Source organism: Heptranchias perlo, chromosome 9 (genome assembly GCF_035084215.1).
Source record: "Heptranchias perlo isolate sHepPer1 chromosome 9, sHepPer1.hap1, whole genome shotgun sequence".
Taxonomy (NCBI): Eukaryota; Metazoa; Chordata; class Chondrichthyes; order Hexanchiformes; family Hexanchidae; genus Heptranchias; species Heptranchias perlo.
The window spans coordinates 37,040,971-37,329,328 of NC_090333.1; the positions used below are offsets into that span (position 1 = coordinate 37,040,971).

At 40.5% G+C, this 288,358-nt stretch overlaps 5 protein-coding genes across 14 annotated transcripts in view; 3 read left to right on the forward strand and 2 right to left on the reverse strand.

Annotated features, from left to right (window-relative positions):
* Positions 1-2,986: 2,986 nt before the first annotated feature.
* On the forward strand, positions 2,987-65,117 carry cc2d1b (coiled-coil and C2 domain containing 1B). Of its 6 annotated transcripts, none has more exons than XM_067990212.1 (28): positions 2,987-3,317; positions 7,029-7,167; positions 9,439-9,545; positions 10,850-10,960; positions 12,033-12,170; positions 12,906-13,254; positions 13,636-13,760; positions 20,063-20,138; positions 24,792-24,896; positions 26,943-27,073; positions 28,980-29,052; positions 33,646-33,767; positions 38,059-38,242; positions 38,711-38,883; positions 41,299-41,427; positions 42,252-42,310; positions 42,598-42,714; positions 44,109-44,182; positions 45,718-45,776; positions 46,062-46,113; positions 47,619-47,718; positions 48,536-48,626; positions 49,435-49,559; positions 49,956-49,997; positions 50,481-50,576; positions 51,665-51,858; positions 63,762-63,950; positions 64,880-65,117. In XM_067990212.1, exons 1-24 carry the CDS (start codon positions 3,252-3,254, stop codon positions 49,966-49,968), a joined length of 2,718 nt encoding a protein of 905 aa, XP_067846313.1. In that variant the 5' UTR covers positions 2,987-3,251; the 3' UTR covers positions 49,969-49,997; positions 50,481-50,576; positions 51,665-51,858; positions 63,762-63,950; positions 64,880-65,117. The 6 variants fall into 6 exon arrangements, with proteins under 6 accessions (XP_067846313.1, XP_067846314.1, XP_067846309.1 ...); XM_067990213.1 differs by having other exon boundaries at positions 51,665-51,727; XM_067990208.1 differs by lacking the exon at positions 50,481-50,576.
* Positions 63,343-156,597, reverse strand: zfyve9a (zinc finger, FYVE domain containing 9a). 3 transcript variants are annotated; one of them, XM_067990207.1, is made up of 21 exons: positions 156,442-156,597; positions 138,494-138,586; positions 120,373-120,488; positions 110,856-110,977; positions 108,741-109,745; positions 98,337-98,436; positions 97,074-97,124; positions 92,997-93,173; positions 88,260-88,429; positions 77,518-77,641; positions 76,781-76,903; positions 75,116-75,271; positions 74,647-74,871; positions 74,483-74,565; positions 73,332-73,436; positions 71,385-71,535; positions 71,048-71,128; positions 70,327-70,489; positions 69,647-69,752; positions 66,738-66,914; positions 63,345-65,844 (listed from the first exon to the last, which is right to left on the reverse strand). In XM_067990207.1, the coding sequence occupies exons 3-21, from the start codon at positions 120,440-120,442 to the stop codon at positions 65,683-65,685; spliced, it is 3,351 nt and encodes a 1,116-aa protein (XP_067846308.1). In that variant the 5' UTR covers positions 120,443-120,488; positions 138,494-138,586; positions 156,442-156,597; the 3' UTR covers positions 63,345-65,682. The 3 variants fall into 3 exon arrangements, with proteins under 3 accessions (XP_067846306.1, XP_067846307.1, XP_067846308.1); XM_067990205.1 differs by having other exon boundaries at positions 63,343-65,844; positions 108,741-110,977; XM_067990206.1 differs by lacking the exon at positions 97,074-97,124 and having other exon boundaries at positions 63,343-65,844; positions 108,741-110,977.
* Positions 156,598-164,472: 7,875 nt separating this feature from the next.
* btf3l4 (basic transcription factor 3-like 4) lies at positions 164,473-181,780 on the reverse strand. Of its 2 annotated transcripts, none has more exons than XM_067990215.1 (6): positions 181,675-181,780; positions 180,936-180,999; positions 175,968-176,081; positions 170,272-170,473; positions 166,477-166,536; positions 164,473-164,865 (listed from the first exon to the last, which is right to left on the reverse strand). In XM_067990215.1, exons 2-6 carry the CDS (start codon positions 180,987-180,989, stop codon positions 164,819-164,821), a joined length of 477 nt encoding a protein of 158 aa, XP_067846316.1. In that variant the 5' UTR covers positions 180,990-180,999; positions 181,675-181,780; the 3' UTR covers positions 164,473-164,818. The 2 variants fall into 2 exon arrangements, with proteins under 2 accessions (XP_067846316.1, XP_067846317.1); XM_067990216.1 differs by lacking the exon at positions 181,675-181,780 and adding an exon at positions 181,317-181,613.
* Positions 181,781-189,018: 7,238 nt separating this feature from the next.
* Positions 189,019-211,706, forward strand: txndc12 (thioredoxin domain containing 12 (endoplasmic reticulum)). Its single transcript, XM_067990219.1, has 7 exons — positions 189,019-189,151; positions 189,845-189,905; positions 198,941-198,993; positions 199,187-199,260; positions 206,514-206,583; positions 207,627-207,710; positions 209,463-211,706. Exons 1-7 carry the CDS (start codon positions 189,064-189,066, stop codon positions 209,540-209,542), a joined length of 510 nt encoding a protein of 169 aa, XP_067846320.1. The 5' UTR covers positions 189,019-189,063; the 3' UTR covers positions 209,543-211,706.
* Positions 211,707-222,496: 10,790 nt separating this feature from the next.
* LOC137325294 (ras-related protein Rab-3B) overlaps positions 222,497-288,358 on the forward strand; it is a 125,300-nt gene continuing 59,438 nt past the window's right edge. Inside the window, exons 1-2 of one of the 2 annotated variants that reach the window (XM_067990217.1) lie at positions 222,497-222,586; positions 236,385-236,612. In XM_067990217.1, the coding sequence (XP_067846318.1) occupies positions 236,385-236,612 (228 nt within the window). In that variant the 5' untranslated portion in view covers positions 222,497-222,586. Of the gene's footprint in view, positions 222,587-230,259; positions 230,437-236,384; positions 236,613-288,358 lie in introns of those variants that run through there. The other variant, XM_067990218.1, reaches the window with a different exon arrangement.

Consider the following 288,358-nt stretch of genomic DNA (forward strand, 5'->3'; position numbering starts at 1 on the left):
GGTTTACAAGATATTTAAGGGTATAAAAAACATAAATCCAGACTATTACTTTAAAGTAAATTGTGAGAATAAGACAATGGGACACAAGGCCAGAATGGCAAAAGGCAAATTTAGGACTAATATAAGGAAATTCTTCTTTATACACACGGTGATCAAAAAATATGGAACAGACTCCCAGATAGAGTAGTGAAGATGAAAACCCTAGAATCATTTAAGAGACAATTCATAGAATCATAGAAGTTACAACATGGAAACAGGCCCTTCGGCCCAACATGTCCATGTCGCCCAGTTTATACCACTAAGCTAGTCCCAATTGCCTGCACTTGGCCCATATCCCTCTATACCCATCTTACCCATGTAACTGTCCAAATGCTTTTTAAAAGACAAAATTGTACCCGCCTCTACTACTGCCTCTGGCAGCTCGTTCCAGACACTCACCACCCTTTGAGTGAAAAAATTGCCCCTCTGGACCCTTTTGTATCTCTCCCCGCTCACCTTAAATCTATGCCCCCTCGTTATAGACTCCACTACCTTTGGGAAAAGATTTTGACTATCGACCTTATCTATGCCCCTCATTATTTTATAGACTTCTATAAGATCACCCCTTAACCTCCTACTCTCCAGGGAAAAAAGTCCCAGTCTGTCTAACCTCTCCCTGTAAGTCAAACCATCAAGTCCCGGTAGCATCCTAGTAAATCTTTTCTGCACTCTTTCTAGTTTAATAATATCCTTTCTATAATAGGGTGACCAGAACTGTACACAGTACTCCAAGTGTGGCCTCACCAATGCCCTGTACAACTTCAACAAGACATCCCAACTCCTGCATTCAATGTTCTGACCAATGAAACCAAGCATGCCGAATGCCTTCTTCACCACCCTATCCACCTGTGACTCCACTTTCAAGGAGCTATGAATCTGTACTCCTAGATCTCTTTGTTCTATAACTCTCCCCGACGCCCTACCATTAACGGAGTAGGTCCTGGCCCGATTCGATCTACCAAAATGCATCACCTCACATTTATCGAAATTAAACTCCATCTGCCATTCATCGGCCCACTGGCCCAATTGATCAAGATCCCGTTGCAATCCCAGATAACCTTCTTCACTGTCCACAATGCCACCAATCTTGGTGTCATCTGCAAACTTACTAACCATGCCTCCTAAATTCTCATCCAAATCATTAATATAAATAACAAATAACAGCGGACCCAGCACCGATCCCTGAGGCACACCGCTGGACACAGGCATCCAGTTTGAAAAACAACCCTCTACAACCACCCTCTGTCTTCTGTCGTCAAGCCAATTTTGTATCCAATTGGCTACCTCACGTTGGATCCCATGAGATTTAACCTTATGTAACAACCTACCATGCGGTACCTTGTCAAATGCTTTGCTGAAGTCCATGTAGACCACGTCTACTGCACAGCCCTCATCTATCTTCTTGGTTACCCCTTCAAAAAACTCAATCAAATTCGTGAGACATGATTTTCCTCTCACAAAACCATGCTGACTGTTCCTAATTAGTCCCTGCCTCTCCAAATGCCTGTAGATCCTGTCCCTCAGAATACCCTCTAACAACTTACCCACTACAGATGTCAGGCTCACCGGTCTGTAGTTCCCAGGCTTTTCCCTGCCGCCCTTCTTAAACAAAGGCACAACATTTGCTACCCTCCAATCTTCAGGCACCTCACCTGTAGCGGTGGATGATTCAAATATCTCTGCTAGGGGACCCGCAATTTCCTCCCTAACCTCCCATAACGTCCTGGGATACATTTCATCAGGTCCCGGAGATTTATCTACCTTGATGCGCGTTAAGACTTCCAGCATCTCCCTCTCTGTAATATGTACACTCCTCAAGACATCACTATTTATTTCCCCAAGTTCCCTAACATCCATGCCTTTCTCAACCGTAAATACCGATGTGAAATATTCATTCAGGATCTCACCCATTTCTTGTGGTTCCGCACATAGATGACCTTGTTGATCCTTAAGAGGCCCTACTCTCTCCCTAGTTACCCTTTTGCCCTTTATGTATTTGTAGAAGCTCTTTGGACTACTGCAATGGTACTCCTGGATGAATGAATTGATGGGCCAAATGTCCTTCCTCCTCTGAAATTATCTTGAGATCAGAGGAAAAAAGCAGAATCTGGGGATAAAACTTTGATGTGGAAATGTTATATTTCACTTAAATAACCAAAGTTCATCAACTGTACTTGACTTCATGCATAAATAGATTAGTGGCTCAGTAAAGACATGTTCTTGCCCAAGTAGTGTCTACTTTAAAGTATTTTTTTTAAAAATCCCATGCTTGTTTTCTTAACCTGCAGCACCTTTCCAAATTAAACTTGTTTTTACTAATTTTATCCAGTTTTTTTTGGGGGGAGGGTCTATTATTTCCTCTGACTTTCTTGCATTTTTTTACATCAAAAATAAAACCTGGGATTTTAAATTGCAAAAAAACTGACTCTAATGATTGTTAACTGGTAGTGTTACTGGTATTAACGATCAGCTGTGCCCTTAAGTCCTTTTCCTCTGCCTCCTGTAAAGCTGGCCTGTGGGAAGAGTCCTCTGGAATGGCAAGTCAGTGTACTTTTTCGAAGAACTGTAAAAGATTTCGCCTGATCTCCTGGCCAGTGTACATCCCTCGTCTCAAATACATTAACCAGTTATTCATCTCATTGCTGTTTGCAGGACCTCGCTCTGTGCAGATTTTGGCTGCTGTACTTGTTTAGAAAGCAAGGGGCTACATCTCAAAAGTAATTCATTGTCTCTGAAGCGGTTTGGGACTTTGGAGGACATAAAATACGCCATATAAATGGAAGTCTTTCTTTCTTCACTCCTAGTTGTGCCACCCCCAATAAAAAAAAATGTAAAAAGTTTCAATTTGCTCAAAGCTAAACAGGCTGAGTGTCTGGAGACAGAATTCCACACAACATAACACTGAGACCAAGCGGACCGGAAAGCAGCAACAGGGGGCGAACTGAGTCTGCGCGGATGCAGCAGTGGGAGCCCAGGTGACGAGATATCTGTCGGATGAACGCGGCTCCTTTCCGGGGCCTCGTCGTCCTGGCGTTTACCCTCACCGCGTAGGCGGCCGCCAGCCCCACCCTGACTGACTGACTGACTGCTCTACTTACAGCGTTCAGTTTGGGAAGTTATTTTTTTTAAAATCCGACAGCCTGAGTCCGTCTTTGTAAGTTTCTGGGGCCTCGGGGCGAAGAGTACAAACTTACCCGCCTGTTGGATGTACCATGTTTGCTGCAAAAAACAAAAAGAAGCCGCCGACTAAAGGCCAGGGCGCAGCAGCAGCTAAACAGGTAAATGCGCAGAAGAATGAAACAACTTGGGACTTATTTTTAAAGCGTGTTTCTAGCAGTGAGTGCGAGTCCAATTAGGGATCAGGAGAGGCTGTGTGCGGTGAAATGTCCATCGAGTTTGACACTATGCAGTTTGTTTGTGAAAAACGTGCTGTTTCAAATCGCATGACGTTTTGCAGTAATCCTCGGCAAATCATCTAGTTACTCTCATAACAAAGTTTTAAAGGTTTTTTTCAGTGCGTATTTATGTTGACATAGCGATTTGCTATGCTTGCACCTGCTGTTATTTTAAAAAGGAACAAAATGGAAGGGAGAGATGCCCGATTAAATTTTGCAGATTGGCGCTGCTGCAAGGAGATAGTTTTATGCCATGTACCATGGCTACTTGGGTAGGATGTTATTTAACACATTATGGAAGATTGTGCTGAGCCTTCTCCTTGAATTGCTGCAGCCCTTGTGATGATGGTGTTAGCTAGGGAATTCCAGGATTTTGAGCCAGTGATAATAAAGGAATGGTGGTATATGTCAACTGATCATGGTATGTGACTTGTACTCGTCAAGGTGAGGGACTTTGGTGGTGTGGGATAGAGCTTTTCCCTTTGGTGTCAGCATCAAGAACTCCCAGGTCAGTTATAACACAACCGGATGCAGGGTACAGCTCTCTCGAACCTGTTCCAACAACTTGCTTCAATCCCAACCCCAGAAGAGCACCCCTACTGCACCAGTGTGACTGTTCCATTTCCCAGACCAGCTACCCTGTGGCCTTTTTTTTTTTAAATTACTTTTGAGTGAGATTGCCGATTAGCTGTAGGGCTATGCTTACTAGGAACTAGATTGAGACTGGCCAAACTCATTTCACATCGAATCCCTATAGGCTGCAGACAGAGGGGTCTTCTGTCCTATTTATCTGAGCTGGATTTGAATCCAAGTCCCAGTGGTAAAAGACCAGTTCTAAACAAATGCATCACTGAGTTCCTATATGATGCAATTTTAAAATTAAATTTCATAGAAAGGTTACAGCATGGAAGGGAGGCCATTTGGCCCATCGAGTCCGTGCCTGGCACTATACAAGAGCGATCCAGCTAGTCCCACTCCCCTGCCCTGTCCCTGTAGCCCTGCAATTTTTTTCCTTTCAAGTATTTATCCAGTTCCCTTTTGAAAGCCATGATTGAATCTGCCTCCACCTCCCCCTCTGGCAGTGCATTCCAAATCCCAACCACTCGCTGTGTGAAAAAGTTTTTCCTCATGTCGCCTTTGGTTCTTTTGCCAATCACCTTAAATCTATGCCCTCTGGTTCTTGACCCTTCCATCAATGGGAACAGTTTCTCTCTATCTACTCTGTCTAGACCCTTCATGATTTTGAATACCAATGTCATATCTCCTCTCAACCTTCTCTGTTCCAAGGAGAACAACCCCAGCTTCTCCAGTATATTCAATTGTTGTGTCTTTTTGCTGCTATTTTGCATTTTATTTTACCTTTTTCACTTTTTCAATTTTGGTTTGCTTTCTGGTAAGCAAAGTGCCACATTAGTGCAGATAATATCTCCAGACAGTTTACAATAACAATGTTGTTAGCAAAATTGTGGGTGCATTTGATGTAGGTGGGCGACTGGTGGTGGCTGACATATTTTGGTTAACACTTTTCAAGATTGCTTTTATCAGTTGCAGATGGGTGTTATACATTGTGTGGTAATTCAATTCAGATGTAAAATTTGTAATGTTTTGTAATTCATTATGTACATACAAGTTTATTTAGAAAAGCTAATTTATATGGGGTCCTAACAGGAGGATTAAGATATGCTTGAATAAGAATAGTCTGTGTATTGCTTCCCTAACAGCCAAATTGGTAAATTACCCCCGGGCCACCAAACCACTAGTGTGATATTGAACATTATAGACCAGGATGACTCCAGTTTCGATCACTGGTTCGTGATGAGTTAAGTCGATTCCAACCAGAATAGTGTTATGGACACTATGATTCGCTTCGCTGAACCCTGGGCTGTGGAAGGGAAATATCAGCCACGGTTCCTGTGCATCATCCCTATTCAGAGACCCTGCTGGATAGTACTTGTTGGGTGAGGTCACAAAAGGTTTCATCTACAAAATCTTTTATAGTCAAGTGGTATATCAGCACTTGCTATCCAGGCCTATGCATGAGCAATGACCCCTTGGTCAAGATTCCAGAGGGTTTCCAGTAATTGTACACTAATGTAAGCTATCATTTTGAGGAGAAAAAAAAATAGAAATGGAAATAAAGGTCTCTGTAAGCAAAACAGGACATTAAAACTTTACAAACAAGCTATAAATGAGAGAAGCATGTCAACACAGCACACTGAAGCTCCAGTGTGCTGTGTTGACATGTTGAGTAGAGACTAGATGATTTCTAACAGGGAAGAAAAATCAGTACTAGGTAACTTTAATTGCTTTCATGCAGTTAGTCAAGGTTGACATTTATAGAACCATGAGAAAATGTAGATGAAGGGAATTGGAGAAGATTAGATTGAACATAGGAAATATATAAATGAAGCAGTACATTTGAACATTACCAAAATAGCAAGAATTGACAATGTCATGGCTACAGATAAGTAACAATAGGAAGTAACCAATTACAACATATTAACCATTAAAATAGAGGTGAACAATTACAATGTTGTGAAGGAATTGTCTTTACTAGTGTACTAATAAATTGAAGAAACAATTGCAAGACAAACTTAAAGGCTTTTTAGAATTTACTTTGCACCAAATGAATTTCCTATTTTAAAAAAAAATCAAAAGCCCAATTAAAACATTCCAGTTTCTCCATATAAATTTGAATTTTAAGATTTCTCTCTCCGACCCTCTTTCCTTTTCCAATATCTGAAATCTAGAAAGCACTCAGCGTTGAATTTAGCTAGTCATAATTAGCAGTGTATTAAATCAGTAAAATAGATATCCATAATTGTTTGCTTATTTATATAATTTTCATAAAGAAATGAATAGTTATCCAAATGTGAGGAAACACTGAGAGACTATTCCTATAAGAGTTTAATACCGCATATTAGCTGTAATAGTCATGTGGTCAATTTGAGCAAGTATATGAGCATCAGCCACAATCAGTGCCTCTGTAATGAGCAAGGTACCAAACTGTACACTGGTGGTGATTGGTGTTGAACCAGAGATGGAATTAACAGTATAAACAAAATACATAACAAGGATCCATTATTAAGTTCTTCTACTAATTGTATCATCTTCACAAGTTTGATGCTGATGAAATATCAAGTCAGCTTGATATAATCATATCCTATAACTCTACATTATGTAACCTTTCTGTAACCTGCTTGAGAGGATCTTATGAAATCCTGAAGAGTAATAGTGACGCAGGAGTGATTTTTGAATATTCTTTGAATTTCGAGGTTGAATTGTAGCGTGGACCTCACTGACACAACTGTTTACTTAATATGAGTACATTGTAGCTGTGTTATTTTGGCACTTAACAGGAATTATGGTGTGATGTTTACCATTGCCCGCTATAATGTTCTATTAAAAATAGTTACATTGTTTACCTGGATGAGAATATACAATTTTAGACATAAAGAATACGACAACTTGTGATGGGAAGGGCTGCTAATTTACTATTTGTGTATAATTAAAAATAATGTCACTGTATATTTTAGTTTAATAGGCATCTGTGTGAGAGTCATGACACTGATGTTCTTACTCTCTTTGACACAGCTTGGCCTGTTTGTAGACTTTTCATGTGAAGATATGATGATGGAAACAGAAGGGTATGGTGACGATGGAGATCTGGAAGCAGAATTAGCTGAAATAACAGGAAAGAAGCCTGTCACTAAACCAAAGCCTAAAGGAAAAAGTTAATATTATTTGTGTTTATCATCTACTTTTCTAGTTTATCCTCAGTTGTAATTAAGAACTGCTATTACTTTCTGAACACTTTCACTTTTAAAATAAGTTCTATTAGTTAAATACTTGGTTTGAATAGTGGAATTACTGTTAGCTTTTGTGTTTTTCATTAAAAATTAAGCCTGTTTAATGTATGAGCACTATATAAATGTAGGTTCTTTTTGACATGGTATAGACTTGAGAGCTGTCCTGAAAAGTAATCATATTTTCATTGGAAAAAAGTGACCACTTCCCAAGTAGAAGTCTTTGACGTCTTTCTAAGACACTGATTATTTTATTTTGCTTTCACATTTCAAGCCATGAATCTTGCTATACCGCTGAAAGCAAATGAAAACGTGTCACAAAAAATTGCCTGGAAAAAATTATGAAAGACTCCAATTCATTAACTGTTAAATGGAAGGGTGTTCTGCTGAATTGCCACATAATCTTAAATGTTATAGAACTTTTGGTCAGAGACAGCTTGGAGCAAACATTTTGTGAAAGTGCTTCTCTTCTAATCAGTGTTTTTTGATATTGTGTGTGCTTTCCTTCTTTGGCTACTGCTTATTGGTTATCTGCTAAAATGGTGTGTTACATGGGTGAAAATACCAGACTTCAGCACCATGGAAACACCATGGCAACATCATAGGGAGAGGGGAGCTGTCATCTTGGTCAGCTCGACCAATTGGAACAACCGCTCCAGGCAGCAGAAGAAAGCAAGCCCAGACGATAATGAGCAGCTCCAAAAGAGCACATCTTGGCAAAGAGCAGGCAGCATCCAACCATTTTCTGGATGGAGAGCTGGGGTGGGTCTGGCACGTCTCGTTGTGCGAGTCAACATTCTCAGCAACCACTCTGATGAAGTCAAAAGTATTGCTCACGACTGCTGGACAAAAGTCTAGGAGCTGCACTCAAATGTACTCTCTCGGATAAATTAATTCCAGAATTCCAAACTTTGGTGAAAGAGAAAGATTGCAAAGTTCCACACTGAATGGTGGTAGATATTTGTTAAGGAAATAGACAAGTGAAGTAGATTTACCTGTACTGTGTGTAAGGCATTTTCTACTAAAATGATTGCATGTGGCTAAAACAGTGTCACTGTAGCCACACCTGTGGATAGTCAGCAAATTCTATTGGACAATTCTAGGCTAGGAGACAATTGTGTAGGCATCTCTTACTATAATAATTAAAGATTGTGTAGGAGTACAATAGAATACATTCCTTTTAATTTGTGCATCCATTATTTTGTCTTCTAGAAGCAATCTCTTAGCTTCATGTACTTGTCAGAATTGGCACTGGTGCCTAGTCAGGTCTGTCGCACATGAAGCTCCCTTTTTGGTCTTTCCTACTGTCAAGTCAAGTATCGGAATATAGTGTCGGGAGGATTGAGAATAACTGAAACCTTTTTTAAAAAAAAAACAGCAATAACCTTTTGGGAGGCAAAAGAAAAAGAGGCGATGGTATAAATGGGAGAGATGATATGTCCATCTGTGTCTTGTAATTAAGTGCAGAGGATTCTGATTTAAGGACTAAGATATGTGCGAATCATTTTAACCCAGTCATGTGAACCCCTAGTTAGAATACTAATGTGAACCATAAAAGCAAAGTTTAAGAGGTTTGTAATAATTTTTTGAGCCTCTGCATTAATCTGTATCTTTGAATTTGTTTCTTGGTATTTATTTACAATTACTTTTTTTTGGGGTAGGATATCCACCGTCAGTGCATAATGTTTTAGTGTGATGGCATTTAGGAGAGTACTAGTAAATTAAAATAATCTGCATTTGATCACTGTAAAAACTCTGCATTATAAAATACTAACTACAGCACTCTTTTGCTATACAAAGTCAAATGTCTGAAGATAACATTATAAAGAATATTGTGCTATAAATGAGAAAACTATAAAATTTGCAAATTGTACTTTAAAGCTGGCTCTGGCACTGTAATAGCTTTAGCAAGAGAAAATGAATAGCACCACTGTATTCCATCAGGGTGTAAAATGGCCTCTGACATATGGCAGCTGACTGGCTGTTGATTTATTTTTCCTGCAGCTGAGGCACACAGCTAGGTCTTTTTGTGGCATAATGATATCATTATGTCAAATACCCACTGCGGTTTCCGGTATTCGTCAAGTATTCTACTAATGGACCAAATACACACCTATTTTAATAGGGTATAATGATCTAAGAAAAAAAAGTTTAGTGAGTCGGGCCTATCTTTACTAATCTTGTGCATTTTACCACAGCGCCTTTGCCAATGGAGCATATAGAACAAATGGCTGAGGAATGTATGAAGGATGTAGATGAAAATGATGATGATGATGATGATTTGGAAAATGATGAAGAACTTTTGGTAAGTTGAAGTTTTACGGCATAAGTTACCTTAGATAGGGGCTATATAATAAATTAGAGTTCCAATAAGAACTCCATGTTTTCAAATATTATGCTGTTTGCAGTAATAGAACAACCTTATATTTAATTGCGACATAAACATTGCTTAATTGTCATGGAGTTAATCTAAGAGATTTAATCTCCTCTGGACAAAACTATTTCTTTTAAAAATAGGTATTTCTAAGAGGTCATAATAGGAATTCAATTTTTTGATTAGTGTTGCTTCTAAACAGTTTGCACTGTATGTAAGTACAGTTTATTATGCTTAATGCTACAGTGTTCCTATCTTTTAAAAAGTTTTCTCTCTAATTTTCTTCCCTTTTCCCCTTCCTCTTTGAAGGTGCTGGCATTGTGTGTACTCAGATGATAAATGTCAGCAGACTTTTCAGTTAAATGTGGAGTCACAACTATGAATGATCCTGTCCTCAGATGATGTTTACATAAGGGCACATATCCAGAATGAGTCACTGTTTAGGAGTTATAAGCAGGAATCATGGCTGATTTTTTTTTTCCCCCCCTTCCCTAGCCCAGATGAAAGCACCCAACTTCATGCAGACCTGCCACCTTGCTGGCTCAGAATCATGTCAGGTGGTGCTTTAACCCAGTAAGCCATGTAGGAAATTGTTGCAATGTCCCTTTCTAGTAGTGAATATAAGAGACAGCCAACCTGACATTGTGTACTTAAAGCTAATTTAAAAAGCTTGATTATCCATGTAACGATTACTTTAGTAAACTGTTTGGAACTATGACATTTCTTTATAGCTCATCAAATGTGTGTTTTTAAATCATGTCTTCAAATAAACGTTATGTGCTTAAATAATCCTTATTGAGATGTTTGGAGCCATGGATGATTTTATTCAGGGTATTTTCAATAGTTTTTGAAGCCAAAAAATGTTAATTCTGTACTCCTGAGTTAATCCTTTATACAATCGCCTCATAATGTAACCTGTTAACTTAGATTCATTGATTCCCTGTGTTTTTGTTTTCACAAATCAAATCCTGTGCCGAGAACTACACTCTGTGCTAGCTCAAACTTTTTGTTTGCCTTCCAAAGGGTTAAACTATGGGAAGGGCCTACAATATTAATATTCCAATTGTGACTTTTTGTTTCTGTAAAGCAAACTATATTTTGCAGCAGTTAATTTGTCAACAGTACAATAATGGATTGCATAATGGTAAATAAAGTATAGTATGCAAAAGAAAAATATGTGGTATTTAGTTGTTTGCTTAAACCATATAAGGAAAATTATTTCTTTTATAATTAAGGCAGAGCTGAAGGAAGTGGTTGGGGAGGAGGAGGAAGAATCTGCAAATTCATCTGTTCCCACAGACTCTACTCTAGGACTAATAAATGAACAAACTGTTTCTCAGTCTGAGGTAAACCTTGTCTTTTGTAGTTTAAAAAAAGAAAGCTTATTCTTATATCTTTGCTAAAACTATGTACTTCAAAAAAAACTTCTTAGTTCACAACATATGGTGCTTTTATCTGCAGAACCTCAGTAAAGCCTAAGTTTCATTTTACAAAGTATGCTTGAGTGACAATCGTGCAGTGTCATTGGGAGAGTTCAGATAATCTTTACTTTCAGAAATCTTTGCATTGCTGCAAATGTTTTTGAAGTTATTCATGGTTTGATGAATGAAATTTAGAATTTAAAAAAATGTTTCCTAAATTACAAAGAAATCACTTGAACAACAGTTGCAAAAGCCTCCTAAACTTTGATTACTGTGTTACAAGAATGACTCTGGTATGGTTGGTGTATGATGAGAATTTCTGCAGTCTCATGTATACTACCTTTCCAAAGAGGGGAACTTCTGATGAACAGCATTGCAATTCTTAATCCACCTGAGTAGAGAAGTGGCACTGGGAGGTACTAATGGGATTGCACCAGAAATTGGATCACAATGTTGACATCTTAATTTCTAGTAACTTATAGAGGAAGTAGGGTTAGTTATTTTTAGGCTGACTTGGTCTCGGTTAGACTCACATTAAAATAAACTCACATTAAAATAAACCCACTATGCCTTCCAGGATGTCTTTGTGAAATTTTAAAACTAGCCTAATGTATTTTTTTTCCCCGTTATATTATAATTTGTACAGTTTTTCCTAGAATAAAGCTTCCATTGTATGGAGTTGTAAAAGCTGACTGCTGTCATGGAGCTTATATTATATCAGATAGCTGTACTAAGTAAATCTATTCAAAAAGCTCTAAAAACAGTAAGACATGTCATTCAGGCTACATAATTATATTTCGATCGCACTAACACAGCCTGTACTAACAGTATCAGTAAATAGGGTGTTTTGCAGGTAAGTGGGACATAATATTTTATAAAGCCACAGATCACTTTTTTAAAAAAAAATTCCTGCACCGATTTAGGCTAGATATTGTTTCCTAAATTGTTTTTCTGAAAAATGTAACCCAGTTGCTGAAAGTTATTTTTTTCTTCCAAGTCAAGTGCAGTTCCTGTGAACGCTGGTGGATTGCAAGGTGCACTGGAAGAACGACTCCAGATGTATAGGGTTGCAATTAGTAATGCAAAGAAAGCTGGGGAAACATCAAAAATAAGAAGATATGAACGGGGTCTGAAGGTATGCTTTAATCTATTAGTCATTTGTATTTTATCTTCCATTTAGCTTTTAAGCTATGAAGCTAGGCTGGTTCAGACTTCTCTCTGGCTGCCACCAGAGCTGCTTTACAATCAGTTCATGGGAAGCATGTTTTCATACCACAGCCAAAATACCAATGCTGGTTTCTGTCTAACCCCCACCTAAAGAAAGAATAAACTGTGTTGCTGTGATGCTCCATCTAATGACTTTGCCAAGAGCTAACAGAACTGCTTGAATGACAGTTCGCATTAGGACAGTATTGTTACTGGGATTATTTTCACTAGGGTTTAATGCTCCAGTAATGTGGAAGAAACTAAAATCTCTTTTGCGCTGTTCCAACAGTGCTCTCATACAACTGCATGTACTCACTTTCTAAGGCATTTTCAAATTATTCTTTGTATTAGTGCACTGACAGAGTAATAGCATTTTCATAGCTAAAATTGGGCACTTGGGTTTAAAAGCAAGTGTATATGTTATCTTCTCTTACACCTGCTTTCTAATTTGTTCTAGGAGCTGTTCATAATTAGAGCTGTGATTTCTCACCAGAATATTGATGAGGTGTTCCATCTACACTGAAATTGTTTGGATCAGTTTATGTTATTTGCAAAACCTTTTTTTAGGTTCTGTCAGAAAGATGACCATTTTGTAAATTTTAACATTTGTATTTTAATGTAATGTAGCAAGCATTATATGATCTTCATTTCCTCTGTTTAACAGACATTACAGACTATGCTGGCTTCTGCAAAGAAAGGCAAAAAAATAGAGGAAGCAGAAATTCCTCCCCCAGTGGCTCCTGGTAAAAGCAGTGCTACAGTACTCCAACCTGATGCCTTAAATGCAAAAAGTTTGGAAGCTGAGTATGTGGAAGATAGAGTAGCTGAAATGCATCAGGAAACACCAACACCAGCAAATGAGGCACTACTACCTAAACCTAGTGTTACCATGTTACCTGTGATGTCTTCAGTGCCTGAACCTCCCAGCATTCTTGCAGAGTCTGTAACATCTGTTCAGTCAGAGATCATTGATGTATCCTCTTCTGCTGATACAGCAATTAATGATGGCTCAGGTACTGTATCAAATTATTATAAATTTGCAGGACTTTCTCATGGTTTAAATGAATTAGGTGGAGCACATGATAGGGTAGATTATACACGATGTGTGGAAGGAATCGGCTCAATGAACTTTCTTGTTACAGGCATTCTTGTGCTTCTCTTCGATTAAATATTTTTTGTGTCTGGAGAGAGAGTTGGTAATGCTGGAAGCAGAAGCAATTCATCAATTTGTTAGAGTTTGGTGTGATGCAAAATCAATCTTGGCAATCAATTTTGATTTAAGCTTGAATGCGAATTATGAAGACCATCTGAGGTAGTCATCTGAAGTCAGTCTTGTTACAGATTGATTTGACAGTGCTATTTAAAGTCAGTTTTGTTTTTATGATCCTTTGCAGGGTGTGATGATACAAAGACAAAAGTATTATTGATTGGAAGACAGAAGGAATATAAACTGGCTGCACTGAGAGCAAAACATCAGGGAGACATCACAAAGGCTAAAGAATATATGAAAACCAGCAAAGTAAAGCTTCTGTCTTTTTAAAAAATAAATCCATTGACCTGTAAAGTAACGTGATGCGGTAGCATTTGGCATTGGCGATATAGTGAAATGTAACCATTGTGAAATCCATTTCTGAATAATGTTTACATTTGATTTAGTTTTTCAACATTTTGAAGGTACAGTCGGCAGAGGATACTTCATGGGAGCTGGCGTGTTTTAGTATTAGTGAAATCAATTAAATATCATCTGATGAGCAGCAAAGTTGTGTGTGATATTAGAAATTGTCGATGCCACTGGATGACAGAACCAGATATAAAACTCTTATCAAGAATGAGTTCATGATATCAACAAAGGAAGCGATGTTGGGGGCCAGGCACTATCCCAAACGGAGGGAGGGAAAATCAGAATCACCTGAGCTACACTTTCAACTCGCCGGTGGGCAATTAAAGAGTGGCAATGGTTGAGACTTGGGATCAGTTTTCCAACCATGTCTTTTTGGAACGTTATGCTGTAAAAAGACATGGGGACAGCAGAAAAATTAATTTACAAAGACAGTGTAGTACATCAGCAGCCATGAAGTATTTCTCAGTTAATAAATGAGCAGATTCATATAAAAAAAAGGTTAGTCTAGCAGTCATCACTCTATTACAGGTGCGAAACAGCCTGAAAATGTTGGCTGCTTTTGACCTGTAGCCTAAAACCGATGTGCACATTCCAATCTCTAAAGTTCCCTGAACAAGTGGCGATTAACAGTTAAACTCTGACCTGACCCTCTGTTTACTTAACAACAATTGGGCTTTGTAGTTTTGAAGGGAAACTGCTATACTGTTGCAGAATAATACATTTTGAAATGCCCCTATCCTTATAAAACAGTATATCATCTGAAATAAAAACAGAAAATGCTGGAAACTCTCGGCAGGTCTGTCAGCATATGTGGAGAGAGAAACAGAGTTAATGTTTCAGGCCAATGGCCTTTCATCAGAACCCTTGACTTGTCAATGACCTGAAACGTTAACTCTTTCTTTCTCCACAGATGCTGCCTGACTTGCTGAGAGTTTGCAGCATTTTCTGTTTTCAGATTTCCAGCATCCGCAGTATTTTGCTTTAATATATCACCTGAGTTAGCTGTGAGCAATGCCGTGTGTGTGTGTGTGTGTGTGTGTGTGTGTGTGTTTTTTGGTTGAGAAATCAAACTGGTGAGATCACTGATTTAGTGACTTTTATTGCTTTATTGCATCTGAGCACTATAAAGTCTTGACACTGTCATGTCAAAACTCGTTGAGTACCACAAGGATTTCTTGACCATTAATATAGAAAACAATTATGCTGGTAAAAAGAAAGGGAAGGTCTGCAGGTCTTATAGCAAGTAGTGTTTTTTTAGTGAATCAAGGTCCCTAGTGTAGTTAACATTCTCTAAATTAAGAGTAATTTAAAGGAGTAAACTCCTTAAAGGGAGTAACTAACAAGCTTAATCTAAGGCAAGTCATGGCAGCAGAGCTCACACTCGTGATATACACCTCCTGCGCTACGTGGGAAGTCATGGACACGACCGGTGTCCCTGGCGACCATGTGTCCAACTGCAGCTATTGGCTAACCGCATTTCGGAGCTGGAGCTGCGGGTGGATTCACTGTGGAGCATCCGCGCTGCTGAGACTATTGTGGATAGCACATTCAGTGAGGTGGTCACACCGCAGGTAAAGATTACACAGGCAGAAAGGAAATGGGTGACTACCAGGCAGAATAAAAGGACTAGGCAGGTACAGCAGGAGTCTCCTGGGGCCATCTCCCTCTCAACAGATATTCCGCTTTGGATATTGTTGGGGGAGGTGGCTTATCAGGGGAATGCAGCAAGAGCCAAGACCGTGGCACCACGAGTGACTCAGCTGCACAGGAGGGGAGGAAAAAGAATGGGAGAGCAATATGATAGGGTATTCCATCGTAAGGGGAACAGATAGGCGTTTCTGTGGCCGCAGATGTGACTCCAGGATGGTATGTTGCCTCCCTGGTGCGAGGGTCAAGGATGTCACGGAGCAGCTGCAGGACATTCTGCAGGGGAGGGTGAACAGCCAGAGGTCGTGGTCCATATAGGTACCAACGACACGGTTTTTAAAAAAGGGATGAGGTCCTGCAAGCAGAATATAGGGAGTTAGGAAATAAATTAAAAAGCAGGACCTCCTAAGGCAGTATTCTCAGGATTACTCCCAGTGCCACGTGCTAGCGAGAGCAGAAATGGGAGAATAGACCAGATGAATGCGTGGCTTGAGAGATGGTGTAGGAGGGAGGAGTTTAAATTCCTGAGGCATTGGGACCGATTCTGGGAAAGGCGGGACCTGTACAAGCTGGACGGGTTGCACCCAAGCAGAACCGGGACCAATATCCTCACGGGGGCATTTGCTAGTTCTGTTGGGGAGGGTTTAAACTAGCATGGCGGGGGGATGGGAACCAAAAGGCAGGTATAGATAGGACAAATTCAGACCAGAAAACGGGAAGCAGAAAAGCAGTTAGTGACGTAGTTAGCGACTCAAAGGCAAAAGAAGCAAAGGTTAAATAGTGTTCAGCACAGGAATTTGACGGGGTTAAAGGGTATATACTTCAATGCAAGGAGTATTACAAACAAAGCAGATGAGCTAAGGGCACATATAGACACATGGCAGCATGATATCATTGCTACAACAAAAACCTGGCTTAAAGAGGGGGATAATTGGCAGCTCAATATCCCTGGATATAGAGTTTTCAGGCAGGATAGAGTGGGTGATAAAAAAGGAGGGGAGTAGCATTATTGGTTAAAGAATCAATTACCGTTGTGAGAAGGGATGATATGCTAAATGGATCATCAATCGAGGCCATATGGGTTGAGCTAAGAAGTAAAAAAGGGGCAGTCACACTACTAGGAGTGTACTATAGACCCCTGAATAACAAAAGGGAGATAGAACAACAAATATGTAGGCAAATTTCTGAGTGCAAAAATAAGAGGGCAATAATAGTAGGGGGCTTCAACTACCCTAACATCAACTGGGATTCAAACAGTGTGAGGGGCACAGAGGGCGCAAAATTCTTGATCAGTGTCCAGGAGAACTTTTTTAGCCAGTACGTGACAAGCCCAACAAGAGGGGATGCAATTCTAGATTTAGTCCTGGGAAATGAAGATGGGCAAGTGGGTGAAGTGACAGTGGGTGACCATATTGGGGATAGTGACCACAATTCAGTTAGTTTTAGCATTATTATGGAAAAGGACAGAGTTAAATCAGGAGTAAATGTTTTAAATTGGGGGAAGGCAAATTTTACAGAACTAAGAGGTGATTTGGCAGAAGTGGACTGGACACAACTACTTGAGGAGAAATCAGTGGGAGGCACTAAAAAGTGAAATGCAGACACGTCCCCTCAAAGAAAAAGGGTGGCACTGCCAAATTTAGAGCCCCCTGGTTGTCTAGAAGTATACGGGGCAAGATGAAGCAGAAAAAGAAAGCTTATGACTGTCACAGAAAACTAAATACTGCAGAAAGCTTAGAGGAGTATAGAAAGTACAGGGATGACGTAAAAAAGGAAATAAGGAAAGCAAAGAGAGGGCATGAAAAAATATTAGCTAGTAAGATTAAAGAAAACCCAAAGATGTTTTATCAGTACATTAAGAACAAGAGGATAGCTAAGGAAAAGGTGGGACCTATCAGGAATGATCAGGGTAACTTGTGTGTAGAAGGATGTGGGTAGGGTTTTAAATGAATATTTTGTCTCCGTATTCACAAAGGATGATCTGGACGTAATAGTTAAAGAGGAGAGGTGTGAAATATTGGATAAGGTAAACATAACGAGAGAGGAAATACTAGAGGGACTGGAATCCTTGAAAGTTGATAAGTCAGCAGGGCCAGATGGATTGTTTCCTAGACTATTGAAGGAAGCCAAGGAGGAAATAGTGGATGCTCTGAGGATCATTTTCCAATCCTCACTAGATACAGGGGAGGTACCGGAGGACTGGAAGACTACAAACATAGTACCATTGTTTAAAAGGGGTACGAGGGAAAGGCCGAACAATTATAGGCCTTAACTCGGTGGTGGGCAAACTAATAGAATCAATACTGAGAGATAGGATAAACTGTCACTTGGAAAGGCATGGTTTAATCAGAGATAGTCAGCATGGATTTGTTCAGGGAAGGTCATGCCTTACAAATCTGATTAAATTCTTTGAGGGAGTAACAAGGAGGATTGATGAGGGTAGTGCAGTGGATGTTGTCTACATGGATTTTAGTAAGGCATTTGACAAGGTCCCACATGGCAGACTGGTCAGAAAGGTAAAAGCTCATGCGATACAGGGAAATGTGGCGAATTGGATCCAAAATTGGCTCAGTAACAGGAAACAAAGGGTAAAAGTCGATGGATGTCTTTGCGAATGGAAATCCGTTTCCAGTGGTGTGCCACAGAGCTCAGTGTTGGGTCCCTTGCTGTTTTGTGGTATATATTAATGATTTGGACTTGAATGTAGGGGGCAAATTTGCAGACAACACAAAAATTGGCCGTGTGGTTGATAGTGAAGAGGATAGCCGTAGACTCCAAGAAGATATCAATGGGTTGGTGGAGTGGGTGGAAAAGTGGCAAATGGAGTTCAACCCGGAGAAGTGTGAGGTAATGCACTTAGGGAGGGCAAACAGTAGAAGGGAATACCCAGTAAACTGGAATATATTGAGAGGGGTAGAGGAAGTGAGAGACCTTGGAGTGCATGTGCACAGGTCCCTGAAGGTGGCAGTACAGGTAGATAAGGTTGTGAAGAAGGCATATGGAATGCTCTCCATTATTAGCTGAAGTACAGAATACAAAAGCAGGGATGTAATGATGGAACTGTATAAAACGCTGGTAAGACCACAGCTGGAGTATTGTGCGCGGTACTGGTCACCACATTACAGGAAGGACGTAATTGCTCTGGAGATTTACAAGAATGTTGCCCGGGCTTGAAAATTGCAGCTACGAGGAGAGATTGGATAGGCTGGGGTTGTTTTCCTCGGAGCGGGGCAGGCTGAGGGGTGACTTGATTGAGGTGTACAAAATTATGAGGGGTCCAGATAGAGTAGACAGGAAGTATCTTGTTTCCCCTAGTGGAGAGTTCAAGAACTAGAGGACATAGATTTAAGCTGATTGGCGGAAGGACTAGAGGGGACATGAGGAAAAGCTTTTTTTTACCCAGAGGGTGGTGGGTGTATGAAATTCGTTGCCTGAATTGGTAGTAAAGGCAGGGACCGTCAACTCTTTCAAAAAAAAGTACCTGGACCTGCACCTAAAGTGCTGTAAGCTGCAGGGCAACGGACCGGGTGCTAGAAGGTGGGATTAGAATGGGCACCTGGTTGTTCTTCGAGCCAGTGCGGACACGATGGGCTGAATGGCCCCCTTCTGTGCTGTATCTTTCTATGGTTCTAAATATCTTTTCAAATCTATTGGAAGATACGGTAGTTTAAAATCTTATAAGATTGTTAGAATGTCTGATTCATTGGATGTGTCTGACATCTGTGCTGTTGCACGAAACTACCATGTTTACAATAGCCAACAAATATGTAAAAATGACCAATGCTGTCTTTCTATACAGTAGTTTCTTCTACCTATCTTAGCTTGTGAACTTTGAGGAAATCTGAATTTTTTTTCAAGTATACTGTTCATTTTATATAATTGGTATGTGTTGCCCATGATTTTAATTTTCACACAAACCTTCAGGTGCTATGAATTTCCCTTGTGATTCCAAAGGCCGGTTCCTTATTTTTACCTCAAGTGGCTCTGTCATGTAACGCTTACAGCGCTACCTGCAGATACAATACATAGGAACATAGGAACAGGAGTAGTCCATTCAGCCCCTTGTGCCTGCTCTGCCATTTGGTAAGATCATGGCTGATCTGTGATCTAACTCCATATACCTGCCTTGGGCCCATATCCCTTAATACCTTTGGTTGCCAAAAAGCTATCTATCTCACATTTAAATTTAGCAATTGAGCTAGTATCAATTGCCGTTTGCGGAAGAGAGTTCCAAACTTCTACCACCCTTTGTGTGTAGAAATGTTTTCTAATCTCACTCCTGAAAGGTCTGGCTCTAATTTTTAGACTGTGCCCCCTACTCCTAGAATCCCCAACCAGCGGAAATAGTTTCTCTCTATCCACCCTATCTGTTCCCCTTAATATCTTCTAAACTTTGATCAGATCACCCCTTAACTTTCGAAACTATAGAGAATACAACCCAAATTTGTGTAATACCTTTTGGACTGTTGTGACCCAGCACCGTTTTTAATATATAATAGATATACGTAGAAAAATTTAAGAGTGTAAACATCTTCCATTTCATGTTTCTTCAGAAATTTGATGTTGCGATAAAGGCTTTGGAAAGTGGAGAGCCTGTGGATCTGAATAATCTGCCACCATTACCAACAGGTGCGAATGCATAGATTTGTTAATTGTAGAATTGTTGTCTTCATTTTTTGTCTGGGATGATAGAACGTTGCAGTTTGGGGAAAACTAGATCTCTGGGGTTTTATTCTTTTAAAACTCACATGCACACACAAAACAATGACTTTACTGTATTACTACACAGGTGATTTAAGAAACAGTTCCTATTACTCTGGTCTGAAGCTAATCACAATGGGCTCGATTTTTGCACCCCTGAGCGGGTGCGTTCGTGGTGGGGGCTGCGAAAATCGGGAATTCCCGGGACGGGTCCGGAGCCCAGCTCTAACCCGCCCACTTCCGGGTTCCCCAGTGACGCACTGACATGCGCGCGCAGCCCCCGCATGTGGGACTCCCGCCGGCACTTAAAGCCGGCGGGGTGCCACTTGAAGCAATTAAACAGGTACTTCAGGTCGTTTACAGACCTGATTGAGCCGATATTTTAGGAGGAGTGGGATTTTGCAATGAACTGAGACTGTTTCCCATACTGGGGGAAACACTCCCAGTTCAAATGGACATGTTGCAGCCATCAGCCTGTGGCAGCTGCAAAGGCCCATTTGACAGGTGGGGGGAGGAGACCCTCACTCATTGCAGGAGGCCACTCTGTCACTTTGGACAAAGTTTGGCCTCCACCCCCCTCCTCCTAACAATAAAATTCACCAACTTGCACACTTACCCCGGTGTCCAGACACATGTACCTACCTTGCGGACCCCCTCAAAAGTACATCTTCCGGATGGGGGCCACCGTAACTGCAGTCATGACCTCCTCGGAGGACGAACAGCCTCACCGGCCACGCCGTCCACCTCTGACACGTGGAGCCCCACAACATAGCGCTGTGATACATCCACCTGCACAGCAGGAGGGAGGGCAACGGCAGAGAGAGATGCGTTGCAGAAGGCACTACCCTCGCCACAGGGTCTGCAGACCGAGGCTCAGCTTTCTGGACCTCTCTGAGCAGCAGTGCACACGGAGGCTTAGAGTCACTCGACGTGTAGTTGTGGACATCTGCAGCCTCCTTCATGCCGAGCTGCTCCTGGCTGGCCCGAGCACCATCTTCTTACCTGTCGCTGTCAATGTCACCACTGCCCTCAACAACTTCTCCTCCGCATCCTTCCAGGGTGCCACCGGGGACATCGCCGACGTCTCTCCGTCGTCTGCACAGAAGAGCCCTGCAAATACACCTACACCCACTGCAGTGACACAATGGGTGGCATCAGGTGTGGGTCTTCATAATGAACCTCAGGAAAGGGCATTATTGCACAAACCAGACAAGATTTGCAAAGACGTGGCAGTAGTGGTGACAACATAATGTGAGTTATGTGAGTTGATCAGAGATTAAATATAGGTAAAAACCATGACAAACCCTCAAACACCCTTGTGCATCCCCTTCATGCTCACGACACGTTTGCCTTACGCTTCCTACTGCACATATGTGATGCATGCCCTGTGGCTGCAGCACAGGTAGTGGCAGGTTGAGTGAGGCTGACCATGAAAGAGATGCATCAGAGGGTGAGTATGAGATAGAGCCATGAGATTGTATGAGGATTGGGTTGAGTGGTAGTGGCGGGATGAGTACTGACGAGGTGAGTAAGTGCAAGTAAGATGAGGATGAGCTTTGAGTGAGTATGAGGGGTGATGTGATAGAGTAGTGTTGGCAGTGCAGAAGGAGATGTGGGGTGGGGGCGGTGATGTGGCAGACAGAGTGTAGGGGAATGAGTAAGTGTACTTACTTTGGCTGACCTACTTAGGTCATTGAAGCGCCTCCTGCACTGTTTGCAGGTGGGCGATATGTTGGTGGTGCAGGTGACCTCCTCTGCCACCTCGAGCCAGGCCTTCTTGGTGGCAGAGGCAGGCCACTTCCGCCCGCCGGGGGGAAGATCTCTGTCCTCCTCCTCACCCCATCCAATGATACCTGGAGTGAGGCATCATTAAACCTGGGAGCAGCCTTCCCCCTGGGCTGCTCCATGCTGTAATTTTTCCTATTTCCTGCAGCATTAGTCAGTGGAGGACTGCCCCTTTAAATAGGGCTCCTCCAGGTGATAGACTTTGCTGCGCATGCGCAGTCCGCCCGCTGCACAGCTTTCCAGCGCGAAACCCGGAAGCACAGGTAAGTGGCTCCAATTAGCCTGTGATTGTGTGCGGAGCACACTGATTTCACCGGGTGAAAACCCGCCGCCCTCCTAATATCGAGCCCAATAGGTTCAAATCTGAGGTAGACACATTGTGCCACTCACTATCCAGTGCAAATTCATAAGTATCACATAGCAATTCCATTTGTCTTTTTCAAACATTCACAAACTGTATGCTAATATGCATGAAAACTGCTTTCATATATGTACAGATTTAAATACCATTTCTTCAGTTGAGGTCTTATGAATGCCCTAGCTATGGGCAGTAATTTTAACAGCCCTGAACCATTCTCGTGTTTTAATGAAAACTCCTCCCCTGACCGTGCAGACTCATACTGGGTACAGTACTGCAGTTGTCATCATCCTTCAATATTCCATCTAAGTGTGCATAAAAAGCGAGTGCCAGTAGTCAATTTGACCATGGCGCATCACCGTGAAGCTTGATCCTTACCCAAAATCCCCATACATGCATTATTCAACAAGCAGTCACTGGATAATGATCAGGAGTGGGAACACTAGCTGTCTAATGTACGTAAAAAGATTATTAACCTTTCTCAAGCAAAGCAACACTGGAGTCAATTATAGTTCTCTTTCCACCATTCTCACTACTGGACCAGCTAAAGTGGTTTGGGAGCCAACTACATGAATTGCCCTGTGACACACCCACCTCCCTCCTGTTTCTGGATTGCAATAATCAAGCACTATAGAAGGGGGTTGTTATTAAAGGAGCCCTGGGACACCCATTCCCTGGATAATTTAGAAATTGACATGTAAATTGGTGCAAACTGATTGTGATGTAAGGGGGGTTGGGGGGCAAGGAGATCTGCACATTAGTAACAGCTTCTTGCCAGAATGCAGTGGCCTGGCCTTTCCTTCCCCCATTTCCACACCCCCACAAAATGTAGCGCATGTATATTGCTAGCAGAGTGGTCAAGCAAGGACTCGTTCCCAATCCAGGAGTCTTGGAGTCTATTGTTAGCACAAGTTAAGATTATTTAACAGGATAGAAGCAACATGTCAGTATTGTGGGTCACCGTTGACCAGAAACTTAACTGGACCAGCCACATAAATACTGTGGCTGCAAGAGCAGGTCAGAGGCTGGGTATTCTGTGGCGAGTGACTCACCTCCTTCCTCCCCAAAGCCTTTCCACCATCTACAAGGCACAAGTCAGGAGTGTGATGGAATACCCTCCATTTGCCTGGATGAGTGCAGCTCCAACAATACTCAAAAAGCTCGACACCATCCAGGACAAAGCAGCCCGCATGATTGGCACCCCATCCACCACCCTAAACATTCACTCCCTTCACCACCGGCGCACCGTGGCTGCAGTGTGTACCATCTACAAGATGCACTGCAGTAACTCGCCAAGGCTTCTTCGACAGCACCTCCCAAACCCCCGACCTCTACCACCTAGAAGGACAAGGGCAGCAGGCACATGGGAACAACACCATCTGCACGTTCCCCTCTAAGTCACACACCATCCCGACTTGGAAATATATCGCCATTCCTTCATCATTGCTGGGTCAAAATCCTGGAACCCCCTACCTAACAGCACTGTGGGAGAACCTTCACCACATGGACTGCAGCGGTCCAAGAAGATGGCTCACTACCACCTTCTCAAGGGCAATTAGGGATGGGCAATAAATGCTGGCCTTGCCAGCAACGCCCACATCCCATGAACGAATTTTAAAAAAAGAATGTGGCTTTGCCCCTCAAATCAGGGTTCCCACATAACCGCAGGATCTGCAGGTGCCTTAAGCTGGCGCTGCCTGTCTGAGATCAACTGACTCAAAAATGGAACTTGGAACCTTCCTGATCTATCTGGCTCAGTACTACAGTTGGCTGTGTATTTATTCACTGAGCTACCAGGTGCGCTCATGTTCTGATTTTTAAATTAATTTTATTTATGTTGGATTTCTGCACAGTATATTTTGGCAAATATGAATTTCAATAAATATCTCCTAGGAAAAGAAAGAAAAGCCACCCTTTGTTGAGATGCTGGATAAATGTCATCCTATCTATCCTCAATGTAGCACTGCTGCCATATTGGCTCCTGTGCCTGATAGATGAATAACTGGCCAAATTTTGTGTGTGTGTGTGTGTGTGTCTTCTCACGTGGCAGTCAGTGAAAGAAATAGTCATGACCATTTGAAATTACTTCACTTTATTTTCTCATTTTTAAGTAGTCATAATCAATAGACTGATCAGCTAGAACAAGCCAGCATTAAATATGCAAAAGAAATCCATTGTGTCTGTTTTTCAAACAAAGCTGATTAGCTACTTAGTTTGGATCAACCACTCTCACAGCACAGTTCTGGCTCCTGGCAGACTATTAATTTAGGAATGTTTGTTGCATACATGCTACAATTCAGTTAACTGGTGACCTGTCAGATTAAAGATTTCCTATGCTTTCAAACAGAAACTGAATAAAACTTGTTACTGTACATCATGAAGTGACATCCTTTTTAACATTTTTTCATTTGTAACAATTTATTCAAATATTTTGACAGACACTGCAGTCCAAGAAAAATCACTCGGTCCTTCCAGTGTAGCAACTCTTCCTGATCAGCAAGGATTGGCTCCCAAAACTGAATCTCAAGCCACTGTAGAATCTGGTACGATATCTTTCGGCGTGCATTGTAAATGTACTGCGTCACTAACAACTGAAATATAACATTGTAACCTTTGTTGTTTTAATGAGAATAATAAACATTTCAAAACTATATTAAATAAATACAATTGATCAGTGCTGTGAGAGTTTGGGACATATCTTGCATTGAAGCTTCAAAGTCTTGGGTGCCTCCTTTTAGTGCAAGCAGCAGCAAGAACTGGCCCGACTAGGGAAACGCAGCTGGGGCATAAGAAATGAAATTGATGACTAAACTAAAGATTTTGGTCTTACTGAGGTATTATTATTTGACACATTTATTCAGTTATGCAATGCATGTGCAGAAATAGGAACAGAAATATTTTAATTTGCTTAGTTATAGCCTATAGAATTGTTTCTGGATATAGTTTTTCCCATTGTCACAAAGTCACAAAATTAAAGAAAGCCTGAGAGTGATTTGACTTTGTTTTAGAAACATCTGCTGCTGTTGTTCTGAACCGTATGTTTGGCTTCTTGACTTGGTAGCCTTAAAACAATTGCACTGGAATAACATATAATTCCCTTCCTACTATTGAACTTTGGAATCAAACTTCAAAGACTGTCGAAGTCCTACATTTTGAGCATGTTCAGTATTAAACACTGTGTTGCGCAATTTGTGCAATTCTGTCATATTTCGGCAGTGTTTCACAATTGTACAAATAACAAGATAGTCTTTGTGCATACAACAGAATAATAGATAGTGTGTTATAAAGTTGTACCTTCTTGGGATTTAGCTGATGTCCTAAACCTTTGCTCTTACTCTTTATACATAATCCCATGAATTTTTTTTTATTATTCGTTCATGGGATGTGGGCGTCGCTGGCAGGGCCAGCGTTTATTGCCCAAACCTAATTGCCCTTGAGAAGGTGGTGGTGAGCCGCCTTTTTGAACAACTGAGTGGCTTGCTAGGCCATTTCACAGGGCGATTTAAAAATCAACCACATTGCTGTGGGTCTGGAGTCACATATAGGTCAGACCGGATAAGGACAGCAGGTTTCCTTCCCTAAAGGACATCAGTGAACCAGATGGGTTTTTACGACAATCCGGTAGTTTCACGGCCACTATTACTGATACTAGTATTTTTTTTTATTCCAGATTTTTATTTAATTGAATTTAAATTCCCCAGCTGCCATGGCAGGATTTGAACTCATGACTCCGGAATATTAGTCCAGGCCTCCTGGATTACTAGTCCAGTAACATAACCACTATACTACCGCACCCGATATCTCGAGGTAGTATTCGAACATCATAACTTTATCCAAGCCACATATCTAAATTCTATTTTGTCATTTTGAGTGGTGTGTATGTTCTTGTTTCCCTGCGTGTCTTGCTTTAGGGATTTATCTTTTCCAACAGTTGCAATGTTTTTGCCGTTCATGTTTGGATTTGTTACTCACAGTGAAGTGGTTATTTTTCCTTAACTTATAATGTTTGCCTTCCATTAAGTGAGTTGGGTCATTGGCGCAGTGCATGTCTGCCTAATAAGTTGTGCCATAGTGAAAGGAGGTGGGTTTTTCCTTGTATTTTTCCACGAGGTACCAAGCAGACACTGGTTAACCTCTGCTGGTCTGTTGACGAGTATAACACAGATGCTTCGGAAAAGGTGGTTTGCCTTAGTCAGAAAATGGTATGTGGGATTTAGTCACTACTAGTCAATCTTCCATGATGTTTCGAATGGGGTCATGACCAAGGGCGTTATTCAGGTCGAACAGGGTTAGAGAGCAGGGAGATAATTGAACCAATGCTAGGAATGGGAGAGGTGCCAGATAGCAGGGCAGAGAGGGTGGGAGAGAGTGAGGAGAGGGACTTCGGATGGGGTAAGAAGGAGGAGGAGGGTTGAGGAGAGGAAGGGAAAATTAAATTAACTGCAAATTAAAGTACACATGGTTTCTTCAAACTGGAAGTTAAATTCATTAAATATGCAAGCAAATATTTTCATAGCTGATTAGCATTTAAGAATTTCTTTTGAATATTTGTTAACTTTAGTGTGGGCATCTTATATTTGTGATTCTAGGCCTACCTCCACCACCCAAAGATGTACTAGAGGCCCTGCATCAAAGAATGGAGAAATACAAAACAGCAGCAGCTCAGGCTAAAGCTAACGGGAATGACCGTAAAGCAAGGATGCATGAGAGAATAGCAAAGGTACATAAATTCTGTTTCTTTTCTTGACCATTTTTCTCCCGTTCCCTTTTAAATGTGTTGGTTTCTTGCCACAGTACGGTTCCCCACGTGCCCTTGGTTATCTTGCCTAAAAACTTATTATTCATGTGTGAGACTTAGTGAGTGCGGGCAGGCTATTCAACTTTAGTGGTGATCATGAAACAGACACGCGCTCGTGCACACTTGGAGCCATTTATTTTTGGGAATCGCAGCTGAAGGGCAAAGGGTCACAGTGCAGGCCACCACCAAGGTTGAAAAGAGTAGGACAGAATAATTAGGTGATCCCGAGCTCCACATTAACACTCTGTAGAGTCTAAGAAAAAAGGAAGACTGAGGGAGGTTAGAAGTTGCAGTTTTGAAGATTTGGGAAAGAATGAGTTCTGAGATCATGTAATGAGTCTTGATTTCAATGTGGGGAAGAGGAAGCGAATGTAAGATAGTTGTTACAAATTTCAGGTTTACCTTCAATATGCTTACGGGTTCAGCAGCACTGATCACTCCCTATGTGGAACAGTGTCCCTTACATTCCATGCTGCCCAATGTGTAGTAATATGGTAGTGTAACACTTGGGGTGAAACAATGAGACCCTCTTTGTTATACAAACTGGATATCATGATCCTCGTACATACCCTCGCATTCGCTTCTCCAATCTTCTGAAAGGCTGAACTGATGAATACTCTGGCGAGATTAAGTCAATGTAAAGATAAGAAACTGGTTTATTTTATAGAATGCTTGTGAATGAACAGAGTAGCAATTCCAGACTGCTTTTCTAAAACTTTTATTACCACTTCCCGTAATATACAAAGTAACAAGGTACCCCCATGCTATGCTGGACAGCAGGCTAAACATTAACTTTTTTTTCCTTTCTGGTCAGTCCAAGTTGACATCTGACTACCTCCTATCTTAATTTTGTGCCGAGGCTTGAGCCTGCCGCTTGCAGCAACTTCTTTTGTTGCACAGGAAGTTGCAGGTGTGTCCTCCAATTCCTTCCCTGTCCAGTAATTGGCAAGTAGAACTGCCAATTAAATCAGCTAATGCCCCCACCGTACCCTGGTGGAGGTCGTGTCGGCTAACTTCTGATGTATGTGCATGAATTCGGTTCCTCCCAACATTTCAAGTGTGAATTCGTACCAGAGTTGCCTTAAAGAGGATATCGAAGCATCTATTGTTTTAGATTGTTAAGGATAACAGATTCAATGGTTGATTAATTAACTGTTGGTTAAATTCATTAATATACCAATTCCTTTCTTTGTCTTGGTGACACCAGTCTGTCTTCCTCTGTCGAGGTGACCTGGTGACCGAAAGGATCCTGGACCATTGAGGATTAACCCATAAAAATCCTGAACCTGAGTTCATATTGGAAACATATTATTAGCTTAAACCAAAAATCCCTGTTGGGTCAAATAGCCAGTGATCCCTCATCATGACACTAGTGTATGGAGCTTAAGAGGGACAAGAGAAGAAAGCTGAGAGGAGATTGGCGATAGTAGTATCAATAAAATAAAGACAAGAATGATTGTGATTGGGTAGAGAGAAATGGCTAGAGACCTTTCAACAACTTTTTCTTGTATCCTGTCCAAGAATGCAAGAGAGGCACTATAAAAGATTCCCAAGATGGGGAGTAGTTTTCGAGGCTTGGGCATCTTATACAAGAGTTGTTAAGGAGTAATGCACTATTTGAAGAAACCCTCAAGCTTCGTGGAGGCGGTTTTAGCACTGGAAATCTGGGAGTTCCACTTGACTTTTTTTCTTTTTTTCACGCACATGCTCGCATGTAAAGGCTAGTTTTACGTGAATTAGGTTATTTGGATATTGACCAATTGACAGCATACCTCATTCTGATGGAATGTGGAGATAGCTAATATCCACCTTTTTGTTAATATTGAAGCAATATCAAGATGCCATCAGAGCACACAAAGCTGGAAGGAAAGTGGATTTTGCAGATCTTCCAATACCCCCAGGCAAGTAATGATGCAAATATTTGTGTATTCAAAAAGAATCAGTGTTTGTACGTAGAGTCCCTACTGTTTTTAGTGGGTGTGTTCGTGTTAACATGATTTCCAGCTAGGACAATTTATGTGAATTTAGTTATGTTCAACATTTTTGTCTGCCCCAAACTATTGAATGTAACAAGATTCCACTGTACATTCAAATTCACTTTTATATTTCAAGGCAAGCTTGAGTGCTTCAATAAATTCCTTTCCACTTAAAGGGGATTAAGTATATAAGATGCTGCACCTTAACAAGGTGCTAACTACTCACTGAACACCTGTTTCTGCCCGAAATAGCCGGTGCACTTAAAGTGCTGTAAGTAGTGACTTTGCAATTGACAATAATGGTAATAGAAAATGGTATGTTTGCACTATTTGCCCGATTTAAATTTGGGTGGTTTAAATATTTGAAGCAGTAGAAGATACAGGCTATGGGGAAAGAGCAGATAAAGCAATAAACTTAACGAAAAGAACTTATATGCCAACCAAAAATGTAAAAGTGTAGATGCGATTTTTGTTTTGAGTGTTATTTGGCAAGCAGGGTGTGCACAGCAGTCACGTGGAATAGTTGGTATGGGGCTTGATTCATGTTGGTCCTAAGTTCTCAATGTAATGTGATTGGCGGGATGCCAGGGCGAAATACACACCCCAATAGGCAGCTCGCCGATCTGGAGGCGGGAAATTGAACGTGGTGGCTGAATGTGAGGGGCCCGCAGCAGCATAAAAAGGGAGGGGTATAAGAGTTGGAAATGAAAACATTTTAGATGCGCAGGCATCTTGTGTGCAGAACCTGCAGCAGAAAATACATTAAATATGGAAGCAATTAAGGCTCAATACCCACAAAAAACTGCCACAAAAATGTCTCCCAAACCTTCATCCAGCATTCCCTTACAGCAGCTGAGAATCTTTTTAATTTTTGCTGGAAATGGCTGCCTCCCAACTTGCCCACCAACCATGGGTGGTACGGGAGCAGGAGCTGGTGGTATTCAGACAGGCTGAGATGAAAATGGCGAAGGGGGTCCTAATTACATCATCTGACCCCGATTAACATATATGTATATGCATCCTGCCCCTTTCAGGCAGGAGCTCTAGTTGCCAACATCAAGTTCAGCCCAAAAATCGGAACTGACAGGAGCTCGTTGGTAAGTTGGTGCTTCGACCAGTTGTGCAATTTTGGTTCTGCTACTGCCCTGTTCTTAAGCAGAAACTGGGTGGTAGTGACATAAATATCGCCCTCAGTTCCTTTTTAAAGAAGCCATCCACACACATATTCATGTATCCCTTTCAGATAGAGGCACTGAGAAAGCTGCAAGGTCCTACAAGAGACCAGCATAAAATATAGCCCACTGTAAATCAGGCGAGCTAGCTTGCAGGATTTTGCATCCTGCATTTCTTCCAATAAGTTATGCACCGCAGCGGAGACTCTCAAAATCCAGGCTTATAGCTTTAATTCCAAATGCAGTGAGCAAAGATTTTAAGCATTGTTATAACCCATCTCGGGTGCAGGCAGACCTTATTCTGGACATTACCTGGCAACTCATCTTTGTCCTCGAGGATAGGAAGAATGCACACCCTATGAGCATAGGGTGTTTGAATTGAAAATTGAATTTCCTTCAATTGTAGCAGATGAAAAGAGAGAGAAATTAAAACAGTGCAACAGTTAAGTGAAAATGGCAAAGAAAATTATGTACCAAACTTTCTGCAACAAAAGCAAACCAAAAAGCCACTCCCAGTGCAGAAAAATGCTGCTTTGAGAAAAGCCAGGTAGTAAGTTACCAAGTGAACCCACGTAAAATCCACCTTCAGCAATAACGTGTTTCAGGAGCAAATCACAGAAAATGCAGAGAGGGAAATCCACCTTCATTTGCTTGATTTTCAAATCCTTGCATACTGGCAGTTCAAGCATCTTGGGCATGTAATGTAGCTTGCTTGGAAAATACTGGTTATTGTCCTCCCAGCACTCCTTTGGGGAGTAAACTCTCCCCAGAATTCCTTATCCCCCCCCCCCCCCCCCCAAACACCTTCACCATGCACATGTATACACCACTGGTGAATAGCAGTAGAAAATTTCCCCTAAAGTTGCGCTTGACCTCAATACGTGATGGTGCTGAAAAAGCTTTATTTGTTGATCAGCTTGATTCTGGTCAATAAAGAAAGAACTTGCATCATTCATGTAGAGTCTTTTCACAACCTCAGGACACCCCAAAGTGCTTCACTGCATTCACTCAGTGCTGCACTGAAGTGTCAGCCTAGATTATGTGCTCAAGTCTCGAGTGGGATTTGAACCCACATCTTTCTTACTCAGAAGCAAGAGTGCTACCATTGAGCCAAGGCTGACACCATAAAAGTGGAATTTGTCTTGCTTCTTTTATATGTAACAGGCGGCCGATGTGATAACACTGGTTTAGCACAACCGTCCAAGACAAATTTCACCCCAATTGACTTTATTTTTATAGCAACACAGCCATTGGTCACTGCCTGGTTAAACTTGCTATGAAACTATGATTATTTTTAAAACAATTGAGTAATTGGCCAATAAATTCATTAGACAACCTGTGTTGACAGAAGTTATAATTGTAACTTAAAATTAGGTTGTGCTGTTCTGCAGAGGGAGATCACCGACATAATTTCAAACACAGTTCACAGACTGGGCCAGGTTCATGGGTGGGGTGGTGGGAGGAGCCAAAGGAAGATTATGCATTTGTCACAGGAAGTGAACTGAAGATCTTCGGTTGAGTCAACCTGGCTGCTTTAACACTTCTTCAGCCAGAAGTGCCGAGTGGATGATCCATTTCGGCCACCTCCCGAGAGCCCCACCATCACAGAAGCCAGTCTTCAACCAATTCAGTTCACTCCACCTGATATCAAGAAACGGCTGAGTGCACTGGATACAGCAAAGGCTATGAGCCCCGACAATATCCCGGCTGAGGTGCTGAAGACCAGAACCAGCTTTGCCTCTAGCCAAGCTGTTCCAGTACAACTACAACACTGGCATCTACCCAACAATGTGGAAAATTGCCCTGGTATGTCCTGTCCACAAAGCAGGACAAATCCAATCCGGCCAATTACCGCCCCATCAGTCCACTCTCAATCATCAGCAAAGTGATGGAAGGTGTCGTCGACAGTGCTATCAAGCGGCACTTACTCACCAATACCTGCTCACCGGTGCTCAGTTTGGGTTCCGCCAGGACCACTCGGCTCCAGACCTCATTACAGCCTTGGTCCAAACATGGACAAAAGAGCTGAATTCCAGAGATGAGGTGAGAGTGACTGCTCTTGACATCAAGGCAGCATTTGAACAAGTGTGGCTCCAAGGATCCCTAGTAAAATTGAAGTCAGTGGGAATCAAGGAAAACTCTCCAGAGGCTGGAGTCATACCTAGCACAAAGGAAGATGGTAGTGGTTGTTGGAGGCCAATCATCTCAGCTCCAGGACATTGCTGCTGGAGTTCCTCAGGGCATTGTCCTAGGCCCAACCATTTTCTGCTGCTTCATCAATGACCTTCCCTCTATCATAAGGTCAGAAATGGGGATGTTCACTGATGATTGCAGAGTGATTAGTTCCATTCGCAACCCCTCAGATAATGAAGCAGTCCTTGCCCACATACAGCAAGACCTGGACAACATCCAGGCTTGGGCTGATAAGTGCAAGTAACATTCGCGCCAGACAAGTGCCAGGCAATGACCATCTCCAACAAGAGAGTCTAACCACCTCCCCCTGACATTCACCGGCATTACCATCGCCGAATCCCCCACCATCCACATCCTGGGGGTCACCATTGACCACAAACATAACTGGATCAGCCACATAATTACTGTGGCTAAAAGAGCAGGTCAGAAGCTGGGTATTCTGCGGCGAGTGACTCACCTCCTGACTTCCCAAAGCCTTTCCACCATTTACAAGGTATAAGTCAGGAGTGTGATGGAATACTCTCCACTTGCCTGGATGAGTGCAGCTCCAACAACACTCGAGAAGCTCGACACCATCCAGGACAAAGCAGCCCGCTTGTTTGGCACCCCATCCACCACCCTAAACATTCACTCCCTTCACCACCGGCGCACCGTGGCTGCAGTGTGTACTATCCACAGGATGCACGGCAGCAACTCGCCAAGGCTTCTTCGACACCCTTTGGCACCTCCCAAACCCGTGACCTCTACCACCTAGAAGGACAAGGGCAGCAGACACATGGGAACAACACCACCTGCACGTTCCCCTCCAAGTCACACACCATCCCGACTTGGAAATATATCGCCGTTCCTTCGTCGTCGCTGGGTCAAAATCCTGGAACTCCGTACCTAACAGCATTGTGGGAGAACCTTCACCACATGGACTGCTGCGGTTCAAGAAGGCAGCTCACCACCACCTTCTCAAGGGCAATTAGGGATGGGCAATAAATGCTAGCCTTGCCAGCGACACCAACATCCCATGAACAAATTAAAAAAAAGTAGTGGTTAGGAATGGCATGAAAGCGATGTGCAGTGAAATTATTATCAGTAACCACCAGATGAGTTTCTAAATGGTTAATCATTGTTGTCTTAAGATTAATACTTTGGCTTTCTGTAGGATTCCCACCCATACCAGGAGTGGAAGGAACACCTGGAGACCATGGTATTGCTGGAATGCTTGAAGCTGCATCCAGACTAGCTGCTGCAGAGGTGGAGGAGGTGGTGGAGGAGGATGATGAGGTACTGCATGCAATCAAATCTACTGAACAAATTGCTTTTTCTGTCTCCATTTTCTCCTTTCTCACAGGAAGGTGCGGTCTTATGTTTGGGATCGGGCACTATGAATGCCAGCTGCCCTCCAGTACTTTGCCGAAGTGGCTGCTGTTTATATGTAAGCCAAGATATTTCACTCAGAGGGCTGGGGAGGTATCACAGCTGGGCCTGCTCCTGATCTCACAGACGCACGCACATGCAGTCTGTGGCGTTACGCCAGGGGAGAATTGGATCAAGGCAGAACATGGGGGGAGGATGAGAGGAGGGTGGGAGAAAATACCTTGTGGGTGGTTGGAAAGGTATCTCAACACAAAGGAGTGTGAGGGTAACTATCTCACTGGAGGGTGAGGCACCTCCAATGTTGCTAACATTGAAGAGGTTCTGATATTTGATAAACTATATAGGTCCTGATTTTCTGACTTTTTATAGGCCCTGAATTGTCAAACATTGAGATTCTGTTATTTCAATTTTGAAAAGACCTCAATTTAAACAAACATGGAGAGCTGCCTACCAGTACTGGTAAGATTTCTCCATCACAACACCACCTACAGGAAAAGTTTGATGTGGTAGTTGTAGGTGATTCAATAATTAGGAGGACAGATAGAAAGGTTATGTTGTGATCATTTATCTCTAGATCTTTTTCCACAGTTACTTCTCTTATTTGTTCCAGTTAATTTCCCATTACTAGGTCTAGCGGTGCTTTCCACCCTTGTTGGGCTTCTTACATATTGGGTCAGAAAGGAGTCTTGTACACAGTGTAAAAACTCCATCCCTTTCACTCCCTCCCTGCCAGTTTATTTTGCGATATTTGAAATCCCCCATGATTATGATTCTTTGTTATTTACTCATTTTGCATATTTGCCTACATATTTCTCCCTCCAATTCCTTTCCACTATTCTTTTGATCTGAAGTATACCCCTAATAGTGTAACCAATCCCTTTCTGTCCTTTATCTGAATCAGTATGGATCCTGTTTCTGTCTCTTAGATATGTCCTTTCTGTTGCCATTATGTTGTTTCTGATTAACACAGCTACCCCATCACCCCTTCTTCCACCACCCTTTTCTACCTTCCCTATCATTTCTACATACATTGTAGCCTGCAATATTTAACTACCACTCCTGTCCATGTTTCCTTTATCCCTATTACATCTATTTCTTCACTTTTAATTATTGCCTCCAATTTCCCCTTTTTCTTGCTGATGCTCTGTACATTGCTATACAGATAATTTAATATGCTTTTATTTTTCATCACTCCTAATTTATTTTGTCAGGTATTTTATTATTACTTCCTATAACCTTTTCTGTTATAAGTATGAGTAAGCATCCATCTCCTAGAGTTTCAATCAAAACTGCTCAGAATATTTATTAATAATGGACAGTTATTTAGCTTTGCATTTGTAATCCACTTTTTCCACTCTGCCGCTCTGCAACTGGAATTATACTTTCCAATCGTCAATCTGTCCATCCATGACACCTCAATATCTTCAAACTTTTTACAGCAGTTTCTTTCTTAAAAGACTCTGTTTATTTTCCTGTTTGCATCATTAAATCATGCTACTTTAAACCTCTTGTTTGGATTTTCATCATCCATTAGGCATGAAGTGACTTCCTTTGATTAACTTCCGTGCTTCTTTTTAAAACCGGATGTGGTGGGAGCCATTTTTTTTTGCATCTTTGAATACTTGGTCTTTGAGCATAAATTTGCTCATTAGTATCAGGAGCATGTGGAAAAGGTCCAGAGGTAGGCTACTTGATTGGTACCTAATTTAGGGGCCCTTAGTTATTAGGATAGTCTTAGGCTCTGGGGCTCTTTAATCTAGAAAAGCATAGATTTTGAGGGGATATGGTTTAGGTCTTTACAGTAAAAGGATTAGATTCAGTTCAAGTGGATGGGTTATTTGAGCTAGATATGCAAGAGAGGACTAGCAGGTATGAGTTACAAAAACAGTATTAAGTTAGATAACAGGGAGTATTTCTTTTCAGACTTTTTAACCTCTAGAATAGGTTGCCAATATGCATAGTGAGTGTGGATTTGGTGCAGACTTTCTAAAGGGAGCTGGACAAGTTCTTGTAAATGGAAGATTTTTTGATTTATAGAAAGTACTAGTCCCAGTGAACCATCACCAGCAGTCTCCTGGAGCTTTCTTAATTAACTTAAGGGATTAGAAAGGAATTTCCCAGAGTTTGTTTCCCCTATATTGGTCCAAGATTTTTTTTTGTGTCTCCCATGATAATGCATGATATGGGGGGAGGAGTTGATGGTGTGTGTTGAGTGCACCTTGTCAGGATGGGATGGGGTTGATGACCCATTTTGCTGTCCTTTTTCATGTGTTCGTATCAGAAAAACTGAAAATTATCCTTGCACCCTATTGTTAACGAAGTGTAGTCTGTTAACTTTATCTTGGGCTGGAATTTGCTGAAACAGGGCATCTCACAACATGCACCCTTCACCTCAAACATTTTTTGCCCTGTAAGTTGCTGGAAGTGCAGCAAGGCATCTGGGACCTTGGTAAACAAGGGCACCAGCAGTGTATCTCCTTAACCAATGAGATTTAGGGATTGAGAAATAAACGGAGGAAGGGCTGAGAAGGAGGATGAATTAGAGTGGGTGAATTCAATGTCAATTCAGGTACAGAAAGGGGTTGTATTCTCTAGAGTTTAGAAAGTTAAGGGGTGATCTGATCGAAGTTTATAAGATATTAAGGGGAACAGATAGGGTGGATAGAGAGAAACTATTTCCGCTGGTTGGGGATTCTAGGAGTAGGGGGCACAGTCTAAAAATTAGAGCCAGACCTTTCAGGAGTGAGATTAGAAAACATTTCTACACACAAAGGGTGGTAGAAGTTTGGAACTCTCTTCCGCAAACGGCAATTGATACTAGCTCAATTGCTAAATTTAAATGTGAGATAGATAGCTTTTTGGCAACCAAAGGTATTAAGGGATATGGGCCCAAGGCAGGTATATGGAGTTAGATCACAGATCAGCTATGATCTTATCAAATGGCGAAGCAGGCACGAGGGGCTGAATGGCCTACTCCTGTTCCTATGTTCCTACGAAAGATAAATGAAGAGAGAGAAAGAAAGATTGGATTAAGAGAGACAAAGGAAAAGTAAGAAAAAACATTTAAAATTGTCATTCTTAAAACCTCCAACAATTCACTACCTAAAGGAATGAGACTCCACATTCTCAATTGTTCACTATCTGGCCAGAGGGGTTGATCGGCAGTCATTAACAATTATCACATCGTTAAAAGGGTACGTCTACTATTAATTACTAGACTTAAACTTTCTGTGGCGAGTTTAATGAGCAATTAATGTGTAAATGCAGCAACTTCATGAAACTCATGGGGAGGTTAAGGGCGAGATGCCGTTTTCATGAAGCTAACGCCAGAGCGGCGCAAATCATCCAGCAACTTGTGACAATTCGCAATTTGCGATGGTATCTCTTCCTTGCCACAAGTTGCTGACCGATTTGCACATTGATAACAACATGTGTCGTTCACATGCCATAATTATTTCATTAAATTCTGACCCATTGCCTCTAAACTGTTTTAAATTGTTAAATTTAATGAAATTAATCCCCCTACCCTGAGAAACTACTCTTCCGTTCAGAAATTGGGTGCATTATGGCATAGATATTCTGTGCTACGGAATAGTAGGATACAGGCATTCTCCTGCAGTTTCCCCATGTGATAAGATGCCAATCTTAAGTGAGCAGTCTTAATAGGTGTTGAGCAGAATCAAGTTGTTCCTCCTGAAGGAGACTAAACTAGAGTATTTCAGCTGTTATGTACCTAATAGTCACAGGTTCAAGAGTGGCTCAGACCTGAGAATTGTTGCTGTATATTAGGATTTGGAGGTTGAAGGCAAGATAGTTTGCAGAACAGGAGAGGAAGAAAGGTTTGCATTTTGATGACCTAGTCAATTGGATTTATCATACCAAAAGCCATTTCATGTTTGACATACTAAGGTAGAACATGGACTATTCTGGATTCAAAGTTTTTTTGATTCTGTACTACTCTACTTCAACATTTCAATTAAGATATAATTGCATGTTCTGAATATTGAGCATACACCATACTCTACCACACATAACTTCTGCAGATTACACTGTTAGTGCAAAGAAGTGTGTATTTTTTAATGGTTAGTAGTAACGAGCCATTTTGGCATGCTGCAGCTTTACACTGAATTCACAAAAGGAACATCTGTTCTGTAATAAATCTGAACTCTTGCTTATACTCCAGTGTGCTTTGTCTTAGAGTGGTGCTCTTGCACCAGCTACAGAGCCTCCAGTTGCAAAGAAACCGGCAAAACTTCCAGACCATGCAGTACAAACAGCCGGGCCAGCGCTGACCGTACCAGCTGCATCAGAGGAAAGAAGATCCCCAAATCCAGTAAAGAAGCCAACACCAAATGATCACCTGAATCAGCTCAGTTCAATCGGTATATTTTCTTTTTAATCACTGCAGCATCATAATTTCTCGGCTCACATTGTTTCATAAGTAGGCTTGTGACAAAATAAACAGGCATTCTTTTATTTGTATGAAAAGGCTAAACGCCAAGTGATCATTGGAATAACATTGCTACCAATCAGAGATACATGTTCAAGGAGGTACTTGATCTTCACTCAATTCTATCCTGCATGTCATGTGAGATCAAGATCTTAGCTGAGTAAGGAACTGCAACTCTACTCTGTGCCACTGAGAGCTAGTTTAATGGGTTTTCAAAAAAACCTGCATGAATAGTGAATAAACTTTTAAATGATTGGTTGGTGTTTGAATGGAAAATGCAGATTCCAGTTTTACTTTTCTCTAAGAACTACATTCATAGTTATTTTAAGTTTTTGAGATCAGTAAGAGAGTTCTTAGCTCTACCATATTTCACCTGATCACTGCTTGTGTTTCTCTGTAGCTCAGCAACAACTGGAATTTCTTGAGAATAGGAAGAAGCAGTATATGAAAGCTGCTGTGCAAGCAAAACAAAAGAAGAACCTGGAACAAGCAAAACATTTCCTTCGAACCGCCAAGGGCTTTGATCCAATGATTGTGGCTGTCCAAAGTGGGAAACCAATTGATATTTCCAAGGTTTGGATAACTTTTTTCATAAAGCTATTGTCCTTTCTAACGCTGTCATAACGGTAAAGGGCAAGATTTGGATTTCAACCCTGTCCCTGCCCCTTGACTGCCTTTAGCCATTTAGGTCCCATTGTGTGGAATTACCTCCCTAATCTGCTTCATCTCTTTACTTCCCTTTCCACCTCCTAAGACCCTTCTTAAAACCCATTTCTTTGACCAAGCTTTTAGTCACCCCTCCTAATCTCTCCTCCTTTGGCTCGGCATCTTTTTTACTTCCATCTCTGTGAAGCACCGTAGGACATTTTGCTACATTAAAGGTAAGTTATTGTTGTAGCACAGGAATCAATGATGGGCCCATTGCTTTTTACAGTACGTGTACATGATTTGGAGCTGAGGACAGAAATAACACTGTCTTAAGTTTGCAGATAATACCAAATGGAAGAGAGGAGATCTAGTAATCGGGATAGGTTAGGAAGTGGGCTAATGAGTGGCAAATGTGGTTAAATGCAAGGTAATGAGACTAGGGAAGGGAAATCAACAATGGGACTATAAATTAAATGGCTCAGGACTCTCGGATACAACACAGGAGAGGAATCAAAGGCTATCGGTAGATAGCTCACTAAATCCAACAGTGCAGTGTGCCGCAACAGTAAGGAAAGATAACCAGATCTATGCATGTATAGTCAGTGGGATAGAGCACAAACACCAGCAGCTAATGATGATTCTGTACAAGGCATAAGTATGGCCATGCCCAGACTACAGTGTACTGCTTTGATTGCTATACTATAACAAAGCTATCCACACACTGGAGGCAGTGTTGAAAAGGACAACTAATCTGCTATTTAGCTTTGTGTCATCTGAACTAAGAGGAGAGGTTGAAGAGTCTGGAATTGTTTAGTCTGGGAAGATATTATTAAAGTATTCAGGACCCTTAAGGGAATAGACAAATTCAACCCCAATAATATGTTCAAGATTCGTAAAATGTATTCTCAAGCTTAGAAGAGAGAAGACACACCAACAGTTTAGATTTAATTATTTTATGCAGAGGGCAGTGAATGTCTGGAACACACTGCCCCAGGGTTCCATCCTTGGTCGCCTCCTATTCATCATCCACGTGTTAGTACTTGGCAATGTCATCTGCACACTTACACTAATGTCACTAACTCTGCCTCTCTGCTGCCAGCATTTTCTCCAGGACTATTGCTGGGATATTGTTTTGCCCATCTGACATCATTCTGGATAAGAACATAAGAAATAGGAGCAGGAGTAGGCCAATCGGCCCTTCGAGCCTGCTCCGCCATTTAATAAGATCATGGCTGATCTGATCCTAACCTCAAATCTAAATTCATGTCCACTTTCCTGTCCGCTCCCCGTAACCCCTAATTCCCTTTACTTCTAGGAAACTGTCTATTTCTGCTTTGAATTTATTCAATGGATGAGTCACAACTTCTTGCAGCTCAACATTGGCACAACTAAAGTTATCCTGTTGGGTCTTGCCAGCACCTATGTGTCCCTAACACTGACTTTATCAACCTTACTGGCTGGTGGGCCAACATTGGTGTTCTTTTTGACCTTGAGTTGAGGCTTTTAACCCATGTCAATCGCCAAGACCAATTCTCCCACCTCCAAATATTACTTGCTTACATCCTGACCTCACCCCCCTCTGCTAAAACCCACATCTGAGCCTCATCACCTCAAGGATCAATTTTCTCAAATGGTTTCCTGACCTCCACCCCACAAATTCAGCTAATCCAGGCTGCTGTGTCTCAAGACCCCTCCTGCACAAAGTCCCACATGTCCATAATCTTAGCCTCATCCAGCTCCACTGGCTACCTGTGCCTCAGCAAATTGATTTCAAGATCCTGAACTTTGTTTTCATATCCCTTCATGATGTTGCCCCCCTTTATCTGCGTAATATGCTCCAGCCATACGGCACAGCTATCATGTATGGCCGACTTCAGATTATTACTTGTTCCCCATCATCTCTATTTTACTAAACTGGCTGATCTTTGAGCCATTATTTCCCTGCCCTCTGAAACTCTTTTGTAAAACCAATCTCCCTGGCTTTGAAAGTCTCCTTAAAAATCTGTTTATTCAACTGCAACATCAGTTTCTCTTTTGCTTTCTGCTCAGTGTCAACATCTCTCCCATGTAAAGTACTGTTAAGACTTTTACATAAGCACTATATGAATGTGTGTTGCTGTAGTGGTAGTATTGCAAGAGATGGAACAAAAAAGGAAAGAAAATAATCACAGAAAGTGGCAAGACCTTGTAAAATGACTACACCATCACTTGGGCTACTCCCAATTAATTTTAATGTTACCGTTTAGTGTGTTTTTTATATAATAAATCTAAGTATATTTTCTTTACAGGATACATGTGCTCAAAGTTCTTTTTTGTAGTATATGGTTATTCTCTTTGCAGGTTCCTTCTCCCCTTGAGGATGAAGATGATGATGACTTTATAATGGTGCATCACAAAGATATACAGATTTCACCAAAGATGGATGAAGTGTACACACATCTTATGAAGCTTCTGAAGGAACAATATGAGGTATATGATGAGCCATACTCTGTATTGCATACATGATTGCCTAACCCACTGGTAAAAGTTAACTGTTTAAAATAGGTCATATTTGTGATCCTGGTAATGTAGCATATCATTCAGTAGATGCACAGGTTGAATTACAAAATATTTACAATACATGTTGTCAATGGGAGAAAGACAATTTACAAAATGGGAGCAGAAGGAAGAGAAATAAGGAAGAATATAATTTGTAATTATTTGCAAAATGTCAACTTTATTTCAAAAACAAATGCACCGCCATTTGGTTGAGAGGAAAAATTCTACTAGCTGTAATACTAGAAGTCCATTGTTAAACTTATTTTAGTCCTTAAAAGGCCTTTTTTGCTCCCCTGATCACCTTGTGGATAAAGCCATGTCTGTGCTGAGTTAGCTAACCATACCCAGGATACAGTAAGGATCAATCACCTGAGCCCATGCACCCCTGGCTAGGAAGGGGAGAAAACTTCGGCCAGTAATACTGCCCCCGATAACTAACTATGTAGTGACTCCTGGTGGAAAGTGCATGTTTGTGCATTGGGTGAACACTGGATAAGGCTCTGCCCAATTCCTTCCATGGTTGAATAACCTGCCAAAACTCGCTGTTTTGGTTCACATGTGAAGAGTGGCTACTGGGCCAAGATATTGGAGGATTACTAATACCAGTGGAGCTGTATCCTAGCAGGAATCAGTGCCTTCATAACAGGGGAGAACACTGTCTAGATAAGCCTTCTACATCGAATATCTTACGAAAGATATTTTCATGCCTTTCCCATTCATATTGGATTTTTAAATCTCTTTTCTTTTAAATCTAGAAATGTATGTCCTATTCCAAGCAATTTACACACCTTGGTAATGTGGCAGAGACTACAAAGTAAGTGCAAATGGTGTTCTTAATCCATTTAGAGCATGTAATTATAATAGAAATCATAACTTGCAACCAAACAAATCAGAGAAGTAGTAATGATAAAGTAATACTTTCTACACACAGAAAAATAGAAGTTATGTCTAAGAATATGATTAAAACTTAAGTATATATACAGATAGGTGTTGCAGTATCCTTGCATCAGAGCATGTTTTTATTATTTTGACACCAGTAATTTTTAAAGCTTTCACCTCTAGTTACAGTATATGTGAAAATGTACATTACTGATTTTGTAGATTTGAAAAGATGGCCGCTGATTGTAAAAAAAATATTGAAATCCTTAAACTGGGGCAAGCTCAAGGTTTGGATCCACCAAAGTACCATTTTGAGGAGAGGACCTTTCAAACAGTCCGGTATTTATTTTTGCTTATAATTATTGTAATTGCAGCATCTTCCAGTTTTAAAAAGTAAATTTGTTACTTGAATGGAGAGAGAGATTCTTGAAATTGAGAATAACTTCCCCGATGTTGAATATGATCTATTTTGGGCTGGATTGTAAAGGCAACACTACTTTTCCCAATAACTGGAAGCATGTTGTTGGTTTTGCATTCTGGACTAATAAATTTGAAAGCTTTCCCACGGCAATAACTGAGGTTACCTCTCTGTAACCTTTAAAAATCTTAGAACATGGTGAGATGTGCCATTTGAACAAAAGAAGTTGGCAACACAAATAGTAGTAGCCTTCTGCTTGTTACCAAATCAGTCAATCATTACCAACATAATCTTTATCAACAAAACAAATAACTCCCAGCCTTACAACATCCAGTACTGAGAAGGACAAAAGCAGCAAGCGCCCCTCCAAAACACACACCATCCTGATTTGGACAAATAGTGCGATCCTTCGTCGTTGCAAGGTTGAAATCCTGAAATTCCCTACCTAACAACAATGCTGTGGGAGAACTGCAGCAATTTAAGAGGACCCACCATGTCAGGGCAACTAAGGGCAGTAATAAATGCAGTCTTGCCAACGTTATACACATCATGAGAACAAATTTTAGAAAAATTTGCATTCCTTCATCTTATCCATTATATTATCATCGGTGAGTGTGACTCTAGGATGCCCAAGTAGGTAGTTGATGGGGTGTCGTCTTGATGGACCATCATCTGAACTGTTCAGAGTTATGCCCAGTTGCAGCTCTGTCATTTTTGAAAACATACAAAATGGTTCAATGTGAAGCAATTAAAAGATGTTGCCCTACAACAAAAATGTAGTACTTACTGTTCATTTGTGAGGAGGGGAGTAAACTAGAAGGGAAAAAGAAAATAGCACTTTGTTCAGGATTACTTAATAGCACTTTATTTTGATTCTGAATAAATTTGACAGACTAAACAAAAGGTATTTTCCATCCCCCCCGCCCCCCCCTCTTAAATGTTCCCTCCGAAGGTACTGATTTGTGCTGGGATTTTGGTTTCACAGGTACCAAGCCACACTTGGGTACCTTCACATATGAGCTTAGTGAGTATCATCATATTGAATCTTTCTTGTAGGTTGACACCTTTTAGGATTGATGCCATGAAAGTTCAAAATAGTTAATTTTGAGAGAAAAATTTAAGTTGGTATTCAGTCTATTCTACTTGTGTACTATCTCCTAACAGTGAGTAACCTTTCAAAAGCCAAAATTGCCCTAATCCTTTCTATGGGTGCCTATTTCACTAAGTTTTTCATTGTATGGTTTGTGATTTATGCGACAGTTCCTACCATTCAAAAGCTACTAGCCAGACCAAAATATTCTGCTTTATTCTGTAGGATATTTTCAGACATCAGCAGTACTGAAATGCTTCTCATCATTGTAAAAGGAATAAATCTCCCTGCTCCTTCAGGTAAGACAAAATGGGACTCCATGCAACAGTAGCATAGTGCAAGAGTGGTTACACTGATAAGCTCATAGGCTCCAGTAACAAAAAAAAATATTGGCATATGAGCTAGGTGACACATTTGCTTAGAACATTATCTTTTCTAACAAGTGTTTAATTGCAGCCTAGACTAATAAAATGGAAATCATCTGTTCCTACTGTTGGGAAGGGTCTAATTGAAATGGATTTGGATGGTATGAATTTGCAGTACAAAGCTGTCAGTAATTGGCTACAAATTAGCATTTCTACTCGGAAAAGCCACTAGGATGGATGGCTGGTATTAGAAATGAAATGTTACCTTGGTGTAATATGGATTGTCCTTCTATAATTAAGGATGAAGCCACATTGGGATTTGTCATTCCTGTGTTGTACCGGACATAGACATGCTTGATGCTGAAACTGAATTCAAATAAGAAGCAAAATATTCCATTCCTCAGCATTGACCTTGTTTATTTTTATGAGCACACCAAAAATAAAAACATCATAAAGTAACTCCTCCTCTGAAGATTTGTTTAGTAAAGGTATTGTGCAACTGAACTGTATAGAGCAGAAGATCCCATTTTCAGTCTCTTGTCTGTGCTGAGTAAACTGATTTCAGCTACAGGAGTAGTAGGTGCAACAATTGGCCTCAGTACCTCTGATCTTGGGAAGGGAAAATGCAGGATTCCCAATTGTGTTTGCTGTCCAGTGGCTTCTTACAGCATGCATATGTGGACATCAGGTGAGTACAGGATGGTGCTTGGCTGCTGTGCCTTTGTCCCCAAGTCAAATAATCTGCTGGCACTTGCTGTCTATGTCCACTCATGAAGAATGAGCACTTGGCAATGTGCGAGAGAAAAGCTGGCACCCAAGGAATTGTACTCCTTTGTGAGTCAGCACCTTCAGGAGAGCTGTAGGACAGGACGACATAATTACAATTATATAAAAAGTCAAAGATTAAAATATTATGCTGTATCATTTGGGCCCTGTGCAGCTGTAATCCACACTTTGAGATGTGTTCACCTCAAGATAAATAGTTTTACCCCCAACTGTTTATGGGGATGACACTTAAACATTTTATCCTAAGGAGAAGATAAAAGTAATCTACTGTGGAAAATTCTACAAAAGTATTTGTGCATAATTGTGGGAGCAGCTATGGGGGTGGTCGGTACTGTACTTGTAAAACAAAATTAATGCATTTTCCTTATTTGAATAAATTATATAAAATAAGTTTGAAACTCTAGACTGTCCCTAGTAAATGACCACCTTTGGTCTTTGGGAGCTCTCGACAGCCAGATCAAATTACATTGCCTTGCTACTCTTTGATTGTTATGAAGAAATTTTTGCTCATTTTTATTGCTTTGATTTTAATGTTAGCTTGTCACTACAACTGAAATAAAATTATTTTTAAAAATCAACCATAACACACTTATGAAATTAAATTGAATTCACTTTCTATGTTGTGACTTGGATGAGCTAATTCCTATTGGATAAAAAAACTATTTTTGTTTTATTTTACACAGGTGTGGCAACAAATGATCTTGATGCCTTTGTAAAGTTTGAATTTCAATATCCTAGTACAGTGAGTAAAGTTGTGTATTAAATATTTAGACTTTACATTCTGGTTGCAATCTAGCAACAGCATTCTTATCTTCAGTTACAGACAACACTTAATTCCACAGAGTACAACCAGAAGTTACAAATGTGAATCACTTCTTATTTGTGAATACATTTTGTTGATTTTAACTAGATATTAATATTCTCAATTTTTATTTCATACAATAATTATTTACATGAGGAAACTATGTAAATGATAAATGTATAAATTTCACTGTTGACAGTAAGCTGTGGCCTCTTTTTTTAATAGGAGCAAGCCCAACGAAACAAAACAACTGTGATCAAGAATACTAATTGTCCAGGTATGAGACAAGTAACTTTTCTCAGTTATTGGGAAGGAGCTGTATGTTTGCACCATTTTATCATCAATATATTGTTTAAATATATTAATATTCTGAATCTGTATAAATGTGTAGCTTGAAATAACTTATTTTTTGATGGGGCCATAATGTAAAGCATAACTTTTTCAATGATACTTCTGTATTTTGCCATTATTCAATTTTATAATTTGTTCAACTAAATCTGCAACTATTTTTTGTCTTTTCATTTGTGTTGATTTTATGCCGAGATTAATTATTGATGTAACCAAGTCCAGCTATCCGGATGTGCAAATATGTTGCTTTCCTATACCTAGTGCACCATTGAGAGGAGCACTGTGCAGTTACAGTCACAATACTCCTGATGATTTTTTGATGAGTGGTGTGTATCTCCACTTTTTATTCAGTGATATTTTCTGATTTCCATGAACACTAGGAACTACACAAATGCTGTTCTAAAGTCTCAGAAGATTTCCATTTTAAAAAACGCAAAGTATGAAGTTTACCAATGGCCTCCTGGATGCTGAGAGAGGCACTGCTGAGTATAGTATAAGCCATGGGGTTCCAGGTTTGATTCCTGGTCCGTGCTGAGTTAGCTGATCTTAGCTGGGGTCAGCAGTGGAGGCAGCATATTGGCATCAATGAGCCTAGGCAATGGAGCAGAAAAGTCAGTTAGGAATTCTGCTGCTATCCCTCCAGTGATCCTGTTGAAATGTTTGCAAATGTGAGTGAGAACAAAATTGAGCATGAGTGCAGGAGAAGAGAGAGAAAATTGAAAGTGCCGGAGGTGTTGTGGAGAATATAAAGTCAGGTGTTGAACTGTTTTATAGTATGCAGTCATTAAAGGCACTGCGTGACAAAACTTTCACTTTCTTACAGCCTATACATGTATACTTATTTATATCCATTATAGGTTTTGTTATCTGAATTGTTTTTGATGAAAGCAGCCTAACTTTACCTTTAGCTTGGTCTTTATTGGCTGTTTTTGGAAGTTATCTCCTTACATTTTTATATTTTAAAAAGAAAAAAACAAAGCTTTTAATTCACATGTTAAAAACCTAAGGAACTCAATCGAGTGGTTTTTTGCTTAAGGTACACTGTTAATAGGAGTGCAATAATGGTGTTACTTTTAATGCATTTTTAAAATAAATCTTGACTAAGATGTGTAGCTCATTATAAGAGACTGCATTTTAGAATTAGTGTGACTGCAGTGTTAAAGCTGCAGTGCCCCATGATTACTTTTTCATGTGAAGAGATGATCTAAGGATGGTGATTTTATATTTTTGTGTGCTGACTGCACAAATGTAAAATATCTTGCTTGTTGAAAAGTGTCTTCCTTGTAATTTGTTTCAGGACTATTTGGAATTTGGTAGCTGAAATCAATCAGGAATGTGCATTTCACACTGTTATGACCTGTTTTATCCCAACTGTATTGTTCTATGTGTCATATGTTTTTAAAAAAAATATTATTGCTTTTTTTTTCCTTACAGAATATAATCAGAGTTTTATGCTCAATATTAACAGAAATCATCGAGGATTTAAACGAATAATTCAGTCCAAAGGAATTAAGTTTGAAATATTTCATAAGGGGTAAGAACAGCAAAGGTAGTGTATTCTGCATAACAAGCTGAGTGTATCTGTTTTTTGTATGATGGTGCAGGGATGTTCCAAAAATATATTTTGCCATAAGAAATTTGTGCTCAACCTTGGAATAGAGCTGGAGGAGGAGTTTCTTCTGAGGAGCTTTCTACTGTTTTTGTCATGTGTATTTTTACAATGGTGCTTCTATTTAGCAATTTTGGTAACAATGTAATGTTGCTAACTCACAAATGTTTTTTTTAAATCAAATTCCTCTAACCAATTATTCTCTTCAATGAGACTAGAATCTTAGAAGTTGTAAGCAACTATTGCCACATCTTCCATACTTTCCCCATGGCACACACCAATCTCAACAGAGAGAATGCACTGGAGACCTATTCCAAGGCTGCTGCCTGTCCTGCTTTGTAGTTGACCACTAGAAAAGCACCCTGGGATGACAGGCCCTTCTGTATGTATATACATATCCTCCTCCTATCATATGAAGATGCAGCTTACCTCCTATGGTAACCTAGTCCAGATCAGGCATTCACTGTAAGGGAGACTGCAGCTGCGAGCCTGTGTCCTACATACCCAACACAGTGCCATGATGTTAAAATTTATTTTTCTCTCTGAAAGCACCCTCTAGAGAGTCCCATACTAGCCGAATGCTTTAACCTTTTGTATTTTTATTAGTCAGCCACAATTTCTATACTTAGTACAGTTCTGTTTTTTAGTATATCATCTTGGAGACAGGTAAATACTTGTTTTGTTTGGCAAGATAATTTCTGTAAGACTGTTAGACATGATTAATTGCTTTGACTTTTTACAGCGGATTTTTCAGAAGTGACAAACCAGTGGGAACTGCACAGTTAAAACTGGACAAACTAGAAACTGAATGTGAGGTCAGAGAAATCATTGAGGTAAGGTACTTGATTGTAATGAATTTGTATGTTCTAATGTAACCAATAATTGAAACTCTTTCAAGCATATAGTTGAGTAATGAGGCCAACTGTATGGGGACAGAGAAAGCTGTAGGGAACTAGAAGAGGTATCAATCTGAAATGTGAGAAAAGGAGATGATAAAGTTGTTCAATGCATCAGCTATTTTTTTAAACAGAAGTCCACTCTAACAGTAATTAAATTATAACAAAATCTTGTGGCACAGAGAAGTGTTTACTTTTTTAATTGCAATTATTCTTTGGTCACAATTTGTTGACATTAAATTGATAGCATATGTGTACATTGTGGTTGTGAGTGAGTGATACTAATTGGCTGGGCTTTGTGGATGAGCCTGGGGTCTGACGGCTGGTATTGCTGCTAGTGTGTACTGCCACTGTATTAGTGCTTGGTGAGTTGACTGTTCACTTTGTGTGACTTGGATAAAGTCTGTTTTTAAGTCCATTTAGAGCTGGAAGAGCTTAATCATTTTGAGTTTCTACTCTTTTTCTTGTAAATATTTTAGTAAACTGTGTGCACGTATAGCTGCTGCCATTTTTAATTGACATTAAAGATTAACATTGTTTAAGTTTAATATTTCAGATGCTATAAATTCTAAAATTCATTTGCAGCATGTTGCATTACAATACTGCTTGTGCTGGCTGTCACGTACTATTTCAATCTTTTTTAATGTTGCAAATGTATCATACGTTTTGTGGATGATTGTTCCTTCCTGTAGTATTTTTCTAGAATTGGGTTTGAAACTCACATGATTCTATTCCTTTACCGTAGATTTTTGATGGCAGAAAATCTACAGGTGGTCGATTAGAACTGAAAGTTAGGATCAGAGAACCTCTTAGTGGACAAGATTTGCAAATTATCACAGAAAAATGGCTGGTCCTTGATCCAGCCACCAGGTAAGAATATCTGCAGATAATCTTCCTCGGTATGATTGTAGATACACATTTTAAGTTATGAAACTTGTGATGGATATTGCTTATGGTTTCCTCTCAAACTGTGGAAGGCCTGCAAAAATATTTTTCCCCTATTTTCAACCTTTTTCTCCCCCATTTACTTTTTTGGTAGATTGTGCTATTCCTCATTGAGGGAAGAGGGAAGGGAGATGACCTGTCTCAAGATATATGAGAGCAGCAGCTTATACACTGAGTTCCCCTCTCTTCATTAACATAAGTGATTAGTTCCTCTGAGAATGGGAGGGTTGGTGGGGGAGGGGGAAGAGAGAGGAAATGGAATCTAGCGCTTCCAAACACTTCTTAAAAGATATTAATTACCTGACTTTTATGTTTGTCTAGGTTTCAGGACTAAAATAACTACACTAACTGGTGCTTCGTCAGGTAATGTTGCTCGTTTGTTTTGGCTTCCTGTAGGACACCAGCTGGCCTTTCCTTAATGCCTCAGCCCAGAACTGTAGCAGAGATTTAAGAACTCAGCAGGATGAGGGATCGAACATGCACCTCACTGCTTAGTTGCACTAGTATGTTGCATGTCTTTATTAACTGATGGAGCACGTCAGATGAGTACACTAAGAGAAGTTTAGATGATGTGTTATAAAATGGATATTGAGCTTTAAAATTTGGTTTGGAGAAGTGCTGTTTTGATGAAGTGCTTGATTGGGTCAAAATTGTTTCACAAAGGAATTAATAGCTGGACTGTAACAATAGCAACCGTGGCCTAGATATGGTTTGTTAATAGAGTAGGGAGTTATGTTTAACTTTATTTTAGTGATTTAACCAGAATAAATGATTGCTTCAAGTACAAGCCGTGGAAGCCAAATGCACAAATTCACATGTTGATGTGTGCTTCTGATCTTGTCCTAGATGTTCAGCTTCTAGGAAACGTGTATAGGAATTTGAAGATTATTATTTAAATCAGAAGAATAAAATAACAAGAGAAAGCAGTTGTTCGGTTAATGTGTAAGTAAAAAGGCTAAAGTCTTAAAACACAGCTAGATTGTGACCAGCAGGACCTGATAACTTTTGGATGGGCATCTTGAAAAAGAAGAATGTTTTGAGGGAAGGTTGGTAATTGGTCGCCATCACTTGCTTCGTGTCCCAAGGGCACATTTGAAAGTTGTGTGAAATAGCTCTGTTTTTAACACTTGCATTTTGTATATTGTCTAAATCCAAAATACAGTTCAAAGACTTAAAGCAAGTTGATATACATATAACCACAAAATGTTATCAGAAATCTGTCAAGTGCTTTAAAAGGCTTTACAAAAATTATTTTAATTTGGTTTTCAATTTTTATTCCCCTCATCTTCTAAAGGTATTGACTCCCTCACTTTTTAAAAAAAAAATGGCCAATTAGCCATTATTCATGTGTGAGCCTTGACAGTGAGTGCAGGCTATCTAATTATGGAGGACATCATGGCAAGCCCGATTTTGTCTTCGCCCACTATCCACGTGCGCTTCCACTAGAGAGAGATTTATTTATTCAGTTCTTGCTCCCCTAATCCAAGAGCACTGTGGCTAATTGTAGCCCCTCCGCCTCTGTCCCGACTGAGCTCAATTAACTCAGGACAGGCTGGAGATCAAATCTGGGACTACATGGTCTGTATAGTTCAAGGAAGACTTAACATCTGAGCCATCAGAACAGCTCTTTTTCTTGAAGCCAAAAGCCAAGAGCCAAGAAATCCTATTGACTAAGCTCTCAGTTGTGTCTCAGCTATTTTCTATCTTGTTCTCTCCTGCACTTATGCATTGAAAGCCTGACTTTTGAAACCAAACGCGAGAATGAAAGTCTGTTGATTGCTTGAAATCCTGTAGCAAAAACCTGTTGTATTATTGTTGTACCAGATGGTGAACCCTACCAGAAGTAAAGGCTTTGCTTTCTAGTTTGTGTGCCCTTTGAGCTTTTATTACTAAAGCATTTTGGCAGGCATACCAGTTAACAAAAACTGAGTAACACAACTTGTGCTGCACAGTCACGAAGCATTTTTATGGAAGATAAAGCTAATTTAACAACAGAGTAGTAATGCATTGGGTTTTTCTTTTTTTTGTAGGTCAAATGGGTAAAATCTATGCACCTCTTTCATGACTGCTACAGTAAAGAACAGAATCTACAAGTATGAATTGCTGCTATTGGGAATGCCATATACATACAAAGCCAAAGATATGTTAAATAGTCTATTTAATGCTGTATTTCTTTATTATAAGTCTGCACGTTCAAAACTGCTTTGCTCTACCCTGTTTAAAGGTAATGTAGAACAACCCATGATTATGAAAAATAAATTCTTAGTAATGATAAACTTGCTACATTTTAACTTTCAGTGAAGACTTTTATATCTAGACTCACTGTATTTTAGTACTTCGATTTGGAATGCTTCACATGGAGGTCAATGGACAAGAGTCTAAATGTGTTATAGTGCTCTTTAGTGGTGGTCTGTTTTGAGTTATGTAAACTGGCATGAAAATCAAATGCTGATTGGAAATGGAGGTCATAGGATGCTGACAGTGTTCAAGTCCCTCAAACTGAAGCCAAAATAGATGTTTTTGTGCTTTGTAATTGGTATTTGGGTAGATGCAGAAACCTTCCCTGGACCTTGCACCATCTAAATTTTTTTCCAAATGAGAACTTCTGTTTCCTTTCTCTGTTAATTATGATTTTCTTTGTAAAATCTATACAAAAGGTGTTGTCAATTAGTGAAATTTTAATGTTGCCCTGATAATTATTGTGGCTAGTAAGCAACCATAACTGTTTGACCCGAGCGTGCAGTTATATGGCAACTTCCATATTTGTGTGAAGTGATTTAGGATGCAGATACAAAAGTGGCAGTATAACTCGGGAGTTATGTCAGTAATCTTGCTGCTAAACATGCTTGAGTTACCTGGAGTTTGCATCAGGTGAGTTATAAGTCTACCCCAATGCAAAGCCACATTTTAAAACTACCCCGAGGTCCTCTTGGATATTACTAATCAAAAATATTGAAAAGTAAGTTTGTAGAGGACTGGTATAGCCACCTGTTATTAGATAACATGAATAATTGGACACCAGGGGCGTGGAGCTCTGTACATGAATCCGAGCACATATGCCCAGAGCTTTGTTATTGCTGAGCAAAGCGCAGTCAGCAGTGTAACTAGTTTATTGACTGAGTATCACACTGCATAGATATGAGTCTCAAACTAGAACTTGAGGTATCACTGTCCCTAGATCTACAAGAAACTGTCAATTTAAACAGAGTTTGGAGAAGGTATTGTTTTAAGGATAAAATTACAGTTCATTGTAACTTTGATGATGCCTTTGAATGCACATAATTAGGATGGAGGAACTTTTGTGCTTAATGCAGGATGTCCATACTTGGGTCTGTATCAGCATTGAGTACTCCCAGAATGTATAACCATGAGTTCTGATGGGGTTAAACTTTCTCTTTGCTGCCTCACCAATATATCTTACTGCCAGTTTCAGAATAGTATTCCCTACTGCACTGTATGAGAAATGTCACTGTAGTCATAACTGGCACCTAGTCTAAGTCCCCTGTCAGCCCCATTTCCATATAGGAAGTTGTGAACCTAGACAATGCTCGTCCAAATCCATGGATTCTTAGTGTTAGGAGGTAGAACATAAGACATAGGAGCAAGAGTAGGCCATATGGTCCCTTGAGCCTGCTGCGCCATTCAATAAGATCATGGCTGATCTCTACCTCAACTGCGCTTTCCTGCCCTATCCCCATAGCCCTTGATTCCCTTAGTGTCCAAAAATCTATTGATCTCAGTTTTTAACATACTCAATGACTGAGCTTCCACAGCCCTCTGGGGTAGAGAATTCCAAAGATTCACAACCCTCTGAGTGAAGAAATTTTTCCTTATCTCAGTCCTAAATGGCCGAAGCCTAGTTCTCGACTCTCTGGCCAGGGGAAACAGCCCCTCAGCATCTAACCTGTCAAGCCCTCTAAGAATTTTAAACGTTTCAATGAAATCTCTCATTCTTCTAAACTCCAGAGAATATAGGCCCATTCTACTCAATCCGTCCCCTTTTATCCCAGGAATCAATCTAGTGAACCTTTGTTGCACCCCCTCAAAGGCAAATATATCTTTCCTTGGGTTAGGAGACCAAAACTGTACACAGTACTCCAGGTGTGGTCTGACCAAAGCCCTATATAATTACAGCAAGATGAACTCCATATACTCTTACACTCCAACCCCCTTGCAATAAAGGCTAACATACCATTGGCTTTCCTAATTGCTTGCTGTACCTACATGTCAACTTTCTGTGATTTGTGTACAAGGACACCCAAACCCTCTTAATACCAACATTTCTTAGTCTCTCACCTTTTAAAAAAAATATACTGCTTTTCTGTTCTTCCTACCAAAGTGGATAATTTCACATTTCCCCACATTATACTCCATCTGCCACCTGCTTGCCCACTCACTTAACCTGTCTATACCACTTTGCAGCCTCTTTGCGTCTTCCTCACAACTTACCTTCCCATCTAGCTTTGTATCGTCAACAATCTTGGATGCATTACACTCAGTCTCTTCATCTAAGTCAATTATATAGATTGTAAATAGCTGAGGCCCAAGCACTGATCCTTGCGGCACCCCATTGGTTACAACCTGCCAACCCAAAAATGACCCGTTTATCCCTATTCTCTGTTTTCTGTCTGTCAGCCAATCGTCAATCCATGCTAATATATTACCTCCAATCCCATGAGCCCTAATCTTGTGTAACAACCTCTTGTGTGGCACTTTATCGAATGCCTTTTGAAAATCCAAATATACTACATCCCCTGGTTCTCCCTTATCTACCTTGCTAGTTACATCCTCAGAAAACTCCGAATAGATTTGTCAAACATAATTTCCCTGTCATAAAATCTTATTGACTCTGCCTAATTATAGGTGGAGTATGGTAAATAGTCCAGTTGTTGGCATCAGATATTCATCAGCAGAGTAAATTGCACTATTAAGTCTAAGAATGTGGATTGAGTTAAGTGGTATCAAAATGAAGATTTGGCTTTTTAAAAAAAAAGTTTTACAATTGAAAGAATTCACATAGTCGTACAACATTAGGGTATAGGGAATGAAAGTTTGGTTAAATAAAACAATTAATTCTGATCATTTTAATTGGATTTCTATCACATCACCATTTCCAAACATGAGTAATGAACTATGCAAAAAATTTTGCTGTCAACTTATTGAAGTACAATTATAGTTAACCAGTAGGGTGATGGACATCTGCTATTTTTACATGTTATCTTTTCACTAAAATTCATACAAAACAGGCTACTCCTGTATGTTAGGCAGATGCACAAGGATAATGTATAGCCTATGAATTCAGATTGGTCTGAATATATAGAAATTTGATAATGAACCATTCAGGGTTGTGCAAATAATTTTTATAAGTTTGTCTAAAATGTAAATAGTTCTGTTTTAATTTTTCTGAGATTGATTTAAATGGAAGTGAGGTACTTAATAAAGTTTTAGTCCCAGAGATGTATAGCACACTGAAACAATGCCTCTATTCTGATATGATGTGGAGATGCCGGTGATGGACTGGGGTGGACAAATGTAAGGAATCTTACAACACCAGGTTATAGTCCAACAGTTTTATTTGAAAATCACAAGCTTTTGGAGTTTACCTCCTTCGTCAGGTGAGTGTCACTCACCTGACGAAGGAGGTAAACTCCGAAAGCTTGTGATTTTCAAATAAAACTGTTGGACTATAACCTGGTGTTGTAAGATTCCTTACATCTATTCTGATAGGTAATGATTTTGAACTTGATTTGAACCACAAACATCAGTACTGGAACAGCCTTTTGATGTGTATTTGTGTATCCTTTGAAAATGGTATAACTGAAGTGATCAGAGAGAACAACCTAGCGAATTTAGTAAGCCAAGGGGAGAGACAGAATGTGCTGGACAAGTGTAAGACTACATACAGGAATATTGATGCTCTTTCTGATTGGAGATTAGTTTGGTTGGAATGTTTGTGACTGGACCAATCAATGTTTATTTGGTACACACCAGATCCTGGCTCCAAAAATCTGTGAGGCCTCTAGCGCACTCCTGCCGCAAGCGTGGGGCTAGGCTGTGATCTGAACAGGCTGGGTCCTGACTTTTGCAATGTTTCTGTAGGGCCTTGTTTGGGGCAGAACCTGCATCCACCCCAAACATGGTCCCCAATGTTGGAAGTGGTGAGAACACTGGGAGCGGGACGTCAGGAGGTTCCTGGGTCCCAGCCTGGTAGAAGACGATTACCTGGTATGTCCAAATATGAGGTAAAGGGCTGATGTAGGGTGGAGGTGGGTCCCATGGTGGGAGACATGAATAGAGTATTGAGGGGGCAGTGCCTATATCCTCATAGAAAGAGAAAGCTTCAAACAGCCTGAGATTCTAAACAAACTGTTGTCTGTTCCCTTCAGAATTATATCGAATCAGTGGTGGAATAACCCCTTTTTGAATAAGATTTTTAAAAGTTTCCACATTGAAACTGAAGCTGCAAATCTCTGACAACAGGATTTCTCTCAGAATTTAAGTAGCCCCATTTCAGCATAGAAAGAGCATCCATAATCCAGTCTTTCACTTGCCCCAGCGTATACTGTCTCTCCTTGGCTTGCCAAATTCACTAGGCTGTTCTCTTTGACCATTACTGCAGTTAAGGTTACACAAATACACATCAAAAGGCTGTGGTTCAAATAAAGTTCAAAACGATTATTTCGAACCATCCATTTTTATTCATTGACTTGCCTTATTTATGGTAAAATTCACAGATGGGAGAGTTACTAATTCTCTATCAAAATTAGTTAAGGTCACCTTTGGCTCAGTTATAGCACTTATGCTATGGCCTTCTTACTCGGTCTTCAAGGACCCACTCTAGAAACTTGAGCGTGCAATCTCAGCTGACACTTTAGCGCAATACTGAGGGAGTGCTATAGTGTCGGAGGTGTCATCTTTTGGATGAGACATTAAACTGAAGTCCCGTCTACACTCTCATTGGTGTTTGTGGGACTTTGCTATGTGCAAATTAGCTGTTTCATTTCCTGAGTTACACTTCAATTGCTGTAAAATGCTTTGGGACATCCTGAAGTCATGAAAGGGGTTATATAAATGCAAGTTCATTCTTTTGTTAAAAGGATCTGCTGAACTGAGCTTGATTGATGTAAGTTCACTTTTTTTCCCCCAAACTTCCTTGTTTTTCATTAAGTACAGTGTGGGTCCTTCAGCTGTTCTCAAATCAGTTACAGCCTTCACACACTGACTACTTAACTAACAATTGTGCCATTTTCACAGACATGACCCCTAGACATTAACATAACCAATGCCCCAGTACAGGCAAAACCTAAGCATTTGTCATGTGACTAATAGGACTTTTGAAAAGTTATATAGGATTAATATTTTTCAATATCTTGTAATTTAATAGATTAATTTAATTGTTATTTTGTATTGTAATTTAATTTTTTCTGGATTAAAATATTTTGGAATACTTTAGTATCATGTGATGTCCTAGCTTATGAACTTGAACCTATTTGCCCTTTCTTTCCCCCACTCCTTTGTGCCCATGTACAGATCAATACCTTTTTGAAAATAAAAACTGTGTTCAGCACTTTTCCTTCCTTACATTTTTGGTAAGAGCGAGGAGGTTTGGACAATTTATTTTTCTGATCTCAGATGATCTGTTATTGTCATGCTTATTTATGGAAAGTCAGAAGGCACAGCCTCAGCTATTAATCTCCAAATTTACTATACCCAGCGAGCCTATTAAAAGTCCTCAAAACATATTGCCACCTCAGTTCTGTGCTCATCTCTCTTGTAACACTGTTTGAATATCTCCAACCTGGCTTCAGCCCTTCTCACAGTACTGAACTAGTCCTACCCAAAGTTATAAACAGTATCACGTGTGTGACTGTGGTGCTTCTCAACCATGTTGCAGTGTTCAATAGTTAACCATGCCATCCTTTTCCACTGCCCAGGTGTGAGGGGCTGCTGTTGGATGGTTTCATTCTTGCCTATCTGAAAGTAGTAATTTCACATCGTTCACCTGACGAAGGAGGAAGCCTCCGAAAGCTTGTGAATTTAAAATAAAATTGCTGGACTATAACTTGGTGTTGTAAAATTGTTCACAATTGTCAACCCCAGTCCATCACCGGCATCTCCACATCATATCTGAAAGTAACCAGTGCATCTCCAGCAATGGCTTCTCTTCCCTTCTCCCACAGTCACCTCCGGGGTCCTTAAAGATCTATCCTTGCACCTTTCCTCGGCCACAGGCTATACCACTAAGAGACGTATCTGTAGGGTTGGATTAGCTTTCACATGTATGCTAATGACATCCAGCTTTACTTCACCCTCATCATCCCTTAACTGTCTGTGACGGTAGGCTGTTTATCTGACGTGGTCTTGGATTAGGTGTAACTTTCTCCATCTTAGCATAAGAACGTAAGAGATAGGAGCAGGATTATGCCCTTTGAGCCTGCTCCGCCATTCACTAAGATCATGGCTCATCTGATTCTAGCCTCAACTCCACTTTCCCGCCTATTCCTCATATCCTTTGACTCCCTTGCTGATCAGAATTTGTCTAACTCAGCCTTGAATATATCACAACCCTCAGAGAAGAAATTTCTCCTCCTCTTAAATGGACAACCTCTTATTCTGAGACTATGTCCCCTAGTTCTAGATTCCCCTAAGGGGAAACATCCTCTCAGAATCTTTTATGTTTCAATAAGATCTCCTCTTTCTCAAACTCCAGAGTAGAGGCCCAACCTGCTCAATCTTTCCTCAAGACAATCCTTCCATACCCAGAATCAACCTACTGAACCATCTTTGAACTGCCTCCAATGCAAGTCTATCCTTTCTTAAATAAGGAGACCAAAACTGTACGCAGTACTCCAGGTGTGGCTACCAGTACCCTGCACAGTTGTAGCATGTCATCCCTGCTTTTATAATCCATCCCCCTTGAAATAGAGGCCAATATTCCATTGGCCTTCCCAATTACCTGCTGAACCTGTATGCTAACTTTGTGTTTCATGTACGAGGACACCCAAATCGCTCTCTACCGCAGCATTCAGTAGTCTCTCAGGAATAATTTAAAAAATTACAAACTATCAAAGTGGATGACTTCACATTTTCCTACATTATACTCCATCTGCCAATTTTTTGCCCATTCACTTAACCTGTCAATATCCCTTTGCAGACACTGTCCTCCTCACAACTTATTTTTCCACCTATCTTTGTATCAACAACAACAACTTTGGCCATAGTACACTCGCTTCCTTCATCCAAGTCATTGATATATTGTAAATAGTTGAGGTCCCAGCACTGATCCCTACGGCACCCCACTAGTTACAGATCACCATCCTGAAAATGACCCTTTTATCCCGACTCTTTAGGGTAGTATGAGCATGGATAGAGGATTGGCTAACTAACAAAAAACAAACACCATGAGCTCTTATCTTGTTCAGTAACCTTTTATGTGGCACCTTATCAAATGCCTTTTGGAAATCCAAATACACTACATCTACTGGTTCCCCTATATCCACCCTGCTTGTTCCTCAAAGAATTCTAATAAATTTATTAATTTCCATAAAACCATGTTGACTCTCCTTGATTTTATTTTGAGTCTCTAAATGTCCTGTTACTACTTCCTTAAATCAATTCTAGCATTTTTCCCAATGACAGATGTTAGGCTAATTGGCCTATAGTTACCTGCTTTCTATCTCCCTCCTTTCTTGAATAGGGGTGTTTATATTTGCAGTTTTCCAATCTGCTGGGACCTTTCCAGAATCTAGTGAATTTTGGAACATTACAACCAATGCATCCACTATCTCTGTAGCCACTTCCTTTAAGACCCTTGGATGCAAGCCATCAGGTCCAGGGGACTTGTCAGCCTGCAGACCCATTTAGTTTACCTAGTACTTTTTCTCTAGTGATAGTTTTTAGATCCTCCCTCCCCTCGATTATCCACTATTATTGGTATGCTTTTAGTGTCTTCTACTGTAAAGACAGATACAAAATATCTGTTGATGCCTCTGCGATTTCCTTGTTTTCCATTATTTCCCCAGTCGCATCCTCTAAGGGACCAATACTTACTTTAGCTACTCTCATTTTATATACTTGTAAAAGCTCTGAGTCAGTTTTTATATTTCTTGCTAGTTTACTCAATCTATTTTCTCCCTTTTTTTAGTCCTTCTTTGGTTCCTAAAGTTTTCCCAATCTTTGGGCTTACCACTAATCTTTGCCACATTGTACACCTTTTCTTTTAACTTTATACCATCCTTAACTTCCTTAGTTAGCTATTGTTGGTACACCCTTCTCATGGAGTCTTTCCTCCTTACTGGGATTTTTTTTGTTGAATCATAAAATCTCTTTTTAAATGTCTGCCGCTGCTTATCCACCATCATACCTTCTAATCTGTTTTCCCAGTCCACTTTAGCCAATTCTGTCCTCATGCCATTGTAATTGCCCTTATTTAGGTTTAATACAGTAGTTTCAGATCCAAGATCCTCATTATGATCACTGTTTCCTAAGGGATCCTTTACTTTGAGGTTATTAATTGATCCTGTCTCATTACCCATTACCAGGTCTAAAATGGCCTGTTCCCACAATGTATTGTTCGAAGAAACAGTCCCAAATATACTCTGAACTCAGGGTTACTTCTGCCAATTTGATTTGTCCAATCTAAGAGTTTAAATCACCCATGATTATTACATTTTTTGTTACACAAGCCCCCATTATTTCTTCTTTTATATTTTGCCCCAGTGTAGCTACTGTTAGAAGGCCTATAAACTTCTCCAACAATGATTTCTTACCCTTGCTATTTCTTACCTCCACCCAAATTGATTCTACATCTTGATCTTCTGAGCCAAGATCATTTCTCACTGTTGTACTAGTTTCATCCTTTATTAACAGAGCTACCCCACCACCTTTTCCTCTCTTCCTGTCCTTCCGAAATGGCAGATACCTGAATATTCAGTTCCAAACCTTGGTCACCTTGCAACGTCTCTAATGGCAGCGAGATCATACCCATTTGTTTCTATTTGTGCCATCAATTCATCTATCTTATCATGAATGCTGCACGCATTCAGATAAAGAACCTTTACTTTTGTTTTTTTTTTAATCATTTTTTCCTACTCTAACTCCATTTACTGGTTCGCTCTGTTCCTTCCTGACATACTCTAGTTATCATTACCTCGCTCTCTTCCCTGTACTACTTCCTTGTCCTTTTTCTTCAACATTCTAAATTTCCCCCCCACTGAACCCTCCCTCCTCTCCCTCCCACCATTTAGTTTAAAGCCCTATCTACAGCCCTAGTTATTCGATTCGCCAGAACACTTGGTTCGGGTGAAGCCTGTCCTGACTAAGCAACTCTGTTTCTCCAGTACTGGTGCTAGTGCCCCATGAATCAAAACCCACTTCTCACACACCAATCTTTGAGCCATGCATTCATCTCTGATCTTATTTATCCGATATCAATTTGCTCGTGGCTCAGGTAATAATCCAGAGATTACTACTTTTGTGGTTCTGCTTTTTAATTTAATCCCTATCTTATCATGCTCTCAGTAGAACCTCTTAGTCTTACCTGTGTCATTGGTACCTACGTGGAGCACGACAACTGAATCCTCCCCCTTCCACTCCAAGTTCCTCTCCAGCCCGGAGGAGATGTCCTTAACCCTGGCACCGGTTAGGCAACACAGCCTTCAGGACTCATGCTCCTGGCTGCAGAGTATCTAACCCCCTAACTATACTGTTGCCTACTATTATCACTTTTCTTTTTATTCCCCCCCCCACTTGAATGGCCTCCTGAACCACGGTGCAGTGGTCAGTTTGCTCATCCTCCCTGCAGTCCTTGCTCTCATCCACACAGCTTGCAAGAACGTTGTAACTTAAGACAAGTGCAAGGGCTGAGGCTCCTGCAATGCTACCTCCTAGATTCCCGTACCTGCCTCACTCACAGTTGCACTCTCCTGTGCCTGACCACAGACCAATCTAAAGTATTTAGTCTAAAGGGTGTGACTGCCTCCTGGAACAAAGTGTTCAGGTAACTTTCTCCCTCCCTGATGTATCGCAAAGTCTGCAGCTCGGACTCCAGCTCCTTGACTCTGAGCCGAAGTTCCTCAAGCTGCAGACACTTACTACAGATTGGTCGTCCCAGACAAGACTGTCCAGTAGCTCCCACATGTTGCAGCTGTAACACATTTCTAGCCCTGCCTCATCGTATTTATTTAATTAATTTCAGTCAATCAAATTATTTATAATTTTGATCGAAGTACTAACTTTGTTTAATTTAGTTAAGTTTAGTTAATTAATTATAAATTTAGTTATATGCTATACATTTTACTGTAACTTATCCACAGTCCTAAGAAAAAGAAATACTCACCACCGATCACCCACCTGCTTTACCTGTGACATCACTGATTTTTATCAGCACGCGGTCGGTCCGCTCTCGCTCTGCGCTGTTTTTATCCTTGTTCCGCTCTCACTGTTTCCCACCGCTCTGGTGAACTCTCACTCTCGTCAGGAGGAAGTCATAGTCTTCAGCCCCTGCCACAACCTGCTTCCCCTTATCCAGCCTGTTAGCAACTTTGGCATCCTGTTCAACCCTGAGCTCAAGTTCAAGCCTATTGCCTTTCACAATCTGCACATTGCCTGCTGTAGCACCTCAGGCCCTTCGCTTGTGAAATCCTAATACTTGCCTTCATCACTTCAAGCCTCCACTATTCCAATGTTTCTCTTGCTCACCTCCATAAACTCCATCACATACATCCTGTCCCTCTTATCCATCAATCACTTCTTACGGACTTACATTGGCTCGCCATCCCCATTGCAATAAATTAAAATTCTAATTGTTTTTAAATCCTCACTTGTACTTACCCCCGCTTTACCTTTGTAATTTCTGTAAGTTTAATATTCCGCCAATCTGTTCCTCTAACACCTTTTGTAAATTTGTTCTTCCCACCATTGGCACAGAGCTTTCAGCCACATGGTCCCTACTCTGTAATTTACAAGATTGTTAAGGATGAGGAAGGCCATTAACGCAGAAGGATCCTGCAGTCCCTCCATTTCATTATTCAGTGGTTTAATAGACCAGGATCTTCATTTCCAATGGAACATCTTTAAACAAAAAATTCCGAACATCAATTTTAAATTTACCTTCTACTGGTTTGAATCATTGTTCCCTTGTCCTACTCTTTCTTATTAACAAAGTAATATTTGGGGTTTACTTTTTCCATTCCCACATTTAATATATTTATGTATTTTTCACAACGGAATACAAGTTACCAAAAACATTAAAAGTTATTTTATTTGATCAAATCTGTTTTAGGTATAGTATGGTTGCTGCCCTTAAAATGTTTTATTATTATGCATGATATAAATCATGCCGTGTTCAGGTGCTGAGGTAGCCTAGTGTTTTAACTGGTTGAAGCCTTAGGGTTAGTGAAGCTGGTCTTGGATTTGATCCCTTGTCTGTACTAAGTTATTTGATCTTAACTGGAGCCATGGTGGATATATTAAAATTGGCCTCTGAAGCCCTCGATGATCATCTGTCCTGGTGGCCACATGTACTATAATAGCTAGGCTATAGTTTTTTTAAAAAAACATGTCATAAAAATAAAGATTAGGCATCACTGGCAAGGCTAGCCTTTATCTGCCACCACTGTCAGGCAATGAGTTGGATGGAGGCAGGGCAGGACTTGCAGCCAAACAGCATTTTTACACTAACAGCAAAGCAAACAAAGTTTATTTTTTCAGCAAACAAGTTCTATTTACATTCCATTTAAAAAGTTTCTACAAACTGCAACCAACAGAACTCATGGGTAAAATCAATTCACTTGCAGCGGTGCAGTCTCCAGGTGTGATTGGGTAATTTCCCCGGTCAATCATCTCCATTCTGGTCAGGAATAGTGGTGTCACTATATGCAGCCAACATTTATTGCCCACCCCTAGTGGCCCAAAGTTTACTATTACAGAGTGGCTTGGTCTGAATTGCAACTGCTACCAAACCTAAAGGCAACTCCATCTGGGCAGCAGTACTGAGTGTACCAATGCTTTAGGCACTTGATCAGAAACTGTTTTGTTGGTACAAACATTTTAAATTCAAATCTGCACTCCTCTAAAGAGCATAGCAAAGCTGAATCTTCTCAGGAAGTACAATTTTTTGATCACCAGGTTTCTTGGACAGCAGAACCCGAAAACTTCAGGAAATTTGGGACTAGTTCTGGAAGAGGTCAGGCAAGCCCCAAATGATCCAGGAACCTTCTTGCCAGCCATGAGTTGATGCAGAATACTGCACAGTCAGTACAACTTTCCTAGGAGCATTATGTGCTAAACCTGGAGCCAAGTCTTTATACACCAGAAGTAAGCTATGTTGGGCTCTTTATCATCAGAATTGTTGCAACAAGCCAGTCTATAGTACCTGAAGCAACTTGCTAAAAACTTTACAATAATCGAAAAGGTAAATTTTAAAACCAGACCAGTCAACAATCTTGAAGTGTGAAAAGAAAAAAGGAGTGAGAGGAGCAAATAAACCTTATGCATGTATAGTTAAGAGTTCTGCACTACTGTCAAAAACTAAGACTACTATTCAGAATGAGGCCTTGCATTCACTGGATTGAGGAAGATCACCTGCTTGAAGGGACAGTGTTGGGGGTGGGGAGGGGCAGGGAAGGAAGAAATCACCAAGGTAACAGCAATCCCTATTTTTGTGGAGTTTGAATTAGTGAGGAATGACAACTTTTCAATCTTAAGGAAATGAGTTCTGAAGGTACAAGCTTCCCCCCAGGAACTAATTTTTGTTGTACCAGTCACACCTCAAGGTTTAATACATAAAAGAAGTCATACAGATTTCTGCAAGAATAATTTTTATTGCTGTTGTGTATTTAACGTGATAAATACTTAATATGCTATTCAATGAGGATTTATTAGGAAACCATTTATTTGTAACCAGTTTCTAAAGTGCACATTTGACTACTGCCAATAGAAAAACAAAGGAAATGGAACAGCATTTCATCTAAATGTACAATGATTCTGTATATTCATGTCTCTTATGCATGGTTAAACCACATTTCCATTCAAGAAGTAATACAGTTGAAGGAAATAGGCCAGACTAAGACATAACACCTACTTACTAATTCTTAATAAGCCAATGCTACAGTTCTTATTAAATAAAGGAAACATTGATTTCCCTTATATTAACTATTCTTGAATTGTAGATGTTTCAAAATGCAAGAAAACAAATATACAGAGTATTTGGCTTTTAAATAACCACATTTTACATTTACTTACAGGAGTTCATTTGCCCAGGATTCTGCTTCATTCCAGCACCAAGGATACTTTTCTATACTTGGGAGACTGTCCATAATAGCCCAACAGAAGCAGTTTCCTTCTATGGAGGCTTTAAACACTAATCCCTGTTTATATGAACAGTTATTACCTGAGGTGCTCGTGCACCAGCAAATACAATTAATACAGCTGATACGAAATGCAGTATGGCTGAGGAAGTCATTAAAAGGTCTTTTACTTTTAGACTAATTTGTTTATACACTACTTTTATTTCATGGCTAGAGATTACCACAATGTTCCCATTATGTGGTTTACAAGGCATAGGTTAAGTGCTTCAAAACTTCAGACATACATTATATACAAACTAAATAGATTAACTGCTGATTGTGTCAGGAAAGTAGTGATACTGAGGTCAGTGAGTATTGGTGTCACCGTATGCATCTCTATACTGTCCTCATATGATGTGTCAGTATAATCACTCGTGTTCTCATTTTACTTCAACTTGCAAACCAGTCTCAAAATCCTCAAGGATGATATGCTGTCAATCCAGGCAATGTAAACTAGTAGCAGAAATTCAAATTCTTTCATGCTTCAGTACAGTATCAGTCCAACAAAAGAGCAAGTCCACATTTTATGGAAAGTTGAAAGGCAGGTAGCCTGACCTGCATTATATGGTCCATGGTGCATAGTAGATTCAGCAATAATGGAGCACCAATTCAATTTTATTATAACAGTTTAAAGTGCAAATGTTTTTAGTCACATGGAGCAATGCACACCATCAGTGAGATGGAAAAGGTTTTTCAGGTTTCTAAGAGAAGCTCTCCAAGATGTAAAAGATGAGCTCCATCACAACTGGCCCTTCACTCAGCTGACAAGCTCCACCATGGATTACTGGGACCAAAGCACTGTCCAGGTCATTCATGTACTGTGAAGGAAGGGGCTGTCCATTGCTACCAGCTTGATATCCAACCTGAATAAGTATAATGAAGAGTCATGAAAGTAGATTGATACTGGTTTCAAAAATGCATTTCTCCAATGCCATTGATCCATATTAGACAGTTTGGACATAAAAAAAATCAATTCCACTTAGTAATGAGCAGTGATTAGAAAAGCACAAGGACAAGCACTACACTTAGAAAAAAAAACAACTAAATAGACATGCAAGTTTACCTACAACATTATACTGTTTGTAGTTGTAAGAAAATTTCCAAATAAATTGTTAACTTTAATCAGACCAGTAAAAAAAGTTATTGAACCCATCCAGTCCACATCATTTAAATCTACAATCAGGATGAGAGATTATTCTCCTCTTTCTGCCTTAGCACTACATCCATATCCTTCTATTCAGTGTTGAATAAGGAATGGGTCATTCCTTGAAATGCTTTACTAAATTCACATTTACTCCCAAGAATCAGTGTATTTCACAATTGCAAAGTACATAATTCCACTGAACTCTTAGCTTTTTTAAAATCACATCTCATGGTTCTTCACAGACTCCCTTCACTATTTAAGCTTAGATCTCATTCCACTCTTACCCCTACTCCTCCCCCACTTTTCTTCTCATTCCTGTCTCCAACTCATAAGAACAAGTTTAATGAACAATGTAAAGTACCTAAGTGAGGCAAGTCAAGACCCAGTACCATACTTGTTGCCCCTGTCTAAATTCTAATGCTTCTGATCTTTTTATTAGACACAATCTGGACAACTCTTAAATGCAGTTCCACAATTCTTTATACAAGCATTACTTTCTTAGATTTATAGATCTGCATCACCAACATCCTAGCTTTTTTGGGAAGTGAGGAAAACTTTTTTTTTAATTAAAGCTTAGTTTCTTTGATATAATGCAAGATTTAGTCCAAGTACCTGGTCTGAATCAAGTGTGACACGGAGACCCAGTTTTGCCTTTCCATCTTCTTTCAGCAGTTTAAGGTGGGGGCAGAGTGCTAAGCAAAATGCCTTGGCTACATTCTCTGTAAGTTTGCTATGATCAGCTGGGTCGCTTAGAGCACTGGGCTGGTCCTCATTCTGCAGGAAGAACACCTTAAAACAGGAAAAGATTATTCAAGTTTAATGACTTTATGAGCCAATGTGCAATTACGTGACTGGAATTCATAAACTGCACCAACTTGCATTTATATAGCGCCTTTAACGTAGTGAAAACGTCCTAAGGCACTTCACAGGAGTGTTATCAGACAAAATTTGATATCAAGCCACATAGATATTAGGACAGGTGACCAAAAGTTTAGTCAAAGAGGTAGATTTTAAGGAGTGACTTAAAAGGAGAGGCGCCGATAAGTTTAGGGAGCGAATTCCAGAGCTTAGGGCCGAGGCAGCTGAAGACAGCCGCTAATGGTACAGCGAAGAAAAAGGGAGACGCGCAAGAGGTCAGAATTGGAGGAGCGCAGAGATCTCGGAGAGTTGTGGGGCTGGAGGAGGTTAGAGAGATAGGGAAGGGTGAGGCCACGGAGGAATTTGAACACAAGGATGAGAATTTTAAAACTATATAGTAACGTGTATACTTATAAAATTGCAAGGAACACACCTTCAGGAAAATTAAATACCTAGCAGCACCACACCCAGCTGCGATATGTCAGTGCATGCACTACACCACCCTGGGTTGGGGAGATCCAAAAGGTAGTTAAAGACCTCTAGTCTGGCAAAGCTGCGTGTCTCAACTGACTCTAGAATTCTATAAAGCCTTTCTCCATGTGCTGAGACCCCTGTTACTGGAGCTCTGCCATCACGTTCTAGAGATGAGTGCCCTCAATTACATTTCAAGAGCTGCCACTTACACACAAGAACAAAGATCCATTTTGTGTATTTCCTACAGACTTGCAATTCTCAATAGTGACCATCAAATACTGTTTCTCTTTCTCTCCCCCCCCCCCCCCCCCGCCAGGACAGATACAAAAGTGGACCCGTGGGCTGCTGCACCCAGACAAAACAGGGTGCCACTCACTGAGTACCAATAGGCACTATTCAATGAGGTACACCACTGCAACAGCACAAGTATCCCAGCAGAATACTCTCTGGATGTAGAAAGGTATCTGACTACCCAGGCTGCAGCGAGTGATCTTCCATAATATTCAGGAAATGGATTAAAATCCTGTAAATCACACCCTGCATCAGTAAGCATCCCTTCAATAGGCATCCAGGCAGGGCTGTTTCTTATCCCTCTCTTTATGCTGGGTACAGAACTAGCAACATCCCAAGGGCAAACTCAGACATCCATATAGTTCAGAGTGGAACCAACCACATCACTACAGACCAATGATATACTATTAAGCATTACCAGCGACCACCTCTCTTCGTGGTAAATTCTGAGACAAAGGACTTTAGTCAAACCTTGATATCCAAATTAAAACTATTCCAAAACAAAGTTTATGACACTCATAATATTCAACTCACTAGAATCCTGCTGTTTTGGACTGCAAGTCAGGTTCTCAAACTTCTACAGAAGAAACCATACTCCCTCACCAAGCCAGAACATACGCTAATCGCCACAGTTGGAAGAGCCTGCCAACATCACTTTCAGGATGGTCAAAGTCTGAAATCCTGCCACCACTATCTAAACCCAAGAGCATCGCCAAACCCCTCAGGGCAGGCAAAAGAACATGCAAATCCACAGGTGCCTTCAGCTCCCATGAGCAGCAGAATCAATCTCTCCTTTATGGCATAATAGAAAGCTCCTGGGAACACTTACCTAGAGTAGGTTCGTTCAAAGGAAAATTAAGATAGGGATGGGCCACTAAGGGATGAACAAGATAAACTCACAGGTAATGACAGTGAAATGGCAGAAATATTGAATAGTTACTTTGCCTCAGTATTCACCAGGGAGACTAGCAAGGTGGGCATGACATTAGAAGAGATCAAAAAGGATATCAAGAAATTCAAGATAGATAAGAGGGAGATAATTGATAAACTAGACAAACTTGAGGATTAAACCCCTAGACCGGATGGATTACATCTACACATACTAAAAGAAGCTAGGGAAGAGATAGCACATATATAAAAATAAGGGAATCGTGCAGAAGGATTGATGGACAGCTAATGTTATCCCTATATTTAAAAAGGGAAAGAGAATAATTCCAGGGAACTATAGACCAGTTAGCTTAGCGTGGTAGGAAAGATATTGGAATCTTTACTCAAATATGTAACAGGAAAAATACCTAGAAACTGAAAACGTAAGAATAGTCAGCACAGATTTCAAAAGGGAAGGTGATTGAATTCTTTGAACTAGTAACCGAAAGGGTAATGCAGCGGATGTACGTAGACTTTCAAAAGGCCTACGATAAAAGGTACATAGTGGACTCATGACTAAAAGCAGAGCATGTAGAGTTGGGACAAGTAGAAGAATGGTTAGCAAACTAGCTACAAAACAGAAAACAGAGATGGGGTTAAAGGTAGTTACTCAGACTGGCGGATGGTGAGAAGTGGTATTCCACAGGGATCGTGCCATGACCACTGTTGTTCATTATTTATATAAGTGATTTGGACTCGGGAATCAGAAGTACTATATCAAACTTTGTGGAAAACACCAAACTGGGGGATATAGTTAATACTGAGGAAGGACCATGACAATATATAAAGGGGGGGAAAAAAAGGTGCTGACTAGCAAAATCAAAGCAGTGGAGGACAGCAGCACTTCTTTTCTCCCAAACCAAAAAAAAATATATAAAAAGGGAGGTGACTGATCCCAAGATGGCCACAAAATTAATGCAAAACAATTATGTTGACCAGAAACAATGTATTTAGCTACATTTTTTCATTACCTCGGTCCATCTGATGACCTTGCCATTTGTTTTGAATTCTGACCCATGAAATATCTTCACACTTGCAATTTCATCCATGGATTTTCCATCAATTGGACTGACAACGCTACAATTTTAAGTCAAAAAATTTAAAATCATTGCATTGATGATTTAGTATATTATAACCAGAAGCACAAGTGCCTTTATTACAAGCATTTGGTGTAAAACTGCATTTTGCTGAAGTCTTGTCATTTTCTGAAATCAAGCATCTAAATCGATTATTTCATTGATTATTAGGAAGTCCGTTCTATCCTCACAAGTAACTGCACATGGATGGCAAGGTCTCCACTAGCAAGTATAAATTAGAGCAGCAGCCAAACAAAGGTGACACTCAAATACAGTGTGGCATTCTAAATGGCTGATTACATGCACTGCCATTTTAAATATCAATGACCATGGACAGCATTATAAAGTGATCGCAATCGATCTTTCCACTTCCTTCTAGTTCCAGAAAAACATGCAGTAAATTCAGCACCATCATTTCCTATTGCAGTGACTGATATTATGCCTCACCAGTCTACACAAATACCAGATCATTCTCATATTTGAGAAGCTATCCTGCTAGTTTTATTTTACATATTGTAATTTTAAGTTATTCTAGTTTCCCCTCCCCAGCAAGTATTTTAAAGCCAAACATTTACCCTTTGTTGATATTTTTGTCATCTTCTGTCCACTGGACGTGAACATGTTCCTGTGGTTCTTCTGCATCAATTTTGCCACAAGTTATGGTGAAATCTTTCATTTCTCGTAGTGCCTGTCGCAGAGAATCCATTGTTTCAGCTGAGATTTGTACCATCATACCATCTGAAAATACAGCATTCAAATAAATGTTAGTTTACAGCAACAATCAGAACAAAACAACACAAACCTTTGACCACAAGTTTTGAACAGGATGCAAATTACCATATTTGTACCAAAATGTAAAACACTAACCAATTGTAAAACAGTAATCCATAGGAAGTGTTGGATGGAGTTAAAAAACCATCCATAATTATTTTTCCCAGAAGAGGACAAAAATGTATTGTTTTTAAAAACAAGATTCTAAATCTATTAACCCCACCTCAAAGAATATTCTTTGTATTCTTGTGTAAACAATAATGGGATGGTAATCAACAAGATGCCCCTCTGAACAAAGAGGGAAATATAGAAATTTTACTTTTCAATTGGACAACCAGAAGCAATCCTGGGTCTATGGCATGACACATTGGTGCCCCAGCATGGTTGTTAAAATACCACCTTTGTAATGAAAACTGTGGAGCAATGGAACCAAAGTACCCAAAACACAAGCTCTGAACTAGACAGAACATTAACTGCTAAAATTTATCTTTTCCCCCTCAGTTGCATATTGTTTAGTACCATTACCTTCTACAATGCTAGACTTGGCCAGGTAGCCAGAAGATGATTTCAGAGCACCACTGAACACAAAAAAGCTGGCTCCCGTTACTGCAAAACAGAATTACAGAAAACAGGTCACGTTAATTGCGTATCATCTTAATGTGCATTCACTGCTATCAAAAGAGCTAAACAATGACAATACTATTTTTTTTAAACACACTCAATTTGACAAAGAATAGTTATATTATAAACACTTGGAATCGCAGTTTCATGCAGAGAAATGCAAGCCAGCACAAAAATAAATCAAATGTTGAAATAATTTTCTTTTATCAGGTAAAGACAAGGTAACCTCACAAGCACTTACCCTTTCTGGGCTGGTTGTGGATACTGATGGCCTGTGTCTGGTAGTTCCCATCATCATTCTGAACACACACCAAGTGCGAATCTGCCTTCTCATTGAAGCAAGCTCCGAATGCTAGCACATGCTCATTAGATTTGTTCATCGCTTTCATCATCTTCATCAATTTGGCCCCATAACAAAGAGAGACAGCTCAACATAACCAGTCTTTAAAAGGATTAAAATTACCACCTGTACAAATTCCATTACTGCCTACACAAATTCCATTTTTGCACCAACTAATCTAAATGTATGACACAGATGTGAACAGATTTTAAGCACAACATCCAAAACTGTGCTCAATGCTAAGTTTTAGGATAATTTCAAAAATAGCTGAGTTTAGATGTTTTTATGGGTTATACATACTTCCCTAAAATTGTCAAGGGATTAGTATCTGGCACACAAACGTGGGAGTGATCACTACAAAGATTCCTGTCCAGTTAATTTAAATGATTCAGTAAATGTTGGCAGTATTGACCATAAGGAGTGGTGGTGGTGGTTGGGGCTGGGGCGAGAACACATTCATTCAATTAACGTATCTAAAGTGGCACTTGATGCAGTTCTTTTTTCCTACCACAAGATGACGCTGCATTAGTGTTAGACAACATCACCTCCCATTTCATAAGCAGCTCCCACTTCAAACTCTAATGCCCTGTTTATATTTTGGGACAATTTCAAATATTTACTTAGAAAGATATCACTCCATAATTTACTCAGCTATTACAACCAAGATCTCTTACTACATTATGTTCAGTTGTGTCCTTTATTTTGTAATCATATTTTAGCACTAGTATTTCTCAATATTAAATGTCATCTGCTATCTATTCGACAGTTGCTTAGTCTCTGAATATTATCCCTTACTTGCTGTTTTCTCATCTGCAAACTTTACCACTCAATTTGCTATCTTCACAGCATTCATAAATGGTGTAAAGATCTCAGGCATATCCTTAACATTATTAATTCAATTAGAAACCGATTATTATGCTTCATTTTTTTGATGTATAGCTAATTCATTACCAACATAACTTCCACACTTATTAAAGAGCTTTCATTTTAGCCACAGGCTATGTGGGACAGCTTATCAAATATTTCAACACGCACTTGAGACCAGCACTGTAATTACAAGTGATCCAGAAGGAGTTTCAAACAGAATACAAGGAGGCAACATGCACCATTGGTTAGTATCTTCTGTGGGATAGAAAAACTGGGTTACAATATCATACTTGACTGAGCTTCTAGGTTTAGTGGGACAGATCATTTTAAAGATCAACCTGAACTGCAACAATCTGCAGCATTGGTAATTTAACTAATAATCTGCAGCACTGATCTCTTCTCAATTTTCATGTTTTATAAATAACTCGTGACGCAAATCCTAACAGGTAGTATTTCTTTGCTTCCTAGATTATATCTTGCTTTTTACTTTGTCCCAGGATTTGCTAATTTGCAATTTTCCTCCCCCCCTCTCCTTTAGAATTATCCATTTTGTCTGCACACCACTCAAATTATTACTGTACATTCAAAGATCATAAAAGGCAAGTACAGATGAGAAGGACATTCAACCCATCCTTACATAAAAACCTATTGACCTCCTAACACAGCATCTTGCTGCCTCTTGAAAGACCATGGCGTTATTATCTCCACTGCCCTATCCAAAAGACCATTTGAGATGTGAAAAAAAGTGTTTCGTTGCATAGCATAATGCTGAACTACACAGAAGCGATCTGTGGTCGGTACTGAGTCAGCTGATCTCAGCATGCGCTGTGGCAGAAGCACTACAATTATCCACAATATCCATGGATTTTTAGTTTTGGGGGGTTGGGGAGAAGAAAAAAAACCACAGGGTTCCCACTCCTGATCTGTATTTAGCACACATGGGACATCATTATCAGCTTTTAAGTAATCTAGATGTAGTACCTCATTGTATCGGTTGCTGGGAACATTAATACACGTTTTCCTCACTTCCATGTCCACAACAAGCCCCTGCACAACAGGTAGCTTGTACTGGTAATTCCTGAAATCCTGAATGAAGAGCTTTACATAAGTACAGTATTAGTATATTAACAGTATATTTCAGATCATTAATTCATTTGCAATTGTTAATACTATGCACTTCAAAAGAAAATCTACTGCCGAGGTATCAATATATGCTGCAATAGTATCCAATGAAATGAACAGAAAAGCCCCAAAATAGTTCTGAAGAGGACACGTCACTATCTTTGAGAAGAAGCCCGTAGTATAAAATCCAATGACAGCAAAACTGGCTTTTAGAAGCACAAATGCAAATAGCCATCCTACACCTAAACCGCCGTTGGACATCTATAACCACCTGTAGCCAGGTTACATTTTCCTCTGGAAGAATTTAACTCAAATAAAAAAAATTTTAAAATCCATCAGCAGTACTTACTAGAGAATAGCAGCCCATCAGGCTTTAGGTGTATAGATCATGGAGCTCTGGTGTAACAAATGTTTTTCTATAATCCTCCTCACTAATACTTATGCCACATGCATGTTTACCACCTGCTCTACTTTATGACCACTGTACCCTGTCCTCCCAAATATACAATCTCACCACTTATCATATTACCCCTTCCAGCACAATCAACTAGTGTTTTAAAAGACTGGTATATACAAGCCATCTGGTGAACTTTACAAATTAAAGTTTAAACCACCCTCAAGCAGTGCCCTGATGTGAACCCATTCCTGTCACCAGCAACTGACACTGAGCACTAAACGTCAGCAAATGACATCAGACAAGCAACAGTTATCAGTGAGTTTGCTCATGGAATCTTATAAACTAACAGAAAATTTTAAGACATTCCCTTTTTAACTAAACAGGTGCTGGAAGCACAGAGGGTAAAGAGGGTTTAATCATGACCACGTATAACTAGAGTTCTACATCCTACTCATTTTTGCGACACTCAAATTACCAAACCCATCATGGTAGTGATTTATTATCCTAGCAAATTATTCCTATAATTTTGTACTTAATGACCACCATATCATCACAATTTGCAAGGGAAAGAAACCAAGGGCCTTATCCGAGAACAGGACCATTAATGACTTACCGCAAGTAGGTTCATAATTGTATGTCCAGTCTCTCCAAACAGAGGTTTACGAAAACGCACACTGAACAAAGGACATGGATAAACTGCAAAAGAAAGTACTCATCAGAAGATGCCACTTCAATTCTTATCTGAATTGGTTGATACATGTATGCTCAGTTACTCACATCTATATTCTGCTCCAAGACGTAGCATAAGACGGATGGGGAAAACCTTAGCCCAAGGAGTTTCCCATTTCTGAATTAGAATACCAAACAGGTAAGGTGGGTTGGGAAGTACCAGGTCCTGCAAGGACTGAAAAGTACTTGTAACATACAGGAACCCACCATGTTCCCTACTGCCAAGAAAACTCTGGGTAAAGAAGGAATGACCCAAGTCTACCACCACATTACCTATCAACAGAAGAACAATGTTAAAACTTACGATTGAGTTTGCAATTTATGTACTCAGAAGTCCTTTTGTTAAATTATGCTATCAAGAGATTGAATTAAATTATGTACTAGATTACTGCTCTGCATGAATGCTCTCCAGTGGAGTTCACATGTTCAGATATGCCAAGGTACATAGTCTGGCACAAAATTCAGTTCATTACAATCAACCCATTAGTAGGAGTGCATCTAGATCATTTGATTATACCTGCCAGAGCATCCTGATAAAGCTGAATGCAATGATTGAAGATGTCCTTTGGGATGCATTTCTCATCTGGTAAGCACTGCAAGAGGATGACTACCTCTGCCTGCCCGACAGCATGCATTCCCTTTGTGGTAAAGGACCAACACTTCCTGTTTACATCTGAGAAAACACATTGCGTTAACACTTAGTCATAAATGGAAAGTTTATGGTTATCAGATACATTCTCCGATATAAATAGCAGTAAATGATTATAAATGCATTTTCTAATTTTCAAAAATGTGAAGCTCTGCAATTCACTTAGTACTAATTTCCACAATTTAGGACTATTAAAAAAGAAATCACCTAAGCATATAGCACAAATTTTATAGTGTAAACTTTACTACATTGAGAAAGTTAAACCCAGTGGGCAACTGACGAAGTGATCAGGACTGTATACAGGAGTATTTTATTTTTCCAACAAAATTAAGGTTACCCCAATGCATCACTACCCAAATCAGCAAAATACCAAGCTCCCAATCATTCCTGCATTCCCTAGTTATCCTATATTCTAGACCAGTCCAATTTTATCCTTGACTGAAGTTTTGGGGGGGGGGGGGGCGGGGGAAGAAAAAGAGAAATGAAGTGTATCCCAAATTTAGACTGACCAACTTAAAATGATCTATCCATTTATTTTTCAGGAATAAGTTGCTCATTTATGTTAATCATCAACAGGCAACACAAATATACTTGCTTTATAGAAGGGTGCACACTGTTCCCCCTTCAATCATTTGTTATGCATGTTGTGCTTTATTTGGAAATCAATATTTTCAGAGGAATTGATCCATGCATTTGAACACACTTTTTTCCCCATAGTATTTTATAAAGCACATGAACCCATGTTTACAAAATAGCGCCAGCTCAAAGCAATAAAGACAGATGCAGAAAAAGGTCCATTGAGCTATTTTGAGGACATCAAAACATGCCTAACTTCTGCCCTACCCCAGTTTTCTGTCAGTAACATATGTTCAAGAACATTGGGCAAGATTTTCATAATTGAAACCAGGATGCTAGTATACAGTAGGAAAAATTAAATCTATGGCTGGGGGGTGGAATCTGTTGTCTCACACTGTCCTTCCAATCGCCACTAAAAGAATGAAATAAACCTTTATCATCAGATGCAACACTATATACGGCAGAGGTACCCAAACTGTCGCTCATGGACCACACGGTGTCCTAAGCCCTGGCAATCAACCCTTGAAGTCCAGGCAACTCAGTCCCATTTGCAGTTAAATTTCTTATGAGTTGGCTTGTCCTGTTTGAATTTTGTTGGCCTGCAGCTTTGAAGGGCTACTTTAGCACTGTTGCCTCATTGGCAGATAAGTTCTAAGTCAAAATACCAAGATCTGTTCACATTAGCAACTGGAGATAGATGCAAAGTAATGGGAACATGGATTTCCAACTTTATATGTGGTGCCGAAGGTTCTAAAGTACGCAAAGGCAACAAAAAAAAACTTGGGCCACCCCGAGGTTTCAGAACTCTATCTGGTCCCATTTCATGTAATGAGGTTATAGGTTTAGGTTTCTTTCATTTTAGATTTTATTTAGTTGAAAAGTTGATTTCTAAGGTCACAAGTTGTAAAGCAGTCTGAGGGTTTAGTCATACTAGAGAAATTAAAATACATTACTTACAGTTGACAAGTTTGACCATAACAAGCAAGTTGGCATTTAGAACAAAAACTAGAGGGTCAGGGCCTCCTTCTTCCAACTGCAGCATCAGAGAGATCTGTGAGGGTTGTTCCTCTACTGCATAATCTAGCACCAAAAAAAAAAATCAATTTATTTAGCACCTTTATCAGCTCTCTCAATTAATTGTTAATTTAAGTAGGTGAAACAATCTTCAGTTTTAAGTGTTCAGGAACTTACTGCCTTTTATTTCTCCCCTCCTGCAAAAAGACATGAATCAAAAGTGAAGGGAGAACAGGGAGAAAAGAAAACGAGGTGGTATCTATGCGATTGAGGTGGTTTTAAAATGAAACCTTAGCAAAGAAAGTTCAGAACCAAGTCAACATTTTTCAATAGGCACTGCTTTAACTGGCTACACTCCATCAGTACTCCGTACACACTTTTATATCCTCAAGCCTTTGCTCTCTAAACTTGCTAAATGAGATCGTGGCCCTAGGTGGGAGAGAGTATGAACTCCATATTGAACAAAAGGCCGCTGAAAGAGTGCTATGGATGCAGCGCTGGAGTAGGAAAGGACAGCTCCTCTCGCTGTTTGCTTGTGCTTTCCTTGATTCGGGAGGCTGGTGAGGTCAGTGCGAGTCGGCAGTTTATTGGATAGTAGATTCCAATTGTTAATTTGTTCCATCTAACTGCAGTAGCAAGAACCAAAATCAGTAAAGAGCTGCTTGTGTAACCGCACTTACCTCCTTTGACACCTGTGGAGATGAGAATAGGTGGGAGACCGTCTTCTGGGACTAAATTAATTGCGCTTCCAACGGGACTGCCGATTTGAGTTGTACTACTAGTCGAAGACGATGTAGCAACATTCTAAAACAGAATAAAATTAAAAAGGCCCAGTTATTAACTGGACCAAGTGACACACATTTGAAATGAGTTTACTTTCTTACACTATGAATTTAGAAAAGATTACGCAAGAACATAAGAAATGTAAGCAGGAGTAGACCCCTCAAGCCTGCTCCGCCATTCAATAAAATCATGGCTGATCTACTTCAACTCCACGTTCCTGCCCTATCCCCATATCCCTTGATTCCCTTAGTGTCCAAAAATCTCTCTCTCAATCTTGAATATACTCAACAACTGAGCATCCACAGCCTCTGGGGTGCAGAATTCCAAATATTCACAACCCTTTGAATGAAGAAATTTTTCCTCATCTTGGTCCTAAATGGCCAACCTCTTATCTTGAGAATATGACCCCTGGTTTTAGAATCCCCAGCCAGGGGAAACAGCCTTTCAGCATCTTTCCGGTCAAGCCCTCTAAGAATTTTATACATTTCAATGAGATCACCTCTCATTCTTTTAAACTCCAAAGAATATAGGCCCATTCTACTCAATCTCTCCTCATAGGACAATCCTCCCATCCCAAGAATTAATCTAGTGAACCTTCGTTGCACCCCCTCAAAGGCAAGTATATCCTTGCTTAGATAAAGGAGACCAAAACTGTACACAGTACTCCAAGTGTGGTCTCATCAGAGCCCTGTATAATTGCAGCAAGACCTGCTTACTCTTATACTCCAACCCCCTTGCACTAAAGGCTAATATACCATTTGCCTTCCCAATTGTTTGTTGTACCTGCATGTTAACTTTCTATATTTGTGTACAAGGACACCCAAATCCCTCTGAATACCAACATTTCTTAGTCTCATCTTTTAAAAAATATTCTGCTTTTTTATTTTTCCTAGGGGAAATCAAGGGATATGGGGATCAGGCGGGGAAGTGGAGTTGAGGTCGAAGATCAGCCACGATCTGATTGAATGGCAGAACAGACTCGAGGGGCCCGATGGCCTACTCCTGCTCCTATTTATTATGTTCTTACCAAAAGTGGACAATTTCACATTTCCCCACATTACACTCCATCTACCACCTTCTCGTCCACTCACTTAACCTGTCTATATCCCTTTGCAGCCTCTTTGCATCCTCCTCACAGCTTACTTTCCCACCTAGCTTTGTATTGGCAGCAAACTTGGATACATTACACTCGATCCCCTCATTTAAAGTCATTGATATATATTGTAAACAGCTGAGGCCCAAGCGCAGATCCTTGCGGCACCCCACTAGTTAAAACCTGCCAACCCGAAAATGACCCATTTATTCATACTCTATTTTCTATCCATTAACCAATCCTCAATCCATGTTAATATTACCCCCAATCCCATGAGCCCTAATCTTGTGTAACAACCTCTTACGAGGCATCTTATTGAATGCCTTTTGAAAATATAAATATATTACATCCACTGATTCCCCTTTATCTACCCTGCTAGTTACACCTTCAAAAAATTCTAAGATTTGTCAAACACGATTTCCCTTTCATAAAACTGCGTTGACTCTGCCTAATCATATTACGATTTAAGTGCCCTCTTACTACGTCCTTAATAATAGATTCTAGCATTTTCCCTACCACTGATGTCAGGCTAACTGGCCTAGAGTTCCCTGTTTTCTCTCTCGCTCCTTTCTTGAATAGTGGGGTTACATTTGCTACTTTCCAATCCATGGGGACCATTCTAGAATCTAGGGAATTCTGGAAGATCAAAACCAATGCATCCACTATCTCTGCAGCCACCCTTTTAAAGCCCTAGGATGTAGCCCATCAGGTCCAGGGGATTTGTCAGTTTTTGGTCCCATTAATTTCTCCAGTACTTTTTCTTTACTAATATTAATTACTTTAAGTTCCTAACTCTTATTGGACCCTTGGTTCCCCACTATTTCCGGTATTTTTTTTGTGTCTTCTACTGTTATGACAGGTACAAAATATTTGTTTAACTTCTTTGCCATTTCCTTATTCCCCATCGTAATTTGTCCTGTCTCTGCCTCTAAGGGACCCACACTTACTTTTGCTAATCTCTTCCTTTCTACATACTTGTAGAAGCTCTTACAATCTGTTTTTATATTTCTTGCTAGCTTACTCTCATTCAATTTTCTCCCTCTAACAATTTCTTGGTCATCCTTTGCCGATTTCTAAAACCCTCCCAATCATCAGGCTTACTACTTCTTTTGGAAACACTGCAAGCATCTTCTTTTAATCTAATACTATCCTTAGCTTCTCTGTCAGTAATAGGTCTGCGACTGAGGTAACATAAGGGGGAAAAAAATTGAAAAAATTAAACTTCCAGCATTGTGTACTGCACTTAGATGAGCAAAGAAAGCAACATTACATTGTATAGTTTTAGTAGCTCAGAGCATCATAGTCCTAAAATTAATAGCTAATTTACAAGACCATACATACATACATAATAACGTATGTAGATAAACATGTCAACAATATCTAAACCACGAGAATGACCAGTTCATTTATAAAATGGTAGCAGCTAAGCTATAAATGCTAAGAACTCCCTGCTATTCTATCAACAGTGCTAGGGATCTTCCATCCACCTGAACCAGCAAATGGCACTTTGGTTTAATATCTCATTTAAAACATGACAACTATATATACCAAAATCTTTTGGATGAGGGAAAATAACAAAGTTCAGCATGTGAAGGATGCTTTAATTTGAAGAACGACAAACTTTACAAGAGTGAGCCACATAATCACAGAATTATACCTCAATAGTAGGCAGGAACCTAGCTACCTTGGTCACACTGAAATAGCAATAATTTAAGCAGATTTGCCAAAATAAAGACTCTCACCTGCTAAATAACTTCAGATTAGTCCAAATACAGTGGCAAACCAAGTGAAATGCCCTTTAATACTATTTGAAGATTTCCACCAGTTAAGTAACTAAACATATGTTGCATTGCTAACCATTTAGTCACTATCAGCTTAACATACACCAGCGCATATGTTCTACATGACAACTGCCAAGATTTGCAAAGTTGCCAAAATCTGGTCAATGTAATAAAATAAGGTACTTTTAAGATCTATATAAATTGAACATATGCTCCATTGCCCTAAGTAGATAAAGCATGGAACTGAGATTTTCTGTTGAAAGCAAAATTCAGAAAATTAAAAGTCGCATATTAAAATAGGTGAACAGCTCAAACTTAATGCCAAATGAAGTATGGTAGACAAATCACAATTTCTTGGAATTCACCAATTCTCCTGAACAAATGAACACCACCAAAATTGCTTTTGAAAAAAAATGCATCCGGAATTTCAAATTGCAATGGTACAACTTGCTAGCAGCAAGGATTGGGGGTAGGAAGAGAGAAAGATACTACAAAAGACTATTGAAGTATAAAATGCAAATAAATGCCAGAAGTAATCTCAATAGGATTAGATTTCCCTGCACCCTTCATTAAAAATGGGATACCACAGTGTCTTCCAAATGAAATGGTGCTTTGCATACATACTATGCTATAGTAGCTTTTTAAGAAACAAATAGAACAAGGTCTCTAAGATTAAATGTTGGAAGTAGCCCAGAATTAAGGGTGGGGGAATGTCCCAAATATAGGATTTAGATAGTTCACAACAGATTCACACTGTTTATTAGCAAACAGTCTTCATAACATAAGGTTGGAAGCTCTAGCACAACCATTCCCTTTTCTATAGCCAAACCTTGGAGACATTTATTGAGTCCAAATAAACGATCTGACCCTCCAACTAAGATAGAAGGTCATTCTTGAAGTGACACTGAATCTGCAATGTTCAGCATTAGCATGTCAATGAATCAGGATTTGAGAACCTAAGGAATCAAAAAGGTTTGCACCTTCCAGCACTGAATCAGAAGGAAACTATAAAGAAATCTGAACTGCCAGAATGGTAGAACACTGACCATCCATGGAATCAAATAACTGAACTTTGGAAACAGTTTGTTGCTGGAGGTCAAAAATCAATCCAACTCTAGATAAGCTACGTTCTGGACAAGCAACTTAATGCAATGATGTTTTTTGAGTGAAAGAATATGAAGGTGCAATACAAACTAATCAGCACAATTTAAAGAGTGCAGGAACAGCAACACCTGGGGGTTCACATACATATGGGAAGGTGGCAGGACAAGTTGCTAAAGCTGTTAAGAAAGCAAATGGGTTCCTTGGCTTTATAAAAAAAGGCAGAGTACAAAAGCAAGGAAGTTATGTTAAACCTTAATAATTCACTAGTTAGACTTCAGCTGGAGTATTGTGTCCAATTATGGGCACCAGAGTTTAAGAAGGATGTCATAACCTTGGAGAGGGTGCAGAGGAGATTTACTAGACTGATACCAGGGATAAAGGACTTGTGGAAAGACTGCCACTGAAATTCTCATCTATGCCTCATCTCCAAACTCTACTATTCAGATATGCTACTGGTCACCCTCCCATCTTCTGCACATTTCAGCTCATCCGAAACTTTGCTGCCGGTATCCTATCTCGCACAAAGTCTCACTCACCAATCACACATGTCCTCAATTTCCTACATTGACTCCAGGCCCCCCAATGCCTCAAGTAAATTTCTCAATCATGTTTAATCCTTTCATGGCCTTGCTCGTCCCCATCTCTAACCCCCTCCAGCCCTACGCCTGCCCCCCTGCCTGAACTCTCGCTTCTTCCGACTCTCGCCACTACTGCATTCCTTCCTTCCTTCTTCTCTCTCTCTCTCTCTCTCTGCACCCCACCACCATTGACGGCCATGCCTTCAGTCATCTCAGCCCTACGCAATGGAATTCCCTCCCCAAACCCTTCTGCCTCTCAACTTCCCTCCACTTTCCTCCGTTAAGACCCTCAATAAAACACACTTCTGATCACGCTTTTGGTTACCGCTCCCAAAATAGTCTCCTCTGCAGTGTCATTTCTTTTGGTTATGCCCTTGTGCTGGAAGCTTTTCCACATTAAAGGCGCTATATAAATGCAAGTTGTTAATATAGAACTTGATATAGTTTTCTCGCTTTCAAAACAAAGTTCCGGCGATGTTGCTATCCTCTCCTGATGTCCCCATACCTTGTACCAACTGCAGTCAACTTGCTCCTAGGCCTCTGCTAATAACATGCTGAACAAGCCGATAAGCAGCACACAAGGTAGTCTCTGTCGAAAAGTACTTGTATGCTCCGCAGTACTTCCCCGTAACGACATGAGGGATCATTGACAAACATATTCTACCACCACCACTAAGAATTAATTGCCAGACAAGTGTTATGGATATTCCTCCCCCTCTCTTCCTCCAAACCTAAAGTAAAAATCAAGCTTTATCCCTCATTACACCCAAGAATCATCAGCGCTACTGAGATACTGTGAAGAATGAAAGTCCTAGCAGAGCACAAAGGAGATGGTCAGGACCATACCACTAGCATGTCATATTGTACGCAAAAGCAGGAATGAAAATGTGTCCACGTGCCCATCATCTGCGCAAGATCATTAGTAGTAGAAACAAACACTTATGCTCAAGATGCGCACCAATTCAGAGCACTTAGCTGTCCTTGGAATTTAGTTTTTTGTCCCTACTCTTCCTGCAACCCCCCCACCACCACCACCAACAAAAAGTGACAGACAACTACCCTGGATTCTGTACTAGGCTAATCGAACTACGGGGGTGATCTCAACCTCCAAAAAAAAGAGGGGAAACCATTTTTTTCTTTAAACTCGCGCTTACCCTACAAAGGCATCAAGGAAGAGAGCTGGCTCTGCTACTCCTGATGCATTTAGCAGACTTTTCCCCATCCCATTGGGAGCAGGAAGCAGCAATTGAATGGAGCAGTATTCAAGGATTTTGCATTGGTCTATGCTGCAACCACTCTTTAAATGAGCCCGTCTTGTTTCTCAAGCTGCTTCTTTTTAGACCTTTGAGTTCTGCAAAAAATTACTGGAAAGGCTGTGAAGTTGTGATCCATGAGAGACAGATACACTGGTCAGGTCAGTCCATGTAAAATTTCTTCCTGCAGTTTACACAAATTTTCAAGTCAGGACTTTGCAAAGATAGTCAAAGAAAAATGTGCTGGTTAGGAAACAAAATTTGAGCCCATACGCTGAAACAGATGTTGGACACATAACTTCTCAAACAGCTGCAGTAACACAAACCAATGACAAAAACAAAATAGAGGTAACAGGGAAGCATAGGATGAAGTTACATGATGAAATCTTAAAGGAACAACTTAAAACTTCCAACCTATGATGATACTCAAGATAAGTGGAGAATGAACAACCCATTCGAAATTATGTCTTTTTTACCCCTCAAATTTATTTGCTTTCCATTCCTTTCCCCATATACTTGAATACTTTATCTGCCCCTAACTTTTTAAAGATGACGATGTACAGTAGACAATGAAAATTGTATACAATCCTGTTTGCAATTTAGAAACATTTTCCATAAACCTAAATATACATGCAGCTTGTGCTGTTCAGTCAAACTGATGACATCAAGCAATAAGACACACACACATATATAAAGGACCATTAGCAAATTCAAGGAGTCTGCGTTAACATTTATAAAAGGGATGTTCAGTTTGCACAGTATTGCACATCAATTAGACACATTTGTTCCCTCATTCTAGAGTCTAAAAGATCAAGGAATTTTATATCAAAGCAGTGTCTTAGTAGACCACTTTCCCAACCAGGCCAGTTAAAATGTCTGTATAAGCAAGAGAGTTTCCAAAATTACTAGCCTAAAATGTGTCGAGTGTCAAAAAACCCAATTTTGGTGAGGTGAACATCCATACTGCATCATATTGTTTGCACCTGAACGTGCTAGATTTTCAAAAACAGCCATCTAAACATAAGGGAACACTAAAATATGGCCTGTATCGCCTGCAAAAAGGACAATATTTACAGGAGAGACGAGAATGATAAATCTTTTGACAGATATAAAAATACAATGTGGGGGTAAAGGTACCTCCACTCCCCGATTCAACAGGTTTAGTAAAGTGCAGGACATAGATGAAAGTGGTTTACTGTGTTCCTAAGAACGGACAAACGACAGGACAAGTTAGATGAACTGAATAAATTTTACTCTTACCTCCTATTTGTATATCTCACATACTGCTTCAAATAACCGGTATAAGAGATAAACAATTATACAGTAACTTTAATAAAATAACTAGCCTAAAATGTACTGAGTGTCAAAAAAAAACAATTCTAGTAATATAAACGGTTATACTATATCCATGTAAATATTGACAATCATTCACAACTAAACCTATCAGAACCACTCACTGGAAGTACTGACAATAATCTGAAGATTATGATTAATGCAAACCTTGGGGAATGTATAAATGTAGTAAATTTTCTGGAACAACACATTTTTACATGTTGTGCTATTTAATGTAATCATTACCGCAGCACAAGCTTTTTACAAATATTATTTAATAATGAAAAACATGGAACAGGAAGTTATATAGTAGAGTTGTCCAATGCATTAGCCACTAGCCATGTGTCTAATTAGGAATCCAGAAGTGGCTAATTGCATTTTTGATCAGTAAGAGTGTATTAGACACAGTTGTCGGGCATGTGATATCAATACTCATTCGCACGACGTATGCTTGTGTATGTTTAACCTTTTTGTGCATTTGTTGTAAAATGGTAAGACGAAAAGCAGAGTGTGCAAGTATTCTTTGATCATTGTGTATGCTTTACTTCCTTGGTACTGCTTATTGGTTATCTGCTAAAATGTTGTGTAACGCAGGTAGCTGCAGCACCATGGAAACACCAGCAACATGGAGAGGCGAGCCGTCATCAGTCAGCTCGACCAATCCAGGCCATAAGAAAGGAAGCCCAGCCAATAACAAGCAGCTCCAACAGAGTATGTCATGGAAAAGAGCAAGCAGCATCCAAACGCATTCTACATGGGGAGCGGAGTGTGTTTGGCACGTTTCACTGTGCAAGTCAATATTCTCAGCAATCACTGACAAAATCAAAGTACCGCTCACAATTGCTGGACAAAAATCTAAAAGCTGCACTAAGATGTGCTGCTTTTGATAAATTCATGCTAGAGTTTCAAACTTTGGTCAAAGAGAAAGACTGCACTGAATGGTGGTAGGTGTTTGTTAAGTAAATATACACGTGACGTTCATTTACCTGTTGTGTGTACGGCATTTTCTACTAAAATTAGTGCATGTGGCTAAAACGGTGTCTCCGTAGCCATGCCTGTGGCTAGTCAGCAATTTCTATTGGACGACACTGTTCTGTAGGCACTTAAATTACTTAAGTTTATTGTGCAAAAAAGTTATTTAATACAACTGCATTGCTATAAACAAGTCTTCCTCTTGCATGCACATGCAGAAAGGTTTCACAAAAGGGCATATTGCATTCCACTATTTAAACTGTATTGTACACAAGCAGTCCCAAAACATTAGTGGCACTGGATGTAATTCCATTTTCCAAGGCCCACAAAAAATGTAGACTGTTTACAGAAACACAATCTGAGTATTTCAAGCAAGTTATGTGGGGTCTGTATCCAATATACACATAACTGAACTCTGGATTAGTGCAACAATTAATTGTGTTTATTGGATCATACTAACATAATTCCATTTAATCCACAGTAACCATTTGCTTCTTCTATTCTTTCATCCAGTTTTATGAGATACTGATCACTGAAAAATTAAGTTGAACTAGAAACTTCTGTATTCTGGTCCTGCAATTTGTGTCAAAAACTTGATGTTCTCAGCAGTGCTGGTCATGAGTCAGAGAGATTCGATTAGGTTAAAACATAGTCACCTAACCCAGAAGCATTTTACATAGGTAGTCTTAAAAAATACCTTAGTATTTGTTTAAAAGACTAGTTTATCTCCATTGGCGTTACACACAAAGTTAAGACCAAATGCAGTCTTCAAGAGAGGAGGTGGTAAAAAGGCAGGGGATTCTTGGACCATGTATGCAGACATAATTTAGTCCTCATTTTAAAGTCACACCTTCTGTCCTTTTCAAAAGAATCTAATTTGATATCCATATATTAAAAATCTTGCTTCTGCAAACACTTTGTCAATTTTTCCATTACAAATTCCTGTATCCACATTTATGATGGAAATTGCCTATGTAAACCTGTTACGGTACAATTATACCCTCCTGCACCAGTAGTGGGAAGTGCAATTACAGCATGACAAATTTATATAGGCAGCTTCTGTGATAAATGTGGATATCAGAATTTGTAATGGACAGAGTTGACAGGAAATACAAGGGGATGCAATATTTTTAATATAACATGTATTGAGATATATGATGGTGTCGCAGTTCAACATCTTTTGAGCATTTTCCCATAGAAAGGATCTTAAAAGTTATTTTAAATGTTTTAAAAGCACAGTATATTCTTCCAAATTAAAAAAAATCTGAGATGGTAGGAGTTAAGATGCCAGCAATGCTGTTTCTTCAGACTGTAAATACTAAATAAATTTGCTAGCTTGTCTCCATATTTGATAAACACATCACACTTATTGTGTTGGAAGGTTTTTGATCTCTTTCTGGTTCTGAACATTTGGGAATAAAGTAGAACGTCAGACACCTAAAAAGCAATCCAGTTTTTGCAACACAGAGAAGCTGCTGAGATACAAAGGCCCCAGAAAAGGCAAGCTCAACAGGTCAGCATACAGAGGAGTTAGTCTGCTTAAAATCAAATGACCCAGTGAAAAGGGGTGGAGGAGGGGGGAGTGGAAGTGTAGCATATACATGATTTGTACATTATGAGGAGATGATTTTATCAATTAAGCTAAGTGAATTTGATCATAACTATTGCACTGCACGTTCACCTTGCTGTGGAATAAAGCATCTTGACAATTTGAATCAAGCCTCCCCCTCAGCTTATGTCAACTTGTACCACTTTTAAAGACATACATGTGCAAAAGACACATAACCTGGTCCCGGTCACAACAGGGTTCCATTGATACACCCCTGGGTCACACTATTGTACAAGCAGATATAGGGCAGTGCAAGTCTACTCCCATAAAATTAAGATGCTTCGACCGTTTATGGGAGCAACTGGCGCCATTGAAGCAGAGGAGATATCTACGGCAGATCCAAATTCATAACCGATGGCTAGTGCTACATCACAAGACACGACACCAGTGATCAAGACAGCTCACAACTCAAGAAAATGCATACCCTACTAAACTGTCATTAATTTCTAAGCATTATAAATGGAGATCTGCATGCTTACCAGTATATCATTCCTTGCTAACTCACTTTTATGCTTCAGAAGGGCTAGTTATATGCAGCCTGGACTCAAAACTGTTTCTTCAACCCCAGTGCGGCATAATGCAGTTCTGCAGTAGTGATATTGTGAATACAGCGCAGTGCCATAACCCAGTGTTTCCTACCATGACTGGATTAAAACTTAATCAAATCAGGGGAGCTCTACATAAAATGTGTTTCCAGGTTAAACTCAACCGGCAGTTCAACATGGTACCAAATGGCCAACTCATCAATAAGCGTACAAGCCACTTCACAGCACATTTAAGAATTATGCTTAGTAAATGTACTTCCTTGAAGAACAAAATCACCTCAAAAGTTATCTTTTCTATTTATAATAGAATCAACTGAGAAGCTAATATAGCACCATTTCCAAACTGATATCTTTTAATAAGATTAATCTTACCTCAGAGGCTGTAGGTTTGGTTACTACTGCTTTGCCAGGATCATGCGATACTGCCAACGGTCCTGTCGGGGATGGTCCACTTGCTGACAGTTTTGCTGCATCTGCAACTTCCCCATTAGGTAAGATTCCATCAGCAAACCAGACACGCCGCTGCTCTTTGGGCTGAGTCACTAAACAAACATATTAGTCAAAATCAAGGCCAATTAAATTAATATTCTTCAGTACAAGCCAAAACATAAAAGGGGCAGCAAAAAGACAGAAAACCATATGTAAGAATGTTAGTTTTCTTACATTCAACTTTTTTGCTTTCTCAGGCCTACCTTCAAATCAAGAGGTAGCAACTGTAGTTAACAGGCAAAGACTGAACAGTAGAAGGTAAATTACTTAATAGCTGGGAAACTAATGTACTCAAAAGTCCCATTCACATCACACATAAATTACCAATATCTAATCACTCTTAACAATAACAACTCAATCAAAGAAGTCAGCAGCTTCAGCAGGACAGCAGTATGAACTTTTAAAAGCAATCACTAAAAAGCATTCAGTTTACGTTTGCAAGGTGATCCTTGCTGATCTATTAGCTTTGTCTATTCTATAAATATTTTAAGAGGTTCTTAGTGAAAATAGATCAGATAGAATAGAGTTTTACTAATTTCCATGGCAGATCCAACATTTGAAATTAGACATTGAAATACTCACATCCTGAATTAAAACCAATTGGACCCCAAAGTGTCTAATATATTTCCAGCATGGACAATATGCACCTCCAGAACTCCAAATATTAATTGCATGGAGTATTTAGAGAAAAAAAATTCAATTGCTCCTACCGAAAACACTTATGTACTGCAATTTATTTCTGGTGCTAATTGTGCGCTGTGTGATTTCCACGGTCCTCATAAAAAAAACTTACATTGAATAAATCTACTAAACCTAGACTAAATAATCAAATGTTTGAACCACATAGCTGTGCTCACACTTCAAGTCTCTTCTGAAAGCAAATGGCATGGCACTGCTCCAAATAAGCCATTTACTATGCTCCCCCACCCGATGGTAGTCAGCTCAAGCCAAACTTCAATCTGACGTTCTACGTTAGAAAACATATATACAGACGGACAGACAGACCAACAGACAGATTAGTTAATTAAACTTTCTAGATGTTCTTTTTTGCAACGGAGTCAGTCAATCCTGCCTTTCTAAATGACGATTTAGGCTATCCCTCAGAATTAATTCCAATAATTTGCCTACAACCGAGGTTAATTACTCGGTTTATCCCTTTCTCCCATTTTAAACAACGGCACAACGTTAGCAGTCCTCCAATCCTCCGGCACCACGCCTGTAGCCAAGGAGGATTGGAAAATGATGGTCAGAGCCTCCGCTATTTCCTCTCTTGCTTCTTATAACAGCCTGGGATATATTTCATCCAAGCCTGGTGATTTATCGACTTTCAAAGATGCTAAACCCCTTAATACTTCCTCTCACTATGTTTAAACCATCCAATATTTCATACTCCTCCTCCTCTACAATCTCTGCATCGTCCCCCTCTTTTGTGAAGACAGATGTGAAGTATTCATTAAGAACCATACCCACATGCTCCACCTCCACACATGGAAACCAAAAAGGTAACCTAATAGGCCCTACTCTTTCCTTAGTTATTCTCTTGCTCTTAATGTATTTATAAAACATCTTTGGGTTTTCTTTGATTTTACTTGCCAGTATTTTTTCATGCCCTCTCTTTGCTTTCCTAATTTCCTTTTTAATTTCACCCCTACACTTTCTATTCTCCTCTAGGCTTTCTGCAGTATTGAGCTCTCTATCTGACATAAGCTTCCCTTTTTTGCCTTATCCTATCCTGTATGGTCCTTGTCATCCAGGGGGCTCTAGATTTGGCAGTCCCACCCTGTTTCTTTGTGGGAAAATGTTTCCTGGTTGCAGGTGGAGGGAGATGGAGAGGAGGTTGCAGGGGCAGACAAGGCACTTGACATCACTGAAGGTGGTGCAAGTAGCTGAATGATATATTTGGATAGAATTTACTGCAGTGCTACCTCAGCGCATTGCATGTTGCAAGGGGATACTGATAGATGGTGGAATGGGCAAAAAAGTGACAGATGGAATTCAATGTGATGTGGCAAATTTTGGTAAAAAAAATAATTACACCTTGAATGGAGGGAAAGCTAGGTGATGTGAAAGAGCAGAGGGATTTGGGGGTTCAGATTCACAAGACATTAATAGCAGCACCTCAAGCTGATAAGGCCATACAAAAGCTAATGGAATATTAGGTTTTATGGCAAGAGGTATAGAATATGATGATGTAATGGTAAATCCATATAAAACCTTAGTAACACCATAGTTATGGTGATGTGTACAGTTTTGGGCACCACACTACGGGAAGAATGTTGAGGCAATTGAGATAGCACAGTGCAGGTTCACTAAGGTGCTGCCTAGTATAATGAAATACAAATATAAAAGAGGATTGAAAAATTGGCGCTGTTTTTGTTAGAACAGAGGAGATTAGGAGGTGATGATAGAGGTGTTTAAAATTATGAACGGATAGGAAAATGCAGGTAGAATCAGATTGTTTTCAGTGATTGAGCGGTCTAGAACAAGGAGATGTAGATATAAGATTAATCAGATTGTTTTCAGTGATTGAGCGGTCTAGAACAAGGAGATGTAGATATAAGATTAAGTTTAAGAGATTTGGGATAGAGAGCAGGAGAATTTTATTTCTAACAGAGTTTTGAGACTATGGATGCACAAGTGGAGTTACTGATTGAAGCATGTAAACATTTAGGAATAGGTTAGCTAGGTGGTTGAAGCAAAGAAGAATGAAGGGATATGGGGACAAAACAGGCACATGGTAGTAGGACTATTGCGCTCATGAAAAGTAACCACTAACATGGACTGGTTGGGCCAAACAGCCCGTTTCCATGTTGTAATTCTATGTCTTCATGAAGGTGTAAACTGCTGGTGGTGGAAGTAAGGCCGACCAACTTTGAAAAAGCCAGTTTCCTTATGGCAGCCAGCCTTAGTCATCTGCTAGTCTAAGGAAAGCAGCCTTCTCTTCCAAAAGGTTGTTCGTCTGGACCCGCCAGCAATGTGGCTCAGCAGCTGGCCAAATCACAACTTCCTTTCCATCCTCCCTTTCTCTTCCCCCTCCCCCTTGACTTGTAGTCACTCCAACTGTACTGATACCCACTTTATTCTAATTGCCTGACCCAGGAATTCTGACAGGGTTACAGGTATAACTGGCCAGTGCAGAGGACATCCTGTTTCACCTTTCACCATCAGAATGGGATTGTAGAGATTTTGGGGTCCACTGTATTTTGGGTTGCAGAGCAGTGAAAGGCAGTTCATCTGACAGACATACACAAAATACATGAATTTTAGAACAGTGATACATTCAGGATGTCAAACGTGAAATAATTCAGGAAAGTGAAACCGTTAGTCATACAACTGCCAGGTGGAAGTCAGGATAACAATTTTTTTAAAATTGTTTTTAATGTATTGGGGGAACTAGGTGTTGCAGTGGGTTAGAACTTTTACCTCTGGTACCTGGCTTATAATCAAGCCCAGATCAGTAGGTTGAAAACGTTCTTTCTGCTCGCTGCAAGGTTCTTGCATAAAATGAGTTTGGGCAATCTTAAGCCCAGTTCCTAATGAGCACAGAACTGTGGCATAAGTCTATAATTTGATAAAAACAGAATGTCACTCAGAAGTGTGACAAGAATGGCTAGCATCAGAAATGCAAAGATTCACCCTAGTGCAGCTTAGGTTTTCTTGCATTACAGATAAGGCTCATTATAGGGCAGCAGAGGAAGCTTTATTCCATATCTGGTTATGCTACATACTTGACGCTGGCATCGTTCTTAAAAAGCTGTCGCTTCTCTCCTCACCAAAATACACCACTTACATCAACAAGACTCAACTCACTCAGATCTATGCTATTAATAAGTTAAGAATCAGTCACCATGTATTTTCTGTACAAAATTGCTGCCCAGACTATACTCACTACAGTTAAAAATCTTTTAAATCTATAAATGAAACTGGGTAACCTAAATACTATATGGCCTGGTGTAGAATACAGAGTTCAATTTGTGGAAGACCTCAGCAACTCATTGGACCTCAAGTTATCCATTGCGAACAATAAATTCTGTATTCCACAGTTCTCCATTGAGGGTTTCACTAAATACCAAGGTCATAAATACACTCACTAACAAATGCTTACTAAAAGTACAAGCATCCTGCACATTAAAAAATACTGTGTGTACAATTTACATATACTTGTATTGGAATGATGCAAAGATCTGGATTTGTCATACAGCTCATTAAAAACTATAGATCAGCACTAAAAGTTAATAAGCTATTTTCCAAACAATGTATTTTATACAAGCTATTACCCAGCCTATAAATGCTATGTGTTAAAAGCACTCTTTTTACTTGTAAATGAAAGATGCAGAAACTACTCAGTGAAATAATGACATTTTACTCAAAATTTAAGGGCCACTTGATCATTTTTTTTAAACCAGCAGCATTCCTAAAAACAAAGTCATTTGAAAATTCTTCCCTCTTGGTACCTACACCCCACTTTTGATATTTGCACAACACACTCCACTGAAAGATCAGAACATTTACAAAAAACACTGAAAAAACTGCTGATTTCAAGGCCTGCAATCAATGTTGAAAGTCAATTCCCGGCTTATGTTCGGCACAGCACATATTTAAGTACAAAATTAGCATTACCTTCTGTGCCTGGATGTTTCAGAACTCCTACAGGTACCATTACTGTAGGTGGTGGAGAACTCAGTGCCCCAGAGGCCTGAGCTTGTTGCAGTGGTGGAATAGTAGAACAATACTCAGCAGGATTGTTGGGATTTGGGCTTGAAGCTGAGGCACTAAACATATTCTCCCAGGCTTGAGCTGTAAGAAGTAAACCACAAAGTCAAAATAAATAATCTGTAGTTATTATGGTTTAAAGAGTCAAAAAAAACTTCACAAATTTGTGTCATAAGATGAAAGGTACCATATGAAAATTGAAACTAGCAAATTTATGAGCTTCAGTCATAAGTTCACAATCTGTTAATTCACTTTTGGCATTGCTGGTGCCAATAAGTGCAACATATAAGATCTCCAATTCTTGAAATCTGTTTAAAATGCACATTGGTAATGTGAAAAGAAATGAACGGACTAAATGCCCCCACTGCACTTCAGGCTTGTGAGCACACTCTGTCCCAAGCGACAACTCTGGGAGCTCTACATCAATTAGCATAAATTGCCAACTTAGAAACAGCAGTAATGACATTCCCAGTACCCCTAGAAAACACATTTTGTAAAATGTTTATATCTTAAATATGGCATCACATCTAAAAGATTTTAAGATTGACATGATGCTGATTTTACTCAAAAGTAGCATTTTTAAACATAAACAAGGTCTAATAAATGCACAGTAACCACCCCATCTTTCAGATTCTTAGGTGGTTAAAATGTCAACATGGTCACCAATAGTCAGTCTATTCTCGTCCACTACGCAGCATCCATTAGTTAGGAGCAACAGATGAAAAAAGGTGAAATAAAACATCCAGGTTCACTGAGTGCCGAAGACTTCTTGTAGAACAGGCAGAAGGTTAGAAACAATCAGTGCAGTTAAAATCTACCCTGCAAGGAAAAAAATGTGACAGCAAATTAACTGCTCATTTATTATTCACCTAGTTACCTGGTTAAGAGCCCCATATACACAGGTCTGACCTCTAACTTATAGTCTGGAAACTATGCATGGTGTTTTGTTTTGTGGGCTATAGGGATGGGGGAGGAAGGAAAGGGAGATCCAAAAACAATAAGTAGACTTGTAAAATTTATTGGGGGAGGTAAGGAAAGAAAGGAGGGAAGAGTGTTTTTTCCCCAACAAATAACTGCTCCACTTGCAAGTGTTTTAATGAGAGCAGTTATAAAATTTGTGTGTAAAAGTTGGCAGCACAGAAATGCTCTTCAGGTCAGTCACTGCTGAAGTTCTAGGTAAGGAAAAGTTTTTATTTCTCAATATTTGTTTAATAAGGGAGAGTATGAGATTTGGAATAGGAGCCTAAAAGAAACCTGCAAGTTAGAGGAAAAAATTATGAATATTAGATTTAATAAATGTTGGCAGCAGTCACGTGATTTAATGTGTTTCCATAAAACATTTCCATTTAAAAATATTTTTCAATTCAGCGACTCTCCAGTTAGCATACTAGAAGACTGTAAATTTGATTGGCATGCCACAATTGTCAGAAATAATTATTTCAGCAATCAGTGAGAACTGGGTTCGTCATTTGTCGTCATTAGAAGCCCGGATCCAAGTCAAAGATAACTTGCCTTTCCTTCAAATGTTGCCTTCTGGAGGCAGGAGTTCTGCCATAGGTTAAATTACATCAAGTGCTCCAATTGTCAAGGGTGGCACAATTGCAGTGAATTATGTAGTTAAATTATGTCACAGTTAATGAGAATTTACAGTAGTGAGGACTAGCATACCATTAAGAACAACAAAACAGAAAACACACAGTCAGTGCTTTCGTAACAACAGCATGATCTGCAAAAATAGATCTGCTGTCCGGATTTAGATTGCAGCTCACTTGTCATATACCTTGCCAGAAGAGAGGGCCAACTTAAGTCTGTGTGGAATGGATTTTATAACAATTAGATCTAGCATACACCTTTAATCTACACGAGTCCCAAACTGCTCATGAATAATAAGTTAAGTCAAACATGGAAAAATTAGATACTAGATAAATTTTATGCTCATTGTCAAGAGTTCAGGAGTCATTCTAGGCACATCTGTTAATCTACCAGTATGTTTGAAAGTGCCTGTAATGTCTGGATAGGTAAATACAGCAATAACCATAAAATGACCCTTGCAGCACAGAAGCTGGAAATTTATAATGGCATTCCAACAGAAAAAGTTGAAATTCTGCATTTTATTGAACATTTTCACATTATAAATATTTTGCATCAAATAATTTGAGATCTTATTCAAATTGTGTTACGGTTAATGGTGTTGAAACATCCAAGCATGAAAGTGAAAGATTTATGGGTACTTGTAGACAACACCTAGGATGCCTGACCACTGTGGAACAGCAAACAAAATACTCTACAGTCAAAACATTAAGATTACAAATTGGAGGAAGTCATGCTTAAATTGACCAAACATTGGCCACCAAGACATAAGGGTGCCAAGCCCTAAAAGAGCCATAAAACAGATCCCTACATTCAAAGAATGGAGTTACGAGATAACTGGCAAAATTTGGGGTTTTAAGCCATGAAAGGAGTTGACGAAGACAGAACCTTCGAGGTTTGCTAGACAGTGAATATATAAAATAAAAAGGTAAATTCACATTACTTCAAATTAACAGTGACAGGAGGACAAGGGGGACAGATGCACTGCAGCAACTCGCCAAGGCTTCTTCGACAGCACCCGCGACCTCTACCACCTAGAAGGACAAGGGCAGCAGGCGCATGGGAACAACACCACCTGCACGTTCCCCTCCAAGTCACACACCATCCCGACTTGGAAATATATCGCCGTTCCTTCATTGTCGCTGGGTCAAAATCCTGGAACTCCCTTCCTAACAGCACTGTGGGAGAACCGTCACCACACGGACTGCAGCGGTTCAAGAAGGCGGCTCACCACCACCTTCTCGAGGGCAATTAGGGATGGGCAATAAATGCCGGCCTTGCCAGTGACGCCCACATCCCGTGAACGAATAAAAAAAAACACACGTTCAAACAGGCAAAAAGCAAACTCGAGTGATATTGCAAAGTTCTTCGTACAAAGTGATCAATAAGTGAACAGATTTCTGGGCAGGATGGCAGAGGCAAAAAAACTTCAAACTCAGAAGCAGTTGAATACTATGATTGGGAAGGGCAGAAATCACTAGGTTGTGTCTGAACGGATGAGTTTTCCTCATACATAACTAGTGACGTTCAGTTTTTTAAAAAAGTTTGTTTTCTTCACATAAAAGAAAGATAAGCAAAGCTGCTTGAGCTGCCACCCCAGCTATGGTTCAGTTTATATCTGCTTTTCATTTAACATTCTAATTTGTTTTAGAAATAGAAGCAATTGCTTTATACAAATTAGTATACATCTAAGTACATAGAAACTAAGAACATCTCTAAATAATCTCCTCCCAAGCAAACTACCATCTTGGCCTGATCTTGTCCACAATGCCTTTATTGTACAAGTATAGGACACAGCTTGTACTGTCAATGCTCAGTTTCCGGACACCCAACATTTCTTGAACTAATGTATTCATTCTGAGTATCAATATCCTCATTCACATTTGCAAATTAAATTGCTTTAAGGTTTACTGTGGGACAGAACTGCTATCAAGTGAACTTGTCAGCTTCTATTTATTTGTCATCAGCTATCAGTTACTTAAACACTGAGTGACTTCATGACGCTGGAACAGTACGAGTATTCATCCACAGAACAAATGGAACTAATCGAGCACTCTGCTTTTGCTTCATTCTGGGACTTAAACCAGCACACATGAATCACCAGTCTTCCAAGGTCAAATTCACTTGTAGCGTGTTAAGCTATCACTTGAAATTAAAGTCACATTATTAGGAGATTGTGCAAGACACTGCCATAAAAAATTAATAGGCTCTAGGAGTTAGCCTTATTATGTATTTAGACAGAGCACTATAATCTGGGCTCAGTGCACACTCTCAAATGCAGATTGAGTACAGCAACACCCTTTATATCGCTGGCTCCCAATGGGCCAGCACATTTTTTTTGTTTCTCAATGACTGAGTACAGTCATAAATCTAAACTATTTACAATGTACTAACCTTGAATTGGTTCTGGAATGAAATTTATCCTCAAAATGGATAAGCTTGAAGCTAGGAACAATTTGGAATAGAGAAATGGTTGAGTTTACGCTGCGATTCAAACGGTCAAGTTTTGGATCTGATCCAACCTTCAAACCTCAACATTGCTCTCTGGCTTTCAGTGAGGGGACAGAGGGAGAAGGAGAAAGAAAGTGAAGTGGAACAGGTTTTCCAATTTTGGACAGGGAGGCAAGAATGAAACATAAGAATATGCATAGTAGGTGGCTAGACAAGGGAAGAGAAATGGTCCCTCACGTAAGCACATTTTCCATGAGTGGCATGGATATGTCTGCAGGCTGGATGATCCCTATTTGAGGAAAGCAGTTTGGGGAGCAGGAAAGAGAGGAAGGAGAAAATTTTTAAACTACTTTAAATATATTAGAGTTTCATCCCATTTTAAAAATACATGATTGAGGCAACATTGTCCCAGGTAAGGCAAGCTTCACAATTGCACTTATGCATTTTTAGAATAAAAAGCATCCTAACAAAGCCCACCTATATGCACTTCGAATATAGTTAGAAACACAGCACAGGTGCTATACTGTGGGTTCCTTTTGAGCTTCCTGAAGAATAATTTTGGGGATTAAAGGGTTAGATGCGGATAGGTTGCATAAAATTGGCCTATATTCCCTTGAGTTTAAAAGGTTGAGGGGTGATCTAACAGAGGTGTTTCTAAATGTTAAAAGGGATTTGTTAGGATAGATACAGAGAAACTATTTTCTCTGGTAGGGGAATCCAGACCAAGGGGGCATAATCTTAAAATTAGAGTCAGGCCAGTCAGGAGTGAAGTCAGAAAGCAATTCTTCACACAAAGTAGTAAAAACCAGGAACTTGCCTCCAAAAGGCTGTGGATGCTGGATCAATTGAACCTTTCAAGACAATTTTGTTATGCAAGGGTATCAAGAGATATGGAGCAAAGGCAGGTAAATGGAGTTGAGGTACAGATTAGCCATGATCTAACTGAATTGCGGAAGTGTTGAGGGACTGAATGGCTTACTCATGTTCCTATGTTCTTATAAAATTACCCGTCAGAAAGCAAAACACCTAAGTATTACAATACTCGGAAGTAATCCTTAAGCTTCCTGTCTAAAACAGCATCTAACTATTTTGATGGCTAATGTTCCTAAACATTTAAAAGGCAAAATAAAAGTTGGTATAGCCTATTTTAGTATTTCAATCCCTTACAAAATCACATTGCAGGCCAGAAAAAAGAAAGTAACTTACAACTTGTAAGGACAGAATGGCAAGTTACACAAACTCGGGCCTCTTTCATGTCCATATAATTTAGCTTGCATTTCAGACTGCAACATGCTGTACAGAAAACCTACAGAAAAGAAAGGAGAAATCAAAAAAGGATTCATACAAAAATAGTTAATTGCATAATAAAACAAAAGTAGTCAAAAAGACTTCACAATGATCAAATTCTAGCAATGTTCTAACTTTGATCTTGTATATGGCAAAAATATTTATGCAATGAACTTAAGCTATACGATTGTGAAATAGTTGAACATACATATTGAGCACTGTCCCACAATTTTAATTCTAACCTCTCACAGCCTGAACACAAGAAACCACCTTATGATGTGCATCATTAAGCAGAACTAGAGAAAACCAGATAGAACTCTGATGATGGTGCATGTGTGTAAACGCACAAAGCGTGGTAAAGATTGGTGAGCTCTAAGCGCAAATAGCCACATGGGAATACGATGTCGTGGTGATAACGGAGACCTAGCTCAAAAAAGGGCAGGATTGGGTACTAAATATTCCTGGATACAAGGTGTTCAGGAAAGATAGGGAAGGGTTGGCAGTATCAATTAAGGAGAATACTGCAATGCTGGAGAGAGAAGAAGATGTCCTGGAAAGGTCAAGGTTAAGAAATAAAAAAAGAGGTGCCATTACACTACTGGGTGTATTCTATAGGCCTCCAACTAGTGGGCAGGAGATAGAGGAGCAAATTTGCAGGGAAATTACAGAGAGGTGCAAAAGCTATAGAGTAGTGATAACTGGGGACTTATAAACTGGGATAACAATAATAAAGGGGCACAGAGGGGGGAGGAATTTTTGAAATGTGCTCAGGTTAACTTTCTTAACCAGTACATTTCTGGCCCAACGAGGAAGGGAGGCATTGCCGAGCTTGGAATGAGGTTTTTTAAAAAAATTTGTTCATGGGATGTAGGTGTTGCTGGCAAGGCCAGCATTTATTGCCATCCCTAATTGTCCTTGAGAAGGTGGTGGTGAGCCACCTTCATGTGGGCCAAGTGGAGTGTCAGTGGGAGAGCATTTAGGGAGCAGCGATCATAGTATCATAAGGTTTAGAATAGCTATGGAAAAGGTCACAGACCACTCTAAAGTAACAACACTCAATTGGAGAAGGACCAGTTTCAATGGGATGGGAACAGATCTGGCCCGGGTAAATTGGAATCAAAGATTGGCAGGCAAAACTGTAATTGAACAGTGGGCAGCCTTTTAGGGGGAGATGGTTTGGGTACAGTCTAGGAACATTCCCACGAGGCAGAAAAGTTAGGGCAACTGAAGCCAGAGCTCCCTAGATGACAATAGAGATAGTGAGTAAGATGAAATGGAAAAAAGGGACATATGACAGGTTGATAACACTAGTGAGAACCAGGCAGAATAGAGAAAGTTCAGAGGGGAAGTGAATTAGGAAATAAGAGGGGCAAAGAGTATGAGAATAGACTGGCAGCCAACATGAAAGGGAATCCAAAAGCCTTCTACAGGCATGTAAACAGTAAATGGGTAAGAGGAGGGGTGGGCCGATTAGGGACCATAAAGGAGATCTACTCATGGAGGCAGAGGGGATGGTTGAGGTACTAAATGAGTACTTTGCGTCTGTCTTTACCAAGGAAAGAGATGCTGCCACAGTCTCTGATTGTTGCGCGGACACCACGCAACAATCGCCAAACAGGAGGGTTCTCTCCCTGTCGGGGAACACTTCAGCAGTCATGGACATTCAGCCACCGACCTTCGGGTAAGCATACTCCAAGGCGGCCTTCGAGACACACGACAACGCAAAATCGTCGAGCAGAAATTGATAGCCAAGTTCCGCACCCATGAGGACGGCCTCAACCGGGATCTTGGGTTCATGTCACACTACACGTAACCCCACCAGCGAACAAATGTTATCTGTTTTTAATATAACGGGTCATTGACTGTCTTCCTTATCTCTCTCTCTCTCTCTCTCTCTTTTTTGGGGGTTTGTATATTCGGTGGCCTTTTTAGGTGACACCTTTCTGTCTGCTCACTGTGATTGCCTTGGCAACGGGCAGTAATCACCAGGCATTGTTTTGTGATCTTAAAATGCGAAGGATTCGAAAATGTCATTTCCACACCGCCTGAGGAAGGGGAAAGCTCCCGAAAGCTTGTGGGATTAAAAATAAAATTGTTGGACTATAACTTGGTGTTGTAAAATTGTTTACAATCAGTAAAGGAAGATATAGCTGAGATACTGGATGGGCTAAAAATTGATGAAGAAGAGATACTTGAAAGGCTAGCTGTACTTAAATTAGATAAGTCACCCGGTCCGGATGAGATGCATCCTAGGTTGCTGAGGGAAAGTAAGGGTGGAAATTGCAGAGGTACTGGCCATAATCTTCCAAACATCCGTAGATACGGGGGTGATGCCAGAGGATTGGAGAATTGCAGAATTGCAAATGTCGCACCTTGTTCAAAAAAGGGTGTAAAGATAAACCCAGTAACTACAAGCCAGTCAGTTTAATCTCGGTGGTGGGGAAACTTTTAGAAACAATAATCTGGGACAGAATTAACAGTTACTTGGAGGAGGATGGATTGATTAGGAGAAGCCAGCACGGATTTGTTAAAGACAAATCGTGTTTAACTAACTTGATTGAGCTTTTTGATGAGGTAACAGTGAGGGTAGATGAGGGCAAGGCAGTTGATGTGGTGTATATGGACTTTCAAAAGGCACTTTATAAAGATAAGCCTACTGTCCGGCACATCAAGACTGTAGCCCATGGAATAAAGGGGGCAGTAGCAACATGGATACAGAATTGGCTCAGGGACAGGAAACAGAGTGCAATGGTGAACAGTTGTTTTTCAGACAAGGAGGGAGGTGTACAGTGGTGTTCCCCAGGGGTCAGTGCTGGGATCACTGCTTTTCTTGATATATATTAATGACTTGGACTTGGGTGTACAGGGCACAATTTTAAAATTTGCAGATGACAAAACTTGGAAGGATAGTAAACAGTGAGGAGGATAGTGATAGAATTCAAGAGGATATAGACAGGCTGGTGGCTTGGGTGGATACGTGGCAGATGAAATTTAACGCAGAAAAATGGGAAGTGATCATTTCATTAGGAAGAACGAGGAGAGGCAATATAAACTAGAGAGCACAACTCTAGAAGGGGTACAGGAACAGAGAGATCTGGGGGTATATGTGCATAAATCGTTGAAGATGGCAGGGCAGGTTGAGAAAGTGGTTAAAAAAGCATATGGGATCCTGGGCTTTATAAATAGAGGCAGAGTACAAAAGTATGGAAGTCACGATGAACCTTTATAAAGCACTGGTTCGGCCACAACTGGAGTATTGTGTCCAGTTCTGGGCACCGCACTTCAGGAAAGATGTCAAGGCCTTAGAAAGGATGCAGAAGAGATTTACTGGAATGATTCCAGGGATGAGGGACTTTAGTATGTGGATAGACCAGAGAAGCTGGAGTTGTTCTCCTTGGAACAGAGACGGCTGCAAGGAGATTTGATAGAGGTATTCAAAATCACGAAGGGTCTGGACAGAGTAGATAGAGAGAAACTGTTCCCATTGGCGGAAGGGTCAAGGACCAGAGGACGTAGATTTAAGGTGATTGGCAAAAGAACCAAAAAGGTGACATGAGGAAAAACTTTTTTTTTAAAAAAACACAGCGAGTGGTTAGAATCTGGAATGCACTGCCTGAGGGGGTGGTGGAGGCAGATTCAATCATGGCCTTCAATAGGGAACTGGATAAGTACTTGAAAGGACAAAAATTGAAGGGCTACAGGGAAAGGGCAGGGGAGTGGGACTAGCTGGATTGCTCTTGCATAGAGCCAGCATGGACTCAATGGGCCGAATGGCCTCCTTCCATGGTGTAACTTTTCTATGAAACAATGAAGAAGATTCAAAGGAAAACAATTTTGAAGAACGTTTCTGGGATTTAATGTTCCAAATTATAGAGTGACTTTCCAAATATAGCTGTCGTCTAAGAATGTCTTCAGTGCTGCAGTCAGTTCAACATGAGTTGTGGGGAAGTTACTGGAATCTATCAGGGACGGAATGACTCAGCACGAGCTGATCAGAGTCAGCATGGATTTGTGAATGGTAGGTCATGTTTGACTAATGTAGTTGAATTTTTTTTTAAAAAGGTCACTAACATGCTGGATAGGGGCGTGACTGTGGATGTTATCAAATGCCTTCTGGAAGTCCGTATAGATAAGGTTCCATGCAAGAGATTATTAGCAAAAAATTGTAGCACACAGAATTGGAGGTAAGCTTATGACAGGGGTTAATAATTGTTTGGCAGGTAGGAGAGTGTGTAGGGAGAGAGGACTAGTTCTCTGACTGGTATGATGTAACAAGTGGTGTTCCCAAAGGATCTGTACGGGGGTCTCAGCTTTTCACCATATATACCAATGACTTGGATATACAACACTCCCTTCATCAAAGTTTTCAAATGACATTAAGTTAGGAGACACAGTAAGTTGTGTGGATAGGAGCAAGAAGTTAGAAAGGGATATAGACAAATCAAGTGGGTGGGAAAAACTATGGCAAATGGAGTTCAATGTGGGGCAGCATGAGGTTATCCATTTTGGATGCGAGAAAGACAAAATCGGAACATTTTCTTAATGGCGAGAGACCAGGAACTGTGGAGCAGCAAAGGATTCGGTTAACCAGGTACAAAAAGTAATCTAAAAGGCTTACGGAATGTTTTCCTTTATCCCCAGGGACTGGAATACAAAAGGGGAGGAGATATGCTTCAGTTGTACAGAGGTATTGTCAGACCCCCATCTGGAGTTTTGGGCACCACACCTCAGGAAGCATATATTGGCCTTTTAGAGGGTACAGTGCAGATTTGCCAGAATAATACCAGGGCTTAAAGGTTACATTATGAGGCCAGATTGCATATACTTGGTTTGTATTCCTTTGAATTTAGACAGTTGGGGGGTTATCTAATTGAGGTATTTAAAATGATAATGGGATCTGATAGACTAGATAGAGAAACTATTTCCGCTGGTGGAGGTATCCAGAACAGGGGGCACAATCTTAAAATTAGAGCAAGGCTAATTTAAGAGTGAAATCAGGAAGAATTTTTTCATAACAAAGGGTAGTGGAAATCTGGGACCCTCTCCTCCAAAAGGCTGCAGTGCTGGGTCAATTGCAATTTTCACGACAGATTGATACATTTTTGTTAAGGAATACTTAAGGGTCAAAGTAGGGTAAATGGAGTTGAGGTACAGATCAGCCATGATCTAATAGAATAGCAGAATAGGCTCAAGGAGCTGGTTGGCCTGCTCCAATTCCTATAACACTGCCAGTAGGTGCCAAGTGACCGACCTTAGCACAAAAAGGTGTATGGTCCCAAACAACTTCAACTCACCAGTATTGCACAGTAACATGGGTCTGATCAATCGTTGCTTTTGCTCAATCTTCGATACTAAATTTAGTATTAAAAGATGCTGAATAACTTAAGACTGCTTTTCCTGCCTGCTTTGAAATTTTATGCACGATACTAGTCGTCTTCAGGGTTTCCTTACTGGTATCAACGACTGTCTAGGCACTTCAATTGTTTGATAGTGGCTGGAACCTTAGTCATTTGCAGCTGATCTATCTACTCTTCTGTAGCCTTGGATAATAGTTTTTCCAACAGTAAATGTCTCCATTAAGTGATCTAGCAGTTGGGTGGTTCAATGAGTTCATCCAATGAGTAGCTGACCCATGAAATAGGGAACGTTCCATGTTGTACGCCTTGATGTGTTTAGTTGATTTCAACTGAGACAGTGGTTGGGGCATTAGGGGATGAAATCATGACAGGGCTACAAGCCAAGATTTCAGTTCCATTGATAGTGACTAAATTTTCTTGCTGCAGTAGAACTATTATTCATCATAATGGAAGGGAATTCATGGTTAATGGAAAAATGGCAGAAAAGAGCCCTCAAATTGCATTGTTGATGGCCACTGAGATTTGAATGCTCTGCTTCTCCCCAACCATTCTCAGTCCTTTCCTACAGCAGATACCAGCAAAATCAGCTGGCACTACACGGCTGTTCCATTCACTCACAGCTCCTGCTTCCCACCCCACCCCCCCTCATCCCAAGACACACCGCAGACCTAGAGAGTGGTCTTGTCACCACCAACAAGCCTCTCAGTTATAGGCACTAAAGACAGTATGCACTCAACTCCAAAGCAAGCGAGCACTACAAAAGTGACTGATACCAAGGATATTAAGGGGAAGCTCGATAAGTACATGAGGGAGGCTCACATGGAGCATAAACACTGCCATGGACCAGGTGGGCCGAATGGCATGTTTCTGTGCTGCAGATTCTATGTAATTCCATGGTCACCAATATTGTCTCTGGCAAAAGGAAAACATTACCAGTACAACTACTGCAGTAATGAATAAGACCAAGGAGACAGTCTAGAGCAGGAAGGTGACCACAGCTTTGCTGAGATTGCAAACACTGCCCTAGGGTCCCATATAGTAAAGATATTAAGAGCAGAACAGATTTTGCCTTGAGCACAGAAGCACTTGAGGGTTACTATCTGTCTCAGATAAGTAAGCTGAGAAAACAAAACAAATTTGAAGTTGAATTTGATAGAGCAAGTAGGGAGAAACTGTTTCCTCTGGCAAGTGGGTCGGTAACCAGGTCACAGATTTAAAATAAATGGCAAAAAGAACTACAGGGAAATTAGGAGAAATTTTTTCACAGAAGGAGGTTTAGATATGGAATAGTGGTGGAAGCAGATTCCATTAGGAACTTTCAAAATGCAATTGGACATCTACCTGAAGAGGACTAATTTGCAGGGTTTTGGGGCTAAATTGGACAGCTCTTTCAAGGAACTGGCACAGGCACGACAGGCTGAATGGACTCCTTCTGTGCTGTAAGATTCTATGATTCGAAGTTCAAACCAAGAAGCCAATAATGCCATCAGCAGCCAACACAGCACTGATATGCCAACTTTAAAAATCAGTCCAGAGCCTGCCCATTTAACAAATTCTTGTGCCAGTAAGTGGAACCTATGCTGAACATAAGCTGGTACAGTAGCCATTCCTTCACTAGCATGAGTGTGTTTAAATAGGCAGGCTATCTAAGTAGACAATTTCAAAACACTGAAATCAGCAAAACCCACTAACGGGATCATTGGAAGTGAATGAATACTGCCTTTAGCACTCACCTTTGGAAGGGGGCAATGATATGATACTGGGGGAACATTTTTGCCATCTCTTTTGGATCTATAGGGTCCAGCAGCTGGATTTGCAAACGCACTTTTTGGTGGTGGGGGGGGGGGGGGGGGGGGGGGAAACACCGGGGGTGGGGGTGAGGGAGGGAAAGAGTGAGAAACAGAGCCAAGAGTCAGATTAGCTGTTACATGCCAGCTGATCACACCATTGAAAGAGTGTTGCTGAAAATTAGGCACTCACCTTATCCTCCTTCTGAAAGAACTCAAGTTCTACTATATTTTGGCCAGGTTTGTGGCACTTGAATTTTTATGAAATATATGTGTGGGGGGTGGGGGTGGGGCAATCACTGCAGTCAGCTGTATCAAGAAAGAAGCATCATGGCAATTACAAGACAGCAAGAAATGAGATCTGGAGTGGAAACTCGAGAGCTACTCATTACTAAAAATGAGTATTAAGCTGATGTCAAATCATTACAGAAAAATAGAATAAATTTCTGCAGGAATGAGCAATTTAGAAAATCCACACAAGAGCAAATGCAAATTCTCTTATTTAAAATATAGCACTATGATCAAACTACTTTTAAAACCTGTTAAATGGACCTAAATCTTTAGGAGAGAACAGTTATGAAGGCCAGACCACTGAATTGGAGTTCCAGTCATAGATTCTCTGCTGTTTAACAAGACTGGATGTAAAGTCACTTAAATATTACCAATTTTAATCTCAAAACTAATATGCAGTATTGTTGATCCACATTATGTGCAAATGCTAAAGATTACAGGAACAATTTAAATCTAGAAAGCTCAATTATTTTACAAGCAAACAATTCCAATAAAGTGGAAGACTTGAGCACAAATCACTAATCAATTTTTACATTACACAATTTGATTTATTATGCTTATTTAGAACACACACATAGCCAGCAACACTATTTGGGGAAATTAAAGTACTTCACCTCTCAAGGGAATATTTTTCATGGAAAGTAAAGTTCCATTAAATAGGAAACGATTACAGGGGGAAAGAGGGAAAATCAATAAGGCGACCATCAACAGCTTGAAGTTAATGCAGTTTTCAATCTGGAACTTCCCAAATCACTGATCTATCTTTTCATTTTTAAATACAAAACCATGCAGAATCTTGCAGTTCATATATTTTGTAACTGAATTTGTTTAAAAAATGGAATGAAAAGTAAAGTGTCACAAATTCATTATTGTTCTGTCATGGATAGATAAACCTCTCACAAATAAAAACAGATGACCCAACAAATTTCAAGTAGTTTATTTGCATTTACAAACGACTTCAAAATTCAATGCTGTTCCTCAATGCAAATCCAACAGTCTTCAAGTGTTAAAGCACTTTTTGGTCTTAATCCATAGCCAATTATTTTTTTTGGACAACTATCATCATTGAAGTATTACCAATAAATCCAAGACAGCAATTCAAATCAATTTTGAGAATCCAAGTTAAAGTTTCAAGGTTGTGAACCAGGACAATTATTTACTTACCCTGGGCTGGAAACATTGGATATCACAGCACAAATAGCACCCATGTGCATGAACAAATGATTCAAATCTCGATTTTAGCAGTGTAAAGAAAAAAAAAGCTTTCATTTATATAGCACTGTATATTTTTTAATGATGTCCCAAAGCACTTTACAATCAATGTATTACTTTTCAAAGTCACCTTTGTGTAGGCAAACTGAATTTAACTCATTCTTTTCTAAGACATCAGAATCCTTACTTCCCATACTCTACAATTTCTATTGACATCGTCCAATAAATAGCTCGATTTAACTCAGTGGTCTCCCAATCTTAAATCTGGATTGTGTTTTGCACTATGGGCCGTGGTCCTTCATAACTTTTTTTTTTAAATTTGAAAAGCCTAGGTAATTAGAAAAAAATGCCAGCTAAGTTAGATATTCCATTCATTAGCTACTTTGCTGATACATTAATGATTCAATTTACTTGTAGATTCACAACACTTAATTTCAGCTTACCAACTATAAAGGCTAACTATAAACTAGTCATACAGTTGTACAATTATGTCCGACATTTCTATTACCTAACCACATTTACAAATGTGGCCACTGAGATGCAACAGATGGAGGATATAGAAATGGTTGAGGCACATCAAAAGGGACGAGAGGAAAATCCAGTGAAGATGTACTGATGACACTAGAACAGACAGGAATTGAAATTATGGTAGATTATATATATTTTGACTTTCAAGGAGTTTGATAACGGGCACATAAAAAGATTAAGGCCCATAGCATTAAAGGTAATGTGGTGAAAAGATACAGGGATGGATGAAGGACAGTAAACAAAAAATATAACAAGTTCACAGATGTGCTATGGTAAAGATTCATATATATCCATTGTAATAATCAGACCCACACCTCTATTACTATTCTGTAAACCAACAATATCAAATACAATAGACATGAACTGTATTTCCTTTTTAGTACTGGAATTTTACTAGTTAATAACCCCCATTTTACTTTGCTTACAAAGTAAGTGAAAGATCAAAATAGAAGCTATGACAAGTACTAGAATACCACAAAATGTAGTCAGGCAAACATTCTAGCAAAATGCTGCCAACTAACACCTAAAATTTAACAGGTAGTTGCAGCAGTCTTAAGTACAAGCATACTACATCATGAACTGGTGAGACTCAAATTACCCAGCACAAGCTACAATTCCTAGCCAGGCTGTTAGAGGAGGTGCTGAGCAGAGAACAAGCAGTGACCTAGGAGAGGAAAGAGCAAAAAAGTCATCCTTTGAGCTGCTCGTGTATCACTAAATTTCTAGCAACAAATAGGAGTTGAAGCACAAGTCACCTGCTGTTATTCACTGAGGAACAGTGCCATTCCCAACAACTCAACTTAAAACAATATCTACCTTTTCGGTCGTTTTCCAAAGCACACCACTGGTCAGCCACTGGATTCACATCCTGTTTAAATCATATGACTTAAAGCCACAGAATGCAATCAAGAGTAAAACATATTAAACGTACAAAGAGAAACCATGTGAGCAATTGAGAGGCCAATTTCTCAATGTGACTTTTTAAAAAAAATCAAGTCCAACCCTAAATATCACCCCAAAGATTATTGAATCATTGCAAATGAAATAGTAATCACTCAGCTTGCAGCTCTAATCTTTCAAAATGCTTACACAAGTAAACTTTTTTTCTGCAAAATGTAAAGTGTACTTAAATTAGAAAGATAACTCACCTTTCCACAAGCTCTGCAGTGATGACGCCTCTTTGTGAATGTAAACTTCAGCTCACATTTCATGCAGTTTGGTGCTTGGGAATCTGGTACCCATACTGGAGCTACATCACCCAGAGTTGTAAATGGCTTTCTGAGGGGTCCTGGAAACTGTCCAGCTCTCAGGTCATTATCCGGACTTTCAGATCCCAAAGTATAATCTGAGTTGATATCTTTGGAAGCCCCAGCATAACACACTCCTAAATCATCACCATTACTGCTGCAATCTGGTACTAAAGCAGCACCATTCAAAGCACACAGGGGGGAATCCTCTGGGGGGTCTGTTTTATCAATAAAACCTATATTTTTGTTTTTTACATTGTACACAGGGTTAGTTGAGCCCAAGTCGTTCAATAATTGGTTAGTCAAAGGCTTTGGGATCTGTAGTTTCAGGTTCAACGGTTGCTTGGGTCTAGCACCTCCAAATGGAATACTGACTGGTTGTGCGTTATTTAGAGCTAATTTTGCCGCATCTTCTTGTGCACAAGTTACTGTGGCAGACAGGCTGGGAGTGTTAAAATAATTGTCTTTCAACTGATCAGCAATATCTGTAGAAATACTTAATCTGGCCAATCCATTAGCCACTCCTGCTTCCATTGCATCGTTTTCCCGGTGTTGGGTGTAGTTGTAACTTTCTGACTTGCTCTCCTCAATCTCCTTCTCTTCAGTAACTGAATCTTCCTTTAAAGGCAAAGACAAAGATTTAGAAACACAAGCTGTGGTTGAACTTGGGATAGATGTAGCGTCTAATCCATCACACGAACAGCAAGGCGTTGACACCTGTTCCTTCACGTCAGCACACGGGGTATGTGATTCTTCCAACCAATCTTCACAAGGAACCATAGATTCTGCCAATGGTTTTGTTAGATCTAAAACAATCTCACCATTATTTCCAGAGTCCTCATCCATAATTTTGCTTTGTACCAATGCATCCTCTTCCAATGCTTGATGATTGCTTTGCCTCATGTCCTGAGTTAACAGATCAAACGTTATTTCAGACTGAGATGATGGCATTTTACTTGAATGGTAAGACAGATCAGTGGTATATCCCTGCATGAACAGAATGTCATTGCTTTCACTAGCATTTTGGCAAACAGTCATTTCATTGCTTATACTCATCTTACTGATGTCATTCTCTAAATGGTGACTATTATCTCCACAATTACCATTATTTGAGGAGTTACATTGTACTGCAATCAAATTTGGTTTGTTGTCGACAGAACAGGACTTAGATTGTTGAGATTGTGTTTTTTGAAAGTCCATTTTTAGCCCAGTAAAATTATCTAGGTCATCCAATCTCTGTGCATTAGCTATTCCATCCAGATTTCCATCTACATCATCTCCAGTTTTTACAACCAAGTTATTTTCAATGTGTGTTAAGGACTCATCTTCGAGGTCTGTAACAGCATCATTTGCTTCAGTCTTTCCAGAGAATGAATCACTTAATTCATTTATGTCAGTAGCACCATCCAACCCAGACAATACATTACGTTCACAAATAACTGATAAATCATCAACCATCCAAGACTCCTTTGAATTAGGTGATACATTTTCCAAATCTGTACAGTTCTTTAAACTTTCAAATGAAGTTTTTACAGACAGCTCATCTGTACAGAGTGTGTTTAATTGTTGAATATTTTTCATTATAACAGTCTTCTCAGTTTGACCATTCACGTCAGGTAACAACTGGCCACTTTGCAGGTTTGTGTTTTCTACTATAAAGCTATTAACATTCAACATATTTTGGCTGTTTGAGTTGTCCTCCTGCAATAGGTCACCACACTGTGCTGGCTGGCTGTCAGAATTCTGTACAATTAACCCAAGTATACTTGAAGAATTCATATCTTCAGAAAAACATAGTTCATTTTCACAAGCAGACTGCACTGATGATTCAAAAGAATTTGACCAATGATCACAATTATTGTTTTTGTTCGTCACAGGAACTCTTCCGTCATTAATCCACTTCACGTCAAGCCCTAGATTTTCTGTGGCATTGTTTCCATTAAGACAGTGATCCCCTCCCCCAAACACTGCAATCTCGGATTTAGGTGAAGAACAACATTTTAGTCTTGCTTGCACCTCATTGGATAATGCTCCCACATTCACATTAGACAAGGCTGGATTTAGTGACAGCAGATGAGAAGGTGGATCCAAAATCTGACTCCACTTTGTCTCAAATACACTTGGGGACTCAGTGTCATCTGGAAAAAAGAAACCCAGATATTATTACAAATATAAACCTTCTTTAATTCTACTGCTATTAACTTATTCTTGTCAACTACATAATCGTCATTTACCTCTCCTTGGATCAACTCTTGGAAAACCAAAGAAACGTCCATCAAAAGGACACTTGAAAAGGTATCTACTAAAAGGATAACATTTCCACTTTCTCTCAGGCACTTCATTTACATTTAATGCTCCTAAAACAGGCAATACAAATTTATATAAAAAATCTGATCAATATTTTATTACAGGCCACATACAAATGATTTAGAACATTTCACTGGACCTTCAGCTAGCACCAGGTAAATTTTTGCAAGCACAGTTTGTAATAATGATCAACTGTTCAGCTGAACACAAACTTCATAAAGCACTTTGCTGATGTAAAGATTGTAACACCTAATCAAATTTGACTGGACATTGTTAAGAAACCACACTTGTGCCCCACTTTACAGAGTATAGTAAATATCTTTAATTCCAGGAAACTTAAGCAGAAACTATTGAAACTGGGAAGACATCAAAACACTACCGAAACACAGATGACATACAGAAACTATATGCAAACTGAATTCAAACATGATAATCCATAGAATTTTATAATTTTAAGCATAGGCCGTCATTTGGCCTTCTGTACCTGTGCCAACTCTCAGTTATCCACAGTCCCATTCCCCTGTTCTTTCCTATAACCTTTAAACATTTTCTTCTACAGATATTTATCCAAGTCTCTTTTAAAAGCTATTACGGATTCCACTTCTACCACTGTTTCTGGTAGAGCACTCCATGCCCCAACAACCCTCTGCATAAAATATTTCTCTTATCCTCTTCCTTTGTTCTTTTGATAATTTTAAATGTATGCCCTCTATAGTTACCGTCAGTGGAAACAGTTTTCCTGATTTACATTATCAAAACCTCTCAATTTGGAGTAACTATTATATCTCCTCTTAACTTTCTTTGTTCTATTGAAAGGAGGCCCAATTTCTTGATTTTACTGTTTCAATTAGTAATTAAGGGAAACAAAAAGTGCAAATGCTGGAAATCTGAAATAAAACACAAAATGCTGAAAGTACACAGGTCAGCATTTATGAAAAGACACATTAATGATGGCTAAATGATAAAACAGGCATTTTGGTGCAATTGGGGGATAAAATGAAAAAGGGAGATATGCTAATGTCAGAGATGGAGTATAAGGGTTGATTACCTACAAACTGCTCAACAGAAAGTTGTTGGATGATCAATAAGGTGATGAAGTCATAAAAAAGACAAAAGAATGTGCAATCAATATAGGGTGAAAAGACATTGTAGACCCAGACAAAGAGGGGGGAAGGCAAGCAGCAAATGCACATCAGAAAAAAAACCCAAAAATCCTACCAAAACAGTGCTGAGCAAAGTAAAAACAGGTCAACCTGTATCCTGATGGTGTCCACCAGCCTCTGCATTCACCAGATCATAGTTATGCATTTACACCACCTACGAGATTCCCTCACCAAGCACATTTTCCCATCCTCTCTGCTTTCCAGAGGGACCAGTCCCTTAGTGATATAAAGGAAAGACTTTCATTTATATAGCACCTTTCACCACCTTGGGACATCCCCAATCACTTTACAACCAATGAAGTACTTCTGAAGTGTAGTCACTGTTGTAATGTAGGAAATGCGGTAGCCAATTTGTGCACAGCAAGGCCCCCACAAACAGCAATGAAACAAATGACAAGATCATGTATTTTAGGTGTTGGTTGAGGGATAAATGTTGGCCAGGACGTGGGGAGAACGCCCCTGCTCTTCTTCGAATAGTACCAGGGGATCTTTAAAGTCCACCTGAGAGGGCAGGCGGGGCCTCGGCTTAATGTCTCATCCATAAGATGGTACCTCCAACAGTGCAGCATTCGCTCAGTACCTTTTTTCCACCACCCTTATTTTTCCAGACGTCATCCCTCAGCATCTTCCCATGCAACTAGAGGAGATGCAACAACTGTCCCATTTATCTATTCTACCAAACCACTATCCAGGGTTGAAACACCCATTCCATTTGATACAGCAATCAAGATATACTTCTTTCAATCTAGAATACTGTATTTGCTGCTCACAGTGTAGTCTTATTTACATTGGGGAAACCCAACACAGATTAGGTGAATGCTCGTTTTATTATTTGTCTTGGGATGTGGGCAACACTTGCAAGGCAGTATTTATTGCCCATCCAGAGCTGCCCTGAGGGCATTAAGAGTCAACCACAGCTGAGATAGTTACATGTTTGGCAGAGGAGTGGTAGGTTCCCTTACCTGAAGAACAGTGGTGAACCAGTTGGGTTTTTATAACAATCTGGCAGCTTCCAGTCTTTTTCTGCTATGTATTCATAAACCCAAATTACCACATTTATTGGATTCAATTATCCAACTTGTCAGTGGGTTTCCAGTCCAATGCCATAATCACTAGGTCTCCGTACTGAACATTTCCAGTCTGTCCAAAAGTATGATGCTAACCTCCTTGTAGCTTGCCATATTAACTCTCCTGCCCATTCCCACTCTGACATCTTAGTCTTTGAATTGGAAAAGTATAGGAGATGCAAGGGGATCAATGCAAGCTTGAGGAACAAATATTGTACCATATCTTTCTGCAGCTCTCTGGACTAAACACTTCAGTAACTTCAGACCTTACCTATATCCTTCACTTTCTTCAAAGCACAGGGTGCTTGTGATGTGGGGTTGGTCTGTCGGTATCTGGAGCAAGGGGAGGTGGCCTGACATTTGAAATGGAGGACCTTTATCTCAATGCTGACAGCGGTCTAAGTCTGTGATGTTCACCTGCTTTTCTCCCCCTCTTCTGAGGAGAGACAAAACCACATGTTTTGATAGCAATTTCAGTTCAACTTCTGATCTGTTGCATTCATAGCCTGGTTCCACTCTCCCTTTATCTCATTTTTGTGTGGGTCTTTCCATGTCTTTTAACCCTACACTATTTGCGGTCTTTGGGGAGATGATGGAGAGACACACCAAATTATATTTTACGTCATCGCACAGTTTTCTATTAGTCTGAAAGTCATTAAACCCATTTACTCCCTCTCCGCAAATGGCATATCTCTTGATTCCCACTTTTTCTCTCAATTTTTTTCCCCCAACCTTATTAAAATTCCTATTTATCTTTCAGTCTTCAGTTCTGATGGAGTTACAGACCTGAAACATCAATAACGGGTTTTTTTATCTTCACATATGCTGAGTGACCAGCTGTGTATTTCCAGAATGTTCTGTTTTTATTTTATACATTAAAATATTTTACTGTGGTATGAAAGTTGTCACAGAACAACATCTCAAAAGATGGGAAACAACTTTTAAATACAGTTTAAAATGGAAAGTAACTAGCATGCATAACAGAATCAAATAACTGGCACAAATTCAAATGATACAAGTGCCATCAAACTACAGCATATGCAACAGAAATAAACAAAAACACAGCCAACTACTATAGTTAAAAGTACACAACTGAAGAAAATATACTAATGCAACATCCCTGTGCATCAGTGTAAAATTTCCAAAACCCTAAATCTGAACAGTGCTGATAAGACAACATACAATTATACAGACACAAACAGAAACTATTGCACAGAACAACTCAAAATATATACCGCAACTGTCATTTTACAGAAAAGAAACTATTTACAATCACTTCCAATACAATTTACTCATGTCTGAATGCTGACAATTGTGGTGCAGACACCAGTTTTCTCCCCCCTGTAAATCACCAGCTCCCAACATCTTCTCATTATATACATTTCACTGAAAGGTGAAAAACAGGTATCACCAATGTAGGTGTCTCACACGCAGGCCTCTTCTGATTTGTCATTCCTACTTGCATTAAAAATTTCAATTTCATTGCAGGCAATAACATTTGAATACTGAAGTCTAAGATCTGTATGACAATTGGTCCAAACTATCAGCTTTTAAATACTGTTCCAGTCAGAATCCTCCTTTATAAGCATTATTAAACTACACTCATTACACAAATCTGGTGCCAAATCCAATCTAATTCTGAATTGTAATTGATACTAAACAAAGCCATAACCATCTCGCCAAAAACTTTCCCTAATTATTGTGCAGTATTAAATACTAATACTGAATAGGTGATTCCCAAAGCTATATAAGGCATGCTTGTTTGGCAGTACAACCTGAATAGACTTAAAATTGCAGTATCTTCCAGTACAAACCCAAAATTCTTGTTGGTTTTGTTTGTTTATAAATCCTCCAACAGTTCCTTCACTTGCTCGTAAACCCCTTTACCAAAGGGTACTTGTAATTACTACTATAACAGTTTCCTTGGGAATCTAACAAATGCAAGCCAACAAGCCAGCACAACAAGATCCCCTAGTTCCAGGGCATACGATGCATTCTGCTGCTGATGTACAGCAGTCTGGAGCAGGTTGAAAACAAAACAGAAATGTCCCTGAACGACCATGAACAGTCTTAGACACAACATGGACCTGTGACACCCACTGGTGGGAAAAAAAACTCCTAAAAGGCAAAGGCTCCACTTTGGTAGTTAAAAAACTATAGGTCAACAAATGAAGTAAGAGACAGTATCAAACTGAATGAAAAGGCTTACACAAATGCAAGGAAAAGTGGAAATCCAGCAGATTGGGAGTGCCATAAAAAGCATCAAAGGCTAAAAGGGCTATAAAAAGCAACAAAGAAGGCAGAGGTGCAAAAAAAAAGGCAATATGAAAAAAAGTGCAGGAAGAGAACAAAATGCAAGCAAGGGAACTTAAAAATAAGGGGAGGATCTCGGTGGATTTAATACAAGTTTAAAAAAATGGTAATGGAGAATGTAATGGGACTTCAGACAGACAAATGTCCAGGACCTGCTGGTTTTCATCCCAAGGTATTAAAAGAAATCTGTGAGGAAATTGCAATCCTTCATTAGCCGAGGCATAGAATAAAAGAGCAGGGAGGTTATGCTAGTTCTGTTTAAAACACTAGTTAGACCACAGCTAGAGTACTCCGTACAGTTCTGGTCACCACATTACAGGAAAGGTGTGATTGCACTAGAAAGGGTACAGAGAAGATTTGAGGATGTTGCCAGGACTGGAGTATTTTTAGTTATGAGGAAAGACTGGATAGACTGGGGTTGTTTTCTTTGGAACAGAGAAGGCTGAGGGGAGATTTAATTGAGGTGTATAAAATTATATGGGGCCTAGATAGAGTGGACAGGAAGGACCTATTCCCCTTAGCAGAGAGGTCAATAACCAAGGGGCATAGATTAAAAGTAATTGGTAGAGGATTAGAGGGGAGTTGAGGATAAATGTTTTCACCCAGATGATGGTGGGGTCTGGAACTCACTGCCTGAAAGGGTGGTAGAGGCAGAAACCCTCACCACAACTTGGATATGCACTTGAAGTGTAACCTACAAGGCTACAGACCAAGAGCTGGAAAGCGGGATTAGGGTGAATGGTTCTTTTTCAGCCGGCACAGACATGGGTCGAATGGCCTCCTTCTGTTCCGTAAATTTCTAAATGCATTAGTCAAAATTTTCCATAGCTTCCTAGATTCAGGAATTGTATCCTTAGATTAGAAAATTGAAAACGTCACCATTATTTAAGAAGGGAGAGAGAAACCAGGTTACAACATGTCAGTTTAACATCAATTGTGGGGAAGTTACTGGAATCTCTCATCAGGGACAGCAACTGAGCACTTGGATAGTATCAGCTGATGAAAGAGAATCAGCATGGATTTGTGAAGGGTACATCACCTTTGCAGATGACACTAAGCTAGGAGGCACAGTAAGTTGTGTGGATGGGAGGATGGACATTACACAGGGACGTAGCCAGATTAAGTGAGTGGGCAAAACTTTAGCAGAGGGCGTTCAATTGTTTGTGAGGGGGGGGGGGGGGGGGGGAGAAAGACGGGCAGGGCATGCTGTAGGAAGCATGAGGTCATCCACTTTGGATCTGAGAAAGAAAAATTGAAATATTTTCTTGACTGCAAGCTGTCGAGGAGCAAAGAGATTTAGGTGTCCATGTACACAAATCACTAAAAGCTAGTGCATAGGTATAAAAAGTAATCAAAAAGGCTAATGGAATGTTGGCCATTAACTCAAAGGCAGGGGAGCGAAATTCAAGTGAGGAAGCGATGCTTCAGTTGTAGAGGGCCTTGGTCAGACACCATCTTTTGGGCACCAAACCTCAGGAAAAAGATATATTGGCCTTGAAAGGGGTACAGCGTACTCACCAGAATGATACCAGAGCTTAAGGGTTAAATTATGACAGGTTGCATAAAATTGGCTTGAATTCCCTTGCATTTAGAAGGTTGAGGGGTATCTAATGGAGGTTTTTAAAATGATAACGGAATTCGACAGAGTAACTATTTTCTCTGGTGGGGGAATCAAGAACAAGGACATAATCTTAAAATCGGAGCCGGGTCATTCAGGAGTTAAATCAGGAAGCACTTCACCACACAAAGGGTAGCAGAAATCTGGAACTCTCCTCCAAAAGGTTGTGGATGCTGGATCAATTGACATTTTCAAGACTGAGATTGGGAGATTTTTGTTGGGTAAGATTATCAATGGATATGGAATAAAGGCAGGTAAATGGAGTGAAGGTACAGGTTAGCCATGATCTAATTGAATGGCGAAACAAGCCCGAAGGGCTAAATGGCTCACTCCTGTTCCCTTATATATCCCAAGGTGGTGACAGATTGCCCACATGCTGGTGAGGTCACAGATACAAGACACACCATGGAGGAACCTCCTTGTTGAAATGCTGGCACTCATTGAACCTTGCCTGACTGACATTGAGAAGGTTGAGTATGGGCTACTGAAAAGCCTCACTTTGCTCATCTTCGCCCAGTGATAGCACAACCCTCTGGCACTAGTACAGAGAAAGGTCTCCAGCACCAGGCCCTGGCCAGGCTGACTTTTTCTTTGGCACAGCCTAAGAATTCATTGCAGTGGCAGCTGTAGATGAAGTGGGGCTAAAAGGCTACACTTTTCTGTCTTATAACAGATATGGTGGATGGGGCAAACAGTGGATATGGTGTACATAGACTTTCAGAAAGACATTGACAAGGTAGCACACAGGAAACAATTAAGGGGTACGGAATTAGGGGAATGGTAGCAAACAGGTTTAAAACTGGGTGGAAAGAAGGAAAGGGTAGGAGCTAAGGGCAGTTTCTCAAAGTGGTTGGAAGTGGGTAATGGTATCCCATAAGGTTCTGTTCTGAGGCCACTTCTGTTTGCGTACATCAATAATTTGAATATAGGGCTAGAGGGAGTGGTGTCCAAATTTGTGGACAATACTAAAATAGGAGGCATAGTAAATAACTTATCCCCATGCAGCTTCCTTGGGTCCTATGTATAAGATCATGCAATGGACAAAAGTGGCAGATGGCAATCGATGTTAGTGAATGTGAGATGGTACATTTTGGTTAGAAAAACAAATAATTATACTTTGAATGGAGAAAGGTGGGTGGTCAGGCACACAACACATTAAAAGCAGCATCTCAACTGGATATGGCCATAAAAAAAGCTAATGTGCAACTGAGTTTTTAATAGAATGTAAAAGTCATGATGAAATGGTGAATCTATACAAAACCATAGTAAGATCACAGTTGGAATATTATATGCCGTTTTGAGCTGAACACTATAGAAAAGATGTTGGGACAATCACAAGGATGCTTCCTGGTACAAGGAACTACAGATACAAAGACACGAAAAATTGGAACTGATTTCATTAGAACAAAGGATATTATAGGGCGATTTGATTAAAGTGTTTAAAATTATGAATGAATGGGGCAGAGTAGATGGAGACACGCTATTTTCAGTGCTTCAGGGGCCAAGGACAAGGGGACACAGATATATGATGAAGTGCAAGAGATTTAGGACACAGAGATATTGTTCTTTTCTCCCCCCCACACAGGGTTGAGCGGCTGTGGTATGCACTACTGGATTCCGTGATTAAAGCAGAAACTGTCAATGTTAAGAATAGGTTAGATAGGTAGTTGAAGGAAAGAGGGATAAAGGAATATGGAATAGTCCATAGGATTTGGACTATTGCTTCTATAGAGGTTAAACACCAATACAGATTAGTTGGAAAGGATGGCCTGTTTCTGTGTTGTAATTTTTATTTAATTCTTGTCAGGACAGGCACAAGGGGAGCTGCCTTCTCCTTGTTGGTATTTGCTACTTTGCGCAATTTTTTCCTGTAGGAACTAGGAAAACCATTGTAGCTTGCATTGGTCAGTGCACCTACATGTTGATGAAGTATATCAAGAGCATCAACTGATGTGAAAGGAATTAACTAACTCCAGAAAAAATTCAACATGCAAAGAATTTTTAAATAAACCCAAACAGAACTTCAGAGCAGACTTGAGTTTAAAAACCTTGATCAGTTTGAAGAACACTCAAGTGGCAAATGTTTCTCCAGGTGAAGAAAACAAAAAGTAACTCTCAAACACATAAGCAGACTTTATTCACAGCACAGGAACAGGGCACCATGTGGACAGACACTAACCCATACAGAAAACATCTTACAAGGGAGACTCTTTGACATGGTTTCCCTAGAACATTGGCTACTGCTTGCTCTGCTCCAGTGGTGTGTGGAGTATGGTGAATGAAGAATAGAATGTTAGTAAGAAGCTGCCATTTTTCCTTTACTGTGAAACTTTTGCAATTTTGGAGAATTAGGAACACTGTTGGATAATACAACTGTTGTATTACTTATCCACTACAACAAGGGTGTCCAAACTTATTCCCTTCATTGGCCACTTACTCATTATGGAATCTGTGGACCATGTATAAAAAAAACCAACATTGAGAACCCATTTAGGATGACCCAGGTTTTTAAACACTCATCACATTGTTTTAATGCTGACACTACCACTCCACCTCCCACCCAAGGCGACACATTTCTCTCATTTTCCTCCCCCTCGCACCCACCTCACTTCAAGCTGACACTGTTAACCACACCAGCACTATTCCTCATCGATCCCCCTCAATTTCACGCTTGCACTCCTATTCACAGCACAGCTCCAAGCTCCCACCTCCTGCTCCAAGTGACTGAATGCTGCTGCATACCATGGACAGTAATTCTCCATATTGATAGAATTTCCACATTCTGCAGCAGCATTTAATCACTTGATAGCAGCAGCAGGAGGTACCTATTGGAGGCATTGCTGAGGAATGGTTAGATGAGTCTGGCATTGCGCTTACAGGATTGAAATGAGCAGACAGTGGTGTTGTACGTATGCAAGCCAGATAGTCTGAGTTCGCAGGTTAATTCCTGACCACAGGCTGGACACCCCCACCATACAGTCTTCAAGGGCAGATTTATTTACAAAAGTATTTATTTCCAGAATAAAAAACAAAACAGTAATGCACAGCAGAACAAATGAACTCACCTTCATTCTGCTCAAATTCATCCAACACCTTGTCGAGGTTAAATGCCTCAGCCTGGAAATAGTTCTCCATTTGTTAATATTCACTACCCTGCACAATGCCCTCAGTCTGCCTGAACCTGTCAAAATACAAAAAGAGAAACACCAACCCATCATCAGTTCATTTGTGACTGGAGTTGATCTAATCTGCAGTATCACACTAGTATCCACTCCATGGGTGTATTCCTCCTCTATACAAGATCCACCAGAACTTCTGACCATCTGAATATAGCAAGTATCCTATTCTAATATGCACTTCCTTTATTTAGACAAGTTGTACCCATTGTCATTGGCCATTCTATTTTAAATCAGGAGCACCAAATGGATGTATGACACTCATGCCATTTTATACATTATGTGACATCAATTCACTCAGTCTCACCGTCATCCATTCAATTTATACCATGCTTAATATTTTTGTATTAAAATTCAATAATATGATCTGAGGTGGCTGGGGGAAGAGACGGGTTCACTGTAATACCCATGAACCGTCACTCTCTCGAGATGGGGACCAACTACCTTCTTGCAAATCCTTTTGGTGGAAAGTGAAGTAAATTTACTAGAGTCCCCGAAACCAGTTTGAGCCTGAATGATATCTGTGACCTGCTTCCCACTTCAATCTTCCCAATATTACATTTCAGTTAACAATGCAACTGATTTATTTTTCTGAATCCATGGAACACTGCCAGATTACTGATAATCAGGATGTTACTTTGTTACAGGTCCTGTGATCTGTACTCTTTTCCCCAGTCTCATCTTATTTTCCTCTGAAGGATTTGAAATGGACTATTGTTACATGCAAATGTTTGTGCCAACTACAACAAAGCCTAATGTGCTCAACTCTCAAAGTTCTAACAGATCACTTTTTAAAACAAATTTGTCCACTGGGATTTTGTGGGCCAAGTGTTCTAGTTTATAGCCCTTAGATGCGTTTCTGGATCCATTCAACTTCTACAATGAATCCATACACACATTACCCCTTGATATGAATTACAAATTATAAATACACTCCAACCAAATAATTTAAAACCCAAATCCATGTTACAGTTAGTGCATCCTCTATGATGTCCCTCATAAGAGGCTGTTAGCTAAAGTTGAAGCTCATGGAATTGAGGGCAAATTATTGACCTGGTTAGAAAATTGGCTGAACAGCAGGAGACGGGAGTAGAGATAATGGGCAGGTACTCAAATTGGCAGGATGTGACCAGTGGTGTTCCACAGGGATCTGTGTTGGGGCCTCAACTATTCACCATTTTTATTAACTACCTAGATGATGGGATAGAAAGCCAAATATCCAAGTATGCAGATGACACAAAGATAGGCCGCTTTGTAAGCAGTATAGATTGAAGCATAAAATTAGAGAGATATTAACAGATTAAGTGACTGGGCAAAACTGTGGAAAATCAGTTTCAATGTAGGCAAGCGTGAGGTTATCCACTTTGGACCTAAAAGGATAGATCAGAGTACTTATTAAATGGTGAAAAGCTCGAAACAGTGGAGGTCCAAAGAAACTTAGGGGTCCAATACATAGATCATTAAAATGTCATGGACAGGTACAGAAAATAACCAAAAAGGCTAATGGAATGCTGGCCTTTATATCTAGAGGACTAGAATACAAGGGGGTAGAAATTATGCTACAGCTAATCAAAGCCCTGGTTAGACCACACCTGTTCAGTTCTGTGCACCGCACCTTAGGAAGGATATATTGACCTTGGAGGGAGTGCAGCGTAGATTTATTAGAACGATACCTGGACTCCAAGGGTTAAATTACGAAGAGAGATTACACAAACCAGGGCTGTATACCCTGAAATTTAGAAGATTAAGGGGTGATTTGATCAAAGTTTTCAAAATATTAAGGGGAACTGAAAGGGGAGAGAGAGAGAGAAACTATTTCCGCTGGTTGAGGAGTCCAGGACTAGGGGACATAGCCTAAAAATTAGAGCCATGACTTTCGGGAGTGAAGTTAGGAAACACTTCTACATGTAAAGGATGGCAGAAGTTTGGAACTCTCCTCCTCCACAAACGGCAGTTGATCCTAGCTCAACTGTTAATTTTAATTCTGAGATTGATAGATTTTTGTTACCCAACGGTATTAAGGGATAAGGGGCTAAGGTGGGTATGACCTTAGCCATGATCTCAATGAATGGCGGAGCCGGCTCGAGGGGCTAAATGATCTACTCCTGTTCCTATGGCTTATTTTACAGAAACAGCCCATTTCAGATCTGCCTGCAAATTCAGCATCTATAGCAGGAACACGTGACAAACCCAGAGCCCCAACACCTGCAACCTCCTCAAGTTAGGATCCATCTGAGACACTTGTAAAAACAAAGTATTACTGACCTTGGTCTCTGCAGTAACTTATCCCAAAGCAGCCCTCCGCAAGATTCACACAAGCTGCTGAAATAAAGCCAAGCAGCACTCTTGCCCCAGAAAAAAAAACAGCTTCAGCCCTCCCCAAACCGTGATCTCATCTTCCCAATACATAACAGCTCCAGTAACCCAATTCAGCAAGCACACACAATCAAATGACAAATAATCCCAAGACCCATTACTCCGAGCACGACAAATGGCACCAAAAAGAATAGCCCCACAAAACAAGTCTGACTATGCTTTTAAAACTATGACTTGACATTCTTCCCAAAAGCTTACACAGACAAAGTGAAAACTGTGCTCTAACACTTTCTACTCAACATATCAACTCAGTGAAAACTGTTACACTCAGTTACAACATAAGCCCCAGCAGCCTTTACTGAGCTACTATGCAGAAGTCAGAACCATGGAAATATGGATGGTATTTAAATGAATTGGAACCTGTACCCATGGTATAAAAGTCCCAGGACATACCAGTAATCTGAAACCAGGCACATCCATCATCAGTATAGAGATAACAAGCCAATGACAAACATTCTACCCAGGACATATTCTGAATCATTTTCTCCTCTTCTCCACAATGATGATCCTATTAGAAAACCAGCTACAACACATGAAAAATAATTGTTCAGATGTAGTGAAGATTGGCATTATATCATGATGTTATGGTTGCAAGTTGATTTCTCAAAAGAATCTTGCATTTAAGCTGCTCCAAAGAAAGCAGACAGCAAATTTCAAGGTAGCAATTCATAATACAGTTCAACATTCTGATGTCATCACAAATTGCTGGAACATTGTTGCTTACAGTTCATGTCAATCATTGTAAGATTTAGCTATTGTCTTAAACTTATTCTTTGCTGCCCTGTTTTGGTCTTCACCATTCTTGGTCAAAAGTGGACAGCTAACCTGCACCTAAGCCTTTGCCAGCACTGGTCTAACAATTAGGTGCACAAAACCTACTTACTTCACCAAAAGATTAGCAATTCTGTCAGTGAATTCCCAGTGCACTTCATTGCACAGCATACTACATAGTCTGTTTTAATATAATTGAAAGCTACACAACCAACATGTAGTCAGGCATACTAAAAATGTAGATGAAAAAGGTAAATGATGCCAGGGGCATCACATGACTAACTGAAAATTGTTGCATTATGCAGTATAGTTCCTGGTTCTCTAATCCGACCAGTCATATGGTGTCCCAGGCAACAGATGTGAATGATTTCACATTTAATTTACCCTGTAAAAAGACCAACCAATCCAAACCCAGGAATAGAATCACCCATCATAACTTAACAATCCTACAATAAGCAACTAAAATGCAATGTTATCAATGATAACTCTGATCAGACTATTTTAGGAGGAGTTGATTAAAAAAGGACACTTTCACTTCAATAAAACAGAAAATGCTGGAAACACTCAGTAGGACAGGCAGTATCTGTGGAGAGAGAAACAGAGTTAACGTTTCAGGTCGATGACTTTATCAGTTCTGAAACATTCCCTTCTATACTGTCCTCCCAGCCATATGTTGACAATCCTAATACTTCGCTCCCTGTCTGGTCCAGCACATGGCACTGGGAGTTAGAGAGATTATGCTGGAGGTTCTACTTCTTAATCTAGAATTTAGATCCTTGAAATCCCTTTGCAGAACCTCAAACCTACTTCTATCTAGGTCATTGGTTCTCATGAACCAGATCATCCTGATGTGATAAGGTAGGAAGTACTGCCCACAGCTCTTATTCCCTTTCATCCAGTCACTCCACAGGAATTAAACTTCAACTTCATCTAAACAAGGTACGTGTGTGCCACAAAGACCTGCAGTTCTCCAATCTTTTGCACTAAAATAAGGGCTTGCAAATGCTTTACTGTGCAAACTTAAGTCTCACAAACCCACAGATGTTTCAGTGAATGTTAATTTATTCAGTATCAGATTGAAGTCCGATTCACACACAAGAATGCATGACATTATTTGCCTGGCACTATTCATAAACCAGTGTTTCTCAACTTAACCCTACCAAGATAGGCAATAAGCAGATAGAGGAACCACATAAAATCTCTGTGGGGAATCAGTAGCCAGGCACTAGAAAATTCAGCTTCAAAAAACAAGACTTGCACAAGAAGAAAGATTTGTTTGTAGGGCGCAACCAAGAAGAAAGGCTACAACTATTAGCCTTGGGATATTGTGTTTCATCATACGTTCAGTGGCTACAAGGAACTTCAAGCTTTTCCATAGGAGATCCAGAACCTGTTGTATTGCCTCTTTGGCTGACATCCATATAGAGATACACATCAGCCAAAAATACTGTTTCCACTGGCAGGTGTCTGTTGAATATGTTGGAAGCCAATGTGAAAAACACATAGGACCTCATCACATCTCAAAAATCTGAGTGCTTCACAATTAAGGATCATTAAAGTCAGTTTTTAATTGCCTATTTTTAGTATTGAAGCTGGAAGGAAACAAACAGTAGAAAAAAAGAGAAAAATTAGACTCCAAAAACGATGATAAAATTCAGGGCAAATAGTTTTCTGCCTATGGTAGTCAGAACACCACACAATTAAACAAATGCACTATTTCCAGCTCCATAATACTAGGCACTGTACAGCTTGGACCACGAGTTAAGATGCAGTCAAAGTCGGCACTGAGGTCAAAAAAAAATCACCTAAATAGAAACAAAATCTTCAGTCTCCATTTTTTATGTGCCAAGATTCAGATGTGCACATATTTCTGGGCCAAATTTTCCACACAAAATAAAATTTGGATTTTTTTTGTTCCTTAATTCAATTTGATTTTTACCAATCCATGCACCTGAAAAAGAAAATCCAGGAACTTATGGGGAAGGACAAAAAACTTAAAAACCAGCTATAAATGATTCTTACATACAATAAATTACCTTGAAGTGCAATGACATTAAATGCAGCAGTCATTCTGTGCACAATAAAGGTCTCACAAAGCAGAAATGCCTTTGGTGAAGTCAGCGGAAAGAGGAATGTTTGTTAGAACACCAAGAGAACTCCCTGCTCTTCAAGCAGTATATGGAATCTTTTACACCAAACTAAACAACTGGAACAAGCAGACATGCACTTGATTTAGCATCTCATCTGATGGGAAGCACCTCTGACAATGCAGAACTCCCATTAAAGTTTCAACCTAGGTTAGTGCTTACGGTCTGGAGTGAGGCTTAAATCCACAAGCCTTGGACTCGGGTGAAATGACCAAACTGATACACAGCCAAGTAATCTGCACTGGTAAGGGCCTGTTCCAGTCATACCTCTTCTCCAATCCGTACATAGGCTTCAGAGGATATTGGTTGCAAGTTATCCCTAGTCCACCACCTTAACAAATGTTACATCTTGACCGTACAAATTCAGTACCACAATGCCTAGCAGATCCCAAGAATTGCATGCAAGCTGATCTACAAAATAGATCAAAGTGATAGCACTAGGAGAACAGAAGGCACTCAAGCACTTAATTTAGGTGGGAACCCTCCTTTGTGCTGAAGAATGAGGATCCCAGAGAACAAGTCAAATGACTCCCAAATTTCAAGTGACTATCACATTCTGATTAGCAAGAGAGGAATGTAGCAAGAGAAAGGGAATGCAAGAGAGGATGAGAAAGGAGGAAAGAGTAAATGAGATAGAAATAAGAAAGGAGAAATGAGAGGCACATAGCAGGAGGATACAATCAGATTTCAAGTAAATAGCTGGGAACAGAGTGTCAAAAGTCACATCAATGGACTAGATTTCAAAAGCACTTGTGTGATATACTTTAGTTGGTAAAAATAACTGAGCATATCAGGATACTATATTTAAAACTTGAAGCCTCGAATGCAAATTTCTTTTTCCAACCCTGGAGCTTTGAAATAGTGGCCAAACGCAGTTTTCGAACCATCCTTTAACAGTAAAAAAAACTAAGACACTAAATTACAATGAAGCAAAAGCAGCAAATGGTGAAAAGATGACAGACTGGACCCACTGGGGAAAAAAATTGACTTCCTTCGATAAAGTAAACCTTTGAGGTCAATGTCCCTGGAACTTATTTCTCTCTTCCCCACCAACCCCACCACCCCCCCCCCCCCCCCCCCCCACCACCACCATGACAATAGATTGCGTTTGCATATGGAGGTTAGAGAGAATTTACTTCCACCCATCCTTCGCCTTTTACTCCTCCTTCCTGGAGCTCTCTTGGGCCTTCAACAGGCATCCATTATAAGCCTACAAACTTCTACAGTTACTTCAATTGTGCTTCACCCCACCTTCCTCGCTCTCACCTGCTCTGATGCCAAAGAGAACTACAGACATTTACTGCACAGCAGGAGCAGCTACGCAACCCACTGTTTATACCAGCTCTTCACGAAACCAATCCAAAACTAAATCCATGCAACTTCCTTTGCTTCAAATATTTATCTACTCTTCCCTTAAAAGGTGCAATGTGGTCTCCCTCAAATCGATCCTTCAGCAAAATATCCCATGCTCCTAATAATTTTTCAAAAAATTTCTCCTAACCTCGTTACTGAGCGACCATTAAATTGATGATCGACTTCCCAACCAGAGGAAACAATCTTTACCTATTCACTATCAAAACCCTTCAGAAGTTTTAAAAACTTCTATTTAGTCTCCTCTTAGCCTTCTCTGCTCCAGTAATAGTAGTCCCAGTATCTCAAGTCTCTCCTCATATCTATTGTTTCTTATTCCTGGTATCATCCTAGTGAATCTACACTGCGCACACACTCTGACCCAGATATCCTTTCTATAATGGGGCACCCAAAACTGCACACAGTATTCTGTGGCCAAACCACTGCCTTGTACAAATGATTAGCCCTTCATTGCCGTACTTTTAACCACTATTCCTAAAATTGTTTTCAATCAGAGCTTTGTCTACCTACACTCTCACGTTCAAGGAAATTATGTATTTCCGCCCCCAACTGTCTCTCCATTCACATTCAACATCTTTCCATTGTTTTATCAAAATGCATCACTCCACACTTCGCCACATTAAGTTGCACCTGTCACCTGACCGCCCATTCTGCTAACCTGTGTCCGCAAGTCTTTTACATCTGAGAACATAGGAACAGGAGTAGGCCATTCAGCCCCTCATGCCTGCTCTGCCATTTGTTAAGATCATGGCTGATCTGTGACCTAACTCCATATACCTGCCGTTGACCCATATCCCTTAATACCTTTGGCTGCCAAAAAGCTCTCTCTCAGATTTAAATTTAGCAATTGAGCTAGCATCAATTGCTGTTTGCGGAAGAGAGTTCCAAACTTCTACCATTGTGTGTAGAAATGTTTTCTAATCTCGCTCCTGAAAGGTCTGGCTCTAATTTTTAGAATGTGCCCCCAACTCCTAGAATCCCCAACCAGCAAAAATAGTTTCTCTATCCACCCTATCTGTTCCCCTTAATATCTTATAAACTTCGATCAGATCACCCCTTAACCTTGGAAACTCGAGAATACAACGCCAATTTGTGTAACCTCTCCTCGTAACATAGCCCTTGAAGTCCGGGTATCATTCTAGTAAACCTACACTGCACTCCCTCCAAGGCCAATATGTCCTTCCGAAGGCGCCGTGCCCAGAACTGCTCTCAGTACTCCAGGTGCGGTCTAACCAGGGTTTTGTATAGCTGCAGCATAACATCTGCCCCCTTGTACTCTAGCCCTCTAGATAGAAAGGCCAGCATTCCATTTGCCTTCTTGATTATTTTCTGCACCTGTTCATGACACTTCAATGATCTATGTACCTGAACCCCTAAGTCCCTTTGGACATCCACTGTTTTTAAACTTTTTACCATTTAGAAATTAACCTGTTCTATCCTTTTTTGATCCAAAGTGGATGACCTCACATTTGTCTACATTGAATTCCATTTGCCACAGTTTTGCCCATTCACCTAATCTATCAATATCACTTCGTAATTTTATGTTTTCATCTACACTGCTTACAATGCCACCAATCTGTGTCATCGGCAAACTCAGATATGAGACTTTCTATGCCTTCATCTAAGTCGTTAATAAATATAGTGAATAATTGAGGCCCCAAGACACATCCTGCCAACGTGAGTACCTACCCATTATCTCTACTCTGTTGCCTTTCACTCAGCCAACTTCCTAACCAAGTCCGTACTTTTCCCTCGATTCCATGGGCTTCTACCTTAGCTAACAGTCTCTTATGTGGGACCTTATCAAATGCCTTCTGGAAGTCCATATAAATAACATCCATTGACATTCCCCTGTCCACTACTTTAATCACCTCTTCAAAAAATTCAATCAGGTTTGTCAGGCACGATCTACCTTTCACAAATCCATGCTAGTTCTCTCTGATTAAGTGAAAATTCTCGAGGTGTTCAGTCACCCTATCCTTAATTATAGACTCCAGCATTTTCCCCACAACAGATGTTAGGCTAACTGGTCTATAATTCCCTGGTTTCCCTCTCTCTCCTTAAAAACTCCCGAAGCAGCCATCAGGGATGCGCTGGGCCTGAATTGGGCTGGAACCAAGGTCCTGGTGGAAGGAATAAACAGAATTATAGAAAGAACTTTAAACTAGTAATGGGAAGGATGGTGCAGGTGCAAATAATAGTAACCTAAAAATAAGAAACAGAGACATAGAAAATAGGAGCAGGAATAGGCCATTTGGCCCTTCGAGCCTGCTCCTCCATTCAATATGATCACGGCTGATCCTCTCTCTCAGGGAACAGAAAAGGTTATAGAAATAATGACAAAATACCACTTGTTTCAACAGGTAAGGTGCACACCATCAGGGCCTAATGACTGAACCAACTCAAATTCTGCTAACTGTCCCAACTGCTCCCCTGCCCCAAAACCAAATATTTTTATAGTTATTTTCCATATCCTCCAGTACATTTACATTCTCACTTCCATCATTTTTAAAAAGACAAAAAATATCTACCATATTATCTTTTAATCCTTCAAATCATTGTCTCCTCTCCACTACACTCAATCTTGACTTTCTCTAGTATTGTTAGCCCTTAGTGTTATGTCTCCCTTTTATGTTTGTTTAGCTTTAATCTATTTATCAAAGGATAATTCGATCCTTTGATGGACACTTTTTGGAATATATCTATTCCTATTCAATATCCTTCACATTTAAAGATAATCAAAACTTATGAAATGCCACTTTTGTCTCAGCCAAGGTTTCCCCATAGCTGGTCAACAGGCCACTCAACCAGGTTCACCCTTTTCCTCATGCCTCCAATTCTCAACTACAGGGTCCCTCTTGTCCTCACCTTCCACCCATTGAAATACCTATGGTCAGAGTTTGGCTGGAACTTGGTTAGGCAGGGGTCACAGAAGTGAAAGTTTATTCGCCCATGACATTTGATTGTTTTAATGGGGAATGGCATACCAAGGGGAGGTTATAGTCAAGCAGCTCAGGGATGAGGGGATCAGGGCGATCCAACACAGAGCCGGCATTATTAGTCCTGCGCAGGCAGCTAAAGTAACTGGCTAAATTGCACAAGGCCTGGGATTTTCTACACCTAAAGAAATTGAGGGCAGAGGCAATGTCAGGTAGAGTGTTTGATCGCTCAGCTCTAGGCAAGTAGCACACCATATGATTCTAGGGGTTTTGCGGTCCAAGAGGCCTGGATAGCACAAACTGAGGGGGACTGAACAAGGTGCAGCTTAGCAGCCATGCCCGAAAGATCAGAGAAAAGCAGACAGAAAGCTCGCCCCACAAACTGAATTTAAACAATTGTAAACAATTTTACAACACCAAGTTATAGTCCAGCAATTTTATTTTAAATTCACAAGCTTTCGGAGGCTTCCTCCTTCCTCAGGTGAACCTGAGGAAGGAGGAAGCCTCCGAAAGCTTGTGAATTTAAAATAAAATTGCTGGACTATAACTTGGTGTTGTAAAATTGTTTACAATTGTCAACCCCAGTCCATCACCGGCATCTCCACATCATGAATTTAAACAGGCACCATATCTTGGCAGGGTGTTCAGACACCCAGGAAATGTACTACACATCATGCAGCACTTTACACCTCTTTCTAGCTTTTGTTAACATACATGACTTTTACAAAGGGCCTAATTTCCTTTGGTTCTGAATGTTAAACCTATCCCTTTCTCAGATGTGGGCATACCCACTGTGAATTTCCAGTATATTTGTTTCTACTCAGGGAACCATGCATGTTCTTTACCTGCAATGCAAGATAGGTTGCCTAGATTCCACATTGATTTGATACAGCCATTGTTGCATTAAAATTGAGGGATTTTTTTTATTTGCACAAACTTTTTGAATGCAGAGGAATTCAAAGAATGATATGACTTGACCTTCATAGTTGCAAATTGAACATTCTTCTCCCAATGGACTGCAGGGAAATTCTATGTTGTGTACAGTTGAGAATTTATTAAATTCATTTAATCTTTTCTGCTGCAAGCAAGTTTTTTTTTAAAAATGCACACGAGAACATTATCTAGAAATCTGAAGTTAAAAATGGAAAACTAGAAGTGCACAGCACTCTGACAAACCTACTACGCATTTCCAGTTTTCCATCCCAACAAGTTTATTCTGGAAACCATGCAATTCAATCAAGAACAAAGTGTAGACTGCAGAGATACTGCCATAAGATAGGAGAAAGGGCAAAATGAGCACGATCTTAGGCAAGCCAGGATGGAAATACAATAGTCTACATTTATGATGTATGCAATTAAAATTATATCTTTGATTTGTAAACATAATATATTTCAAATAATAGAGTAGTTTATATTTCTTTCTACAAAAACTTTGCCCATGTGAAACAACTTCCATTTATATAGTGTTTAACATAAAAAGAAACCCAAGGCACTTCACAAATAGCCTTATGGAAAATAGACCAGAAGGGTGACCAAAAGCTGGACTTAAGATATGGATTTTGAGGAAGTTTTTAAGGATGGAGAGGTTGTGGTTGAGGCATAGTGGGACTGAGCTGGATGAGAGAATTTAACTGTACAATGAAATCACTAAGGATGAGGAGTTACTTGGTGCGGAGACTAATGCAGAGATTTCAGTAATGAAGGTACTGTGGACTTAAAAGGTCAGTGGATAATGATTTTATGTGAGGCAGGAGGAAAGATATATGTTGTTGAGCAATGCTACCTCTATAGTCATTTGGGCATTGCAAGTAATTGAATGAGTAAGAGTTAATAAGGGTTAGGGCATATATGGTACATGAAAACACTTGGGTCATAGGACATTTAAAACATCTGATGTTATCAGGTTATCATTCTATCAGACATGACTATCAGGTACTCCTTTTCATATGAGGTAGCAATTTACTGCCTGTGGAAAACCTACTATAAATCAAATATATTTTCCCCATACAGCCACAAGACAGGATAAAAACCTAATGAATTTTTGCATAATGAAGCGACCACTACCAGTGTTTTATGGCGGGATAGGCCATTCCAGTCATGTGATCTAGTAGCAATAAGAAAACCCTACAAAAATCAAAAGAAAAAGCATTGATAAGTTGCCCAGTTCAGATCAGTTAAAAGCGAAGATCCTGGCTCCATCAATAGAGACATCGAACTAAAATTAGTTTATAAAGTAGATAAAAGGAAAAAAATAGATGACTGGTTGGTTTTAGCTCCTTCCAAACTGCCCACCACCCCCAGTTGCCACTGCTAAAGATAGAAAATAAACATCAGAAGCCTGATGGTCATGCTTTGCACTGAGGCTAAAAATGCATAATAAAAATTGTAGCTGAAAGTACCCATGTGAACCAATGTCACTGAGCCAAAATCAATTCCTTGATTTACAGCCAAAACTTTAACCTCTTTTCCTTTTACAGATCTGTTGTGCATTTCCAAAATTTTAGATTTCCAGCATTTACAGTTTTCTTAAGTCAGGGTTTCAAAACTGCTGCTTGAAATTGTGCTTCTTAAAGCTATACAATGCTCAGTTTTCAAACTGCTACTTAAATGAGTGTAAAATAGAGACCTTGTTAAATGATTTCCCCATTTAGCAACTGCTATTCATTCCAGTAAGTTGAAATTTTTGCTATTACAAATTACTATAACATTATTTCAAACAGCATTAAGAGTTGTTAAAATCAAGTTTTATTCAATAACTTGTAAGTGAACATCCCCATCCTCAATGATGGCGGAGCCCAGCACGAGTGCATAAGACAAGGCTGAAGCGTTTGCAACCATCTTCAGCCAGTAGTGCCAAGTGGATGATGCATCTCGGCCTCCTCCCGATTTCCCCACCATCACAGAAGCCAGTCTTCAGCCAATTCGATTCACTCCACATGATATCAAGAAATGGCTGAGTGCACTGGATACAACAAAGGCTATGGGCCCCGACAACACCCCGGCTATAGTACTGAAGACTTGTGCTCCAGAACTAGCTGTTCCTCTAGCCAAACTGTTCCAGCTCAATCATCAGCAAAGTGATGGAAGGTGCCGTTGACAGTGCTATCAAGTAGCACGTAGTCACAATTAACCTGCTCACCGATGCTCAGTTTGGGTTCCATCAGGACCACTCGGCTCCAGGCCTCATTACAGCCTTGGTTCAAGCATGGACAAAAGAGCTGAATTCCAGAGGTAATTGACTGTGACTGCCCTTGACATCAAGGCAGCATTTGACCGAGTGTGGCACCAAGAAGCCCTAGTAAAATTGAGGTCAATGGGAAAACTCTCCAGTGGCTGGAGTCATACCTAGCACAAAGGAAGATGGTAGTGGTTGTTGGAGGCCAATCATCTCAGCCCCAGGGCATTGCTGCAGGAGTTCCTCAGGGCAGTGTCCTTGGCCCAACCATCTTCAGCTGCTTCATCAATGACCTTCCCTCCATCATAAGGTCAGAAATGGGGATGTTTGCTGATGATTGCAGTGTTCAGTTCCATTCACAACCCCTCAGATAATGAAGCAGTCTGTGCCCGCATGCAGCAAGACCTGGACAACATCCAGGCTTGGGCTCATAAGTGGCAAGTAACATTCACACCAGACAAGTGCCAGGCAATGACCATCTCCAACAAGAGAGTCTAACCACCTCCCCTTGACATTCAACGGCATTACCATCGCTGAATCCCCCACCATCAACATCCTGGGGGTCACCATTAACCAGAAACTTAACTGGGCCAGCCACAAGAGCAGGTCAGAGGCTGGGCATTCTGCGGTGAGTGACTCACCTTCTGATTCCCCAAACCCTTTCCACCATCTACAAGGCACAAGTCAGGAGTGTGATTGAATACTCTCCACTTGCCTGGATGAGTGCAGCTCCAACAACATTCAAGAAGCTTGACACCATCCAGGACAAAGCAGCCCGCTTGATTGGTACCCCATCCACCACCCTAAACATTCACTCCCTTCACCACCAGCGCACCGTGGCTGTAGTGTGTACCACCCACAGGATGCACTGCAGAAACTCACCAAGGCTTCTTCGACCGCACCTCCCAAACCAGCAACCTCTACCACCTAGAAGGACAAGGGCAGCAGGCACATGGGAACACCACCACCTGCACGTTCCCCTCCAAGTCACACATCATACCGACTTGGAAATATATTGCCGTTCCTTCATCGTCGCTGGGTCAAAATCCTGGAACTCCCTATCCAACAGCACTGTGGGAGCACCTTCACCACACAGACTGCAGCGGTTCAAGAAGATGGCTCACCACCACCTTCTCAAGGGCAGTTAGGGATGGGCAATAAATGCTGGCCTTGCCAGCGACGCCCACATCCCATGAACGAATAAAAAAAGTTTAGCATAGTTAAATGAGAGAGGGATAAAAATTTTATAACAAGTGAAAGTACATGTTACACAAAGTCGGCAATCCAACAGACATACAAAAACTGTCACACCGAATTCATCATGATTTAACTGAGCAAGGCCATAGAAGGGAGAGATGCATATGGATGAATAAATAAAAATCGATTGAACCGGCAGAATGTAGAAGATTATAGGAGGCCATAACAGGCTAGAAGAAGGAAAATAAATGACAGATGCAGTTTAATATAGAAAAATTAGGCAATACATTTTAGAAACCAGAAGAATGGAAATAGATCATAAATGGCAAATTTCTCAGAGTGAAGACACAGGGGGTCTAGGTGCGCCGATACACAAGTTTTTATCAGAGTGTGGACAGGTTTTTTTTAAAAAGCCATTAAGGCAGAAAATGGCAGTACAAGAGGGATTGAATACAAAAGGCAGAGGTAACAACTGCTCAAAATGATGGTAAAGTCATATCTGGAATAAAGTGCATCGTTTTGGATTCCTCGCTATAAGAGGGAGAAAGCGTGTACATATTTTCCATAATTATATTACAACTAGGGCTATATTTTCTTGAACTAAAGATTGAGGAAGATTTTAATACAGGCATTTAAAAATGATAAAAGGAAGAAACAAATTAAGCATAGATCATTTCTACTGGGGAAAGACAAGGGTCCATGATCTTAAGATAACCACTATCTACTAAGTGAGTTTAGAAACGTGGAATGTTTTGCCACGATGGGTCATCCTTGAAAAAAAGACAAACATTCAAAAAGATATTGGAGAAGTACTTTAAAATATTAAAAGAATATGGAGAAAAGCAGGAAAATGGGACAGTTTAAAACCAGTTCCCAGGAACAGCCTAAGTTCAATACAGGTTAGAAGGGCTGAATGACCTCCACTACTGCCAAAAAATATTTTTCTATTAAGGAGAAACGGGAAGAAAATTGAAGGTGTAACACTCACTTTTGTTAAAGTGTGGGGGGGGGGCGGTCAAGTCAACAGAAGTAAAACAAACTTTTGAAGCGAAGACGCTAAACAGTGAAAATTGTTCCAAAGTGCCCATTTAGCCTTACTCCTTACGGTTAGGAAGACTGAAGTTTGGCCTTAAAACAAGGCTAGGATCAGTTATGCAATGCTTGTGGCATCAAGGTTATTTCTTTTTTTAACAAAAGAATGCATGCCCAAAGCATTACTCAGTACTTAAGAGTCTTCAGTTGCCAACCCTATGAAGTTAAACCAATTTGTGCAAGGAAGCTCAATAAGAATACTGTATATGCTCACCTATAAAGGCACAATGTATATAAAATTCTTCCACTTTCCAGTCAAAAGGAATGACGTTGCGGTCAAGTTTTGTACCCTAGAAGCAGCGGCTAATTCCCTGTTCCACTTTATATTTGTGTATATGAAAACCCCCTACTTTAAACTTAAAATAATGCCTTGCAATGAATGTACAGTAGTGCATTTTGCAATCTGTTTAGGGGTATGCATCAATATGAAAACAACCAATGGAGAATCATCAAAACTTCCAAAATGTAATATTTTTGGATTGCAAATTGTGCAGATTTTATAAATGGGTTTGTTTTGTTCACTTGCTAAAGATTGTACAAAATTACCTTCTAACTATTTTGTAGTGTCTGAGGCTCATTAGATAACAATTTGGCAAGAGTCTTGAGTATACCATAAAGTACTGCTGAATAATACCATAAAGTTGAATATTTAGGACTTCAGCAAAGGAAACTGAAGAGTGCAATTTAGAGTATCACGGAATTATACTTCCATTTTTCTTCCACAATCACCAACTGCTTATTTGGATTGATCGTTTGAGCTCAATGAAATCAAAGCAAAATGTGATGCTAACTTTATTATAACCATCTCAAATGAGGCATCACTGGATGATAAAGCATGGTCAATCATTTTTTTATTGCATTTTGGATATCAAGAGGTCATGGAGAAAATTAGTATTTTACCTCAAGGTTATAAAATCCATAAAGTTATCAAAGTCCTCATATATTAAGAAGAGTTACTGTTCAGAAATGGCTATTTTTTGGCATTTTAGATTCATTATAATGGTCTAACAATTATAATTTAATATTAGTACAGAAAGCAGGCTGCATGGAGGTCTTTTCCCCCAGTAGTCTTAAATTAAATATCAAGGATTTTTGGTCACTTTTCCTTTACATGTTATTTAAATCTAGAGCAATTTACCTGTATGAAAATGATCCATTAAAATAAAGTATTTTTAGTACCATTCCTTCACTAGCAAAAAAATTCCTTGGTCTTGAGTGTAAAAAGAAAGCCATAATCCCTTGGCTGTCATTACATTCCATAAACAAAAAGGTGAAAATTGCATTCTCTCTCTTTGAGGAAGGAAGGGAGGAAGGAGGGAAGGGGGAAAAGAAATAAAGGGAAGAAAAGGGAGAGAGTTTTTTTTGAAAAAATCAATTTCCAGTCTTTCCCCACCATTTCCAGGTAACAATCAAACTTCTTCCAATGATACTGTGAAACTGGCTGCGAGGAGGTGTGCTGGATCAAACTTGGATCTCCCACCTTTTAATTTTTATCTCCCAATGGTAAACAAGCTGGTCTATTCAGCCATACTTCTAGTCCACACCCCTCCCTTCAATGGCACAACGTGGATCAGGATTTCAGTATAGAGAATTACTGCTGCAAACCTAGTCTCTTTACTCCTTTGCAGAGTGCTGCAAAGGTCACATACAAAAAAAAAATGATAGGACGAAGCCATTTAACTGCTTGGTGAACAAGGACATTTTCTTTATTAATTTTGAAGTCAATTTAGCTTCATAAGAATCAGTTTTGTTTTCTAAAACTAATATAAAGCACACTTTAATTATATGTTACTGTGAAATAACAATTTAAAAAGTCTTGTAACTCAGAGCTCAGTTCTGCTGCATCACAATGGCGTCTCAAACTGAAATTCCACAGCTGATCTGGTGATGCATAGAACCATGGAATCTCATCTCCAGGTTCAAGTACGTACATAAACTTTTGTGCTTAATATCATCTGAACCTTCAATTATCTTATTCTTATCACTCAATTCGAACCATATTCTATCCACCACTGGATTTGAATCTATGTTCATTTGAATACCAACAATTTTTTTTTTAAAACTATGAAGCATGCTTTCTAAAAAAATATCAATTTTTGCATCGTTAAAACAGGTAATGATGGAATTGGGTCTGTGCAAAATATCTAGACGATTCAGCAATATATTTTACTTGCCTAACATGCAAAGATAGTTTCCATGATTTTACATAATAGGTTAAGCTCCAATAAGCTAAAAGACATTTCTTCAAAATGAACATATCTATCCCCTAGTTTTAGATACACAAAGGCAACCATAACTTACCAAGATTTGCATAAATACACCTTACTAGGAGTTTCAGAAGAAGTTTCACATATTACAACACATAGGCAATACATTTCTGTATTTTTCAACTCTATTTTCCTACAGGCAATCAATACTTACTGATTATGCAGCCCCATGGACTCCCATGCCATGCAGTTCTTTGCTCAAATGACTAATATTCATATGTGTAAACAAATGTGTGCAGGCTTTATTTAGGTTATAGGTGGAAACGCAGGCAAGCCCAATCCCGTCCTCACCAGACACGCACACCGTTCCAAACAAGGTGGAGTACCATAAGATAGAAAATAGGAAAAGGAATCTTAACTGATTTCTCTCTGCTTAACTTGAGGAGCTGATTATTGAGCCCCGACAGTCACATCAGCTAACACAGAAAAGGTACAGAACCTATGACTTTGCTGATCTACATGGCTCAGTGAGTAGCTGAGTCATCAGAAGCAATTTATGGCTGAAGACAAATTCAGTATTCATGGCTTAAAAGCTCAAAATGTTGGAAAAACTTTTAAAAAAACATGACATAAGATGTAAAAAAAGTGAAACAAAATTTAAATAAGCAAGTGACCTTTTGAGTGCTTGGTAACGAGATCACACAACTGCAATTGCTTCACAGTAATTTTGCATACCTGTTCATGCATGTAGGTTACAGCTTTTCTTTTATCTTCTCAAGTCACCCTCCAAGTAGCCAATTGGTTTCTCAGTACTAATGGAGCCTCAACCTGCAAAGTATTTAATAAATTTAGACATTAGAGCTGCAACCACTCTACATGTAACAAAGCAAAATGTGTTAACTGAGAATTAAACTTTAGAATGAGTGAAATATCAGAGCCACTTATTGCAGAGTATAGCATTAAAAAACTTTAGTGCACTCAGTGTTCCAACATGTATGCATTCCAACAGGTTGTCTGGTTTAGTGATTTAATACCACATCCAGAAAAGAACTTGGTAATTACTAGTCTGATGTACTGAACAACCAGCATTCCTGCTCCCAATCACTATCCAGTGACCCCTGAAGAGCAGCACGTGGTCAGAATTGAACTCTGCTTCATGTCCCTAAATATAGCCTGCCAACAATCACTGTATAAGATCACAATGAAGTAGTGCCACTTGGTCAAAGTACCATAGAGCTTCTAGTGTCCATGGAACAATAACCCAACATGAATCAACCCCCCCCCCACCCCAGGAAAGGGAACAAAGCTGGGGGAATAGAAGAGAAGGTAGTTTAACAAAAATCTCGCACTGTTTTTCTATTATTGGGATAAAAATATTTGCTTTCCTGAAGCCTCATCTTTCACGTGACACACTATGTGGCACATCAATAAAATCTTTGTTCGGTGGGGCCGATTTTTGTGTAATTGAACTGAATTTAGCCAAAAATAAAATTTAACAAATTTATGCAGGTCCCATGATATTCAGACCAACATCTTAATTGCATAAAGGGCAGTAAAATACAATCTTTTAAAATTAAGAGACAGTTTTATTCATTCAGAATTAAAGTTTGACATGAACCAAAATAGGTTACAGTACCGTAACCAAAATCCAGGTTTTAAAATGACTCATGATGTTGAGAGAATTACAAAGCAGACATGGTGCCGGAGGTTTAACCCCAGAGCTTCCTCACAGAGGAAGGTCTAGGCCTCAGCTGGACGATGAGGATGAAGATGAGGAGGATGAGGTTGGGGGAGGGACAAGGCATTGCATTCACTCTTCCGGTGCAGTTCAAGGCAGCCACTGGCACTTCTGGGAACAGGCAGCATTCTAGCCTACTCAAAAAACAAGTAGTAATCTGAAGAGGCATGAAAAAAAATTGAAGAGGGAACGACCAGAGAATAGGAAATGAAACTTAATAAAGTATATCTTAAAAGGCTCAAAAGTAGCACTCTCGCCTCTAAGAAGGTTTAAACCCCACTCTGGAGGTTTGAGCACTTAATCTAGGGTGACACTTCAGTGCAGTACAGAGGGAGTGCTGCGCTGTGAAGAGGTGCCATCTTTCGCATGAGACATTAAACCATACCATCTACTCTCTCAAGGGATGTAAAAGATCCCATGGCACTATTCAAAGATGATCAGGAAAGTTTTCATGGTGTCCTGGTCAACAACTATTCCTCAGCCAATACCACTGAAACAGATAATCTGGTCATTTACTTCCTGCGCACAAATTTGCTGCCACGTTTTCCTACAACAGCAACTACACTGCAAAAGTACTTCACTGGCTGTGAAGTGCGTTGGGATGTCCAGAGGTCGTGGAAGGTGATATACACATGCACCGTTTTTTTTTCCTTCTTTCTTTAAAGGCTCCTAAACAAGGTTTCATCCTGTGGGATTGGTGGGAAAATATTAGGCTAGCTAAAGAATTAGTTATATTTGTATATACAGAATGTAATTATTAATCGTAGCAACTCAGTCAGGGGGCCACTCACTAGAAGAGTTATGCAAAATTCGGCATTAGGGCCTTCGCTCTTCATTTTCATTTTAATTCACAATCTGGATAAAGGCATCCAAGAAATGATTTACAAGCTTGCGGATGACACAAAGATACATGCAGATATTAGGACCATGAATAAAAGTCAGATGGATGTCAATGCAGTGGGAGACTGGATTAGCGTCTAGCAGATGTCATAATATAGACAAATTGTAACTTGATGCATCTGAACAACAGGTTGTGCGATCAGGGCAACGGAGTGGAAAAAGGACCTGGGGTTATAGTTCATGAATCACAAGATTCATGACCAATGTTGCACGGCTGTTGTAAAAGCAAATATGTTAGGATGCAGATCTAGGACAATTAAACTAGTACACGATCATTACCTTGTATAAGGCCTTGGTCTGGCCACAGAGAGGACTGTGTCCAGCTTTGGACTCCTCGTGCGATGAGGGATATCAAGGCCCTAGAAAAGGGACACTCAATTCAGGGTCCTTAGTTATCTGGATTGGCTGAGAGAACTGGGACCTTTTAAACCGTGGAAATTTTACAGAAGCCTTGAAAATTATGAAGGAATTATATTCTGTCCATGTGGATAAGTTACTTGAATTAGATAGGCAGGCAGCAACTATGGGGCATCAGTATAAGTTATGAAAGTATACAGTTAAGTTAGATGCCAGGAGGGTATTTTCAGAGAGTGGTCATCCACTGGAATAGGTTGCCAGTGCATGCAGATTCACTGCAAACATTCAAAATGGAGCTGCATTAGTTCCGGCAAGTAGAACACATGGATTTAGAGATAGGTGGGTCAACGGAGATAGTGTAACCAGTCACCAGGTTCTCCTGGAGATTGCTTGATCGTCTTGCAAGGTGAGAGGAATTTCACATTGATTTTTCCCCATAAACTGGCTTGTGTTTTATTCTTTTTTTTTTGCCTCCCAGGAGATTTCATGGCTGCAGGGGAATGGGTTTAATGATGTGTGCGCAGGTTATACTATGAAAGATGGAACAAGCTTGATGGATTAGTTGCTTTTTTCCTGTCCATTTTCCACAGTTCATGTGTATAAAGGGTGCCACATCTCACAAGCAATGAAGTCATAAATGAATCTGCCCCATTCACAAATGTACCTACTAAAATATGCAAGCTAGATTACTTAGAATCCTATTACTGCAAAAGGTTAATTTAGTGTTACCAGCAGAATATATGAGGAAATAGTGATCCAAGAGCATGCGAAAATAGTATTGATGGAAATTTTTCTATGAAATCTGCAAATTCAAAAACGTCAACTCTAAGCAGCTTAAAATTAAACTTTTACTGCAAAGATACTGATTGCATGAGTGCATCATTGAAGTGCATCAAAATATGCCAGTGCCCTAGCTCAGGGGGTTTTCAACCTTTTGGAGCAGGGAGCTGGATCCATGTCCACGGCCGAGTGGGCCGCATATGAAAACTAGGTTTTAAATTTCCTGTTTGACTCGAGCAATTTATTTAAACAAGACTTCCAAATTCCATTTCAAAAGATGGGTCTGCACCCATTGTGTTAACTTTTCATTCTCTCCACAGATGCTGAGTGACATGCAGTGTGGTTCAAGCATTTTATGTTTTTGTTTTATAATTCCAAAATTCATGGGATTTTAATAGGAGAGCTGGCAACAATGTTTGCCCTGTTCCCCACTTGTACTCTTGCTCACAAAGATTAGCTCCTCACATCTTTTTGATGCTTTCTCCCTCCTGTTTCCCAGGTTCAGGTAGTGCTCTGCACTCCCTGGCTTGGCATGGCTCTTCAACCACTGTCCTCTACTGCCAGGTCACATCTGCTTCACCAAGGTCCACACTGCCCTGCTCCATAATCAACCACCCTGATTTGCTCCTCTTCAGAGATGAAAATTGTGGAAATTTGTTTCTTCTTCAGTTAGTAACCTTGGAAACATGCTAAGGATGGCCCAAGGTTTATTACCCTTTTCACATCCTTTTTATATCACATATTTTGAAATTTGAGAGTCAACTCTGACTGGTGTAGGGATTTCAGTACCACTCCTTTGATTGAGCCCCCCTGTGCCTTTTCCCTCGTGACCTATAAGCCACAGGTGCAAAAGTACTGAGGTGGTGCTGTTGTTCTTCCCCTATCAGCAGTGACAATAATGGATTGGTCCCTGCCTTATGCAGGTAGCTCTGCCAGAGTCTCTGAAGCCTCTCTTCCATTGTCTGGAGTCCACAGATGTTGCGCAGACACAGAGAAGACAAAGGCTGGGAGGAGATATGCTGTCTTTATTGCTCTATTCTGGATTATTCGTAGTCTCCATTTGTGGCTGACTTGTGCACTAGACTGGATGGCTATATTCCAAGACTGAATGGATTTAGGCTGTGTACAGTCGAGAAAACTTTTGGGGCTGACTCAGTGCTTCTTTCCAGGGGACCCACAACTAGCAGTGATATTATTGATGTGCCCGTGTCCAGGCCATATTCCTCTGGAAAGTTATGTCCCGGAACTTCTGCTGTCTGTTGGTCTGGATTAGTTTTGAAAGCAGCTGAATCTTCACATCCTATTCCCTGTGCTTATTTCGTTTTCAGAATATTAGGCATTGCAATTTTCTAGGGAACTGCAGAATTTGCCACTGGCATGCCATTTCTCCAGATCATCCAGGGACCTCTGACGTTTTTCTGATTCTACTTCCAAGCTCGTGGTTGAAGGTACAAGCCCTACTCGTGTTCAGGATTTAGAATGTGCTTGAGCAAAACCTGGTGGAAATTGCTGTGCCCAATACCAATTGTGCACTCTGCCACGAAATTCAACATTGATCAAATTAGCTCACTGGGAGATATCAAGCTGGGAGACACCGTATTGCATGCCAAACCTGGTCAAAGAACACTGCCAATGTGCGCTCTTTCTAGACTCAGAACGTGCTCAATCGCAAAAAATTGTTACTGGTGCTCCTTCCTCCTCTGAACCCCGATTGGTGTGAGTGAAAGAAGTCAAAGCTCTTAAGGTGATGTTGGAGGTGGTATGCTTGACACTCTCCTGCTGTTTATTGTAGCATTTTAACCTTTCCAGGTCCAGAGGATTGGCAAGGGCTTCTCCCCGATTGGTGGAAAAAGGCTTTTGTGCACCTGTGCAAATAGAAAACAACCTGCCCATGACTTCAAGGGCAGGATAATGGGAACTTGCAGGCCAGATCTAGCTGACAGGTTATGTGTTGGAAAGCCTTGTCCTGCTGTACTAAGCACAGCAAGTGCTGCATTTACTCCAGAAATAGTCAATGCAATATAACTAAATCCAATGTATACTAGTCTGAGTGTAATACTGGCACTCAAATTTTTTTGAGCCCACATCTGGAATACTGACACTTCAATAGAAGGTCAAGGCATAGGAAATAGCTCAGAGGGTAAATGAACGACACAGGAGATTTTAAAAGGAGGAATTCCAGAGCATAGGGCCTGGGCGGCTGAAGGCACGGCTGCCAATTGAGGGGCAAAGGCAGGGGGTTACACAAAAGGCCACAATGAGAACAGAGAATTCAGGCAGGGTGGACTGTAGGACTAGGGGAGGTTATAAAGATAGAGAAAGGCGAGGCCATAAAGGGTTTTAAACACAAAGATGAGCATTTTAAATTTAAACGATCAACTTTATACAAGTTATTAATAAAATGAATGAAGTGAGGTCAAAATAATGAACCAATTAAGGGGGAAATAAAAGTTCAGGAAACAATCTCCAAGACAAATCAAGAACACTTTACCGATTCAAAGAAATGAACTCTTAGCATGGCAATGTTAAAAAAGTGCCATTACAGAACTACAGAAACAAAAAGAAAAGTCCAACAAATTCCATTTAGGCTTTCAATATTTGACTAGTGCTGAACATGAGGCTTCACGATACTTAGTTATTAAGATAAAACATCCTTATAAATACGTATCGACTACAAAAGAATTGTAGCATTACTGGAACCCAAGAGCAATATTCTCCTAACAGCAATATCCTGAAAAACAAGTCACACCTTAGTGTAAAGTGCACACATGCAAAATTGCATGCAGCTGCTGTTTAAAAATAGTTATGGCCAAACAATAGTCATCCCAGAATTTGAGTCACTTCACAGACGCCTTTCATTCAACAAACACTGTCTTGAGGTTCCCAAGAGAACTGGAGAGACTAGGAAAGCAGTAAAATAAATCTACTCGGACTAGCTAGAAAAAACAATACTTCTCAAAAGTCAGCAGCTACAGCTTCCCCTGATGGGCCATTATATCCAACGAACAAATCATAGAGATCATCGAGTGCCCAGGTTCGATATTGTCTCTGCTGAGTTAACTGACTGGAGGGTAGTGGTACGAGTATTATAATTTGCCTGGGTTTGTGGAAGCTTGGGGGCGGGGGGGGGTGGAGTTTTAAAAGTTAGCAAGGATTCAGACATCTAACCATGATTCACTAACCGCCACCCCCCCCCGGAAAAGTGCACAATGCCATCGGGTATTTCTCAACAGTCTCAACCACTTGGGCAAAGTACCAGGGAACAAGAGGCAACCATGGTGTCATTCTCTAGCAAGGAGTAAAAGCTATCAGAAGGCAAGAAAACATTGACAAGATTCAAAAAACAGCAGCTACTCCTATATAGTGTGGAACAAATTACATTTGATACACACACACACCTGCTGATTTTTGAGAAATAATGTTTTATCTAGCTAGTCCCAGTAGATTTATTTCACTGCTTTCCTGGTACAAATGAGAGACAATGTTGCTTTGTCACCTTGAATAGTTCAGTTCCATTTTTGAATGCTAAAATCGCCACTTGCAAATCTGTTGGCAAAAGGATAATGAAGGTCTTCTGTTGAGAGAAATGGTCTTCTGAAGTTCATAATCTGAAGGGGTACACTTGTCCCAATTATTCTCCAAATAGGAACACTGCATAAAACATGGAACTGCCAATTTACAGCAACTTATCAAGATACTTGTACACTACTTTCAGCTCAGCAATTAAAAAGGGAATCACAAGAACATTAAACAGTTCTGTGTTTTACGCATATAATCCCACTTCAAACATGAACTTCAAGAGACTGTTCATTTCAACAGAACATTTTGCTTTTCACATTTTTTAATTTATGTTTAACAACAAGTGATGATATCAGTGAGACTGATGAAACGCTCTATCCCATAGCGTTGTGGAGTTCGACATCAGTAGATATAGCTGTTTACCCAGATTGCTTCCATGATTTGTCATTTCAACTCAATAGCCTAACATCTGTCATTGGGAAAATGCTAGAATCCATTATTAAGGTAGCAGCAGAACATTTGGAGACTCAATACAATCAAGGAGAGTAAACATGGTTTTATGAAGGGGAGATCATGTCTGACAAATTTATTAGAGTTCTTTGAGGAAGTAACGGGCAGGGTGGATGAAGGGGAACCAATGGATGCAGTATTTTTGGATTTCCAAAAGGCATTCGATAAGGTGCCACATAAAAGATTACTGCACAAGAGCTCATTGCGTTGGGGGTAATATACTGGCATGGAGAGAGGATTGGCTAACTGACAGAAAAAAAAGTCGGTATAAGAGTCATTTTCAAAACAGCAATCTGTAACTAGTGGGGTGCCGCAGGGATCAGTGCTGGGGCCTCAACTATTTACAATATACATCAATGACTTGGATGAAGGAACAGTGTCTTGTGGCCAAATTTGCTGATGATACAAAGATAGGTGGAAAAGCAAGCTGCGAGGAGGACAGTGTCTGCAAAGGGATATTGGCAGGTTAAGTGAATGGGCAAAAATTTGGCAGATGGAATATATGTGGGAAAATGTGAAGTCATCCACTTTGGGAGGAAAAATAAAAAAGTGAAATATTATTTGAATAGAGAAATACTACAAAATGCTGCAGTACAGAGGGATCTGGGTATCCTCGTACATGAAACACAAAGTCAACAGACAGGTGCAGCAGATAATCTGGAAGGCAAACGGAATACTGGCCTTTATTTCATGGGAATGGAGTATAAAAGCAGGGAAGTCATACTACAACTGTACAGGGTGCTGGTGAGACCACACCTGGAGCACTGCATACAGTTCTGGTGCCCTTATTTAAAGGAAGGATATACTTGCATTGGAGGCAGTTCAGGGAAGGTTCACTTGGTTGATTCCAGGTATGGAAGGGTTGTCTTATGAGGAAAGATTGAACAGGTTGGGTCTATACTCATTGGAGTTTAAAAGAATGAGAGGAGATCTTATTGAAACATACAAGATTCTGAGGGGACTCCATAGGGTAGATGCTGAGAGGATGTTACCCCTCAAGGGGGAATCTAAAACTAGGGGGCATAGTCTCAGAATAAGGGGTCGCCCGTTTAAGACGGAAACTAGGAGGAATTTCTTCTCCCAGAGGGTCATGAATCTTTGGAATTCTTTACCCCAAAAAGCTGTGGAGGCTGAGTCATTGAATACATTCAAGGCTGAGTTAGACAAATTTTTGATCAGCAAGGGAGTCAAAGGATATGGGGAAAGGGCAGGAAAGTGGAGTTGAAGTAAAAATCAGATCAGCCATGATCTCATTAAATGGCGGAGCAGGCTCAAAAGGGCCGAAAGGCCTACTCCTATCTCTTATGGAGTTATGGTCTATGATTAATAGATTAAAATTCAACTGCAGCACAAATTCAGGCTAAGTAAATTGAAAGAGAAAAAAAAAAGTTAAATTTCTTGGGCCTTAGTTTTAAACAGGAGCATGTGGCAGCACAGCAGGAAAGTGATAAATATGCCACAGACTTGTACTACAGGGGCTCTCTAGCAATTTTTTTTTAAATCTTAGGTGCAATTTTCCAGGAAAAATGACAGATGAATCTATACTTGTCCACCTCCTAGGAACTGGCTTACGGTGCCCATCAGTCGTTACTGGGAGGGGGATGAGGAAAGGGAAAGCAGAAAATGCCAAGATTCATATTTTCAGCAAGCAATGTTTAAAAAAAATGCAAGATAATACCCATCACTCACCATCTAGGCTCCTGTGAAAGGATACCAATTTGAGTGAAGTACTGGAGGGCTACTGGCATTATAGAACTGTAACCCAGCATGAATCAATGCCTCCAGAACATACTAAAAAACAAGGGATAAGGGAAGCATTTCTCAATAACAAGAACATCAGTAATCAAGACTTTTCACATACAATTTAAAGAACTTGCAGTAATTAATTAATAAATAAATAGCAGAACAGCAACCTTGGTGAAAGACATTAGATGTCTAGTGACATGGTAGCAGATTTACAGTAATAGTGGCAGTTATGATTGCATACTCTGAAGAGACAGAATAGGTTATGTTACTGGATTAGTAATCCAGAGGCCTGGACTAATAATCTGGAGACATGAGTTCAAATCCCGCTATGGCAGCTGGGGAATTTAAATTCAGTTAATTAAATAAAATCAGGAATAAAAAGCTAGTATCAGTAATGGTGACCATGAAACCGCCAGATTGTCGTTCTGGTTCACTTATGTTATGGTCCTTTAGGGAAGGAAACCTGCTGTCCTTAACCGGTCTGGCCTATACATGACTCCAGACCCACAGCAACATGGTTGATTCTTTAATGCTCTCTGAAATAGCCCAGCAAGCCACTCAGCTGTACAATCCCACTACAAAAAAAGTCATAAGAATAAAACCAAACAGACCACCCGGCATCAGACACGACAAAGGCAAACCAAGCCCAATAGACCCTGCAAAGTCCTCCTCACTAACATCTGAGGACTTGTGCCAAAATTGGGAGAGCTGTCTAGCAGACTAATCAAGCAACAGCCTGACATAGCCATATTCACAAAATCATACCTTTCAGCCAACGTCCCAGGCTCCTCCATCACCATCCCTGGTTATGTCCTGTCCCACCTGCAGGACAGACCCACCAGAGGTGGCAGCACAGTGGTATATAGTCAGGAAGGAGTGGCCCTGGGAGTCCTCAACATTGACTCCGGACCCCATGAAATCTCATGGCATCAGGTCAAACATGGGCAAGGAAACCTCCTGATTACCACCTACCGGCCTCCTTCAGCTGATGAATCAGTACTCCTCCATGTTGAGCACCACTTGGAGGAAACACTAAGGGTAGCAAAAGATCAGAATATACTCTGGGGTGGAGGATATCAATGTCCGTCACTAAGAGTGGCTCAGTAGCACCACTACTGACCGAGCCCTAAAGGACATAGCTGTCAGACTGGACCTGTGGCAGGTGGTGAGAGACGAGGGAAAGACCTACTTGACCTCGTCCTCACCAATCTACCTGTCGCAGATGCATGTGTCCATGACAGTATTGATAGAAGTGGTCACCGCACAGTTCCTGTGGATACAAAGTCTCGTCTCCACACTGAGGATACCGTCCATCGGGTTGTATGGCACTACCACCGTGCTACATGGGATAGATTCAGAACAGAACTAGCAGCTCAAAACTGAGCAGCCATGAGGCACTGTGGGCCATCAGCAGCAGCAGAATTGTATTCCAGCACAACCTGTAAGCTCATGGCCCGACATATACACCTCACTCTACCATTACCAAGCCAGGGGATCAACCCTGGTTCAATGAGGAGTGTAGAAGAGCATGCCAGGACCAGCACCAGGCGTACCTAAAAAAAAAGTGCCAACCTGGTGAAGCTACAACACAGGACAAGCATGCTAAACAGCATGCCATGGATAGAGCTAAACAATCCCACAACCGATGGATCAGATCGAAAGCTCTGCAGTCCTGCCACGTCCAGTCATGAATGGTGGTGGACAATTAAACAACGGGGAGGAGGCGGCTCCATGAACATCCCCATCCTCAATAATGGCACAGCCCAGCACGTGAGTGCAAAAGACACGGTTGAAGCATTTGCAACCATCTTCAGCCAGAAGCGCCAAGTGGATGATCCATCTCGGCCTCCTCCCGAGATCCCCACCATCACAGAAGCCAGTCATCAGCCAATTCGATTCACTCCACGTAATAATCGAGAAACGGCTGAGTACACTGGATACACCAAAGGCTATGGGCCCCGACAACATCCCGGCTGTAGTCTGAAGACTTGTGCTCCAGAACTAGCTGCACCTTTAGCCAATCTGTTCCAGTACAGCTACAACACTGGCATCTACCCGACAATGTGGAAAATTGCCCAGATATGTCCTGTCTGCAAAAAGCAGGACAAATCCAATCCAGCCAATTACCGCCCCATCATCAAAGTGATGGAAGGTGTCGTCGACAGTGCTATTCACCAATAACCTGCTTGCCGATACTCAGTTTGGATTCCACCAGGACCACTCGGCTCCAGAACTCATTTCAGCCTTGGTCCAAATATGGACAAAAGAGCTGAACTCCAGGTGAGGTGAGAGTGACTGCCCTTGACATCAAGGCAACATTTGACCAAGTGTAGCATCAAGAAGCCGTAGCAAAATTGAAGCCAAAGGGAATCAGGGGAAAAACTCTCCAGTGGCTGGAAGGAAGATGGTAGTGGTTGTTGATGGCCGATCATCTCAACCCCAGGGCATTGCTGCAGGAGTTCCTCAGGGCAGTGTCTTAGGCCCAAACATCTTCAGCTGCTTCATCAATGACCTTCCCTCCATCATAAGGTCAGAAGTGGGGATGTTCACCTGATGATCGCACAATGTACAGTTGCATTCGAAACCCCTCAGATAATGAAGCAGTCCGTGCCAGCTTGCAGCAAGACCTGGACAACATCCAGGGTTGGGCTCATAAGTGGCCAGTAACATTTGCGCCGGACAGTAATCATCTCCAAGAGAGTCTAGAATCATAGAAAGGTTACAGCATGGAAGGCGGCCATTCGGCCCATCGAGTCCACGCCGGCTAAACCACCTTCCCTTGACATTCAACAGCATTACCATCACCAAATCCCCCACCATCAACATCCTGGAGATTACCATTGACCAGAAATTAAACTGGACCAGCCATATAAATACTGTGGCTACAAGAGCAGGTCAGAGGCTGCGTATTCTGCGGCGAGTGACTCACCTCCTGACTCCCCAAAGCCTTTCCATCATCTACAAGGCACAAGTCAGGAGTGTGATGGAATACTCTTCACTTGCCTGAATGAGTGCAGCTCCAACAACACTCAAGAAGCTCAACACCATCCAGGACAAAGCAGCCCGCTTGATTGGCACCCCATCCACCACCCTAAACATTCACTCCCTTCACCACCCCGGCGCACCATGGCTGCAGTGTGTACCATCTACAAGATGCACTGCAGCAACTCGCCACGGCTTCTTCGACAGCACCTCCCAAACCCGCGACCTACCACCTAGGACAAGGACAGCAGGCGTATGGGAACACCACCATCTGCACGTTTCCCTCCAAGTCACACACCATCCTGACTTGGAAATATATCGCCGTTGCTGGGTCAAAATCCTGGAACTACCAAACAGCACTGCGGGAGTACCTTCACCACGCGGACTGCAGCAGTTCAAGGCAGCGGCTCACCACCACTTTCTCAAGGGCAATAAATGCTGGCCTTGCCAGCGACACCCACATCTCGTGGATCAAAAGTAATAGAAAAGGAAGCAAACATTGAGGCCTGTGTACATATTGAATACTTCATATACGAGTTAACCAAAGCTTACTCACCATTTTCATTACCCATGCTGGCTCTGTAATTTGAACACATTAAAGAGGAAAATCATGTGTTTTCCACTCTTCATAATTCAGCTTTGACAATTACCACTTCTATATATTAATGGCCCAGAACTTAGCTTGGACCCTGCTTTGTAATGGTGTCCATCCCAACCACCGTCAAACCCATCGGAGCAAGTTCACGAATGTGCATGTGCGCAATAAAACCCAGAAAGCACGAACTTGCTCCGATAGATTCAACGGCGTTTTGACAGTCCCAAATTAAAAAGGCCAACTACACCAATCACATACAACCAAACACAATCACCAAACAATCGTAAACTCACCCAGCTGGATTGAAGGTACTTACGCCATGAAAAGGTACACTTGAAAATACCAGCCCTACACTAGCTTTTAAAAGTGCAGAGACTTTTCATGACTGCAAAACAAAAAAATTAAATTTTAAAAATGTGGAATGTCTGATTATTCCTATTTTAATATTTGATTTTAAAAGTTTTTAAACTTTTAATTTCTGTATGTTTCAGTACATTATAAATCATTTCTTTGCCTTTTTATAAAGGTATATTATGTTAAATTTTTATTCTGACTAACCATAGCGAATGTCATTTTAAATTGATGAGTTTAACTTACCTGCTTATGGGCAAGTTCTGGCCCATTATGTCTAGTTTAACCACCAATCTACTTCTCAAAAAAATACAAATACTTTGGTCCCTTCATAGCGTGCCACACACTTTCAGGTCCCATCATCACTTGGTTACTTTCAGCTACATTATGCCATGTTTATTTTCTCCAATGAAAATTTGAAAAATTATGAATTCAATACATATTATACAGAGTAGTTGCCAAGTAGCTAATTCGTTTTTTAGGTTTCTGCAAATATTTTAGAAACCACGAGAAACTTAATTAAAAAGCAGCAAAACTGCTCAACTAAATGACAAGTCTTGTAACTCTTTCACTATATTAAGTATTTTTTTTAAAAAACTGTTAGCATACACAGTTCTCTTGTAATTCCACATCACAACAACCAGCTACCCAAATACACTCCTGCAAAACGCAAGATCCATATCAATTTGCAGCATCAAAATAACTCCTCAGGCACAAACTCAAAAGCATAATCAAAACAATAAAAGCGGCGACTTGAAAAATCAGGTTACATAGGAATTGCAGGACAAAGAGACCAAGGTCCATCAAGTTCACCTTCTACCATCCTGATAGTCGCATGATACAATGATAATGGAGTTGTTCACTAGTCATAGCAATCAACCTATCTACAACAGACACAGACATGAGGCAAGGAAACCCCCAGTGATGAAAAGCTTTGGGAACCATAGTCCAAAGTCATCTGTTCCTCCCAAGCATGCAACACTGACCATACCTCATCTCAAATTATTCATAGACTGTATCCCAAAATGTTAAAGAAATCTATCTAATTTGCATTTGAATGAATCAATACTACTTCCGCCATCTCCCCCAGAAGCCTGTTCCATAGATTTACCACTCGCTCATTGATATAATGTTTCCACAGAGTATCTGCAACTCCCACCCTTTTTTCCTTAAGGATCCTTGGATGCATATTATCCGGCCTGTGAGATTTACTTACCTTCAAGTTGCACAGCTGTTCTGCAACCATGCTGGTAGCAATGTAAATAGTGTTACAACCTACATTTGCAACACCTTGTGGGTGGGTGGCATGTTTGAGAGTGGGGGGTTAAATTTAAACCTATTGGCCATAATCAAGAATAATTATAACTCTCCCCGAGTTATTCTGTTTCACAATTCCCACTGCATTCAGCAACCAGCATATTTAATAATGACACTGCCCCTAAACATACTCGTTTCTACAAATATAAATTTCACTTTTTTTTCACTGCCAGGAAAGATGCTTGCAATTTGCACTTCAATAGCCCACCTGAATGCTCAATAACATCCGAGAAAAAATCCTGCCCGTCACTATTATGAAGAATCACAAGTGTGAGCACATCAGTGAATTTTTTCTTCTACTATATCCTCACAACAGGCTGACTAATCAAGTTGAATGGTGGAAATTTTTTTTTTTTTTTGAGTTGAGTGACATTTCAAATCATTATGTTTACAAGAATCATGTAAAATATAAATATGCCATTTTGCAAAGTTTTAGTAAGGAGTGATTTTATAGAATTTACTGTAGTTTGGGGCTCCAATTCAAAATTTACATATTCTAGTTACAGAGAACTGTAAATAGTACAGCACAGTTGTTGCACATTTAACTTCCTACCTTATGAGCAATAGACACACATTAAGATCACAAATGTTTAATAGGTCATATGCTGTAACATTTAGGACCCTACATTTATATATAAACAGCTAATTTTATAGCCACTAATCCAATCCGAATACTGTACAAACAGCACTGAAAAGGATCTTATTTTAGGTACTGGTTTGGAGTCGGGGAAGATGACAGTGAAATCATATGAAGACTAAAAAAAATGTACAATTTACTGTGACTATTTGTTCCAAGACACAGCAATGGATCAAATTAAATCAAATTTTATATTCTTATTAAGTTATTGTGGGAGCTGTTTTTGCACCTATGTTCTGTACGGTTGCAAAAGATCTGGTATAATTATATTTTAAATAAATGGGCTCCCACAAATCTTTGATGCAGTCCATCATTAACCAGTAATCTATTTTAGGCTGATCAGGAGGCTTTTTGTCAATGTGAATCACAGAGATAAAAAGTGAAACAATTGGAGGATTGTTGGGTAAAACAAGAACACTAACATTCTCAAAAAGCTTTATTCAACTTCACAGCAACAGTTCAATCTGCGACTTTGTTATTTTCAAAGTAACCACAAGTGGTTTCACATCTACACTACAGTCTATAAATAAAATAGAAATAGAATCAGAAAGATTTTAACCTAAATACCAATTTCTGTGAAATAATAGCGCAATTTCCATCAGAAGTTGCAATCCAGTCGGCATCCCACAATGTATGATACCAGATGTACCATTAGCCAACACAAACATAAGCAGCCCAGTGGATCACAGAGTAAAAATGACTATATTTGAAGAAAAGCATTTCTGTACAAATATTCCCCAGACTACAATCCTCGATCTGCATCCCAGATGCCCAATATGACAGGAGAGCGAATGCCAAACAGGACTTAAATACTGAAATCTTCAATTACCACTTAACTACCAGTGATTTAAATTGCACCATTTGGCTCACAACGAAAATGGAACAGGTATTCTTCACCTCCATACTCAAAAATGTTGCCCTTTAAAATTAAAACTAAACTGTAGATTAAACCAATTCAATATTGCAGAAAAGATTTACTAGGATGCTACCGGGACTTGATGGTTTGACTTATAGGGAGAGGTTGGATAGACAGACTGTTTTCCCCTGGAGAGTAGGAGGTTGAGGGGTGATCTTATAAGGTCTATAAAATAATGAGGGGCATAGATAAAGTAGATAGTCATAATCTTTTCCCAAAGGTAGGGGAGTCTATAAGGAGGGGGCATAGATTTAAGGTGAGAGGGGAGAGATACAAAAGGGTCCAGAGGAGCAATTTTTTCACTCAAAGGGTGGTGAGTGTCTGGAACGAGCTGCCAGAGGCAGTAGTAGAGGCGGGTGCAATTTTGTCTTTTAAAAAGCATTTGGACAGTTACATGGGTAAGATGGGTACAGAGGGATATGGGCCAAGTGCAGGCAATTGGGACTAGCTTAGTGGTATAAACTGGGCGACATGGACATGTTGGGCCGAAGGGCCTGTTTCCATGTTGTAAACTTCTATGATTCTAATATATTCAGACAATGAGACATTTAACATGTTCTGCACAGCACTACCTGCAGAAGTTTACTATAGCTATAGTCAAATTGCACAAATTGGCTGTCACATTTCCCTACAACATACTTCATTAGCTGTAAAGCGCTTTGGGATATTGTGAGATGGCGAAAGACACTATGTAAATACAAGTTCTTTATTTTTTTCCCTGTACCTTTTCCAAATTTATGTACAATTCACTTTTACATTATGCTATTTTATCTGCCTCAATAGCCACTTGTGGTAAAACAGTCCCATACACTATTCTGGAAAAGAAAATCTTCTAACCTCTCCATTTTTCCCTTCTACTACCAATCCCAAGTTTATTTAATTATTACCAATTCACCAACGGGTGGGGGGAGAAATCTATTTACACTCTCAAAGTCTTCAATTTTGAAAACCTCAAATTTTCCTCTTAACCTTCTCTGTTGTTCCAGTGAAATAAACAATTTTCCAAGGATTTCTTCATAAATACAATCACCCATTCCAGCTTTTAGAAATCTTAAACCCAAACTGTAATCCATATTAAATTACAAACTTATTTTTTTCAACCCTATAACAAGTGGCATTATTCATCCATGGGTTATTGCCGAGGTGAAAATCCTACCAACTTCATCTACTGCAGACGGTTAATCGAAAATGTCTCCAAAGCTTAAATGCTGACTCCCCGAACGAACTTGTCTTGCTTTACGTACTAAGTGTACCGCACTCAGAACTACCTCAGCAGCAGGCCCATTCTGGTGTCAGAAAACTGTTTACTATAACCTTCTGTTCCTTTCCGGCAGTAAATTGGACAAACTAACTTTTGTCTAGAAGAATTACTACATATTCAGCAATCCAGGACGGAAAATAAACATTTGACAAGGGCCACTCACTATTTGGTAGCTTTTGGTTCAATTGTGTGTAATCTATCGTCCTTCTCGCCAAAAAAACATGCGCATTGAACCTCCAGCTTTATACAAAACCGTACCCACAATTTATAACATTTATGAACAAAGTTCCTGAGAGATAGAATTCTTCTCTGGACAATGCAGGGGAAAACACATACTGAAACTAACCACTGATGTGTTATATTTGTTTTGGATCCGAAAAGCGTTCTGCAATATTTATCTCCGTCGTTATTTGCGGTTTACCACAGAAACCCGAGATGAATAATGAGAAAACTTATAGCACGATTCTGCGGCACATTTTGGGGGAGGGGAGCGAAAGAAGGTAACAATTCGTCTCCCCCCCACGGTTAGGAGTTCAGCAAATCTGCACTTGGGAAAGGCGAACGAAGCCTACGTGTCTTCGGAAGATGCGAAGCAGTTTTTATAAATACAGAAGAATACAATTTACAGATACACTCGATAAATTAAAGCCGAGTCAGATTTATTCGTAATTAAAATGCAGCGGCGGTGCCCTAAGGTCCAGGACACGATTTACACCCTTCAAAATAAACGACTGGTCTCCCCTCTCAGTTGTTGCATGATCGGTTTAATCCGAAGCATTTATATCTTGGACTTGTGAACGAAATTCAAATATCGGCAGCTTACTGGACACCCCGAAAAAAAAACCGCGTGTTAATAAAAGCAAACAGTGGACCAGTCCTGCGCTGTGCCTCCCTAGGCCTACCCGAAGCATCGGAGCATATGCTTCACGAACATCCACAAACCATACGCTTGGCCCACGGCAAGCGATCTCCTCGCCAGTCGCATTATCCACAAAGCCCTCAGGGTCGGAGGGAGGGCAGCTAAAATACTACCGTTAAACATTCACAGTGCCTTCTCGTGTTTTCCTTCCTTACCAGTTCATCGTTTCTAACGCGGGTTGAAGATGTCGCCGGCCACACACACACACACACACATAAAATATTGTCGCTTTTATTCGCTCTGAATCCTAATGGGAAAGATCCGCAGCGTCTCCCAGCGCCACCGTCGACACCGACTCAACAGCCATCCATCACGCGCCTGACGTTTGGAAAATACGAGCACAAACCCTCCAACCGCCAATCCCACCGCGCCATCCAATCCGACCAATCACCGCTCTCCATCCCCAACCTCCCCCCCCCACCCCACGCCTCGCGCTCCCTGAACATCTACCAATAGAAAAACTTCAGAACAAACGCGTCTGAGCAAAGCGCCAATCGCAATGCAGGTTTGGGATTGGCCGATTCCAATTGGTGCAGAACCCTACCGACTTTTGGGGACAGCCAATCAAATCTGTACTCTCCGACCAAAAAAAAAGTTCCGAGGAAGGGGTTGTTGCAATGGTCGCAGGATGAGGGAGAAGAGCAAAGAATCAATCACAGAAATATTTCTTTTAAACTCGCTTATTTACAAAAATGTTGATAAGTATTCATTCAACATCACTAAATCAGGTCATTTATTTGCTTGCTATTTGTGGGACCTCGCTGTGTGCAAATTTGCTGCAGGGTTTCCTACAATACAACAGTGAACACACAAAAAAAGTACTTAATTAGCTGTGAAGTGCTTTGGTGCGTCCTGAGGTCGTGAAAGGCACTATTTAAATGCAGGTTCTTTTCTCTTTATCTGTGCGTCATGTTTTTCACCCAGAATTAAAAGTTAGCAGTTGAAGATAGTCCCATTTATTACATTTTTAACAGTCTTTACCTATGGCAAGGCTCGGCAGCAGAAAGGAAGGGGTAGAGACAGGCCGTTATTACAAGATTAGAAGAATATACTCTTCACGAGGGAACAGGTATGGGGAAGGAAACTCAGCCCAGGAACAAGCAGTATGCCAAGATTTTGGATTTAACCTGAGGTGGTATTTCAGAAAGTTAATATGAGTTAGGTGCAGAGGCATTCAGGAGTTTATAGGAATCAAAAAGGATAACTTTGTTTTTTTTCCAGCGTTAAGCTTGAGGAAATTTTGACAATCCAAGAATTAATGTGCGGCAGGCAGTTTGAAAGACGAACAATTGCTTTGGAATCAAGAGGGAGAAAGGTAAAGCTGAGTATTAGCAGCATAAATTTGGCACCACTCTGTAGTGAAATAGCTAAGATCAGGATCACAGTAAGTGGAAAATCAAAGCAGTGCCACACCATGGCCTAAGAACATGATTTTAGTATGGCTTACTGGTTGATGGATAGTGTTCTGATTTTGCTAGTACGCACCCTTCCCCTCCTCCTTAGAATACTGAACTGTTTCCTAGTCTGAAATAATGTTTCAATCTTTTTGGGACGATTCCCTGTTAATTGAGCAAAGATTAGAGCGTTAGGAATCCAGACACACACACATCCCAGCAAAAGCTGTGCTAACAACTAAAGAACATTTTTGATTCTTGATATCTATAATACTGGCAGGATAGATAATGCAGGTAAAATATGATAATGCTCAACAAACCTATTAAAATTCTTAAGTGCCATTACTCCCCCCATCTGAAAGACGGCACCTCCAACTGTGCAGCGCTCCCTCAGCACTCCTCTGGTATCTGACGCAACTGGACATTCTTCATGTCTAAGCCTAGGCAGTTAACATTCACAGGTGGTTCATCCATACAGGACATCACAGTTGAGACAGACCGATCTTGTCCTCACCCAAAATCCACAAACACACTTTCTAACAGATCACACAGGAGTAGGAACCCTGGTTTACTTTTCCCATCTCTAGTCTGGGGACATCAAAGTCACTGGTAGTGTTCCCCACCACTGCCCCAACTGAGATCAGCTCACTCAGCATTGAACAGGGATCAAATCTTGAATCTTCTTTCTTTGCAATGTAGGATGCATTGGGGAGACTGAATTAGCATATTCTTATTACAAATTTGTGCCCAGAATTTGGCACATAGCAAGTTTCCAACCTCAGCCATACATGGGAGATGCAGAACGATAGGTAGATGCTTTCCTAGATGACAAGTTATTATGACTACTTGATTTAGCAGTGTCTTTAAAGGCCTAGGAGGAGGTCACCGAGCTTCTGCATCAGCTGGGCAAACATAAAGGAACTTTTTAAAATTAAAACTATCTTCCTATTAGGAATAATCAACTGTGTGCTTTTATCTGAATTTGTCTAAAAATTGCAATGATTAAGATGTTTGGTGTTCAAATTGAATAGCAGGAAATCAATGAATTAGCTGGCTGATTTATAATGGAATGGGGTAGATAACCTGACCAATCCTTTCTCAGACTTACTAATATTCTCCCCTTCACCATCTCATAGATTCTCTGCACTGTTCAGCATGTCCAGCTGAGTGAGGAAATAGGTGACCCACTCCAAGGCATAACTTATGCCAACAGTACTGACTTCTAGGACCAACCTGGGTAACCCTCTCTCATATTTTCCTTCCCTATGAGAGGAATCTGGCCTCTACTCTGCCACATGGCCAAGATCAGTAACTCATTATAGAAGAAATCGATTAAGATTTATGTATATGTCCAGGGTGATTTTGTAATGCCTAAAGCGCTACTGGAGCTGACCTTTCAAAACAACTCAATTAAAAGTATCACAAAGCTCTTCAGTCAGCTCAATAAGTAAATGCACTGCCCAGTATGGAATTATTGAGCAGGTCAGAGTCAACCCATGGTCTGGAGTAAGGTACTGATTCCAGCTCAGATGGCAGTTAAGGGCACTAAAATTGGCCTCACTTTTCCAAAGGTTGTGGAGTGCATAAAATTAGCTAGATTCCCACTCTTACAGGAAAACTAGTTTTCATGGAAAAATAGACAACCATATGTAGCTTTACATATAGTCTTGTAGCTAATGTGCATCAGTCACACTTCAAATTTACAAGTACATTCCAATCTGTAAGTTTCCCTCACCAGCAGCAATTAAGCCACAATTGAGCTCAGAATTGTGATTATTTAGAGCAATTAGACCATGTGGCCTGAAAGGAAAAGGCCATTTATGGGCAGCTCCACCATAAACAGGTTTATACATGTACATTTCATGGTATAAAGCTCCTGTCATAAAACAACACATCAACCAGTTTACCGTGCACAATGCCATGGGAGATGTACTAATGTGATGATATAAATGCTGAAAATTAGTGCCAATACATCAACTGCAGTATGTGGAAACTTAGATTGTGCGTATTAAAAAGTATCAATGCAGAAAGTGGTCTTGTGCGTATTAAAAAGTATCAATGCAGAAAGTGGTCCGGACTCTTGCAGGTCATTCAAATAATGGCAAATACCCCAAACTGGTAAAATGGCATAACGCTTTTAAAGCTGCATGACTGAACAGTAGGCCATCAAGAATTTCATTACTTGTTAAATTTTAAAAGTTGGTCTGTTAATGCAAATAACTATTTTAATCCATTTCACAGTCAACAAGCACATTATCAAATGTGATAGAATGTCACTGGATTGAATCACAGACAAACTTAGCAATTGATTAACAAATAGTGCACCATGATTTTTTTTCAAATGTAAACAAAAACTCAGATGAGCTGGATCTTCAGTAATTTGTATATTGGTTTATTCAATTACTCTTTATCATCAAGGAAAACACAATCCATATTAACTTCCTTTGCAGAGAGCAATGTACCAATTATAATTCTCCATTCAAAGGTCAACGAAAACAAAATTTTGCAAACACAATTACATTTCAATATTTACCTTGGTTTCAGTTAGTGTTTACCTTAGCCCCAGCTTTAACAGTGGCACTATAAGATAATTGGTAACATTCCTGCTTCTGCAGACACTGAGACCTCTTTGGAAAGATGCAATTTAATGGCACTTCTGGACTACCCAAGGCATATAGTCAGTATGCCAGCCAGCCAGCCAAAGAATAGAGATCAATTTTACAGAAATTCTTTGCACCTCTATTTGCTTAAATCTTTTATTTCTTAGACTGTACTATTTTCTACTGTGGCTCAACATAAACCAAGTTTGGGGATGGTGTCTTCCCACCAGCTCAGCAGCTGCATCATCAGCTTCATTCAGAAAGGCAGCCAGAATTTCTCATTCATCATCCCAGGCGGCTCTATGGGAAACTTTAGAATAAAAGTCAGGATTTGCCTATTATGCCCACCTCCTACCCAAGGCCCTGGCACCAGTTTCTTTCTCATCAACATGTATTGCATTAAGTCTTGGGTGACTTCCTTCCTCGCTACTCAGTCCTAGTACCTACCTCTGACACATTTCCTGCTATTCTGCTATGTAATCGGGACTTCAAAAAATATACAAACTGAATGAATCAGTACAGAAACATCTTGTAAAAGCTATAGAATGTAGCAGACATACTGGATACACGAAACTGGATGAGACTTCTATAAAGAGCAAGACAAAAAGGGACCAAAATTTTGGAGTCAAACAGAAAGGTAGAGATAACAAAACTGCCATAGAAAGAATAAGTGGATGACAAGCAGATAAACATGGCAGAGAATTATAAAGGCACACATTTAGGAGTTTTTTTTCCCCATGTGATGCTGCTTAAACCCATAGTAGCTCCTTTTAGTATTGAGCAGTGTAAGAGTATCACAAGAAAGAACATAGGTATTTTCATTGTGGCTGGTGAAATATCAGGTATTTCACTGTGGAAAAAAAGTGATTTGCAAGCGGTATCCTACTTTTACCTGATCATTATACACCAACCCCTGCTGTAAGTGTACATGCGTATGCCAAGAGAGGAAGTGTTCAGTGGATGTCCTCAAGTCAAATAACCTGCTAACACTCACCAAAGCCCACAAATGAATAATGGCAGTTTGGCAAGGTATTGGAAGCAGACCACTGTTGGGAACCGTATCTCAATACGCAAGACAACGCCTTCAAGGGAGGAAAATTAGCTGTAAAAAAAATAAATGCTGCATAGCATTTAGCTGTGCTTCAACTGTCCTTGTTATACTAAGATTTATGCGCTAAATGTATGCTGCTCCACTATTAAACTGATTGCTATCTCCAGAGACTCACTCACAGTGGTCATCTATTTGAACAGCTAGAGCCTACCACCACAGGATTCAACAGATTTATTTGACACTTATGTTTAACATTACAAATTCAACCACTTGAGCTGCTGGACAGGTACACATAAGTCTGCAGTATACAGTCAGCACAAATGTGATGCTTTGGTCTTTTTAGATTGGATACATCACACATGTACATGCCTCCATGTGCACAGTGGTGCTGAATATCAGATCTCAACACATAGTTGTGTGTGGCACAGAGTCTGACGTGGATGAGGAAACATTATTTAATCTTTCTCACAATAGAGCGCGACATTGTCTTTCAGATAATACGTTAAACCAAGATCCCACCTCTTGTCCAGGAGGCAAAAGATCCTTGGCACAACTCAAAGAACAGGGAGTTTTCCTACTGTCCTGGCCCACATTCATCCCTGAACCAACGCCACCAAAACAAATGAACTGGTCAATTATCTAATTTCCTGTTTGTGAAACCCTTCTGTGCGCAAATTAGCCTACAAAACAAACGATTGCACCATTAATTGGCTGTACTCTGCTTTAGGACTGCCCAAGGATGTGAAAGGCACTATATGTAGCAAATACAAGGTAAATTAACAATTTTTATTTAAATATAACACTCATTTTCACAATGAAATCACAACTCTATTTGCTAATTCAGCAGGTGTAGCTACATACATTGCAACACACTATACACTACCATATTGTGAATTGTGGAAAGTGACTGTCTTTGGTTCTTCACGTATTGCAATGTAGTTAATCAAGGAAGAGATCCACAATAAATCATACATAATGGATTACAGAGTATACAAAAACTTACCTTCATGATTTAGGTGAAAATTTATCAGCCATGAACACAAAAGAACTCTGCTCAAGGAGAACTAAAGTACTTTCCACAGAACCCAAAGGTGGCAAGCATTTTGCAGGATGACGTACACGACTGTGCCTGTCCCAAACAGTGTAAAATTTGGGAGCCACAGTTCAATTATTTTATGAGGTCATGTTATCAGATTCGTATGTGGAGAATTATATTTTGATACATTATGATTCACGTAATTTTAACCTAACTTATTTGAAGCCACTTCAATTCTACATTAAGGCTAATTTCTGCCCAACCAAATTCTGCAGCATGAGAATATAGATTCTGCAGCACGTCTGTCCAGGGTCTGAGGACATCAATATCATTTTTAAAATACTACATAAAACAGTACTAACCTGATGGCTTTTAAAATTGTTTAAGAACAATTTACTATGCTTAGATTATGACCCACGTGATGCATAGCTATTCACAGTAATATCTGCCAGTTAAAACCTCAATGCCCCAACCAACACTTCAAGCCAGAAAAAAAACAGTAACCAATATCTGCTGTACCAATACCTGGTGTTCAATAGACATCAATCTTATGATCCTTACTGATGTGCAGTTTATTAATCTGCATTTCACACCTTGCACAGTTGACATGTTAAACTGGGCTCAAAGTTTTGTAGAATCATCTGATTATGGATGAGATCAATATGCTTATACAACCCTCATGCATTTCATAGTTTACATACTTCATCTTCAGGTGAATTGTGCAAACTTTAAAATACATACAGGTTAACAAACTGCAAATCAATGGGAATAGATGATCAGTGTCAAATGACAATTTGGACTCTCAACCCTTGGTATTGGAACATCAGGTAGTACAATTACAATGGGGAACTGTTTTGGAAACAATAGTCCTGACCATATTTAATGGGCAAAAAGTAGTGCCTGAATGATTATTTCATCTGACTTCAATAATTGTAATTGTGTTGTCCTATTATAGTTTTTGACAGTAGAATCACAAATACCAGAATTCTACTACTAATTTGATATTTTTAAGAAAAGGTGTGGGCTTACCTCCAGCTCAATGTGTGTAAATGTACTGTCTGGACCTGGTATGCTTCAAGTTTGATCCCCATCCATCCTAAGTAAATTGATCGCAGCCTGGGCATTACAATTGACCTGTTTCCCTGAACCAGGAAGAAGAAAAGCTAGATGTACCACTCCCAACTGCATTCCTAGGATACCAGGTAGAAGGTGCATATGTGCCTAAAATTGGGCTCAGCAGTGATGTGTTCCTTGATCGATTTAGCACCACTCACACATGAAGAATAGCCATTTGGGATTTACCCAGTAGAACCATAAGTCACTTCCGATACAAAAGCAGAGAAAAATCTGTGGAGTTTAAAAATTTAGGCAGTCTCAGTCCACAAGCCTGTTACAGCCACCTTTTGTATGTGGGCTGAGTAGAAAACCATTGCACATTTTCAACCATCTGCAGCTTGACACTACTAAATATGGGGTTGTTCACCTTAGAGCAGAGAAGGTTAAGAGGAGATTTGATAGAGGTGTTCAAAATCAATCATGATTTTGGCAGAGTAAATAAGGAGAAACTGTTTCCAGTGACAGAAGGGTCAGTAACCAGAGGACACAGATTTAAGGTGATCAGCAAATGAGCCAGAGTCAACAGGAAACATTTTTTTTTAAAAACGCAGCGAGTTGTAATGATCTAGAATGCACTGCCTGAAAGGGTGGTGGAAGCAGATTCAGTAGCAATTTTCAAAAGGGAATTGGATAAATACTTGAAGGAAAAAAATTTACAGGGCTATGGGGAAAGAGCAGAGTAATGGGACTAATTCGATAGCTCTTTCAAAGAGCCGGCACAGGCACGATAGGCTGAATGGCCTCCTATGCTGTACCTACTATGATACAAAGCCTTGCTATCATGTCTGCCACTCCAACTGATCTGCAGGAAGACATGGACACCTGGGTTAGGGGTGTGCTTTAGAGAATAAGAAAGGTTTAAAATACCCTCTCCAGAAGATCAATGGAGAAAAAAAAAATCAAGGTATGCTATTTATGCTACTTTCATAAAATCCAATTCAACTAAATCAACACTAAAATGAAATTATTCACACAATATGCAACAAGGAGTTAATCAATCTATTTTATTTGCATGTCATGAGGGAAAACCTTAAATAAGACTTCTTCTCCAGCTTGCTCACCACTGCATTTGCAACCTATTCAGGTTGTTTTTTTAATGAAATCTCACCGTCTTACAAACTTCAGACCAAAGGATTCTGTTTTTAAGTGCAAAATGCAAACAAGTGATTTCAACCAATTGAAAGATGCTGAACATTCAGCATTATTAAAATACAAAATGCCTTAGTTCACTGTATTTGCAAACTTGTGATTTTTCACTCTTTAATATAGTAAAACTTTGGAATAAGTTTCCTTGTTGGTACAGTCTTTATCCTAGTCTATGGTCTGCCAGCAGCTTTAGTTGGCTTCATTCTTCGATGCTTCATCAAAATTTTCAACAAGGTCTGCAAATAAAAAAATCCATGCAAAGTTTAAAACATAGTTGTTGCACTATTTACTTATGAAACATTTTCATTCTGATTTTAACAGAACGAGTCAAAAATGGTTAAATATACTGATAGAAATGTTTGAGCAGCTCCAAAGACTGCAGCACCAATATATAATGCCAGAGTGGGAGGTGGATGAAAAGAGTAACATACTCCTTAGAAAAGTTTCAATGGAGAACTCCAGGGAGACTCACCATAGCTGGTTGCAGAGCTTTGCCTATCAAAGAAATCACCAGATTAAGCCAGCTCCTCAATGAGGGCCAGATTATGCCATTCCACCAGCTAGAAAGCCTGAAATACACCTGAAAATGCAACCTAGGCTGACCATTGAGGAGGAATGACAAATGGCATGGAGCCAAACCCTAAACATCACTACTTACACCAAAATGCAGGAAGGCCAATTCAAAAATCAAACATTTCACCCTGCACATGCTCCACAAATTCCATCCCTTCATACCAGATTGCTGAAGGGCCTATAGCCACAAAGGCACTCTTCTCCACATATTCTGGATATGCTCCCACATCCTGTTCTTGATCTCCTGGATAACAGTCCAGATCATCAAGAACACAGCTGGTCTCACAATCCCAAAAGACCAGTGCTTGGTGGGCCTGCCCAGTGGAAAGAAAGCCCCCACCCCAATGAGCAGACTAGCACAACTCTTGTTAGTAGCTCCAAAAAGATGCACCACCCCCTCCTTCTATGACAAAGTGCTGCCTCACCCACAACTAATGTCACTCAAACACACACGGGGCACCTGTCAACCAGAATGAATGCCTCTGCCAGGAACTAGGGAAATACCAAACAGGCTAGGGTCCATTCTCGGAAACCCACACAACACCAACCCACCCACTAGCCATGAGGGACAGCGACCACAACCAACATAACCACATGGGTCCTCTCTATGGTCCCCAACCCTGACTAAACTTCAGAATCCAGGACCAAACATGATGCCCCTGTCCTGATCTGCAGTGCTGTGTGTGGAGGTTGGATGTGGCAATACGTTCTTTCTGCAAATGCCATGCAGTAACTTCATAAACTATATCTGGGAATGTACACTCAAAGGATGCGTATATTTAGGTACACAATCTTAATTACCTCATAATATATATTTGAGTGTACCTTCAATCGTACATTGGCTTTATAAAACGTGAATGTACATCAATACGTGTGGTAGCTTCAAAAAAGGAATGTCCTCTTCAGAACTCAGCTAAAAAAAATATTTTAAAAGTTTACCTGGCAGTGCAAATCCAGAATGATGTATGTGTTTATCATCTGGGAGGAGGACAGAATTTTTGAAGTGCTAAACCAGAGAACATTAATCATATCCTGGTGCTCCGACATCCTCCAAAATTCAGAGGGCCACTACCATGTACAGAAATGGACAAACTGATTAATGGTAGAGTTTTGTGGTTCTGTTGCTTAAGTATATAAATTTAGGGACACCAACAATGTAGTGGAAAGAGTTGTACAACTCAAGAAATTCACGTGCTAACAGAGTACTTTGACAACAGTGCTCTGGTCAATAAGTAAAGAGTCAGTGCTCAAGGTAAATACTAATTCTCAACTACCTGGGACGTCATCATCTTCTTCATCAATGTCTTCAGCTTTGGGTGTTTTATTATCCAAAACTAGATTAAAGAAAAAATAAATAAATTGTTTAGTTCAATACCAAAAACTGCATTCACCAAATTTAGCTTTAACGTGTTAACAAAATGCTTCCATGTAGAGAATGGATTGCCACTGTGGATTATAACAATGTACTTTCGTTCTCCTTTCTTAAGTTTAGTCAAACACATGCATTACAGCCAGCAGAAAACCGCTAAAAATTAGTTTTCATGGTTCAAACTGATTAAGATTCTACCAAGATTGTAGCAATTTTAAAATTAATGTGCCAGTAGCCAGTTCACAGAGATAAAACAAAGTAAGGTCTGCCATAAGGCAGTAACAACCGTTTAAAATAACACGCTCACAAGTATACCAACAGCATGCCAATTATATACCACCTCTAATGATTAAGTTAACATTTCAATCAGAATTAGGAACAATTTAATGGTGTCCTGCACTTGGTCTAGTTTACCTCAGAAATACAACTTCTTAGAAAAGGGGCAGTTCTGAGCACACAAGTGTGTTTTTCTTAAGTTAGTTACTTGCCCGCACACAGTTTAGATTGTAATTGAGGATCACCCCAGAATCCATCATACAATGTTCACAATCATAAAATTTCATAGCACAGGAGGAAACCATTCAGCCGACCTAGTCTGTTCCAGCTCAGAGTTCTACACTTAGTCCCTTTACCCATAACCTTTAACATTTATGCATTTCCAAGTTAAAACTCATTATGGATTCTACTTCCACCACTTTTGGACTCTAAGGGAATCAAGGGATATGGAGATCGGGCGGGAAAGTGGAGCTGAGGTCGAAGATCAGCCATGATCTTATTGATGGTGGAGCAGGCTCAAGGGGCCACATGGCCTACTCCTGCTCCTATTTCTGATGTTCTTATGTTCACTGCTTCTGGTAAGGTATTCTTTATCATATAAACTTTGTTTTAAAAAATCCTCAACCTTTCCCTTCATTCTATTGGTAATGAAAAATGTATTACCTCTAGTTACTGATTCATCAACCAACAGAAATAGCTATTCCCCAATAACCTTATCAAAATCCTTCATAATCTGGAACACCTTGATCAGATCCTCTCTTAACCTTCTCTGTTCTAATGAAGTCAAAGTTTTTCCAGTCTTTCCTTGTAACTGAAGCTTCTCATCCCTGGCATTATCCTAATGAATCTCTTCTAAACCCTCTCCACAACCTTGGCATCTACCATAAAGTAAGGGACCCAAAACTGGACAATATTCTAACTGTGGCATAACCAACGATTTGTATAGGCCTAGCACTACCCATCCCTGTCCCTATTTATAAAACATGGGATCAGATTCCTTCTTTTTTTTAAAAAAAGAAAAAAGCAGCTTTATCAACCTGCCCCCCCCACTTATTTAGAAAAAAACTGAATTTATACAGCTCCTTTCACGACTGTTGGATGTCCCAAAGCGCTTTACAACCAATGAAGTACTTTTAAAGTGTAGTCACTGTTGTAATGTAGGCAAACGTGGCAACCAATTTGCACACAGGGATATCGCATAAACAGCAATGAGATAAATGACCAGATTATCTGTTTTAGTGGCATTAGTTGAGGGGTAGCTGTTGGCCAGGACACTGGGGGAACCTCCCTGCACTTTTTCAAAAAGTGCTTTGGAACCTTACGTCCACCTGAGAAAGCAGATTTAACGTCAGTTTAACGTCTCATCCGAAAGGCGGCACCGTCAACAGTGTAGCATTCCGTCAGCACTGCATTAGATTGTCAGCCTAGATAATGTGCTTAAGTCTCTGGAGTAGGCTTGAATCCATGACCTCATGACTCAGAGGCGAGTGATACTACGCAGCCCAAGTTGACACATCGGAGCCTCAAAGACCTTTCAAAGTTCTACTATTTAGTGTATTCTTCCTTCCAAAATGTATATTTCTCCACATTAAATTTGTGATAACTATCTGCCCAATCTACTATCCTCAGTCCTACTGAACATAGTCCCTCTTCAGTTATCCATGTTCCCTATTTTTATGTCGACTGCAACCTTTGATAGTGTCCCAATACGCAGATTATTTATATATTAAGAGCAATATTCCGACCCCTGAGGGACACCATTGTTTACATCCCTCCAATCTAAAAGACACACATTAACCAATACTCTTTTTTTTGTCCTTTACTCTCATCCTGGCTGCCACATTCGCTTTAATATCACGTGCCTTAATTTGATCAACAAGTCTCCTATGCGGCCACTTAACAAGCACCTTTTGAAAATCCATACACACCACATTCACTGCATTTTATCAATACACTGTTATTTCCTCAAAGAACTCAAATTGGCAGACATGACTTGCCTTTTACAAATCCATGCTGGCTGTCCTTAATTAACCTGTATATTTCCAAGTTCATTATTAACATTATTCTGTATTGTGGCCTCTAAGTTTACCCACGATCAATTAGATTAGACTGATTAGTCCATAGTTACATTGTTTATCCATGGTTCCAGGCTTCTCGCATCTACCTCGCCACCCGAGAGCCAATTGTAATGTTGATTACGGTGTATGAAGAATTTCCCAATTACCGTCCTAAATTTATCTTTTATTTAAACCTTTGGCCCCTTGTTTTACTTTTGAGATTATATTTACAGTCCCACACTCAGCACTACCTCACATTGACGGACCTCCTCAAACAAGTATCCACTGTTTTCTTTCCTTCAGCCAATGTCTTATCCACACCCAAGATTTACTCTGAATGTCCACAAATTTGAGTTTAACCAATAGCCCTTTGTGTGGAAATTTCTGGAAGTCTAGGTACATCACTTCATATTGGGACATCACGTCCTCAAAGAAGTCAACAAGGTTAGTCAGACAGGATCTTTCCTTTCCCCCCTAAATCCATATCTTTAGTTATCCAATTTGCTCAGTGATGGTACTGTCATCCCAGAGTCAGAAGGTTGTGGGTTCAAATCCCACTCTAAGAACTTGATCACACAATCTAGACTGACACTTGGGTGCAGCACTGAGGGAGTGCTGTACTGTTGGAGGTGCCATCTTTCAGATGAGACGTTAACGTGACACCCCGTTAGCCTGGGATCCCATGGCACGATTTTGAAGAGCAGAGTAGTTCTTCCCCATTGTCCTGACCAATATTTATCCCTCTAACAACATCACTAAAACATATTATCGGGTCATTATCTCATTGCTGTTTGTGGGACTTTGTTGTGCACAGTCTGGCTGCCGTGTTTCCTACATTACAACAGTGACAACACTTCAAAAGTACTTCATCGGCCGTAAAGTGCATTGGGACGCGCTGAGGTCGTGAAATGCATGTTCTTTCTTTTCAATTTACTGTTGGTAGTGTTGTATTAAAAAAAAATCTCTCCTGGGTCTTTGTCTTGTAATCCAATGGGACCCAGCTAATATTCTCTATTTTCAGGCAGTACATAAAGCTGCAAATTGAATGACTTGCTTGCTGAATCTATACATCAGAACTCAGTGGTCCTAGTTAGCTAGCATAGATCTAATATTCCCTTGGAAAACGTCTACCTTTGTACTACTTTCAATTCTGCGTACCCAAGTATACTGGTGGTTAATAAAACTACTGCATTTTAAAAAAAATTGTACATAAATATACTAGACGTATAGAAGCTTGGAAAACCACTGCACATGTTCTCATGAGACAAAACATGAGTAAGATTGATTTTTTTAATTTAAGAATCCAACAGTACATGTACATGGAATTGTGCATACCGCTCTTTATATAAAAAAGCTCTTGGACATACCTTGCCGTGGCAACTGCTCAGCTAACTTTCTAAGACTTGTTAGACTGTCAGCTCCAAGCTGGCTGAGAATGCCTGGAAGCATTTCTGTGATCTGTTTTGTTTCAGCATGGCCGGTAATAGCAAAAGTATTGGCAGATAATGAGGCCTGCACTTTGGGATTATTGAAGTGAATGACCTGACCATCATCTTTAATCATATTCACCTGTTGGTACAAAAAAATAGAAATATGCATAAAGCGTGCAGTTTATCCGGAAATAAAATATTTTCAATATTAGAGTTAAATAGCAATTTCAATGGCATCAGCTACTCAGGGATATCAGGTGATGAGCATAAATCATGAAATTCCTCTCTCCCACCACTGTATAGGACTTTTCAAATTTTTATCCCTTCTTCCAAAAGGCAGAGACCAATGCTGTTGTATGGTTCCTTAGTGCCAGCACTCTCTACTGCCCAGGCCAACTGGCCACTCGCTATGTACAAGACCAGACAGTGAGGGTTCACATCATGAACCATGAAGCAACAAAAAAAAGGGGAAATCACAGTCATGCCCAATTCTATTCACAGTCAATATCCACACGCCCATATTTTCCAACAGAGGTCACTGTACAACTATCAGGATTAGGAACTATAGCCTAGGCCAACTTGTACTGCCCAAAGTGCTATTTTGATTAACAGCAGCTAACTTTGCAAGTCTAGAGAATGAACCTTGGAATTTTGTGGCACATCGCACAGTACATTTACCAAACAAGTCAACAGAAGAGCTATTTTACATCCTTTAGTTAGGTCACCAACACAGTCACCTGCTTTGATTAATTCTGTGGATGTATTTTAAAGTTGTTAAACTGTATCTCTTCTCCCTTCCCAACAGAAGTAACTTTTTCCATTGCCAGTTTCAAGTTTTAAACTAGTCATTACATGTTGGCAACACTGTTGTTTAACTTGTGTAAGGACACCAGTTTACACTGCAAGCACCCATACAACTAGTTCCTAATCTCAGGAGTACCACCTCAGGAGGGTATGAAACAATGGCCAGGCACGACCTCTTCTTTTCCCATCACTTGAAGAAAAAGTATTAATGGATTGAGTCACTCAGGCTGTTTTGCAGTTCCAAGCACCAAGTTTCAAAGTGGCATTTCCAAGCAGCAGCCCAAGAAAGGTTTACACAAGAAATATCTTGAGAGCCAAATAAAAAAAAAAGTCCCAATGCACTAAACCAGCAGTTCTAAAACTATAGGACATGAGCTAGTGGTTAAAGTGAACCAGAACAGGGTACGGTAGCATAGTGGTTATGTTACTGGACTAGTAATCCAGAGGCCTGGACTAATCATCTGGAGTCATGAGTTCAAATCCTGCCACGGCAGCTGGGGAATTTAAATCCAATTAATTAAAATACTAGTATCAGTAATGGTGGCCATGAAACTATCGGATTGTCATAAAAGCCCATCTGGTTCACTAATGTCCTTTAGGGAAGGAAACCTGCCGTCCTTACCCGGTCTAGCCTATATATGACTCCAGACCCACAGCAATGTGGTTGATTCTTAATTGCCCTCTGAAATGGCCTAGTCAAGCCACTCAGTTGTAAAATCTCGCTAAAAAAAGTCATAAGAATAAAACCGGACGGACCACCCGGCACCGGACACGACAAAGGCAAACCAAGCCCAATCAACCCTGCAAAATCCTCCTCACTAACATGTTGGGACTTGTGCCAAAATTGGGAGAGCTGTCCCACAGACTAGTCAAGCAACAGCCTGACATAGCCATACTCTCAGAATCATACCTTTCAGCCAATGTCCCAGACTCTTCCATCACCATCCCTGGGTGTGTTGTGACCCACCAGAGGTGGCGACACAGTGATATATAGTCAGGAAGGAGTGGCCCTTGGAGTCCTCAACAATGACTCTCGACCCCATGAAATCTCATGGCATCAGGTCAAACATGGGCAAGGAAACCTCCTGCTGATTACCACCTACTGCCCTCCCTCAGCTAATGAATCAGTCCTCCTCCATGTTGAACACCACTTGGAGGAAGCACTGAGGGTAGCAAGGGCACAGAATGTACTCTGGGTGGGGGACTTCAATGTCCATCACCAAGAGTGGCTCGGTAGCACCACTACTGACCGAGCTGGCCGAGTCCTGAAGGACATAGCTGCCAGACTGGGCCTGCGGCAGGTGGTGAGCGAACAACTTACTTGACCTCATCCTCACCAATCTACCTGTTGCAAATGCATCTGTCCATGACAGTATCGGTAGGAGTGACCACAGCGCAGTCCTCGTGGAGACGAAGTCCCGTCTGAGGACACCATACAACGTGTTGTGTGGCACTACCACCGTGCTAAATGGGATAGATTCAGAACAGATCTAGCAGCTCAAAACTGGGCACCCATGAGGCGCTGTGGGCCATCAGCAGCAGAATTATATTCCAGCACAATCTGTAACCTCATGGCCCGGTACATTCCTCACTACCATTACCAACAAGCCGGGGATCAACCCTGATTCAATGAGGAGTGTAGAAGAGCATGCCAGGAGCAGCACCAGACGTACCTAAAAAAAGTGAGGTGCCAACCTGGTGAAGCTACAACTCAGGACTACATCCATGCTAAACAGCGGAAGCTACATGCTATAGACAAAGCTAAGCGATTCCACAACCAACGGATCAGATCAAAGCTCTGCAGTCCTGCCACATCCAGTAGTGAATAGTGGTGGACAATTAAACAACTAATGGGAGGAGGAGGCTCTGCAAACATCCCCACCCTCAATGATGGCGGAGTCCAGCACGTGAGTGCAAAAGACAAGGCTGTAGCGTTTGCAACCATCTTCAGCCAGAAGTGCCAAATGGATGATCCATCTCGGCCTCCTCCCGATATCCCCACCATCACAGAAGCCAGTTTTCAGCCGATTCGATTCAAGAAACAGCTGAGTGCACTGGATACAGCAAAGGCTATGGGCCCCGACAACATACCGGCTGTAGTGCTAAAGACTTGTGCTCCAGAACTAGCTGCGCCTCTAGCCAAACTGTTCCGGTACAGCTACAACACTGGTGTCTACCCGACAATGTGGAAAATTGCCCAGGTATGTCCTGTCCACAAAAAAAAGCAGGACAAATCCATTCCGGCCAATTACCGCCCCATCAGTCTGCTCTCAATCATCAGCAAAGTGATGGAAGGCGTCATCGACAGTGCTATCAAGCGGCACTTACTCACCAATAACCTGCTCACCGATGCTCAGTTTGGGTTCCGACGGGACCACTCGGCTCCAGACCTCATTACAGCCTTGGTCCAAACATGGATAAAAGAGCTGAATTCCAGAGGTGAGGTGAGAGTGACTGCCCTTGACATCAAGGCAGCATTTGGCCAGGCGTGGCACCAAGGAGCCCTGATAAAATTGAAGTCAATGGGAATCAGGGGGAAAACTCTCCAGTGGCTGAAGTCACACCTAGCACAAAGGAAGATGGTAGTGGTTGTTGGAGGCCAATCATCTCAGCCCCAGGACACTGCTGCAGGAGTTCCTCAGGGCAGTGTCCTAGGCCCAACCATCTTCAGCTGCTTCATCAATGACCTTCCCTCCATCATAAGGTCAGAAATGGGGATGTTCACTGATGATTGCACAGCGTTCAGTTCCATTCGCAACCCCTCAAATAATGAAGCAGTCCGAGCCCACATGCAGCAAGACCTGGACAACATCCAGGCTTGGGCTCACAAGTGGCAAGTAACATTCGCGCCAGACAAGTGCCAGGCAATGACCACCTCCCCATGACATTCAACGGCATTACCATCGCCGAATCCCCCACCATCAACACCCTGGGGGTCACCATTGATCAGAAACTTAACTGGACCAGCTTATAAATACTGTGGCTGCAAGAGCAGGTCAGAGGCTGGGTATTCTGCGGCGAGTGACTCACCTCCTGACTCCCCAAAGCCTTTCCAAGGCACAAGTCAGGAGTGTGATGGAATACTCTCCACTTGCCTGGATGAGTGCAGCTCCAACAACACTCAAGAAGCTCACACCATCCAGGACAAAGCAGCCCGCTTGATTGGCACCCCATCCACCACCCTAAACATTCACTCCCTTCACCACTGGCACACAGTGGCTGCAGTGTGTACCATCCACAGGATGCACTGCAGCAACTCGCCAAGGCTTCTTCGACAGCACCTCCCAAACCCGTGACCTCTACCACCTAGAAGGACAAGAGCAGCAGGCACATGGGAACAACACTACCTGCACGTACCCCTCCAAGTCACACACCATCCCGACTTGGAAATATATCGCCGTTCCTTCATCGTCGCTAGGTCAAAATCCTGGAACTCCCTTCCAATCAGCACTGTGGGAGAACCTTCACCACACGGACTGCAGCGGTTCAAGAAGGCAGCTCACCACCACCTTCTCAAGGGCAATTAGGGATGGGCAATAAATGCCGGCCTCGCCAGTGACGCCCACTCCCATGAATGAATAAAAAAAGAATGCTTCAGCGTTGTTTCCAGTTCTTAAAAGTTCTTTCCCAGCAGTGATCGTCTTCAGCCAACAATGGCGTTGCTGTTCTCTCTCCTAAGTTCAATTTAGCTACTGTACCTGAATCTGAAGAATTTAGTTTAAATATATCACAAATTGTGACAAAAAAACTATGAATCTTTGTCACATCTATGAAACAGTGCTTGAAATGTCAATCACGTGCTTCAATATGTAGAATCAAGTACCAATGGCCACATGTCTTGATGTAGAATGAACCACTGAGTTGCAATACAAAAAAAAAATCAAACTAAATTGGACACCTCTTTGAAATAGCCAGCTCAGGCATGACGGGCCAAATGTCCTCATTTGGTACTGTAAGATTCTAAGTAAATCTGACATTGAGGTTTAAGTCCGGAACCTTCCTGATCTCTAAAGCTCAGATTCTCACTAGATAAACCCCCAACAGCTTAGTAAATTTAACAAAAGGTCATCGACCTGAAACATTAACCCTACCTTCCTCTCTCCATAGATGCTGCTTGACCTGCTGAGTGTTTCCAGCATTTTCTGTTTGTATTTAACAATTGGGGGAAATTAGTTTTTATAAATTCCAATTTCAACCATAAGGTCAAGAGTAGCTATTAACTGGAACCTATGTGCTTCTCTAAAGGAACAGAGGCAGCAAAAAAGGAACCAACTGCACAACAATCTCACTAAAGTGCTGGGTGCATTGTTACATAGAATGTACAGAACAGAAACAGACCACTTGGCCCAACAGATCCATGCCATCTAATCTTTCAGCATATCCTTCTATTCCTTTCTCCCTCATGTATTTATCTAGCTTCACCTTAAATGCATCTATGCTAGTCATCTCAATTACTCCTTATGATAGCAAGTTCCACATTCTAACCACTCTATGGGTAATGAAGTTTCTCCTGAATTCTCTATTGGATTTATTAGTGACTATCTTATATTTATGGCCCCTTGTTCTGGTCTCCCCCGCCCCCCGTGGAAACATCTTCTCCACATCTACCCTGTCAAACCCTTTCATAATCTTAGGTAAGATGTGTGGTGGGAAAAAAAACAATGTTATCAACATAACTACAATGGAATCATATTATGCACAATAGACTAAAATTGGAAAAATAGTTACTTGTAACAAGGCACAAGGTCAGGAACGCATCTTAAAGTTTTGCAGACCTTTTCACACATGTTAAAAGTAATCAGGTCATTAAGTGAATATGCAAAACATACCTCCTCAATTCCAGCAATATTATTAACGGCCAGTTTCTTCAGAGAACTTTGCAATTTCTTGTCGTCAGCTGTAGCTGTTCTGTGCACTACCTTCTTCTTTCTGCGAGCTGTGCCCTGACAAATTACATTGATCGCAAAGTTAATCAAGCTGGCCAACCACTGCACATTATCTAGAAATTCCTACATTCAATATGAAATAGAACCCTCCAGATTTAATTTCAAATATAATTTGTCTGTGCAGTACACAAGATTACATAAACATTTTACACACTTAAAGCTTCTTTCCAACCTGAAAATAATACATTATTTTACACGAGCGTGCCAATAAAGTGGTATATATGAGTAAACAAAACATGTGGTTTATTTTAAGGGTCCTTTGTTCAGTTAGTTATAATTTTGTTTAGCCTAATAGGCTACAATCAGAGGCTTTTTCCAATGCTGATGTGACCAAATCTAACATGGTGCACAAAATTCCTCTCGTGGGAAGCAGCTAACAAATCAAGAACACATCAGGCAAATAATCACAGACATAAGCCCTCAGCCTATTACATATGAGCAACACATTATGCCACCAGACTATTCTCATGTAATATTAATTCTGATCTGTTGTTTATGCATTATCTTTAAATTCTTTTACATTGACCACTGGAATGAAGCTAAGTATAAACAATCCATCCATGCACAACAGCTAGTACCTGGACTGTGAAAACTGAAGAGTTTTAAACAGGAACAATCTCCTTATGCAGAAATGTATTACTAGCAGCCATCTTAGGTTAAAGGCATAACACACAAATTAAAGACAGTAAAAGATTTAACATTAGTATTGAAAAACCCATATTGGGTCCAGTTTTATGCAATCACACCTAATTTAGAAAAAGTGGTATTTTGATGCTGGCAAGTTATTAATAAATCTGGATGATAACTATGTTGCAGTCAAGTTGACATTTTAGATTACTTCATTAAATTAGAAAAGAGAAGGCTTTGATGTTAAGTAACTGAAGTGTTTGGTGATTTAAGAGTTTTCAAAGTCAGCAGTCAAACCTAAACACAGCCTTGTTACGCAGCATATACAATGCATGAACCTTACACCAAGCAGTAGGACATGGGTTCATACCCAGAAGTTCCCACATATTGGTCTCCCAATCTTAGTTGGGAGATCCAAACCAACTGTCCAAATTGAAAGGTTAAATCCACTCTTGCACACCCTGAATGGCCTCTCGAGAAACCAATGACAAGGAAAGGAATATACTTATGTATAGCTTTACTTGCATGTTCCGAATGAACGCAGTCAAGGTAATTACTTTGCTGTGTACCCACCTTTTCCAGCATAGCTGCTAGGAAATAACAACTGGGCAAGGAAGGTTTTAAAAATAAACAATGCAATAGAGCCAAAACCATCCATGCTATTGTAAGTAAGTCAAATTTATGATCCGAACAGCTACATCTTTTTGTGGAATGTTAGAAACCAAGCCAAATACTACCCATTACTTTATGAATAATGTGCCAAATGCATTACAGATACGAAGATCTTTGAAGTGCCAATACAGAGTACAGATTTGACCCCTACCACCACTCCACTGACCTCTGCATCTTATCTGCAATGCTATGGGGAAGCAATTTAACAAAAAAAGGGGAGAATCTGCTAAAGGGGTACACATGCAAAAATCCTAGTGACCAACTTGGTGCCATTAGTGGAAATTCAGAAGTATGTCACCTGCAGTCAGTGCACACTCCAGCAACCAGGGTGAACAAGGGAGAAAATTGGGAAATTTAAAAAGAAATCAGGTTATCTCAACATAAAAGAAAAAACATTCCATGGAAATTGTGTTATTTAAATTTAGATGGTAATAGATAAAATCTAGCATGTCCAAGAACTTTATTGTTGTAACTGGATCTTCAAGTGAAGTATATAGGAATGTAAAGGATCGCAAAATTCTTATATAAACTCGGGTATAAATTGAGATTGTTGGGTAAAGCAAAAATCATTCAGAAAACAGAGCATTTATAACCTTAGCCAAATCCTTTCTAATTAGAAACCTAAATTCCAAAATTGGTAGTGCACTGTGAAGTTCACACATTCAACTTTCTGAATCAGCCTCACATCATTATGTAGATGCAAATCAGTGGTGTAATACACACTTTGCTTTCTTCAAGATACACATTATCCCTAGCTCCTGAATACAATGGCCCAAACTGGGGTATGGTGTCTGGCACTGTGCAGTCATCTTGTACTGCAACAAAGTGGCAATTCTTCCTGCCTGAGCCAATAAGCAATTCAACTGCAGGATATCAAAGCCAAGCCCAATCCTGCTGTCACCCATAGTATGCTCATGCACCTTCCAGCAGATCACTGGGGAGTGAGTAGGAGTAAGAACCCTGGATAATTTCCTATCCACCCCCCACACCACAAGTTGAGAACATACAACTCAGCACATACCAGAAGTTGAGCGTGTGGCTCAGAAGCACACCATATAGTGCAATTACCCAATAAACCATCAGGATCCAAATGCACACTCAAACAGGTCTTTCTGACAACTGAAGCCTTCTCACTTTTGATTTGCCAGTCAATTAAGGGACGTGGGGAAAAGTTTGAAATGAGACAAAATTAAATGCTGAAAATATCATAGTAAGGTCACTATGATAATACACTATAACTTCGAGAAGATCAGATTGCATTGCCCATTTAGGGGCAACATCCTTTCTAGCAGTCACTACTAGCAGAAATATTATTTGATATTCGTCGGGTGAGGAACAGGACATACTTACACCAAATAACAGCACTGATCACTCAAATGTCAGACACAGCTAAATGAAGAATATATTGCCCTTCAAGTTGCCTGCCCAATGTGGCTTAACTCTCCACTCCAACACCAGTTTGAAATCTCAATGTGTGGGTAATTTTAATAAAGGAAGTGTATTCCTACAAATTGTCACATAATCCAAAGGAAACATTGAAAGATATCTGCACACTTACATGAAGGCTTTCTTTGTTATTGCATTTTATGCTTTGATACTGCTATTCAAACCAACCTCAGTGATGTCCCTTTTTGTAGAATCCCATCAATGACATCAGCAACACAAAGATTTCCTCTTGTCCAGGGCCTTATTTCTTTTATTAATTCTCAGAATTTGAGCGTCACTGGCAAGGTTGGCATTTGTTACCTATCCCTAGTTGCCAATGTGGTGGTGGGCCAACTTCTTGAACCGCTGTAGTCCATGTGGTAAAGGTGTGCACACGATGTTTTTTTTTGTAAAGATCTGATATAACTAGACCACTTTAGAAGGCAGTTGAGAGTCAACCATGAAGTCTCCCAAACTTCCCAAAGCTCATCACATACAATAAACTGTTTTGAAGTACAAGCACTCTTAAGTAGGCAAATACAGCAGCTATTTTGGACACAGCAAGACCCTACAAAAAATACCAATGAGATGAATGGTCAGTTTTTTTTCCTCATGCTGTTTGTTGAGAGGACAGGACAGGACATACTGTCATGGGGATTTTCAACATCCAACAGAATGGACAACCAGGGCCTCAATTTAACATCTTATCGAAAGGTTGGCACCTATGATAGTACAGTACTCCCTCAGTTCTGCACTGAAGGGTCAGGCTAGATTACATGCTCAAATCCTGGAATGGGCCCTGATCCCACAACCTTCCGATTCAAGAAGTTACAGTGAGAATATCACTGAAAAAAGGAATTTGCATAACATCTGACCAATAATTTTAAGAACGTGAAAATACAAACAAGCACACAGACTTTCATAAGATTATAACAAAACTTTTTTTAAAATTAGTTGAGCTGCAAGGAGGTACATCTTAGTGATGCAGGAAGATACATCTATCATAAGTCATGCAAGTTAGGTGCCAGATTTGGCTCAGCGGTAGCACATGCCTGAGTCAGAAAGTTATGGGTGCAAGGCCTACTCCAGAGACTTGAGCATATTATCTAGACTGATATTTCAGTGGAGCCCTGAGGGAGCATCGCACTGTCGGAGGTGCCATCTTTCAGTTGAGACATTAACCAAGGCACCCTCTCAGATGGGTGGAAAAGAACCCATAGCACAGTTCGAAGAAAAGCAGGGGAGTTCTTCTGGTATCCTAGCAAATATTTATCCCTCAACCAAAAGACAGAATATCTGGTTATTTATCTCACTGCTGTTTGTAGGACCTTGGGTGTGCAAATGGATTGCCACGTTTCCCTACTTTATTAGCAACAATTAAACTTCTAAACTAGTACTTCATTGGCTGTGAAGCACTTTGGGACATCCCAAGGTCCTGAAAGGCACTTTGTAAATGCAAGTTTAAGTCTATCATCCTTTAAGAAGTCTATAAAAGAGTTCTGTCATTCAAATTATGTGATTTATATGAACAAGCTCAAGACTTAAACCAATAAAAAAAATTTTTTTAAATAGTTCCCCTCCAAGTCACACACCATTCCGGCTTGGACATATATCGTCATTCCTTCATTATCACTGGGTCAAAATCCTGGAACTCCCAATCGAATAGCACTGTGGGAGCACAATCACCACATGGACTGTCGCAGTTCATGAAAGCAGCACCAACTTCTCAAGGGCAATTAAGGATGGATAATACATGCTGGCCTTGCTAGCGACACCCATATCCTGAGAATTAATTATAAAAATATTCAAAACATGAAAAACCCATTAACAACAGACAGTATGCCATTTACTGTTCAGGAAGGTTTTATAATATTAGCCAGAAGCACAGTGCATTCATGACAACTGTCAACAATTCCAGACTTTGGAGGCAACAAATAGGTTTAACTATCTCCATTTAATAATCTTTGCATACAGACAAAAACTGGGTGGTAACAAAAGAAATCCTGTCTTAAGATGGTGTAACACACAAATATATTGACAGATTAAAAGAAAAATGCAACACTAGGTGAAAATGAATAGGCAATAAGTGGCTTCCATTGTATAACTATAATTAGACAAAGATCTCACCTTTCCTCCTATCCGGACCTGAGCCTGTAGTTTAGCTAACTTTTCCTGATTCATAGTCTTTAATCTGGGGGAGGAAAAAAAGCAAAGAAGAGGTCAAATGATCTATATTTCCTTGCAAATAGAAAATATGAACTACAATCTATTCCTGCTAATTCAAAATCATTTTTCTGCTTAAAAAAATCAAGTCATCCAGTAGTTTCAACACCTGCACACTTATACCTACTCTTCTATAAATATACCTGATTCTTAAGTTTATGTATCGCAACTGTGCTTCACTTTTTGACAATTTTCCAGTAATCTCGGGAGTAGATATTTCAGTGGCATGTCTCAAACACTAAGTACAAATGAACAGTGCAAACTGAAAACTTCAGCTCCACTCACTGTGTCGCCTCTTAAACGTTATCGACAGCAGCAATACAGCCCGCTCCGATTTTTATCCTCAGTCCCAGAAAGCGACCACGTTTCTTCGGTCAGATGCAAGGTTATTGCACTTTTTCCCCACTTAAGTCGGGACGCGGCCTAACGTTCCTGGCCTTTGAACAACAGCCAGCCACTAAATTAGCACAAACAACCCGGTTTACAAACCCATCTTCCAACTAGTTTTTTTTTCCGCCACAGCTCGTTCCCCCATCGGCGCTTAATTCGCGAACACGCGATTTCATCTCGACCTTATCAGAGGGCCAAGTGTCCGGCAAGCAACAGTTACAGGAAACTTTTTTTTTCTCTCTCGCTCACAAACCTTGTTGTGTTTGTCCAGACCCAAAGGAAACACGCGGTGAGCAAGATGGCGGATATGGAAAGAGATGGAGATCGGGAGAATACGCGAGCGTCCACCGCATCACGTGACGCATTCAACCCGCGCGACGCCCGCGCTCATTCCGTCACACGGATACGCGAGCCTCCTGCCCATGCGCATCGGAGTAAGCTGAGCGGCGATCGGAAAGTAGAGTAGCCTTTTGTAATGAAACATTTCTTTTCCGCACCGTTCACCTGAGGAAGGAGGAAGCCTCCGAAAGCTTGTGGAATTTAAAATAAAATTGTTGGACTATAACTTGGTGTTGTAAAATTGTTTACAATTGTCAACCCCAGTCCATCACCACATCAAACTATATGGAGGCACTGAAGGTTCCCCCTTCGGAAGGGCACGACTGATAAAGAAGAAAGTAGAACAGCAGTTGGTTCACATTTCCCACTATGAACTTTTACCAACCCAGTTCATCACCTTTGGAAAAGTTGTACAAAGTTTTTCTTTACCCGTCCCCGCTCCCCGAAAGATAATGAAACAAAACACTTATCTAACTATACTTTCAATGATGTGGAGATGCCGGTGATGGACTGGGGTTGACAATTGTAAACAATTTTACAACACCAAGTTATAGTCCAGCAATTTTATTTTAAATTCACAAGCTTTCGGAGGCTACCTCCCTCAGGTGAATGATGTGGAAATCCACATTTCCACATTGTTCACCTGAGGAAGGAGGTAGCCTCCGAAAGCTTGTGAATTTAAAATAAAATTGCTGGACTATAACTTGGTGTTGTAAAATTGTTTACAAATATACTTTCAATGTGATGGGGGAGGCGCTTGATTGTCTCTATGGAGCTTGGGTCCAAATCGATACCGATCATAAAGTAATTATAGATAAGGAAGGCCATTCAGCCCATTTTCATTTATACATCCAGAAAGATCCTAAAATTCCCCCCATTCAGCATCTAATTGTTTCTTAAATGATTTACGGGTTTTCGTCTGCCCTGGAAGTTCATTCCAAGTGCTGATTACTCGTTGTGTAAAGAAGTATCTCTTGAGTTTGCCGTTTACTTGTTTGAATCTGCCTCCCCTTCTACTACTCCATCAATTTCATGTGATATTCCAGATTTACTTTTTCCATTCCTTTAATTATATATAAACCTCTATAAGATCATCTCTTGAAAGCCTCCTTTCAAGGCTGAAATACCCATGATTTTACAGTCTTTCCTCATAACCCAGCCCTCTGACACCGGGAATCAGCCTTGTGCTTCTTCCTTCCAGTGCCTGAAAGTGTGCTTTGTTTCTTTATTGGCCAGAACTAAACACAGTACTGAAGGTGTGGTCTAACTAGTGCATGGTACCGTTTGATCATATCTTCCTCTCACGTATATTCTGTTTTGACACTATGATTCAGTGTTCTATTAGATTTGTTGATTGCTGCTGTGCATTGGTTGGACCTGTTGAGCTTCAAGTTTATTAAGACTCCGAGGTCTCTTTCAACTTCTTCCTTAGCTATTTCAACACTATTCATGAAGTATATGTATCATCCCTATTTTCTTCCAATACTTTACACTTGTCAGCCTTAATTTTCATTTGCCATTGTTCTGCCTACATACACATTTTGTTCAACTCATTCCATAATTTCTGAGCTGCCTCCTTTGATATCTCTGTCCCTCTTAGTTTGGTATCATTGCAAAGTTGATCAGTTTGCATTGGGGTTCTAAGTCCAAGTCATTGACATATATTAGAAACCTGACATATTTCTTCTGACAAGCAGTTATTGCTTTTCCATCCTTCATCCAGTTTCTTACTAATTCTCAGAAATTAACAAGAATCCCTGCAGCTTTGAGTTTAACTCATAGCCTTTCATGTGAAACTTTGTCAAATACCTTTTTGGAGGTAAACCGCATCATAGGGTTTCCCACAGTCCACTTGGGTTATCCCTTCAAACAAGTAAAGAAGTTTTTTTAGACAGGATCTTCATCTCGAGAGGGGCCAAATTACAAAGGGGAGGAAGTTATGCTTTAGTCGTATAGAGTCTTGGTCAGACCCCATCTGGAGTACTACATTCAGTTTTGGGCACCGCGCCTCAGGAAGGATATATCAGCTTTGAAGGGGGTGCAGCGTCCTGCTGAAAATTATAAAATTGTGGTATTATATGTTTTAGCTTATATATCTTTATATTATATGTAGGGAAATTTGAATGATTTAACTAAGGTAAAACACAATTCATATGCAATTTGTTTTATTTTTCCAAAACTCCCAAACTGTAAATAATGACAATAGTCGACCCTGGTAACTATGCAGCTGATTTAGAAGTATATAACATTATTCATTACAAACTATTTTTCCAAATATAAGGTTTTTTTTGTGTATTATTTTCTATTTTCATGCCTCTTTGCCTTCTCTAATGTACTGTTAAATGTTTTCAGTCTGGGGAGTGGGCTGGAGTCTTGCTATTAGGCCATTGCCAATTTTGCTCTGTAACTGATTACTAGGATGTGCATTGGGAAGCATGGGGGGTAATATTAGCCCCCATGGTGGATTGGGGGCGTGTGGGAAGATAAAAATTGTAAAAATGCAAAACCCAACCCCAACCCGCCCACTTCCGGTATTAACAGAGGTGGGTCGGGGGCGGGCAACCAACCCACTCTCAGGAGGTGGGATGGTCAGTAAAATCTTTTAAGGGGGCTGCATGCCTATATCGTAATAGCTTTTTTATTTTTAACTCCCGGGGGCCGGGATTCCCAGGCCTTCAGATTAATGGCATGTAAAAGGAGGCAAGAAGGGCCGGATCAACAGGTAAGTGCCTTTCTTCCACTGCTTGTGCACCAGGAGGAGTGGGGGTCTTTCCTCCAGGCCCAACAAGCTTGCCTGCCGCGATCTAACACACGCGATCAGCCGACCCCCCCCCCGATAACCGGAAACCCTCACTGATGTCCGACCCCCCTCAATGTCTGGCCCCAAGGCCCCAAGGCCCCAAGGCCCCAATGACTGACCCCCCCTCCCCACTTTGATGACCGAACCCCTCCCCCTGTTGTGAGATCCCCTCCCCTGATCCCCCTCCTCAATGTCTGCTGCAAGCCCCTGATGCCAGACTTACCTGCTGGCATCCACTCCTACAATCTGGCTGGCTGTCGCTAGGGAAACCTGCAGGAAAAATTGAAAAGATGTCCTTACGTCAAAATAGTAAGGACCTTCGGGAAACCCGTACTTCTGGGTATCCCATCGGGAAATGCTCCTCCTCCCCTCCCCCTCTCCACTGCTCAGAGTAAAAATCCAGGCCATGAGCTCTCTGATTTGCCTTGTGGGTGAGTGCTTGACCCTGTGCAGCTCCTCCCCAAATGGCATAATGATCAGGGACTCACCAATGCCAAATTATTCAAGCCATTTGTCCCACATTTCACAATTAATCAATAAAACTATATAGATTAGCAACCACAAGGTAAATATGGGTTAAGATGCAGCATCGTTTCTTCACATTTAAATTGGAAATTTAAACTGCTATTGACTATAATGAATGATTCTATGGAATCATTCTAAAAGCTGCTGGTGGGGATCCTAGTTACGGATGGACTGAAAAGGGACATACTTTGATTTACAGTAATAGTGGCAGTTATAATGTTTGTTTAATGCACACGTCCAGACTAACTTTGGTTTTATAGAGAATGCCGAGTTGATCAAGGATATTTGTGGAGCAGACAACTTTAGACAAGCTCTTATAAGAGAAAAAGACAAATTTAAATAGTGCCTTATCTATAGGTGCAACTACCAACAAAATGACGGTAGGGACATTGTATGCCACGCCCATGTGCATATCCCACCCACAAGTCCTGTAACTTTCTGTTAGCTTCATTAATGCTCAAGTCATCAGTACAATTGTGCGTAGGTTCTTTCAGCCAGATTGTGTTGCAATTCAGTACACAGCCCCATTTGAAGTACAAGCATTGTAAATAATCATGTCTTTGAACAACAGCTATTTGCCATTGCATCATCATTGAATCTGTGTTATCAGTTTACTACTTCAGAGTCACCACAATAATTATTTACTACAGTTTTGTTTAACTATTTCTTGACCTGAGGTTGGTGTATAGCATGCAGAAATCCAGAAGTTCAGGATAAAGTTAAATGAATAAAACCAGTAGGAGAATTTAATTTAATAGTTTATTTTTCACACTTATATAATGTGGGACTTCATTACTGATTCCAATAGCAACAATAGAAATCACTGTATCATTCTCCACTCCCATTATGTGCAGGAACTATCCAGTACATGAAGCCCACATTTCAGGTCCATGGCATCCTTCAACCAATTCTCTTTGTATTTATTTCAACTATATGAACCAAATGGCTACAGAAACATATTCCCAGTTCCAGATGCATCAGTTAGCCTCCCCCAGAGATCACCTTCAATCTCTGGGGTAAATTTTTAACTTGCCACCCTGGCGTAAAACTGACATTGCAGATCGGCCACTCATTATGAAAACTGGCCAATTTTCATTTCCATTAATTTCACGCCTGGACAGCAAGTTGAAAATCTAACCCACCACCTTCTAACTATAATTTAGGCTGTGACTCTTGAATGTACAACAACAAACTGCATGAATGATCAGGTTACAACTCAGATATCTATTTGACTTGCAAAAGCTAATACATAAAAAGCAATCTCACCTTAGAGAAGTGATATCGAACACTGTGATACTGGCATCACTGCTTAGGCTATCTATTTCACCACATCTATGTTATTTTCTACTTTTTCATAAGTCCCATAATATTAGCATGCCAAGTTATGAGTGTAGAGAGGGACTAAGCATCTCAGGAGTGAAGCTTCCTAAAATGCCTTTGCATCCAATTTACTAACAAATTCCTGTGCAGCACATTTACATTTAAAGGTGCCGCCTTTCGGATGAGAAGTTAAGCCAAGGCACTGTTTGCCCTCTCAGGTGGACGTAAAAGATCTCAAAGATATTCAAAGAAGAGCAGGGGAGTTCTGCTGGTGTCCTGGCCAATATTTATCTCTCATCCAACATCACTAAAATACAGATTATCTGATCATTTATCTAATTCATTTATCATTTATCATTTATCACTTATCATTTATCATTTATCTCGAGGGCAATTAGGGATGGGCAATAAATGCTGGCCTCGCCAGCGACGCCCACATCCCATGAACGAATAAAAAAAAAATTACTGTTTGTGGGACCTGGTTGTGCGCAAATTGGCTGCCATGTTTCCTACATTACAACAGTGACTACACTTCAAAGTACTTCATTGGCTGTGAAGCGCTTTGGGACATCCTCAGGTCGTGAAAGGAGCTATATAAATGCAAGTTCATTCTTTCTTTCTATTAGGTCCATCCAGGCACTCTTGGTGAGTATGGAGCAGTGATTCAATTCTTGTGGAATTGTGGTGTTACATAATATGTTTGTAGATTGTTTGTGTAATGAATGAATCAAGGGCGTTCCTCATCCATAATTATCTTGTGATCTTGTTGTGCTGTAATTCAAGAAGTTCATTTGCCTGTTCAATTTGGAAAGGTTATCACCTTCAACATTATTTTTCAGAATAGAAATTTGCCTCTGAAATTGGTTGCAGTTGATTTCTGGATAAGATGACAGAACATTTTCTTTTGTTACAATCACCTGCAGAAGAATTACTTCCAGCTTTATGTATGTACACATCTTTCCATGCTGTACCAGCTTTCCAGAGATGATGCTGTGTTGAAAAATTCAAAGAATTTTATTCTATAGCCATCTGGTGTGGTAGATTCTACATCCATATTGCAGCCTGAATGCTTATATCATTTAGGAGCATCACAGAGACTCAATGATTCCCTATTAAAATGAAAAGTTCATATCTTTCTAAGTGATTCCTCTTTCCTTAAATTCTGGATCTCAGCCAAAGTAATTTCCATTGCCTCTATGGCTCCTGACACTGTCATTTGTTTTGTTTGGACAACCCAGCTCAGATTCTCTAGAAGTAAGACACAAGGGAGGACCATTTTCAGTCCAAGGATCACCTTGGATGTTGAAATTGCTGGAAAGAGTAACCTGTACACATTCTCCACTCCTGACTTTTGCATTTTGATTCAAACCACCCTGAATGAAGACCTATGACCAAGGCAGCTACTTCAAGACAACTAAATACATTCCCTTTTATTACATTAGATTTCAGGATTTTTATTAGTGTTTTGGGATCACATTCCACAATTCAATTTGTTTTTCTGTAAAAGTGAAAACCCAAAGGCATATGAAAGGAATTAGTTACTATGGGCATGCAGTGAGACAAGAGAATGTCATGGCTTAAGCTACAGCTATACCCAATATTCCATCAGTTGTATCAAATAAAAAGGGAAAATAACGTACACATAAGAATAACATTTTGCAGAGGTGAAAGCCTTTTTGATGAGGGAAATGATCTGCAGTGGTGCCGAATTTATTTTCTAAAAGGGTCTGAGGGCATTCCCGCCCTTGGAAATTTTGATTTTTTTTTTACACTTTTTTGGAGTGTACTGAGATTCTGGCATTGGGTTGTTGGACATTGCAAAGCTGGCCGCAACCCTGCCCGCTTAACAATTCTCTTCCCCAATCCAAAATTAAAATCCATTTGAGCATTTAAAGAATTGAGTTTCTAGCTAGTTTTCATTTTAATTAGTTTGCCTATTGGCTAATTTTTGCTAGTAGGAGATTGTACCCAATATCCATTATCACCAACCCATCCACCATACCTATTTCAGGCACCGACCTCCTATCGCATTCCAAATCCTAACCACTCAGTGTATTTACACAGCAAGTGGTTAGGATCTGGAATGCCCTGCCCGAGGGGGTGGTGGAGGCAGATTCAATCATGGCTTTCAAAAGGGAACTGGATAAAGTATGGGGCAGCATGTAAATAAGGAAGAGGACAGGGCCAAGTACAGATCTTTGGGGACCTCCAGAGATTTCGGTGCGGGGACGGGAAAAGAAGCCAATGCAGTTGCATCTCATTTTTCAATTTTAGCTTGTTTTTTGAGTTGTCAGCTTTTTTGAGGCTGTTTCAGCTTTTCTAAGCTCTGTAGGTTGGCAGGTATGTGGTTGTGAACTATTTTGGGGTGTCGTAAGGTGCCCTGTGAGTCACTACTATTTATTTTGCTGAAATTTGTCATCAAGATTGAGTCAGGTAGCAACCACATTTATGGACCTTGTGCTCATTTTTTTCTAAAGTGCCACTCATAAAAATAGAAGTCACTTTTAAATTAAAACGAGTGATGGGAGATATCTGGTATCCGCATTTGGGATCATAGAGAGTTTGAAATTCCAATCTAGAAATTGTTACACTGCGATCTAGTGCGTCACTTCCGCTCTGTCCCTTGTTCCATTGAGTTACCGGCGAGAGGACCTGATCATGAAGCTGCAAATCTTCTTGCACCTCACCGTGTTTTGCATTCTTCTGATCCGCTCCGAAACATCTGAGAGTGAAAGTCTTGGAAGAGGTAGATTAGTTTCTATTTGATTTTTGATGGTGGCTTTGTTCTCTTTTAATCAAAACTGCAAACCCGAAAAATACCAAGTGTGTGGCTACGGTTGACCCGTTTCGTGTGTTTATGTCAATTCTTTACTTATATTCGATAAAACGTTTAGGTGGGTAATGCAGCTGAAAAGTTACTTTTTTGTTTCAAGCCCAGTCATTGACCAGGAATGGAGTTTAATAACGTATTATAGTTCCAGTGTCTCCATGAAAGGCAAATAGTTTATTTAATCTCCATTTTGTCTTCCAGTACCCCACACCCAGAACCACCCATGGTAAACACCATCCTTATATGAACCCACCAGTGTATACAAGGATAAGTATCAGTCAAGTTAAAATGATCCCGTCACATTGAGCAGGGAGATATTAGAGTCACATTGTATGTTGTTTTGGACGTAAGAGTAGCCATGATGTGGAGATGCCTTGTTTGGACTATAACCTGGTGTTGTAAGATTCCTTACATTGGATGTAAGAGTTTGACAATTGTAAACAATTTTACAACACCAAGTTATAGTCCAGCAATTTTATTTTAAATTCACAAGCTTTTGGAGGCTACCTCCTTCCTCAGGTGAACGATGTGGAAACGAGTTTGAGATTAAGGTTAGTGTAACTCAACTTGTTAGAGATGGGAATTCACAGTGATGACAATGTTTTTCAGGATTTGGAGATCACATTCACTGGAGAACGCTGGATGATGGAAAAAAAGAAGCTGAAGCCAGGTATGTAAAACTAAGTGGATAATTTTTGCTCATGTTGGGACTTGAGTTTGTAACTTTAAATTTGTATAGTTACTTGATAATTGACTTTTTTTTCTTTAAAACATTCTAGTTGGTAACAACATTCAACATTTTGTCGGAACATGATTTATAAAAATAATTTGTAAATTATACCTGGTTATCTTTCATTCATTGTCAGCATTTACACTCCTTTAAATATTTACAACCTCTAGGATGTTTGATTTAGTGTCAACTCTATAGAACAGGCAAGTGTATGATTTTGATAATATAGTCTAGTTCTAGGAAGAATATGGTATTACAACCAGTGGACTGGTTGTTCTATAATGCTTGCCAAGTACAACATTTATGCACAACACCTCACTTCTTGAAAGTCATTTATTTTTTCTGGAATATGCAGCTTCAAGATGCTTTTTTTCCCCCAGTTACCTCACCACAAGATGTCAGTGTTTGTCTTTCCAAAAGGAACCAAATTCTTCACCCCACACAGCAACTGTTGCAATATGTGTGTTCTCATGAGGCACTACTGGTTAAGTGGCAGGTGATTTTTTTCTCTCCAGCTGACTACGAGGAGGAATGACTGATCCTCTTCCCATTTTTTTTTGATTGGGAAACATCTGAATTCCAGTTTATGTACTTCCTGAAAGCAGTTTGTGGTTTGGTTAAAATTAAATTTTAAATGGTATTTCAACTGGATGCATCGAGAAATAACTGGGATGAGAGTGAGGAGAGAGGTGAAGATAGATTTCTTTAAACAGGGGGTTGTTGGAGCATGGAATATGTTGCCAGAGCGAGTGATGGAGGCAAAAATAATTTTTTTAAAACAGAAAAATGAATAAATATTTAAACAGAGGAAGGTATAGGGCTATGGGGCAAGAAAAGAGCAATGAGATTAATTTTGGATTGCTCTAGCAAAGAGCTGCTACAGACATGAGGGGACAAATGACCTCCTCCTATTCAAGCTTCTATGGAGAAATGTATCATAAAATTGATCCTAGTGGTTGTCCGAAGTATAGAAAGACCTAGAGAAGTTGAGCTGTGGTACCAATGGGCAACACAGTTCCCATAGACTATGCCACATTGGTTCAGCAAATGTGTTCTAAATGTCTGTGAACAAAGGGGTGACATTTCCAGGTTGAGTCTGTCTGAGAGTGTTGCACAGTCAAGGAATTGTGTGAAACTTTGCTGCTAATATACTTTCAGATTGATAGTCTTGATTACATCTAGCAACTGTGTGTGCCTGGAGGTTTGCTGTAAATGCAAACAATTGTCATTGTGTCCCTCCAATTATAATCTCAATATTGTGTGGGGAATATGGGTGTGAAGTTCTGTTTTTTTTTCTTCACCAGTTCTCTACTCTCCTCTCCTTTCCTAAATACCTTGATTCTTTTCCAGGCTACAATTCTTGCCAGGTGCCCTACCTATCTACCTATCCCAAGTAGTCATTTTTCATATTTCATGAACGCTAGTAGGCTCTTTGTCTGCATGGGCACAAAACTGAGCTCAAACCTATCTTTTCAAAATGTCCCCATGTGCACAGCAAGGAGCAGGATCCTTGGCGGATTTTCCCCTCCCTAGCTCCAGGCCACTGATGTCACTTGTAGTGTCCCAGAGCTAAGGAAGGAAATCAGCTGCCGTACCTGGCTGGGATAAACTAACTCAGAACAGGCTGGGGTTTGAATCCATAACCTTTGTGGTTTGGGTGGCTCAGCTGCTGAGATGTCAAAGGACTCCATGAATTTCTGTTTTAACATTCTGTGCTACAAAGTATTGCAGTTTTGTTGTAATGCACTGCACTGCCTGTCACACCTTTAAACTGAACATTTATGGATTTTGCTGGTCAGCATGAGTATACCTAGGCAAGAACCATGAAAGAACCCCACGCTGCTTGTTAAGGGTCCGGTTGAGTTGTTTACTGGACATTGTGCAACTGGAACATTCTGTGGTTTGGAGATGATTGTCTTGATCTTCAGGTGTTTTGCTGTAATGAAGAAACAATGTAACAAGGGCATGACTTCCAGAATGTGTATGTGTACCACTTATGATTGGCTCCTGATAATCGGCTGTTATGCTAATGCTCTCGCTGTAACTGTATAACTATGCAACACACTGAATGTAACTTTGCTTGCTCTGTTGGACTCGACGGACTCTGGTAGGAGTCACTGCCGGTGCACTAGAGTAAGCCCCGCGGATAATAAATTCTGTTGAACTCTGAAGGTGTATTCAACTCAGTGTTTGCTGAACCAGACTGAGGGTAAAAGAATCCAGATCAACATTTGGTGTCAGAAGTGGGATCTCAACAGTCAGTCACCGAGGGTTCGCGAAGTAAGAGTCGAATCGTCTCAGACATGGAGGAAGGAAAAGGCGCCCCGATGTAAGTAGTTTTATTTTACTACCTCGGTTTTCCTCCAATCCGCCAGTCTGACGACGAGTCGTCCGATCGTTAATACTCGAGTGGTGGCCTTACGAGATTCAGGTCAGTCTGGCGAATACCGGAAGAGACAGAACTTAGGTCAGTGATCGGATATCACTGAGGGTCAGTGTACTATCACTGAGGGTCAGCGTATGTGCTGAGGGAGTAATTAAACTTAGGTCAGTGATCGGATATCACTGAGGGTCAGTGTACTATCACTGAGGGTCAGCGTACGTGCTGAGGGAGTTACGAACTGTGTAAATTCGGGAATAGGCACTTGTGTCAGGAGTTGCGTCGACGGGATTAAAAACGATTGTATGAATCTAAAAAGGGAAATAAAATGGGTAATTGCCTGGATACCACTGCTGAAATAGGTAGTGCCTTACAGACTTTGTGTGAAGTTGTAATTTGGACAAACACAGACTGATGTGGATGTCGCGGATTCGGAAAAGTGTGAAATTCTGGTTTACCTGAATTAAGTGTTTAGATAGAAACACTAATAGTGTTCCCCCTGCTCAAGGGAAGGAGCACTTAAAAAAGTCTTGCGTAAGTCAGCTGATTCAACTAAGTGCCGACGTTTCTCTCACGCACCTAGCCTGAGCTGGTTAAAGTGGGTGTAGAGAACACATGACGTCTTGTCCAATCAGCTGAATTATCAAGTATAGAATTGTGATAGTTAAGATAGGCCTTGATTGTTGTGTAATTACAGTGTGGAGGATTGTATAAACTATAAGCCATGGGCGCCAACGCTAGCAAAATCCCTCCAAAGGGAACACCTGCTGCTTGCATGCACAGAAACTTTGGGAAAGAAACAACTGACGAGTTGATAGTTTGGTCCAAATGGACCAGGACTAAGAAATATCCCTTTCCCGAAGACGGTACATTTAATATGGATAGAATTAAGTGACTAAAAAAAAATGTTTAAAAGACAGAGACCTGGAAAATAAAGGGTCTTTTGTTTCGGTGTACTGTCTCTTTAAAAAGCCTGTCCTGATTGTGAGTGTTTTCTGTCGGTGTTGTGGGCCACGCCCCCTTCTTACTGCGTCTTACGTGTTTTCTTCTTTTGTGTAATGTATCTGTTTTGTCTTGTGTTTAATTCTGATATTGCTGAATTAAAATTGGAGTTATTGAGGTTAAGTGACCTATTAAATTCTGGTTCTTATAAAATGTGAGCATGGGATCTTCAAAAATTGGCATTTTGAATTTTTATCTTGTGATTGGCTGTGGTTTAAAAAAAAAGAGGTTAAAAAAAAAATTAACGGGACAGATAAAAAAAAAAGCTATCTGGTATCACCGTGATAGGAAAAGTCGGAAAGCTGGAACAGCTCGGAGAGTTGATTATAATCATACCCACTAAAAGTATGTGAGAAGAAAAAGTGAATTGGACAGCAAATTATAAAACTTACGAAGCAATGTGAAGGTTGATCAGTACCTAAACAAAAGTTGATCACAACAATCTGGAAATACTAGACTAACTATAAACTAAAATGTACGATGGGAGATGTTATTTCCTGGTATGAATTTTTTTAAAAAGAATTTATGTGAAAATTACATTGACGTATGCTGAGAACGCTGCGTGAATCTGATATCTGGCTCCGTCGTTTTGTTAAAAAAAAGTTTAACCCCTTCCAAGGACACCGACATCTGTTTTCAATTCACCAAGACAAAATGAGGTTTAATTGTAAAAGAAAAGATAAAGTGCAGATTTAAAGAATTACAAGTTACAGTTGCAGGATGACCTCTGGTTATAAATTAATTTGATCTTCGAAGCATTTTGTGCTATTGTGATTGATTAAAATTGACCCAATTACTCGGAAATGCCAAAGGCTACAATTGACTGAGATATAAGTTTCCACACAGACAATGCTACAGTGAGAAAAAAATTGATAAGAAAGGAATGTAAAACAAATCGTATGAAGAGAAAGCATAGGTTGGACAATTGGAAGTCCATTACTTGAGCTATATACTGACATAGGGTACTAAACGCCTATCAGTTTTACCCCGCCACAGTATGATAAGGAAGTTCGACAAGTTCTGGTGCTATTCAATTTTATTTGAAACTATTCACGAATAGTAGCTCCAATACAAGATCTGACCAAAGAGGGGAGACTTTCCCTGACAAGTTATATAACTCGCATTGAGTATGCTAAGAAAACTCAATAATTATATCAACACCCCCTAACTCAAGTGTTAAAACAAAGCGCGACATGGAATGGAGGTGGACATCGTAAAAGGGATAGACAAATATGGAGACGTAAAGATCTGTGATAAGTGATATAGCAACTGCCTTTAATACGGGTGCCTCAGTTGTTAACACCATTGATTTGACAACATTAGATCAAAAGGTCAGAGATTTAGGGTCTCGCATTAAAGATATATTTTTTAAAATAAATGAAAATACAGATAAGGAATTGTCTGAGGATCAAATACTGATCATACATTTGCAAAGGATAGCTACAGTGCTAGAAACACATGCCCAAACCATTAATAAATTAATAAAAGAGGAATATAACGTATCTTAGCAGGCGGCTGCTAATGACATCTGCAGTACATATGGTAACTGGATTGTGGAACAGACACGAGAGAACCTAGCCCAGATACAGGCAGGGGAAGTACCCTTATGAACAACAAACTGAGGGTGAATCTGACCTGTGAGCATGATGGAGGTGGTACCTCCAAGCGGCTGTTGGCAAACTAGAACATCACCCCTTGCCAATTCAGGGCAATGGTGCGGGTGTACCCCACTCAAGTGGAGTGTAAACCTGACGGAGGAGGGCTCCTAGGGTTGGTACTCGTAATACTGGTGATGGCACCTGAAACCCAGGGATGAGAGGTGTAACAAGTACAGAATATTGGGGTAGTGAAGGACGGAATGCACATATCCCATCACAATATGTTACCATATGCTGAAAAAAAAAATTACAGGGAATTTGGCTGGAACAAAATTAAAGGGATGTGTTACTGGACATGCTGTCACTGTATGTCCACATAGTGTTGGACACAGCCTAGAAGCACAGTGTGGGTTTAACAGTACCGGTACCAATCAGGATATTAACTGTACCATGGAGGCCCGAGAGGCGGATCTAAAACCCACTTAAGTGGCATATGCCGGAGAGGGCGAATACTGTGTTACAACTAATTTGAAAACATTTAAATATGCCAATCTAACTTGTGATATTTTAAGTCCAGAATTCTACTCCATTCCTGAAGTCCCAGTTCGGATTGGACCTGAGGAACTGGTAGAGATACACCGGCATAACCTCACCACCTTACAAGTTTCTGAGAATGTCAGGACACATTTGGGTATCTGACACCCTTGTTGCCTAAATACTTGAAAGCATTGCGAATGGAGATACGCCTCTCCCAGAAGGTTTATTATAACCTACAACAGGACAATAAAAATATTAAGAATGACATTGACCAAATTAAAGTCACCACTTGGTGGGATGACCTCTGGAATTTGGGACTGAACATACAGATCCATCCTTGGATTAGATTAATTTCACATGTATTAGTCGTAGTGCAGTTTGTTGCAATATAATTCTTGATTTTCATTGCATGTAATAAATGTAAGCAGAGGATGAAGGGTTTGGCAAAGATAGTAAAACAGAGCCTGGGTGAGAATGTCCCCATTGTCTCTGTGATTTCAACTAAGAACACATCTTAATGGTACCAGGAGTAGCACCCGTAAGGTGCATGTAAAAGGGAAGACAATCATAGTTTGATAGGATTATCAGATGCTCTGCCTCTCTTCCACCTGGACTGGTGGCCAACACGAAGGGAACCTGGTTAAGATGAGGTACAGCATCTAACTGGATAATGTAGGGATAAAATTTGGATTAAGGGGTGGGTCCCAATTTCGAGTTCAAAGGTCAGGCGTAGTAGTTGATTAATTAAGGACCCCAGCGGTGGCGTAAAAAAAAACTGACTGATTAATTAAACTGTTATAAGAGACTGTTGCAGCATGGCATGTCCTAAACTTTTAAATCATATGAGAATAATTGGCTCGGCATGCCTGATCGTGTGGGTGGGAACTGGCATAAAACCTGCTACAACCCCTGCTGCAAGCAGACTCAATCGTGTTTCAAGGGAACTGCATGTGAATAATTTTTTATACATGTCATATATGTATGCAAAGCAAGGTATCTCTAGTTGCTGGGTGTGCTCACATATCCCAATTCAATCCAAGGGAGGCATTCCACTCAGACCAGTCCCCCTAACTTCCCAAGAAATAGCAGAGTGGGTAATAAATCAAATTGAAATTAATGGGAACGGAATGCGAGATAGTGGCTGGATGAGTGCGAGAACAAATAAGACAATGTTTGTGAGAAAGCAATGGAAGGAGTACACAATCACAACAAAATGTGAAACCAGATTTCGGGGGTGGTATCAACCTAATTACGATCAGACCCATAAACCTCCTTTTCTAATCCTTAATTCAGTAGGGGGTGATGTAGTGGGATGGAGTAATTGCACTCAGTATATAAATATGACAGTAACCAGCATCAGTAGTACCATCAGATGGAAGCCTTGCACAGGTGGCCAAATTTACATAGATAGAATAAACATAAAGAATTCCCCTGCAATTACTGACCTACTTTATTTGTGGCCACAAGGCATACCCATGGTTGCCTCAAAAATGGACAGGATCATGTTACTTGGGATCTGTGATCCCATATATCTGACACTCCTCATCCCTGCCTCAATATCCTGCTGGGCAATGAGTAAAGAGGGTACTTACTGAGGCTGACCGATTCTGGGCCATTGCTTTCCCTAGGTGGGGAGTGAGCATGGCCACCAGAGAAATTATTAAATTAGCCAATATCTGGGAAATAGTTGCTAATGATATAGCAGAAGCCTTAAAGGAAATAATCGCAGAAATGATAGCCATTCGTACGGTCACTTTACAAAACCGTATGGCCCTTGATTACCTATTGGCAGAGAAAGGAGGAACATGCGCACTAATTGGATCTGAATGTTGTACCTACATACCTGATAGTTCAGAGAATATTACTGATTTGGCCGATCACATCCAAAGGGAAGTTGAGAAATTCAAGCAGCCCCTTTATTCACTCTTTGGGGCTGGGCAACAGGATGGCTGGGTTCTATTGGGACTTCTCTAGTTCAGGGACTAGTCATATTTGTTGTTATAATTCTTATAGCCTATTGCTTTGTCAAATGTTGCTGCGCTATGATGTCCAATATGGGTCAGGGTGCCCCAAAGATGTTAATAGTAAGACAGACCAATGTATGTGACAAGAAGGAGACAGAGGATGTAGCAAAGTATGACGATGATGAAGAATTTAATAGACTGAATAGATTAGATGTGACCGAGTATGAGGCCCTGCCAAGGCAGAACCAGTGAGCACTGTAATAAATGGTTATCATGGAATGATAAAAGGAGGGAATGAGGATACCTAGGCAAGAACCATGAAAGAACCCCACGCTGCTTGTTAAGGGTCCGGTTGAGTTGTTTACTGGACATTGTGCAACTGGAACATTCTGTGGTTTGGAGATGATTGTCTTGATCTTCAGGTGTTTTGCTGTAATGAAGAAACAATGTAACAAGGGCATGACTACCAGAATGTGTATGTGTACCACTTATGATTGGCTCCTGATAATCGGCTGTTATGCTAATGCTCTCGCTGTAACTGTATGTATAACTATGCAACACACTGAATGTAACTTTGCTTGCTCTGTTGGACTCGACGGACTCTGGTAGGAGTCACTGCCGGTGCACTAGAGTAAGCCCCGCGGATAATAAATTCTGTTGAACTCTGAAGGTGTATTCGACTCAGTGTTTGCTGAACCAGACTGAGGGTAAAAGAATCCAGATCAACAAGCAGAGGAAACTAATTAAAAGAACAGTGTCTTAAAATTAACACTTGGAAAGGCAGTTATGAATAAAATGTATAGCTGTATGACAGAACATACATCACTTGTGATACAAATAGCCGATGGCACAAGTTGCTGTGTTTTATGTGCCCTGTTTCATTTTGTAATGAACTTTCTGTAATCTGTTCCCTCTGGATAGGCATCTTGTGTTTTAGTCATTAAAGTACTAGTTGTGAGGTTCCCCCAATGGGCTGAGCTGGTAAAGGCAGTAGGGGACTGAATTATACAAACAAAAAGACCTTGGGTTCAATTTCTGATATGTGCTGAGTTAGCTGATTTTAGCTGGGCTTGCAGTATGAGAGGTACAATTGACCTTAGTAACCGTGGATTGAGAGAGAAAAGATTCAACTCAGCTTCCCACTGTTGATCATTATCCACTGACCCTTGAAAGAAGTTTTGTGTGTGTGTGTGGCTGTTGGTTATAGACAGAATAGCTTGCAAGTGCTTTCTGTCCAGATTAACCCTGGCCTTCAGGATAGGAGAAGATAACAGAAGGGAAAAGGATGGAGAGAGGCTGAAAAGTAATAGCCATGACATTTGTGCAAATTATGTGGCATTTGCTTACACAGTCATATTTGTTTAGTTTTTAGCTTACAGCATTTCAAACCTCTTTCAACTTAATATTCAAATGGAAATTTAGTAACCATTAAGGTGAATAATTGGAGAATATTTACTCATATAAGACACTAAAGATTTCCCATTTCATTTTTAGTGGCCTACCACTGATGTTGATCATACACAAAACCTGGTGTGGTGCATGTAAAGGTAGGTTACAATTTTTGGATTGTGCTAAGATCTTAAATTGCTTTTTTTAAAGAATGTTAATTTATTTGGCTTAATTACTTTGGGTGCTCTTAAGTACCTCACAACTACAGAGAGACAGAAGCAGATCACTTGTCAACCCTTAGCCAGAAAGTAATTAATAAAGTTTTTTTGTAAATTGTTCTTTTTATACTAGCACTGAAACCAAAGTTTGCTGATTCTCAGGAGATCTCAGAACTGGCCCATAATTTTGTCATGGTGAATATAGAGGTAAGAATATCTTCGATTTAGCCTTATGAACATAACGAAAATGACAGGCAGGTAGAGATTATCGGGTCCATCAGGCCCGTCCACACAGTCATGATGTCTGGAACATCAAGATTAAACACCCCCTACCCACCAGCATCCATGTAATCTCCTGGGTGAGGCAAAAAAAAGATTCAACGTAGGTCAAGTAGGGGAAAAAAAAATCTGGAAAATTCCTTTTCGACCCTTTTAGGCGATCAAAACTAGTCCAGGAGACCATGTTTGTATTACCTGGTATTTCACCTACTTTGTATAAGGTGATCTCTTCCCCCACCGCGCCACCACCCCCCACCCCCTGGCTAGGAACTGGTCCAGCTCTTTTTTGAAGGTATGCAGAGTGTTAGCACTCGTTGCATGAGTCGGCAACTTGTTCCATAGTTCCACTATCTTCTGGGAAAAGAAGAAACGCATCACCTCTAACTTGATGCATAACTTATATGCATCACCCATGGTGCTCCCTAATCTATCAATAGGAACACAGTCAAGTCCTTTAACAATTATTCCTCTAACAAATCATCCCAAAGTCTTTGCATCTCTAAAGTCAATTGATCCAGCTTTCTAAGCCTATCTCAGTAACGAAGGTAGTTTAAGATGGGATTAATTCTTGTGGCCCTCCTCTAAATCTTTCCCAAAGCCTCTATTTATCAGGAAATAGTCGGGGCATGTAATAAGGGAACAGCTATAATTATGGGGGATTTTAACGATCATATTAACTGGACAAATCAAATTGGGCAGGGCAGCCTTGAGGAAGAGTTTATTGAGTGTATTAGGGATGGATTTCTTGAGCAGTATGTAACTGATCCTACAAGGGGGCAGGCAACCTTGGACCATTCAGTATGTGGATGGCCCGACTAGAGAGGGGGCAAAACTTGACCTCTTGGGAAATAAGGAAGGGCAGGTGACAGAAGTGAGGGATCACTTTGGGACCAGTGATCATAATTCCATTAGTTTTAAGATAGCTATGGAGAAGGATAGATCTGGCCCAAAAGTTAAAATTCTAAATTGGGGAAAGGCCAATTTTGATGGTATTAGACAGGAACTTTCAGAAGTTGATTGGGAGAGTCTGTTGACAGGCAAAGGGACGTCTGGTAAGTGGGAGTCCTTCAAAAATGTGTTAACCAGGGTTCAGGGTAAGCACATTCCTTATAAAGTAAAGGGCAAGGCTGGTAGAAGTAGGGAACCATGGATGACTCGGGAGATTGAGGCCCTAGTCAGAAAGAAGAAGGAGGCATATGACATGCATAGGCAGCTGGGATCAAGTGGATCCCTTGAAGAGTATAGAGATTGCCGGAGTAGAGTTAAGCGAGAAATCAGGAGGGCAAAAAGGGGACATGAGATTGCTTTGGCAGATAAGGCAAAGGTGAATCCAAAGAGCTTCTGCAAATACATAAAGGGCAAAAGAGTAACTAGGGAGAAAGTAGGGCCTCTGAAGGATCAACAAGGTCATCTATGTGCGGAACCACAAGAGATGGGTGAGATCCTAAATGAATATTTCGCATCGGTATTTACGGTTGAGAAAGGCATGGATGTTAGGGAACTTGGGGAAATAAATAGTGATGTCTTGAGGAGTGTACATATTACAGAGAGGGAGGTGCTGGAAGTCTTAACGCGCATCAAGGTAGATAAATCTCCGGGACCTGATGAAATGTATCCCAGGACGTTATGGGAGGTTAGGGAGGAAATTGCGGGTCCCCTAGCAGAGATATTTGAATCATCCACCGCTACAGGTGAGGTGCCTGAAGATTGGAGGGTAGCAAATGTTGTGCCTTTGTTTAAGAAGGGCGGCAGGGAAAAGCCTGGGAACTACAGACCGGTGAGCCTGACATCTGTAGTGGGTAAGTTGTTAGAGGGTATTCTGAGAGACAGGATCTACGGGCATTTGGAGAGGCAGGGACTGATTAGGAACAGTCAGCATGGTTTTGTGAGAGGAAAATCATGTCTCACGAATTTGATTGAGTTTTTTGAAGGGGTAACCAAGAAGATAGATGAGGGCTGTGCAGTAGACGTGGTCTCCATGGACTTTAGCAAAGCTTTTGACAAGGTACTGCATGGTAGGTTGTTACATAAAGTTAAATCTCACGGGATCCAAGGTGAGGTAGCCAATTGGATACAACATTGGCTTGACGACAGAAGACAGAGGATGGGTGTAGAGGGTTGTTTTTCAAATTGGAGGCCTGTGACCAGCGGTGTGCCTCAGGGATCGGTGCTGGGTCCGCTGTTATTTGTTATTTATATTAATGATTTGGATGAGAATTTAGGAGGCATGGTTAGTAAGTTTGCAGATGACACCAAGATTGGTGGCATCGTGGACAGTGAAGAAGGTTATCTAGGATTGCAACGGGATCTTGATAAATTGGGCCAGTGGGCCGATGAATGGCAGATGGAGTTTAATTTAGATAAATGTGAGGTGATGCATTTTGGGAGATCGAATCGGGCCAGGACCTACTCCGTTAATGGTAGGGCGTTGGGGAGAGTTATAGAACAAAGAGATCTAGGAGTACAGGTTCATAGATCCTTGAAAGTGGAGTCACAGGTGGATAGGGTGGTGAAGAAGGCATTAAGCATGCTTGGTTTCATTGGTCAGAACATTGAATACAGGAGTTGGGATGTCTTGTTGAAGTTGTACAAGACATTAGTAAGGCCACACTTGGAATACTGTGTACAGTTCTGGTCACCCTATTATAGAAAGGATATTATTAAACTAGAAAGAGTGCAGAAAAGATTTACTAGGATGCTGCCGGGACTTGATGGTTTGACTTATAGGGAGAGGTTAGATAGACTGGGACTTTTTTCCCTGGAGAGTAGGAGGTTAAGGGGTGATCTTATAGAAGTCTATAAAATAATGAGGGGCATAGATAAGGTAGATAGTCAAAATCTTTTCCCAAAGGTAGGGGAGTCTATAACGAGGGGGCATAGATTTAAGGTGAGAGGGGAGAGATACAAAAGGGTCCAGAGGGGCAATTTTTTCACTCAAAGGGTGGTGAGTGTCTGGAACGAGCTGCCAGAGGCAGTAGTAGAGGCGGGTACAATTTTGTCTTTTAAAAAGCATTTGGACAGTTACATGGGTAAGATGGGTATAGAGGGATATGGGCCAAGTGCAGGCAATTGGGACTAGCTTAGTGATATAAACTGGGCGACATGGACATGTTGGGCCGAAGGGCCTGTTTCCATGTTGTAAACTTCTATGATTCTATGGTCCTGTGTAATGAGCTAGGATTAATTAATAATGTCCTCGTTAAGGATCCCCTTGGAATGAGTGACCATAACATGGTTACATTCCATATCCAATTAGAGGGTGAGAAGGTTGGTTCTCAAACAAGCGTACTGAGCTTGAATAAAGGAGACTATGATGGTATGAGAGCTGAATTGATTAAAGTGGACTGGGAAAATAGATTAAAGGGTAAGACGGTACATGAGCAGTGGTGTTCATTTAAGGAGTTATTTTACAACTTTCAAAAAATATATATTCCACTGAGGAAAAAAGGGTGTAAAAGAAATGACAGCCATCTGTGGCTAAGTAAAGAAATTAAGGATAGTATCCGACTAAAAACAAGGACATATAAGGTAGCCAAACTTAGTGGGAGGATAGAAGATTGGGAAGTCTTCAAAAGACAGCAAAAAGTAACTAAAGGATTGATTAAGAAAGGGAAGATAGATTATGAAAATAAATTAGCAAAAAATATAAAAACAGATAGCAAGAGTTTCTATAGTTATATAAAAAGAAAAAGGGTGGCTAAGGCAAACGTAGGTCCCTTAGAGGATGAGACCAGGAAATTAATGGTGGGAAACATGGAGATGGCAAAAATGCTGAACAAATATTTTGTTTCAGTCTTTACGGTAGAGGACACTAAGAATATCCCAGCAGGGGGCTCTCGGTGGTGGGGTGGGGGGGAGCTAAATACGATTAAAATCACTAAGGAATTGGTACTCAGTAAATTAATGGGACTCAAGGCGGATAAATCCCCTGGACCTGATGGCTTACATCCTAGGGTCTTGAGGGAAGTGGCAGTCGGGATTGTGGATGCTTTGGTGATAATTTTCCAAAATTCTCTGGACTCGGCAAAGGTCCCGGCAGATTGGAAAACTGCTAATGTAACACCCTTATTTAAAAAGGGTAGTAGGCAGAAGGCTGGAAATTATAGACTAGTTAGCCTAACATCTGTGGTGGGTAAAATTTTGGTGTCTATTATTAAGGAGACAGTAGTGGAACATTTGGATAAACACAATTTAATAGGACAAAGTCAGCATGGCCTTACGAAGGGGAAGTCATGTCTGACAAATTTGCTTGAGTTCTTTGAGGACATAACATACAGGGTGGATAAAGGGGAACCAGTGGACGTAGTGTATTTCGACTTCCAGAAGGCATTCGACAAGGTGCCACATAAAAGATTATTGCTCAAGATAAAGAATCACTGGATTGGGGGTAATATTCTGGCATGGGTGGAGGATTGGTTATCTAACAGGAAGCAGAGTTGGGATAAATGGTTCATTCTCGGACTGGCAACCAGTAGCCAGTGGTGTTCCGCAGGGGTCGGTGCTGGGTCCCCAACTCTTTACAATCTATATTAACGATTTGGAGGAGGGGACCGAGTGTAACATATCAAAGTTTGCAGATGATACAAAGATGGGAGGGAAAGTAGAGAGTGAAGAGGACATAAAAAACCTACAAGGGGATATAGACAGTCTGGGTGAGTGGGCGGAGATTTGGCAGATGCAATACAATATTGGAAAATGTGAGGTTATGCACTTTGGCAGGAAAAATCAGAAAGCAAGTTATTATCTTAATGGCGAGAAACTGGAAAGTACTGCAGTACAAAGGGATCTGGGGGTCCTAGTGCAAGAAAATCAAAAAGTTAGTATGCAGGTGCAGCAGGTGATCAAGAAGGCCAACGGAATGTTGGCTTTTACTGCTTGGGGGATAGAATATAAAAACAAGGAGGTATTGCTGCAGTTATATCAGGTATTGGTGAGACCGCACCTGGAATACTGCATACAGTTTTGGTCTCCATACTTAAGAAAAGACATACTTGCTCTCGAGGCAGTACAAAGAAGGTTCACTCAGTTAATCCCGGGGATGAGGGGGCGGACATATGAGGAGAGGTTGAGTCGATTGGGACTCTACTCATTGGAGTTCAGAAGAATGAGAGGCGATCTTATTGAAACATATAAGATTGTGAAGGGGCTTGATCGGGTGGATGCAGTAAGGATGTTCCCAATGATGGGTGAAACTAGAACTAGGGGGCATAATCTTAGAATAAGGGGCTGCTCTTTCAAAACTGAGATGAGGAGAAACTTCTTCACTCAGAGGGTAGTAGGTCTGTGGAATTTGCTGCCCCAGGAAGCTGTGGAAGCTACATCATTAAATAAATTTAAAACAGAAATAGACAGTTTCCTAGAAGTGAAGGGAATTAGGGGTTACGGGGAGCGGGCAGGAAATTGGACATGAATTTAAATTTGAGGTTAGGTTCAGATCAGCCATGATCTTATTGAATGGCGGAGCAGGCTCGAGGGGCCGATTGGCCTACTCCTGCTCCTATTTCTTATGTTCTTATGTTCTATACCATGCACCATGTGAGGGGATCGCAACTGGATGCAGTATTCTAAATGTGGTCTAACCAGGTCTAACTCAGAATAAAATGATATGCTTTGTTTAATATCGAATAGTCCTGTTAATACACCCTAATACCCTATTTGCATTGGCTATGGTTTCTTGGCATTGGTCATGAACATTTAAAGAATTATGAACTATAATGCCAAGATCCGATTATCTCAACCGATCTAAGTTCTGTTCCATATAAAGTGTAGGTATACTTGGTGTTGGTTCTGCCAAAATACATAACCCTTCACTTATCTAGGTTAAATATCATTTGCCAGAGTTTGGATCATTTCCCCTAGCGCATCTAAATCTGCTTGCAGATATTTGTTCTCCTCCACACTCCTATCACTTGCACAAATTTTCATGTCATCCACGAACTTGTGAACTATTCCCCCAACACTTATTTCTAGGTCATTTATGAAGATGTTTAAAAGCAATGGCCCTAACACTGATCCCTGTGGAACACAACTGGTAACGTCCTGTAAGCAGATCCACAGTCATCAATAACAACTTTCTGCCTATAGGAATGTAGCCAATTCTTAATTCATTGTAGTAGCTTTTCACTGGTTCAACAAGATTCTGATTTGTAGAGTAACATATAGTGAGTAACCTTATCAAAGACTTTATGAAAATCCAAGTGATCACAAAGAGCACCTACTATGATCCCTTCAAGCATCTTGCCTATAGCTGACATCAGACTAATGGGCCTATAGTTCCCTGGATCTGACTTGTCACCCACCTTGAAAATCGGAACTACACGAGCTTCCTTCCAATCTAAGTGAACAATCTGAAACTCTAGTGAGCGGTTAAAGATATGGGCATTGGGTTTGCAAAGCACATGTCCCATCTCTTTAATCACCCTTGGGTGGATGTCATCTAGACCAGCAGCTTGTTCTATTTTAAGCATCCTTGTCTAAAATGATATCTCAAGATATTTTAATATTTACAATTTTCTTATCTACAGTGCAACCCATAGCTGGTAGTTGAGCATCATCCATAGGAGTGAAGACTGATGCGAAGTAATCACTTAACACCACTTCAATACCTTGCGAGGAGATTTGAATCTGTTCTAAGGTGTCATCCAATGGCCCTATACAGTCTACCGTAGCTAAAAAAGCTACTGCTATTGCTACCTCAATTGTCTACTATCTTCTCCGTTAATGTCTTAGCTACTCTGATAGCTGCTTTTGTTTCCCTCAATTGCGCATAATAGTTGTCTCTATTCACCCATATTCAATCTGTAGAAGTATTTTTGCTTAAGTCTAATTTGTCTTTGCACATATCTGGTTAGCCACCTGGTGGAAAACTGATGCTAGTGGATCAGCCACCTTTTATACTCCCCGTCTGATTTTCCCTTCTGTTGACTCCAATGGAATGGAAAATTTGTCACGGTGTATAATCAGCTACCTCTAGTTTTCTGACTAGCGGCGAAAGTTAAAAATCTACCCAACCATCTACAACTGATTATTAGCATAGTATGTTTAGTCTTTGCCGGACACTTTCATACCTAATAATTGGAACAAAATTACCTCAGACAGTTAGCACGTTAATGTTTTAAGCCGTGTTAGATTAACCCGAGACTTGTGAAAAAAAATTAGTATTTCCTCTTCTGCTTCTGTAGGATGAAGAGGAGCCAAAAGATTCAGCCTTTAGCCCAGATGGAGGCTACATACCTAGGATCCTATTCTTGGGTAAGAACAAAGTATCTTTATGACTTCTGTTTGGTACCTCCCTGCAGGTGGGGGTGGGGGTACAAAGTCTGTCTACCCACTCTGCAACCCTAAACACTGATGCTCTACCATACTGTATAGAGCTATATATTAATTTTAGGCCTACGATTAATACTTGCATATGTTTTAAAAAAAACATAACTTCTTGCCAACCAACTTTCTTGTCTTAATTATTCCATCACTGGATTTTGTGATGGCAGGGGGACTTAATTGCTATTTAAGGAGAACATAATTCTGCTGACAGGTACTTACCTCTAAAGCTCATCCATTTCAATACATAGTATTAGTTGTTTTTATTAATCTTCATTTACAGAGCTTCTCTCTGAAATCCTGTAAACTTCCATCTCCAAGAACCTTTGTAGGCAAGTCATTGGGTGACTTCAGCCAGGTGATCGCCTTTGCTTGTCCTAGACTTCCTGTACTACTACTTTCTTTTTTTAAAATTCATTCTGGGGATATGAGTGTCACTAGCAAGGTCAGCATTTATTGCCCATCCCTAGATGCACTTGAGAAGGTGGTGGTGAACCGCCTTCTTGAACCGCTGCAGTCCATGTGGTGAAGGTGTTCCCACAATGCTGTTAGGTCGGGAGTTCCAGGATTTTGACCCAGCGATGGTGATTTTTTGAAAATTACAGTGAATGGTTAAGCTAGTCAATATAAGTCAACTAATTTTTAAAACTAGTTGATAAGCCACAAATTAATTTGAACAAAATCATCCAGTTTTGTTTACATAATGTCAGTCAGTCATAGGAACTAGTTGCTAAACTAATCAGATTCTCTATTTGACATTGGGTTTTCTGGTTACTGCACACTAGAAATTTAATGACACAGAATCAATTACAGGTATGTGGGACAGATTAATGACATTTTCCTATTAATTAATGGGAGCAAATTTAGAGTAATCAAATTCAAGTAAATAACTATTCAGTGATTGGCCTACTGGTAATCAACTAATCCTGAATTTTGCTTCCACTTATTCCTTTTTACCATTGGTTACATTGCAGATGCCGGAGGTAGGGTTCATCCAGAGATCATTAATGAAAATGGAAATCCCAACTACAAATATTTCTATAGTTCTGCTGACCAAGGTGGGTATGCTGCCAATATTGTGTCATTTCTTCATCGAACATTCTCACTCTTTCTTTCTTCCCCTCCCACACCTTGATTTTTGGTCGTTGTTCAATTCATTGGTCTCACCTTCAAGATGGTAGAATGGACAAGAAGAATTGCCAACCACTCCTGGCTTCCTGGCCACGTGTTGGAAGGTAGGAGTGATTCTAGGAAAAGCCTTGAGCACACTGTGTCCTACTGACTCTTGAGTTGCTCAACTTAGCAACCAAACTTTGAACTAATAGATACTTATTTTATCTATTGGGTAAATATATTGCTGTCCCCTTTTTTATTTGGGAGTCAGGGAGCCTGAGGCCATTTCGAACATTCTCTTCCCCTCATTTCAAGTAATGTAATTTTACCTCTGTATGTATACTGTGTACAAAATCAGCACCCTTTACACCTGCAATCAACTGACGTAGAGAAGCAGCATTATGTCTGAAATGAGGCTGGGTGGAACTTTGTGATGTGATTCAACAAGCCTTGATAAAAGAAATGTTTGATGGTCGCTGAAGTACTTGACTTCTTGGTTATATCGTGAATTTCCTGGCTCCAGTGAAAACATATTATCCAGTCATAATGGCATGGGCCATCTAGGACTTTGCGCATTCCTCAATGCCCGCTCTATGATTGACATGAAGTATAATTCAACCAACATGTGATTGTTCTGGATCTACGTCTTAATTTTTTTTAAAACTGGATAGTGTTTCTTCAGCAATCAGGACTGTTCCAACAAAATTTGGCACCACCATGCATTATGATCTGAACCATGTTACCAAAAAGGAGTTGCTGAATAGAGGCCAGATACCTCCTCATAGGGAGGGAGATAGAATAAGATGGCCAATCACATCAAGTAATGCAGGTGCACCTGCAGGTCAGTTATAGGGTGGCAATAGGAGAGGCTTGAGAGCAGATCTACACATGTCACTGATGGAATTATTTAACACTGTAGGCTGCTCTTGTGAGTTTTGTACTCCCTGGGTTAACCAGTTTTTTTTTGAAAAAGTTTAGCTTACATGTGATGAAATGTCAAAGGCTGCACTTAAAACAATAAAAAGCTCCCCAATGGCTTAGTAGCAAATGAGCTGGATGATGTGCTATTGAGCCATACAGACCTGGAAGTTCTCAGGCTTGATCCTGATCTGTGGTGAGTTAGTTATTTCAGCTGGGGCGGTGGTAGGACTTTGGAGCCATGTTCTCAACTTCTGATCCGGGCTTGGTGACACCTTCTGGAAAGTGCATCCATGTGCACACCTGATGAGTATATGATTGGGTTTGGCTGTGATGCTCTACCCAGTCAAATAGCTTGGTAACCCTCACTTTTGAGACTCACGCATGAAGAATGGCCACTTGGGCAGGTCTTAAGTCAGCACCCTTCGAAGAGGGCGAGCATGAGTATGAAAAAAGTAAGAATTTGAAATAAAATAATTCTTAGTCCTAATAAACAAATTGGACCTTTCAAAAAAATAACTATCAAAATCTTCCTGCTCTTTAAACTCAAAGCTCTCAGGGTTTCCAAAAGTCCATTTAACTGGAACACTTGTGGAGGAAGGGAGAATTTTCAGGAAATGCCATTTTCAGATTTGACCGGTGTTATGATTAAGATGTTTTGGTCTTTTAATATATAAAAAAATGTCATTCCGTTAAGAGCTTTTTCAACCCAGACTGAAGTTGGCAATTTTTTGTCTCTTTTTGGTCTTTTTAAAAATCTATTTTCTGCCTGTATGTAGTGGTGTTCGCCATGAAGGAAGCTCAGGATAAGCTGACCGGTGATCTAGCTACAGACCATCGATTCTCAGATGAATTTTGAGTTGACCAGCCACTAGCATCTATACGCTGTCTGACAACAAGAGAGAACATTAGCCTTGTCTGAAGCCATTTACCGATTTATCATTGTAATCATCAAATATTGTTCCACGGTTAATTTTTTTGTGTTTCTATTAACTGATTTTTAGTTCCTGAATAAATCCAGAAGTATAACGTTGAACACTCACATCTTTGAGAGATCATGCCTGCTTAAGAAGCACTATTGCAGGATAGCTTGCCGATGTTAAATAAATTGCATTCCTGTTATGACAGTACATTAATAACTGTATCCTGGTTGTCCTATAGGGTAACTACTTTTAATCACTCAACTTATATCTTCCATTGTCTGGAAAGTGTCACTCCAATCTGTCATGGCAAGGACGTCCCAGAAATTTGTGTGGGTTGTAAAGTTAGGTGAAGTTCTGAATAACTGTATAGTTGGAACATTTTTTTTCAAATGTCAAACAAACGATTGGTGCTGAAAAAATATTTAGAGTGCAGTACAAATACTGTGCGCTTGTTAGAATATTTGTTAGAGCACATGATGTATTTGCCATGGATATCAGCTGCCATTCCTCCAGGACTACAGCTACTTTGACACATGTTATCAATGTAGTTCCTTGACCAGCCTATCGGGCATTATACTTAAAAAGCTTGGGAAAGAGCTGTAAACCATTCCCTCCCATTGCCTAAGACTGACATTGCTCAAACTCATCTGGTGAGAATTTGAACCTATATATCAGTTGAAACTTAGAAGGTAACTCTGAATTCTGCATCTGAAATCTTAATGGTCCAGGTGAAAAAACACATGCAGATGTGATTTCTAATTCAAGCAACAGTTCTTGTACAGTCGTAGGCCCTGAAATTATGCCATGGTATTCTAACTTTAAAAATACGTAATGCATTTATCTGAAATTCCTTCCTCTGCTCTTTTAGCACTGAAGGATGGTCCTGGGGTTTGGCAGAACTGGGGTGGGAGACATGGAATGTGGCAGCATTGCACTGGGGCTGCTGGCATTTGGAAGCCTGGGGGAATCCTTTGGTCTGGTATCCCAGTGGAAAGGAAGCCTGATGTTTGGCAGACATGGGGGAAGGGGGTGGAATGAGCATATTGGCTTACTGGTAGATTCTCGACGTGTATCCACAGTGAAGGAAGGGGAAGCACGAGCCTGACAGCACTGGCTGGGAATAGGGCCTCTGGTCTGGCAGTGATGGTTTGTAACTTTCCAACCTCTTTTAAATGGGTTAATGCCTTTGCTAAAATAGCAGAGACGTTTCAGATGCTAGTATCTTGGGGCTTAATTGCAAGGTCATGTTTTTAATATTTTCCTCAATGATTGATTTGATTCTTTACATCCCATAAATTTAAAATGTTGTATGCAGTTCTGTTATGTGCATCATATAGAATTATTCTGGCAACTGGGGGACTTCCCAGCTTCAGTACTTCTGAATTCAAAGGATTTTGAAAGACTCGGAAAGTTCCACTGAAGTGGGAATTCTGAACAGCTGGTGGGGGGGGGGGGGATCAAGCTGGGATGCATGACCACTGATCTGGATTCAAACCATAAATATTTGGGACTAATTTCACACTACTTACTTTTGCATTTTACATTACTTTACATAGTTTGAGGTGCTAGAGAACTTTGTTTTGTTCCTTGAACTGTAATTCTTTAGCCAGAATGAGCTTTACTTGTGTTAAATGAACTTGTTAATGGGTGCCATGATAATTACAATGCAGTATGTTGCCAAACCTCCAATAGAATTTTAGCCTAGTGGGGTCCTGAAAGGAGCAACTCCCCACACCCAGTCTCTCAGCAGCAGAACCATGCAGCCCCAGTGCATCTGAAGAACTTGGAAATGACCTACCATGAAGAATTACAAAAGTGAAGTTAAGAAAATCTAATCGAAGAGCCAATATAATTTCTGTACTTTTAAACTATTTAAAATCTCATGTTCTGTATTATTCAAGAAACAAATCAGAGATGGGCTTGCAAAACAAAGCTTTTCTTTCTGTTGACCTATATGAAGGGATTCCTTGGCCTATACTTTAGAGCGTATACTGTAATATATGAAGTTAATTTGAATTGGACTAAAGTGGTGTTTTCTCACTATATTTTTGATACATCTTTTGGAATGAAAAATATAAAACTAAAAATTTGTGTGCCATATATATGAAATTCTTGTGTCTCCTGCAGTTTAAATTGATTTGCTTCAAAATAATATAATTCCTTAGTCATTTGGAATGGAGTGATCTGATTGCTTATTATCCAAGCAGACAGTTGGGCAGCATTGGATGGAGGTTTACACTTCGAGACAGCAGCCCTTGGTGCTCTAGGTGAAAACTGGCAGAATTGCCAAGGTTGGAACTTAATCTTGCAAGCCTCTGGTTGTGAATCCAACACTCTGTTGCTAGAGGTACCTCACCCAACATTATGTAATATTGGGTGAGGTTTAAGATTGAATGCCTGATAGTGGAACTTGGAGAGAACAAAAAAAAATTTCTTCTTTGTTACAAGACTGCTTTCTGTCTGCCAGTCCAGAATTGTTTTTTGGTGTTGCTTGTGGAAACATTAGTGACCTATAATGATCCAATCTCCCAGCTGAAGGAAAGGTAGGTGAAGGCAAGTGGATAAAGGCTGGATCATTTTGAGAACAATGTCAGTCTTCACATTTTCAAAACTTAAGGATTTGAATTTTACAGAAAACAGCTCCCTTCTAAGAAATTAGGAATGATTATTTAACAAATGAAAGTCAATTTTTTTTAACTCTTTCTAAAGTGACTGGGCTACACAGAGGTTACTGTAGGAAAACAATTTGGAATCAACAATGTTGCTGATTATGGATATACAAAAGTAAGCATGCTCCTTTTAAAGTGGAGAAATTATTCTTTCTGATTTCCAAATTTTTACCCTCAAGACACTAACTCTTGGTGTACAATTCCAAAGATGCTGGCAGGTCTCCAGTACCTCACCTAAGTTAACCATGTAGTCTAGATAGTGAATATGGGCAGGCTATTCCTCCTTGGAGCACATCTCAGCTATGCCTGTTCCTGTTCTCACCCATGCACAAGTACTTTCCAGTCAGGGTCACCAGACAGTAATTAGGAACAGGGACCCTAATTTTTCTTCTCCCTGGCCCAGCAGTACTAAGGCTAATTGTAGTCCTGCAACTGCTACCCAAGTTGAGATGAGCAAACTCGCACAATGTGCGAAATAAACTGGGGGAACTGGAAGCAACTATTTTACAGGAAGATCTAGACTTAATGGGCCAGATTTTGCTGTGGGCTGTGAATGAACAGCACCTGCTGTTCGTTAGATTTGCACTTGCCCAAAGACTTTCTGTGAGCTTTTGCACGGCAGCTACCTCTAAATTAGAGAGCCAAACAGCGCAGTGCCCTCTACAGGGCATCTGGGACCTGTGTGAACAGGGCAAGCAACGGTGTGTCTCCTTAACCAATCAGATTGAAGCAACGGTGTGTCTCCTTAACCAATCAGATTGAAGCACTGTTAATGAGCAGCGTAGTCTGAACCAGGAAGTGTAAGTTAGAATAGTGAATTCAGTGTCAAATCAGGTACAGAAAGCAAAATAAAGAGAGGGTAAGAAAGATTGAATTAAGAGAAAGAGATAAAAGAGACAAAGAAAAAGTTTTTAAAAAATTACTAAAACTTTTTTTAAATGTCCAACAACATCTTAAAATCTGAAGGAATGAAACTCCACACTTGCTAAAGTTAATTTTCAGTGCCAGAGAGGTTGTTTGGCAGTAATTAAGACTGACCATTACATTAAAAGGGTACTTACATCAGAATGGAAATGCCCTAACTTTTTCCGGTGAGATTAATCCATATCTATATCAGTGCAGGAATTTTATGCTGTTCCATTCCAGTGAACTGCAAGATGCCGTTTTCGCGGAGCTTACGGAGGAGGATCACATCTGGTACAGCAACTTAAGGATTTTCGCGTTTACGCATGTCGCTTGCTGGAAGTTGCTATACGATTTGCACAGAAATTTTAACAGCAAAATCCAGCCCCTTAGCATTAACAGAAACCTGGCTGCAAACTGGACAAGAATGAAAAATAAATAAATCAGGATATTAATGTATTTAGGAGGGATAAAAAAAAGAAAGGAGGTGGTGTGGCAATATTGGTTACAAAGGGAATACATGCTTTAGAGAAGGTGATTTAGTCAAGGAAGGGGTACAGACAGAGGCAATATGGTTGGATCTCAATGATTTAAAAAAAGGTTTATTTACATTTAGTAAGACTATTACAGACCTCCAAATTGTGGAAAGGAAATCCTCAGTCAGATTCGAGAAACTAGTGGGAATAACATTATTGTTCTGAGAGATTGTAATCATCCACTTAATTGATTGGGATAGATAAAGTGGAGAAAAAGGAATGTAATTCCTCAAATGTGTACAGTTTTCTCCCTTGAGCAGTATGTTAGTAGGCCTACAAGGGCGGAGGTATTGCCAGATCTGTTTATGAGTAATGCAATAGATCAGGTAGGTGAGCTAAATATGGGTGAGCACCTTGGGAGTGGTGACCACAATATGATGAGGTTTATAATCCAGCTAGAAAGAGATTGGCTTAGGGCAGATTTTAGAAAGATGAGTGGGCTAGCTAAGGTAAGGTTGAAAGAGAAATTGACATTCGGGACTGTAGAGCAACAGTGGAATATTGTTTGAGATTATAAAGGCACAGAATGTATATTGCACTAAAATAAGAGGAAAACTAAATAGTTTTAGGATGCAATGGATAAATAAAAAGGTTAGAAACCAAATAAAATTGAAGGCGGCCTATGAGGACCAAAAGAACAATGAAAAAACTAAAGGAGGATATGAGAAAGTAAGAGCTTGAGGGTGGGATAAGGAAAGCTAAGAGGAACATTAAGGTATTTTACAAATATATCAGTAAAAAGGGAATTGTTAAAAGTGAGGTCGGACCCCGGAAAGGATTGTGAATTCGTAAACGATCAAAAAATAGCAGAGGTATTTAGTACTTTGAATCGGTCTTTAATAAAGAGAAGGATATCGGAGTGGAGGAGAATCCTGAAGTGGTTGAGAGTGTGATGTGTGATATTGGGATGGATAAAAGGAAATTTTAGAAAAATGTGTTAAGCTAAGGGAAGACAAAGCACCAGGGCCAGAAGGGATATATCCTTGGATCCTAAAGGAGTTGGGGGAGGAAATTGTGAAGACCCTAGAAATTATATTTCAGAGCTCTATTGAGTTTGGATGTGTGCAAGAAGACTGGAGAATAGACAATATAGTACTCAATTTTAAAATGGGAGAGAGATCTACTCTTGGTAATTCCAGGCCAGTTAGCTTAATATCTGGTAGAGAAAATTTTAGTCTTTAAGGATGAAATTACCACGTATCTAGATAAAGAAAAAATAATTGAAGTAGCCAGCATAAATATCAAAAAGGATGATTGTCCTTGACAAACCTCATAGAATTCTTTGGGGAGGTAAGACATGGTAGATGGGGGGAATGCAGTGGATTAGTGCACATGTACTATAGGAATGTCTTTGACATGGTACCACATGGGAGATTACTAGAGAAGTTTAAGGGGTATGGAATTAGGGGGAGGATAGAAAAATGGATGAAAAATTGGTTAGAAGGGGGAAAAAAAGAGTAGGAATTAAGGTCAGTTTTTCAGAGTGATTGGAAGTGGATAATGGTGTCCTGCAAAGTTCTGTTCTGGGACCAATTATGTTCACTGCATATATCAATGATCTCAATACCGAACTAGAGGGCATGGTGTCAAAATTTGCGGATGATGCTAAAATGGGAGGTATAGTTAACTGTTTAGAAGACCTATATTTAAAGATGAGGAATGGACTAAAAAGTGGCTGATGGAATTCAATGTCAGCAAATGTGAGGTGATACATTTTAGTTTTAAAAAATGCAGTAATTATACTCTGAATGGAAGTAGGCTTGGCGTTATTTGGGAGTACAGGTTTGCAGGACATTAAAGGCAGCACCTCAGGTTGATAAGGCTATTTTTTAAAAAAGCTGATAGAATTCTAGGTTTTATCTCGAGGTATAAACTATAAAACCCAAAAGGTAATGATGAGCCTATATAAAACCTAATACAATATCAGTTAGAGTACTGTGTGCAGTATTGGACTCCACATTATAGGAAGAATATTGAGGTTTTATAGAGGGTACAACACAGATTCACTAGGATGACGCCTGATAGGAAATACAAGTACGAAGAAAGATTTGAAAAATTAGGTCTTTTAGAACATCACAGATTATGGGGCAATATGGTAGAGGTGTTTAAAATTATGAATGGATGGGACAGGGTAGGTCAAAGCAGATTGTTTACAGTCAAGAAGAGGAATGAGGGGACATAGATACAAGGTTAAATGTAAGATTTAGAATTGAGGGCAGCAGAAACTTCTTCAGAATTGTGAGGCTGTGGAATTCACTTCCAGGGTTAGTGGTTGAGGCAGAAACTATGTCAACATTCAAGATTAGATTGGCTAGGTAGATGAAGGAAAAGGGGTTGAAGAGCTATGGGAACAGGGTGGGTAAATGTAATTAGAACTATTTGCTTGCGTGGAGAGTAAAGGCCAACATGGTTTTTTTTGGGCTGAATGGTTTGTTTCCCTATTGCAACTTTTATGTATTTTATCGTATCTAACTTTTATCCCATACCATTTTAATAGCTGAGAATACATCACATAATGGTATGCAAAATGCACCAATTGGAGGTAGATATTTGGTATTTAGCTGTACTAGGAAGGGAAATGGGTTTTACCTACACCTGGAGGCAGTCCTGGTCTTTGGTAGAAAAGTCCTGGGGTTTGGCAGAACTGGGTTGGGGTCCTGGAGTTTGATGGGACTACATTGGGGTTGCTGGAGTTCAGCAGTATGGGGAACCATTTGATCTGACATCACTGCTGAGAAGGAAGCTGAGGTTTGGTAGAACTGAGGATTCCTGCTGTCTATTGGCAGTAGGATTTTCAAATCTGGGTGGACGTATTCCAGGATGTTTCATCACATGATTTCCTGCCTCCAACCACCCCACTCTGTCCCCATGCTCCCACCATTGGTTGCCTAACATGTCTATCCCTGCAATGCACCACCTTCCCATGCCAATTGGAAAGCGAACAGACTCTTTGTTATCCAATTGGATGATTCTTGACTGTTAGTCAAACAACCTTTTTCTCCATCGCCAATATTTTTAAAAACTGATAAAAGTGTTCAAAGAAAATGAAAAAAAGACACAATTAATGCTCCTATGATTTTTCACCCTGGTTGCTTGCAGCAGTGCCCTGGTGATTAATCTTGAATTCCTGGAGACTTCAGGACAATCCTGGAGAGTTGACAACCCGAGTCAGCAGTGAGGGAAGGAGCAGGACATGGGTCATGATAGCACTGGGTAGGGGTGGAATCTTGTGTCTGGTAGCACTGGTTTCTGACTTTGTAAGGGATCTCTGTAAACAGTGAATTTTGTAGTAGTTGCTACATATCACTCTCCTGTTTAAAAAAATTAAACATTCTAATTAACTATCAACAAAACACATGATTAAAAAACAAAAACATAAAATGTTGGAAACATTCAGCAGATCAGGCAGCATCTGCAGAAAGAGCATTTTGGAAACCTGACCATAGTTTAGCATTGGTTCATTAACATTCATATGCTTCCATTGTGATGAGGATGGGGACAAAGAGCTGATGATCCATTTTATCAGGTAAGACCTATTACTTTAAAAATAAAATCCTAACAATATAACAAACATGGAAACTGTTTGCATAGGGACTTTTCCTTTGCTACTGATCATTCTGTGCTCTGCTTTTCCCAAATATTTGTTGTTTAAACATACTAGTTTCACTGGCACAGTTAAATTTTTGAGTGCCTGACATTTTTAATCTTCAGAATATTCGCTCCTTTCTTACAGCATCCGCAAAAAATATTTTCAGCAAATTCCAAAGGATAAATATTGGAGAAATGCACAGAATAGGTGAAGATTATTTAATTTCTACTACTAGAACAATCCTTTAAAAAAAATCATAATTTTGATTGGGTAATGCTTAGGATTTTTGGAGCTGCAATATTTCCTCTGGTCCTCAAAGTGAAAGGCTTTACCAGAGCACAGGAGAAATTAACAGTATCACATGGCTAGTTTTAAAATTACTTCCATACAAATACAGATGGCCAACCTCTTTTTAGTAGTCCGTTGTTTCAAGCTTTGATCATAGCAAACAATGTAAAGTAAGTTTAGGAGAAAGCACACTTGTTTATCTTTCACCAATTGTAATGGATTTTTGATCTCAATTGTTGAAAGATATTGTGATGTAAATTGAAGTTTCTGTGCTTATGTTACATGATTTTAGGTAGGTAAATACAATTTAAAAATTGGCTTCAACCAGTTGTGTTTCTGTGAGGTCTGTGTAGGGATCCTATAGTTATATGGCAAAGTCTGAAGGATAGGTTCAGTAACCAGAATACACAGATTTAAAGTAATTGGCAAAAGAACCAGAGGCGAGATGAGGAGAAATGTTTTTATGTAGTGAGTTGTTATGATCTCGAACACACTGCCTGGAAGGGTGGTGAAAACAGATTCAATAATAACTTTCAAAAGGGAATTGGATAAATACTTCAAGGGAAAAACCTTGCATGGCCATGGCGAAAGGGCAGAGTAGTGAGACTAATTGGTTAGCTCTTTCAAAGTGCCGGCACAGGCATGATGGGCCGAATGGCCTCCTTCTGTGCTGTATCATTCTATGATTCTTTATTAATTATTGACCAAGCCAGTTGTACAATACCAGAACCACAGTACAATATTGAGTAAAGTGAAATTTTATTGTTTCTGCCTGAGGCATTAAAGATCGAGTTGGACACAGACGCATTATTAGCACTACTTAATTTAACTACATCTGTGATAATATGATTTGCAAGGTTAAGAATTGATGATTACAGTAAAAACAAACTTACACTTAATATCAATCAACTAAATCTAAATCGTAAGCAAAAGAGTAAATGTAAATGTAAATATCACAATATTTCAGCATTAGCCAAATTTCACTTCGTTTAATGTCCAGGATCTCAGACTTAGCAAAATTAAGTTCATGATCTATATTCAATGTTTCTAGTGTTAAACCTGTGTATTGATGATGTGAATATAGACTGATACAACCCATCCTTGAGGCATAGGCCAGCTGCAGTGACAGGTAATGCTGCTTTCCCTTGTAATGTCCTAGAGTGTGTCTGTGATGAGTTGTTGTCTTTTTCATTTATGTTTTCTTCCAACTTAGCTAACCTTTCACATACTTTACTTTTTCTGTTGGCTGTTACTATGTACTTCCTTTTACCGTTAGGAACTTAGACTATTGAATAACTTGGAGCACACTTTATATTTTCTACTTCTACTTTCTTGAACCATCTAACTTTATATCCAAAGCCTTCTCTTCTGAAAACTTTCTGAAAACCTTTGTGATTTTGGTGAACAATGTATGACATTACATACTTTAAACTTTCATTGAATTCCATTTCAGGTGATTGACCAAATAAGGGTCCATACAATTAAATGAATCACTTTCTAAGGTGTCATTCAAGTAAAGACATGCCTTAGTAATCGTAACTGTATTACGAACTGTTTCGACATGGGAATTTTAGTACATCAGCACGCTATACTGAGAACGCAGTTGTGAAGATTTGATACACAATGAAGCCAGTTTTGTGTTTGAGCCTTTTCATTCTGTGCTCACAGTCTAAAGCAAATGTCCTGCTTAACGACATTTTAGAAGATTTGATTATGTCTACTCCCAACCTTCTTACTTAATCATTTAATCTTCAGCCTTTTTGTAAACTTTATTTTCTCTTCCAATTCCAATGCCTCAAGGTGTTCATGAGGGTATAGCTGCACTAACAACATTGAACACCAGAAGCCTATACAACAATATCAGAGGCAAACCCGATCTGTCTTTATCCATCATCAAATAGGCCCACTTCTGGTAGGTGTTGGTGTATAGCAAATCAAGAACAGGAACCCTGGCTGATTTTCCCTTTCCTAAACTTGGGATACAAACTTGGGAGGCAAATCGCAGCACCTCTGCTCTATCACTCACCCAGCTGAGAACAGCACAGACCTAGGATTAAACCTGGGAGAGGGGGTACAGTTTCCAACCACTGCACAAAATATTCCAAATGTGGCTTCTGCCAATAATCTACATGTTAGAATAAGTTGTTTCAATTGATAATCAAATAACCTTGATTAATCTTGTTAATACTTTCAATGAATAGTCCGTATTCATACTGTTTTTTTCCTTTCTCACCTTTGCTAACATACACACCTCTTCATTGTGTCCAGGTGTTGTGTGTTTCTTTTTCCAATGTGCGTTAACTCACATACGTTAAAATCCACCTGTTTTTTCTTAGCCCTTCTATTTAATTGGCTCAGATCCCTTTGCTATCAATCTTGCTTGTTCTTATCGTATAGCCACATAGTTTTATGTCATCAGCAAATTTCATACTATATTATACTCTAGGTACCCTTAATATGAATAGTTTGAACTGCAGGGGACCTAGAACAGACCCCTGCAGAATTCCATCGGTCACCGCCATCCACACAAAATCCCTTCCATTTCTCCTCGCCTTCTGTTTTGAATTAATTTCATGAGCTTCAATTATCTTTAAAGTTTTATCAAACACTTTCTGAAAATACAGGTAAATTATATCCACTGGACAGCTTTCATCCACTAATTTCAAAGAATTCCGGCATTTTAGTGAAATATGACCTATTGCTTCTATGGCAACTTATTCCTAAGCTTAGAAATACTACATTCTTTAAATGAATGTTAACAGCATTCATAAAGTGCTCAAGATCATTTTCTCTATTTTAGATGTTAGACTTACTGTTTTACTTGATTTATGTTTGATTCCTTTTTTGAATATTGGGATTGCATTCACTACACTTCAGTTCTTAGGTACAGCTCTTGTAGTTGTGGATAGTACCCCGATTTTATGAATAGTTTTTTGTACATTGTTGCAAAAATAATATAAGCAGCACTGGAGATTGACCTTTATTAAACCGGTAAAGTTGCAGACAGCAGCTTCTCTGCAAGTGATGCAGAAATGAGTTGCCAGCAGAGGACACTGTACACATTTTGCAGTTGGATCAGTACTTAGGTTTCTATTCCCCTGTTGTGTGCTTAGTCCAGTAACTCCAGTCTGTATTAGTTCTTTGTGAAATGAAATTTCTCTTATCTATTATGTACGGATGATATTAGCAGCTTTCTATTGAAATTTCATTGAAAAACAAATGAAACCATAATATGCAAGTCTGCTTCATTCATATATTTGCCATTGTGAATTATATCAAATAAACTCATCAATGCAATCTGTTGTAAGTGAACAAAAAAGGACACTTCATTTACAACTTACATCAGTACCTTCAGGAGGGGAGAAAATTTGCTTGAGAAAATCCAGTAACATTCCTTTGAATGTTGTAAGTGACTTTAGGGACAGGGCTGCAGTATGTTTGAGAGTTTGATGATGTCCTTAAGTATGACAATCATCTGCACATCATGAGGTTGCTACATTTACTTCCCTTCCCATGGCTGCTAATGTCAGTGAAATGTTAGGAGTGTGATTTATGAAGAGTGTGACAGATTGAAAACCTATTTAAAATACAGAGCTGTGTTTGTTTTATTTTTCAGATTGAGACACCTCAAAATAGGTCACGTTTTTAAACTTAAAATGAGTGACTCACTGAGTGAGTGCCATTTGAAAGGTCTGATATATAATGAAATTAAGAAAATCAGAGCAGGAAATGCAAGCATCTTCCTGCCCTGACCACAATATGATTTTACAGTAAACAGAGACCATGAAACTACACAGTTAGTCTTTCTAACATTCTCCTTCAAGTTTTAGTGATATTAAAAATAGACCATAATGTGATTAGTGACATGTACCAGAATGAGGGCCATGGAAAAAGTGCAATGTAGGCTTATTGGAATACTAGGGCTGAGAGGATATAGTAATGATGAAAGAGTTGGAGCAGAGAACGTGAAAAGGATCTAACTGGAGGGTTAAGTTGTGAGGACAGGTTGCATAAATTTGGTTTTTATTCCCTTGAGTTCAGAAGATTGAGGGGTGATCTAATCGAGGTGATTAAAATGTTAAAAGGATTCGATATGGTAAATACAGAGAAACTATTTTCTCTGGAGGAATCAAGAACAAGGTGACATATCTTGAAATTAGAGCTGGGCCATTTAGGAGGGAAATCAGGAAGCGCTTTTTCACACAAAGGGTAGTAGAAATCTGGAATTCTCTGCCCCAAAAGGCTGCGGGTGCTGGAACAATTGGAGCTTTCAAGACTGAGGTGGATAGATTTTTTTTTTTAGGTAAGGTTTTCAAGAGATATGGAGCTCAGGCGGGTAATGGAGTTGAGGTAGAGATCAGCCACGATCTGATTAAATTCTTGAGCTTTTCTACATGCTCTGAGTCACTTGGATGAGGATTATTTTCTTGTAATCCCACTTATTTTCTCTGTGGTTTCTACAGTAATTTTAAAATACTTATGTCGAAACAATCCAATACAAAAATGCATTGATAATGAATACAAATAAAACCACTTGGCTTTTAACATCTCCATGTTTTTGTTTTGGATATGATACTGATCAAGGTGTGGTCCATCTGATGTCAGCAACACTTCAGGAAGAAAGTTAGAAAGAGCGGTGCGTGCGGCATGACGTTCGCTGCGTGTTCAGAGTAAAAATCCACGCTATTGGCAAGGGCGGGGAGACGCTTGTGTTCCTCCTCTGACGTCTTCCAATCTCATCTGCCCCGCCAGAGCAGCAAGATGCCTGGATCGTGTCGGAATACCCTCACTTTCTGAAAACAGCAGCGGCTGCTCACAGTCATCTGCTTGAGACAGCTGGAGCTGCAACTGAACTCTCCACTGTGGAATCGACCTGGCGGTTTCATGTCTGTTGCTATTAAACCTTGAATAAGAATATTCTTTTGTTAATTTTTTTGACATATCCGGGTTAGCTCAGTTATTTCAAAGGAGCTGAGCAGGACAGCACACAATAAGGTGAGAGTCTCATTTAACTTTACATCTTCCGTAAGGATATGTTTCATTTCCCAATTCTGATTGATCAGATTGTAAGTAGTCAAGCACGGTTTGTATTTCCAATTCCTCTTAAAAGCTGATATTGCTCTTTCTTTCTGGATACAAAAGTATTTTATTTTCGGGCAGCTGATCTCTTCTACTAGGTGGTATTTTTTGCTCCTAATCCGGAGACTCACTTTCAGCGCAGGCTTTCGTTGTACGTTAAAATCGCAGCGAATTTGCGACGAATTTCCCCGACTCCCTCAGCACCTCCGTCGTGTTCTGAACCCGGGAGCTGTCGATCAGATCGCAAAACATTTATTGCTTTTGGAGGTAAAGCAAATTCCGTCCGATGCAAACAAGATACCGTTTTAATTCATCTCCGGAATGTGATATTTTATATTGCTACTAAACGGCCGAGTAAGTCTGATACACACATTGAACGACACTGTGAAACAACACTGCTTTATTTTGAAAAAAGCCTCGCCAGTCTGGTCTAACATTGCGCGATGTTACTATATTGTTTACTGACAGGCTGCGCATTATGGTTTTACAACTGGAATCAAAGTGTTTGACCCGTATTTGCTATTGTGCAAAATAAGTAACAATTTTACCATCTAATCCCCCAAAGGGACTTAAATAACGTCAATCAATCTTGTCATGTTTTTGTCCTCCAATGCTAGATAGTAGTTGATTTAAAGGTAGTGACTGCAATGGTGACTATTGGAAAATTATTTAAGTGTGCACCTGGTACTTTCTGGATCCTGCACCATGTGATGGACAGTTCTTAAGGGATTTAGAACAATAACATACTGACCTCGAATAAAATCAACTAACTGGGTTTAAAAAATACAATTTCTTTGCTTTTAGGGGTTTTTTTGCAACATAACTGGTTAGTTACCCAGTGTAAAACTTCCAGACTGGGCTATTTCACGTGGAATTTCAGCAGTAACAGCTATGAAAAACAGCAGTTACCAGTAGCGACTACTCGCAGTTATCTTCCTGTTCTTCCCAGATATAACAGTGGAGCCTTATGGGACTCTGGAGAAATCTTTAGAATCAGATGCCTTTTAAAACTTTGAGGAGCTAAATTATCTAGCTGCAAAGGAAGAAAGACAGTAAAGATAAAAAGAAAACTGTGACTGCTGGGAATCTGAAATAAAAATCAGGAAATGCACAGATTGCATCAATTGAAAGAGAAAAACAGATTAAGTCTCAACTGTCTAGCTTTTGGCCCTCCATTTGCCATGATACTTGTGCAACAATCAATCTGCTCATCGCTCCCTTTCCTCCACCTTTGATGCCGTTAACCCCAGTAAAACTCTATTAGGGATGGGCAATAAACGCTGGCTTTGCCAGCAATGCCCACATCCCATGAACGAATAAAAAACCTTTCTCCCACCCTGTTTGTTTCCCCTGGTATGGCTACCATCTTTGCTCCCTCAAATCCAAGGGGCGTAGACTTGATCATCCTGGAGAGCAGAGATAACCCCCAGCTTCTTTTCTCCACTACATGGACCTACGTTGGTTCCTGGTCCTTCAACAACTCAAATTTGAAATTCTCAGCTTTATGTTTAAATCTCTTCACGGTCTCATCCTCCCTATCTCTGTGACCTTCTCCAGCTCTACAACCCTCTGAGATCTCTGTGTTCCTCTGACTGGCCTCTTGTGCATCCCCTGCTCCCTTCACCCCACCATTAGCAGCTATGCCTTCAGCTGTCTGTGCCCTACACTCTGGAATTCCCTCCCTAAGCTTCTCCACCTCTCCCCTTTTAATACCCTCGATAAAATCCACCCTTTTGACCAAGCTTTTAATCTATTATCATCTCCTTTGGCTTGACCTTTTTTTTGCCTGATGATAATTCTGTGGAGTGCTTTGGGACTTTTTTTTCTGTTAGAAGGTGATATATAAATGCAAGTTGTTATGTTTTTGTTGTTAGGGTTCTGGTGAAAGGTCACACCCTAAACATTGACCTATATCTCTCAGTGCTATACTGAGAGGGTGCTGCACTAACAGAGGTGTCGTCTTTTGGATGGGGCATTAAACTGAGGTTCCATCTGCCCTCTCAGATGGACGTGAAAAACCTATGTTACTATTTGAAGAGGAGCAGGGAAATTCTCCTGGTGGCCTAGCCAACATTTATCACTTAGACAACACCGTCAAAAACAGATTATCCGGACATGTTTGCTTGTGTGGAGGGTGAATACCGGCACAGATGATTGGATTGAATGTGTTTGTAACTTCTAGGTATTTCAATAACTACTTTTATACTGATGCTCATCTAGTTTGGATTTTGGGAGACTGGCGTTGATGAACCTGGTGTTTATATTTCTAAATCTGGCTCCCTTATTCTGACAGCAGATTTGCAGACCCAGTTTTTTATGGGTTTATGATTACTCCACTAGGATATGGGACTCAGATTTAGCAATGTAAATGCTGGGAGCAGACTCACAGAATCTGGACTAAACGAATGCCAGTATAAAAACTGCTGAATGACGTGATGTGCATTTCTGGTTTTCAATTAAATTGGAGGGAAAGTCATTTCTGATTGAAATGCCCCTGCCCCCTACCTCCCCTATTTTATAGTGAAACATTACACTGACAAAAATCAGGGAGTCCTGTCAGATTGGGTCTTCCTCCTTGCTAGGCTGCTCTGTGATGTCATTGAAAGGAGGTGTCACTTTGCACCCTGAAGTGGTTCCATTGAAACAATGGCAGGCTGTTATATCTGACTGAGCTAAGAGCTGATTTAGGGCATACTAACATTTGCGAATGGCGAATACTCCCTGATGTTGCTCCACAGTTGATTTCAATGGATGCGCAGGGACTCTCTCAATGATGTCATGGAGTGACCTAGCAAGAAATGAACCAATCTGATGGATCTCCCTGCTGGTCAGGAAAATTATTTTTACAAAAACATTTTTATCAGTGTATTTTGCTAAGCTCCTGAAAATATTAAATAAATTAAAAGGTGAAATAGGAACCTGGAGAAAAAGCATGAGAATGAATTGAATTCACTGTCCTTTAGGTGGAACTATGCCTCCACCTTTGAGAGAGGGAAGATTTAGTGCAAACCTTATTGAAGAGCACCCTAGCTTTTGATGTACTCCAAGCATGTTATTGGCATGTCCTGAAGGAAAGTCAACCAGGCTGTTTAAACTTACTTGAGTCCTATTTATGCTACAGTGTTAAATCCTGGCTTGTAATATTGTGCAAGATAGGGGTTTGTGTCCTGTAAGCCCCAAGATAGCATATTTCTGATCTTTCCTTCACTGTTGGACAGTTAGCATGGATTTATTAATGGCAAGGCATGTTTGATAAATTTAAGAGTTTGAGTTTTTTAAAGAAATGATCAATTTGAATATATAAAAAGGATGCAATAGATGTAGACTATTTGGATTTTCAGACGACGTTCAATAAGGTGTCACACAGGAGGCGTGGTAGAAAAATTCAGGAACATGGTATAAGAGGCAATGTAGTAATACAGATAGTGAGTTGGTTGATGGACAGGAAGCAAAGGATTATGGTGAATGGATGTTGGCTGAAGAAAGGTTGCTTGGAGAAAGGTTGGCAGTCATGTACCACAGAGATCAGTGCTGGATCCACTTTTGTTCTCAGTGTATATAAGACCAAATTGTTATGAATGGAGAGTTAAGGAATAGGACTTGGAGTTGAGTATAGGGAGCACAATTTCAAAATTTTCTGATATAAAAGTAGGATGTTTGACAAACAGTGAGGAAGTCTGTAAAAGACTTAAGATAGACATAGGCAGGTTAGCAGAATGGGCAGACAAGTGGCAGAGGCAATTTAATGTAAGAGTGAGGTATTACATTTTGAGAGAAAAAACAAGGAATGGGGGTATGTACTTAATGGAAAGATGCTGAAGGATGTTGGTGAACCCAGACATAAAGTACATAATTCCTTGAAAATGTAAAAAGATAAAGCCATAAAACAGCCAGTAGAATTCTGGGTTTTATAAAAGTGGCATTGAGTGCAAGAATAAAGAAATAATGATGAGTTTATACAAAACATTGGTTCAGCCACGTTTAGAAAAACTGTGCAATTTTGGGCACTCCATTATAGAAAGGACATTAAAGCTAGGGAGACCGTTCAGCATTAATTCACCAGGATGATGCTAGAGATGGGAAAATATAGTTGAGGAAATACTTGAGATGGTGGGACTATCTCTACTGGAGCTAAACGGAGATTTAATAAAAGCTTATAAAATCATGAGTTTTGATAGTGAATAGGGATAGACTATTTCCTCTAGTTGAGAAGTCAGTGATGAGGGGTCGTTAATTTAAAATTATTGCTAAGAAAGCGAGGAAAGAGGTTAGGAGAATTTTCTTTACACAGAAGACTGTTGAAGCATAAAAGGTTGAGACCGAGACCAATGCTTCCCTCAAGCGAAAATTGGATAAATAATGTAAGCCGAGCAAAGTACAGGCTATAGGGAGAGAGCAGGTTAGTGGGATTAGTTTTGAATTGCTCTAGCATAGAGCCTACACATGCATGATAGGCTGAATCACCTCCTCTGCTAATAAATTTTTATGCTTCTATTTTGGGAAGAGTTGATGAGCAGAGGGTCAGTCATTCTTCAGAGGGAGGCAAAATGAAACAGAGGCATCAGCTGTTCTTAAACTCTCTAGAGTCTTCTGACAGAGTAATATAGGAACGTCTGTGGGATGAAAAGCATGATAGGGGAGGAAATTCTACCGTTTGATGCACCCCCTTTCTGCCTTGTAGGACTCTATCTACTTCATATTTAAAGACTCCCCATTGCTGATACTTTGGCCTGTTTGCTACCTTTTCTGCCCAGTTAATTTGGGCTGGATCCCATCTTATCTCACTCAACATTACCTTTTTCCAACGCAGTATCCTTATCTTTAACTCTTTGCGTTCCTTTTCTGTTTTTACATTGAACCTAACTATGTTGTAGTTGCTATTTCCCATTTGTTCTCCTACTCTCATCAGTTATTTGTTTTACTTCATTTCCCAGAATTTAATCTAATGCCTCTTTCATGTTGGTCTAGAAACATACTGACGATGAAGCAGTCTTGCAAGCATTCTAAAAATTGTCCCCCACTTTGACCATATACATTATCTTTAAGTCAGTCTATTTTGGGATATTTAAAATCACCCAATTGCCTGTTGTTCATGCACATCTCTGTGAACTGTCTACAGATCTCCCCTTTTATCTCATTGTTATTGTTTGGTAGCCCATAATGCACACCAAGTATTATATAATTTATTTCCTATTCCTTAACTCTCCATTCATAACAATTTGGTCCTAACCTCATCCTCTAGAACATGTTTATGTTCTAGCATGGTGTTAGAATTCTTTTTTTCTCTCTATTACTCCTGAAAGTGTTTTTACCAGGAATATTAAGTTCCTAATCCTGTCCAAACCTAAGCCATATATCTGATGTGGCTGCTACATCATACTCCTCTATAGTTACTAATGTTTCTAACTCTCTAAATTTGTTTTGAATGCTTTGTGCATTCACATAGATACTTCTCAATCCTGATTTTTTTGGTAATCTAATTCCTCCTCTTCTGATCTGTCCTTTATTACTTACTACTTTTTCCTTTCTTACATTCCATGCACCTTTTTCTTTCCTTTGTTTTCTCACCTTGTTTTTTTTTTCTCTTCACCCCCTCCCCAAACCCATATTAGTTTAAACACTCACCCAAAGCCCTGGTTACTTTCCCACTGAGGGCATTAGTCCCAGCACTGTTCAGGGGAAGCCTGTCCATCATGTACAGACCACTCATGTCCCAGACTGTTCCCAAGGGTGCCTGGAATTGGAACCCTTCCTTTCTACACCATCTCTGTAGCCAGGCATTCACCTCCCTTATTTTGCTAGTCATAGATTGACGAGCACATGGCACCGGGAGTAACCTTGAAGTTACTATCCTTGAGGTCCTGCTTTTTAATCTTTTTCCTAATTCCAGAAACTTCCTTTTCAGGATCTCAATTTGGTGCCTTCCTATGTCATTAATTCCAACATGAGCCATCACTTCTAGCTATTACTCTTCCCTCTCCTAAACTTTTGCACCTGCTTCATTGTATTCTTTACTTTCACCTGGAAGACAATACACCATTCGGAATTCTCAGTTGTGGCGACAGAAGTGCCTGTCTTTCCCATACAATGTAATCCCCTATTATTTTGTATATCTAGATTTCACTTCCCCCTCTTTGGCAACAACTTGGTTCATGGTGCAATGGTTTTGCTCATGGTTGTCCTTCTCCAAGATGTTGTCAATACAAAATACCTGTTTGTCAGTTCAACACCCTCAGCGGATCTCTGCACTGTTTCCTGTCTCCTCTTTCTACCCCAATGGATTGTTACCCACTTCCTTTCCTCACTAACTTGCTCTGCCTGCAAGATGTCCATATCCTGGAATGTGCATTCCAAGGAACCTTCAGCCTCCCAAATGTGACAGAGAGGGGGGACTTTTAACCTCCAAGAACGGGTGGGTTGGTGTTGGGTGGGAGTTGAAAATAGTTGTTTTTTGGGTCATGACTGCAACCTGGCTCCACTTCCTGGTTTAACGTGGGCACTTAAAAGTACAGGCTCCTCTCTGGGAATGCAAAGTCGGAAAATGTTGCGGTCACAACCCAAAAAGAACTCTTTTTATTTCCCGCCCATTCTTGGGAGCTAAAATTCCCTCCAGTGTCTCCATCTCCTTCTAAAACTCAGAAACCTTAAGTTTGAACACAAGCAGTTGGAGACACTTCCTGCTTGTGTGGTAATCCCAGAGACAAATCATCTAAGAAGTCCCACATCACACAAGTATTGCACATCACAGGCTTCAGCTGTCTCTCTTCTCTCTTTCCACACCGCCCCCCCTCGATAGTGAAGCAAACTGTTTTCCCACCTCTTTGACCAAACTTTTAAAACTCTAAATGCATTACATAAATGCAAGTTGCCATTGTTGTGGTTTTAATAAAATCAAACACAAATTAGTGTCACCTGCAAACTTGGATATTCGACTCTATTCCTTCATCCAAGTTGTTGATTATATACGGTGAATAGCTAAGGCCCCAGTTTAGATCCCTGGAGAACAAACACTACTTGTCACACCCTGACAGAGTACATTCCTTTTATCCCTACTCTTTCTTAACTTACATAATAGCCCAACTGCCATAGGGGAAAAAACAGACGATCAGAGAATAGTTAATCACATCACTTATAATTAATTGATTAACCTATTACCTGTTCAAATCAACCACAGGTAAAGCACCAGAAAACCAAGTTTAAACAGCTCTAAAATATTTGTTAGTATTAAAATGAAGTCAACCGAAATCAAGATATTTCCCAAACTCATTTTGCTTGGGACCCCTAAAGACAATGTACTTACATCTCATTAATCTGTCATATATATTTCAATCAACGTTAGAGGTGAAATTCTGTGCTTCAGGTTTCCCTGCACATGCTGGGTGTGCATTCCAGGAAGTTGCACACTCCCAGCTGCAATTTCTCATCCATTAATTTTAATGGATGGAAAATTATGGGCTGGGTACATGTAATTTACTGATATGTGCTGCTGGTGTACACGGGAAACTTCAATACTGAAAATCTCTGAAAATATTTTAACCACTGTAGCATCCAGCACCTAAAATTCATTCTGAATTTCCATATGTTTCAGATCAAGACCCCTTCTGTGTAGGGATAGTAGTTTACTCTGACACAAGTTAAGCGTGAATTTTCCCACCTACCAGCGCTGATCTGAATTGAATCAGGAAGCTGTAAACAGTATGATTAGAATCCCCAGTTGCCCACAGTAAGCACAACACATCTGACAGGCTGCTCTGGTTCAGGCAGAGGTAAGTAAGATGTTCAAATTCACTTTGGATCTACACAATAAAAACTGAATTTAACTCCGTGTCAGTAGAGGTACTATCATCATGCCTACAGCACAATTGCGTTTACTCAGCTTCATGTTATTTTGTGAAGTTACACATACAGATTGAAAATACCTACCCAGAGGCTTTGAATCTATGTGGTATCTGATTATAGATATTCGATATTCAATATACAGGATTCTGATTGGCAGAGAGCTGTGCAATATTCACGTCGAATATGCTTGATTTGCCCTTAAATTATATGCTGTAGTTTGTGGTGTCGTTTCTGCCCCATTTAATTTTTTTTTGCTTCCTGAGCACCACCCCTCCCTTGTTGTTACACACAATGTTCTTAAAGCCAATCAGTAATTGTCCAGTAGAAAAGTACAATGGTGTTTCATGGTGACTTGCAGAGCTACAAACATTGGACCAATCCTAGGTTTGAAAGTTTGTCACAAGCTGTATACCTCAAAAATGGCTAAACATGGCAAGCCACATCCAGATATCCATTCATCTACAAGTGATTTTTAATCCCTAGGTAGACAACTGCTGCCCAGGCCTCCCTCCCAGGACTTTGTTCAAACTGACTGCTAAGTGGTAGTGCAAGATTGATTCAGAGTTACACACTGTCTCGTTTTTCCACATCTCCTCCCCCACCCCTCCAGTAAAAATGTGCAGAGGCATTGCTGCGGTGTAGGGAAAGAATCCTGCCATGATCCCCTTCTGTGCTGCAGAGTATTGAGGCTCAAGTGCACTGGTGAACAGTACTGCCTCTTTCTGAAATGGATTTAAAAATCAAAATATTCGGATAGAAGATTTTACAGGTTGGTGGGGAGGGGAGGTTAATACTTCTGTCTCAACAGACTACCAGCTTTTCGAGTGAACATGCTTTTGTCCCCTCTGATCCAGAAGTTTTCTACACTCTTCTTTTACTGAAGTGTGCACTTCAGGACCTAACAATTGTCCCACTTGCAGTAATTTGCTACCAAGTTCTGTTCGACGGCTATTACCACATGGATCAAAGGGTTTACACATTCACCCGTAACTTCATATCGCTATTTGATTGTAAATAGAGTACAATAATCAGCAAATATTAGAAGTAGAATCTAAGTAAAATATAACCACAACAAAAATCCATAATGGGTTAATTACTCTTAAAGCGCAGCTTCCGATTTAATTTAAATGCCTCTGTTAAACCAACAGTGTTTGTTTGCTGCAACTTCAGCCTCTGTTTTGATCGGCAGTTTATGTTTCTTTCCCCTCACACTGGGTTTGTTTTTGAGCGCTCCTCCACTTAGTCAGACAAACAATTTTCAAAGGAACTCTCTTGTTTTGAAATTCCTGCTTTTAACTCCTTATGTTGGTCCGGGAACTTTCTCAAACAAATCAAACAATATTCGCCCATAAATCCAAATAAAAATAGGAGGATGACCTAGTAAAATATATATCTCAATTCAGAGGATATTGACTGGGAGATAGCTGCATTTGCACACCTATAGTGAATACACAGTGTCACTCAGTGATCATACACCCGCCTCTGAGTCAGAAGGTCATGGGTTCGAGCCCCACTCCAGAGACTTGAGCATATAATCCATGCTGACACTTCAGTGCAGTACTGAGGGAATGTTGTACTATCTGAGGTGCCATCTTTTGGATGAGATGTTAAATCGAGGCCCCGTCTGAACATAAGAGCATAAGAAATAGGAGCAGGAGTAGGCCATACGACCCTTCGAGCCTGCTCCACCATTCAGTAAGATCATGGCTGATCTTTGACCTCAACTCCACTTTCCCGCCTGATCCCTGTATCCCTTGATTCCCCTAGTGTGCAAAAATCTATCTGTCTGAGCCTTGAACATATTCAGTGACTCAGCAACCACAGCCCTTTGGGGTAGAGAATTCCAAAGATTCACAACACTCTGAGTGAGGTAATTCCTCCTCATCTCAGTCTTAAATGGCTGACCTGTTACCCTGAGACTATGCCCCTAGTTCTAGACTCTCCAGCCAGGGGAAACAACCTCTCAGCATCTACCCTGTCAAGCCCCCTCAGAATCTTGTATGTTTCAATGAGATCACCTCTCATTCTTCTAAGCTCCAGAGAGCGTAGGCCCATTCTAATCAACCTCTCCCATAGGATAACCCTCTCATCCCAGGAATTAATCTAGTGAACCTTCGGTACACCGCCTCTAAGGCAAGTATATCTTTTCTTAGATAAGGAGACCAGAACTGTACATAGTACTCCAGTTGAGGTCTCACCAAAGCCCTGTACAATTGTAGCAGGATTTCCTTACTCTTGTACTCCAACCCCTTTCCAATAAAGGCCAACATGCCATTTGCCTTCCTAATTGCTTGCTGTACCTGCATGTTAACTTTTTATGTTTCTTGTACAAGGACACCCAAATCTCTCTGAAGACCAAAATTTAATAGTTCTCACCATTTTAAAAATATTCTGTTTTTCTATTCTTCCTACCAAAGTGAATAACCTCACATTTCCCCACATTAAACACCATCTGCCACCTTCTTGCCCACTCACTTAACCTGTCTATATCCCTTTGCAGACTCTCTGTGTCCTCCTCACAGTTAACTTTCCCACCTAGCTTTGTATCGTCAGCAAACTTGAATAGATTACACTCGGTCCCTTCATCTAAGTCATTAATATAGATGGTAAATACCTGAGCCCCAAGATTCTACATCCACTGGTTCCCCTTTACCCTGCTAGTTACATCCTCAAAAAAACTCTAATAAATTTGTCAAATATGATTTTCCTTTCATAAAACTGTGTGGACTCTGCTTAATCATATTATGATTTTGTAAGTGCCCTGTTACCACTTCCTTAATAATGGATTCCAGCATTTTCCCGATGACTGATGTCAGGCTAACTGGCCTGTAGTTCCCTGTTTTCTCTCTTCCTCCTTTCTTGAATAGCGGGGTTACATTTACTACCTTCCAGTCCACTGGGACCGTTCTAGAATCTCGGGAATTTTGGAAGATCATAACCAATGCAGCCACCTCTTTTAGAACCCTAAAATGTAGGCCATCTGGTCCAGGGGATTTATTAGCCTTTAGTCCCATTAGTTTCTCCAGTACTTTTTCTCTACTGATATTAATTACTTTAAGTTCCTCACTCTCATTTGCCCCTTGTTTCCCCACTATTTCTGGTATGCTTTTTGTGTCTTCTACTGTGAAGACAGATACAAAATATTTGTTTAATGTCTCTGCCATTTCCTTATTCCACATTATAATTTCTTCTGTCTCAGCCTCTAAGCGACCAATGTTTACTTTTGCTATTCTCTTCCTTTTTACATACTTGTAGAAGCTCTTACACTCCCTTTTTATATTTCTTGCTGGTTTACTTTCACATTCTATTTTCTCCCTTTTTATCAATTTTTTTGGACATCCTTTGCTAGTTTCTAAAATTCTCCCATTCCTCAGGCTTACTACTCTTCTTTGCAACATTATAGGCCTCTTTTAATCTAATACTATCCTTAACCTATTTAGTTAGCCACAGATGAATCAATTTTCCCATGGAGTTTTTATTTCTCAATGGAATCTATATTCGTTGAGGATATAGAAATATTTCTTTAACTGTTTGCCATTGCTTATCTACTGTCATACCTTTTTAATCTAATTTCCCAATCTACCTTAGCCAACTCACCCCTTATACCTATGTAATTGGCTTTATTTAAGTTTAAACTCTAGGTGCGGTCTTAAGTACGTCACTCTCAAACTCAGCGTGAAATTCTATCATATTATGATCACTCTTCCCCAGAGGATCCTTTACTGTGAAGTTACTAATTAACTCTGTCTCATTACACAATACAAAATCTAAAATACCCTGTTCCCTGGTTGGTTCCATGACGTATTGTTCTAGGAAACTGTCTCGAATACTTTCCATGAAATTGTCCTCCAGATTGTCTTTGCCAATTTGATTTGTCTAGTCTATATGAAGATTAAAGTCCCCCATGATTATTGCATTACCTTTGTTACAATGCCCTATTATTTATTGATTAATACCATGTCCAACAGTATAGCTACTGTTAGGGGGCCTATAAACTACTCCCACCAGTGTTTTCTGGCTATTATCAGGGCTACCCCCCCACCCACCCCCCTTTCCATTCTGTCTGTCTTTTCAAAACGTCACGTACCCTGGAATATTTAGTTCCCAACCTTGGTAACAGGTCGACATAAAAAATCCCATGGCATTATTCGAAGAAGAGCAGGAGAAATCGCCTAGTGTCTTAGCCAATATTTATCCCTCAACCAGCATCACCAAAACAGATTATCTGGTCATATATCTCATTGCTGTTTTTGGAACCATGCTGTGTGCAATTTGGCTGCTGTCTTTCCCTACATTACAGCAACATCACTTCAAAAAGTACTTTGCTAGCTGTAAAGTACTTTGGGATGTCTTGGGATAATGAAAGGCGCTATATAAATGCAAGTCTCTTCCTTTATACAGATTAAGGAATCATCTGCTAATTGAATCAGTGAAGCCACCTACTATTTGGATTTCAGACACCCTATTTGAATATTAGTCAGAAGATAAACATTTCAGAGCCTGTTGCATTTGATCACAAATATTCTACGTATTCCTAGGCTCAGTCAGTTTTTTAAGAATTGCTCTATGCAGAAGAACACAAGGAATAGCTGAAGTGCTTTTTATGCAATCTAGTGAGAGGTTTTATTAAGCCAAGACATGCCCATCTCCAGCAAGTAAAGTGTATTAGATAATGTCAATTAATATTTCCTTCAGCAGGAAATTCTATAAACTAATTGTACTGAGTGAACTCATCTAAAACTGACATTGTGCAGCACATCTGGCTTTTGTGCATTAATACAGAGTGGTAGAATGCAGGCTCACATCCACAATGCCCCTATTTGCTGAGTTCCGAGTAGCTTCCCTAGAGGGAAAATTTAAAAGCAAATCACAAGGCCTACCAACACTTCCAAATTCAGAAGGAGGGTCACATGTGAGATTGCGAACTCACCCTACTGCCTTAGGATCACAATCTCATGCCTGCATATGCCAATAATTCCCAGCATTTCTCTTGCTTTCAACAGCATGAAAGAGAAATAAATGAGAAAAAGGCAGGAAGAGGAAGAGGGAGAAGAGAATACATTAATACCACTTGGCTGTCCCTTACTAAAATCAATAGTAACTGAACTGGCCTTTTCAAATTGTAATATTCCAGTTGTGTGCTTCTTCTGATAAACACACCCCTTAATAAAAACATGTTAATTTTATTTTAATTGTCACCAATGGTCTATTTTAAAAATTCACAGAACATTATTTATTGAGGTGAGAAAGTGTTAGTCCCTAAAGCAGCCATATTCAACTGAAGCTGGAATGGGGAATTATTGACACCTCTGCGTTCGCTTGCAGGATTAACAAAAGATACAGATCCTTCCAGGTTCAGTATAAGCAATTGGCAAGTGGGCCCCTGCTGACATCAGTTGAGCATTTTGGTAGTTCCTACTGGCTTGAAATAACAGGTTTCCACAAGGTTCACAGTATAATGATTTAAAGCGCCCGATCTATACATGGAAGATCTGAGGCATGAGAGGAACTTTCCAACATGACTGTTCATTTTCAGATTGGTATTTATAATAGAAATAAAGGCCTTGCATTTATATAGCGCCTTTCACGACCTCAGGACATCCCAAAGTGCTTTACAGCCAATTAAGTACTTTTTGAAGTGTAGTTACTGTTGTAATGTAGGAAAGTGATAAAGGGATCTTTCGTATCTGCATAAGGTTTTTTAACCAGGGCATTTACTTCTCTGTCGCCTCATGCTAAGTAATTACCACTGCAGTAAAACCTTCTAATACATGATACCTTCTTGTTCATTATTGCTTGGTTATAATATAGCTTCATTTCAGAATGCCTGTTACACAGCTTTATGACTGATTTCTATTTCATCTGCCTTCTTTAGATGGCTTCTGCAACAGACTCTAGATATGGACAGAAGGATGCATCAGATCAGAACTTTGATTACATGTTCAAGCTTCTCATTATTGGAAACAGCAGTGTGGGAAAGACATCTTTTCTCTTCAGATACGCAGATGACACATTCACATCAGCCTTCGTCAGCACTGTTGGTATTGACTTCAAAGTGAAAACTGTTTACAGAAATGATAAAAGGGTCAAGCTGCAGATTTGGGTAGGTGGCGTTCATGCTGTGTGATTCTCCCTAAATTGATGAAATACAGAAAAATATTAGCTACTGTATGAACTTTAAAATAAAATTGCTGGACTATAACTTGGTGTTGTAAAATTGTTTACAATTGTCAACCCCAGTCCATCACCGGCATCTCCACATCAGAACTTTAACTAGGTAGCTCAAAATGGTAATAAGCTCACAAAATACTGAAGATAGACACCTTAATATTCTATTGTGGTGACTCTTGCTGGGTTACAATTCCACAGAGGATGGACTGCTGTTATTGGCATTGAGAAGAGAGGGGCTGCAGTCTGGCCCATTAGCAGCTGAGCTCAGGCAAGAATGGAGCAATGAGGATTCAGAGAGGGAAGTGGAGACTTGGGTAGGTGGGGGGGAATGGACCATGGAGGGAGCAGGGGAAAGAGAGGAGTGCAGTACTGAGTGAAGAGGGCCCATTTCGTGCTGATTTTTGTCAGAAAGTGTTGACTCACTGCCATGTTGACTGCACCTCGAATGCTGTTGGTGTTAGCTGGGATACTGGCAGATTTTCTGTGTTTTATGTTACAAGGAACATTACGAAATAGATTGAAATTCACTGTTAATGTTCTGGTCATTCACATATGTAAAATAAATCAACCTGTTGGTTTATAATTTGCCTCATCTCACTAGAATATGTATCAGCACACCTTCTGGAAGATAGGAGAAATACACGTGGGGGCACATGTGAGATTACAGTATCCAGTGCACATAACAAGGAATTTAATTTTACGCTATCCTATGACCAAATATTGAGCAGTGAAGGTAAATTCCAGTTCATATGAGATGAGGGGTCTGCTTACAGGAGAGACCGTTGACACTTAAACCAGGAGTTTATCTGATGCAGACCTAAAATTTGTAACAAGCACCGTTCAAAGTGGTGAGGAAGGGAATTTTTTTTTGCTTCTAATAGCGCTGCATAATTCATATACGGAAGACGAGTTCACAAGAGACCAACAAATGCAGGTGCGACAAAGCCTGAGGTGTTTTGTCTGTACCTGTCATTACCCTGGGTTGTGCAGTTACAGAACTTGGCACTACTTCCTGGACATAGGAGAGACCAGTCATTGCTGCCTCTTTTTCACAAGTGTAGCTACTACAGGACCATTGTACCAGGATAACCTGCAAACAACATTTGAAACAGGGACTGCTCCTTACATAGTAGGGGAGGTTACTACATCAGGAAACTTTCATGCCACTATATCCTTGCAATCCTGCACAGGGGATATCTGCAACATTAGTCAGTCTGCAGTGCAGAGCCGTGAAACTTGTGACAAACGTTAGGTTTGCAATGGGAATGTCTCCATCGCTTTACCTGTGGAAAGGAAAAGTGGAGAAGGCATATTACTGCATCATGCATTAGTTGTTTTTGGGTGGCTGAGTTCACTTGAGGGTTGGACATTGTAGATGCCGCCCATGTTATCATCAGAGCTCTTCATGAACAGAAAAGGGTTTACAATGAATTACCATTCAGGTAATATGTGACCACAGAAACATCACTATGCATGTGGCTGTTATCCAGGAAGCAGCCATGACTCCAACATTGTGCAGCAGTCCATCTTGCTAGCATTATTTGAAAGAGAGCAGATGCTGGATGGATGGCTCGTAGCAGAACAGGGCTATCCTTTGCATCCACAGCTGCTGACTCCACTGAGAAAGCGCCTAACAGCAGAGGAGCATCTTGACCTGGACACCTAAGCATAATTTTACTGTTTCTCAGCTGCCACCTTCATTTTTAAGAACATAAGAAATAGGAGTAGGAGTGGGCCACACGGACCCTCGAGCTTGCTCCGCCATTCAATCAGATCATGGCTGATCTTTGACCTCAACTCCACATTCCCGCCCTATTCCCATATCCCTTGATTCCCTTCATGTCCAAAAATCGTATCGATCTCAGTCTTGAATATACTCAACGACTGAGCATCCACAGCCCTCTGGGGTAGCGAATTCCAAAGACTCACAACCCTCTGAGCGAAGAAATTTTTCCTCATCTCCATCCTAAATGGCCAACCCCTTATCTTGAGACTATGCCCCCTAGTTCTAGACTCTCCAGCAGGGGAAACAGCTTCTCAGCATCTACCCTGTCAAGCCCTCTAAAAAATTTTATAAGTTTCAATGAGATCACCTCTCATTCTTCTAAACTCCAGAGAATATAGGCCCACTGTACTTAGTCTCTCCTCATAGGACAACTGCCTCATCCCAGGAATTAATCTAGTGAACCTTCATTGCACCGCCTCTAAGGCAAGTATATCCTTCCTTATGTAAAGAAACCAAAACTGTACACAGTACTCCAGGTGTGGTCTCACCAGAGCCCTATATAATTGCAGTAAGACCTCATTACTCTTATACCCCAACCCCCTTGCAATAAAGGCTAACATACCATTTGCCTTCCTAATTGCTTGCTGTACCTGCATGTTAACTTTTTTTGTACAAGGACACCCAAATCTCTCTGTCTATCAACATTTCTTAGTCTCTCACCTTTTAAAAAATATTCTGTTTTTCTAGTGTACAAAATTATGAGGGGCATAGATAGGATGTATACTAAGGAGCTTTTCCCCTTCGTTGAGGGTTCTATAACAAGGGGGCATAGATTCAAGGTAAAAGGCGGGAGGTTTAGAGGGGATTTGAGAAAGAACTTTTTCACCCAGAGGGTGGTTGGAGTCTGGAACTCACTGCCTGAGAGGGTTGTGGAGGCAGGAACCCTCACAACATTCAAGAAGCATTTGGATGAGCACTTGAAATGCCATAGCATACAAGGCTACGGACCAAATGCTGGAATATGGGATTAGATTAGACTGGGCTTGATGGCCGGCGCGGACAAGATGGGCCGAAGGGCCTCTATCCGTGCTGTATGACTCTATGACTCTATGACTCTATTCTTCCTACTAAAGTGGATAATTTCACATTTCCCCACATTATACTCCATCTTCCACCTTCTCGCCCACTCACTTAACCTGTCTATACCTCTTTGCATCCTCACAGCTTACTTTCCCACCTAGCTTTGTATCGTCAGCAAACTTGGATACATTACACTCGGTCCCCTCATCTAAGTCATTGATATAGATCGTAAACAGTTGAGGCCCAAGCAATAATCCTTGCGGCACCCCATTAGATACAACCTGCCAACCCGAAAATAACCCGTTAATTCCTTCTCTGTTTTCTGTCCATTAACCAATCCTCAATCCATGCTAATAAATTACCCCCAATCCCATGAGCCCTAATCTTGTGTAACAACCTCTTGTGCGGCACCTTATTGAATGCCTTTTGAAAATCCAAATATACTACATCCACTGGTTCCCCCTTATCTACCCTGCTAGTTACACCCTCAAAAATGTCTATTGGATTTGTCAACCACGATTTTCCCTACTACTGATGTCAGGTAGGTGCTGTACAGCTAAAGACTTGTGCAAAAGGCAATGCCTCAAATGGTATCTCCAGAGGGTGCGGCAGTTTCCAACTTGGGCTTGTGCAATGATTGATGGGCAAAGCAAAGAAATATGAGTGTCTTAGAGAATAACTTACAAGTTATTCCTCAAAATGTTAGGGTTCACAACATTGAATGTAGATGCTCACAGATTTATTAAGCGTACAGTAATAACTATGACAATAATTAAACATACACTCAACAGCAGCACTTATGACAAAACCATGCAAGTTTTAGCCGAGAAATTCAAAACACGTTACAGTTTCGAACACCGTGTACTTGGTTGGCCAGATCTTCGAATTCCAAAGTATCTGTTCTAACACCCACTCTTCATACATTTTTTTCTAATCCTGCTAGGTGACAATTCGTATGTCCCATAGCATTACCTAATACATAGTTATGATTCATCACTGATTTGATTACACACAGGTCTGTAACTGCCTAACTTGTTACACTCCCTAACTTTCTCTGGCAGGTCCTTTATCTTTCAAGGTTTGAGTGAACAAAGAAAGCTTCTCTGACTGGAATGTCTTTTAATTAGGTTTACTGTCTAAAGCGACCATTGCTTTTCACTGCATTCTATATTAAACAAACATTTATCCAAAATAAAGCATGCCTGTCTTATGATTACACTTTCATTCTTCTTACAGAGACTCATTTAACGGGCAAAAGCTAAAAGTCAATATAAAAAGAAATCAATAGCAGTACAATTACTCGCAGTCTGATTAATCATTTTCTTACACATGCAACTGAGGAGTACAGTTATCGTTACCTTACTTCTAATGCCAGCAAACTTAATCCTCATTTGGAATCAGATAGAAGGGATTGGATTGACTCAGTCAGTGATTTCCCTTCAGCAGCTTTCCTCTGTGATTTTAATTGAGGGTGGCGTTTGGCCCCATATAAGCCCACTCTCCTTTGATAAATCTGCTGCAGCAGGACTTCCAACCCTTCAGCATCAAAAGTAGCAGTACTGGCCACATGTCTCCACTATACCATTGTGAATAATTAGTCAACTCTTCTGTCTCCACCACTTGCTCTTTAACAGCAATCTATAAGGGCTGTTGCCTTGTCATCTTTTCTGCCCCCCCCCACCCCCCACCCCCCCCCTCCCCCAACAGCCAAGTGTGCTACAAGACAAGCTCTTTGGGAAATCTTTTCAGATGCCAGTAGCCTTTCCAGTTGACCCATTTGAATATTTTAATTAGGCCCCTGCCTGTTTCCAGCAGGAGCAGAGTCATTGGGAAAATGCTAGAATCCATTATTAAGGAAGTAGTAGCAGGACATTTGGAGACTCAATACAATCAAGGAGAGTCAACATGGTTTTATGAAGGGGAAATCATGTCTGACAAATTTATTAGAGTTCTTTGAGGAAGTAACGGGCAGAGTGGATAAAGGGGAACCAGTGGATGCAGTATATTTGGATTTCCAAAAGGCATTCGATAAGGTGCTACATAAAAGGTTACTGCACAAGATAAGAGCTCATGGTGTTGGGGGTAATATACTGGCATGGATAGAGGATTGGCTAACTAACAGAAACAAAGAGTTGGGATAAAAGGGTCATTTTCAAAATGGCAGTCTGTAACTAGTGGGGTGCCGCAGGGATCAGTGCTGGGGCCTCGACTATTTACAATATACATCAATGACTTGGATGAAGGAACAGTGTGTCTTGTGGCCAAATTTGCTGATGATACAAAGATAGGTGGAAAAGCAAGTTGCGAGGAGGACACAAAGTGTCTGCAAAGGGATATTAATAGGTTAAGTGAATGGGCAAAAATTTGGCAGATGGAATATAATGTGGGAAAATGTGAAGTATTCGACTTTGGGAGGAAAAATAAAAAAGCAAAATATTATTTGGATGGAGAAATACTACAAAATGCTGCGGTACAGAGGGATCTGGGTGTCCTCATATCTGAAACACAAAAAGTCAACATACATGTGCAGCAGGTAATCCGGAAGGCAAACGGAATATTGGCCTTTATTTCTAGGGGGATGGAGTATAAAAGCAGGGAAGTCATGCTACAACTGTACAGGGTGCTGGTGAGACCACAGCTGGAGTACTGTGTACAGTCCTGGTGCCCTTATTTAAGGAAGGATATACTTGCATTGGAGGCAGTTCAGAGAAGGTTCACTAGGTTGATTCTGGGTATGGAAGGGTTGTCTTATGAGGAAAGATTGAACAGGTTGGGTCTATACTCATTGGAGTTTAAAAGAATGAGAGTAGATCTTATTGAAACATACAAGATTCTGAGGGGACTCGATAGGGTAGATGCTGAGAGGATGTTACCCCTCATGAGGGAATCTAAAACTAGGGGCATAGTCTCAGAATAAGAGGTCACCCATTTAAGATGGAAATGAGGAGGAATTTCTTCTCCCAGCGGGTCGTGAATCTTTGGAATTCTTTACCCTAAAAAGCTGTGGAGGCTGAGTCATTGAACACATTCAAAGCTGAGTTAGACAAATTTTTGATCAGCAAGGGAGTCAAAGGATATGGGGAAAGGGCAGGAAAGTGGAGTTGAGGTAAAAATCAGATCAGCCATGATCTCATTAAATGGCAGAGCAGGCTCAAAGAGCCAAATGGCCTACTCCTGCTCCTATCTCTTATGGTCTTATGCCTAAATTGACATTCTCAGAAATTGGAATGGGTGGATTTCCAACGGTAAATCGGCATTTCCCCCCCAATTTTCGTCTTGTTACCACTGTGTTTACAGGTGGAAACGAGGTGATAACGAGACAAAAATTAGCCTGTGTGTTGAAGGATTACACCACTCAATAAACATGTTTCGCAATAAGCCATTATGATAGTACTAAAACTAAATGACCATTAGCACTGATTTTTCTTAATCTTAAAAAGAACAATGGAATTTACCTGATTTTATTGAACACACCTTATTTGCCATTTGAAAATTAATTTTTCTTTAAATTTTAAAACTTTTTCTCTCAATGGCAGCAGATAATCAATTACTGGAAGAAACAAATTTTAATTATTTATAAAAATAATTGTTTTGTCAAATAGGCATTATTAAAATCAGATTCATTCCAGTTCCCTTTGTGCTATTTGAGGATTTCTGTTTAAATAAAAGTTTAAAGAAAAATACAAAAAATTCTATGTTTAAATTTTTTTTTTAAAGATTTCTTTTAGTACTTTTAAAAAAAAAATGCTCTGCAGCTTAAAGTTAATTCACTTTCCTCTGTTGCTTACTGAGGAATAATGGGTCCCTATTGGGCCTTGAACAAAAAGGGTCCAAATATTAATTTCACATCATATCCCCATTGAGATGGGACTCTCAGATCTTGTACCCATTTATATCACACTGCTGCTCCTTTGGTAGCCCTGACACTGGTGGCAGTGCTGCATTATAAATGAGCTGATGGTAGAATGGAGGTACGACCTTAAGAGGATTTGTTTTTCCTATACCACTGGGAGCAAATTGTCATTGGCAAAGTAGTTGGTACCTCTGGCAGCTTGAGCCTTCATGGATCATCAATTTTTTTCAGCTGTCTGTGTGGGCCAACAATGCTGTTTTCACATTGGCGCCTTGTAAAGGTCTGCGGCCAGAGAATCAGAGTCAGGATTTCAGCTTAGGTAATTTTACAGCTGCAAGCTCATCCATGTACAGTTGTTTCTCCATATGTTGAGCAGTGTTAATGGGTGGTTACCAAAGTATTGGCAGCATCAGCAAATTGCAGAACAGCTCCTACTGGAACATAGGAGTAGGAGTAGGCCACATGGCCTATCGAGCCTGCTCTGCCCTTCAGTCAGATCATGGCTGATCTTCGACCTCAACTCCACTTGCCTGCCCGATCCCCGTATCCCTTGATTTCCCCTAGAGTCCAGAAATCTGTCCATCTCAGCCTGGAATATAGTCAATGACTCAGCATCCACGGTCCTCTGGGGTAGAGAATTCCAAAAATTCACAACCCTCTGCATGAAGAAATTTCTCCTCATCTCAGTCTTAAATGGCCGACCCTTATCCTGCGACTATGCCCCCTAGTGCTAGACTCTCCAGCCATGGGAAATAACCTCTCAGCATCTACCCTGTCAAGCCCCCTTATAACCTTATATGTTTCAATTAGATCACCTCTCATTCTTCTAAACTCCAGAGAGTATAGGCCCATTCTACTCAACCTTGCCTTATAGAACAACCCTCTCATCCCAGGAATTAATCTAATGAACCTTTGTTGCACTGCCTCTAAGGCAAGTATATCCTTCCTTAGATAAGGAGACCAAAACTGTACACAGTACTGCAGGTGAGGTCTCACCAAAGCCCTGTCCAACTATAGTAAGACTTCCTTACTTTTGTACTCCAACCCCCTTGCAATAAAGGCCAACATTCCATTTGCTTTCCTAATTGCTTGCTGCACCTGCATGCTAACTTTTTGTGTTTCTTGTACGAGGACAACCAAATCTCTCTGAACAGCAACATTTAATAGTTTCTCACCATTTAAAAAATATTCTGTTTTTTTAATTCTTCCTACCAAAGTGAATAACCTCACATTTCCCCACATTATACTCCATTTGCCACCTTCTTGCCCACTCACTTAACCTGTCTATATCCCTTTGCAGACTCTTTGTGTCCTCCTCACAGCTTACTTTTCCACCTAGCTTTGTATCATCAGTCCCTTCATCTGAGTCACCATTGACCAGAAACTTAACTGGACCAGCCACATAAATACTGTGGCTACAGGAGCAGATCAGAGGCTGGGTATTCTGCAGCAAGTGACTCACCTCCTGACTCCCCAAAGCCTTTCCACCATCTACAAGGCACAAGTCAGGAGTGTGATGGTATACTCTCCACTTGCCTGGTGAGTGCAGCTCCAACAACACTCAAGAAGCTCAACACCATCCAGGACAAAGCAACCCGCTTGATTGGCACCCCATCCACCACCCTAAACATTCACTCCCTTCACCATCAGCGTAACGTGGCTGCAGTGTGTACCATCCACAGGATGCACTGCAGCAACTCGCCAAGGCTTCTTCAATAGCACCTCCCAAACCTGCAACCTCTACCACCTAGAAGGACAAGGGCAGCAGGCACTTGGGAACAACACCACCTGCACGTTCCCCTCCAAGTCACACACCATCCCGACTTGGAAATATATCACCGATCCTTCATCGTCGCTGGGTCAAAATCCTGGAACTCCCTTCCTAACAGCACTGTGGGAGAACCTTCACCACACGGACTGCAGCGGTTGAAGAAGGCGGCTCACCACCACCTTCTCAAGGGCAATTAGGGATGGGCAATAAATGCTGGTCTTGCCAGCGACGCCCACATCCCATGAACGAATAAAAAAAATACTTTACGTTCCTCACTCTCATTAAAGAGTCAGTTGTCTTTCTGGTTTTCGAATGCATTAACGTGTAAAACCAAATGTAAATGATCTGAAAGCTTTCCTATAACTAATCCTACCAAAGGTGCAGAGGGAGATACTGTGCCAGATCAAAAGAGCTTGCTGAGATTCTCCATGTTTAAGCTTACGGTTCATTTACTTGGGACCGATTTTTAAAAAATCTTGTTTTGGAAGAGCGATGCGATAATGACCTCTAGACGCCATTCAGCTCTGTTTACTGTAACTCACTTGGCATTGCTCTTCTCTGTTTACTTTAACTCGCTCGGCACCACTTTCTCTATTTACTTTAACTTAACCAGCACTGCTCTCCCATTTACTTTCACTTACCTGGCACCATTTTCTGTTTACTTTAACTTATCTGGTGCTTTCCTCCCCTGTTTATTCTAACTCACTTGGCATCATTTGTCCCTGTTTACTTTAATTCACCTGGGCACCATTCTCTCCTATTTACTTTAACATTCCTGGCCCCACCCTCCATAGGCTCATGATACCAATTTGAACCAATTCTTCAGTGCTTGCATGCAGTTTAATGAATTCATTATGAGTCTCTATTTCAATACAAGTGGTTTAATCAGGCAGGTTTTGGTGCTGTAGATACTATTTATAAATGCATCATAAGGCTATTTTGCCAATATAACAATAGTCAGTGCACTTAAAAGTGATAATCTTTGAAGCACTTTGGGACGTTTCAGAGGGATATGATAAGATGTTTTGTGGAAGCAAGTTTTTCCTTAATGCATCAAGCTGGCTTCAAAATTTTAGTGGGTGAGGAGCAGAGCCAAAGAACATGGCAGCAGTTTGCAAGAACCATAAAAAAGTAAGTGTCTGCTGGCATCGGAATTACAAAGATTGGGTCATTTATGTTTACGAGCACAATTGTCAGCAGAAGAACCAAGTTTTCCACTGGCTACATTCTCCTAATGTAACACTGTTAACACATTGAATAAACTGCTGATTGCAATCCAATCCTATGTACAAGTACACACAAACACACTGTCCAGCAAAGATCACTCATGGGGGAAGATCACTACACGACAGTTTTAATAGAAGATTTTACAGGAGATTTGAGATATTTTGACATTAATGTCCCTGTAGTGTAGTTTCTGGCTAAATTGTGCGGCAGACAGCAATAAATTTGGACTGGCAGTGAAATGTGAAAAAAATAGTAGTTTGTGACTTGAAGGAACACAAATGTAGAATGATTAAAGATGCATGAGTGTTCCTACTGTGATATAAGAGTCCATAGATCATTGTTTGAGAGCTTGATTTGTCTTGGTGCAGTGAATGAAAATGTTACCATGCATAATCACATTTATCTTTGTACACAGTGACTGGTCAACTGACAATACACAGTACAGAAATTATTTTTGAATTGTAACAGTTGTAAAAAGTATGTTTTGCAGTTCTGGCAATCAAACAATGATTTACACTTGGACTCTACAGAGAGAACAATATATTTCCTATTGGATATTTAAAAATGATACAATGTATTGTATTTTTCTTGATTTATTATGTTATTCTTACACAGTGGATAAAGTACAGTAGTATAAAAAGCATGTTGCAGTTTTCAGATTAAAACTGTATTTTCATTGTGTCTTGTGACATCTTGAGATTTCCTTAGTGATATATCAGAGGTAATTACTGGTTACACTAATCCCACTGTGATCACAGTGGAACATTTAGCCAGATAATTTGTCAAAGACATAATGCCAAGCTGTCAATTGCCATTATTCAACATAATAACTTCAGCAGTGTGGCCCATATTTACTGTAAAGCAGGAATGCCCAAGCTTTTGGAGCTGATGCCACATGAGTGCACCAAAACCAGTCTGTGGGCCAGATGTGATTATGTAGAAATGCATCACCCTTACACAAAATGCATCCTTTTCCATACACAGAATTCAAGCCTTTCCCTTATTCCCCATTCTCTTATCTTCCCATTTACCTCTTTCCATCCATCCTCTCCTTTCTCTCATCTTCCCTATCCTTTGCATTCTACACATCCTCCTCCCTCATTTCTCCACCCCCCACTCCTTTCCCCATATTCTTCTCGATCTCCTACATCCTCTCCCCCTTTTCCCATTATCCCTTCTTTTTTTCCCCATAGCGTGGTTACTTGGAAGCTTCAGCTCTTTAAACTGCCTGGGACTGGAGGAGTAGTAAAAGCTGAGTCCTGATTGGAGCAAAAGCATTGATCCCTGATTGGTCCAAATCCACTAATCAGGGAAAAGGCATTTTCATCCCTCCAGGACCAGGGAGTTTAAAGAGATGAAGTTGAAATCAGCTTTTTGCTTTAGCCCACGCCTGTTCCGCATTTGTCAATGACATTTTAACACCTGAACAAAGGATTAGGGCTTGATCGTGGTTTGCTGATGATATCGCCATTTGGGTATTCTCCTTGAGCTCAAAATTAACATTGGAAAAGCTCCAGAAGTGCCTGGATGACCTAGAAAAATAGCATGCCAATGGTGAATTTTGCTGATCCCCCCCCATAAAATCTCCAAAAGAAACAAGCACAAGAAACAGGATATGAGGGTTCAGCTGCTTTCAAAACTAATCAAGAGCAGTGGACAGCAAAAATTCCTGAGGAATATGGCCTGGACAGAGGCACATCAACAACTTCACTGCTAGTTGCAGGTCCTCTGGAAAGAAGCACTGAGTCAGCCCCAAAGGTTTTCTCGACTGTACACAGCCTAAATCCATTCAGTCCTGGAATATAGCCAAGCAGTCTAGTGCACAACTCAGCCACGTGGAGACAACAAACAATCTAGAATAGAGCAATAAAGACAGCGTATCTCCTGCCAGCCATTATCTGCCGTCTCTCTGTGCAACATCTGTGGACTCCAAACAATGGAAGAAAGGCTTCAGAGGTAGCTGCACAAAGCAGGGACCAATCTATCATTGTCGCTGCTGATAGAGGAAGAAGAACAAAACCCACCTCAGTACAATTGCATCTGCAGCCTGCAGTAGGTGGCAGAGTAGGGAACATTTAATTACAGAGGATTAAGGCACAGGGGTCAATCAACTGAGTGGTACTGAAATCCACACAGCAGTCAGAATTGACTGTCACAAATTCCAAAATATCTGATATAAAAAGGATGTAAAAAGGGTAATAAGCCCTGGGCCATCCTTAGCATGTTTCCAAGGTTACTAGCAGGCTTTGTGTACATTCATGAAGAAGAAAGGGAACAGAAGGGACTCTATGGCTGGATGAAAAGACCTCATGGGCCAGGTTTGCCCCACAAGTGTGTATTGGACACAAACTATGAAATACTAAGCTTCTATTGCTAAAAATCAGTAATTTACAAATGTTCTTGGAACAGTCCATTCAACAAAAGCTAACTTACCAAAAATTCAACTAACACAAGGAAGGGTTCAATTTGTAAAGGTAGAACATTGATCAACTTCTTTTAGTGTAGTAAGCTTTAAAATTTAGATAATCAAAGAAGGCAAGGATCAGGATTTTGTATTTAACTGTTATGCTTGAAACATCAATTTAGTTTAATAGGAAATAATGGCAAGTGTTTTGATACATTTGACTTCCTTGCTATGATCTAAATTGTTTTTCTCAGATATGTGTTTATCAAGGATTGACAGTACCAGTAAATTAAGCAGATTTTCCACTATTAAAATGCCCTTACTTCCCCAGCAATATATTGTGCTACCAAATGGATATTTAATTTTGCCAAGATTTACTTTATTTTAATTGAAGGTAAGACTCTCTGTCTTTTCCAAATCACTGTTTCCCCAGTAGGGTCTCCCTGTGCCACGTATCATCTCAAGCCAAAAGAATGGGCCGCTGATTGGCTTCCAGACCTCCACTAATGTTTCTCTGAACTGATTCAATAGCAGCCGAATACGACCAGCCTTCTGATCATCAATTCTTCCTCCATCTTTGAACAGAAGCACATAATGAGGGGCCTAGATAAAGTGAATAGGAAGGACCTATTTCCCTTAGCAGGGGGTCAGTAACCAGGGGTCATAGATTTAAAGTAATTGATAAAAGGATTAGAGGGGAGCTGAGGAAAAGATTTTCTCCCAGAGGGTGGTGGGGGTCTGGAACTCACTGCCAGAAAGGGTGGCAGAGGCAGAAACCCTCATTGCATTTAAAAGGTGCTTGGATGTGCACTGGAAGTGCCGTAACGTACAAGGCTACGGACCCAGAGCTGGAAAGTGAGATTAGGCTGGATAGTTCTTCTTCGGCTGGCACAGACACGATGGGCTGAATGACCTTCTTCTGTGCTGTAAATTTCTATGATTCTATGAACACACCAACACTGTTAGATGCCTCCCTTCAGTGACATGCAAGAATTAGGAACTCAAAAAGTGGAGGTTGTGGGCACAAATCCACGCCCCACACTCCACACCACGATGCACAGGTGCACTGCCCACCACACTACCTATCCTGTGTTTTTGAAGGCGTTAGGGAAATTAATCAGTTGTGGTGGATTTTGTTTGTATATGCAAATCAGATCTGATTTTCTCATTGATGATTTTGGTGTTCTTACAAAGCTAAGTATGGCTCTGGCAGTTAAATAATGCCATCTCTATACATTATTGTATGTAGTCCTGCAGTGCAAATAAACCCACAGGAACAATAAAAATGGATCTTATTGTACCTTTCAGTTTTAGTTGTGTGCACATGTGGGTCTTCACTCAATTTAGAAAGAGAAATCAATGCATAATACTAGGAGGACTCAGTCTTAGCCTACAGAAGATTTTGCAGAAGTAGAAACTCAAATCATTGTTGATTTAGGAAATTTGGATAAAACTGGGTGAATTGAAATGTCATTCATTCTGAATTTAGAGCATTATTGTGCAAAACAGGCATGAATCATGTACTTATCTATCATATGCATCCTGGAAAAATTCCCCCAACTGCACTTGGAAATAAAACAAATTGCAAATATCAATATCATTAGTGCTTTGATCTTCCATATCAGAATTAGGAAAGTCTCTTTCCCCCTTGCTTTCCATCTCTTCTTCCTTTCCTAATTCAAGCCATTTCTCTGAATGTCCCATTTACTCAGCCATGCTGTCTTTGCCTCACTCTAAGGGGGCAGTGGCATTATTGTATGAGCATCAATGGTTAGTGTAGGTAGGCTATTCGAGCATGGGATATCACAGCTGAATCTGATCCTGCCTTCACCTGATATCTACACATGCACTATCTAGCAGGGATTGCTGAATAGTGATCAGGACTGGAATGCTGGCTGATTTTCTCCAACCTAGCTCAGGGGCACTGAGGCCAATTATTGTTCCTATTCCAAAATCCCAGAGATCAGCAAACTTAGCACAATGCAGATCTGGAACTTTCCCTCCCCAAATGCATGTGCCTTTACAGCTCCTTTACGAGCCTCCTTAAAACCCAAATCTTTAACGAAGCTTTTAGTCAGCCCGCTCTTTCTTTGGCATTCATTTTTTTTCTGCATTTCTGTTGAAGTGCCTTAGGGTGTCTTTCTAAATTAAAGGTGCTATATAAATGCAAGTTATTGTCCTGCTCTGTATTGGTACATTTTCCTTATGACTTTCACCCATTGAATGAAGATATTTAATTTTGAATCTGGTGATAAATTAACCAAGTGATGTTATTAGTCAGGTTAGAGGGAAAGATTTGTCTTGATGGATTGGAATAGAGTTCTCAAAGGAACCATTCCTCAAAGCTGCTCTTTGTTTTTTGCATATAGATTAATCAATAATTTATGTATAATTACTACAAACTGTCTGTATCTTGGGATTCTTATCAGATTAAGTGCTCATTTGGTAGATGTTTGGGTTAAACAATAATATGCTAAGAAATAAGGATGTAGTAATGAAGAAAAATTAAGGTTGTCATTATGCACAAAAAAAATTAACTTAAAAATAATTTTGCAATTTTTTTTAAAAAGCCATACTTCATCCAAACTGCCTTCCAGAAGCAGGACATGAGCCCTCCCCAGCAATGTAACCCAGCATGACCATCAATTAATGTAGACAGGAGCCCTTCCCCACCCAATCCAAACGAACCCTAGTGATGCAGCCAAACAAATCATCACGATCCTTTTTAGTATGCAGTAATCTCCCGCGTAAGCACTCTGCAAATTATCTATTGACCTTGCAAGATATGGATACGTGCAACAATTTCCAGAAATGTGTGCAAATGTTATTTAAGAACATTTTAAAAAGTGGTCATTCTGGGGAGAAAGGTGATTAATGGAAAAAGATTATTTTCTGCAAGTATTTAGACAATAATGTATTATGGGATTGCAAAACAGCAATTAATCATTGTGCCGTTTGTCATAGTCATGAATTAGTACACCAACTTGTGATGCACTCGGCTTATTAGGAAAGTGTAACTGTACCATTGATTTATGTCTGCTTTTGTTCACTGACACAAGAGTTCAGTTTAAATGCTACAATATATCTAACTAAAACTAATATAGAATACAATCTATTTTGGGTAATTTTAAGTCTTTAAGCATTCCTGCAGTAATGTCCAGCATTGTGTGGAAAAGCAACAAAGGATTAGAACTTGGCATTATGTTAATGTACATAAATAGGAGCATGTTTGACATCTTGGTGCATTGTTCTTATTCGGGATGCTTCCACGATTCAATGCTCTCAGGGAGGAATGGCACTCACAGGGAGCACATTTCTGGAAATCAGGGGCCGTGCATCCAGGATTTCCCAAAATGCAGTCCCTGTGAGCACCGTTCTTTGCCTTGAGTGCTGGATCATGGAGTCACCCCCAATGTGTTCTATGAAACTCTCAGTGACATTTTTCTTCCAAATTTTTTCTTTCCTTCCCTCCTGAAGGTGCTAACACTTGTTGGGGTACTCTTCCCCAAGTATTGGCAGCCTTTCTGTACTGTGTCTGAGTGATCATTCTCCATGTGTGACTGTGTGAGCATGGACAGTGAGTATTGGCAGGCTGTTCAACTGCAGGGGCATCATAGTCGAACCCAATCCTGTTCTCACCCAACATCCACATACACACACTTTCCAGCAGGAGTAGCTGGATAGCAATCAGGAGCAACAATTCTGGCTGATTTCTTTCCTTTTCTTAACCTGGGATTGCTGAGGCTAATTGCAACACCTTCGCTGTTGCCCTGGCTACGGTCTGCTAATTCAGCATTGACTGGGATCAATCCTGGGACCTTGTCTCTCTCTCTCTAAGCTCAGTTTCATACCAGGTCATGCGTTTCCTTATTAAGCCATCAGGGGAATCTAGCATTTTTTGACAAAAATATTTAATATTAATTCTGCCATAATATTTGTTTTTAAGTAAATCTTCATATTTGGAATTTTTTGCTACTTTCCCTGTTCTATCCATCCATTTCCAACATCTGTGTCACTTTGTTTGGGAGAGTGGGAAGGTATGACACCATATTAGTAGTGGACTAACTGTAGAATTGTGTCGTTAATTTGTCGTTGCAAGTGATCTGGTGCTACATATTTCCATATCTTTTTGTTGAATTTCAGCACCAGCACCATCAACATCACCAGCTGGAACGGCTCCACATCCACTTGCAGCTTAAAGTCCTACCAAACCTGATTCAAACCAATATATACTTTAGTTTTTAAATGGCAGTAACAGTGCTAGTACTGCTGTGATTCCATCAACACCAGTGATATGGCCCTCAGGTTGAGGAGCGAATGTTGAAGAAAGTTAATAAGTAGTTGTGTAGCATCAATTTTGTAATATCCATGAGGTGGTCTTAACAGTGAGGCTGGGCCTACGCCTATGTGAGAATTGAATATGAAACAAAGCTTTATTTATTGGACCTCTTGCCCCTGTAGCTCTCCTTCCCCCATTCCCACTAAAGTCCCAATTACCCAACTTTCTCTCGTGGTCCCCATGCTAACTGACATTGTAAATGGTTCCTTCTCGTCTGACACTGCCCCACCCTTTCAAATCTGCCATGATCACACCCTTCCTCAACACACCCACCCTGACCCCTCTGTCCTTACTATCCATCATCCTATCTCCAACTTTCCTTTCCTGTTCCAGGTCCTTGAATGTGGTGTTGCCTCTCTGCTCAATGCCGCTCTGTCCTGCAACTCAGTTTCGATCCGTCCAATCTAGTTTCTGCCCTTCCATAAGTACTGAACTGACCCTTACCAAAGACAAGAATGGCATTCTCTGTGACTGATGCAATATCTTTCCTCATCCACCTTAACCATTCTGTAGCTTTCAATATGGTCGACTATGCCATCCTCCTCCAAAGCCTTTCCTCTGCTAGTCATCTTCATGGGGCTGCTCTCACTTGGTTTCACTATTGCCAATAGGCAGAGCGTCTCCATCAATGGCTTCTTTTCCACTCTGCACCATCACTTTGGAAGTGCCTAAAAGATCGATCTTTGGCTCCCTCCTTTTCTTCATCTACATGCTGCTGCTCAGCAACACTATCCACACACAGCGGGTAAGCTGCCACATGTACGTCGATAATACCCAGCTCTACCTCCGACCACCTCGCTCAATCGCTCCATTGCCTCCATACTGTCAGACAGCTTGTCCAACTTCTAGTCTTGGATGAGCCATAATTTCCTCCAGCTAAATATTGGAAAGACCAAAAGCAATGTCTTTGGCCCATGGCACAAGACGCCACATAACATTGTCACTGACCAGCTCACTGCCTGACCACTGTCTTAGACTTAACTGTTCACAACCTTGGAGACCTGTTCAAATCTGAACTTTGTTTCCGACCTGATATCTTCTCCATCACAAAAACAATCTACTTTCATCTCTGCAACATCGCCTACCTCTGCCCCTACCTCATTCCTTCCATTGCTGAAACCTTCATTCATGCCTTTGTCACCTCCTGACTTAACTACTCCAATGCATTTCTGATCAGCTTCCCATTTTCCACCCTCTAAAGACTCCTGCTATCCAGAACTGCTGCTTGTATCCTATCTCTCACTAAGTCCCATTCGTCCAGAACCCTCATTCTTGTTGACTTACATTGACTCCCAGTCTACCAACGTCTCAGATTACTTCCTCTAGCTCTACAATCCCTCTCTGTTCCTCTGACTCCAGCCTCTTGTGCATTTCCACCATTGGCAGCCGTGCTTTAAGCTGCCTAGGCTCTACACTGGAATTCCCTCCCCAATCCCACCACCTTGCTTCTCTCCTTTAGTACTCTACTTAAAGCCTACCTATTTGACAAATCCTTTGATCACCCCATCTAAATCTCTCTTTTGTTGGCTTAGTGTCTGTTTTTCCAACATCTTTGTGAAACACCTTGGGATGTTTTCTATGTTAAAGGTGCTGTATAATTGCAAATTGTCGTTATTGTGACAGAATGATAAATTACTATACAAAAGTTAATAATTTTTCTGTGACATTTAAAAAAATTTTTTTCAGAGCAACACACCTGCTGCTAAAGCCAAATTTTAGGCTCATTCTTCACTTGGTTAGCTTAGCATCAGTCTGGCTAGGCAGTACACAAATACGTCCATTATTACTTAAATATGTTTCTCACAAGTTAAAGTGTAACTAGGTCAAGCAAGCCCAGAATGGCAAATTCCATTGCTCTGAGGAATGGATAAACTACTTTACAGGACTCAATACAATGGAAAATATAAATTTAAAATACTTGGGATCTGTGGGATTTGTTACTGCAAGCAGTGCTACTAATTATCTCAGTTCGCAATGGTCCCGACAATCTAAATACAGCAGCAATTGACACCGAAAGTAAAACAGAAAATACTAGATGGACACAGGTTAATCAGCATCTGTAAAAGGAAAATACAGGTTATAACATTTCAGATTTGCAACCCTCATCAGACCTTCTGATGAAAGGGACACACTTGAAATTTAATCTGTCTTTTTACAGATGCTAACTGACCTGCTGTGTATTTCCAGTATTTTCTGTTTTTTCAGATTTACAGCATTTGCAGTTTTTACTTTCTTAGCATTAAACACCAACCAGATCTTTATAAAATACTTGAGGACCTGGATGTTTTCACCTAACATATTTTCTGCACCTGAGCTGTAGATTGTTAGAAAGTCATGACTATCATTTATTCAATCTTGACTGATCTCAACAGGTGGTTGGTTTTTCTAGATGATAATACTGTGTCTCACTGGGGTGGGGAAACATACTCCGCCCTGCAGGAATGCACCACCTGTCACTAATTATGGAGTACAGATAATACCATGGTAATTCAGTTCCCTAAGGTTTAGTCAGTACACATGTTACAGAGGGAGTTGTTATGCCTGAAATCAGCAAAACATTTCATGGGTTTTCCTATGGAAGACTCTACAGTCTGAAAAGAAGTTGGACCATGTGGCTGTTTGGTAAAACAAGAAGGACATAAGAATAGAATTGCATTTGGTGGAAACTGTCCTGCCAGCAGTGACTGAGAGGAAAGTAGAAAATTGGGTATACCAAACTTGCCAGCTCCCTGCTTGTTTTGCTCACTGCACTATCTCCCTCTCCTGGTTTTCCACTGGCATTGTTTTCTTTCGTGCAGAATATGCAAGAGCATTATTTGACATTCACATTTTATGCTAATCAGGACATGGTGATGCAGCCTTGATTTTCTGTGTTTCAGGTGCAGTCCTGATACCCTGCTGTCTGCAACCTGCATAGGCAATACATGGATATTGTCTACTAGTTCATACCTTGCATATCACAGTCAGGATCACTAAGCAAGCACCATACATTATTCTATAACAATGCAACCAGCCACAGTGAGCAGGAGTAATTTTTCTTGGTTCGCTAGGTATTCGAGACATAGGGAAACCCATCACCAAGCACCGTGGGACTTTTACTATGTTAAGAGTGCTATATAAATGCAAGTTGTTGTTGTTCAAAGTCTCCAAACTAAACTACTGAGAAACTCACATTAAGTGGAGTTTCCATTTGCCTGAAATAGCCTGTAGTCTTTCGAGGAGCTCCTGAACATTTACCTGAGGAAGGAGGAAGTCTCCGAAAGCTTGTGAATTTAAAATAAAATTGCTGGACTATAACTTGGTGTTGTAAAATTGTTTACAATTGTCAACCCCAGTCCATCACCGGCATCTCCACATCATTTCCCCAAAGAGGCACACCCCATTTACCTAACGAATTCAGATGCAGGTTGGCAAGACCCAAGGCTTAAAGATCACAAAATGTATTGGGATACTACCCTCTGAATCACACTACTTAACATCACAGAGCACTGATGATCTTCCCAGTAGTTGTACACAAAGATCACCCAATCTGCTAAAACATTAGCTGGAATGGTATCTTGAGGTAAGCGTGAAGAATCCTAGTCCCCAATGACTGATTTACCCTTCTTATCCCATCAATGAGCTCGGCTGGCTGGTCAATCATCAACAGCACCCTGAAATACTGTGGACTTGCTTGGCTCAGGTATTAAATTGCAAGAACGTAACTGATTTTCTTTTTAGAACGATGAATCAATATTGGAGGGGGATTTCCGCAGGTTCTCCTGCCTTGAGATAAAGGCCAACATTCCATTAGCCTTTCTGATTACTTTTTAGTACCTAGTGATTTGTATCCCTTTGCTCCTTCACAGCTCCTAGTCTCTTACCATTAAGAAAATATTCCGATTTGTCTTCTTCGATCCAAAGTGGTGACCTCATAGTTCCCCACGTTGAAACTCCATCTGCTATAGTTTGGCCCACTCACTTAGTCTGTCTATGATTCCTTGTAACATCCTGCTCTCATCAACACAACTTCCTATGCCTCCTAACTTACCGTCATCTGCAAACTTCGATATATAGCTCTCTATTCCTTCATCCAAGTCAATAATATATATGGTGAAAAGCTGAGGCCCCAGTACAGATCCCTTGGGAATACCACTTGTCACATCCTGCCAATCAGAGAACAAATCCATTATTCCTACTCTCTCCTACCTTCCAACCAATTACTGACCCATGTAACAAGGTTACCATCAATTCTGTGCGCTCTCATTTTTGCTAATAATCTCTTGTGCGGAACCTTATCTAATGCCTTCTGGAAGTCTGTATAATCAACCCTGGTTAGACCGCACCTGGAGTACTGTGAGCAGTTCTGGGCACCGCACCTTCGGAAGGACGTATTGGCCTTGGAGGGAGTGCAGCATAGGTTTATTAGAATGATACCCGGACTTCAAGGGTTAAATTATGAGGAGAGATTACACAAATTGGGGTTGTATCTCTAGAGTTTAGAAGGTTAAGGGGTGATCTGATCGAAGTTTATAAGATATTAAGGGGAACAGATAGGGTGAATGGAGAGAAACTATTTCCGCTGGTTGGGGATTCTAGGAGTAGGGGGCAAAATCTAAAAATTAGAGCCAGACCTTTCAGGAGTGAGATTAGAAAACTTTTCTACACACAAAGGGTGGTAGAAGTTTGGAACTCTCTTCCGCAAACAGCAATTGATACTAGCTCAATTGCTAAGTTTAAATCTGAAATAGATAGCTTTTTGGCAACCAAAGGCATTAAGGGATTTGGCCAAAGGCGGGTATATGGAGTTAGATCGCAGATCAGCCATGATCTTATCAAATGGCAGAGCAGGCACGAGGGGCTGAATGGCCTTCTCCTGTTCCTATGTTCCTATGTAACATTCGTAGACACTCCCCTATCCGCCATGCTAGTGACCTCCTCAAAACATTCAACTAGAATAGTGAGACATGACCTACCTGTCACAAATCAACTGATACTTGTTCAAGAGCTCCATCACTGTCTCTGATGATAGATTCTAGTAACTTTCCTATAATTGATATTAAACTGGCAGGTATGTAGTAACCTGATTTTTCTCTCTCTCTCTTAAATAATGGATTTGCATTTGCAATTTTCCAATCCAAAGGCGCAATTCCTGAATCTAGAGAGCTATGGAAAATTATGACCAATGCATCTGCAATTTTCTCACATTTCTTTTAATACTCTGGGGTGGAAACCATTAGGTCCTGGTCTATTTAAGTCCCATTATTTTCTCCATTACCATTTTTTACATCTATTAAATCCAACAAGTTCCTCTCCTTGATTTATCTTTAGAGTCCCTTGTGGGGGTGGGGGAAGTCATAGATCGCCAGAGGCGATGGGGGGGTGGAGGGGGTGGTTGGAGATCACCGGGGGTGGGAGGAGGGCCGATCACATGTGTAGGATTGCGTCCGATAAGCTTGTTGGGCCTGGAGGAAATGGGCCTGGAGGAAACACTCCTGCTCCTCCTGGCCCACAGGCAGTGCAATAAAGGCAATTACCTGTTCATCCTGGTCTTCTCACCTCCTTACGTGGCGTGAAGCAGAAGGCCTGGGAATCCCGGCCCCCAGGAGTTAAAAGTAAAAATGCTGTTAAAATGGAGGCCCGCAGCCTCCTTAAAAGATTTCACTGACCGACCTGCCCCCTGAGAGCAGGTTGGTCACCCGCCCCTCGATCCACCAGTTCTTGGGGTTAAAATTTATCCCAAAGTATTCATTTAACAAGTCAGCCATTTTCTTATTATCCATTATAGACTTCCCTGTGCCTGTCTTTAATGGGTCCACATTCCCCTTTACTGCTCTTTCTCTTAATATATTTATAAAAACTTTTGCTGTTAGCTTTGATATCCCTTGCAAGCTTTTGTTCAGAATCCCTTTTTGCACCTCTTATTACTTTCTTTGTGTCCTTTTGTTGCTTTTTATGACTCTCCCAGTCTGCTGGATTTCCATTTTTTCCTTGCCTATGTTTAAGCTTTTTCTTTTAGCTTGGTACTGTCTGTTAGTTTATTTGTTGACCATTGTTGTTTAATTAACAAGTGGAGCCTTTTCCTTTTGCCATTTCTACATCTTTTCCACCAAAAGTACAGTAGACAAGTGGGAGAACCGCTACAGAAATTCACCTCCCATATTGTCTTTAAACCAACAATGCCCTATTAGCTGAGTTTAGTGATGTGACTCACTTTTCCAGTCTGTCAGCAAACTTCCCTGCTGTTAGTGGGAGATTTATACCGGCTGGCAATATAGAAACTGCTGGTGGATCTTTTGGTAGTCCACCAAAGCCAGATCCAAGATGGCGGACTGAAGTGCGACCAGTTTAGCTTTGACACCTCAGCACTTTTGAAATGGAGGCAGGAAGTGAAAAGTGAAAGCCCTGCTCAAGGAGAGTTTTGCTGCCTCCAATGGCAAGGGCACTGTCCTTCATACTACAGGGTTGTTCCGAAGGTGTCATATAGGTTTGGTTTTAAACCAGTTCAATTGCCTTGATCAAAATAGTGCTTGGACACAATGGATGCAAAGCAGATAGTGGTGCAGTTGGTGAATATTGGGCTTGCTCTGAGGTACAAAGCCACTCTTGAAAAACAATGCTTAACATTAAATGTGCTGAAGGTGTGGATTTTGGTCATTGACTTCCCTATTGTTTTAATCTGATGGCAACCAATTGAAGAAAGAAATAACTTGCCTGATTATAGCCCCGTTCGCTTCCTCAGGACTTGTTAAAGCATTTTATAGCCACTGAAGTACTTTTGAAGTTTAGTTATTGCTCTAATACGGACAAAAACAACAACCAGTTTGTTCATAGCAAGGTCCCACAAACAACGATGAAATAAAAGACTAGTTAATCTGTTTTAGTGATGTTCATTGAGGGATAAATATTGGCCAGGACAACTCCCTTACTCTTCTTCGAGTAGTGCCGTAGGATCTTGTCCACTCGAGAGGGCAGATGGAGCTTTTATTTAACATCTCATCTGAAAGATGGTACCTCTGACAGTGAGCACTTGCTCAGTACCACACTGAAGTATAAGCCTTATGTGTTCGGGTCTCTGAAGATGAGATTTTTTTTACAATTTTCCCTCCTATTCCACCTCTCCTTTATCCTTCCCTGCATTCATGTACAACAGAGATGTGATCTTAAATATGATATTTTATATTGTTCACATGGGTTGGTACTGAGGCAAACTGACCATGCAGATTCCAAGTTTGATCTCAGATCTCAGCTGGTGAAGTGATGGAGACAATACAATTTGTTCCCAGCCTGGGAATGGTGACGCTGAAAAAATCAGCCAGTCACCCCTTCTGTAAAGTGTGCATGTATAAATATCAGGTGAGGACAAAATAGACTGGGCTATGATGACTTGCACGGTTGAATACTCAGCTGACACCTATTGCCTAGGTTTACAAATAAAAAATGTCTATTTGGACGAGGTATGGGATGGCTGCCAGCAGTAACATCAGCAACCTTGAGAGGAGGGGAGGAAAGGGAAGATGATTGAATAAAATGCTATCTTATATCGCACTGAATGGAATTAACACTGCAAATGGGAAAAAAAACACTTGAATGGAGTTTACTGTAATCAGAATTGTTCTTAAGTGGGTTATAGATGTGAATAAACCTGCTGAACCCTATCTATTTAATAAAGATTCAATGACCAAAATCTGCACCTTTGGCACATTTAATGTTAAGCATTGTTTTCCTAGAGTAGCTTGGTGCCTCAGAGCAAGCCCTATCTATTTAGGAACTGCACAGCAAACTGCTAAAATAATTTCAGATAGATTGCACATTACTGCAACAATCACTCACCAGTAAACAACAACAAGATTTCAATTAAATAACTAACAAAATTAACTCAAGTTATTGAGAAACATGGAAAGCTGAATGCAGAAGGAAATTAAATGTGGTATTCTGAATGCTAAATTGCCTCGGGTTGTTATTCACCATTTATAACATGATTGGCAGCAGATGAAATTGGGCATAAATAACAAGAACTATGGAACTAATTAGGTGCAGAATTGAGCTACATATGCTCCTGAATTTAAATGGGATTAACTGCGTGCACCTATTTTCTTCTAATTTATTTGTTTTTATGCTGTTGTCTCCCACTGGCTATGCATTCTCCACCAGCCAGGCAGGTGTGTGAATCTGGGTCACTCATTTCTGCAGGGCTCTCATCAAAGTTCCTCCACAAAGCTACTGTGGGAGAAGGTTTTTTGGTCCTGCCACCCACACTTCTCCTGCCTCTATCTAGTATATCGGAAGCTCGTTGAGTGATGAATGTAACTCTAGGCTGGTACGTGAATTGGGTGGGACCTCCCAGAAACTACCTCCTGCTATTTCTCCAATGAACAGGACTATCCCGACATAATGACCCTGGATGCTTCACAGGAAAGAAGGCATATCAGCCAATCTCTTGTTTGGGAGGAGTTAATGGGTGGGATTGCACTTGTTGGGCAGAGTAGCAACAGGACAAAACTTATGCTTGCTCCTCTGACTTTGCCATAACCCTGAACCATTTGCTTGCATTGGGTTTACTTAGGCATACAGGGTGGGATCCCACATGCCCAGGTCCTTTACCACTCAGTCTCTCTATTCTGCCCAATCTTAATCTTCTCTCTTTGTTTATGAACAATGAGTGATGCAGCTGTGTGGGAAATAACTGGACCAGATGGCCCTTGGAATCGATTTGTGGATGAAAATTGACAATGAAGTCGCCCTATTTTTACAAACATTTTGTCTCCTTTTTGATGCTACGTCCACCTCCACAATACTGTGACCTGCCTGATCAGGAAGTCAACCTGGTGGGGAATTGCAAGAAGGAGTACACATTCTACTGTTTGTGGCAGTGGTGTTTTTCAAAAATTAAAAACTGGATTTATTCAGTCCTCTTTTGTGTTGAATAAGCCCATAGCTTAAAGAGGAAAATGGATTGGCAGATAGTCTGATCTGATCAGGTATGCGTTTTTGCCGCATAGCTGTGGCACCAGCTTCCTAGAACTTACACTAGTATAGGATCAAAAACAAAATCTCCTTATCTCTGATTTTTGTGTTTTCCCAGTGAGAATAGCATTTGTACCCAATGGAAAACCAGGGTCAGGAACTTGTGTTAAAATCTTGAGCCATGGTATTATAAGCTTATAAAATGTGAATTATAAGCTTACTTAGAGACATTAATAATAGCGTCTGCTTTGTCAGTTGGATTAAGATAATTAAAATAACTAAGTTTAACATGACTTATTTGTGAGGAAAAGATTAGCACTTCCAGTTTTACAGGCTGACACCTGGATATTTCATCCTTTTACCCACTATTTACCTGAAGGTTTTCACTCACAGAGGGGGCAGAGGTGTGCAGGCACGAACCACGCATACAGAGTACTTTTATCCCGGTTGGCAGTAGGAGATCAATCAGTAATTCTGGGAGATTTCCGGATGGCAACCCTGGAGTTGAGGGTAGGGAAAACATAAATCTGGAATATTACTTTCAAGTAAATTGCATAAGGAGGACAAGGGAATAACGTTTCAAACTAGTAAAAGATAAATCTAGGACTGTTATAAGGAAATTTTCTTCACAGAGTTACCAACACATGGAACAAACTCCTCGTTACAGTAGTGGAGGCAAAAACCATGAAATCATTTAAGAAACAATTGGATGTTGTAATGAGGGAGACTGTAAGGTGCTCCTGGATAGATGAATTAAGATGGTCCAAATGGCGTTCTTCATCCATAATTTTCTTGTGGTGGAGATCATTTGTTCAGCTGCCTCTGATGCTTCTTCCCTTGCCCACCAAACCAAACCTCTCACAGTCCCCTTCTGACCCTAGCCTTGAACCCACGTCGCTCACTGGTTTGTCTTCCACCTCCCTCCATGCCCTCTCCAAGTTTATCTCGACCATGAGACGCACTTTCTACTCCTTCCACCCCATTCATGTTAAAGTTCTGAACACTCAATTTACCCTTCCTCGCCCCCAAGCTATATTGTAAATAGTTCAAGTTTGTTCACCCATGAATTCCTACAGGGGGATTTCCCAATTTTGACCAGGTTATCAGGAAGAGGTACAAAGCAGGAACAAGGCACTTCCACAATAGAGGGAGGAAAAGTCACTCATCTCCTGGCAGCCAGATTATTGGCAGATCCCTGGGAGCAGATTCGTGACCAAAAAATATAAATTATCTAAAAAGGGGAAAAAAATAAATGAAATGATAAAAGGCAAATTAATACTATTCACATTATTTTGTTTGTAATGTAAAGATAATGCTTCCTCAAAAATGTATTGGGCAAGCATTTTTTGTTTGAGGAGGGGAAAGATCATTTTTGTTACAGTGACGAGTGAAAGAAGGACAGACTTGCATTAACAAAGAACCTTATCACATCTACATACGTACATACGAATTAAGAGCAGGAGTAGGCCATTCGGCCCCTCGAGCCTGCTCTGCCATTTGATAAGATCATGGCTGATCTGATTGCGACCTCAACCTTACTTTCCTGTCTACCTACTATAACCTTTGACTCTCTTGTTAATCATGAATCTACCTAACTCAGCCTTAAAAATATTCAATGACCCTGCCTCCAATGCTCTCTGGGGAAGGGAGTTCCACAGACTCACAACCCTCTGAGAGAAAATATTTCTCCTCATCTCCGTCTTAAATGGGAGACTCCTTATTTTTAAACTGCGGACCCTAGTTCTAGTCTCTCCCACTCAGCATCTACCCTTTCTAGTCCCCTCAGGATTTTATATGTTTCAATAAACTCTCCTCTCATTCTTCTAAACTCCAGTGTATACAGGCCCAACTTGTCCAACCTTTCCTCATAAGATAACCTCCTCATCCCAGGAATCAGTTGAGTGAACCTTCTCTGAACCACCTCCAAAGCAATTATGTCCTTTCTTAAATAAGGAGACCAAAACTGCACACAGTATTCTTGATGCGGTCTCACCAATGCCCTGTACAACTGTAGCAAAACATCTCTACTTTTATATTCCATTCCCCTTGCAATAATGACAACATTCCATTTGCCTTCCTAATCACTTGCTGTACCTGCATACTAACTTTTTGTGATTCATGTACTAGGACACCCAGATCCCTCTGTACCTCAGAGTTCTGCAATCTCTCTCCATTTAAATAATATACTGCTTTTCTATTCCTTCTGCCAAAGTGGACAAGTTCACATTTCCCCACATTAGACTCCATCTACCAAATTTTTGCGCACTTACTTAACCTATCTATATCCCTTTGCAGACTCCTTCTGTCCTCTTCACAACTTACTTTCCTACCTACTTTTGTGTCATCAGCAAATTTAGCAACCATACATTCGGTCCCTTCATCCAAGTCATTGATATAGATTGTAAATAGTTGAGGCCCTAGCACTGATCCCTGTGGCACTCCACTCGTTACATCTTGCCAATCTGCAAATGACCCATTTATGCCTACTCTCTGTTTCCTATTAGCTAACCAATCCTTTATCCATGCTAATATGTTACCCCCTACACTATGAGCTCTTACTTTGTGTAGTAGCCTTTGATGTGGCACCTTGTCAAACGCCTTCTGGAAATCCAAGTACACCACATCCACAGGATCTCCTTTATCCACGTTGCTTGTTATTTCCTCAAAGAACTCTAATAAATTAGTCAAACACGATTTCCCTTTCACAAAGCCACGTTGACTCTGCCTGATTGCATTGAGAGTTTCTAAGTGCCCTGCTATAACCTCCTTAATAATAGATTCTAGCATTTTCCCTATGATAGATATTAAGCTAACTGGCCTGTAGTTTCCTGCTTTCTGTCTCCCTCCTTTCTTGAATAGAGGAGTTACATTCGCTGTTTTCCAATCTGATGGGACCCTTCCAGAATGTAGGAAATTTTGAAAAATTAATACCAATGCATCTACTATCTCTGCAGCCACTTTTTTCAAGACCCTAGGATGAAGTCCGTCAGGAGCTGGGGACTTGTCAGCTTTTAGTTCTAATATTTTTTTCAGAACCCTTTCCCTGGTGATTGTAAATGTTTTAAGTTCCTCCCTCCCTTTCACCTCTTGATTCACAATTATTTCTGGCATGTTATTTGTATCCTCTACAGTGAAGACAAATGCAAAATACCTGTTCAATTCATCCGCCATATCCTTATTCTCCATTATTAATTCCCCAGACTCACTCTCTAGAGGACCAACGCTCACTTTACTTACTCTTTTCCTTTTTAAATACCTGTAGAAACTCATACTATCTGTTTTTATATTACTAGCTAGCTTTCTCTCGTACTCTAATTTCTCCCTCCTTATTATTCTTTTAGTCATTCTTCGCTGTTTTTTATATTCTGTCCAATCTTCTGACCTGCCACTAATCTTTGCGGAATTGTATGCTTTTTCTTTCAATTTGATACTATCTTTAACTTCCTTAGTTAGCCACAGATGGTACGTCTTCAGAAATTTCTCTCAGAAATGCCTCAAATCCCTTCACATACAAGGAATTACTTTGAAATGCAGTGATTGTTGTTACGTAGACAGTCACGGGAGCCGTTTTGTGCACGACAAGAAACCCAGAAATTGCAATGAGATGAACGACCATTTAATCTAAACTGTTGCTTGATGGCGGAATAATGGGTGAACTTACCTGCTTCTCTTCAAATAGTACCAAGGGATCTTCACTGTCCACCTGAACAAGCAGATGGTTTGAGGTCTCATTTGGAGGCCAGCATCTCTGACAATACAGCACTTGGGTAGTACTACATTGGAGTGCCAGCTAGATTATACATGTCAGATTGGTTCAGTGGTAGCACTCTTGCCCCATAATTGGAAAATCATGGGTTTAAGTCCCACACCAGTACATGAGCACACAGTCTAAGCTGACACTGTAGTGCAGTACTAAATTATTACTGAACTAAACATATTCTCACAAAGAAAAGGAGTAAAGCTGGAGTTTCTTGGATGTGTAGAGAAATTAAAATGACACTTAAAGAGGCATATGACAGGGCTAATAATACAAAAGAAAATCAAGTGGAATATGGAAAATATAAAAGGAAGTGAAAAAGCTGATTATAAAGGCTAGGAAAGTATGACAGATTGGCAGGTAACAGAAAGGGAAATAGTAAAGAATGGCTTCCCTGGTCACTCAGTTGGCAAATGCACTGTCTAGTGTGGCACTGAGCCATACAAACCAGGATGAGCTGTTGGGCAGAATCAGTGTCCCATGCCACCATCTGCCTTTCTCCCTTTGTTTTAATGTTACGATAGTTGGCAAAAAAAGTATCTCCGCCAAAGAAACTCACTGTTTTGAGAAGGGTTTTGAAGGAGTGGCGAGATGTAGCAAGGCAAAGGGGATTAGGAAGAGAGTAGGGGCATGTTAGATCTGCCACTGATTGATGAGGGCAGGAGTGTGAGCTGGAATGTATGGCTGGAGAAGATTGCAGAAATGAGGTGGGGCAAGACCATGGAGGGAATTGTATATAGGAATGAGGACGTTGAAATTAATACACTAGGGGGTGGGGAGACAATAGAGGTTGACGGGGACAGATGAGGTGGGTGAGTGGGACTTCAGTATGGGATAGGGTGTGCTGCTGATTTCCTGGGTAATTACCATGATGCAATTTAGAACAGATTCATTCAAATGTAAGTTAGTTTATACTAACTGTGGATTTTTTTTGTTCCTTCATACTTCATATTTTCTGTAATAAATATATATACATATACAATTTAAATTAATTTAAGTAATCCATATATCTTAAATTATATGTGTTAAACATGCGTTACAAATAAAATATCCTATCGAGCAGCGACAAACAACAAAAGTCACAGTGAATGGGATTGGTCTGGAGGGAGAAAAAAATTGATGGGGGAAAGGTAAGAAATCACAAATTTGGACTGGTATTTACTAAATAAAATTAATTTCACTTATTTCCCTCGAGTCTGTTCTTTTTGGAAAAAGAACAAACTGCTTCCAGCATACATACTGCTGCATCTTTCCTTGATTAGTAAAAACTAATGTTTCAAAACCTTCTTTTCAAAACAGGCAACATTTTCACTTTTTAGTGAGAGAACACACCAGAGTTGCAACCACATATAAAGAGTTGATGGAGGGATGACATCAGAGCAAATTCTAGGATATAAAGACTGGGAAGAAAGGATATAACGCAACCCTAAAAAATGTTAGTTTTGGGGAGGACAACACATCCCTCTTCAGTGGTTGCACCTATGCAACACAAAGATCCAGATGGATTTACAGTGGTCAGAGAAATGTAGAAATTTAACATACAGGTGATGAACTTTAACAGATCTTTGTGCAGTAAATATAAAATGGAACGTGCAGTACAATACTCAATAACATTTCAAATTATAAAGATGTTCAACACCTAATCTAACAGCCCAATTTATTTTTAAATTGTTCATCGGTAGTGATTTTCTCTGAGGTTTTGATGTGTGCTGTCATGTCTCCGAAATCATAAATTAAACGTGTCCCTATGAGATGTTTTGAAATTTCAATGCAGATTCTCAGATGTGGATGTGTAAAGAGCACGGAGCTCCTGTCAAAATTATACTTCTCTGAGCCATCTGCCTGGTTTAGATTTCCCTGTAGATTTGCTGCTGTGTGTTTTCATTGGAATTGTGTTCGTTGGTGCAATACTAGTTGCAGAAATTTTTCACATATGAAATACTAAGTCTATGAAAATTGTTTGGGAGATCTTATCTCATATTCTACAAACAGACCATGTGATGATGTAAATTGCCTCAATGTGCATCATTACGTCACCTGTGTGTGAAGCCATTCTGATAAAACTGATGCACTTCTTCTTCCCTAAGAAGCTTCAAAATTTAAAAACAATGGATGGGGATGGAAATTCCACAGTCATAATGATAGTGAGCTAATGTTTTACATTTAAATAATGAAAATTGCTGCACTGTTTTTCACCACATGTTTCCATTGATACAGAAACTGGTTTGATATCAAAAGTTCCTCCTCATGTTAGTTTTTATAAGGTTTTTTTTAATCTCCGCACCCCCCCCCACTTTTTTTAAGATTCTTCACACTACACACTATTCTCTGAGGAAGAGGGACAGGTAACTGATTCCAGCTGCGTTGGAAGGGTTTATGCCGACCGTCAGCTTGTTTCATGTCCTTGAAATTCAAAGTCACTCACACAAGAGGATTAGTGATTGTGATGCTATTACTGCTAACTTATCAAGAAATAATCTGCAGTTGTTTACTGGGAGAATCTGTGTCAGTGTGTACCTTATCTATACATATGCTGGGGGCAGCACTGTAGCAGTTATGGTACTAGACTGGCAACCCAGAATCCCACCTGGCAAGTTGCAAAATTGAGTTCAATAAATCTGGTAATTTATTGGCTAGAACCAGAAAAAATGATCATCAAAAACAAAATGGGTTCAGTAATGTCCTTCAGGGAAGGGCATTGTTACCCCTATCTGGTCTGCCCGACATAATGTTTGGTTGGCTCTTAATGCCCTGAGTGGCCGAGCAAGCCACTCAGCTACAAGACAATTATTCAGAACAGAATGATAAGAGAAATATTGGACAGACTAATCGGCATTGGATTAGGACAAGACTACGGCAATCCCAGTTCAATCATCCCTGCAAAAGCCTCGTCGCCAACATATGGGGGTTGGTGCCCAAGTGGGAGTGCTGTCCCTCAGACAAATAAGCAGCCTGATAGTCGCACTCTTAGAGTCACACTCAGAGTCATATCTATCAGCTAACATCCGACAACTTGACCTCGTCCTCACCAACCTCCTTGTCACGGAGATAGCTGTCCATGATAGCATTGGCAGGAGTGACCACAGCACTGTCCTTGTGAACACAAATTCTTGTCTCTACAGTAAGGACACCCTCCATAATGTAGTGTGACACTACCACTGCTCTAAATGGGAAAGAGAAGGGCAGATCTGGCAGCTCAGAAATAGGCATCGATTAGACACTGGGTCATCAGCAGCAACAAAATTGCATACCACCAAAGTCTATAATCTCATGGCGTGACATATTCCTCAGTCCTCAATCATCATCTTCCCAGGGGACCAACCGTGGTTCAATAGGGAGTGTAAAAAGGGATACCAGGAGCACATTACCTTAGATTGAGGTACCAACCTAGTGAAGCTATAACACAGGGTTACCTCAATGCTAATACCAAGAGCTAAGTAGTCCCACAATTGATCAGTTGGAAAAAGCTCTGGAGCCCTACCACATCCAGTTGAGAATGGTGGTGGACTATCAGACAACTAACAGGAGCAGGAGAATCAATGAACACTCCCATGTTCAACTATGGTGTAAGTGCTTGCAAGCATCTTCAGCCAAAATGTCAAGTGGACGATCCTAGTCAGCTTCCTCCTGAGGTCCCAAGTGTTAGCTTGGCTCAGTGGTAATACTCCCATCTCTGAGCCAGTTGGTCATGGGTACAAGCCCCACTGCAGGACATGAGGGTCTAATCTAAGTTGACACTTCGTTGTAGTACTGAGGGAGATGGTGTCTTTCAGATGAGATGTTAAACTGAGGCAGTAAAAAGGTCCAATGGCACCACTTGAAGAAGAGCGGGGGAGTTTTCCTGGAGTCCTGGCTAACATTTATCCTTCAACCAACACCACCAAAAGCAGATTACCTGGTCATTTATTCCATTGCTGTGAGTGGGCCTTGCTGTGCGCAAATTGTTGTCATGTTTGCCTACATAACAATAGTGACTACAGTTCAGAATTAGTTCATTGGCTGTAAAGTGCTTTGGGATGTCCTGAGAAGGTAACAAGCGCTATACAAATGCAAGTTCTTTCTATAGATGCCCTTGTTTAGTCAATTTGGTTCACTTCTTGTGACATTAAGAAGCAGCCGAGTGCCCTGGATGCAATGAAGACTATGGGCCCTGACAACACCTCGACTGTAGTGCTGAAGGCCAGTGCACCAGAACTAGCCCCTCCTCCCCAGTCAAGCTATTCCAGGGCAGTAATGGCACTGGCCTCTACCTAACAATGTGGAAAATTGGTCACATATATTCTAACCACAAAAAGTATGACAAATCTAACCTGGCCAATTACTGTCCATTCAGCCTCCTCCCAATCATTAGCAGAGTGATGGAAGGAATCATTAATAGTGGCATCAAGTGACTCTTACTCACCCACAACCTGCTTGGTGATGCTTATTTCAGATTCCGCCAAAATCACTCAGCTCCAAACCTCATCACAAACCTGATCCAGACATGAACGCAAAAACTGAATGAGAGACAAAAGATGAAGGTAATTGCCCTTGACATCAAGGCAGTATTCAACTAAGTATTGCACCAAGGAGCCTTAGCAAAACTGAGCTGAATTGGGATCAAAGGAAAAATCCTGTAGTGGCTGCAGTCGTACATGATACAAAAGAAGGTGGTTGTGGTTGTCAGATGCTGTCACATCACTGTTGGAGTTTCTCAGGGCAGCATGCTGAATCCAACCATTTTCAGCTGGTGTTACACAACAATATCTAAATATTAACAATATCCAATACTCTCATAGCTGGTCTCCCATCTTCCACCCTTTATAAACTTCAGCTCATCCAAAATTCTGTTGCCCATATCCCACCCCACCCCAAGTCCCACCCCACTATTAATGATTCCTTCCATCACCCCTGTGTTTGCTGACCTACATTGGCTCCTGCCCCATCAATGTCTACAATTTAAAATTCTCATTCTTGTGTTTTAACCCCTTCTTGGCATCACCCCTCCCTATGTCTCTAACCTCCTTCAGCCCAAAATTTTGCATTCCTTCCACTCTGGCCTCCTGTGCATCCCCCCTCCCTTTGCCCCACTATTTGTGGCTGTGCCTTCAACCATTTAGGCCCTATGCTCTGTAATTCTCTCCCTAAACCTCTCCGCCTCCATATCTCCCTCTTCTCCTTTTAAGACCCTCCTTAAAACCAATCTTTTTAACCAAGCCCCTTATATCTCCTTTGGCTCTGCATCTATTTTTGTCTGATTATGCCTCTGTGAAGCGGTTTAGGACTTTTTTCTTCATTAAAGACGCTATATAAATGCAAGTTGTAAATATAATAAAAATGAACGACATAAATCCAGGAGTTAGGCTATGATTATTGATTAATTTGAGATAATTTTTTGACAGACGCTAATAATACATTAAGATAGTCGATGAAAGGAGTCTGAATTGTTATTTGATTTGTGCTGTTTGCAAAGCTCTGAATCTAGTACTGGCACAGTCAATCAAATCTAACACCTGCTCAAAGCAGCTTCTATCAGTGATTATTACTTTTCAGCACCTTGTCATTCCCCAGCAAACAAAGCTCTCATCCTGGTACTGAATAACAGCACTTTCGTAAAGCATTGTCTCACATCATTGAAAGAATTAAGGGTGGCATAGTCAGTTTATCTGGTGATTATATGTAGATATTTAATAAGCAGGACAATTCAATTTGATAATGTCACTGCCTGGCCAGTCAGGGATTAAAGAACCAGAACAGTGTTGGCTCAAAACAGGCTTGCAGTAAGGAAAGTAGCATCTTTGAATGGTCTGGTATGTTCAGCCTGAGACATGCTGACAGAATTGCCAATTTGTGATGAGGCTTGAATTTCACTATTACTGGTTTTTGGTATAAGCATTGTCCTGTGCATGTTAGCTGATGTTCAGCTCTGTATTGTGTTTCAGGTAAGGTCTTTAGGGCTCGTTCTCAATAAATACATAATTTGAATGAAGGAAACCTAAGGAAGTGAAAATCAATCTAATGTGTTCAGTTTTTATTACTTTTGAATAAATGTTGGAAAATTACCTTCTGTACATTTTTTCCAGCTTTACCTCTTGTTCCCAGAGATAAAGTGGGAAAGCATGGACAGAAATTAATTTTCCAGAAATGGGACTTGGATTGTCAGCGCATCCCAATCAACTCCTAATCTCAGCACTGAGAGCAGGACTTTGACCAGGCCTTAGGCAGCAACTGGGAGGGGAATCTTTGTCCAGGCCTGTTATTGGGTTGTACTGAGATTAGCTGAGCAGAAACAAATTTACAAATTCGAGACTCCCCACAACTGGGCAATTTAATGTCAGAATGGACAATAGCAGAATGGTGCCAAATTAGGGTTGCCCGGGAGTCTCCCGGAATGGGGCCTGGATCTCCCGGACGGTGCTGCTTCTGGCTGCTGTGCTGGGAACAGTTGGGAGTTGGGAGAGAGAGAGAGAGGGAGATTGGGGAATGAGGGATATGGGGTCGGGAGAGAGAGGGAGAGATGAAGACTAGGGAATGTGGGTCGGGGTGGGGGAAGAGAGGGAGACTGGGGAATGGGAGCAGGGGATGGGGGTTTGGTGGATAGAAGGGAGACTGGGGATCGGGGGGGATGGGGAGAGATGGAGACTGGGTAATGAGGATGGGGATGAGGTTCAGGGGCCTAGTGCAAGCTTCGCCAGCAACAGTGGGCACCAAGAATGAGGAGGCCTGGAAGAGGCCAAGAAAAGAGCACTTGGGGCTGCTCCTCAACTACAGTATAAATATATCGAGTTGCCGTGATCCTCTATTCCATTGCAAGAATAGATACTTTTGTTTGTACTTTACCAACTGTTTTAGCATGAAAGGTTTAGGATTTGACCTCATGTTAATATATTGTCAATAGATGGTTCTGTTTCTTGAGTTGCAAGGTGGCTGGAAGGTGACCCTATGCATAGTTATGAGTGAGTATTCACTTGGCACGTGCTTGGTCCAAGTATATAAAGTTCATAAATCCCCTTCTACACCTTTTATCAATGAAAGCAATTTATTTTCTACTACTGGATAGATATTTGAAATAATTGGAAGTGAGCAGTCATAAATTTAATTCCCGTCTCAACAATTGCCATGCATTCATTTCTCACCCGTGTCAACCCAGAGTGGTTTTCTTATAAGAAAGTTTCCTGACTCTAATACTCCCACGAGGTGCTCCCCTAATGCTCTGAGCAAAGCTGGTGGAAGGCTGCGGTTGTTACTCATATGGGGACCCTTGAGATGCTCGTGGCTGACAAGTTCTGGGTGCTTGAGCCTATGAAGGTCTGGCTGCAGACTGCTGCACCTCAGCTGCTGCCAGGGCAGTCTGGCCCAGCTGACTTGCTGGCACTATGGTTGAGGGGGAGGGCAAAGGAGCTGACATTCTGAGAGAGGCTAAGACGTGCTGCTCCCATCGTGCCACTGCCACTCTCATGGGGCTGGGACTCATCACTTCCAACTGATCTGCGGTACAGCAGACTGCAGAAGATAAGTGACTCCTTCAAATTCTGAGAAGCAAGAGGCAGCTCTCCTGCTCATCTCTCTTTCTGTCCAGTCATGAAGTTTTGGGAAATGCTTGCTCACACACCACTGAAAGGAAGTTGCACTGCAATAACTGCTATCAGGGATGCAACCTCATTTGAAAAGGTGCATCCACGCTTTAAGTACTCTTCAGTGACGCTGGAAGTGGCGAACGAGAGTTGGGCTGAACCTGACACTAGCCCTATTGACTCACCGCTCATCCAGAATTAAAATCAGGACCTTGGTCCAGCTGTACATGCATTTAATGTAGTTTGATGTTATAGATATTAGGGGTAATTTTTTGACTTCATGCTTCCAGCAGGATGTGTGTACCTGAATTTCCGACGTGCATTCCTGGCTGCCATGCTTCCCACTCGATAAAAAAAAGTCTGAAAACTATGTCTTGTATCTACTGTTGGAGGAGGGATTGATTTGAGTTTTTTTTTGAACTATGTTTTATCAGAATCTCATTCTAAATACTGCTTCCTCCACATGGCTGGTATTGGAAGGAAATGGACTGTTTGTCAAAGGCAAAACCTGACAATTCGCCTCTTCTGTTGAGTTAAGGCCCTATATCATAATGTAACATTTCCAAAGTATAGGCAGTGGTTAAAGAAGCTAATCTGTGAGGAAACAAATGTTCCACATGCATTTATTTTTCACCAGAGATTATTATTTTATTACTAATGCACAACTTGTGCATTTACCTCTGCTTTGAGCTCCTTGCTCCTGGCTCAGGATCAGCAGGAGTGAAGCATGGTGTTCATATATCGTGTGCTACTTAAATCAACATTCGCTGCAAAAATTTAAAATAGCATGTAAACAGATGAAATGAGGAACCACTTTTTCCCCAGGCAAGCTTCTTTCTGGGAGTTGTAGCCTTAAACTGGATTAAACAGCATCAAAACCTACTTTTATATTACATCCCTTAGCTTGTGGCAGTGTATGGTAACAGGAGTTAAAAACAGCAATATGAATACAGTTTAATTTTAAGATATTTAGAAGAGGAGTTCCTATGAAGGCTCAAAGAGTAAATGCATAGCTTTAGTGTTACTGACCCTTACAGGCCAAGAAAGCTGATCATGCTTTATCCATAAACTCATACTTTGCATTTCCAGCAGGGCTTTCCCGATAGCGATTGAAAGGGGCAACCCAGGACAAATTCTTGACCCCACCCACCGCCACCCGTCCCAACAAATTTTTTTCATTTGTTCTCGGAATGTGGGCAACCTTGGCAAAGCTGCATTTATTGCCCATCCCTAGTTACCCTGAGAAGGTGGTGATGTGCCTTCACCTTGAACTACTGTTGTCCTTGTGCTGATGATAGGCTCATGATGAAGTTATGTAGGGAATTTCACAATATTGACCAAGTGACAATGAAGGCATGATGATATAAATTTAATTCAGGATGGCATGGAGGGGAACTTGGAGGTGTTGACGTTCCCATGACATTGCCACTCTACCTTTCAAGGTGGTAGAGGTTGAAAGGGAAAGGAAGTATCGTTAAAGTAGCCTTGGTGAGTTGCTGCAGTGCATCTTGTATATAGTACATACTACAACCACAGAGTGCTGCTGATAGAGGGGGTGAATATTGATTCCAGTGGCAAGGGCACCGATCAGGTGAACTGCTCTGTCCTGAATGGTCAAGCTTCTTGAGCCACTGGCCCAGTTTTAAGCTTCTGGTCAGTGGTGGAGCCACTGGAGGTCGAGGAAATGGCTGGGCTTTCTCATTGCCTGGCACTTATGTGGCGTGAATGTTACCTGTGCTTTGGATATTGTCCAAGACCTACTGGAGGTTGGAGTTATGAATGGAGCTGGACACTGTGGACTTGTCAACAAACTGCCCCACTCCTGTGGGAAAATAATTGTCAAAACAGCTGAAGATGGTTAGGCCGAGGATGCTGCCCCGAGGAATTCCTGCAGTGTTGTCCTGCGGCTGAAACAATTGACCTCCTTCTTCCTTTGTGTCAGGTATGACTCCAGCCAGTGGAGGGCTTTCCTTTTGGCCCCCATTGATGTCAGTTTTGCTAGGGCTTCTTGGTGCCATTCTCAGTCAAATGCAGCTTTAATGTTGAGGGCAGCTATTCTCACCTCTCCTCTAACATTTAGCTCTTGCATCCATGTCTGGATCAAGACTGATGAGGTCTAGAGCCAAGTGGTTCTGGTGGAATCCGAACTGAGTGTTTATGAGCTGATTATCAGTGATTAAATGTTGCTTGATGGCACTGTTGATGACCCCTTCCATTACGTTACTGATAATTGGGAGGAAGCTGTTAGAGTGGCTGTTTTTCTTTCCTGTGGATAGGACATATCTTCTACGTTGTCGGGTAGATGCCAATCCCACAGCTGTGCTGGATTGGCTTGGCTGGGGGAGCGGCTAGGTCTGGTGCACATGTCTTCACCACTACAGCTGAGATGTTGTCACGGTGATAACCTTTGCGTGTTCAGTGCATCCAGCCTTTTCTTAATTCTGAATTTTGTAGTTTTTACAACCGAGTCGCTTGCCAGCTAAGCCACTTCAGAGGGCATTAAGAGTCAACCATATGTGGGATTGGAGTAATGTGCAGGCTTGACCAGGTAAGGATGGCAGGCTCCCCTCCATGAAGGACATTCATTTTGGGTTTTAACGCTAACGTTAAGTTGGGTTTAATGACCAGTCCGACAGCTTTCATAGTTATTTTTCTGGTGCTAATTTAGTTTCACAACTTTCCACGAGTTGTTAGTCCAGTGCCATAACCACTGGTTTGTATGACTCAACTCACTGGTTAAACTCACTGAGCCATCAGGAGAGCCTCTACTAACATTTTCATAGCTATTAGTTAAACTGCATAACTAATCTAAAATAGAGGTGAGAAACTTGTCACAATATTTCATGCTGTAGTAGATAAAGCATCTGCTACAGTGAAAATTTTCCAAGTGACTAATGTAGCCAGAGTTTTTAGAGCAGGTTGTTCTTGGTTGTTCTAGGAACTAAGACTTTTGAAAAACTCCCCCAGACCATGAGGGTGTCCCTTTAAGGATGACATTTTTCTCACTAAAATGCATTCACCATCTGCAACTGAGTATTAATGTGTGGAACAGAATTAATTTACAGAATCTCATGAAATTAAATTAATCATTGAATTCTGAAAAGTAGCTGTCAGGATTGTCAAAAGAGCATTTTATAAAAGAGCTCAACTTGTCATACCAAATGTGTTTTCTTTCCTGGTTAGAACAAGATTTATCCACTGGAGATACTCAGTTTGCATTTAGAGTGAGAACAACATGATTTAGCCTTTCAACAGATCTAGTAATAAGTCAATTAATTATATAAAAAGGAGATCAATACTTTCAATCTTCAAAGATTTTTTTCTTTTAATGTAATATTTTCACATCTTTTATTCAGACAATCTGTTAAATGTCACTACTGAGGATCAAAGGAGAGGCGACTGAGTCACAATTTTATATCTTTCTCTCAAAGTCAAAGATGTGAAGTCAATGGAACTAAAAATCAGGAGAGATGTAAAACGAGCTGGTGGTGCTCCATCGCACAAAGTCAAAATCTACCCTACAGTTTTATGTTTTTACCACTTAACATAACAATATTCATATTTGTTGGGTCTTAAAAAAAGGAATTTTTTTTTGTTCCATTTTTACATTATTTTTGTACCCCTGGGTCTCTAGGAGAACATACAGTGGTCACCTGACCTGCTTTGAAGCTACTGCTGGTGTTGTTGAGCCAGCTGGAGGTGTTTTGAGAACATTCCTGGGACCCATACCTGGGTAACTTTGCTCTGATTTTCCTTCCTTGGCAGTTGAAGCCGAAACGTTTTTCTTATATATTCATTCTTAGGATATGGGCATCCCTGGCAAGGCCAGCATTTATTGCCCATTCATAGTTGGCCTTGAGAAGGTGGTGGTGGGCGGCCTTCTTGAACCACTGCTGTCTGTGTGGTGAAAGTACTTCCACAATGCTGTTAGCTAGGGAGTTCAAGGATTTTGATTTTGACCCAATAACAATTAAGGAACAGCGATATATGTCCAAGTCAGGATGGTCTGTGACTTGGAGGGGAACTTGGAGGTGATAGTGTTCGCTATCATTAGCAAACAGCCCCACTTCTGACATTATGAGGGAGTGGAGGTCATTGATGAAGCAGCTGAAGATAGTTGAGCATAAACAAGATCAGGAATCCATGTCTGTGGTACATTTAATATGGGCATCAGCATGCCACGGCAAGAAACTATCCATCACAATTCTCCGCTTGTTCCGATGTGCTCTGGCGCTCCTGTGTTTAACAATTAACTATTACAAATGGCGGGGTCAGTGTTGACTAAAACCTTTTCTTACTTCATTATATTCAAGGTAACTTTAACAAATACAACTTTTTCCCCATTTTTTATCCCCTCCTTTCCTGAAAGTGCTGATTCATGCTGCACACAGATCCACAGATGTTCCAAACCGTCCAATTCCTCATGCCTATTCTTCATTTGTAAATCTGGATAGTGTGTGTAGACAGGCTATTCAATTGTTGGGGCATTACAGCTGAGCCTGATCTTGTCCCCACAGGATATCCACATGCATGTACAATGTAGCATGGGTCGCTGGATGGCAATCAGGAGCAAGAACTTTAGATGATTTTCCTTTTCCTATTGCAGCACCTCTGGCGCCATCCCAATTGAGATAGGCTAACTCAAGATAGGCTGGGGCTTGAATACGGGATCTTGCTGATCTGTATGTGCTTAGTTACCACATTGGGTAGTGCATTTACATTCATCTAGCAGGCAAACCTAATATGGAAGCTGGCTTCTCAGCTTTACTCTGCTACTGTACTGGGCAAAAACCTCACATCTCTGCTGGCTTCTGGGCTTTACTGTAACCTCCACCTTTTTCACCACTTTCTATTCAGTGTATTCTCTGTTGGATTGCCATTATTCAACTACCTGGCCTACTCCCGCGAGCTCAGTTTCTGCTCCTGTACTAGGAATCTATGATGGGCTACATCTGACCTGTTGCTGCTGGTTCCCATCCTGCTCTGGATGCTGATTCCATGTTGCTGAATGATTTCTACTTTGCTGCTCTCTGCTTCCTTCACATGGCTGATAGTTTCGCTCTGCCTCATTTGTCCTGCAGAACTCTTCCATTACCCTTAGCTGGACCAGATTTGACCAGCTTCTCGAGCTGCTGCTGCTGCTGCTCCCAATCTTGCATGTTCCTGGTCATCCACAACTATTCCTCAGACCATTTCCTCATGCATTGAGCAAGTGGATTTACCTTGCACCCTCCCTGGGCTTCCTGATCGTCACTGCTCTTGGTCCTTGGGTTTTATTCCCACTGCTGGCTCATGGTTGATTCTCCATTCCTCTGTAGCCTTCTGGTTCCATTGGACAACCTCCCACAGTGCCTTAGCTGATACTCAGCTGCCCAAAATGGCTCCTGGGTCCACTCCCTCTCCACAATTGACTCCAAATCTGGACATTGGTTTGTGGACTCTTCAGACTGACTCCATGCTGTCTATGTTGGCTTCATTCCCCTGCAGGACCTCAGACTTGTTTTGTATCATCTCCTTCCCTGTCCTCTGTTTACAACCATGACATGTCTCGTGTAATCTCATGCCATACCTATGCAACTTAAATTCCTTCCATGTCCATTTGAGTGTGAATTTTGGCAGCCACTTTGGACCCCAACCTATTCTATCTCCCTTCTATCCTCCCTCCTACCTTGCCGTCACCTGCCAAGCCACCTTTCATTTTTCTCCCACTCAGGTATTTTGCCCCAACCCATCACTACTCCTCAGCCTTCCTACTCTTCTGCCACCATGCCAGGCTTGAATTTCCGTTGCACATGGCCATGGCTACCCTCTGTGCCTTTCTCAGCATTCTCCAACTGGCCCTTCGAGGCGCCCATTGCGACCTCCTTCAGAGCAGCAACTCCAATTATCCCATCCAGCAATTTTGCCAACCATCCCGCTCTGCTGGGGGCAATCCTCACCAGCATCCTTCCCATCCCATTCACCCTCCCCAACTGCTGCCTCGTTGGACTCTGCCAGTGAATCAACAATCTTCCACATTTTCTCCCATAATTTCTGTTTACTTGCGAACAAGGTTCTTGCCATTCAAGACCTTTTTGTGGATGATTGCATTCACATACTGGCTTTGACTGAAAATTAGCTGACAGGTGGCAGCACCTTCTCCCTTATCGAAACTTCCCTACTTGGCTATATTTTCAACCACCTCCCAAACCCCCCCCCCCCCCAAACCTCTATTTATTGCTCCTTCCTCTATGAAGCACCTTGGGACATTTTTCTACAGTAAAGGTGCTACATAAAAATGCAAGTTCCTGCTTGATCTCACTTATGACTTCCTTTGAACCAGGCAGCTTAAAAAAGTTAATGGAAGATTGTAAAAAAAATCCCTTGCATTATATTTTTATCCTTATTCTCACCTCCTGCAAAAAGAAATATTGTGCAGTGTATTTTAGCACTTTGAAACTTTGTCAGAAGCTATGTTGATTGATACTAGTTACTACAGCAGCTATATAGTGCCTTCATTAATGTGTCGAAAAGGAGTCAAACCTACATTGTGAAGTGAAATTGTAGCTGCAGCTTGTACAGAACAATAACCAATATGCTGTGGAGCCAGAGGTCACTGCAGTTCTGCTGGATGATATGTCTTGACAGGAACAAAGCTCCAAATCACAGGTTACAATGCTACTGATATTATCAATTAAAACTATAATTTTAAATTTTAATTAGATGGAAATGGTAATGCTGGATCCTCATTAATTCAAACCCTCTGGTCTCATCGGGTTGTGAATTTCACTGTCTGAGCTGGTTGAAGCAGTATTTCGCACTGCATATTTCATTTGGAACATTTTACAGTTACAGTGAAACTAACTTTCTTCTTTGGTGGAGCTTGGCCCTGAATAGATTTGAAAGCATGAACAAGAATTTTAAAATTGATCTTATCTCATTGTTGACATTCAACTGGGTATAGGGAGCCAGTGGAACTTGGAGAGAATGGGGGAGTGGGACTTTGCGGGGTCATCATGTGGGCTTTGGCATTTTGGATCAGTTGAAACTTGTGGAGGGTTGAGGAGGGGAGGGTAACTAGGAGTATGCTATTGTGAAGCCTTAAGATGAGAAAAGCATGGACTAGGGTTCCAGCACTGGAAGGAGAGAGAAAGGGGTGGAGGCAGACGATGTTGTGGAGATGGAAGAAAGTGCTTTCGGGGAAGGAAGCTGAGCTTAGTTTTGATTCAACTTCAGCTGGCAGCTGGGAACTTTGATAGATTTGAGACAAGAAGCTGGGAGATGCTTACAGAAGCTGCAGGAATAGAATCATAAAATCATAGAAAGGTTACAACACGGAAGGAGGCCATTCGGCCCATCAAGTCTGTGCCGGCTCTATGCAAGAGCAATCCGGCTAGTCCCATTCCCCCGCCCTATCCTCGTAGCCCTGCAAATTTTTTTCCTTTCAAGTACTTATCCAGTTCCCTTTTGAAAGCCATGATTGAATCTGCCTCCACCACCAAATCGGGCAGTGCATTCCAGATCCTAACCACTCGCTGTGTAAAAAAGTTTTTCCTCATGTCAACTTTGGTTCTTTTGCCAATCACCTTAAATCTATGTCCTCTGGTTCTTGGCCCTTCCGCCAATGGGGACAGTTGATCGAAAAAGAAAGGATGTTGGTATCATGGTGGGTATAGCACAGGAGGAGGCCATTCGGCCCATCATGCCTGTGCCGGCTGTTTGAAAGAGCTATCCAATTAGACCCATTCTCCTGCTCTTTCCTCATAACCCTGTAAATTTTTTCCCTTCAAGTATTTATCCAATTCCCTTTTGAAAGTTACTATTGAATCTGCTTCCACCACCCTTTCGGGCAGTGCATTCCAAATCATTACAACTCGCTGCGTAAAAAAATGTTTCCTCATGTCACCTCTGGCTCTTTTGCTGATCACCTTAAATCTGTGTTCTCTGGTTACCGACCCGTCTGCCACTAGAAACAGTTTCTCCTTGTCTATTCTGTTAAAACCGTTCATGATTTTGAACATCTCTGTCAAATCTCCCCTTAACTTTCTCTGTTCTAAGGAGAACGACCCCAGCTTCTCCAGTCTCTCCATATAACTGAAGTCCCTCATCCTTGGTACCATTCTCGTAAATCTCTTCTGCACCCTCTCTAAGGCCTTGACATCCTTCCTGAAGTGTGGTGCACATAATTGAACACAATACTCCAGCTGGGACCCAACCAGTGTTTTATAAAGGTTTAGCATAACATCCTTGCTTTTGTACTCTATGCCTCTACTAATAAAGCCCCGGATCCCGTTTGCTTTTTAACAGCCTCCTCACCTTGTCCTGTCACCTTCAAAGATTTGTAGACATAAACCCCCAGGTCTCTCTATTCCTGCACCCCCTTTAGAATTGTATCATTTAGTTTATATTGTCTCTCTTCCTTCCTACCAAAATGCATCACTTCACACTTCTCTGCGTTAAATTTCATCTGCCATGTGTCTGCCCATTTCACCAATCTGTCTGTGTCCTCCTGAAGTCTGTTATTATCCTCCACATTGTTTACTACATTTCTGAGTTACGTGTCATGTGCAAATTTTGAAATTATACCCTGTATACCAAAGTCCAGGTTGTTATATGCTGGATAGCCAGGTGGTGAAGGATAGAACACTGGAGCCTAGTTTTCAGTTATTTCAAGCCTTTATTCACAGAGATCCACATTACCACCCCCACACCCTACATCAGCTCTTATAAATGGATACAAGAGAGTTCCCAATCGATACACACCACCTGAATACAATTAACAATCATTTATATAAATCACATGGATGCAATTAACACAGGCGTATGAGCTGTCATGCTAAAGTTTTGGCTCCATTTTCAATACATCCTTTTTCTGAAATACTTGCAAGATAGCCTTTCAATGCACTAATCCAGGGGAGGTGTTAGGTTATCGTGTTTACAGTCCATTTGAATGCGAACTCTAACTTGTCACGTCAATGATTTACCAGATTTTAATCAAACTTTACAAATGTCACTTTGTTATTAGTCACTCGCTTCCTTTTGAAAGCACACACACTCCAAACAGAGCACACACATTCTCCTCACATGTCTGTAAGAAGCAACATGGTTCATTAACCACTTAAAAATATATTGCCAGATCAGTGTAGTTACAGTTCCAGACTGGAGCTCCAAAGATTTATTACCAGGGTATTCTAATACATCTAGTGACTCACTGAAGAGCAGAGTTGGTGGAGAGCTGGGAGGAGGTTGCCTGCTTGCCTCCTTGATTGCAGTTGGTATGTGACTTAGGCAGACCGGAAAAAAAGAGGTAAAATTGTAAAATCAATTCAGGTTTTACCCAAGACATTGAGACCATCCTGGTCAGGATCATACAGTGACATTCTGTGTGACTGCAAATACAGCTCTCTGTTACTCCATGTACTCCTCAATCTCAATACTGCTTTCAACACCATTGATCATTCTATTTTCCATTAATGCCTGTCCCCTATGGTCTGCCTCTGTGACACCACTGTTGTGATTTCACTCCTACCTGTACGAATGCAGTCACTATATTTCCTCCAATGATTCCTCCTTCTGTGCCTGTGTGTAAGCACCATACTTTGTACCTTCCTATCCATCTTCTACATGCTACACCTTGACAAGATCACTTGCAAGCACATGGTCAGCTTCCACATGTATGCTGATGACACTCAACCTCTACACCACCACTCTTGACTCCAAGACTGTTGCTGCACTATCCATCTGTCTATCTGATATCAAATCTGGATGAGCTAAATGTCCTTAATGTTAACATGACTCAAGCCTTCTCATTCAACTTTCACCAGCATCTACATGCCTCTGCTCTAACTCCATCAACTTCCATCCTGCCCACTCAGGTTGAACGTGGTGGTAGGCAATCTTGGTATTCTGTTCAATCCTGAGCTGAGCTTGAAACCCTACACTTAGCCCATCATCAAGATCAGCTTTCTTTACCTCCAGAATATTCTCTTTCCTTACTTATTTTCTGCTGAAGCTCAAATCCATGCCTTCATCGTCTCAAGGACTGATTTCTCAAAAGCTTTCCTAGTCAGCCTTCCACCCTCCACCCTACCAAACAACTAATTCAGAATTCCGAGTCCTCTCCTGCACAAAACCTCACACACCCATCACTTGTGTCCCTGCCAAGTTCCACTAGCTCTCAATGCTCCACTCAATTGATTACAAGATGCTCACTCTTGACTTCAAATCCCTCCACAGCCTCACTCCACCCCAAGTGAAAAATTTTCTCTATCCCTAACTATCAACTTGCCCCATGTTCCTCTGACTCTGGAGTATTAGTTGTTCCCTATTCCCTCCACTCTACCATCACAGGCCAAACTTTCAGCAACTATAGCTTGTCTTCTGGAATTATCTTCCAAAATCACTTCTCTCTACCTCCCTACCTTCAAAAGGCCTCTAAAACAGCTATCTCTTCAATTGTGTCTTTGATCTCCCCCTCTAATTTCATTAATTTCCTACTCATTGTCCTCATTTTCCGCTTTGTAAAATGCTCTGAGATGCTCATCCAGTGAGGAGTCCTATGTAAAAGTAACTTGTTATTGAGAAAAATAACCTGGAAAATCAAGACCCCCAGAAATAAAACATACCGCTGGATTCTGACCAGCTTTTTGCAAATGGACATGAATCATCCTTGCATTCCGTTTGCACATCTTGTAAAAAGTTGTTCATTAATTCAATAGTTATTTGGGGATTTTCTTCAAATTAGTCAAATCCTTTGGTGTCATTATAATTCATAATATGTGTGAGTAGTTGGAAAATGTCAGTGCATTCCTTGGTCCTGAGGCACAAATATTGTCCCGGCTGTGGGGGGGGGTTCTTTAAAAAAAATTTAATGGTTGTTTTTTTGCCATACATTCTTTGGCTGCCCCAGGACTATTGGGAATCCTTGGGTACATGGAGAGTCCCAGGCAAGCCCCACCACCAGGTGCTGTGGACACCCCTCTGCTTGAGCTCCCAACAAACAGGAAAGTGAGGTGCGAGACAGGAATGCCTCCTCCTGCCTTATTGCAATGTTTATGCTGATCTTGCGCCTCTTCCAGTTATGTGCAATTGGCGAAGTTCGGGTAATCATGGGGCAGCGTCATTGGGCGGGAGACCTGACAGGACAAGTCTCTGCCTTGATTTCTTCTTTGCTGTGCCTGGGAATTGGGCATTCCCCAGCTTCAAGGCAGAAGAAAAATTCCCCATATTTTCACATAGTCTTTATTTCCTTCTGTGTTTTCCATTTTAATCTTGTTCTGAATACTTCAAAGTTCAGCCATTATAGCCCAACACAAACCAACTAAGGCAGTGCACAAACTATGCATCATAATACCCTCCTGCAAATTAATGAGATCCAGTCATGTATATATTGACACAGTGCTGAACACATCTGCTATCGATTTCCTGTATTAAAATTAATAGGATATTGAGGAAACTTCACAGCTGAAAGCATCATGTTTAACAAAGCCACAATATAAATAAGCACTATGCAAACTTGATAAAATGTACAATATGTTGTGCCTGGCCAGCCCTATAAATAAATTCTTATTTCATCTCATTCACTATCCTCCAAAGGTAGATAAAATATACAATAAATTTGTTATATTATGTTGACTTCATGAGTTTTTTTTTTATTCGTTAATGGGATGTGGGCGTCGCTGGCAAGGCCAGCATTTATTGCCCATCCCTAATTGCCCTTGAGAAGGTGGTGGTGAGCCGCCTTCTTCAACCGCTGCAGTCCGTGTGGTGAAGGTTCTCCCACAGTGCTGTTAGGTAGGGAGTTCCAGGATTTTGACCCAGCGACGATGAAGGAACGGCAATATATTTCCAAGTCAGGATGGGAACGTTCAGGTGGTGTTGTTCCCATGTGCCTGCAGTCCTTGTCCTTCTAGGTGGTAGAGGTCGCGGGTTTGGGAGGTGCTGTCGAAGAAGCCTTGGCGAGTTGCTGTAGTACATCCTGTAGATGGTACACACTGCAGCCACGGTGTGCCGGTGGTAAAGGGAGTGAATGTTTAGGGTGGTGGATGGGGTGCCAATCAAGCGGGCTGCTTTGTCCTGGATGGTGTTGAGCTTCTCGAGTGTTGTTGGAGCTGCACTCATCCAGGCAAGTGGAGAGTATTCCATCACACTCCTGACTTGTGCCTTGTAGATGGTGGAAAGGCTTTGGGGAGTCAGGAGTTGAGTCACTCGCTGCAGAATACCCAGCCTCTGACCTGCTCTTGTAGCCACATTATTTAGGTGGCTGGTCCAGTTACATTTCTGGTCAATGGTGACCCCCAGGATGTTGATGGTGGGGGATTTGGCGATGATAATGCCTTTGAATGTCAAGGGGAGGTGATTCCCCTTTGGCATGTGTAGCAAACAGGCCAGTTTTAGCTGATAGTGTGGAGCTGGCATAGTACAGTGCAGATAATGGGACAGATGAGGCTCCACTTTGACAGGACTTAAAGCGGCTCACAAGATATGTTCTGATGAAAAGGGCCCTTCAACCCACCTGATCTCATCCTTTCAGAATACCAAACCAACCCATTATAATATCTCATTATTTTGTAAATGAGTCCTCAACTGCTCTTCCTCAGAAATTGTTTCAGCAGATGATCAACCTCTGCATATAGAAATATTTCCTGACATCTGACCTACATTTGCCATTTACAACCCAAAACCTGTGCCCTCTTGTCCCGCTGTCCTGGCTTCTGGCTGACTATTTCTATTTCATTAAGGTTTAAAAAATCCTTCCTTTTGAGGCTGTAGAGCCCTAGTTTATCAGGTCATTCCTCATAGCTCATCTCTCGAACACCATGGATTAGTCATGTTGCTGTCTTCTACTTTGACTTTAAGGCTTGGATAACCACCTTATGTTGCAGCATCCGGAACTGTGGACAGTACTCCAGGGTACAGTCTGTTCAGGGCACTGTGCACCTTTGACATAATTCTAGGGATTTAACCTATTGTCCTGTTGGATTATTTATAACTGTCTCAAACTGTTTATACATGAATGATGACTCAATTAACACCTTAAGTCTCTCTTAAATTCCCCTTTGACAAATTTTGTCCAACTCTGTCATTGTCAGATGCTATGTTTCAGGATTTTTCATATTTTTTTCTTCACAGAAAGGATTTGGGAATGAGTTATGTTTGTTTTAAAACAAAGTGAACCTGCACAGATTGAATAAAAGCCATAGGCTGCATGCATTGAAGATACATTTTAAAGCTAGATGTGGAATATTGCAGTTCACTGTCTACTTCAAACAGAGACAATGAGAGTCAATTGACTCATCCCCAACTCACTAAGCTACAGTGGTCCCTATTCATTTCGAGAATAGTAGGAGATGGTGTTTCAAGACCCACACTCCAAAGGGGGTGGAAGAGGTAGTCGGTTTTATTGACAAGTGTATTGGTGAATCACTGAACAGGGAAGAAGTCAGATGGACAACCCTCCCACTTGTTGGGACCACAGGGAGAAAAAGGACAGTCAGCCAGCCATCTAGGTCTGGGGATGAAATAAGGGTCGAGTGAAGGGAATCATCTCAAGCCAAGGGCTGGTTAGAAACAGACTAGGAAATGTTAAGTGAGCCTTCTAGTAGGGATAGTGGGCTGTAGTTTTATTATTTTCCTTGTTTGTTCTCAAGCCGTGTTCTGCAGTTGGTTGGATCAAGGTAAGATTTATTTTTAACTGTTACTCTGTTCATTTGAACAGCGAAAAGCATCAGAAGATCAGTGATCATTTTCATCATGATGATGCTTTATCAATGTAATTTATCTTGGATTTTTTGTTAGAGATGTTAGTGCTGCTTAATGAAAGATATTCCATTTCAGGCACCCAGTTGTCAGCATTAGGTATAACATAGCTGGATACAAAGTTAAGATTCCTTTACTCTGCCCCAACCCCAATGCAGAAGATTACCCCTACTAAATAAATAATCAGAAACAAGATGGAAGAGCACCTGTATGAAAATAATATGATGAATGACAGACAACATAGGGTCAATAATAACCCCCCATGATGGGTGGGAGAGGGTTGGGAGGGGTTAAAAATTAAAAATTGGGGAACACAACCCCAACCCACCTCATACGCACTCGTTGCTGTTTTTACAACGGCGGGTTGCGAGACGTGTGCGTATCTCATCGTGGAGATGTTTAAATATTTAAATCAGGCTCCCACAGTGCAGTTGGGAACCTGATTTAAATGTAACAGCTGCCATGCAGGTTTCCCAGGGACCGGGAAACCCGGCAGTGAAATGGAGATGGGAGCAGCAGATAAGTGCTCTTGTGGGCCAGGAACAGCAGGAGTCCTTCCCCCAGCCCCTCAAGCAAACTTTCCACCTCTCTTCTGCCAATCATGACCTCTCCTCGCTGCCGCGATCGGCCGACCCCCGATCCTCAATCTCGATCTCCGGCCTGCCCTGCTATGTCCTCCCCTCCCCCAATCCTCGATCTCCCACCTGCCCCACTATCTGCCCCCCCAATCCTCGATCTCCCACCTGCCTCACTATCAGCCCCCCACCAACCCTCGATCTCCAGCCTGCCTCACTATCAGCCCCCCACCAACCCTCGATCTCCCACCTGCCCCACTATCTGCCCCCCACCAACCCTCGATCTCCAGCCTGCCTCACTATCAGACCCCACCAACCCTCAATCTCCAGCCTGCCCCACTATCTGCCCCCCAACCCTCGATCTCCAGCCTGCCCCACTATCTGCCCCCCCCAATCCTCGATCTCCAGCCTGCCCCGCTATCAGGCCCCCCCCTTAGCCCTCAATCTCTGTCCTGCCCTGCTTTCTCCCCGCACCCCCCCAACCCTCGAATTCCAGCCTGTCCCACGATTGCCGGGCTACCTGGATTTCCGTGTTTCCCCCCCCCCCCACCCCGCTCTACGATGCTCCCCCGCTTCTTCCCGCCTCCCCGTAAATATTGTGGCCCATGACTTTACAAGGGGTAGATCTTGATTGGCCATATGGCCAATGAGCAGATTGTAAAGTTCTAACCAAAGGACTGTTAGCATTCGACAAGTTGCTACAGAGACTA

Coding starts and splice junctions, on each gene's coding strand:
- txndc12 (XM_067990219.1), top strand. CDS start 189,064: ATGAAGCTGCAAATCTTCTTGCACCTCACCGTGTTTTGCATTCTTCTG. Junction 189,906..198,940: donor AAAAAAGAAGCTGAAGCCAG/GTATGTAAAACT, acceptor TTTCATTTTTAG/TGGCCTACCACTGATGTTGA. Junction 198,994..199,186: donor CTGGTGTGGTGCATGTAAAG/GTAGGTTACAAT, acceptor TTTTTATACTAG/CACTGAAACCAAAGTTTGCT.
- btf3l4 (XM_067990215.1), bottom strand. CDS start 180,989: ATGAATCAGGAAAAGTTAGCTAAACTACAGGCTCAGGTCCGGATAGGA. Junction 176,082..180,935: donor AGGTCCGGATAGGAGGAAAG/GTGAGATCTTTG, acceptor GTAATTTGTCAG/GGCACAGCTCGCAGAAAGAA. Junction 170,474..175,967: donor ATATTGCTGGAATTGAGGAG/GTATGTTTTGCA, acceptor TTGTACCAACAG/GTGAATATGATTAAAGATGA.
- cc2d1b (XM_067990212.1), top strand. CDS start 3,252: ATGTTTGCTGCAAAAAACAAAAAGAAGCCGCCGACTAAAGGCCAGGGC. Junction 27,074..28,979: donor TGCATGAGAGAATAGCAAAG/GTACATAAATTC, acceptor TTAATATTGAAG/CAATATCAAGATGCCATCAG. Junction 29,053..33,645: donor AGATCTTCCAATACCCCCAG/GCAAGTAATGAT, acceptor GGCTTTCTGTAG/GATTCCCACCCATACCAGGA.
- zfyve9a (XM_067990205.1), bottom strand. CDS start 120,442: ATGGAGAACTATTTCCAGGCTGAGGCATTTAACCTCGACAAGGTGTTG. Junction 74,872..75,115: donor TTATCAGGATGCTCTGGCAG/GTATAATCAAAT, acceptor TTCTGTTGATAG/GTAATGTGGTGGTAGACTTG. Junction 74,566..74,646: donor TCTTGGAGCAGAATATAGAT/GTGAGTAACTGA, acceptor TTTCTTTTGCAG/TTTATCCATGTCCTTTGTTC.